The sequence below is a fragment of the Papio anubis genome, chromosome 10 (assembly GCF_008728515.1).
Source record: "Papio anubis isolate 15944 chromosome 10, Panubis1.0, whole genome shotgun sequence".
In the NCBI taxonomy this organism is placed as follows: domain Eukaryota; kingdom Metazoa; phylum Chordata; class Mammalia; order Primates; family Cercopithecidae; genus Papio; species Papio anubis.
Genome location: NC_044985.1, coordinates 46,747,196 through 47,035,553, shown reverse-complemented (window position 1 = coordinate 47,035,553; position 288,358 = coordinate 46,747,196). Strand labels below are relative to the sequence as shown.

The window sequence follows — 288,358 nt, the reverse complement described above, 5'->3', positions numbered from 1 at the left end:
TATTTAGAGCTGTTCATAAAAATAGAATGGGCAGGAGGTAGTGAATTCTTTGTCACTGGAGGTGTAGAGGAGGGAGTGAAAGACCACTGCTGAGAATGTTGTAAGGATATTTCATGGTTTTGATAATGGCTAGAATTGATGACTTCTGATATCCTTAAAAAATCTGTGACTTCATGAGATTATGACAGTCAATGACATGCTATGACATTCAAATAAGGGGGTCTTCATTGTGAACTAGAATAGTTTGGGAATTCTCAGGCAGATAGGAACCATAGGCTAGGTTTTCAATAACAGGTATGATTTAGGTAGGCGGAGGAGCAGTGTAAGACCATTATAGTGAGAAAGTAAGAAAAAAAAATAGAGGAAAAAAGAGAAGGCACAAATGAGCTTGGCATCTTTGGAAACAATGAAGAATTTGGCCTTACTAGATTGTAAAATTGATGCTGGGAATTTAGAAGATATCAAATCGTGCAGATCAAATTCTGAAGAGCTTTTGGTACTAGGCACTGGGCAGGTCAGAACTTATTTTATTTAGCTACTATAGAGCTTTTGGATTTATGTCAATATTAGGATAACCTGTTGATATATGTAGTAGAAGGGAGAATAAGATAGATATGTAATTTAGGCATTAGATAAAGATCTAGTCTTAGAGGATGCCAGTAAGAACAGAATCTGTGTACAAATTATTTTGAAATGATTCCATTCATGTTATCTGATATAGAGCAATGAACATAGACTATTATTCCTCTTCTCATCTAGAGTCAAAAAATCCAAAGGTGAGTATCAATTGCACTGTGACACTAAAATCATCCTTTGATTATGTGTATTAGTGAGGATTCTCCATAGAAAAAGGGAAGAAAATGAAGAGAGAGGGAGAGAGAAAGAGACTGATTTTTAAAAACTGGCTCACACAGTTGTAGTGGCTGGCAAGTCTGAAATCCACAGGGCAGACTGACAGGTTGGAGACTAAGGTATGGGCTGATGTTGCAGCCTTGAATTCTGAATTCCCCAAGATAGCAAGCTGGAAATTCTCTTTTGCTGTGAAGGTCTTCAACTGATTGGATGAGGCCTGCCCATGTTATGGAGAACAATCTGTTTTACTCAAAGTCCACTTACTTAAATGTTAATCATATCTAAAAAATACCTTCACAGTAACATCTAGACTGATGTTTGACCAGACAACTGGATATCACAGCCTAGCCAACCTGACACATGAAATTAAACATCACAACACGTAACAGTATAGGCAAGAAATGACTTGCTGTTTGGCATTGATGAACAACCATATTTGTATACACTCACACACAGGTATGTGTATAGTTGAATACTTATTAGAAAGAACTATAGAAACATGATTGGTGGGAGTCTGTTCTCTCTAAATATCCATAACTGTAGTTCATTAAGACATGACTTCTAATAGCTGGAGTAATTGATACAACAACAGGTTAAGCCCAATATAAATAGCACTTTTAAACTTACTTTAAAAAATATAATACAGAATAACAGGAACCTACTATATACTCCCCCCATCTCATCCCACCTCCCAAAAGGAAGCAACTAGATTCTCTGTTCTGATAATTTTCTACATTCTCTGTGACGTGGAGAGGCAGAAAAAGATATTTCACATGGGTTTTCCAGTATTCCACTCCATGGTAATTAGAAATGCCACATTTTTATTGCTTTTTTCATCATATCTTCTGATTATCTTTCCTTACTTAATTGAATTCAATCCCTATATATACACACACAAACTTTCTCTTCCATATTTTCATTACTTTCTAAATTTCTTTATCTTCACAGTTGAATTTTTAGGCGTAATTAATCATTACACTTAATAGCTAAAGCTTTAGAATGGCTTGCTCTGACAACAGAAAAAAAAAGACTTACTTGGCTAAAAGTTAAATTCATTGATATTCTTCTTTAGTCACCACATTTAGAAAACCTAAGAAAAGTAGAGAGTGAATTTTGCATATGAAGAAGTAATTAGATTATTACAACTTAAAAAAAATCAAATTAGCATTGTTAGTAGATTAAGCTCTAGAGATACATCTTATAAACAAGCGGTTTGGGGTAGATCATTCCTTCTTAAATCTAACTAGAATTATTTTCACACACACACACACACACACACACACACACACACAGAGCAGAAAGGCAATACAAATGGTAGTATTCAATATAGTGACCTCTGGGCAAAACAAACAATTTACCTTTAAAGTAAAATTTGCCAATATGGAACAAAATTTGATATTACACAATAAGATATGCATCCTTGAAGAAAGCATTGAATTTGTGATCATACTAAGGGAAAATGTTCTGAGAAGAATGTATATTCTGTTGATTTAGGGTGGAGAGTTCTGTAGATGTCTATTAGGTCTGCTTGGTGCAGAGCTGAATTCAATTCCTGGATATCCTTGTTAACCTTCTGTCTTCTTGATCTGTCTAATGTTGACAGTGGGGTGTTAAAGTCTCCCATTAGTATTGTGTGGGAGTCTAAGTCTCTTTGTAGGGTCTCTAAGGACTTGCTTTATGAATCTGGGTTCCCCTGAATTGGGTGCATATATATTTAGGATAGTTAGCTCTTCTTGTTGAATTGATCCCTTTACCATTATGTAATGGCCTTCTTTGTCTCTTTTTATCTTTGTTGGTTTGAAGTCTGTTTTATCAGAGACTAGGATTGCAACCCCTGCTTTTTTTCGCTTTCCATTTGCTTGGTAGATCTTCCTCTATCCCTTTATTTTGAGCGTGTGTCTCTGCATGTGAGATGGGTCTCCTGAATACAGCACACTGATGGGTCTTGACTCTTTATCCAAGTTGCCAGTCTGTATCTTTTAATTGGAGTATTTAGCCCATTTACATTTAAGGTTAGTATTGTTATGTGTGAATTTGATCCTGTCATTATGATGTTAGCTGGTTATTTTGCTCGTTAGTTGATGCAGCTTCTTCCTAGCATTGATGGTCTTTACAATTTGGCATGTTTTTGCAGTGGCTGGTACCAGTTGTTCCTTTCCATGTTTAGTGCTTCTTTCAGGAGCTCTTGTAACGCAGGCCTGGTGGTGACAAAATCTCTCAGCATTTGCTTGTCTGTAAAGGATTTTATCTCTCCTTCACTTATGAAGCTTAGTTTGGCTGGATATGAAATTCTGGTTGAAAATTCTTTTCTTTAAGAATGTTGAATATTGGTCCCCATTCTCTTCTGGCTTGCAGAGTTTCTGCTGAGAAATCCACTATTAGTCAGATGGGTTTCCCTTTGTGGGTAACTCGACCTTTCTCTCTGGCTGCCCTTAACACTTTTTCCTTCATTTCAACTGTGGCAAATCTGACAATTATGTGTCTTGGAGTTGCTCTTCTCGAGGAGTATCTTTGTGGTGTTCTCTGTATTTCCTGAATTAGAATGTTGGCCTGCCTTGCTAGGTTGGAGTTCTCCTGGATAATATCCTGAAGAGTGTTTTCCGACTTAGTTCCATTCTCTGCATCACTTTCAAGTACACTAATCAGATGTAGATTTGGTCTTTTCACATAATCCCATATTTCTTGGAGGCTTTGTTCATTTCTTTTTACTTTTTTCTCTAAACTTCTCTTATCACTTCATTTCATTTATTTGATCTTCAATCACTGATACCCTTTCTTCCACTTGATCGAATCAGCTACTGAAGCTTGTGCATGCATCACGTAGTTCTCATGCCATGGTTTTCAGCTCCATCAGGTCATTTAAGGTCTTCTCTACACTGTTTATTCTAGTTAGCCATTTGTCTAATATTTTTTCAAGGTTTTTAGCTTCTTTACGATGGGTTCTAACATCCTCCTTTAGCTCGGAGAAGTTTGTTATTACAAATCACCTGAAGCATTCTTCTCTCAACTCATCAAAGTCATTCTCCGTCCAGCTTTGTTCCATTGCTGGTGAGGAGCTGCGTTCCTTTGGAGGAGAAGAGGCGCTCTGAGTTTTAGAATTTTCAGCTTTTCTGCTCTGGTTTCTCCCCATCTTTGTGGTTTTATCTACCTTTGGTCTTTGATGATGGTGACATACAGATGGGGTTTTGGTGTGTGGATGTCCTTTCCGTTTGTTTGTTTTCCTTCTAACAGTCAGGACCCTCAGCTTCAGGTTTGTTGGAGTTTGCTGGAGATCCACTCCAGACCATTTGCCTGGGTATCACCAGTGGAGGCTGCAGAACAGCAAATATGCCAGAACAGTAAATGTTGCTGCCTGATCCTTTCTCTGGAAGCTTTGTCTCAGAGGGGTACCCAGCTGTATGAGGTGTCAGTCGGCCCCTACTGGGAGGTGTCTCACAGTTAGGCTACTCGGGGGTCAGGGACCCACTTGAGGAGGCAGTCTGTCTTTTCTCAGATCTCAAACTCTGTGCTTAGAGAACCACTACTCTCTTCAAAGCTGTCAGACAGGGACGTTTAAGTCTGCAGAAGTTTCTGCTGCCTTTTGTTCAGCTATGCCCTGCCCCTAGAGATGGAGTCTACAGAGGCAGGCAGGCATCCTTGAGCTGCAGTGGGCTGCACCCAGTTCGAGCTTACCAGCCGCTTTGTTTACCAATTCAAGCCTCAGCAATGGCAGATGCCCCTCCCCCAGCCTCACTGCCACCTTGCAGTTCCATGTCAGACTGCTGTGCTAGCAGTGAGCGAGGCTCCATGGGCATGTGACCCTCCAATCCGAGCCAGGCGCAGGATATAATCTCCCAGTGTGCCATTTGCTAAGACTGTTGGAAAAGCACAGTATTAGGGTGGGAGTGTCCCGATTTTCCAGGTACTACAAACCACTGCTCAACAAAATAAAAGAGGACACAAACAAATGGAAGAACATTCCATGCTCATGGATAGCAAGAATCAATATCGTGAAAATGGCCATACTGCCCAAGGTAATTTATAGATTCAATGCCATCCCCATCAAGCTACCAATGACTTTCTTCACAGAATTGGAAAAAAAGTACTTTAAAGTTCATATGGAACCAAAAAAGAGCCCACATTACCAACACAATCCTAAGTCAAAAGAACAAAGCTGGAGACATCATGCTACCTGACTTCAAACTATACTACAAGGCAAAACAGCATGGTAATGATACAAAAACAGAGATATAGACCAACGGAACAGGACAGAGCCCTCAGAAATAATACCACACATCTACAACCATCTGATCTTTGACAAACCTGAAAAAAACAAGAAATGGGGAAAGGATTCCCTATTTAATAAATGGTGCAGGGAAAACTGGCTAGCCATATGTAGAAAGCTGAAACTGGATCTCTTCCTTACACCTTATACAAAAATTAATTCAAGATGGATTAAAGACTTAAATGTTAGACCTAAAACCATAAAAACCCTAGAAGGAAACCTAGGCATTGTCATTCAGGACATAGGCATGGGCAAGGACTTCATGTCTAAAACACCAAAAGCAATGGCAACAAAAGCCAAAATTGACACAAAGGATCTAATTAAAGAACTTCTGCACAGCAAAAGAAACTACCATCAGAGTGAACAGGCAATCTATAGAATGGGAGAAAATTTTTACAGTCTACCCATCTGACAAAGGGCTAATATCCAGAATCTACAAAGAACTTAAACAAATTTACAAGAAAAAATTAAATAACCCCATCAAAAAGTGGGTGAAGGATATGAACAGACACTTCTCAAAAGAAGATATTCATACAGCTAACAGACACATGAAAAAATGCTTATCATCACTTGCCATCAGAGAAATGCAAATCAAAACCACAATGAGATACCATCTCACACCAGTTAGAATGGCAATCATTAAAAAATCAGGAAACCACAGGTGCTGGAGAGGATGTGGAGAAATAGGAACACTTTTACACTGTTGGTGGGATGGCAAATTAGTTCAACTATTGTGGAAGACAGTGTGACGATTCCTCAAGGATCTAGGACTAGAAATATCATTTGACCCAGCCATCCCATTACTGGGTATATACCCAAAGGATTATGCAGTAAAGACACATGACACATATGTTTATTGTGGCACTCTTCACGATAGCAAGGACTTGGAACCAACCCAAATGGCCATCAATGATAGACTGGATTAAAAAAATGTGGCACATATACATCATGAAATACTATGCAACCATAAAAAAGGATGAATTCATGTCCTTTGTAGGGACCTGGATGAAGCTGGAAACCATCATTCTGAGCAAACTATAGCAAGGACAGGAAACCAAACACTGCATGTTCTCACTCATAGGTGGGAACTGAACAATGCGAACAGTTGGACACAGGATGGGGAGCATTACACACGGGGGCCTGTCGTGGTGGGTCGGGGAGGGATAGCATTAGGAGATATATCTAATGTAAATGATTAGTTAATATGTGCAGCACACCAACATGGCACATGTATACACATGTAACAAACCTGCACATTGTGCACATGTACTCTAGAACTTAAAGTATAATTTAAAAAAAAGAAAGGAAAGGCACACACAAAAAAAAAAGGAAAGAAAAAGAAATATTGTTGACAGTATGATCTGCTTAAACAATAAGAACAACAAAAACCTGTCAGTCAATTTCACTTCTCAGAAATTTATTCACTGAATCTTCATAGTAAAATGATCTTGGTGATAACTAAAGCGTCAAGAATTGTTAGTTTCCTTCCCTCAAACACAACAGTGTAGCAAGTCATTTTATGATAATCATTTTTCTTTTTTAAAAGAAAATAACATCAGCAAAATAAAATTAATCAGATTATTTACCTGTACCACAGAGAGAATATAAGGATTAATGAGTTAATTATTGTGAAATATTAAAACACTTTGATAGATATCTGAATAAAAAATTGGAATAGTTAGTTATGGCTTTGCTAGAATGTCTCAGTAATCATAATTACATTTTAGTATGGACTTCTTTTATAAGTTAGTTACCTTATATATATTTTTCCTAGTAAAAATTAAGCTTGTGGCATAATTTGGCACCAGAAAAAATATTTCATAGAACAAAATTAACTGAATAAGACAATGCCAAAAATAACATGCTATTGATTACCTCCTGATAGATGATCATTTTCTCCTATTAACCTAGTAATTTCCTTGTCTATGATTGTGATTAGATGATTAGACAGGAATTATATAGATCAGTGAGTGCTTCTTAAAATGAGACATATTTGTGGGCATTTGGATATTCTGTCCTTAAAAGATATACTTAAAAACACTTTGAAACAATTTGATAAAAATAATTAAATGAAAATGAATAATAGTTATTAACTTATAAAAGTGTAGTATACTTAGTATTTATTTAGTTGAATGCAATAGGAAAAGACAAGTTAAGCCTGGACAGATAAAAGGAGAAAGAGAGGAGCAAACAGCCAAATAATTCAAGGGTTGGAAAGACCTGGAGAGGTCATGAAGGTTACCACCTTTCTGGCAGGACGACACTGAAAACTACTAAGCCAGTGAGAATGTAGCCTGGTGTTGAAAACAAAACAAAACAAAACAAACTAAGCTATAAACTAAAATTCTCTGGTATGAGAAATAGCTTTGGGTGTCTTCAATTTCCCTTATTTTATCCTGGCAATTAAAAAATGTATTTTTGTTTTAATATTACTCTTTATTAGGCATTGACTATCTTGTTGTAAATGTACCAAGTATATCCTTCTATACCATTCATTTCATTGGGTAAATAAAATAAGACCTTTGAGTTCTGAAAAATTGGCTTCACATCTCTCCTGTTCATATTGGCTCTTTGATACCTATGCTCTGGCAGGCTTTAACAAGTTTTTAAAATAACTTGATAATATTTTCTAGACAGAGGAGGGCTAGGCATCCTTTGGTATAGGTGTTACTAAAATACAACAAAGGTGATTTTCGCTGACACACTGATACTTATTAGCACCTCTTTTTGCCTTACTTTATCTTTCTTCTCAACTTTCTCACAGCATCTTCATTCTCTCTGCTCTACCTGCCCCAATTCACCCTCTTGTTTTCTTTTTCGTTCTTTTCTTTTTTCCTTCTGCAAATGTTACCTTATCATCAGCAGATATCCTGTTGGCACTTAGGGTTAAAGATGTTGCCTACAAAGTATGCTCTGCAGAATCAATGACATTGACATCACCTGGGAGCTTATTAAAAATGAAAAACCTTGAGATCCACTACAGAGCTTCTAAATCAAGATCTGCCTTTTAGCAAGATCCCCAAATGATTCATATGCACATTCAAATTTAAGAGGTGTTGGCTAGAGCACCTACATGTCCAAGAGATATTTCAAACTCCACAAGTCTCAAACAAATCCACTGTCCACACTCTCCTTCTCCTTAGGTAAGACTGTCCCTTTCCCTGCATTCTCTATCCAAGTGAAGAACCATGGATTCATTGGAAACTCAAGTCAGAAAACCAGTGAGTCTTTCTCGATCCCTTTCTTTTCCTCACTACACATGTTAAATATGTCACCAATCTTGTCATTTCTATTTTCTAAATAGCTTTTAAATATTTCCTCAACACATCCTCACAACTGTCACGTCCATACACCCCATATTTCTCACATGGTCTTGACCATAGTCTTTTAGCTATTCTCTCTGCTTCTAATCTCATTTTTCTCTAATTCCATCTCCATGTTAATGGTAGGTTTTTTTTTTTTTTAAGTTAAATCTGATGTTAGCTTTGCCACACTCAAAAATATTTTCATGATTTCTTTTATTACAGAATAAAATTTGATCTTGTGTAACTTTTTAAAAAGCTTTATTTTTCATTAACAAGTAATAATTGCATATATTTGTAGTGTACAAAGTGATGTTTTGATACATATGTACATTGTGAAATGATCAAATCAGGCTAGTAAACATATTCATCACCTCAAATATTTATCATTTTTAAAAGAAGAAAGATCTCAAATAAGCTAACATTATACCTGGCATAACTTTTTAACAGACCTCATCTCCCACAGCTCCCCAACTCATTCTGTATGTTACAGGCAGAGCCAATGACTTGCATTTTCCCAAATGTTTCATATTACTTGGTGCCTCTACATTTTTATACACTTTTTTCTGGGACTGAAATACTCTTTTCCACCCAAACTTGTGTACCACCTGAACCAGATGCAAGTAACTCTTGGTTTGTAATGCTATCTCTTGTCACCTTGCCAGATTCACTACTACCAAAACACTTATCACACTATATTGCAGTGATTCACTTACATCTCTACTCTGAAATGAACTAAACAGCTAAAGGAAATCATATATTGAACTTTTCTCAATCATTGATAATATGGTAGATGCTTACTATTATTGAATTGATAAATATAGTTGTTATATTTGAAACAAATGCTATAAATAAAAGTAATTGTCCCTATGACCAGAAACCATGCATTACTTATACAAAATCTTTTGTTAAATATATTGGGAAATTACTAAATTTCATGTGATAGATAACTGTTATGGAAATGATGAAAAGCAATATGAGAAATGAGTGAGATTGTTCTTAGACTTAGGCTCTGGAACAAAAAATCTATTTTAATTTATGACTTGCATTAAGATCAAATAAATAAATACAAATCAATCTATAAAAATGTGTGTACAGGTTTTTATGTAAGCATATATTTTCATTTTTCTCAGATAAATGCCCAAGAGTACAAAAGAAAAAATTGATAAATTGGACCTTATCAAAATTAGAGAACTTTTGCTTTGCCAAATCCCAAGTAAAGATGATGAAATGAGAAGCTAGAGACTGGGAGAAAATATTTGGAATCACATATTGGACAAATAACTAGTGTGTAAAATATATAAGAAACTTTCAAAATTGAATATTAAATATCAAACAATCCAATTAGAAGATGGGCACAAGGCATGAACAGATATTTCACCTAAGAGGATACACAGATGGCAAGTAAGCCCAAGAAAAATATGTTTCACAAAATTAATCGCTAGGGAAATGTCAATTAAAATTACAATGAGAACTGGCTACACACCTGTCAGAATGGCTAAAATAAAAAATAGTGACAACATCAAAAGCTGGCAAGGATGCAGAAAAGATGGATTACTGATACATTGCTTGTGAAAATGTAAAATTTTATAGTCACTCTGGAAAACAGTTTGGCAGCATCATATCATATCATATCATATCATATCATATCATATCATGTCATATCATAAACATCCATATCAGTTTTTAGGAATAGGCTGTAACCATCATACAGAACATCAATGTCAAAAAAATTCATAGATAAAAAATAATGTAACTTAATGGAGTGACATTTAATATCTGTGTATTGTAGATAGTAGAGCACATTCAGTAAAATAAATCTGATGTGCTGGTATTGAAAATATATTTAAGTTCACGTAGAAACCACAGAACTGAGCAATAAAATGATTGATGAAAATATGAACATCAATAATGTAAGTGATGGTGTTGTACAATCTATAAAGCTAGGAATGCTGAATATCTCTGCTATTATTTATTTCACAGAGTCATTGTGAGAATCAAGTGTGGCAATATATGTAAAGTCACTTTGAAACTGGAAAAGTAATATGAACATATTAAATATTAAGAATTATTTTGATAATATTAAGTTAAATATCAGTACCTGGAGATTCAGAATAACATTTAAATATTAATATCTGTTAATTTCTCTTTAATATTCTCATTAATCTTTAGAAACTCTTTATAAACTAATAATTGTAGTCAATTTCTTTTACCTTAATTAAGTGTAATATTATTTACTTTTAAAATGTGATAAATTTTCTGGTTATTCTGATGTTATAATGCAGATTCGTTTTTTGACAAGTTTAACATTATTTTCTCACATCACTGAGACCAAACAATTCTTTAACCTCTCAGAAATATTCTTTCTTTTTGATTGCTGTAGATGTTACCCTAGTCCTAGCCATCATCATCACAGTACATAATCACATTTTAGCTGTTCACTTTCCTTGTGGCCTCTTTTTCTCAAGTCCTTTCTTCTAGAAGGTGCTCAAATTCACTGTTTTCATTGTTTCATGTAATTTTAAATGACTCGCCATTACAGCAAATTAATAACACAAGGAAAAATATATAAACTAAGTGTAAGAAGCAAGTGTATTCATCATTTGTAGATTATACAATTTATACCAAGAAAACCTAAAACGAATAATTCATATTTTAAAAACTTTCAGTTAATTGCTTTTCTATAGGACATGTGTTGGGGGAAAAAAAAGGCACTTTAAAATGGACTTCCAACATCGAGGTGCTGCACTAGAGGAGGGAAAACTGTTTTTTTCTTAATTTTGTGCCTCACTTTACAGACTGAACTTTGATGAAGTTCCACTTCTGTCTGAGGTCTCATAGATTCTCTTATGAGAAAATATCCACAACTTCTAACATTTATAATTCGTAAATCCTGTTCAGTAAATATCATGACATCTCTTCAACACCTTTGTGCCTCACTGAGAAGACATATTTCCTCCAAAGCTCTCTGGGTCTCATGCATAGTTAGTATTTATAATCTAGCAGCTGGAGGAGTTCTAGTTTCCATTTCCAAAGAAGGTCTTTGGATCCTATTTCATCTTTACAGGACCATTTGGGTGGGTTTCTCAGAACTAATATGCCCTGAAATCTCTGTCTCTTGTCAGATAAAAACTTTTTGCTGCTTTAAAATGATAGTTTTGTTTGGTTTTGTTTTATTGAATGCTTTCTTAACTTTGACCCACCAAAGTTGCAAGAATCATAGAGTCCTAGATTCAGCCTGGACATCTCAAATATTGCTGTGGAATTCAGTAAGACTCATGAAGTGAATTAGTTTAGTTTACCTTCCGGACAGAAAATTGAGTTTGGGGAGCACGGCAACCTCTCCTAATCAGTATTGGCTATAAAATGGCTTCTAAGAAATGGGATCAGTTACTAGTATGTCTGCCTAAAAGTGTTAGAAAGGAGATGGTTTCTCTGAAGTCTAGTTGAGGCAGTAAGACATAATGAAAAAGAACAAGGGTTTAAACTCAAGTAAACCTAGTTTTATCCCAGCTCTACTTCTTATGAACTGTATGGTCCTATCCAAATTCCTTAACCTTTCTGAGCCTTAGTTTGTTTTGTTTTGTTTTGTTTTCATTTGGAAACTAGAGATAATAGTTGTACCTATCTCATAACTTATTGTGAAGACTAAATTAAATATATAAAACACATTGCATGTATTATCGGGAATGTAGGAAGTGCTAGGTTTTTTTTTCTATTTATGTAAGTCTGGGAAGCAGAGCCAGTATATAACAAATAATTTTGACAACTGGTAAAATTTGAAGGCCAAAGAGAAAAGCTGCAGAAATAAAGTTGAGGTGTTAAAGGAGTGATCAGAAATGATCCCCTACTTCAAAGAAAAATAAATACAGTAAATAAATGGGATAAGGTGTTAATGGTTGTTTAAAAAAATGTTACACTAACTTCAGTTCCTTTTATGCACAATTTGGTGTACTGAGTAGGTCCTGGGACATGTTTATGAAACATTGGCATACAGAGGGATGATAGATGTTATAAACACATCACCTTGACGTTTGTATATTTCTGGTTTGGGTGTAAATCCTTGAAAATTAATTGTTTTCTACAATTAATTTTGAGCTTTCTATAGTGCTTCATGCGTTGAGTACTCTTCTTTGCACATCCGTGCAATCTGTGACTACCTAAAGCTAAAATGTATATTTTTCCCAGGTGGTTTACAGGAGGCTAGAACAGTCTAGTAAAGAGGAGTTAGAGAATGTACTGATCCAAAGTTTATTCAGCTACCTGATTTAAAAAATACCAGCTATTTATCTTAAGGGGAACAAGCTTTTTAATTCTCCTTCATTATAATCTAAAAAATGTTTTACCATATGTTTCAAAAGTCTAACATTGCTCTATTTACTTTCCTAGACCCTGATCTAATTTATAGATCATCCTACTCCAAGACATAGATATTAGTTTGAGGTTTCCAGAGAAAAACTCTAAAGAGGACCTTTTTAGTGAATGGTAGTTTCCTCTTTTGATACAATTAGCATGTAATGTTCCGACATCCAATATATGCAATTTGTTCTATAAACTTCAGAGCAGCTACTATAATAAATAATAAATGTACTATTAGAACACAGTACAATAAAAAGCTAACATGTTTAAAATATGTACTCACAGTAAAAGTTCTGTGTTTATGATGTAATAGTTGACAAATGATAAATTAGCATCTTTCCATAAATTAGCATCTTTCCATGTATTCAATATTGAGGACATAGAGTACTGATTTGCATGAATAGCCAAGGTAACATATGCACATCACGCATAGATTTTCAATGTCTAATTTTAAACAACTATACTGTAGACATTCTTCAATCTGAATGCACAGTGATTCTTAATCTTTTTTTTTTTATTTAAGAACTTATTTTTTTCTTTAAGAACTCAAAATCATGTGTTATAGCTATCATGGTAAGTCTCAATTATCAATATACAATATTCAGAAAATGGTTTTGGTTACTTGAGCTTTATAAATTTTGAATGAATTTAAATTTTGGGTTAAGGAAGATTTACAACATGTGAAAAAGAAAACAATCCAAAATTATGTTAATGTCTTCTGTAAACTCTTCCCTAATGAAAGTGTAATACTGGAAAACGCATGCATTTGAAATTGGATAGACTGGGCTCAAATCTGAGCTTCTCAATTTGTCAGCAACGTGACTTTGGAAGTCACTTGACCTCTTGAACTACAAGTTTCTCATCTCTAAAATGAGAATAATTTCATTCAGTGATGTGTGGACGCTTAGAGATAATGCATGTAAAGTCTTTAGCACAAGGCCTGGTTTACAGTAGATATTCAAGAATGGAAACTACTGATATGAAAAATATTAACACTAATAAAAATTCTAATCCAGCATTATGATACTGAAACTATTAATTAAATTAATCATAATATGCCAAGATATAATGTAGACTCACTAACCAATACTTAGTTCATGACCAACACTCAATCTTAAGATAGAAAATAAATAGAACACTTTTTTCTGTCAACCATAAACCATTTTTCTTGAATCAAGATTTCCATATATACCAATAAACTTATGTTTTCAAGTTCTGTCTTTTACCTATTCATCCACTTATTTATTCACTCTCGCATTCACAGCTTTCCATAATTGATGTTCCTCTACCTCTCTGAATTTGATTTTCTTCTCCTAAGTGAACAAAACAATACCATGTGAAATTCTGACTTAGTAGCTGTTTGTCTCTCTTTTATTTATCTGAAAAATATTCAGTAAAAATAAGTAGGCTTAAAGTATGGAAGATTTCCAGTAGCATAAAAGTAAAAATTATCACTACCGTAGGATAGTCTATTGAAGAAGAGTTTGCATTTTATGAATAAATAGATAATACATTACCTACTTATATTATATATCAATTATAATATATGTTTAATTATATATATTTATATATAATTGATTAGCTTTATTTAAAAAACAGAGATAAAATATTAATCCCTTAAGGTTAGAGAATCAAAAGTAAAAGTCTATACAATATGCAATGTTTAGTTCCTTGCAAGTAATAAACATTCATTAATTATTAGTGATTACGATCATTATAGTGGTGATGGTGATAATAACAATGATGATGCAGAGAAGTACCAATAGAATTTTGAGACAGGGAGGAATAGCTCAATGTGATATATTTACAGCTTTATAAATTTTTTCCTAAATAATTGGTGTCATGTTTTGGTATCTTCACATAGAATGGATATCCAAGACAAAAATTCTGCCCTGGAAGATACATATTTTAACATCTAATTATTTAGATGTACCATATAATTAGAAGAACAGACCGGTAAGTGTGTTAAAAAAATAAGGCAACTTATCTAGCTGAGATGTAGCACATGTAATACTCATACAATTGAAGCAGCACAAAGTATGATGTAAATCATTCTACTAAGTCATATTAAAGGTGCTATTACTCATAGTTATGTAATACTATCTATAATTTCTGTGTTAAACTTGACATTATAAATCCTTTAATCTGCGTATTTAAAAGCCATTCTATGGCTCATTTTTCAAACAGATTCCCGTTAACACATTTACTGCTAATGAACCACTGACGTGTTCTCTCTTTCTTAGATAAACGCTGTTGACCAACATTATTATTTGCTCCTCATATAATTATTTTTTTGGCTTTTTAATTTAATTGCTTCAATAAAAAATACCCCAATAATGCATTTTTAATTACACTTCCCAGGTGACCTATGTAAAAGGAGGTTTTATGATGAAGCCACAATAATTAGCCTGTCACAGTCCAGTTTGGGGCTATTGTCTAGTTGTCCTTTCCATGGCTTGGGTGGCATGACTAGAATTCTAAAGACCTTGTGTATTATCTCCCATAATACTTAGGAACGTATTAAAAATGTGTGCAATACTGGCAGAAGCAGGCTTTCTAATTATTGTCAGCTATTTCTAGTGTGACGTGGTAAATCCCCTGGAGAACAGAAACAACAGCCCACTCCACGGTTTGTAATAGGCCCTAGAGCCTAAGTAGTTGTAGACAGAGCTGTTTCCCTCCGGATAGATAATTGGTTTACATAGCAGCTGAACATCTGAATCAAATCCATTTTTTTTCTATTGTGATTTCACTGTTTACTCTAATATACATAAACTATTTTGTTATATTAAATAGCATATGACTCATTCTTTAATGGCTGAGTAAATTTGCATGTTCTGCCTCACCTGGAATACTAATGACTGTGATGTCTGCCCATTTTTCATGCATGAAATATTAAATATTTGGTTTGTTAAGCATACATGCTTACTGTAAATAATATATTCTGGCAACTTCTTAAGTATGTTTTTTTTTTTGTTTTATTTTTTCTTTTATGAAACATGGCTTCGACTGAAAGAGAAATGCAGGTGATTTCCAAAAAATTTAAGGATGGTTGTCATTAGTGCAGTACAATCAATTACAGAGAATTGTTTGTTAATGTTTGCATACTATTTTTAATAGTAATATAGTGACAGTTTATTATGCAAAGAAAGTACATAAGATTCTCAAGAATGTGCAGATAAATTGATTCATAGCAATAAATAAATATATTGCGGTACACTGAAGTTTCAGTTAGACTTGGTTTGAATGTCTCTGGTTCTGTAACTGATAGACTGCTATTGCTGAGTGTTGTACCTAAATTCTATTACAAATGCTTTTTCTTTACAATAACATCAAGTTTTCAAGTCATCACTCTTTTCCTCAAGCCTGAAGTGAGTAAAGGTAAAAAGCATTATCACATGCAGGGAGGCCAGTGCTCCTCAACAGAATCTAGAAATACTTTCTACTGTTTTGCACTCCTTCCTCCCAGCCCTCACTCATTCTTTTCCCTCCAATTCAACAGTATAATAATCAGCCTATGCTTTCTGTTCTTACTCTAAAACATAGGGCTTTTCTATGTGTACTTGGTGGAATCCCATGTAAGGTGTTTATTACTATTCAATAAGATAGTTCCACTTGCCATCTGTATTTCTTTCTCCACCACTAAGTAGGCCCTGTAGATGTTTAGGGGCTCAGAATAATAGGATTATTTGGCTAACTTGTATTTAATGTCATGTGAATGGGCACAGAGATAATATGCTATCACATTCTGTTTTTTAGTCTCACAGAAATAAACACATTATCTTCAATGAATAAGAATATAAGGTTGGAATTAAAATACTATGTTGCTGTATCAGGCAAATTAATTGGCTTCTCTATGTTTTGACATCATGTGTAAGAGAAAAGAACTCCTCCCCCCACCTCACAGTAAATGGCACAAGTAGCTCCATGACTTCAGGCAAGTTCCTTACATCTCTTGAGCCTCAGTTCTCTCATCTGTTAATGGGAGACAATAACACCAACTTTACGAGGGGGTAAAAATAGGTTATTTATAGTGCATAGCACAATGCTCAAAACAGCATGCAATAAATGTTACCTCCTTTCATTTTTCTTAAGTTAATGTTCTTATGCCCAATTCTGTTTTATCAGCTTAAAACCAAAATGTTATATAAATATAACATATAGTGTGACTATAATTTTAATCAATGATTCAGAATTTGGTTTTGAAAACAAAAATCTTCCAAATACTTTACTTATACTGTATGCATTTGACATCTTATGAAATGTACATACCTGTATGTCATTTTGAATATGAAATACCTGTGTTTTTATTTCAATAAAGGTTCAATGAGAATTGATCTGTACCTTTTTTAGCAGATTATAAACATTTAAAAAATGGTAAAAACAAACTAAGACTGGAATACTTTGCTTCATTAGCCAAAAAAAAAAAAAAAAAAAAAAGAAAAAGAAATATTTCTTAGAAGTACAGAAAAACAGAGTAAAAAAATCAGTCATGTGAGTGGTCAAATATCACCTTTTGGCATTTTAATAAACTGTGGCTTAGATAGAAATATCAAGCTATTACTAATGGCTATTAATGTGTACATGCTTCATGTAATTTTATAGTATCTTATTTTAATATCTGTAATTTTAATGAATTGCAATTTAGGAAAGAAACAATTTTCATTTACTTTATATAACATAATTATGGATCAAATTAACCCCACACTAGTCTTAATTACATTTAGTTTCATTTGGCTGATCAAGCAATTAACATGCCGCTGTATTTTGGAAGTAAAAACCAAGTTGTTATGGTCTTTCTTCCAAAAAACATGTACTTGTTCATCTCAAGTGTAGCAACCGTGTAAAATTATTCCTTGGAGTATTTTTTTTCTTTTTCTTTTTCTTTTTTTTTCGTGGCGGGGGACGGTGGTGCTGTGGTTTACCATACACTCAGGACATTGCTGCTCAAGAATAGGTATAATGAGGAAGTGCTGCACCTGGGGTCCTGTTATATGCTGCTGCTTAATAATCTCTCCTTCATGCCACCCTTTATCTGCTACGTTCAGATTGGTTTCCATGTATTTCTCTTTTAATTGGAACTAATTTTAGGTTTGCCATTACTTGTGATTAAACAGCCTCTTTACCACACATATATTTTCTTCCGTTTATGTATTGTTACCTTCACAATTTTCTTTAGAAGAGAGTGATTTGTCAGGAAGAGAGCATCTTTTTACTCCATTAGCTAAGTTATATTTGTAAGGAGTATAATTTTAACAGCAATAAAAAATATTGAGTTTAATAATAATAGCATTCAGGACCATATGTGTATGACTGCAACTAATCCTTTTCAACTAATTGAAAATGAAAATGGCCCTTTGCAATATGTGTGTATTGTGAATAATCCTAATTAGGATAATGCAAGGTTATTTTAGCACAGTTCAGAGGCAGGGTACAGTCTCAGAAAAACAGCTTAGCTGAAGTGTAGTCCATTTAGAATTACCTTGGAACCTATGAGAAATCACAGGTTTCGAGTCATGAACACCACAGAAGAGAGGTCTTTTGATAAGCACTGGTTCCCATTGTATTTAAACAGGTTTAAAAACTGAAAAGGCCCCATCTTGTGCTACTCTCGAGTGGGAAAAAAAAAATTCTAAACTTCATATAATATCCATGATAGAGTATATCTCAAAAAAGCTAAATATAAGATATTTGAACAAACTCCATGAAATGTATTATTTGCTCATTTTCCAAAGGCTTTGTTTTTATGTTTCATGATAAGTTTTGTTTCTCTTCAGCCTGGATAAATATAGTAGCTTTCCCTTGTTTTCCTGTGACATTTCAGATTGTATCTGAATTTGTCAGATTGCATCAGTCACATTTGATTACATTATATCATGTCAAAGAACAATGAAAAATAAGGGATTTTTCTAACTCTTTACTGAAAGAAGGAGGACTCATCGTCTGCCAGATTTCTTTGTTTTTTTTTTTTTTTCTTTTCTTTCTTTTTTTTTGAGATGGAGTCTCACTCTGTCGCCCAGGCTGGAGTGCAATGACGTGATCTTGGCACTGCAACCTCCACCTCCCAGGTTCATTCTCCTGCCTCAGCCTCCAGAGTAGCTTGGATTACAGGTGCCCACCACCAAGCCCGACTAATTTTTGCATTTTTAGTAGAGACCAGATTTCATCATATTGGTCAGGCTGGTCTTGAACTCCTGACCTCAAGCAATCCACCCACCACTGCCTCCCGAAGTGCTGGGATTACAGGCGTGAGCCACCATGCCTGGCCCAGATTTCTTACATAAATATTCCTTTTCATAGATAATGATAGAAACAAAAATAGAGTAGTAAAATATTAGCAGAGGGAAACCAATAATGGCTGACAATTTCAACAAGACATGCTAATTGTAACTAATTTTATTTCACTTGTCTGACAAAAAATTTAAAGCTCTATTGTGTACAGACCTATTAAGAATTTATTACTTTGAAAATTATTGTTAAGGTTTGAGTGTTTGAAATTAGTAACGACTAAATATCAATTTTATGTATTAATTTTTTTTTTTTTTTTTTTTTTTTTTTTTTTGAGATGACGTCTCGCTCTGTCACCCAGGCTGGAGTGCAGTGGCACGATCTTGGCTCACTGCAACCTCCACCTCCTGGGTTCATGCCATTCTCCTGCCTCAGCCTCCCGAGTAGCTGGGACTACAGGCGCCCGCCACCATGCCCAGGTAATTTTTTTTGTATTTTTAGTAGAGACAGGGTTTCACCGTGTTAGCCAGGATGATCTCAATCTCCTGACCTCGTGGTCCGTCTGTCTGCCTTGGCCTCCCAAAATGCTGGGATTACAGGCGTAAGCCACCATGCACGGCCTTCATGTATTAATTTAAACAAGCATTTAGAGAAATTATTTCATATTTACAGTAAGATTTTCTATTGCTTCCACTGTTTTGAGTTTTCTTTCACTGTGAAATAATCATCCAAACAGATACTGTGTCAATAAATAGGTTGTTTAGCTAAGTGCATATTGACAATTTTAAGTCAAGTCAAAAAGAGTAGCAATGCAAAGTGTTTAATACTGTAATTTCTTACTTAAAGCAGATCAAATGGGAAAATATATCTAGGAATTCTCCTTACTCTCAATGACCTCCAGTAAAAGACTACCAGGAAAACACCTGTACTTGACTAAGTTGTGATTATTACTCTTTGTCATGAAGGAAAATATGCCCACAGGAACTGTTGGGTGTCTAGTAAGCTGTTGTTAGAAAGGATTTATGAGATTCAGAGTTTAGTTGCATGATCTGGGGGTGGGTTCAAGTAAGTGAAGGTTTGCTCTGGATTGGGTACTGTCAATAGGTGGGTACAATTCCATGGCTGAGTGTTTCCGTAATTCTTATTTAACTGCAGGGTAGACTAGAACTGTACTTGGTAAAGAAGCAGTAGTAACTGGTATTAGCTAGGATAGTGAGATATTTGGTCATTTTTATGGTTTGGAAAATGTTCATGATTTGTTTTCAGGTATGACTACAGAGTGGTCTTATTGCCTAGTTCTGTCATGATCACAGAGTGGCCTTGTCTGATACTGATGTTCTGTGAAACCCTTTGTATTCAACAGGAGAACTAAGCCTTGGCTGATGGTACTAGGCCAGCTCATAGCAACACACCAGGGCCCAGATGCTAGTATCAGGCCATCAGTTCCTGATGTCAGAGGCCGCTTTCTCCTTTCTGTTCTATGTCTTTTTGTCTTGACTCTGCTGCTGATCATAGTAGGTAACTGCTCAGAAGAAAAAGTGAGAAAAATCTTATTTCTTTGTTTCTACTACTCTTTCTAGGACAACTTATCACACCTATGGACACGTATTACTTGTGTAATGGAAATTTCAAAATCTATAATATAGTTTTGATTCCTATCTTCAAATCTAGGCCTTAATTTGTGGGGGTGGGGAGGTGGGGGTGCTGCCTAATTCTTATCACTCACTTAAACTTACATTGTCTAAAGTGAATCTCCACATCTACCTTCTCAGATGTGCTCCTCCACAGATCCATCCTGGACATCTGTCTGTCTTCTGTGTCCCATCACCAGGACTTACAGACTCTTCTCCTAAAACTCTGAAATCTATACTTAAGAACTAGCTCAAAAGTTATTGTCTTTGATTCTCTAAAATGAATTACTGATTTCTGTACAGTCTGTATTCCTTTGCAAGGGTGATTATCACATTACTTATGTTTCTAGACGTGTTTGGTCTTCTTGCCTACATTTTATTCATTTTTTTCCTCTTCAGCCTCTTACACAAGAGGAAATATAGCACAGAGGTTAAGACCATTGACTTCAGAGTCATGCTGCCTGCGTTCTTATCTTGGCTAGGCCAGTTCCTAGCTGTGACATCATAGTCACATCATTTAGCCTCTCTGGGCTTCAATTGCATCCTCTGTAAAATGGGGTTGTTAATAATGGATCTATCCTAGAGTTGTTCATAAATGAGACATACATGTTCTTGAAACAATGCCCCAAACACAATAAGCCCTCAATAAGTTTGTTAGCTATTATTACCACTTGCCTGCCTCATAGACAAGGCTCAAAAAATCTTTGTTGAATTGGATCAATATTGAATTCCCAATCATTATATAGGAAAGTGGCAGTCAGTTAGGATATGGGGACAATATTTCATCTTCACATCAGTTGAATTATGCTAGTGAGTTTCCAGGCAGGCTGAAGTCTGACCCTGGTACTCCACTGAAAAGCAAGAAGTCAGCAGATGAAAAGATTTTGTAACCACAACGGGCTGGGTTTGAATCTGGGCTCAGCTTTGAGTGTAATCCTTTACTTTGCTGAACTTCTTCTGTACAGTAAAAATATTGCCTAATTCACAGGTTATTTTGAAAATTAAATGGGCTAATAATGCATTTGAACTAATGAGCTAAATAACAACCAGGTTATTTATATATATATATTTGTTAATTATTAATATTTTATCTTAACTTATCTTCCCACTGTGCAAGGACATACCCACCCACATACAGCTTTCCAAATAGTATGGTAAGGAGCCAGCTAGGAAGGGCTACAGTGCAATTCTCTGATGAATCTCTTTGGAAGTTCCCATGAGACATGTCACTTGTTTAAGTGAGGCCTTGATCAGTAACAAAATCCATCAAGCTAGAAGTAATATGGCTTTCAATGGAAACACAGGATATAAATTGAGGTGGATTACCTAGTCAGAATAGTTAAGAGATGATGAAGTCTGCATCAGGCACTGCTTAAAAGAATTGGGCAGTATCCAGGCCCAGGCGGAGGGGAGGTTTTAAGGCAAACAGGTCAGCATACGTCACAGCATTTGACTATGACTGGCACCACCCCGTGGTAGACCCCATGGGATTTGTAAGGTTAGGAGAGCAAGAGAAGGTCAAGCAGTCTGTCTTTGTCAGGAAAACATAACAATGAAAATTTCAAGGAGACAATTGTTTAAACTGGTATTGGAGGGCAGAAGAGGTAACAGGAAGATACAGAAGTAACACAGAGATAGTAACAGCAAGGGGCACAAACTTCCCTAGGGATTAGGGGTAGGGGACAGAGGGAAGAGCTAGGGGCACCAACAGCACTCCAAGTGGGTTGATGTATTTACAGATCTATACTCTCAGGTTCCCAGTGCTGATTAGCTCAAAACCTACTTTTCTCTATTATGCTTTGTGACATTGGGACTAAGACATGCAAATTTCACTTCTCGTTTCCCAGCTGTTTCTCTGCTAAGTTATGCTAGTAGGGGACACTAACGTGATACTATAAAACTGGGGGGTGGAGAAGGAACTTGCTCTGACATGTTTTACATGATCTTCCTATGACCAGCACCCTAGCAATGACCCTTCACCTTGAGTATTGGAAACTGGCTAGACTTTCCAGCTTTCCCCCTGTATTCCTAGAACTAGCATTGTTACTTTCACACAGAATCATCAGCACTACATGGAGAGCATTTCTTCCTCAGAGGGGACCCAGCTTTATAGAATTCACCCTCCAAACTTATAAATCTGGTTCCTTCAACTTCTTCTCTCTGTTTCCCCATCCCTAGGGAGTTAGCTTCTCCCGGAAGTTACTATGTCTGTGTTACCTCCATGTATTTTTGTTAAAAGTCCAGTCCTCTAGCACCCAGGTAACCAATTCCCTATTGAAATGCTGTTTCTGTTTTTCTGACCTGACTCTGACTGACATATACTCCCATGCCCTTAGGACATTTTTGGATTTCCACACAAAAAGTAGATGGTGCCACCTCTCTTTCATGCAAACCAGACATCTAAAGAGTGAGAGAATGTAAGAGGGAGTTTGGGAGTGTTATGTTCATAGTAGTAACTCAGATGAAAAGCTTCCTGAGCTTCTCATTTCTAACACCCATCATTACTCTTATTTCTTGTGCACTGCCAATCTTTTTTGCATGCTGTACACTCTAGGAGATATAGTTCCCATGGCAGCATCTAGACTGGCACTTATTAAATGTCCACTGATAAATCAAGTAATTAAATAGGGCATAAAAATGTTTTTGTGTATTTCTGTGAAAATGATGACAATTACCTATATCTAATACCAAACAATACAATCATTCATAAAGCTCTGTGACTGTAAAGCAGTACTCTTCCATGACTCATTAAAAAAGTCACACAAATGGGCCGAGCACGGTGACTCATGCCTGTAATCCAAGCACTTTGGGAGGCCAAGGCAGGCAGATCACTTGAGGTTGGGAGTTCAGGACTAGCCTGACTGACATGGAGAAACCCTGTCTCTACTAAAAAAAAAACCCGCAAAATTAGCCAGGCATGGTAGTACATGACTGTAATCCCAGCTACTTGGGAGACTGAGGCAGGAGAATCTCTTGAACCCAGGAGGTGGAGGTTGCAGTGAACCGAGATCGCACCATTGCACTCCAGCCTGGGCAACAAGAGCAAAACTCCGTCTCAAAAAAAAAAAAAGAAAAAAAAAGTCACACAATAGTTTTATTTTTTGACTGGAAAGATGTTTAATTACAAATATGACATGATACATATCTTGTGACATTTGCTAGCTATTAAGGAAAATAAATGGACTTTGTGAACTTTCTAGAGCCAGATTTACAATGACAAATTTGGAAGCAAGTATATAACCCATTCCTTATATTTTCTTTTACTTCAAATGTATTCAATATAAAACTCAGATATAGATGGAAAATCATTACCTATTTTGTAAAGAATGCAATCCACATCAAACACATTTAAAAAAATTTTTTAAATATTATTTAAAAACAATTGTTTAGGAAATGGGTTTTATTGGCAACTTTTTAAGTTTGCAGTTCATGACTAGAGGAATTTGTTAAAATTTTAGCAGCATATCTTGAAGATAAGTATATCATTATAACAGAGACAAGAGACAGCCAAATGCCTAGGCAAACAGGGAAGGATCCCCAGGGAACTTCTGACCTGCCCAGGTCGTTGTGCACAGGGGGCTTGCCTAACCATGCCTACAGTGAAAACTTCCATCCCTTAACACATGCACAGTAAGCTGAAATAAATCATTGTGGAGTGGCTCAGACTAAGGGCTGCATGTGCACTGGAAGAATGGGGTGGAGCCACTAGGAACTTGTGCCTTATGCAGGGGAGGAGCCTGGCCTCTTCAACTCGTGTGTGGTGGCCTGGTATTCAATTTGTCAGGTGGCAAACCTGCATGCAGGATCACTCTTTTTGTTGAGAGCTTTGCTTTTGCTTTCAATGTGTCTGCATGCCTAATTTTTCCTGGTCGTGAGACAAAAACCTGGATTTAGCTGAACTATGGAGCAAAAAATCCTGCATCAACTATATGGATATATGAGTTATATTTTGCATATAATGAATGCAAAAGACTTATTCTCTAGTAACGAAAGGAATTAGTGCACTTTCAAATAGATCTAAAAATATCTACTAAGAAATTATGGAAAAATCACTCGGTGCCAAACGTTTGTGGATAATGAGGGTCAGGTAGTTTTGAGTGTTATATAGTTCTTTGTAGTTTTCAAAGCATTTTCACACATGTATTTCATTGAATTTAATTACAGCATTTTGAGGTAAATACGTGTACATAGAGGAAACTTCTGGGAATCCCTCGTGTACCTGGCTTTCCCTGATTTAATGCACCATATAACAAAACTCCCTTTAAATAGTCACTAATTACTATGTTAAGCTTATGGGCTTAAAATTGTTATGATCATGGAACCATTGACTTGGATACAGACTGTATGTTTGGTTAGGATGGAGCAGAGAGGTGGCATGGACTGTGGACATTTCTGATGGAGAGTGATAAGACCTATTCAGTCAGTCTTTTAAAAAAGAAATAAAGTACAATGTCTGATGTGATAGCCTGACATAACACAACTTGGTTCTGGCATGCTGATACTACTGCTTGTGCTAGGAACTGTTGCTAGAAGTTCTCTTTCTTCCCTGACCAAAAAAAGATGACTTGTTATTCTGGAAGACACACTGGCTCCTGAGCTTCTATTTCTCATTCATCTTTATTTTGTTATATCAATGAGCTTGGGCCTTCCTAAGTGTCTAGAAGAGTGCCTAGGGTATATTTGCAGGAACAAAATAATTGGACAAATCCAAGAGGAAAAAACTGTACTAGATTTTTAAGCAAGTGTTTAATGCAAGCTATGGCTCCTGGCTCACATGCATTAGTCATGGATGAAGAGGCTGAAAGTCACAGAGGATAAATGGTCCCATTTATGTCCTTTAACTCTTAGTTGCAGGTTCTTTTGCGATGGCATGCATCCATTGGATAAGAAAATTGGTAGGAATCCACCCTTACTAGCACTAACATGGATAATAGGAGAGTTCCAGTAGGTGTGTATATGCACACACGTACACCCATATGGTATGTTTTTAAATATTATTATGTCATTAAATAATGTGACAGGATGATAAAGGTTATCCAGGACTTGAGGAGAAAATACTCTGAGACTGAATTTTAAGACATGATTCTGGAATGAGGGACACTGTGGAAGAGTGATAAACTAGGGAGATGTAATCCTCCTCATATAGGTAATTAGGATATTTATAGGGCTTGAATAAAAAATATAAAAGAAGAAAGGCATCATTGGTTTGGTTGAGATGACCTAATAATTTCTTCCAGTCATGCTGTAGACTTTTGGATGGACAGAAATACTGTTCTAAAGTTAAAGCATACACATAACATTGAACTTGTTTTCCTAGTTAACCTCTGAGTAGACTGTGTGGACTGTAGGATGCTTTAACATTAGAACCTGGTTATAGAAAACAGGAAATGGTTGAAGGACTGAAGATGCTGCCAGATTAAGTGGTTTTCCCTACCAGATAGTTTAGAAAGATAATTTTTACATTGAAAATTTATTAATATTAAATAAATAAATAGTAACCATTCATGAGACTATTACAAATGATGATAGTTATTTCTCCTTCAAAAACTAGTGTTTGTGTTGTCATGCGATATATTATTATAAAATTCTATATTTGTAGTACATGAATTGAGAACACTTACTCAATTCTATAATTTGTGGAGGAAAATGAAGCCTTTTCAGATTTCTAGAGCAAAGAATTATTGAGCTTTTATACATGATGTGGGAAATATACATAAACCTTTTTCGCTTGCTAATATGTGTGGGTAGATGCATTCGGTGAATGCATCCTGAATTTCTAGCATCTACCACTGTGATGGCCACTTGTGTTAGTTTAGTCTGCTATAACAGAATACCCACACCATAGATTGGGTGGCTTAAACAACAAACATATACTTCTGGAAGCTGAGTGTTTGAGATCAGGGTGCTAGCATAATTCGGTCCTTGGTGAAGGCCCTTTTCCTGGTTTATAGATGGCTGTCTTCTTGTATCCTCACATTGCAGAGAGAAAGATAATCTCTTTTGCATCTCTTCTCAGAAAGGCACTAATCCCATTCATGAGGGCACCACCTTCATGCTAATTACTTTTCAAAAGCCCCACCTTCTAACCATCACACTAGGGGAAAGAATTTCAGCATATGAATTTTTGGGTGACACAAGCATTCAGTCCATTAATACCACTAAACCATTTTGAAGAAACAAAATAACCTATTTTGGCACTGTCTTAATCATCCCTAAGAAAAACATGTACTACCGGTTGTGACTTGGTCATTCTCTGTAGGGATAGACTATTATAAGCTATCCCTTAGAACCATAGACTGTCAAAGTTGGAAGGGGTATTTTAAGTATTTGATCTAACCAAAATACCAATGTCGTCCACCTTGCTATAAGCTGACCATTCCGTTTATTTTTAGATATCTGCAATGACAGAACTTTACCTTTGGAGGTAGTTTAGACAGAAACCATGATTTTTGTGACCAGTTTGACCTCATAAGGCTAGCATAAAGCTAATTCTATCTATGTGAAGAGAGTGTTATACCACTTTGGAGTAAGTATTCACATGAAAAGTATCCATTTTTGTATCAATTGTTTCTCCTTTGACAGTTTCAAGTTCGTTTTGTATTTTGGTCAATTGTTTTAGAAGAAGAGTTAGCCTTTCCAATTACCTACTCCTCTACCTGCCTCCCATATTTAAAGATGCACTCAGCAGTCACATTGTAGTTACTTAGTTCAGTGTTTCCTAAATTAGGTTCTGTGCAACATGATTCTCATAAGCATATTCTGTGAAAAAATGTTTCAAAGGACAAATGCATTCTGGAAGTTTTGCAAATGTATATGCTTTTTGTGGGGATTCACAGTGAATATTATCATGCTAAAAACTCTAAGAAGCCCTTGAGAAAAGAAACCTGTTTAACTTTCTATAGTTTAGTATTTCCCAAACTTATTTGATCTCAGAACTCTTTTTCAAGTAACATCTGCTAGCATTTCTTTGAACCAACTGTTCTTTAGAAATGCATGTTGAGAAATGCTGGCCATAAATTTACTGAGATGTCAGATCACAGGAGGAGGGTGGAACAAATATTTGGTCGAGTAAGCTTTTACTAATGGGAAATATCATGTAATGAGAAGAAAAGGCAATATAATCACTATAATACAGGTTTTTGCCTTTGCTCTTCCCTGTTTTGACCAAGCCCCACTCTGTGCTGTACTGTTTTGCTCCTGTTTGTTTTGACCAATGCACGAGCACTATAGCCTCATATAGAACTGTAAGTCAGTGAACATTTGTAAGAGCTCTATGGAGCCTTAAAACATTATAAATAAGATCACAACTGTTCTTTTTTAAAGAAGGGCAATGGATTAGGAAGAATTAGCTACAGGGAGTATTACAAGCATTCATCTTCTTTCATTATACTTTAGAGACACATGGTTATATGGTATGCAATTCCTTGCCAGACAAAAATAAAATGGCTAAAACCCTCTATGAATATTTAATAATTAAAGATGATTTATTATCAAGTAGAATCTACCAAAGTGGGTTCCAGAAATAGTCCCTTTCATTTGGATAGCAAGTTATAGGAGAAAGGTAAAATCTTAATAAGCCAAACCAAGAAAGAAAAAAAAAAGAGGCCTGTTATTTAAACCATATTTTACAGGTAAATGCTAGGAATTGTGGGTTTCAGATGATATTTCCTTGTTATGATTTGGTAATATTTGCAACAAGGGTTTAATACTTTTGACCTGAGTTTTATTACTTACCAGTAATTTTATAGCTAACAACCAAACTGAAACAAAATCAGAGAATGGACACAATTACAGTAGAATTTACAGAGCACACAGTTCATCTACCTCTGACAAGCCAATATAAAATTTCTCCATTACCATAAAGGGTCACCCTCAAATCAGGGTTCTCTAGATTGTTTGATTAGATAATATTTCAAAAATTATGATAAAATATTATTATAATAATAGGATAGTTTTATTGACTAGAAAATAAGGATTCCTTTTTAAAATCTCCTTTTTGTAGAACATTAACCAATACTCTTCATCACGATAATTATTATATTTCTAAATTGAGGAAACTGGTAGAAAATAAAGCCTTTTTTGTTGACAGTCAATAAATGTTGAAAAAAATAAAAATTAAAAACTGCAACAACCCTGAAAACAGAAGCAGGATCCCTCAGAAGGTAGAACTGAGAAAATGAGATTGACTGAGATGTTAACCAACAATAATAACTGATAAAGTGCACTGTTGTTTCATATATATTACACACACACACACACACACACACACACACCAGCTCCAAGAATGTAAATGAAAATTTGATAGAAGAAAAAAAGGAATAGGGGCCTCCTTTATTTTCTGGTTTTAAAAATAGGAATTTGTAAGAAAGGAGTTCACATAAAATATTAAGCAGATGAGAATGTCTCTACCTTTATTTCAGTGCTTTGACAATGACACTGGCAAGTATTGATTAAGAGGTATTATCATATTGATAGATACTCAATGTATCTTGTGGAATGAGTTAGTATCTTTAGACCATAGAATACTTACACAAATTTTTCTAAACATAATACAATTTCATTAGAGATGCTACTTTCCTCCCACAGCTTTTGAGAAGCGGATACCCTCAGTGATTAAAATTGTCTTAGAGAAACAGAGTGTGGGCTTTTGAATCGCAGTTCTACCACTTGTTAGCTGTATGATGGAAGGTAAGCTCTTTATAAATTTGAGCCTCAATCACTGGTTATTTGTATGTAAAATGTGTACCAATGCCATCCTCACTGCATTATGGTCACAATTTATACAAGATACCAGTGTGTCTTTCCTTTACTAAGTGTGTAGTAAACCTTATATCTCTTCTTTGCTCTCTTTCTCTTTCTCCTTTTCTTCATCCTTCTTTTCTTCTTTCTACTTTTAATTTCCTTCCTCTGTCTTCCTATTATTACTATTACATTCCCTGCTTCTAACATCTCATTTAGAATCACCATATGATTTCTGGTCCCTTTTGAATCAAAATTCACTAGATTAAAGACAAATGTGGCACCACAGCAGTAGCTAAAAATAGTCACCTTAATGGATTAATGAAAAAGAAACGTAGGGAAGAGAATAATGGTATCTTAGTTTCTCAGACTTTCTCCTTCCATTGACTCCACCTTTAAAATAGGCCCAATGATGCAGTGAAATGACTCTGAAGGAGCCTGTCGGGGGACCTGGCCTGAGGATTGCACTGGGTGGTATGTGTCAGTCTGAACAAGCCTTGCTACCAGCAGAACTATACACATGGTACCTCTTCTAACTTCTCTTCTACCCCACTATACTCATAGGCTGGGGGCAGCGTGGGGGTGGGGAGAGGAATTAAGAATTCAGTGGCAAAAGTTGAAGAAATTATGAGGATTCTGACATTTAAGAATTTCTTTTTGCTGTGCCTTATAATTTTTAAATGTCAGAGAGAATTGGAATGGCTATTAAGTCTGAAGATATTAGCACAGAGTTAGGTCAGTTTTATTTTACTAAAATTGGCTTGTTTATTTCTAGCAAGCAAGCATTGTACTCCAGTACGACCATTTCTTTTCTTCATATGTTACCGCTGCATCATTGACTGTAAAACAAAGGTTCACAATTTCAAAGACGAGGCAATAAAAACAAGAGCAGATTTGCTTTATTGAGTATAGAGACTTTGGCTATTGAGGCAATAAAACACGAAAGAAGCTAACATGTTTGATGTGTTTCACATTCAAATAGTTTTATTATTGAGAGTCTTATCAATAAGGCATAAGTGCACCTATTCAGAGACCCTGGGGTCACCTTTAAAGTAATATTGATATTTAGATTTTCTATACTAATCAATTAGGCTGTAAAATAGTGTTCTTTGAAAAGTGAGCCCAAAGAAAAAACCTAGTAAACTACATTTTCACTAGATTTACTACAAATAAAAGACGAGAAATTTCTGAAGCCTGTAATAAACATCAACTTACTTAGGATGTGACTTGTCAGTAGGACGGAGAGATTCTGGATGTAAGAGCTTCTGCTCTTGATTTTTTTCTGTTATCTTGTACACATACAAATAATTTTGATATGATTTGTTCTCCATCCTTAAGGCTTGGTTCAAAGGCCGTATTCTTGATGAAACCTTCCATGTGTGAGCTCCCCCATATGGGAACATTTTATCCCTACTCTGAACGTCCAAAACACTTCACACTTCTTGTTCACTACTCATACATATTATTTTCTACCTTATGTATTCATTATTTATATACTATTTGTATATTACCTATTAAATGTTAGTCTAGGGAAGCAAGACATTTGTCTTTTATATTCACCACAGTACCTTACAGAAAATAAACAGTCAAATTACTAAATATATGAATGAATGAATGAATGACTCCCCACTTGAAGTCCATCACTTTGGTGCTAAATGTCAAGGGGAGATACACACACACACATACACATGCACACACCACAGGAAATAGTCTGAAATGTGTGCCATAAACAGAGTTTGAGATTTTAGAGTCTCGAGAAAACCCAGAGATCTTCTCTTTAACTATTGGCCCATATATTACTCAATAAGATGCTGAAGCTCAGGGAAATTAAATACAAATAGCAAGATGAGCAGTATGCCTGAGAACATAAAACAACATAATATAATATAATATAATATACAATATTTATGTATAAGTTGATATATTATTCACTTATATTGTTCACTTATTCAAGTGTTCTTGAACTGTAAGAAAAGTTGAGATTATGTTGTTTTATGCCTTTATAATTTTCTGAACCATTTATATGTGAATGTATGTATATATGTAACCATGAGTCTCTGTGCATGTGTGTGTATTTACTATTTTCAGTGATAGAGGCCCTAAGAGGCAAGTGACTAGTAAAGGCCACATCAGGAATTCCTGGCAGAGTCCAAACTAGAATCCTGTCTCCTAGCCATGGTGTTTTACATCCTGGAAATATTACTCCTTCTCTGTTGCCTGGACCCACTAGTTACTCCTCTATTTGGCTCAACAGCAGCTCACAGATGTTATATGGGAACTGGAGTTGAATGAGGATTCCCAATATAGATAAGTGTAGGAGACAGGCAGGATTACACAGATTTCCAAGATTGCAAAAACAATTTAAACCTCATGGGCTACCATTTATCTTTATATTAGTATATCACTTTACTCTTCTTAGAAAAGAATCTTTCTAGATGTTGTTGCAGCTATATGGAAGATATGAGTTCTCACAAATCTCCTCTCACATGTGATGAGGAAAGAGACACAGAGATGTTTTTAGGGTTACATATTGAATTGCAGATAGAACTGGGATTTGAACCTAAATGTTTAAAGTCATGGCCTTGTGTCCTTTCATCTTCTGTTGATGCCTCCAAATATGTCTGAATAAGGAGCATATGAAATGAAGAATGATTACATTTATTTAGAAATGTAAGCAATTGTCCTAACAGAGTACCTTTCTATTGAGGAAATCAAAACATTTTATGAACATGCAGCATGAAGAGGCCAGCAGCTATATTTTATAGGTCATGAAAGTTAGAAAAGGCACTTTCATGTTGCATTCTTTATCCAAAGAGAGATTTAAGCAGAAACATTCAACTTGTATTTATTAAAAGATTCCATTAGTTTTTGTTTACCAAGTATTGAAAATATCTTAATGGCTTTTTTTCTGAAAACAACAACAACAACAACAAAATAAAACAAATACATTTAGTAGGTGCTATTTTCTGAATTAGTCCATTCGTGCTTTGCCATAAAGAAATATCTGAGACCAGATGATACATTAAAAGAAGCTTAATTGGCTCACAGTACTGCAGGCTGAACAGGAAGCATGATGCTGGCATCTACTGGGCTTCTGGGGAGGCCTCGGGTAACTTAGAATCATGGTGAAAGGTAAAGGGGAAGCAGTTATATCACATGGCCAGAATGGGAGCAAGGGAGAGAGCAACAGGGATGGGTGGACTACACACTTTTAAACAACCAGATTTCATAAGAACTCACTCACTATCATGAGGACAGTACCAAGAGGGATGGTGCTAAACCATTCATGAGAAATCTGCCCTCATGATCCAGTCACCTTTCACCAGGCCCCACCTCCAACACTGAGATTACATTTCAATGGGTGGGGATACAGATCCAAACTATATCATTCTGTCCTGGACCCTCCTGAATCTCATGTCCTTCTCAAATTTCAAAATACAATCATGCCTTCCCAATAATCCCCAAAGTCTTAACTCATTCCAACATTAACTCAAAAGTCCAAAGTCCAAAGTCTCACCTGAAATAAGGTTAGTCTCTTTTGCCTATGAGCTTGCAAAATCAAAATAGAGTTAGAGAATTCAAGATGCAATGGGAGTATGCATGTTGGGTAAATACTATCATTTCAAAAGGGAGAAATTGGCCAAAAAATGAAGGGCTATAGACCCCACTCAAGTTCAAAACCCAGCAGGGAAGTCATTAAATCTTAAACATCCAAGATAATCTCCTTTGACTCCATGTCCCAAATCCGGGGCACACTGGTGTAAGTGGTGGACTCTCAAGGCTATGGGCAGTTCTATTCCTGTGGCTTTGCAGGGTTCAGTCCCTGGAGCTGCTCTCATGGGCTGGCATTTAGAGTCTGTGGCTTTTCTAGGTGCACAGCACAAGCTGTTGGTGAATCTACCTTTCTGGGGTCTGGAGGATGGTGGCCTACTTCTCACAGCTCCACTAGGCAATGCCCCAGTGGGGACTCTATTGAGGGGCTCCAGCCCCACATTTCCCCTCCACACTGCCCTAGTAGCAGTTCTCTGTGAGAGCTCTGCCCCCGCAGCAAGCTTCTGCCTGGATACCCAGCCCTTTCCATACCTCCGCTGAAATCTAGGGGGAGGCTCCCAAGGCTCAATTCTTGCACTCAGTGCACCTGCAGGCTTAACACCACATGGACACCACCAAGGTTTACAGCTTGCACTGTCTAAAGAGAGGTCTGAGCTGTACCCCTTTGAGCCATGATTGGAGCAGCCAGGATGCAGGGAGCAGTGACCCAAGGTTGTGTAAGGCAGCAGGGCCTGGCCCTGGCCCATGGAACCAGTCTTCCCTCCTAGGTCTCTGGGCCTGTGATGGGAGGGGGCCCTGTGAAGGTCTCTGAAATGCCTTTGAGGTCTTTTTCCCATTGTTTTGGATATTAGCACTTAGGTTCGTATTAATTATGCAAATTTCTCTAGCAAGTAGTAGCTCTACAACCTGCTTGAGATTCTCTCCAGAAAAAGTTTTTATTTATTTATTTATTTTTATTTTTTTGGTTGTGTGTGTGTTTGTTCATTTGTTTTCTGTGCCACAGGGCCAGGCTGCAAACTTTTCAAAGTTATATGCTTCATTTCCCTTTTAAATGTAAGTTCCAACTTCATGTAATTTCTCTGCTACTGCATATGAGCATAGGTTGTTAGAAGCATCTAGATCACATCTTGAATGTTTTGATGCTTAGAAATTTCTTCTGCCAGATGCCCTAGGTCATTACTCTCAATCTCAAACTATCACAGAGCCCTAAAGCAGGGGAACAATGCAGCCACGTTCTTTGCTAACGCATAACAAAGGTGACCTTTGCTCCATTTCCCAGTAAGTTTGTCCTTTCCATCTGAGACTTCAGCAGCCTGGACTTAATTGTCCATATTACTATCAGCATTTTGGTCACAACCATTTAACCAGTCTCTAAGAAGTTCTGAATCTTCCCTCATCTTCCTGTCTTCTGAGCCCTTCACACTCTTCCAACCTTTGCCTGGTAACAAATTCCAAAGCTGCTTCCACATTTTCAGCTATCTTTATAGGAATGGCTCACTCCTGGTACCAATTTTCTGTATTAGGCCATTCTTGAATTGCTATAAAGAAATAACTGAGACTGGGTAATTTATAAAGAAAAGAGGTTAATTAGCTCACAGTTCTGCAGGCTGTGCAGGAAGTATGGCAGCATCTGCTTCTGGGAGGCCTTAGGGAGCTTTTATTCATGGTGGAAGGCAAAGCGGAGCAGGCACATCACATTGTGAAAGCAGGACCAAGAGAGAAAGGAGGAAGGTGCCACACACTTTAAATGACTAGATCTCACAAGAACTCACTATCTGGAAGACAGCATGTTATTAGTCTGTTCTCACCCTGCTAATAAAGACATACCCAAGACTGGGTAATTTATAAAAGAAAATAGATTTAATGGACTCAGTTCCACATGGCTGGAAAGGCCTCACAATCACGGTGGAAGATGAAGAGCAAAGGGATGTCTTGCGTGGTGGCCAGCAAGAGAGAATGAGAGTCAAGAGAAAGGGGAAGTCCCTTATAAAACCATCTCGTGAGACTTATACACCACCACAAGAACAGTATGGTGAAAACTGCTCCCATGATTCAGTTATCTTTCACCAGGTCCCTCCCACAACACATCACAATTATGGGAGCTACAATTCAAGATGAGATTTAGGTGAGGACACAGCCAAACCATATTACAGCACCAAAAGCATGGTGCTGAATTATTCATGATAAATCTGCCCCTATGATCCAATCATCTCTCACCAGGCCCCGCCTCTGACATTGAGGATTACATCTCAACATGAGATTTGGGTGTAAGCACACATACAAACTACATGAGTAGGTGAATACCTGGATGAACACTGTGGAGCATTTCAAGTATCCTTCCAAACCTTATAAACATAAATCTAAACATATGGGATATTTAAAATTTTCGTCAAATGTATACTTTTCTATAACTGGCTTATTAACTTCATGATTTGATGCCTATAATGTATTTAATCACTCTCCTATTACTGGATATTTAGCTGCTTTTTTCTTTTATATACTAATTTGTGAAGACACATTCTGCCTCTTACGCCTTTATACAGTTAGCACTTAGTTCCTTATGATAAATTCTTAGATATACAATAGCTGGTTATTTCAGATTGGGTTTCCCAATAGCATACTTGGAGGTGAAGGTGAAAATCGTATTTAGGAGTTGTATTTAGGAGTGCTGGTAAAGTCAACACCTGTGGGATATAAGGGAGGGGAGGAAGCGGGATTAGTGACATATTGACTGCCTTCCAGTCTCTCAAGGAAAGGTGAAATCTCTGCTTTTCCCCCAGGGAAATTTTAAGCTGGAATGGCCTCTTAGAATCACCTCAAGTTGGAGTGAGGTAGATTGGCCCTGAATTGATTAGTCGCTGGCTGCAGGCTGCCCAAAGAAGGGCTGTTCTGCCTTTGAGCAGGTGACTCTCTCCATCCAGAGTGATTTCTGAAGACAATTGACAGCTGAGGGCTATCTGGTAGAAGCACTCCCAGGAGCTGGGGGAATGAGTTCCACATTTCTGAAGGGGGCAGGGCTGGGCAGTGCATCACTGCACTGGGTCGAAGGCAATACATGTGACATAATTGATAAATTGTGCCAGATTACCATCCAAAAAGTTGCTAAATTATACTAATTTCTTTCACAATGTGTGAGAGTTTTTGTTGCCCCATATTCTTAACATTGCTGAGAAATACCAATATTTACATTTGCCAACATATTAGACAAAAATTCTCATTGCTGGTTTAATTTGCATTCATTTATTAATGAGATTAATATCTTCACATATTGAAAGGCCACGCATATTTCTTCTTTAGTGACTTGCCTATTTATGCCTTTTTTTGCCATTTTTAATTATTGTGCTAATCTTTGTGCAGTAAGGACATTAACCATTTACTTATTACATATGTTACAAGTATTTTTTTCAAGTTTATAATTTTTTAAAATATTCTTTATCCATCATTGTAGCCTTTTATATAATCAAATCTATCTTCTTCTGATTTCTACCCTTTTAGTAAGAAGACACTTTTCTTACTCAAGTATAAAAAAATCTTCATATATATACTTTCAATACTTCATGGTATGTTGAATCCATTTTTAATTTACTTTCATAAATATATATAATGTGAGACTAAAATTTAAGTTGGTGTTTAGACACTAAGATATAAAAGATCCCTTATTTCTTAAGTATATAGAGAGCCAGAAATATGCAGCTAGACATATGCAGCTCACACCCAAATCTCATCATATATGATGCAGTCATCATATATTGTGATGGTTGCAGGACTTTGACCTCTCAACCACATCAGGAATACATGAGGGTCAGGAGCCACTGACTAAAGGACAGCCTGGTCTTTGGATAAAGCTCTTACTGTACTATGTGAGACTAAAGCTCTTACTGTACTAGTGAGACTATGAGTCTCACTATCATTCTGGGCGAGGAATGGTATGATGGATCTCCCTTTGCTTTAAAGAGATTACTTAGCAAGTACAAAGAGTGCCCTCTGGAATTTCAGGATGTGGTGGATCAGTGTCTGATGCATGATGGAAAATGTAACTTCAAGAGCATGTTTAGCTCACTAGCTTCTTTGATATTTGAATGAGGGGTGCGTTGCTGCTGAATTGTTGATTTGCATTCTCAGAACTTCTCGAAACAGAAGTTCCTTACTGTTTCTCATGCATCAGATGCAGATACTTGCTCCTCCATTATACCCCTTAACACAAAAGCACACAACATGGGACCATTTGGGTCTTGTCTCGAAGGGCCACCAACAAGAGTAAATAGATATTATCAGACATCAGATTATATTTAAAGGAGAAAAAACAAAGTTGGTTTATAATTGCAACCTACGAGTTCTGCTTCTTCAAAAGTATAGTTACAGTGGTATGAGACAAGGCTGTAACTGCTTTTTCCCCTCAAAAGTAGCCAATTCTTTCAATATTATTTATATAGCGATATACCATTTCATCCATGGATTTGAAATGCCACCATATTTATATGTTAAATTTAAATATCTATGTACTTGTTCCTGTATTCTATACTGTTCCAAGCATATAATCATTATTATGCATTATAAATCCCATTAATATAATTAGTTTATAAAATATTTTAATTACTGGTCATAGAAATTCATTATTTTGCTCCAAATATTTTTGTCTATTTTTTTGCAAATCTTTTATACAAATGAAAAACATAAACTTTAATCAATCCTCCAAAATCATAGATTTTTTATTTTGGAATTACATTAAACTTACAAAATTATTTTTAGGGAGATTTGACTTTTTTATAAAATTTAGAATTCCAGTCAAATACCTGGTATGTCATTCTGTCCTTCAGTAACTTTTTATGACTTTCTTCATATATATTTGCACAATTTTCATTATGTTTATTCCTAGATATCTTATAATTACTATAGCTAATTAGATTATCTATTTTCATATTTACAAATTTTGTAGGAAATTTTATATATATTTATATGTAACACAGATATGCATACAGTGGCACACCGACAAATTCTTAACTGCTGACTTTCTGGAGAAAATTTTTTTTTTAAACTCTGATTTTTAGAGTTTGTTGATTTTTCACTGTGTAAATATTTTTTCAATGGCTAATTTCAAGATGCCAGCATTGATGCCACTGAGTGTGGAATTAGGAAAAGTATGCCTAATTTATCATTTTAAAATAATAATTTATTAATCATTTAAATGTAATAATTATTTATTAATAATAATTTATTAATACATTTATTCTTGTGAGCTATGATAAACCAATTTCAGTATATCACTGTCACACATTTTCTAGTTAAATAATTCTTAAAATAATTACAATTGACTACTTGCAAAGTTCAAAGTGAACTTTAGAAATAAGAGTTTAGAACCTAAGACTTAGAATCTAGAAATTAAAATTAGAAAGCATTAAGATATACTGTCCTTAAATTTTTTTTATTTACTACTCACTATTATTTTGATGTAAATTAACTAAAAGAACATTTATGGTCATTGTTTATCATGGACTCCCTCTTAGGAGCTCTGATTCTGTGGTTTTTCCTTTTCCTGTTGGTGCTTAATCTACAGCTGGACATGTAGATGAGTAGAGTGTGTCACATCAGATGCTGAATTCTGATGTACTCAACACACTCAGTCTCCACTCCACTATGCAATCTCCCTGTACCAAGAAAATACTGAGAGAAATCACTTAAGGCATAGGGTTCTCACACAATTCTCAAGGCTTTTCAATGTATTATCTGCTGGGCATGCTCCCCAAAGTTTCCTCCAGCACTGCTGGTTGGATTTTAGTGGCGTTTCTATCAAGTCAGAGAGGAAACTTGTAGCCAGACAACCAGGAATGCTATGGAAATTCAGTGGAGTCCTGAATCTTTTTTGTTGTTTCTTTTAACTCATTTTTGTTGTGGTAACCCAAAGTCATCTATTAAGGTCCTGGGCTCACGTTCTTTTATCCTTATCTCTCATATTAGGAGCCATCATGTTTACATTAAATGAAATCTGGGCACAAATGCTGCATTCATTTGCTTCAGGCTCAGCTAAATCCAACTCCATCACCTTTTCCTGCTACCTTTTAGCTCCTCCCAAGTTAAGGTTATAGGGCATCTTCCCAGCCACTATTAGGCTTCAGAGTTTTTAGAGCTTTGTTTGGGAAACACTTCCACTTAGTTTTGAAGTAGGTCAATCCTTTGACAGGTGAATTAGTTTTCTAGGGCTGCCATAACAAATTACCAGAGATGGGACAGATTACACAACAGGAATTTATTTCTTCAGAATTTGGAGGCTAGGAGTCCAAGATCAAGGTTTCAGATTGGTTTCTCCTGAGGTTCTCTCTTTGGCATGTAGCTGTCTTCTCCTGTGCCTTCCCATGGTCTTTCCTGTGTGTGTGTCTGTGTCTAATTTCTCCCACTTATAAAGACACCAGTCATACTGGATTAGGGCTCACCCTAATGAGCTAATTACCTCTGTTGAGACCTTATCTCCAAATATAGTCACATTCTGAGATGCTGACTTTTAGGACTTCAATATATGAATCTTCACAATACAACCCATAACATCAGGGTTAATTTCAGATTATTGTCCATTAATTGACAATTTCCTTAATCAGCTTCAATGATGATATCTAATATGGTTCGCTATTAATCCTTTCTCATTTATATATTTCCCTAGACTTTTCAATAGGATTTAGAGTGAAGGAAAAGATAAACACATGGACTCAAAGTGCTGTCATCAGAAATCTTGTGATATTTTCTAATGCCTGTGGGAAAAACGAAGGGAAAAGAGAGCAGAGCATCAGTGATCACTAAAGTGCACTCCTCTGCCCTAACCGCAAAGGAGATGAGCTGTGTGCCTGTACATGAATCTTCAGAGAGGAAGAAAATGGAAATTCTATCACATTTAGTGCTCACTGTTTGAATTGCTCCAAAATATTTATAACCCACATTTTAATGTTGTTGATTAATATATAATTAAGTATTAACACAATCTTTAAAGTTAAAGAATGAAATACAATGGAATATTTGTGAATTTTCTGGGATCATGGCCAGAATGTCACAGTAACATTTATTTTCTTGGAGTAATTACTGTACATACACAGTAATTTACAATGTTTCTTTCTGTCTACTTGTGTCCAATTTGCAATTTTATTTTTTAGTCATATCCACACGTGAGTCTTTATAAACTACACATGCACTGTTAACAAGGATGGTTAAAAATAGCTCTTAAACTTTCATATTGTAAGAACATTTTCTGTGAATGTATTCTATTCTTTCCTCTTTGATGCCTCAGCTCACACAAGTAATACAACTGCTCCCTTTAATTAAAATGGGAAAATATATTACTTATAAAGCTTAGTCTTAAGCAGAACCAGGTGCAAAATCTATAGTTCCCATAATAGGAGATGTACTATAAAATGGAATAAAATGATAAATTGATAAATACAGCATATAATTATTTGTTTTCTGTTGTTATCTATTTTTTATTAGTGGCAAGAAAGTACAAAAGAATTACAAAGTCTCTGTTTAATACAATAAAAAACTATGAATTATATAACTTAGGGGATCTACAGTTTACAAAAAAAAGTCTTTGAACTTAAAATTCTCCCTATAGCTTTTCACCCTTGATCTATGTTTTCTCTTCTCTTTATAAGAATTAATACAATCCTTTTAGATAATTTCTCCTATTATTTCATAAGAGCCAATTTATTTAAGGGAAATGTAGTTTCAATGGCATGTACTTTATTTTGTATCTGTCCATAGATGCTTTGGCCATACATTGGAAAAAGGAGAACAAAAACAGTAATATTATGAAATAAACTTTAAACACCAAGTAAGTATTCTCTGGAGGAGAAGAAACAGAAATATAAGCTGCTTATTCTGGGAGTTGTTCACATCCTCTAATCTGTTTGAGATTATTTTGATGATGTGATTTAAGGTGAGAGTTTTGTTGTTGCCTGCATGCCTCACTCAGCATCCCACACCCGTGCTCTTTTTCAGTGGTTAGGATTCTGGAGTCAGGATTTCCCTTCATTCTGCTATTGGGTGTTTCTGTACAGTTGGATGTTTCTACTATTACATTTTGACTCTAATGAAATTTTCACATTTCTGCCCATAAAATAGATATTTTCTGAAAGAGAAAGAAATGTAGAGATTGGGGGAAACAACCCAAATAGGCTATTATGGTCACATATATCTGATCTTACAGATAGATGAAAATATGCTTCTATAGCTTTTTCTACTGTAAGTTTCATTGCAATGGAAAGAAACAGTAATAGAGGTATATTTAGAAATATATTCAAATAATTTTGAAGATGTTTCTACCACAATATAAAAATTTAAAAATGCACCATTATTTTATTTTGTTTATCCATAGGCTAGTGTGTAAGGATAGAAAACTTAAAGGCTGCTCCTTAGGGAAGCAGGGTACATAATATATATTTCATTTTCACTCTGTTTAAAATAAAATGTCAAGGTGCTACACAGCTGTAGAGGACTCCTGACTTCAGCCACACTTTGTAAGGCAGTTTCTGAAACTCCACGGTCTCCAGCTAGCTCCTGGAGAATAACATAGAGACTACGTTGAATCTATCATTACCCTCCAGTAATAAACAGAATAATCAAAATAACATTTACTGAATTCCTACTAAATCTCAGACACATTTTCCTATTTTTTTATAACCCTCAATTACTCTGTTAAAGTAAGTTATTTTAGCTACTTTCAGAGAGGAAAAATAAAAGGACACAGAGAATAATGGTGGCGTGAAGATTTGAACATAACACTGTTTCATTCAAGGGCTACAATGATTCCAACTCAAGTAGTTGTCTCTGAAATGCCACTCAAGAGTCTGTACTGATTCTATGGCTTGAAGTTACCACAGAACCTATGGAATCACAAGAATAGGGGTGAAGCATTGTGAGGTGGGTCACAATTCCAAAGTTTCTGTTTCAGCCTAGCAGTAATAATCAAACAAATGAGTAAAAACATCTCTATATAAATTCTATTACTTATTGCTCTGTGAATTCTCATCATCCACAGCAGACCTTCCCAACTACAGTGCCTGGCAATTCCTCAGATGAAACAGATGTGGTGAGATGAACAGGATTTGAATATCTGACTTCTTGAGATGGTGTGGCCAGTCCCTGGCCCAAGCTGCTTGTCTGCCCTCCTCTCAACCACCACAACATGGTTGTGAGCATTGGAATCCTTTACATATCAAAAATATTTTTCACCTAACTTGTCCAGTCCTGTCTTCTGCCATTCTTGGCACAACAATATTAAGCTACTGGCATTTCTAAAACATACTATGTTCTTCTAAATCTCCGTGTCCTTAATCAAGCTGTGATGTTAGCACCCTACCCACCTTCATATTAACACAGCTTGCTATGTCAGGTCTCGGATCAAAGGCAATTGTCTCTGTGATTTATTCAATAAACCCCTAGATAAACCAGAGCAATCCTTTGAGGGGCCCATACATGTTGTGTATACCATTATAAAAGTAATAATTACTCAAATTAAAATGATTCAATTTTATATTTCATTAGTATCTTCATATTATACTCAACTCATTCTGGACAGGAACAATATCTTCCCTACCTAAACTGGTGACTAGATCAGACTAGAAACTCAATAAAATTTGTTTAATTAATACTTAATAACTGATATAAAAACAAGACCACAGGTTCCCTTTTCTTTTCAGATTTTTTTTGGCAATGAAACCCCATTATATATGCCATCTACCTAATAAGTAATCATACCTTAATAAGAATGATAACATACCTTCCCAGGAATATGCACTGCTATGTAAATAAAGTGTTCACCATAGTTTCAAGATCCCATTTGATAAGAAAATTAAAGAAATAAACTTATTAAGGAATCAATCATTCTTTAAAAATGTTTGAAAAAATCCTGTACTCTTTTAAAAATTATATTGATTATTCTTCCTTTCATGATATATTGTGTCAGTGTTTTATAATTTAAACACTTAGAGTTAAGTGACAACATGAAAATAAGGTAAAAGAACAGAAATCTTTCTACTTTATATTTAACCGTAGAACCTTCCAAAAGGAAATACCAAAGCACTAAGCCATTTTCAATTAATTGCCATCAAAGGGGCTTCTGTATAATCCTTTCAGTTAGGGCTTTCAAATTCATATTCAGGAAATTCTGATACTGCCTTATTTTTAAGCAACTTAAACTTGAATTATTTTGAAAAATATAATCACAAGGAAACATTAAGAATATGCCTAAAATTATTACCATTCAGGGAATAGCTCAGATACGTAGATATCTAATGTACACATTTTCTTAAAATGTCCTGGGAAACAGCACTTTAGAAATTATTTTTCTATGGTTAATTGTACAGCACTTATTTACATTGCATGCAAACTTTTTCTTCTGTCACTTCTCAAAGATACCTAAGGGTCTAGCAATATAAAATGAATCCCATAAAATTCAGAGAAGAACTTTTATACTGAAGGCTTATAAAAGTCTAGACATGTTGTTTAGTGAAAATGATTTGTGTGGAATTAGAAAATAAGCACTGGGAGCCACACAGGGGTCACCAGGAAAACTTTATCAAAGTTATCTCATTTTGCTTTGCCTTGAACAGTGATGGGATAAATATCCTTGTAATGATATTCCTTTCTTGCTCATAATTTCTTTTGAAAAATATTTAGAATTTTGGGTGAAAACATATACAAAATTCAAGGGTTTTGATCTATGTTCCCAAATTATTCTTCAGAAACTTTTCATACATTTTGTATATCCTCAATGGTATATGGCCATTTGTTTTATCTATTCTCATCAAAATTATGTGTTATTTTTAAAGAATATTTACCTCTTGATCACTGAAAAATATATCTTATTTAATTCACATTTTTGATTTGTGATGAAGCTTATTATGTTCACTGGTTATTTGTATCTGTGCAATGGTACATATGTGATTATCTGAAAATTTTCTCAACGTGGAAAAACTGAATGTTTACCTCTCGTGAATTTCAAAGGCTTTGTATATAGTACATGTGTTAACTTTTGCCTTTAGTGTATTTTTCAAATTCATTTTTTCACCTTATTTGATTTTCAATCTTATTTATATTGATTTTTGACACGCAAGATTTAAAGATTTTAACGTAATCAAAAATCAACATTTTTAAAAATATAGTTTCTGGGTTTCATTTCCTGCTTAGAAAGATTTTTCGCACATTGAGATAATGTTAATGTTCACCTATATTTTCCTGGAGTGTGTTTGGCCCATTCTGATGTGGATAATGGTGTGTGTGATTATATTCTTATATAGATGCATGCCTTAGTATTGAGCATAAACAAGCCCATGCTACTGCTTTCCAATTACATGAGGTATTTTTGTTTTGATTTGTTTTGTTTTTTTGACAGAGTCTCTCTCTGTCGCCCAGACTGGAGTGCAGTGGCGCCATCTTGGCTCACTGCAAGCTCCGCCTCCCGGGTTCACGACATTCTCCTGCCTCAGCCTCCCGAGTAGCTGGGACTACAGGCGACCACCACCATACCCGGCTAATTTTTTTGTATTTTTAGTAGAGACGGGGTTTCACCATATTAGCCAGGATGGTCTCGATCTCCTGACCTCATGATCCACTCTCCTTGGCCTCCCCAAGTGCTGGGATTACAGGCATGAGCCACTGCGCCCGGCCTACATGAAGTTTTATGCCTATGGATGTATAAAGTTACTTTCAGTCGAGAGATGCATGGTCTTAATATTTCTGTCACCCCCAAATTCCTATGTTGAAATCCTAACCCCCTATGTGATGCTATTAGGACAATGGGCCTTTGGGGGGTGATCAGGTCATGAGGGTGGAGCCCTCATAAATGGGATTAGTTATAAAAGAGACCCCAGAGAGATCCCTCATCCCTTCTGCCATGTGAGGACACAGCTAGAAGATAGCTATCTTCAAACCAGGAAAAGAGCTCTTACCAGACACTGAGTCTGCCAAGTGATTGATCTTCAACTTCCCAGTCTCCAAAGTAGTGAGAAATAAATTTCTGTTGTTTATATGACCCAGTCTATGGTATTTTGTTATAGCAGACTGAAAAGACAAAGACAACACTTTTTCTAATTTTATGATTCTGCATAGTAACATTATTGCCACCAGCATAAACCTTCATAAATTACTAAGGGCATTGGAGGTTAGTTCTGACCGAATTTGGGGTTTTGTAGAAGTTCCTTTCTTTGGGCCATCTCTTCCATGATGAGGGTGTAATAACTTAAAGGCATACAGTGCTTCTGTTACAGATTATGAAAAACAACTTAAAATAATGGGATTTTGACAGAAAGGCAAGTGAGTTTTTTGCCGTTGCTCCTGTAGATGAAAGCAGACAAAACTGCCACCAGAATGCTGCTTAGAAAGCTTTTAGTCTCGGAAAGAATTGTTTTCCTCTGTGCTACCATGTCAGTTCTGGTAGTCTTATCTTATTTTGTCTCATGATTTTTTCCCTTTTGATGTTCACCTTACCTCTATTTGCTCTCATGATTATTTTACTTGAATCATAGACACAGGGACTATGGGGAAAATGACAGGTCATTGTATTCAGACCTCTGTACCTAGTGCATGTTATTGCCAGACACTTATATTATTCCCTTTAGAATTATATTTAATCTCTTTCTGAATGTCTTATTGATGTTTTCTCAATGACCTCTTCGGGTGGCTATTCCATTGTTAAATTGCTCTTGCCTTTAGGACATTCTCTTATGAGTAATTTAAACATGCCCTTCTTATTTCTTGTAAAACATTCTAAGTCAACCACAAACGATTCTTCACTTTACTGTATATTCTTTCTTTCTTCTCCACTAAAATACCATATGTCATGGGAGGCAAGCTCTCCATTCAACATGTAGGCCATTCAGAAGAAACCTAACAGATTCATGCCATTTCCCACATCTACAAAACGAACATTTAAATGCTCTTTAAAATTCCTCTCAGCACTAATGTTTTGTGATCCTATGATTTCTACATTTGGTTGTAAAATGATTTCTAAGTCTGTCTGTGTTCCAATTTGTTATGCCTGTGAAACTTTAAGTATTGTGTACTTAAATCTATTATTTTTAACTTCCAATAATCAAAAACTATAAATTATATCATGTAGAATTATAAATGCCTAATTTTACTGAGTACTTATTATGTACTAGTTTATTATTGGATATTTATATATTTTAGATTTTTCCTCTAATGATACTTTATTTTGTTAGAGTTAAATATACATACACACGTGTGTATATATACATATGTTATATACAATTAATATATATTTAAATTTATTCTATTGGAAACATTACATTCAATACATTCTTGTTTTATATTTCATTCTCTTAAGTCATCATATCTTTTTTGTTTCTTTTTTATGGAGAATTTCTGAGGACACTTGTCCCATTAAGATACTTTACAGAACTCTTATTATATTTCATATTACACTATTTTCCAATATTGTCCCCTTTATTTATGACTACTAAGAATATCTGTTGACACAGGTTGATGGAAGAGAATAGAGAACCCAGAAATATAGCCATGTATCTAGAGCCAACTGATCTATGACAAAGTTGACAAAAACATACACTAGGGAAAGAACATCTAAAAATGTGCTCTCCCTTTTTTTTTTTTTTTTATCATAGTCAGCTCACTGACTGGCAACATCAGCTATGCCAGTCTTCTTCAGAGTTGGATGCACACAGGGGAACATCTAAAGTGGAGGGAGAAAATAACATCAAGAATGAAACCAAGCTTTTCAGATAGTTAAAACTTGGATTGACATTGGCTTCTGTACTGAGCCATGAGAGAATGAAACAGTCTCTCAGAAGAATAGAAATCCACAGCAAGTAGTTAATCATGACACCTTCACTCCTGCATTTGCTTTCAACATTTTGTGACACATTGCAGCTTTCCTGTGCCTGATTAAGCTGGTCTGGCTTATACACCAATGGACATTTTCCCGAAAAAGGTTTCTTCAACTAAACCATAGTGTAAGACAGAATTTAACTTTGTAACCTCAAACGCTTACCTACAACATCTGTTGTATCTCTAAGTTCAGCGAATCCAGTGTCTTCACTCAGTCTTTCTACCCACACCTTAGTGGAAAGTCTCCTTACTTGTAATCTGGGTGCTTAGTAGATACTGTCCTAAATGGTCCTCCACCTTCAGTTTTACTCCTTTTGCAATCTACTAGCTACCCTAAGCACACTCTTCATTTGATACACATCATGTGATACACATGCCAGTCCCTCGTTTGACATCATTTATCTTAGTAGGCACAGGTTACTGTAATAAAATACTAGGGACTAGATGACTTATACAACAGAAATTGATTTTCTTACAGTTCTTGTATCTGGAAGTCTGAGATTAGTGTGTCAGCATGGTTGGGTTCTGGCGAGAGCTCTCTTCCTGGCTTTCAGATCCAACTTCTCACTGTCCTCACAGGGCCTTTCCTTGGCACACGCACTTGGAGAGAGAGAGAGAGAGAGAGAGAGCTCATCCCCTTCTTATAAAGCCACCAATCCTATCAGATTAGGACTCCGTCCTTATGACCTCATTTAATCTTAATTACCTCCTAAAAGCCCTGTCTCTAAATAGTCACACTGGATGGAGGACTCACCCCATGGGACCGAGGGAGCAGGTATAATTCAGCCCATAGCATCATTCATCGGTTCTCTATCTTCCATCTTGTTAGATGCTGGGATCCTGGTCATGGTATCTAAGGCTCTCCATGATCCCATACCAGCCTGTCTCTCCTGATTCAGCTCAAATTGTGCCTGAACCAGTATGTTGTGTTCCAGCCCTACTTAGCAGTTCCCCAGGGTACACCATGTTTTCTCTGGATTATCTGCCTTGTTTGTCCTCTTATGCCCGTTTTGAATATTTTCTATTCATCCTTGTGAACAGGAAGTAGGCACATTTTCCTCCAAGAATCCTGCACTAATAATAATTTCCTTTTACTCTATTCCTTATCCCTCTACCTTACATCTGTGTTAGAGGCCCTCCTTCTCTGATCTCTGTGTAGGTTAATATACTACATTATAATAATTTGTTGACTTGCCTGCCCCCCCACCCCTGCCGCCATTAGATTATAAACTCTTTGAGGGCAGTGCCCATGTTTTATTATTCTTACTACTATTTCTATTCTCAGTGGTTAATATTGGATAGCTAGATGTTAAACAAATTCTTCTTACTGAAAGATGTTTTAGTATCACCTGTAACTGTATAAAATGATAAGCATGAATATCAATATGGCTGTTATAAACTACAAAGTCTCTTACTCTCGGTAAGTGTATTGAATAATGTCACTGCATTTTATTGGGCATGGGCATAGAGTGACTGGAAGGCAGACAGTAAGACACTGCTTAACTGTGCAGAAATGACGCCGAGGGCTGCAGGTCGGGGACAGGGCAGGGAGAAGAAACATAAGTGCATCTGTTATCATTGAACAAAGCAAAGTAATGTATTTAGGAAGTTTTACCTAAACCACAGCTGAGTATCAACCACTAGGAGGCCTGGATTCCCCACAGTTGAATTTCTGTCCTTTGGTAGATAAGTACCTAATCACTGCCTTAACACTTACAACTACCAACACTTTCCCCTCTGTGGCCCGTGCAATCCGAGGCTATCCGGGCTTGCTTTGCACTGACCTCCCTGCAGAGTGGGTGTATATTAGTCTGTTCTCATGCTGCTAATAAAGACATACCAGAGACACGGTAATTTATAAAGGAAAGAGGTTTAATTGACTCAGTTCACATGGCTGAAGAGTCCTCAGGAAACTTACAATCATAGCGGAAAGGGAAGCAAACATGTCCTTCTTCACATGATGATAGAGAGGAGAAGAAATCAGAACCCAGCGAAGGGGGAAGACCCTTATAAGACCATCAGATCTCATGAGAACTCACTCACTATCATGAGAATAGGATGGGGGAAACAGTCCCCATGATTCAATTCTCTGCACCTGGTCCTTCCCACCATACATGGTGATTATGGTAACTATAACTGACAATGAAATTTGGGTGTGGGGATACAATCAAAACATAACACGGTGTAACACTGCTTCTCTGGATTGATTTGAATCCCATCACTCTAGGCAGGCTGCTACAATATTACAGTTACAATGCCTCAACTGAGAGGGTTGAAGAAACCGTAGCAGTTCCACATGCATAGGCTAAAGAATAAAGTACTCTTGCTAGCCCCGGATAGGGCACGTGGACAAGGCCTTCCCTTGCCAAATTTGCTGCTGTGTATGCTTTCTTGATTTTACTCTTAGGTCGGAGGAGGTGGATAGATAGTCCGGTGAAGCCTTAACAATTTTTGCTTTGTTTTGAATTCTCTCTTCCTGGGACTGGAGTTTGGGGAAAAGCCTGAATGAAGCAACCCCCTATAACATACACACACCTGCTAACCCCACTCCCCTGACCCATAGCTAAGAAAGACTGTATTTACCCATAGAATTACCCTGGCTCCTTCTTCTTAAATGATTGTATTATACAAGAACAACTCTTTCAAGGGTAGGTCAAAGGCCATCATTCACTCCCTTCTAGTTCTCTAGATGACAGTGTCATTTTCACTTTCCTCCTACATCAGGTATTTTTTAAGGAAAAGTTGATAGTTGTCAAAAAAAAAAAAGTTGACAACTATCAACTTTTCCTAACAAAATATTGAAGCTATTGAGACAAATGTTTAGTTATTAGAAGTTATTTCCACAAAGAATCAGTTTTCTTGTAAGTAGTCAGTCATCTTTAGTGTTGTTAGGAAGACGAATATCAGGGTATGGCCAATGAATTACAAAAATGGTCAAGTTAAGAATAACTCCTTCATAATCATTCGTGATGTGTTTTCAGAGTTCAATAATTTCCAGAATTTGTACCTAGTAGTGGATAAGGGAAGATAAAACACAGTAGTTGGATAATTCACTTACAAGATGTTTTTCACAGTACCTGCAAAATGTAGCTGTGGGTTCTTTCTTTAGGAAACATATGTTTCTGTGTTTTTGAAGTGATGACCTGTTTTGTGCTTCTCACATACCAGTAAGACAAAATTCCCTTAGAATCGAAGAAATTTTAAACATGTCAAATAATACATGAAGTTGAGAATTCTCTAAGGCAGAGGAATTCAGGTTTTAAGAGGGTAGAGAAATAAGCAAAATGACCCAGACATAAAACTTACCCTAAGAAAGAAAATAGCTGGGAGTGGAAAACTGATTCTTCAGAGGACAAAGATGGGAAGATAATTGGTTCAGAAGAAACACTTCCACCTGAAGTAGAGAAAAAGCAGAATGATAACCCTCGTGGAACTATGAAGGAAGAGAACCAGTGCTGTCTTCATAATCATGGAGGCTGGGATGGCCCCCGTATTAGAGACTCTATTGTGGACATTAAAAAAGTAGAAGAAAAAGAAGTCATTGTTAACTTGGAAAGGAACTAAAATGTTTTCAGGCCAAAGAAAATTCAATACTCAGATTGAAACTATGAGGGAAAAAAAAGATAATTGAAATACTAGAGTTAAAACAACAAAAAATAAAAACTTTTAGAGAAATTATTGAAAGAATAATATGTATTTCCCCAAATTATTGATTTACATTTCTATTTCTATTAAACCTGTGTATCATTTCAAAATAAGTGAAGTGATAGTCTTTCCCCTTTCTATGTACCAGTCTATAAGTATGTATTGAATACTTACACATATCAAATGTGATGCCTACAGAGACCATTCAATGCTATTTAAAATGGTTAAACAGCTAAGCTCTGGAGCAATTAATTAGAGTTGGAGCGAGAGATGTCCATGTGCTTACATGTATTATACTGGGAATGGAATGGTATTTATGTAATTCTGTGAACAGTTTATATTTGGACTACATCTGGATTTTTTGTCTTTCTTTCCAAAAGCAAGAAGAATAACTCTCCAGTACAGCAAATTATGGACTTGGAGGAATAAACAGACATAACAGCATTAAAATAAAAAGGCGATTCTTGGAGAAATTAGATGTCATCAAATGCCATTTTAAAAGACTATGTACTTAAAGTTGAAGCATGACAGCTTTTACACTAGTTTAATAGCATTATGCAAAGAAGAAACCATCCTAAGATGCCCCCCAAAAACGCTTTGGACAGAGAACATGGATATTTGGAAGAGAATCATTAGAATCTGAAGGCTTCAGGAGAAAAGTACAGATCAGTCTCTCAAGTAACATATTCCCTAGTCCTATCTGTATGGAGACTTCCTTCTCTTTTTCTAATTTTTGATTTTTACAGGTACATAGTAGTATATATATTTATGAGGTACATGAGATGTTTTGATACAGACATGCTATATGTAATCACATCAGGAAAGATAGGGTATTCACCCGCAAGCATTTATTCTTGTTACAAACAATCCAATTAGACTTTTTAAGTTATTTTAAAATGTACAATTAAATGATTATTGACTATAGTCACCCTGTAAAAATATGTATATAAAATGCTTCACAAATTTGCATGTCATCCTTTCACACGGCTATGCTAATATTTTCGGTATTGTTCCAATTTTAGTATATATGTTGCCAAAGCAGTGCTGTATAAAGACTTTCTTAGAAAGAATCAATTCCCTGTGAGGACAAATTTAAAGCAAAATAAAATACTGTCATGCCATTCAGGAGATGGTAACAGTTTCTCTGACCTTCAGAAATCTATCGAACTTGCCTTGAAACTCATGTTAATTTCAGAGCCAATGGATGTCCAAACTCTACAGAGGAGATGATGTTGGTAACCTGCCCATATTCCCTAACCCAAATTTCAGCCTCGAGCACCTGCATATATTTACCTTATTTCTTGGGGTCAGAGGTGCCAAAGAATCTCCTCTGTGAATAGCCCTCAAACAATGACCCATGAGAATTATATATACATACCCCAGTTCCTCAGAAAATACTTCTGAGGGGTGTGTTTTACACGGACTCCCCTTCCCTGACATGATGAAGTCCACATCCACAGTGGTAAATGGCTTAATAATGAATGTCTTTGACTATCTTCTCTTCCTTGTCTCAGTTCCTCCCTGGCCTAGTGGTGGTTTTTTTCTCCTTCCGAATAAACAATTTGCACTATAGGCTGGGTCAGGTGGCGCATGCCTATAATCCCAGCACTCTGGGAGGCCGAGCTGGGTGGATTACCTGAGGTCAGAAGTTCGAGACCATCCTGCCCAACATGGCGAAATCCAAGCTCTACTAAAAATGCAAAACTTAGCTGGGCGTGGTGATGCATGCCTGTAATCTCAGCTACTTGCAAGGCTGAGGCAGGAGAATCACTTGAACCTGGGAGATGGAGGTTGCTGTGAGCCAAGATTACGCCACTGCACTCCAGCCTGGGCAACAGAGCAAGACTCTTACTCAAACAACAACAACAACAGCAACAACAACCAACTTGCACTAGAGTTGTTGTCTCAATGTCTGCTTCTGGGAACACACAAACTATGGCACCCTCCCTGAGATTTGTATGTATTCCCTTGGTGATTACATGTTTATAGGCCATGCATCCTCATAAGCTAACTCAGTTCCTCATCAGAGGAACTCAACTGCATCTTCAGATTCAAAAATAAGTATTCACTTCCACAACTTTTATGAATTCTAAACGCTTTATTGAAAATTTGGAGAGGTCAGGCCTGGTGGCTTACACCTGTAATCCCAGCACTTTGGGAGGGCTAGGTGGGAGGAGCACTTGAGCGCAGGAGTTTGAGACCAGCCTGGGCAGCATGGTGGAATCCCATCCTTACAAAAAATTTAAAAAAAAATAATTGGCTGGATGTGGTGGCCCACGCCTGTAGTCCCTGCTACTCTACATGCTTAGGTGTGAGGATCACTTGAGTTCAGGAGGTTGAGGTTTCAGTGAGCTGAGATCACTCCAGAAAGAAAATTTGGAAGGCTCTCTGGAAGCAGTCATTTTGTACAATGTGTAGCTACTCTTCTTCTTCCCTTCCTCTTCCTCAGTCTTTCTTTTGCAGGCTACTTGGGGGAATTCCCATTCTTTTTATTTCTAGACAGCAATTTCTTTCTTTCATAGTTTAGGGCCAAACAGCCAGGGTCTGGAAGTCCCATATACTACTCCAAAAATTTTGTACTGTTTTCTCAAAGATACCTGTATCCCTTAGAGGAATTCTGGAGTCAACAGTTGAAATAATAACATTTTATACACTTTATTATGGTCAAAACTTCCCTGTATGGTCATCCATTCCTCTTTTTTTTTTTTTTTTTCCCCTGAGACAGGGTCTTGCTTAGTCACCCAGACTGGAGTACAGTAGTGTGATCATTGCTTACTGCAGTCTCTAACTCAAGAGCTTAAGCAATCTGATTCCTATATTTTAAAACTATTATTAATTATTCTTATAGAATAAGAATAAAACAGTTACTCTCAAGGTTTTGTATACAGTAAACTGAATAGATTCTTTTTTCTCCGTATTCAATCATTCTCAACTCTTCTTTTTGTCATCTTGGTAAACTGAGCTAAATAAATTTTCCTAGTATAGTTATGAATAACTATATGGATATAGAATGGTGGAATGGGTCCACCAAACCTGACCAGAGGTGGAACTAAGTTTTACTGGGCTCGGACTTATACAATTTGGTGTGTGCTCTTAGGAAATGAAATATAAGAAAAGGTAGATGAGTCTTGGAAAGTCCAGAACCGAGAAATTCAACTCTAATTAGCTTCACAATAAATCTGCTTTAGTACCTGGCTCTCTGACAAGAATACACCATGTTTTAAAATCATCCCTTCTAAAGCAAGAAGGGATATGTAGAACATTGTAGGAATATAGCAAGTCTTAAAACCACTCCTTCTAAAACAACTAGAATACTGAGTACTTACAGTCTTCCAGGCATTGTTGTAAGCAGTTTGCTAAGATTACTTTATTTAATTTATTTTAATCCAAAATATACAGATGAAGATATTATAGAACAAAGAAGTTAAAAAACTTGATTAAGGCTGCACAAGCTACAGTTTGGACAGTGGTAGTGGCTCTAAAGCCAGCACACATAACCTATACAGGTGTACCTTGTTTTATTGCACTTTGCTTTATTGCACTTTACAGATAATGCTTTTTTGTTGTTGTTAACAAATTGAAGGTTTGTGGAAGCCTTCAGAAATTCTATTGGCACCATTTTTCCAAAATCATGTGTTCACTTCATGTCTCTGTGTCATATTTCAGTAATCCTCACAATATTTCAAAATTTCTAATTACCATTGTATCTATTACGGTGATCCGTGATCAGTGATATTTGATGTTAATACTGTCATTATTTTGGGGCACCAAAAATGGTGCTCATATAAGTTCACAAACTTAATTAAGAAATGTTGTATGTGTTCTGACTGCTCCACCAGCTGGCCACTCTCCAGTCTCTTTCCTTATTCTCAGGCCACCCTATTCCCTGAGACATGACAACATTGAAATCAGGTCAATTAATAACCCTACGAAAGCCTCTAAGAATTCAAGTGAAGGAAGAGTTTCATGTTTTTCACTGTAACTCAAAAGCTAACAATGATTAAGCCTGTAGTACAATTACTACAGAGAAGTAGGTTCAAATAGAGAGTCTCTGAGGCAATTCAAATTCCTGTGTTAGTGATTTGGCTGAGGGCGGTGAGGTATAAATGCCTACTAGGACTGTAATAAATACCCTGTGGGATATTTTTCCAGTTTACAAATATCCATATCCCATTGTCCTTTGTCTGTTATGCTTGACCATAACCATCTTTCTATTCTAGCTGATTGAACCAAAATAGATTACTTTGCCTAAATTGAGCCAAGCAGATATTTCCAGGGAATTCATAATTGATACTAATCTATTTTTGTTCAGTTGGGAGCAACTGTCAACTTAGAAGTGTAGGGTAACTCGCTACCATCTACTACATGAGACTCAGAGAAAGCCAATTCACAGAGGAAGAACCTGCCAAAGAAATTTTCTATTTGTGGAGTGTAGCTGTATATTTTCTACTTGGGTATATAGAATATATCTCTATGACATTTATAATGTTTGAGATTTTTCTGTTTATTTATGTCTTAATCTAGCTTTAGTTCATTTCTGTTCATTGCAACCCACAGAGTCCTGCTTAATACAGAGATATAACCCAAAATTTACAATTATTTTATTAAAAAAGCTTTTTATTAAGTTTATTCTCATTCAGAATTGCAACTAAAAACTGTTATGACACTTTTAGAATATAATCAACAAGAGCCAGAGTGCTCAGAGTCATCTGTGACTAGGGATATATCTCAGTGCAATGTGGCCAAGACTGGTAATTTCTAAAGGTGATGGTTACTTCAAAGTGTGTAGCATTAAATGTGTCTTCACCACACACTTTCATAATTCCATGTTCTCTTTTTAAAGGCTGAGGTCATCTTATTTTTAGTTTCTTCAAATCATTAATGTATTCCTGTTTTTCCTCTTCATAGAAACTTTTGATAATGAATCCGTGCTTTATTAAAGCTTGAGGCTTTTTAAAAGTTCAATTTCACTGTGAAGTCAAGGTCTTAAAATTCCTTATGGGTAAATGCTTTTTGCTTTATTTTCATCTCATTTACTAGATTAGTTATAGTCTTAATATCAAACTTTCATTTGATATTTCGTGTATTTGTGTGTGCATGCATGCCTTTCTGTATGCATGTATAATAGTAACTGTCTAAAATAAATGATGATACTGAAATCAAATGACAGGTGAATATCACCATTATTAACTAATTAAAGTAATTTCACTAATCAGGTGTAATCCATATATGTATACAGTTATTTGGGGGTCGAGGGTAATTTGAGTATTTTCCAAAGTACAGGATGTTTCCTCTACTAATAATGTCTATTTTGGTTGTCTACCTGAGTCTGTTAAATTTTTCTACTCATGAGAAATCTGTAATTTTAGAAAAAGTTGATAAAAATATTGTAAAAGGAAAATGTCACTCATTTTTTAAGCAAATAGTGATATATTTTCGTTACAAAAATTGGAAAATGGGTTTATATTTCCTTTAAATATTATGTCTCATGAGTAGTTTAAAAGTTTTTTATTCTCATCCTTATACCTTCAAAAAAGACAAGAAAATAAAATTACACAAAACAAAACACATATTTGATTCTTCCAGGAAGAGCTAATGGCATTTCCATATCATTACAGTCCCCATTGTTATTTCTTAAACAGCAGATATTTAAATTTGGAGATATATTTATTATTAAAAGTCCCATAATGTAATAGAAACAGTAGGAATCCTCAAGCCACATCTCTTTACATCTCTAATACATAAGTAGTGTGTCTCACATGACATTATTAAGATAAAACAGGGAAAATGAAATTTTATGATAACTGATTGCAATTTTCTTGTAGCAAGCTGAGCTGGGAGAACCTTATGTAGAAATTAGAACTACAGTTAAAGCTTAAAGAGGATGCAGGATACAGTAACCAGTACACAGTAAATACCTTAGTTCTGGGGCACGACTTTTTACTGATTTTAATTTTTTTGTGAAACAGATTGTATTAGTCCATTCTCATGCTGCTGTAAGGGAATACCTGAGACTGGATAATTTATAAAGGGAAGAGGTTTCACTGACTCGCAACTCTGAATGGTTGGGGAGGTCTCAGGAAACTTACAATTGTGATGGAAGAGTAAGCAAATACATCCTTCTTCACATGACAGTGGGAGAAAGAAGGTCCAAGCAAAGGAAGAAAAGCCCCTTATAAAAGAATCAGATCTCATGAGAACTCACTCAATATGATGAGAATGGCATGAGGTTAAATGCCCCCATGATTAAATTACCTTCCACTGGGTCCCTCCCACGACACGTTGGGACTATGGGGGAACTACAATTCAAGATGAGATTTGGGTGGGGACACAGCCAAACCATATCATAGACCATACATAAAAAGTACATAAAACATATAGGTACAATTTGCTTGTCTTTATTTTGTCACATATACATTCACCCTGGAATAATATGTGTTTACCTTTTATTTTTGAACTTAACAGACATGAAAAGTACTGTCTATATCTTTTGATGAATTACTGTTTTTCATTGAACATTATGGCTTTATTTTTAAAAAGATTTATCCATTTGTAAATCCTCATGTCATTCATTTTCACTTCAAATGATAATCTAATTTTTAACACATATTTTTAATCCATTATACTCTTGGTAAACATCTAGATTGTTTCCAGGTTTAAAAATATGTTTGTTTTTGGTATGACTATATTGTTGTGAACATTCTTATATTTGTTTGTCTCTCTCTCTCTCATTCGCTCTTTCTGTGTGTGTGTGTATGTATAAAATATGTTGCTCTAAGCTATATATTTAGAATTAAAATTGCTGAGTCAAAGGATATGTGCACATTTGAATTTACTAGCTAATTCATGCCAACTGTTTTACATTTTATGCTATTTAGTAGTTCCAGCCTTATGTGAGAGATTCCCTACTCTAAATAAGTCAACCTTAATATTTACTGAGGTTGTAATTGTTATCAACCTAATGAGTGAGTGGATTATATATAGCATATTGTTACGAGTTTAATTTGCCTCTCTCTGATTACTAAGGAGGTTGAATAATTTTTTAATACATTGGCATGCTATTTATCTTTTTAAAAATGTTTGTTTACAACTTTTGCTCAATTTTCCTATGAGTTTATTATTAACTTGGAGGAATTCTTTATATATGACAAATGCTAATTCTGTGTCTCTTGTTTTGCAGTTACTCTCTCGCAATACTACTTATACTTTGCATTTTTCTTCTTATGGTGTCATTTAATGGATATAAAATATAAGTTTTAGTAAGGTTAATTTTACATTTCCTTTATATTTTGAGCTATAGTGTTTTATTTAAAAAATACTTTCTAACCAAATAATAGTTTTCTCTGAAATACAAAAATTTTTGTTTTGGTAATGTATGTTTCTAATTCTTCTGTAATTGATTTTTTTGTGTGGGTTTAAAGTAGCGTTTTTTTTTTTTTTATGTATCTCTGTGTGGATAACCAATTATAACTATACCAATTATGCGATGGTCTACTTATTCCAACCTATCTGAATATCCTGGTCTCTCATTGCTCAAGTCTCCATGTACTTACAGGGCTCTTTTGGTGCTTACTTCCACTATTGCATTGGCCTACCTATTCATGTATCAATATAACACTGATTTAAACATGTTAACTTTATTCTTAACCTTGATACTTAATAGGAAAGTCCTCTATCTTGTATTTTTTAGTAGTGAATTGGATAGTCTTTCTCTTTAATCTTCTATATATAATAGAATCAGTTAATTAACCTCCATTAGAAAAAAAAGCCTACAATTTGGTTGAAATTGCCTTCAATCTATAGACCAATTTGGGAAATATTCATATTTTTACAAAATTGATTCTATCTATGTACATGGTGTACTTCTGTGTTTGCTTAGGTCTTTAATGTCTTTCAATAATATTTTCTAATTTTCTACATAATGTTCTTTCATTTCTTAAGATTTACATATAGTACCTTATTTTTTAAATGCTTTTATAATTTACTTTTATATTAATAACACTTTCTGAGTCATTCTGTTACATAAATTTGAACTTTCATATATTTGTATATTGAACTTTCTAATATTTTTCACCTAAGAAAATTCTTTCTTAAATTCCAATAGTTTGTCTATAACAGGTCGTGTCTGTTCTTTACAGAAAATCATATCAGTTGAAATTATAGCAGTTTAGTTCCTTCTTTGTTGAATCACTCAAAATAAGTTAGATTATGCTGAAGTAAATAATGACCTCAAGATAACAGCAACTTGGCCCGGTGTGGTGATTCACGCCTGTAACCCAGCACTTTGGGAGGCCAAGGTGGGTGGATCACTTGAGGTTGGGAGTTTGAGACCAGTCTGACCAACATGGAGAAACCCCGTCTCTACTAAAAATACAAAATTATCCAGGGGTGGTGGTGCATGCCTGTAATCCCAGCTACTCGGGAGGCTGAGGCAGGAGAATTGCTTGAACCTGGGAGGCAGAGGTTGCGGTGAACCGAGATGGCACCATTGCACTCCAGCCTGAGCAACAAGAGTGAAATTCTGTCTCAAAATAAATAAATAAATACAATACAATACAATAAAAATAAAAAGAGTAAAAATGTTGATTAACATCCACAAAATGGAAACAAATAAGAAAGCATGAAAAAAAAGAAGATTCTCTCCGTCAAAAACATTTGGATAACAGTTGTTAATTGCTCTTACACTTTTCTTGATCAATTGGGAAGTTATACATTAAAATTTTACTGATTTAGGATATTTAATCATGTGCGTTAAATTTAACAAAATCTACAATTAATAAAATCTTCATCATTCTCTCAAATAATGCTAGCATTTAAATGTTTTAAATCTGATCACCTGCTTTTTAATATGCTATTGTTGTATGAGATTTTTATTATTTCTTGATTTTATACCAACACCACAAAGTAGTTACTTTCATTATAGTTTTATAGAGTAAATATGTCTAGTTTAACATTTTCCTCCCCCAACTGCTTTGGTTTTTTTTTTTTTTTTTTTCCTCAGACATTTCATCCTGAAGGAAGTACATCCTTGATAATTTCTTTTTTAATTCTTTTTTTTTTTTTAGAGACAGGATCTTACTCTGTCACTCAGACTGGAGTACAGTGGTATAATTTTAGATCACAGAAGCCTAGAACTCCTGGGCTCAAGTGGTCCTACAGTCTCAGCCTCCTAAGCACCTGGGACTACAGGTGAGTGCCACAATGCCTGCCTAGTTTTTTTTAAGAAATATTTTTTATAATCGGGGGTCTCAATTTGTTACCCAGGCTCGTCTCTAAATCCTGGCTTTCAGCCATCCTCCTGCCTTAGTCTTCCAAAGGATTTTGTTTCATGAGAGTCTTTTATCTTTGCACAATCAATTTTCCTCATTTAAAAAAAAAAAATCTGTATTTTTTCTTCTTTGAATATTCTTTCTGCTAAATACGTAATTCAATATTTCCAGTTACTTAGCTGATTGACAATATTTGAGCTTCTCTCTTTGTTGTTCTTGTTGAAAAACCAGTTGTCTGTGTAATTATTGTTTCTTTTTATCTAGTCTGTCTTGCATCTGGCTACTTTTAGAATCTTTCAATTTAATAATTTTCTCTTTAGCTTTGTCTGAATGTTCTTTTTAGTTATCTCATGATCTTCTTAACACAATAATTACATCTTATTTTTCCAGAAATTCTATTTGATATCTTTCCAAATCTGCCCAATGTCCATTTCATCACAGGAATAACTCTATATTTTATTTGTAAAAATACGTTAAATATTCTAATTTAATATTCTGTGTCTGTTAGTTCACATGCCTTCAGTCTTTGTAAGTATGATTGTGAAATTTTTTTGTTTCTGCTTTCACTCTTTTTTGGTGGCTTCTTACCGTATGTTGAAGGAATAGCTTCAGTTATGAAACTGTGTTTTTAAGTCTTGAAATCTTATCCGTGGTAATTCTTTGAGAACTGGATTTAAAAATGGATTTTCCATAGTAGATTTGTATATGCCTATACTAGGAACCTGGAGAAATAATTAACTGAGGTATAGTTTAAACTAAATATTTGCCTTGAGATTTTCAGGGGCCAAATAGGAATTTGAATTCCAGTTCCCAAACCCTGTGAGTATAGAGTTACAATTAGGAAATTTTTTTTGGGAAACTGTTCTCCTCCTTAGCTTTTCTCCTAAGTTTACCCAGAAGCAAAGCTAAAAAAAGCAAGTGTTCTTTAAAGTGGTAGGTTGTTTCTTAGGTCACTGACAGAAGGCTTCATACTTCTGGGGGTCCCATCTTTGTGAGGAGATTATCTTACCTCTAACTAGTTCTGGTCCTAGCTTTGCCCTGCCCTGTTTTCTCATAATGGCACCTTTGACCATGACAGGTCAGCAAATGCCTTCAAGGCAAAAAGCTTCAAGGCTTCCTTGCTACTGCGGACTGACTTTCTTGTGATTCCTTGCCTCTGAGGAAATCTCTTATTTTCCCCACTATCTCAGACATTCTTTTTTACCCAAAATTGTTTAGTGTTTTCTATTGGGAAAAGTTTCTTTGCACATTTAGAACTCTCTTTTTTTAGAAATTAAATTCTCTCTACAAAATTTAGGGTATTTGGGTGCATCAGAAATTATAATTCTAAACACAAGCATGGCCCCTGGCACTATTACCTTTTGGTTCAAAGTTGTGCTTTGGGCACTTATTAGTGGTATAATCTTGAGAAAGTTGCTTAACCACATCTGCTTCAGTTTCTTTATGGAGTTAATATTAATAATTGTGCCTAACTTATGGGGTTGTTAAAGTTATTAAGTGAGTTTAATAGTTAAAATGGTAACATACACATTGAGTATCCTCAATGAGTGTTAGTAGTAGTACTGTTCTCAATGATAAAGTTGGGAAAAAACTGAATGTTGTTTCTTGTTAGGTCAGTTTCCATAGGCAGGAATTTTTGAGTTAGGAAAGTCAAACTTTGTGAAATGTGTGCTTGTAGGCTGAGTTATTGATGACAGGATCTTATGAGAGAAAAGCTATATCTTGCCTTTTTTACTGTCTCAAATTGGAGGTTGTACACTTTGACTTTAAACTTGCTTCCCATAAAGGTCAAATCATTGACCTTGACGGCATTAAGTTCACAGTGCAAAGTTTGCCAAAGCTTTTTGATAAAGATCACCTGGATCCTTGAATAAAATGCTTTTTCTCAGTATCCTTCCCTGAAGGTTCTGACTCAAAAGGCCTATGTTGGGTCCTGGGAAACTTATTTTAATAAGTGACACAGGGGAATCTGGGAGCTACAAACATTGTGGCATCAAGTAACAGAATAAATGCAGCATGTATTCTGGTTTCACCTAAGATAAAAATGTCTCAGAGAAGTCACTTGCTTTTCATTGAATTTTATTTAATTATAAAATGGAGATAATTATTATGGACCTTTGTCATAAGCCAGTTAAGAAAAGATGGGTATGAAACACCTCTGTACATTTTTGAGAAGCAATAACAAAGTCAATTGCAGCCAAATGATTTTCTAAGTTATAGTTTTGGCCCTCCTTTTGGAGTTTGCATTTTAGTTATATCGTATGAATGTATCCAGCTGAACCAATAACATTTTCTTGAATCCTCTTATACTATAGTACAAGTTCATCTTCCATAGTTTCCCTCTTGTCTGAAACCTTCTTCTATCACTCCAGAGGTGATTTAAAAATAAACATCATTAGGAACTTTACTTAAAGTGTATTTGCCATAAGAAGACTGAGTTCACAAATAGAGTGCAGTCAGATCAGTTCAAATCTCATATATTATGGGTTGGTTGAATCCAATGTGACTAACAAGGGTTACCTTATTTCATTTTGTAAGGGCAGCTTTGTGAAAATATAGGTTGATATTACTAGGTTTCTACATTCATAAAGCAGAAATATGTCATGCATATTACAAAAAGTGTTTTAGCTATTAACATACTAACATAAAGATATACTTTTCTGCTTTCTATCATATATTCCTGATTGTACTTCACCAAGTTCTTATGAGTTGTTTCACCATGGCTCCCTCACTTTATTAAAAATTTTAGGACCATGAGGTACCAGATATCTACATACTAAAATATATATTAATTCAAAGAAAGCTTCCAAACCATAAGAAAGGTTGCCATTTAGATACTTTCAGCCCGTTTAGTGAATGTTATGTATGTTACATTGAAAAACTGGATAGGATGATGTGGTTCCTGCTCTTGTACTAATGTGATTTTGCTCACACAACTCCACTCCCCACCAACCTCACTGGAATAAAAAAGTATGAATGACTTTTAATGACAAGATTCTTCTTTCTTCCATATATTGAATCAGTTCTGATTATTGAGTGTAGCCCTATGGTTCATTTGTACCCAACATTGTGAGTTCTGAGGAAGGAGCAATTAGACGCTAACAATGGGATTTCAGAACATAATGGACAATATGCCAGGTATTTAGTTTCAGGATCTTCATTTCTATTCACATCTCTATGTACTGTGCTATTTTTCCTTAATTTAATTTTAGTGCCATTATTGTATCTTGTTTAATTTTTTTATAGCTTGCTATAATTAAGCCTTTATTTGGAAGTCATTTTAAAACCACTGCATCGTTGTCATGGAATTGTTGGTAATATGTGATTACATTATGTTGTCTTTTGCAGGGACACTCTTATAAATGAAGCATTATCCTCAGAGATTTTCTTGGCTGAAAATGTAAGTAATTAAAAATGTAAACAAATATTATCTGTTACATATGCTGTAATAATAAATACTTCAGTATAACACAGGCTACCGTCTCTTTTAGGACACAGTTTAATCTCTCTACAATATGTTTTATAAATGGACAAATAAACAAATAATCACTTAATACCTTATGTACAATGGCATGCAGATGCTGAGGGCTTTTATATGCTCTGACTTTGAGTACTGTACATTTCCTAACTGACATTATCAATAATCTTCTAGCATTATTTGTCATTTTAACAAACTCCAGCTAAGGAGAGTAAAAAAATAGAATCAACTATCAAAAATTCCCAAATAATACACAATATAACTGTTAGTCCAGGAAAATGGAAATTTTTTGTCTATAGCTGGTAGGGTGAAAATTAATGCATCCTGTTTGGAAGGCACTTTGGCAATATGTATCAAAGGCCTAAAAATGTGCATAACCTGTTACTCATTAATTTATTTATTAAATATTATCCTAAAAGTCATTGAGATATACACAAAGAAGTGTGTACATATTTATCATTATATTATTTCTAATGTCAAAATATAATAAATAACCTAAGCATATGCCTGCAGAGAATTGGTTAAATAGAATGTGGTAAATCCAAAAAGAGTATACTATACAGCTATTAAAAATCAAAATGTAGGGGAAAGTAAATAATATTATAGTATAAACAGTTTATATTACATGGATAAGTGACAACAAATAGAAATAGGGTAAACAAAGGACACCTTTCTAATGATTATTTAGATATGTGTAAAATAATTGATGATGGGAACATCAGCAAGATAGTGGAATACGTGATATCAGCCTTCATTCCACCACACAAAAACATGGATGCAAGACATGGATGCCTACGAAGCAGTTCGGATGTGGGGTACAAAGTGCAGGCAAACAAAGAGACGTAGGTCCTGAATCCAGACATGAGAGCTCTCACAGTGGCTCTCATGTCACTATCAAAAAATGAAAATAGCTTTAGGAGGGCTCAAGAGTCCAATTAAGAACCTGCAGCAATACAATGGAGCAAAAAGCAATGAACAACCACTCAGGTATGATTGCTGGGGAAATTGGCATTGTGGAGACATCTAGAGATGGCTCGGAACAAAGTAGCAGGGTGAGAATTCTCAGTATCAGCCACATGGTGGGTGCCACTATTGTGCCCAGTGACTTGCTTTGCAGAGGACTCCAACAGCCTTTGCTGCTAAGGACCTCAACAGCACCTGTGGCAGCTTTGAACTCCCTGCTGAGTGCCCTTAGTGTTCATCAGTGCAGACCTCAGTTGCCTGCCCCACAGAAGATATCATCAGCTTTTACTACTGAAGTAATAACAGCCATTACTACTGCAGACCCCCTGGAGAGAGAGACACTACTCTGCCCTTTAGCTCCAGGAAGGAGTGGGAATCGCTGTTGCACTGCTCTGAGACAATTCCATGCCCTGCACTCTTTGCATACTCCCCAGACCCTGGAACTGTGACTTTCCATGTGCATCTGTGCCTCAAACACTGAAGCTACTACCACTTTGTGCTAGCATGTGCCCTAGACACTAGAGATATGGTCACTCCGTGTATACCTATGCTCCAGATGCTGGCTTCACAGTTACTCTGCAGCACACACAGGTAAAAGAGCTATCAATGCATCAGGCCATCTGCATTACAGACTCTGGAACTGTGGTTGTTCCACACACACCCCCTTTCTGGACCCCAACTCTGTGGCCACTTCATGACAGTCCATGCCTAGGACAGAAAAGCCACTGCTAGGCCAGGTGCAGTGGCTTATGCCTGTAATCCCAGCACTTTGGGAGGCTGAGGCAGGCAGATCACAAGGTCAGGAGTTCGAGATCAGCCTGGCCAATGTGGTGAAACCCTGCCTCTAATAAAAATGCAAGAATTAGCTGGGCGTGGTGGTGGGTACCTGTAGTCCTAGTTACTCAGGAGGCTGAGACAGGAGAATAGATTGAACCCAGGAGGCAGAGGTTGCAGTGAGCCGAGATCATGCCACTGCACTCCAGGCTGGACAACAGAGTGAGACTCCATCTCGAAAAAGAAAAGAAAAGAAAGAAAAGAAAATAAGAGAAGAGAAAAGAGAAGAGAAGAGAGAAAAGAAAAGAAAAGCCACTGCCACTGTGAGAGCTCTCATGTCTGGACTCAGGACCTACGTCTCTTTGTTTGCCTGCACTTTGTACCCCACACCCGAACTGCTTCGTAGGCATCCATGTCTTGCACACTGTTGCAGTGGGGGTGCTGGCATGCTGGGTACTGGCATTACTGCTGCTCTGGACCCTGGAGCTTCAATCCTTCCACATGAGCCTGCCCTCAAGACCCTGGCTCAATGGCCGCTCCACAGTTGTCACATATTAGACACCAGTGACACTGCCAATGTGAGCATGAGTGGAATCTATAACTGGTGCCAAGAAGAATCTTCTTGGCCATGACATCTTCCATAAACCAAAAAAAAAGAGAGAGAGAGAGAGAGAGAGAGAGATTGGAAGCCTAGCAGTCTTTGCCACCAGAGACCCACAAAGTCCTCACTGCTGCTGTAGAAACCCACAGCCTTGGCCACTGAAGATTCCTGATGTCTTTGCCAATACTAACCTCAGGTAATGGAGCTACATAGGGACTATGCTCTTCCCTCACCAGAGTCAGAACCACCACATTACACTGAGCCAGTATTCTCACACCCACTCATACTGAAGCTTTTTTCCCCCACAAAACCAGTCAATAAAGTCTTGAAGACATCTAAGCAAGGCTACAAGAAACAAACAATTAAGAAAACATGACACGACAAAAGGAACACAACATTCCAGTAACAGATTTTTAAAGAAATGGAGATCATAAACTGCCAGAAAGAAAGAATTATTTCAAGGAAGCTCAATAAGCTACAAGAGGACACAAATAGGTAACTTGAAAAAATTAGGTAATTTATGAACAAAAGGACAAAGTCCATAAAGAGATAAAAATAAGAAAGAATAAAACATAAATTCTGGAGCTCAAGAATACAACGAATGAAGTAAAAAATACAATAGAGAGTATCAATAGAAAAATTGTCAAGCAGAAGAAAAAAATAGTAAACACAAATACAGGTCATTTGAAATTATCCAGTGAGGAGAAAAAAATAAGAAGGAAAGGAAGCAGTGTTGAAAGAAGAAGGTGACTAGGAAACAGGGCCAATGTGTAGCTCCCATATGGATAGATAGAATGGCATGTGGAGATTCACCCCATGATCTTCTGCTCTGAGAACCACACCAGAAATGTACTATGAAAACCAAAAGAATTCACAGACCCTTTTAAAGAAGTGGCATGCCACTGCAAATTCTGTGAAACATGAAAAACTGTGAGTTCCCAAAGTGTGAAAGGGGGAAAACCTACCTCTGAACACATCCCCATGGGGAATTTGAAAATCTAGATCATGGGATAGGAATTTCACCTTACCTAGAGATACAATGGGATTAGGGAGTCATAAGAAATATAAAAGTACAAGTAGCAGCGGGAAGTGCCTTGAGTGCACTCCCAGTCTCCAGCTCAATCCTTGGGAAGCCATCCTTGACTGTATCTCACAGGGGCCCATGAAGAAGGCAGCAGACAGAACTGGAGAAGGGTCATGGGGCAAAGAATGCTCCCAACAGAAATTGGTAGTGGTTTCGACTGGGCACAAATTTTCTTGAGTGGAGTCCAGGGGACAAGTAGGAGCTGCTGTGGATACAAGCAAGCAAGCACAAGAGTGCAGGACCTGCCACCAACTGAGTGGGCAGGCTAGGAGGGGCAAGGTGCAAAAGCTTTGATTGCTTTCTCAGTGGGGTAGCTCATAGTGGGGCACTGTGGGGGTGAGGCCAGCCTTGCCAACTACACGAAATCTGGGTAAGGCCTCTCACCACCAGTTATCCCCACTTCCCTGGTGAACTATAATACACAGCAGAGGCCGCCAAGATCCCCACTGGAACATAACTTCATTGGCCTGAGAATGACTCCACCATCCCTGGCAGTAGCTGTGGCAAGCCGCACCCAAGGAGAGAGTCTGAGCACAGACCTGCCTAGCTCTGCCCCCACTGGATGATCTTTACCTACTTGCCCTGGTAGCCAAACACAAAACATAGTAACTCCTGGGAGCTTTATGGCCCTGCCCATAACTTGAGAAACCAAAATACTTACCCTGGTCATCTTAGGGCAAGTTTAGATCCCCCTACTACTCCCACACTACTGCTCTCTTGAAAATGCCACCTTCTGACTGGAGGCCAACCAACTTAGGACATTACAGCAACACAGGAAAAAATAACCCTGAACTCAGGAAGGAGAATGTAACAGCTAATTCCACTGCCTGCAACATCCTGGCTAACCAGAGGTCCTGAAATTGTACACATGAAAACTTCACTGCTAGCATAACCATCATTCAAGAAAGCCAGCACACTAAATATCTACAACCAAAGACTCTCATAGAGTCTACTTCACTTCCCTGCCACCTCTACCAGAGCAGGTGCTGGTATCCACAGCTGGGAGACTTGAAGCTGATCACACCACAGCACTCTTTGCAGACATCAACCAGCACCAGCCCAGTGCCTAATAGCCCCACCAGGTGGTTAGACCCAGAAAAGCAATAACAAGTATTGTAGTCCAGCTCTCAGGAACCCCCATCCCTAAGGGATGGGGAAGAGCAACACATCAAGGATCACCCTGCGGGACAAGAGAATCTGAACAGCAGGCCTTGAGTTTTAGACCTTTCTCCTGAATTAATCTACCCAAATGAGAAAGAATCAGAAAACTATTTCTGGTAGTATGACAAAACAGGGTTCTACAACACCTCCAAATGATCACACCAGCTCCCCAGCAATGGATTCAAACCAAGAAGAAATCTCTGAATTGCCAGATAAAGAATTCAGAAGGTTTACTATTAAGTTATTCAAGGAGATACCAGCGAAGATGAAAATCAACTTAAATATTTTAAAAAATACAAGATATAGATGAAAAATTATCCAGAAAAATAGCTATCATAAGGAAAACATAATCATGACTTTTGAAAGTAAAAAATACACTTGGAGAAATACAAAATGCAGTGGAAAGTTTCAACAATAAACTAGAAAAAGTAGAAGAAAGAACTTCACAACTTGAAGACAAGGTTTTTAAATTAACTCAATCTGACAAGGACAAATAAATATCTTTTTTAAATGAACAAAGCCTCCAAGAAATTTGGCATTATGTTAAATGGCCAAATTTAAGAATAACTGCTCTTCCTGAAGAAGAAAAATCTAAAAGGTTTGGAAAATTTATTTGTGGGAATAATTGAGGAAAACTTTCCTGGCTTTGCTAGAGATCTAGATATCCAAATACAAGAGGCTCAAAGAACAACTGAAAAATTCATTGCAAAAAGATAATCACTTAGCCACATAGTCCTCAGGTTATCTAAAGTCAAGACAAAGAAAAGAATCTTAAGACCAGTGAGACAAATGCATCAAACAACCCATAAAGAAAAACCTATCAGATTAACAGCAAACTTCTCAGCAGAAACCTCAGAAACCAGAAGGGATTTTGGTCCCATCTTCAACCTCCTTAAACAAAGTAAGTGTCATCCAAGGGTTTTATATCCAGGGAACCTAAGCTTCATAAATGGTAGAGAGAGAAATTCGCTTGCAGACAAACAAATGCTGAGAGAATTCACTACTACTAATCCAGCACTACAAGAAATGCTAAAAGAAGTCCTAAATCTTGGAACAAAAGCTCAAAACACACCAAAATAGAACCTCTTTAAAACATAAATTTCACAGAGTGTATAAAACAATAACAATAGAAAATAATCAAGGTATTAAGGCAACAACTAACATGATGAATAGAACAGTACCTCACATCTCAAAACTAACGTTGAATGTAAATGTCCTAAATGCTTCAGAATAGCAGAATGGATAAAAACCCACCAATCAAGTATCTGCTATCTTCAAGAGACTCACCTAACACATGAGGATTCACATAAACTTAAGGTAAAGGGGTGGAAAAAGATATTTCATACAAATGGAAATCAAAAGCGAGTAGGAGAAGTTATTCTTATATCAGCTAAAACAGACTTTAAACCAACAGTAAGAAAAGACAGAGACATTATATAATGATAAAATAATTAGTCCAACAGGAAAATATCACAATCTTAAATATGTATGTACCTAACACTAGAGTTCCCAAATTTATAAAACAATTACTAATAGACCTAAGAAATGAGACAGATGGCAACACGATAACATTGGGCAACTTCAATACTCCACTGATAGCACTAGTCAGGTCAACAAGACAGAAAGTCAACAAAGAAACAATGGACTTGGCTGGGCGCAGTTACTCACACCTGTAATCCCAGCACTTTGGGAGGCCAAGGCACGTGGATCATTTGAGGTCAGGAGTTCAAGACCAGCCTGGCCAACATGGTGAAACCCTGTCTCTACTAAAAATACAAAAAAATGAGATGGGCGTGGTGGCATGTGCCTGTAATCCCAGCTACTCGAGAGGCTGAGACATGAGAATCACTTGAACCCAGGAGGCAGAGGTTGTAGTGAGCCGAGATTGCGCCACTGCACGCTCCAGCCTAGGTGACAAAGTGAGACCCTGTCTCCAAAAAAAAAAAAAAAAAAAAAAAACCCATGAGACTGCAGTGGTGGCTCATGCCTGTAATCCCAGCACTTTCAGAGGCCAGGGTGGGCAGATAATGAGGTCAAGAGATCAAGACTCTCCTGGCCAACATAGTGAAACCCTGTCTCTACCAAAAAAAATACAAAAATTAACTGGGCGTGATGGTGTGTGCCTGAAGTCCCAGCTACTTAGGAGGCTGAGGCAAGAGAATTACTTGAACCTGGGAGGTTGAGGTTGCAGTGAGCTGAGAGCACATCACTGCATTCCAGCCTGACAACAGAGTGAGACTCCATCTCAAAAAAAGAAAACAAAACCAAAAAAAGGACTTAAACATACTCTAGAACAAATGGACTTAACAGACATTTACAGAACATTCTACCCAACAACTACAGAATACACATTACTTTCTTCAGCACATGGAACAAATCTCCAAGTTAGACCATGGGATAGTTCACAAAACAAATCTCAATAAATTTAAGAAAATCAAAATAAATTAATAAATTTAAGAAAATCAAAATAAATCAAGTATCCTCTCAGACCACAGCAGTATAAAATTGTAAATCAACTCTGAAAGGAACCCCTGAAACTATACAAATACATGGAAATTAAATAATCTGCTCTTGAATGATCTTTGGTCAACAATGAGATCAAGATGGAAATTAAAATATTCTTTGAGCTGAATGACAATAGTGGCACAACTTATCAATACCTCTGAGATACAGCAAAAGTGGTGCTAAGGGGAAAGTTCATAGCAGTAAAAGTCTACAGCAAAAAGTCTAAAAGACCACAAATGGACAATCTAAGGTAACACGTCAAGGAACTAGAGAAACAAGAAAAAACCAAATCCAAACCCAACAGAAGAAAAGAAATAAAGATCAGAACAGAACTAAATGAAATTGACACAGAATATACAAAAGATACATGAAACAAAGAGGTGGTTTTTTTGAAAGGATAAACAATTTGTTTCATGTATCTTTTGTTTATCCTTTCAAATTGATAGACCATTAGTGAGATTAACCAAGAAAAGACCCAAGCAAGCTCAATTAGAAATAAATTGAGAGATATTACAACCAATACCATAGAATTACACCAATACCACAGAAATAAAAATGATCATTCAAGGGTATACACTAGGAAATCTAGAGGACATGGATAAATTCCTGGAAATATATGACTCTCCCAGATTAAGGAAGAAGTAGAAACTCTGAACAGACTAATAACAAGTAGCAAGATTGAAACAGTAATTTAAACATCGCCAAAAAAGAAGTTTACAGCCAGATGGATTCACAGCTGAATTAGATCAGACATTCAAAGAAGAATTGGTACCAATCTTACTGAAATTATTCCAAAAGAAGGAATCCTCCCTCAATCATTCTATGAAGCCAGTATCACCCTAATTTCCAAAGCAGGAAAGAACGTAACAAAAAAAGAAAACTATAGGCCAATATCCCTGATGAGCATAGACACAAAAAATTCTCAACAAAATACTGGCTAACCAAATCTGACAGCATATCAAAAAGATAACATGCCATAATCATGCCAAGGATGTGGGGTTTGTTTAACATACGCAAGTCAATAAATGTGATACATCACATAAACAGAATTAAAAACAAAAGTAACATGATCATCTCAATAGATTCAGAAAAAGCATTTGACAAACCCAGCATCTCTTCATTATTGAAACTCTCAGCAAAATCGGCATAGAATGGACATACCTCAAGGTCATAAAAGCCATCTAAGACAAACCCACAGCCAACATTATACTGAATGGGGAAAAGTTGAAAGCATTTCCCCTGAGAACTGGAACAAGACAAGGATGCCCACACTTTCACCACTTCTATTCAACATAGCACTGGGCATCCTAGCCAGAGCAATCAGACAAGAGAAAGAAAGAAAGGGCATCCAAATTAGTAAAGAGGAATACAAACTGTTGCTGTTTGCAAATGATATGATTGTATACCTAGAAAATCCTAAAGACTCATCCAAAAAGCTCCTAGATCTGATAAATAAATTCAGCTAAGTTTCAGGAAACAAAGTCAATGTACACAAATCAGTTGCACTGCGATACACCAACAATGACCAAGCTAATAATCAAATCAAGAACTGAATCCCTTTTCAACAGGTGCAAAAAATACAATCCCATCCCATCCCATCCCATCCCATCCCATACAATACTTAGGAATCTACCTAACCAAGAAGGTGAAAAATCTCTAAAGGAAAACTACAAAACACTACTGAAAGAAATAATAGGTGACATAAACAAATGGAAACACATCCCATGGTCATGGATTGGTAGAACAAATATTGTGAAAATAACCACACTTCCAAAAGCAATTTACAGATTAAATACAATTTCCAAGAAAGTACCACCATCATTCTTCACAGAACTAGAAAAAACAACCCTAAAATTCATATGGAACCAAAAAAGACCCTGCACAGCCAACGCAAGGCTAACCAAAAAGAACATACCTGGAGGCATCGTATTACCTGACTTCAAACTATATTATAAAGCTATAGTTACCAAAAAAGCATGATATTGGTATTAAAAAAAATAGGCATGTAGACCAATGAAAGAGAACAGAGAACCCAGAAACAAAGTGAAATAGTTACAGTCATCTGATCTTCGATCAAGCAAACAAACAAACAAACAAAAATGCAGTGAAGGAAAGGATACCTTATTCAACAAATGGTGCTGGGATAACCAGCAAGTCACATGTCAAAGAATGAAACTGGATTCTCATCTCTCACCTTATACAAAAATCAATTCAAGATGGATCAAAGACTTAAATCTAAGAACTGAAATCATAAAATTTTTAGAAGATAAGATTGGTAAAACTCCTCTAGACGTTGGCTTAGGCAAAGCGTTTATGACCAAAATCATAAGGAGTCCTTCTGAAACACAGGTGTCATTTTAGGTGGAGAGGAAAACCAGTAGTTTTGCTTGAAATAACAAGGCAGTGCTGCCTCATCTCTTGTAAGATTATTGTCATAGGAAGCTTGACAAAACACAAAATATAAATAAGATTCAGTCTTATAAAATAATTCATAAATATCCAGCTTTGAATAGAAAGCTTCTCATATAAATCATCAAGATGTTAACTTGAGTAAGAAAAGGTGTTGTCTTAATGGACACTGAGATGACACAGATATTAGAATGACTTGAAAATGAATTTTTAGCAGCTAACAAAAGAATTGCAACTACCAAGTATGAACACTCTTGTAAAAATAAAAAGTAGAAAATCTCATCAAAGATATAAAAGTCTTTGAGAAAAGAAATAGAAGAGGAAAGAAAGACTAAATGAATATCTTGGAACTAAAAAATATAGTAACTGAGATAGAAACTCAATGAATGAGCTCAACATCAGAATAAGAAAAAGAGAAGAAAGGATCAGTGAGCTTAAGTATAGAACAATAAAAAATCACTCAATCCAAACAACAGAGAAAATAGATGGAAAAAATGAATAAGATCTTAAAAAAAGGTGGGACAACAACAAAAGATCTAACATTTGTGTCATCACGGTCTCAGAGACAGGAGAAAAAGAGTGTGGCCAAAAAAGCATTCAAAGAAACAATAGCTAAAAAATCCCCCAAATTTCCAGGAAGTATATTCCTACAGTTTCAAGAGCTGAGCAAACCACAAACAGGGTAACTTCAATGAAATCTATACCAAGACATCTCCATGTCAAATTTCTGAAAAAAAAAAAAAAAGAAGAAGAAAATGTTGACATTAGTCAGAGAGAAATCATGCAATTTCTACAGGAAAGAAACAAGTAAAATGACAACAGGTTTTTTGTTTTTTTGGTTTTTTTTAACAACAAACCATGACAACCAGAGGAAGTTAGCACAATAGTTTTCAAATGCTAAAAGGAAAAAAAATCCTGTGAAATTATCATTCAGGAATGAAGATATCAAACAGTTTCAGGTTCTAAGACAAACTATCCTAAATGAAGGGCTAAAGAGAATTCTCAAAACAGAAAGGAAATGCTAAAAGGATACACTGTCAACATCAGGAAGAAAGAAGAAAACAATAGACAGAACAAAAATATGCATAAATATGGCAGATTATTTTACTCTTCTTAAATGTTCTAAATTCTGTTAGATGATGTAAGCAAAATTTATAAAACCATCTAATGTAATTACATTGTGTAAATTGTGAAAATAATTGAGACCTCATCTAAAATAGTATCCTTTCCAATATAATGGTATAAATAGCTTAAAAGTAAAAATAAAAAAAGACATATCATGTAAAGATTAATCCAAAGAAAATAGAAATAGCTATATTACTATAAGATATAAGATATAGATTTCAGAACAAGGCAAATTATCTGGGACAGATAAATATTTGATAATGACAAAGGGTCAATTTATTAAGAAAACAAAGTTTTCTAGGCGCACAAGACAGTGTGGTGATTCCTCAAGGATATAGAACCAGAAATATCATTTGACCCAGCAATCCCATTAATGGGTACATACCCAAAGGATTATAAATCATTCTACTATAAAGACACATGCACATATGTTTATTGCAGCACTATTTACAATAGCAAAGACTTGGAACCAAGCCAAATGCCCATTAATGATAGACTGGATAAAGTAAATGTGGCACATATACACCATGGAATACTATTCAGCCATAAAAAAAGAATGAGATTATGCCCTTTGCAGAGACATGGATAAAGCTGGAAGCCATCATTACCAGCAAACTAACACAGGAACAGAAAACTAAACACCACATGTTCTCACTCATAAATGGGAGTTGAACAATGAAAACTTCATGGACGCAGGGTAGGGAACATCACACACTGGGGCCTGTCGGGGTTAGGGTGTAAAGGGAGGGAGAGCATTAGGACAAACACCTAATGCATGCGGAGCTTAAAATCCAGAAGATGGGTTGATAGGTGCAGCAAACTACCATGCACATATATACCTATGTGTCTATATATGAACTTGCATGTTCAGCACATGTATCCCAGAACTTAAAGTAAAATTAAAAAGAAAACAAATGTTAAAATAAAAAACAAACATAGTATTCCTAAATGTGAATGCACCAAACAACAGAAGAGTATGTGTGAAGCAAAGAGATAAAACTGAAAGGGGAAATAGCCACATTCACAATAATAGCTCAAGATTTCAGCATTCTTCTCTTAACAAATAATAGAAAAATGAGAGACAAAAATCAGTAATGGTATAGAATTCAATAATACCATCAACCAATAGGATCTAATTGCCATTTATAGAAAATGCCCATTTAAAATAGCAGAATATACATTCTTTTCAAGTATCTGTAGAACAGGTACAAAATATACAATATCCTCATATATAAACCTAAATGATAAATAAATAAACCTCAACAATGATAACTATTGAAATTATACAGAATTTTTTGACCAAAGTGGTAGAAAACAACAGAAGGCTAAAATGCAATTTAGTTCAGTGGAGTATGGCACCCATTTAAACATTTGATGCTGGAGCAACTGAAACTCCATGGCAAAAATCTCCCAATTTTTTTTCTAAGCTTTATAGCTTTCACAACAGTTAGCCCCAAATATCTCACAGACTCTCAGATTTAAAACTATAAAACCTTTAGGAAAATAAAGCAGAAAATCTTTAGTACCTAGGGCAAGGTAATGAATTCTTAGCCTTGACATCAAAACTACTACTATTCATTAAAAAAAAAAAAAAAAATAGATCGATGAGTTGGATTTCATCAAAATTAAAAGCGTGTTTTCTGAAAGATTCTGTTAACAGGTTTAGAAGACAACTGCAGACTGGAAGAAAATATTCACAAAGCATTTTGGATAACAGTTTGGCAATTTCTTGTTTTATTTTATTTTATTTATTTATTTTTTTTAAGACGGATTCTCACTCTGTCGTCCAGGCTGGAGTGCAGTGGCGCGATCTCGGCTCACTGCAAGCTCCGCCTCCGGGATTCACGCCATTCTCCTGGACAATCTCTTTAAACATGCAATTACTGAACTGAAAAATGCTGTCTTGGCGTTTTCTTTGGAAAAATAAAAACCTGTGTTTATACAAGCACCTGTATATGAATGTTCTTACCTGTCATATTCTTGTAAGTCCCAAACAGAAAACAACCCATATGTCTTTCAAAGAGTGAATGATGAAACAAACTGAGATATATATCTACCATGGAATACTACTCAGATAAAAAGGAATGAACTACAAGAATATGGATGGATTTTGGGAATGTATGCTGAGTGAAAAAGGCAATTACAAAAGATTGAATAGTTTATTATTCCACTCATGTAACACTTTGAAAAGTTAAAATTTCAGAAATAGAGAATAAAGTATCAGTTGCCAAGGGTTAGGGCATAATGGGAAGAAGGAGGAGATTGAGTGTGATTATAAAAGGGTAACTCAAGGGATTAAACTCTTCTGCATCTTGACCGTGATGCTTGATATACAAACTTACATGTGTTGAAATTGTATAGAACTGAACATCTACATATGCAAACACACACATAATTAAAAACAACTAAAATTTGGGAAATCTGAGTAAGATAAGTGGATTGTATCAATGCCAATATTCTCTTTGCCATACTATAATTTAGTTTTGTAAGATGTTACCATTGGTGGAATTACACAAAGGGTACAAGAAACCTCTTTGTATTATTTTTTCCAATTGCATGTGAACTTAAAGTTACCTCAAAATAAAAGTCCAAATATATATACACACATATCCAAATCAAGTGGGGTTTATTCCATGATGCAAAGCTGGTCAATATTAAACATCTATTCAAAGTAATTCCCCATATTAACAGACTAAAAAAATAATAACGCATGATCAAATAAACTCAGGGAGAAAAGCATTTAACAAACCATCAGCTATGTATATAAAATCTCTCAAAAAACTAGTAATAGATAGGAACTTTATAAAATGATAAATGGCATCTAAAAAACACAAAGCTACCATTATTCTGAATGGTAAAAGACAAAATGTTTTCCTTCTACAAGTATAAACAAATCCAGGATGTCCATTTTTTCACCACTTCTATTTAACGTTGTACTGGAGGTTCTAGCTAGTGCAATGAGATGAGAAAAAAATGAAAGAAATTAAAACATATAAAGTTTACAGGAAACAGTTAAACTGGCTTTATTTGCAGATATAGTCTCCTATGCAGAAAATCCTAAGGAATCCACACAAATTTGTTGCTCTCTCTATATATGTATATATTCTTTTTTTTTTTTTTTTTTTTTGAGACGGAGTCTCACTCTGTCACCCAGGTTTATATAAAACCTCTAGAAAAAAATATATATATAATTAGGAAAACATTTCCATTCATAATACCATCATAAAGAACAACATATTTAGAAATAAAATTAATGAAAGAAAATTTGAGACTTATATACTAGAAACTATAAAACATTGCTGAGAAATATTAAAGGAGATTGGTATAACTGGAGAGATTTCCCTTGTTCAATGATTGAGTCTCAATACTGTCAAGATGACAATTCTCTCCCAATTGATCTCAACAATTTTTGTAATTCCTATTACATGCCAGCAAACTCTTTTGATAGAAATCGTCAAGCTGATCCTCAAATTTGTATGAAAAATCAAAGTGCTAGTGTAGTTAAAATTTTTTTAAAAATTGAGATCTCTGTCACCCATGATGGGGTGTAGTGGTATTATTTATTTATTTATTTATTTATTTATTTATTTATTTATTTATTTTGAGACAGAGTCTCACTCTGTCATCCAGGCTGGGGTGTAGTGGTGCGATCTCTGCTCACCGCAAGCTCCGCCTCCCGGGTTCACACTATTCTCCTGCCTCAGTCTCCCGAGTAGCTGGGACTACAGGTGCCCACCACCACGCCCGGATAATTTTTGTTTTTTGTATTTTTAGTAGAGACGGGGTTTCACCATGTTAGCCAGGATGGTCTCGATCTCCTGACCTTGTGATCTGCCCGCCTCGGCCTCCCAAAGTGCTGGGATTGTAGGCGTGAGCCACTGTGCCCGGCCAATGGTATGATTTATTATAACTCACTGCAGACTCAAACTCCTGAGCTGAAGTGATCCTCCCACCTCAGACTCTTGAGTAGCTGGGACTCAGGTGTGTGCCACCATGGCTGGCTAACTTTTAAAATCTTTTTTGTAAAATAGAGTCTTGATTTGTTGCCCAGGCTGGTCTTGAACTCCTGGCCTCAAATGATCCTCTTGCCTCGGCCTCTCAAAGTTCTGGAGTTACAGGTGTAAACCACCATTCCCTGACTCAAAATAACTTTTAAAAAGAAGAAAGTTAGAAAACAACAATACCTGGTTTAAAAATTTATTAAAACCATATAAGACAGTGTAGTACTGGCACAAGGAAAGGAAGATAGAATTTAGAGTCTATAAATAAAGATAACTCAATAAAGATGACAAAAAGTCAATGGGAAAAGGATAGCCTTTTAAAAAAAGTAGTTCTGGGACAATTGGATATCCACATGTATTAATTAATCAACTTAAAAAAAACTTTGACTCCTTCTTACACCACCACAATTAATTAAAAATGGACTTCAGACCTAAATATAAGAGTGAAAACTATAAAACCTCTAAATACACATAGAAAAAAATATAGAACACCCTCATAATTTTGGGTTATGCATCCTTAGATATGACAAAAAGCATGATCCATAATAAAAGAACATAATGATGTATTGAAACCACCAAAATTAAAAACTGTATTTCGAAAAACATGATTAAGAAAATAAAAAGACAAGCCACAGACTGGGAGATAATTTGGCAAGTCATGTGCCTGATAAAGTAATGGTATCTAGCATATGTAAAGAACTCTTACAACTCAATTAAAGGAAGACCTACAACACAATTTTTTAAAAGGCAAAATATATTAATAGAAATTACACTGAAGAAAACATGTGAATAGCATACATTACATCAAAATATGCTCAACATCTTTAGTCATAAGAAAAACGCAAAGTAAAACCACAATGAGAGATTATGACACATCCACTCAGATGGCTGTAATCCAACAGACACACAATATCAAGTGGTGGCAAAGATTTGAAGAAACTGGAATTCTCACATATCGCTGGTAGGAATGTAAAATGTCCCAGGCACTTCAGAAAACCTTTTGGCAGTTTTTTAGAAAGTAAACATTAACTTAGCATATGAACCAGAAATACATTTCCTAGGAATCTATCCAAGAGAAATGAAAATGTACTCTCACACAAAGATATGTACACAAGTGTTCATGACAACATTATTCTTTATTACTAAAGTGTAGAAACAATCCAAATGTCCACTAACTAATAAATGGATAAAATGTGGTGTATGTGTACAATGCAATCTTATTTAGCAATTAAAAGGAATGAGCTACTGACACATGACCATCAAAACCATTATGCTCAGTAAAAAAAAAAAGCCAGATGCAAAAGACTGCATATTATATGATCCCAGTTATTTAAAATGTCTAGAAAAGGTATATTTAGAGAGACCAAAAGCACATCATTGGTTGCCTGGGACTTGGGCATGAGAGTAAGGATTAACTGCAAAGGGGGCACAAGGGAACTTTTTGAGTGGTAGAAATGTTCTAAAACTGGATTTTGGTGATGTTTGTACATCTTCATAAATAATATACCGATATCATTAAATTGTACATTTATATAGGTGACTATTATAGTATGTAAATTACTTATCTCAATAAATCCATTAAAAATGAACACTGATACTATTACCTATGGCACTTATTTAAACAAATGTATACTACACAGGTTTTGCAATAATGTCATTTAGTTCACCATCATTTCATTGTAACATTGATGAGAAAAAAGACGGATTCCCTGCGGGCCACAGTCTGTGTGGAGTTTCAGCTTCTCCCCATGTCTGTTTGTGTCTTTTCTTGGGACGCAAACATTTATTCCTTGATTCAGCTCACTACCACTATTACTATCGTCACTCACTGATTCACCATAAATTGGGTAATTGTCTTACTTGTTTTTATTAATCTCTCTTAAATGTATGTGTAGCTCACATTTATTTCAGTGTTCAATCTTGGCAGCGTTTTGGGTCTTTAGAAATTCGGTGATGTTTTTGTGACCAGAAATATGCTGTAGGAACTGAACTCCCGTTTATATCAATTAAGCTATGGTAAAATTGGTTTCATTATAATCGTTTTGCCTAAAGTAGCAGTTTCCAAGAACCTATCGAAGACATTAAGTGAGGTCTTACCATATACTAGGGAAAAAAACTACGTCCTTCATTCTACAAGTTTATGATCCAGAATTTTGATGAATACACATTTACTTTGTTTTGTTTTCCATATTGTATGATTCTCATTGTTTATATCATCACTTTCACCTGAACAGATTCACTTGATAAATGAATATGTGCTGTAAAAGAAATTTGAAAACTTAAATTTTTATGTTCTTTCATCAGCTTATGTTTTTGTACAACTCATTGATTCTATCATTTTTTAGAAACATGGTTTACATTCTAGTTTTTCCTGATGCTTCTATAGTTCTTTGAGCAGGTGGACATGCAGATATGTAGCTAACTTTATTAGGAAACATTTGTTTAATGTCTACCTGTGCATATTTATATTAAATATTCAATTTATTAATTTTGGTTTTTTACATCCTTGTAGGGTAAAACTTGCTATAACAGTATTTTCTCATGCTATAATTCTATATTCTAAAAGCATAAATTAGTGGAGGCCTCAGTAATGTTGCAGTACTAGCAGATGCAGAGTGAGAGAATGACAATAAGAAGGAGGAAGCACTGAACCCAAAAAACTTTGCTCCTGAGGATGACTAGAATTAAATCCTGTTTTCTGGTCTTTAATATCCAGCTCTATTTTACTAATTTTACTCATTTTCTCTTTACTCATTATCTTACTCATTTTCTCTTTAGGTTAATACACACGCTTTTAATTTTAGTATCAGATCATCACATAAAAGCCCTTTTCATGCATCTTACCTGCACCTAATGGCATGCAGAACTGGTAAAACATATGTGGTCTTTAACGTCTAAAAGCATGTAGTTTAAGACAAGTAGCGCATATATGAAGGGCATCTGAACAATTAAATACATATTATTCTAATATCAAATTTTAGTTCTTAAATTATGGTTTAAATATGTACTTTTCATTAATACTTCATGAAACTATTAGTGGGCATTCACACAAACATTAAGTCACTTTGTTTCACATTAATTTTTATTCATTTTTATAGCTCCATATAAGGGTTTCTCAGTGCGTGAGGTATGAAGAAATGTAAGGGACGGCACAAAGATTTTAGATAGATAGTTTAAAAATTAGACATTTTTTGGTTGCTGTTACTTTGATTTGTTTTGAAGATGTGTCTTGTTTTTGGAGGGTTTTTTTCTAGTCTTAGAGAAAAGGGCCAGCCAGTTTTAACAGCCCTGCCAAATTCCCAGTTGTCTCCAGTAATGTTGGAAGTCTTGGTTCTTTGTTGAATGTGTGGGAGTTCACTGGGCAAGCAGTGAATCGCGTAGGGAAAGAGAAGGAAAAGAAAGCCTAGTGGGACGGAGGAATGAGTACTCATTCTGTAATCATCTTCTCCGCTACAGAAAAAATTGGCAAATGCTGTCATGAATTAAATCCCTCATATGAAGGCAAAATATCTTCAAGTAAAGCCCAATGGAAGTAAAGAATTTTGATGAAAGGAATGTATGTTAAACATACAGATAGTGCTAGCTCCAGTTCTCCGGTGGTGAAACCAACTGATGCTTTTAAAGAGTTATAGGAATCTCAGCGGGGACCCATGATTGCTGTTCCAAAGCATAAAAAATGAGAGAAGGGTATTATTGATCAAGAAAAAATTAAATTAACTTTACATGAAGGGGAATGGAGAAATGCACCAGTAGAATGCAGTAAGATATTTATATTGTGTTTATTGAATACCATAAATGCTTAATAAAAGTGTCTCCTATTTGTATGCCACTTCTTGATAAAGGTTGAAAGTTTGATAAAAAATAATGACCTATTTTTTTTACATCAACAGGAAGAATATCTGGAGTAGGTATGCTTTTAGTCCTTATTAATTCAAAATTGCACACCTTTTTTTTTTTTTAGGCTCAGACCACATATCAGACGTTAGCCCTCCTATACTCTTATTTCCTTTTTCCTCTTCCTCTTTGCTCTGTGGATGATAAGCTATTGATGAAATCAATAGCTGTGCAGAAGAAGAAGATATAACATTCCCAGAGACACTGGAGACAGGAAATAGAAGCAACAATTCATTTTTCTGTCTCAGTTTAGATTGTATTTATACCACCTGCTATGCCTGTGGGAATGGAATCTATAGCAGCGTCTTTAGATACAAACTTTCTCTTAGTGACTTTCCTTTTCTTATTCAGTGTGATGGGATTTTTTTTTTTCTAAGAGTGGTAGCCTATGGCACTTGGCTAAGAGATGAGACTTCAATGAGATATAGGAAACAAAGAGTGACAAATTAAAATGACAAGGCTGTCTTATAAGATTGTGATCTAGTGAAATGAAGTATTTCTGGCCCAGTCAATGTAGACAGCATTATGCTATGTGGTAATAGATTGCAAGACCTGGGCAGCCTGTATATGTCTTTCAGATAACTGAGTTTGTCACTATCAACACTCTTTCAAATTGTGTCTTTCTTAGCTTTTGAGAATATGAGTTTAGACAAAGGTTTTCATATATATCAAGTATTTAGGAATAATTTATTTTTTGCTTAAAAATGTGTTTATCAAAGAGAAATTTTAATAATATATTAGTCATTGGCATAATATTAATCCAAGAAGAAGCCTTAAATTAGGTAACTAATCCCCCTAAAAGTGATGGTGAACTTTGGCACTGTGTCTTATTGAATGTCTTCTTACATCTGCTTCCTCATAACTCTAAGAGGTGGTTGACCACACACTCTGCTGAGCTTCAGTCCTGCCTGCTAGATATCTCCAGCTGGTGTTAACACCATCATTCCAAATTCAATATACCTTAAATAAAATACATAAAATATTTCTTTAAAAATTAGTGGAAATGCATTTGCACATTATCATGCAGAAGTTTAAATTGAGTTTAATCTCAATTTAGCTGCCTAGCTCTAAATGGGGAAGAGAAAGAAAGTAGATTTAAGCACACTCTAATAGGAGAAAATCTGGAATCATCTCTCATATGTCCTTCTTTTTCATCCCCTGCATATGACTTGGTAAGTCACCTAGTCTTATACAAGTAATTGTTTTTCTGCAATGTTTCTTATAGTTTTCCCCTTTATAGTCCTACTTCTTCCCTCCTGATCCAAACTGTAATTTATTTCAGAAGTAAGAAATAGAATCCATTTGAGTCATCTAATGGTGTTATAAAAATACTTTGGAACACTGAGAATGCATAAGAGGAATTTTTTTCCTTTTATTAAAGTTCCCCCTGATAATTGTGGCCAATTGTATTAGTGCATAGAAAAACCAGCCAACCATAATGTTATATCTGTTGTATATCTTAGAAATATTCTAAGATTTATTGACACTTTGAGCCAAGAGAAAGTGATACTCATAAAGTAATGGATATCTCTAGTTGTGGCTGGCCATGTTTATCTCCCTCTCAAGGATTATACATGTATCCTTGGGCTGGTTGCAAATATTTACTTGTTTCCTAGTTTACTGATGCAATCACTGTGAAAACTGAGAACAGGGTGCTGCTTTCAGAGCTATGTGACAGTTGTAGTAATGTCAAGAATATTATTATATTCGTGTCTTTACTTAAATGTCATGTTCATTTTCCCCAGTAAGACTATGCACTTCTTTTTTTTTCATATACAGTATGAGGAATATTTCAGATGATTTCTTTTCTCCAAAATAAATACTAAAAGTTTAGAGAGTAACAAAGTTGAATAAATTAATGTTGTCCAAATGAATTGTTGCAGAAGTCTAAGACTTCCTAAAATTCAGGAATCTTAGGGTGTCTCTTTTATACCCATCTCTAGCAGTGAGTTTGTAGCAACACTGGATACAAATGGGTTTGAGCAAGGCAGTGTTTTGAAATTCAGAAAAAAGGAAAAGTCAAGGTAGAGTTATCATTCTTGGTAACAAATGAGTTCCTTAGGCTGAATAAGGGAAGTTTCTATACATGTTTCCATAATAGAAGGAAATAGCAATTACTCCTGAAAGTCCCCATCTTTACCCCATTGTCTTATTTTTCAAAAATATATGTTGTTTTAATCAGTTCCCATTTTTTGATGTTTCCAATGTATTCAGTAGAAGAAAATAAAAGGTAAATCATGAAATGTCAAAAAGAAATTTTAAACACTCATATAAAATACAAAATCCAAATGTTTTTCAGAGCCAGGCAGATTAGAATAGTTACATGTAATCTATCTTTGATAACATTAATATTTTTAAATTATATATTGTCCAACTTTTTTTTACTAGTACCAATGGGGGAAAAGATGAATTACTCTGACATCAAAGATAATACTATATGAATGAGCTCAATTACGGTTATAGTAGGCTCAATTAGATTTAAGATGAATAAACAATTTTAATAAATTGAATTAATTAGATTGGGCTTAAGTGTGCAAGTAGTCCATTTTCTAAAATAATGTACAATAACTTCTTCAAGAAATGATGGTGTATAATTGCCTGAAGTCAGAGGATAAAACAGAGAAAAAGCTGAAAATCCATTATGTTTGTGTTAACAGTCTAACTAAACTAATTAACTGCTATCTGAATTTTCACACCTCTATTTCATGATCTTTCTTGCCCCACACCTCCCAGCTTCAAAAGCAACAAACAAAAAAAGCATTTGAAAGAGAACAGTACTAAATATACTGCAAAAAAATCCCATTTTGAAAGTCATCTACTCTCATTTTATCCACCTTTATGTGTTCACATTACTTGACAACAACTTTTCATACATACTCTATAAACTTATGTAGTAATCATTTATGTGCACACAGATAAAATAATATTTTCTATACAGCTATCAACTTACCCTGTCTGTGTTATGTGCATAACTTTTTTAAAACTTAGTACGAGAGAATGCTCAGATATTCTTGAAAAGCTTGGAAAATCTGCAAATTCGAACTTTTAAGAAAAATTTCACATGGAATACCAATACTCAGTCCTCCACGTTTGTTACAAAACATTGTAAATGTGTAAAATGATTTCAATTTCGATACACTAATCTCTCAATTATAGCTAGAATTAACTTTCACACAGTTTCACTGAGTTCCTCTTTTTTATACTTGATTTTTAAAGAAAAAGACATATGAAAATAAACAAGTTTTGTATGTAAAAAGTTACATTTATTTAAATAGGAAAGTGACCAATAGCCAACAAAAATCAAAGCCAAATTTATTACATTGAACCATATAAAATAGCTAATATTTAACTACTTCCATCTTACACAAATGGTTATTTAATATGACTTAACTCTATTTTATTCTGGTTTAAGTAAGAATTCCTCATTTCCTCTGTATTCCAGTTAATGGAGGCAGTATAATATAATGAAAGTACTCCCAAAAGCCTCACAATTTTTATTACCATTTTAGTAAGTCAAGATGCCAACTGTACCTTTGAAAACTTGAAGAGTATTCTATAATATATCTTGATTTCCAAACAACACTGTCTTCTATGTCACTATAAACTTTAGTTTATTGAAAGTACAATTATTCCCATAGTATATTTTAGTTTCTCTTCTAGAAGATATGTTGATATTGCTCAACAATTAGTTTTAGAAAGATATGTCTAATTGTGATTTGCTTTGTATAATGTAATTTAAATTTCATTTGTAAGAAGAGAGAATATCCAAATTTTATATTTCAATAAATATATTTGCATTACAATTAATACAATATAGCATGTAAAATATAATAAAATCATGATGTTTTTCATGGTTCATCTGTAATTTCTGAAGCACTTTAGAGTTGATGAAACAAATCTAGCCATGAACAATTTTTATATTATTATTACTAAAAATTGTTCTATGTTGATGACTTTTCATCCATGATCCATGAAAAAAACTCATTCTGAAAATATGTAACTAACCTAAACTGAAAACACATAATGAATTTAAACAAATTAGATACTCACAAACCACAAATAGTGTTAAACCCCAAGAGATGAATCTGCTATTAGTCAGTGTTATATACATGAACTGAAATCTGAGAATGATCTTGTATTGCTATCCCTCTTTCATGCTCTCCAGTGTAAGGATTGTCTGGCTAATTTCTCAAGTTGAGTTTTGATCAAGAAGTGGCATTAAAGTTCAGCAGGACACATTTCCTGTATATATCCATGGCTGATTGCTCAACTGGTGAGAATACATAGCTAGTAAACCCAAGGTCAAGAGTTCACTACTGTGTGGACCAATTTGCTTTGTTGTATGCAATGGTTATGGATCACACCCCTCATCACAGGTAACTTTCTTGCACATATATGTTAGCTGTCACAAGGGAGATCCATGTAATGGTGTTTGGAAGGATCAAAGCAAACTCATATGCACAACTGAGAAAATTGCCCACAGTAAGTACTCACTGGAGACCCAGTCCACATCTTCTTCACTCTGAATTCCTGCTGTTCCTTTTTCACAGACTCTTGCCACTTTCCTCCATCCTTCAGAGCAGGACAGTGATGGAACTCTTCAAGTTGGTGGAAAAACTACTCACTAATCACATTCTCCCACTCTGTCACTGTTGGGAACAGGCCCACCAAAATCTGGCCATAAACTGTCTCCGCAGCTGGTCATAAACAAAATCTCTGCAGCACTGTGACATGTTCATGATGGCCATAACGCCCATGCTGGAAGATTATGCGTTTACCGGAATGAGGGCAAGGAACACCTGGCCCACCCAGGGTGGAAAAACCGCTTAAAGGCGTTCTAAAACCACAAACAATAGCATGAGCGATCTGTGCCTTAAGGACATGTTCCTGCTTCAGATAACTAGCCCAACCCATTCCTTTATTTCTGCCCATCCCTTCGTTTCCCATAAGGAATACTTTTAGTTAATCTAATATCTATAGAAACAATGCTAATGACTGGCTTGCTGTTAATAAATACGTGGGTAAATCTCTGTTCCCAGCTGTCAGCTCTGAAGGATGTAAGAGCCCCTGATTTCCCACTTCACACCACTATATTTCTCTGTGTGTGACTTTCATTCCTCTAGTGCCACTGGGTCAGGGTCTCCCCCACCCAGCTGGTCTTTGCCTGTCACAGTAATGAAAGGGTGAATGTAAAACTCACAATAAAGGTTACGAATGTTGTTCTTCCAGCCTTTATGTATGGATTCTGAGTTTTAATTAATGTCCTTAAGAATACAAAATTTCTCAAGTCAAGAGTCATAAACTCCACAAACCCAGGAAATTCTCATACATTATGAAAGAAATTATAGGGGTAAAAAAAATCAAACTGTTCTTTCTAATCACTTATAAGATGATTTTATAAAACCGTGCCAGCCATCACCATTTAGATATAATCTCAGGGAATATAATTTAGAGATGTTTGTTTCAAAATATAAACATGAAAGTAACCAATGATATGAATGAGTGTGGTGGTGCACACGTGTAGTCACAGCTACTGAGGAGGCTGAGGCAGGAGAATTGCTGGAGCTTGGGAGGCGGAAGTTGCAGTGAGCTGAGATCATATCACTGCACTCCAGCCTGGGCGACAGAAATGAAACTCTGTCTCAAAAAAAAAAAAAAAAAAAAAAAGGAGTTAGTGGTTAGTGCTGGAATGGAAGCCTCCTAATAAAAAGACGTGGAATAGCTCCAGACCCAAATAATAGTTTATAAATAAATCAGAGCAAAATTTGCAAATAAAATTTTGAAGGTCCAAATATAAGATTATTAAGATAGTATTACTTAGGTATATTAATCTACAAACTTTCATGTAAATGTTAAAAGTGATGTCACTACCAAATAGGGTAACATCCTTGTGGTAATGAAGTACAGAAGGATTTCTTACAAACACCTCCAAAAATACAAAACAGGATCATATTTTACACTTAATAAAGAACTTGTAAAATAAAAACAGTAAGATAGGAAACAAACTAGAAAAATGGGCAGATAGAAAATTGCTATTAGTAAGGAGAAGAATGCAAATTAAAATAGCAATACTTCAGCTGGGCATGGTGTTTCCTGCCTGTAACCTAGCACTTTGGGAGGCTGAGGCGAGAGTACCACTTGAGCCTAGGAGCTTGAGTCTAGACTAGCAACGTGACAAAACCCTTTCTCTATAAAAAATATAAAAATGAGCCAGGTGTGGTGGTGTGCACCTGTATTCCGAGCTACTTGGGAGGCTGAAGTGAGAGGATTGCTTCAGTCCAGGAGTTCAAAGCTGCAGTGAGCCATGATGGAACCACTATACAGAGGCTCCAGAAAGAAAAAAAAAAAAAAAGAGAAGAAGAAGAAGAAAGTGATTCTCTACCTGTAGTAATATGCTACTACACATGAAATGCATTGTGCAAATTTCTCTACCATGGGACCTCACAATTCTACCCTTGCTTGTGTCCTCCAGACAAACTCTTGCTTGCTTAGGTTCATAAGGGGTTATATACAAGGGTGCATTACTGTGTGCTTAGCGGGGAGGGCAGAAGCAATCTAAGAATCCATCAATAAGGAGACAGGTAAGTAAATGTGTACATGCCCACAATGAAATACAATGCAGCAATCAGAAACAATTAACTAGAAGTAACTAGAGGGAGAAAAAGCTTTAAAACTTAGGGCTGAGGGAAAAAACAAACACACAAAACCTAGAAAATTTAAAAAAAAAAAAGACTATAGTATAACAGGCATCACATAAATGTAATATCTTGATGTACTCAAAACAATCTTTTTAAGGATTCTTACATATCTATTTACCTTCATATTTAGAGTGCATGCCTATTGGGAAGAGGAAAAGAAAAAGAAAAATGTAGACAATGAAGAACAAAACAAATAGATTTAACAGAGATGGAAGACGATAATGTGTCATAAACTGAGAAATTTAACTTTTTCCTTTACATCTGAGGTTATCAAAGAGAAAGAAAATGCAAGAGGAAAAAAAAGGTAAAAGTTATAGAAGAAGAGAGGTAGGAGCAAATATGTTGATCCTGTGCTGAGTAAATTGTTAAGGATATTTTAGGTAAATGTTTAACTCAAAGTAAAAGTGAAGTCAACTTTCTCAGAACATCCACTGATCAGTGTGTTGAGGGGATGGGAATGGTAAGAGTTTCCGTTGTGCTTTCAGCAAACATGCTGCTCGTTCTCATTCATCACATGCTCCCTATGCACATTCTGGCAATGAAAGTCTCTGATTCTATTAATTCAGAATTGTTTTTCTGATAAAAGTATTTGTGTGATGACATGCCCATGTGACTTTGAATACATCTGATGAACTATTAGAATCTTAAAAGAGTACTTTGGGTATATTGAGTGTGATTAGAAAGTGCTACTGATTGCCCTACAGCTAAACTTTTTATTAATTTGTACCATGCAATTTCTTGTTTGAAATTCATAAGCATTTAGAAAATTAATTCTTCACAGAGAGAGAATAATTCAGGTGGTGAACTCAGTAGAAGAAAGGCCTTTGGGGTATTTACTTTGGACACATTATCCCAGCAGACCTGAATGAAGAGCACTCTGAACCATTTGCTGCAAAAATTCTTTCAGCAAGTCAAGTTCAGACATTGGCCTTCATAAGCTTATGGTGAATGAATAAATCTTGCATTTACATAGGTCTTTGCATTTCAGAGTCCTAAAGTGCTTTGCATCATACACCTGATTTAAGTGGGAAGAAGTATGAAATCTCAGAGGCTAGGGGCAAAGCAACCTTGATCTATTAACGACCAAAAACAGAAAAAAAGGAAGAAAGAAGAGAGAAAAAAAAAACAAACCACCAGTTCTTCCTCAGTGGTAGAAATCAGTGTTGACAGGATAATCTTTCACAGAGAAGCCAACTGTGATATCATAAGCATAAGATTATAGGCAAATTTTCTGCCAGTCAGTTATGTGAAAACTTCAAGCTGAATTCTGTTCTTGGTGATTTCAACTCAATTCTCACAGGGGTACTGTGGCAGAAATATCAAAGTGCAAAATTGACTTCGGAGCATACGGATATGAAATAAGATCTGGTTTCCATAGAAAAGGCAGTGGAATGATTAAACTCATATGCAATAACTATTTAATGGTTCCGTATTTTTTCACATAACTCAAAGTAACAAAAATAAATTCACAGGGCATCTCAAAATCAGTATATATCCAGCTGAAACCATAGTTCAAAGGTATTAATCTCTAAGATTTTTTCAAAGCAGTAAGAACAGATATACCTTGGAACTCAGTCTTGACTAGTATAATGTGATTTTATACTATATGTATTTACATGTATAGCTACACACTTATACTTTTAGAATACAACACAATAACACTAATGCACACACACACATAGACGCATACCATGGGCGGCTTCCTGTGAAGTAAAAGCGTAAATGTGGTGACACTTGAATTAAACACACGTGCCTTTATTTTCGCAAAAACAGAATATTCAGTTGACTAAAGAACATTAACAGTATCTATGAGGTAAAATAAAATTTTCAGTAAAGTTTTGCTTATTATATTACCATTGTTCATGCTGATGAAAATTCTTGGAAAAGCTAGTGGATGATACCTTAAAACATTCTTTTCTAGCCTATGGTTTCTCCTTTCTCTGTAAACATGTTTTAATATTGAGACTAAGCTAGTCATGGAGAGACTGACTTTTTAAGTTGATGATGACATTGCTCATGAGACTGCTGGCAAATCAAAACTCTCTCCTGAGCCAAGGAAAGTGACAAAGTGTATCTGTTTGCTTTTTGTTGGTGATGTTTTATTAAGAAACATAATTGGTTCTTAACAACAATTTCTAATGAGAATCTATATTGGGAAATGTGTGACAATGCAAGTAGAAACTAATAATTTGAACTAAGTTAGGCAGTTGATTGACATTAGCTGGGATGTATAACATTCCAGGTATGTCTGTGGGAGTGTTGACTATTTACTTATTAATAGTTTTATTAGGTTTTTTTTTTTTTTTTTTTTTTTTTTTGAGGCAGAGTTTCACTCTTCTTGCCCAGGCTGGAGTGCAATGGTGAGGTCTTAGCTCACTGCAACCTCTGCCTCCAGGGTTCAAGTGATTCTCCTGCCTCAGCCTCCCAAGCAGTTGGGATTACAGGCACCCGCCACCACACCTGGCTAATTTTTGTATTTTTAGTAAAGACAGGGTTTCACCATGTTGGCCAGGCTGGTCTTGAACTCCTGACCTCAGGTCATCCTCCTGCCTTGGCCTCATAAAATGCTGAGATTACAGGCGTGAGCCACCATGCCTGGCCAGTTTTTATTAGTTTCTTAACTGCAAATAACTCTCCCAGTCTTTTTAAAAAAAAAAAAAAAAAAAAAAACATAGGTTCTTGCTCTGTCACGTGGGCTGGGGTGCCATCATAGTTCACTGTAACCTCTACCTCCTAGGTTTCAGTGATCCTCCCACCTCAGCCTCCTGAATGCTGGAACTGCAGGTGCATGCTACTATGCCTGGCTACCTACCAGTCTTTAGCAAAGTTTACATCTATTAATATTTGTACATAGCATGAATGGTGTTGATTCATTTTTGATAATGAGATAATAGTCAAATATGGCAAGCTTACCCTCCCTGCCAATCTTATGTCTAACACTTGATTTTCTAATACTTTCTTACTACTTACTTTAAAATAAAATAATATGGTCTACTACTAATTTGGTCTACGATTTTCCTAAATAGGAGTCCTGGGAAAAGTGTAAGTTTTAGAAATAAGTAGGTTAGAGAACTGTTGCACATCTGTCGCCAATTCCAGACAGATATCTACAACCTTTCAGCCATAGACACTGCTCTATGTTGCCAGTTTTTGTAAACATCTTTAAGTAGCAAAGTGAGTGAGAGGGGTGGGGAGTAGTGATATTGTAACATCCAGATTAACAGCACACAGCATTTTTTCTTTAATTTTTAGTTTTACAAAAAATGCATGAATTATTAATTTTCTTAGCCCATACAGAACAAAAGAAATCATTTATATGTCTATTACTACCTATTATCTGGGACTACATTAAGGAGGTGCTGGTCAGCCTGGCTTCATTTGTCCTCCAGATGCCGCAGTGATGTGAGACCAGGCCAATTGGGGTTAAAGCAGGCAGGGAACTGATACAGCTGGGGATCATTAAGAGTGATCAAGGGCCAGCAAGGAGAAAAAGTCAGCTGAAAACAAGGCTGAGAGCTCTTCCAGGCAGAGCAGCAGAGTAATGTGCATTCAGGAAACAGCCTAACCCCATCCAGTGAACTTTGTTGATTTAATTAGATTTTGTTTAAAATTCCAGAGTAGGAAAGGCTTGGTCAGCTTTGATGCAAAAATTGGCAGGGGAAAATAATTGCTAATTTTTAAAAGTAACATTGTTGGAGCATTTAAGAAATGTTAAAAATCTTCCTCTTGATGATAAAATATTATCATTTCTTGACCAACTGATATTGTGTATTTTAGAGTAGGAGTCTGCTCATTTAAGCACTTTAATTTATAGGATTCCTCCTGTATCTGTCTTGATTTTCCACTCTCTCACTGTACTTCCTAGATGACATTTTGAATAAATTATTTGCATGAAAATCCTTTAGTCTATTTCATGAGACTAAATCAAGACACTTGAATCCCAGTAATTAAATTTGATTCTTACCTCATAGGGATATTTGGGGATCACATTTGATAATACATGCAAAAATGGTTTGTTAATAGTAAAGGGATACAAGTGGAAGTTATTCAATTTCCTCCACTAAAACTATACATTTAAGACCCCAAACTGATCTTTGTACCTAATACACATGGCAGGTGTATGATAATAGAGGAGGAGTTTAATACATGTCTGTAGGAAAAATGAAAGAACAAGCTGGCACTCTTGACACTTACTTGGCTACCTGAACTGTTTGGAGAATAAAAGGGCATTTGTTGTCCTCATGGTCACATATCTACAGAAGACGCTGCTACTGAGTTGTAGCTTCCTCTGTGTTTCTATGAGAGTAGGGATATAACACAAAACTGGGGGAAAGGAAGGCATCTAAAGGGGAAGATAATGTTAGGTAAAACTAGATCCTCATCTATACTGACCCTTGCCTATAAAAATGTTGCCCTGAGGACAACACAAACACATAAACAAATCCTGAATTTCTAGAGGCCAAATTATTCTCCAAGGATATCTTAAAACCAAGAAATCTGATGAAGAAAGACACAAACTCAATTCATTTTCGTTGGTTTTCCATGAAGGCCCGAAACTGTCCTCTCTTCTAGAATTTTGGCTGTTTAGGAATAGCTTACACCATTGTTTTCAAAGTGGAGTCTGCAGACCACAAGCATTATCATCACCTGGGAACTTATTAGAAGTGCAAATTCTTGAACCCCACCCCAGACCTACTGAATTAAAAGCTCTGAACTTAGGGGCTCAGTAATGTATGGTTTAACAAGCCTCCCAGGTGATTCTGATACAAATTAAAGTTTCAGAATTACTGACCCATAGTGATCTCTTTGAGTTAACTGACGAAGCCCTGGGTTTAATGAGAGAGTCCTAGAACCAGTCTAGTCTCTTGAAATCCTGTTGGACCGAAGCTTCTCTGTGTTCTTAGAGTATCTAATGTTGGAGATCTGAGTCACATTATCCAACATATCAGGTCCCAAAGCAATAGAAGGAAGCATTCAGGATTTCATTGAATAGGACATTGGGAAATCAGGTCATGTATAACTTGGCGAGAATAAGGAAAAGCAGTAGTCTGTGTACATTTCCCAAGGAGAACAAAGTTCAGTTAGCAGTGGGAAAGGATGTTCTCTCCTAAATGACCCTGGTAGAGTTAACAGTCAGGAAATGATACCTTCCTAGTGCTGTATGAACAGCAAAAGAATAGCCTTGCTAATGTACAGCTTCTTTCCCCCAACCTATCTCAATGATATCCAAACGTATCATTTTCTTGGAAATGAAGAATATCACATATTATTATTGACGTTAGTTATTTTGCTTGGTAAATGTCTGGATATGACCTCTGTTTATGGTGTCTGCTAACATTCTTTAACACTTGCTCTTAGGTAAGTAACTCTGTTATATTTGAAAAGTATATGAAAGTTGGTTATATGGCCGTTTGTGTTTACTATTGTGTTTTAATGCTAGTTAATATTTTTAAACTTAGTATTCTATGGCCAGTTTGGTGCTTATACAACTGTGGTATTAAAGTTGGGACTGTATTAACATCTGAGATCTTCCCATTAAGCTAAATGTGGAAAAATGAAGAAAATATGAACACAAAAGTTAGAAATAAACAGAGAATTTGAAAGCATACTTTATGAAGAAAGGTGAAGGGAGTTCAGATTGAATGATTTAGAGAAGGGAAGACAAAGGTAGCCTACCACTTTCCTTCAAGTTTATGGAGAATAGTCACTAGCAGTTCATCTTGTTCAAGGAAAAGAAAATAAAGAATGAGCTGAAATTTCAATATGTAGGATATAGGTTAACTAGAGTGACCTTCTTGGAATTAGGTTTACAATGGAATGTCTCATAATTAATGGAATAAGATTTCTTCCACAGAAAACTGGGCAGTGATTTGAAGAGAAGGCTGCCCAGGCATTTTCATTCCTAGTTCAGGTAGGTGTGTGTTACTGTGGATGACCACTCTTAGAAAGTCTACAAATGGCAAGGTATTATGGGAAGTGACCAGTTCTACCTCATAAACTATTCAACTCCAATTATTCATGAAAGTTAAAAGGCATTTACAGTCTTTCACTTAGGAGGAGGTTTTGAATCAATGGCCTACCATTCAACCAAATTTTATTTTTTTCTAAATTTGATTACTATAACAGCCATCATTATCAAACATTAATGCTTGAATATTCTCCTTTTGAAATTGTTCCATTTTCAAAATTGATTACTAAATTTTGTAAAACTGTTGTTGAAATTCAAAGAAATTGACTAGGATCCAACTAGCTCCTTATCAAAAGGTGTGTTCTTATTACGTGAAGATTGGCAATGTCATGTCGAAAGAAGAATCAACAAATACCCACTGGCATTCGAATCCAAAGAACTTTTAAGCTCAATAGGAAATCTGAAATGTGTTTGTACTTATTTTTTACACATTTTTGTGTTTAAGCTTATTTTTCATATAACACAGGCATTGAGGATTTTAATAAATGCATCACAAACTTGCTTCAGTAAGAAAAATGTTTGGTATTCATTGTATTTTTAAGTGAAAAAAAAAAAACCTATCAATGCTTGATAATCTTCAGCAGCTCTAGGGTAGCTGAAACTTCATTCACATTTGTCGATGTAGCTGGGAGGTAGATAGGTATATGCATATTTCAAAATTTTAAATAGTTATTAAAAACTGAATCCCTCAAGAAGAGTAATTCCAGGATATAATTGACATAGATAAAATCTTTAGACTTGATAAATGATGGTACACTGGAGAAATCTTGGTTTGGGATTACTTTAATAAATCCTTGATTTTTAAGTGGAGAACAGTCTTGTGTTATGTAACCATTCAGAAAAGTATAAAAACCAAAACTATAGTGCTTCATCCTTAGAAATAATTGAATTTCAAATTGATGGACTTATATTCTGTAGTTGTAAGAGTTAACATGGAGGAAGTATTGTATGCCAATTTAGATAATAATGATTTGAATGTGTTCACGATGATCATTGCATTATTTTATTATTTGCACATCTGTTAAATAACATTTACAACATAACTATATAAATCCATTAAATAGATAAATGTTTTGATTATCTTTTATTGTTTATTTTTCATCTTCAGGGATTCACTACATTGACTATACCTTTCAAACCATAATCTACAGCTTAATTAAGCCTTGCAGTTATAAATTTTGAGCCAACATATTATGAGAGAAGTTATTGCTTTTGGGGGTACAATATTACTAATGAATGTTTTTCTCTGAAACACCACTGCTGGCATAAAATTCTAAGTCTATCCAAAAGAAACTGGCTTTGATTTCACTATTTAGGAACGTAAGTCAAGTTTTTATGTACTGTAAGCTTCTTAGAAATAAAATTCAAACCCATTGATGACTGAGTAAATTTCACAGCTTGTAGAAAAGACACATACCATTGTAATGTGTGAAATTTTAATCAAAAATGTTATGAAGGAGAAAGGTAAACTGACTGCTATAATTAATGTGTTCTGACACAGAGATGTAGCTGGCATGTTTGTGGACTCTGCTGTGCTATATTAACTGTTCCATTGCTTAAGGACTGTCAGAGTTTGAGGAGTTGCCTATATTATGGTTTCCACGCTGGACACATTTTCCTGGCGCATCAGCTTTGTCGTGATTTGAAATGTAAAGTCATTTATTCCATGGCTTTTCTATTAATATTTAGTTAGGTGTCATGGGTGCCTGGTGATGGATATGTTATCTTCCTTTTAAAAGCAGCTTCATTTAAAATTGAACTTTATAAGCATTGCTTTTAAAATAAACTACTTGAGGCTTGTTTTTTCTGCTATTTAAATACAATCTAGTGTCTTAAATGTGAGTAAAACTAATGGAGGTAATGAAAAAACTGGGAAGTGGCATTCGAATAATAAAATATTTTCACATAATGCCACATATATTTCATAATTAATACTTGCTTGGTCTCACAAAGTAAACCAAATATTTCTCCACATATGAAATAAGCTCTGATTTTAAAAAGGACAATTGCTATATACTTATTATACGACAGTAACATCAAATTCATGAATATTTGTAAAATGCTCTTAAAATATTCTCCAAAAGAGCTTTCATGTCAGACACTGGCTTAGATAGCAGCTCTCTATTTCAAAGAGATTCTTCTGAAAATTATAGTAGATTTGGTTCCTGGCTCTGCTGTGTCAATATCCTTGCAGAGATCCAATGCAGACTCTCTCAGAGCACTGCCAGTGTGGTTGTGCAGTAGACAAAAGACATACCTGAAAGGGGAAGACAGATCTGCCACTTAAATTAAATAGGAAATGAATTGGCCAGCAAGTTGGCATGTCTGCTGAGACAAATCATGGACAACATGTCTCTCAACAACAAAACTTATTTGTTTTCTCTTGCCAACAGATTCATCACTGCCCAGGCAAAACAGGCAAAATACATTAGTGTCATGGTAAACTGATAAAGAGAAGTGCCTCAATCTAGCATCCTCAATGGCGAAAGTCTTAGGGCAGTATTGATCTGTGTTATATAAATCTTGTTTTCTGTCTGCAGAAGTGAATCAGGAATGACCTGTAAGGTTAACAAACATTGTAATGTCTTTCAGCTGGGGCAGATGCCTGTGAGCTCCACACATTGTGTTTGGTCAAGTTCCATCTTGTCATTTTACCGCCAAGAAGCTTAACTAATTGCTGGCAATCATAAGAGTGTTTGACGGAAGGAGAGAATTCCTACAATTTTACCCCCTCTTTCCATCCCCTCTTTTTTTTTTTTTCTTAAGTCTTAACAAGCACTCAAAGCCAAGTAGCGGAAAACAATCAACACTGAATTAGTCAGCAGGAGTCTTCACTTAGTTGAAAGTTTATGTAATTGGCATGTCATGTTCTTACATTGCCAAGAACAGACCTGATTAAGCTGATGCACTTTGTTTCAGTAAAGTTTGACAAAGAAACCTTCTCATCCTTTTGAGTTGCATGTCAGGGTATGTGCTTAACATGATTTTCTTCCCCTCATAAGGAACCAATGGCTAAACGTGTATTCTATGAACTGATAGAATCAAAATTCTTAAAAAACATAGGCCTGATAAAGTTTGTGTTTTGGAGGGAAGGGGAGAGAATATTGGTGGTAAAAGACAATCATTAAGGAAACAAAAATTAGTAGAAAAAGTACAATCAGCCATAAAATCTGCTTTATTTTATAAACAGAACACTCATTAAAGAAAGCCAAAGTCAGTGCTATTTTATAAGTAGTGGTTCATTTGACCACGTGTTTTCACTACATGCAGTGTTTTAAGTTATTCCTGACGAAAACATTGTCCCTGCAGTCTTAACAATATTTTTTACAGTGGAAGTGCTTTTTTTTAGAGATTAATCAGCCATTGAATTTGGTCTGCTAATTTTTTAACAATGCTTTATTTGGTTGTGTATGATGGATTTTGCCCTTATTTGGAAATTCAGTCTTTACGGTGAAAAAACAAATGCCTAGCATTAGAAGAGCTACCATAAAGCTTATGGGGTTTTATTTCTATTTGTTCACACTAGTGTTCCCTTGTCATAAGCCTAAATCAAATGATAGATTTGAACTTGGGTTAGATTATTAAAGCTAAAAGAGAGCAGTTGCTGAGGGAATAGTCCACGCATCTATTACGTCATAGTTGACAGTATAAAGGCAAGATTCAGGAAACTAATGGAATTTCTTTTTCTTCTCCCCTTTTGTCATAGAAAGGTCAAGCTAGTTTTCAACATTTTTATATATGTCATTCTCAATATAGCAACAGAATCTCTTATGGAAAACAATGTAAGTAAATGTCTTCACGATGCTACTAGTCACCTGATCAAAAGCCAATGTTGAAAAACACTTCTAATGACTGTCTCTTATGCATCAGTGCACCTACTAATGAGCTGCCAGAAAAGGCTTTGTAAAGCTTTGCTAAGATAGAGCAGGAATGTGAGAAGCCTGAGATATAACTTCCCTGCTGTGATCCCTGCCTTTCTACTAACAGGGAGCCTAGACTGGGAGCTGCTAATGAGCGTGCTGGAGAGAGTGTCCAAACCAATGCAGGCTGGAGACAATTCACCTGTCTGCTTTCAGATCCAGGGTATGATGCATGACAGTAAGACACTCGGTAGTAGCTTTTCTTTAAATAATTTAGGTATTTATTGATTTTTCCTCTCTATCCCCATATTTTTATTTAGCCCCTGCATTTTATTTTCTTTCAGTGATTTCTAGCACCATCGGAGAACAAGAAAGAATAAGGGTTATTCCTTCTGTTATCTTACTTTGCCACCCCCATATATAGTATGACATAATGAAATTAATTTCATATATATATGACATAATGAAATTAATTTCATTATGTCACACTATAACAATAGGAAATACCTAATTAATTTTTCTGTATGAAAGAGAAATATGTGAGTTTTAGAGGTGTTTATAAAATGGGATAGTTGAAATTCATAGCTTTTTAAAAGCCAGTATGTGGCTTATTTGAATTAAAGGATTTCAAAATGTGGCATATCTTTTGACACTTAAAACAATGTCCATGGGATGAGTTAAAGACTTTTCTTCATCTAGCAATGCCTTGTTCAACATCTTTATCCATAGGCAAACCCAGCAGGATCTTTGTAAAAAACGCTTACTTAACTTGATTTGTAGAAATTCCTGGCCTATAAATGAAATAGTTAACTGCAGGATACCTTTCAAGTTCAATGCTAAGCTATGCACATTACACATTTTGACGCTATGCTTCCTTTGAGTTTTCCTAGAGGCTATTTTACTAGTTAATTTTTTTTTAGTCCAACAAAATTACAGAATACAAACTGGGTAATTTCACCAATTTGAAATGCCACACTTATCCTGGAAAGAGAATCAACATCTCCATCCATTAATTACAATCCTGACTATCTCCTAGCCTCCCAGGAGGCAGCCGGTATGGTTCGCATGGGCTAGTGCTATCCGTCCATTCCAGTTGCCAATGCTCCTATTTTCCACAGCTCAATCTTGCTTTTTCTCCAGTTGATACAACATGCCATGGGAAATCACAGGCTCTGTGGCAACTGGGGAGATAAGAAAACTGTGTGCCTCGGCAGCCTCTTTTATCCAAGGATCTCCAAAGAGCTTTATAAAAATCTATTTTTTAATCCTCTGGATAACCCTGTGAGATAGGTATTAGCCCGACTTCACAGCTGGCAGAACTAAAATCAGGGAGCATCTAACTGCATCTCAGCGCCTGAACCCTTCTTGGTGTTGGATATGGTGCAAGGAGAATTCCGAACCAAATTCTGACAATGTGAAGAAGAGGTTAGAATACATGTTTCCTACCAGGAAATCTATGAAGTCCCAAAGAAACTGAGCTGCACAGAAGTATATTTTTTAAAAAAATCTAGACAGAAATACAAATAATAGCAATTTTTGAGGTAATAACTAAATTATAATAGGGCTTATGTGGACTTCATCACCAAGAAATCCTTACCTTCTCAAAGGCACATTTTAATTCTGTGTTTGGTAAACAACTTGCTAAAAGACTAGGGGAAATGGGGATTAATCTGAAAAGGTTTTTGAGCAAATCTCAACTCTGTACAGAGCTAACCAAGATGTAAAAATAACTTACTATTCTCAAGAAACTGACAATCTAAGTGGAAAGAGAGAAAAGAGTTTAGCTTATGAACAAAGGTGATATGCATATCATGAGACCTGCTGCTAAAAAGTTTAGAATTTCACTATCTGTAATCGTAAAATACTGAAGTCTTCGTTTATGATCTTCTTTGTGTAATTCTGTCATTGCATGTCCATGTCAGTAACATCAAATTCATGAATATTTGTAAAATGTAAAATTGCTTAATTAGCAATAATTTCTTACTAAGAAGTGATCTTGAAATACCATGGAATGCCCTATTAATGCCTGCTGAGAGACCCAGGCTCAATATATATAATATTGCCATTATCCTATGGAATGTTACATTTCATATGTAAAATTTTAATATTAGGTGTTCTATTTTAATCTCAGCTCTTTGTCAAAATATACATAAAGTTCTCTTTAACATTTCTCTCATTTTAGATTAGCATTATTTCTTTGTCATTCTGTGGCCAAATATTTCAGTCTAAATAAGTGTCTAATAAATAAATTGTCAAACTAAAACTATAGAAAATCTGCCTTTTCTATTTTTCTCATTCTGAGCTTGTGGAGAAATGTAAGTACCCTATTATCTTAACCTACAATAGATAAGCTATAATCTTTTCTAAGCAAGGGAATTTCCTGACAGTAAGTTAGGCTGTTTGGAAAAAATGTTTATCCTTTGAGCCTCTAGAGTTCCATTACATAAGGATCTCATTGACTGGTGCCATACACCAGTTTAAATTTTTAGATTTCCCACTTCTACCAATAAAATATCTGAGCAAGCATTCTCAATATATTTGTATTTAGATATAAATTATGTATATACTATTATGCTTAATATACATTCTAAAATACAAATAAAGAGAATGTTAAGAAAGATGAGAGATAACTGAAATATTTTAACATTTTATTTATCAATAGGGCAAGACATATTTTGCTTCCACAAATAGTATCAACTATAATATTTTGGTAAACTGTATGTAATTAGATGAGATTCTTTATTTTTTGAAATCTTGGTTAAATTCTTAGAGGTATAGCAATTCCAAAGAACGGCTCTAGATTTAGTTTATTTTAATATTTGGTTTTAATTGTTACCGTAATTGAAAATAATACCTCACAAAGTTATTACATAAGAAATGCATTTTTTTTTTTTTGTTTTTTGAGACAGAGTCTCACTGTGTTGCCCAGACTAGAGTATAGTGGCGCGATTTTGGCTCACTGCAACCTCCACCTCCCGGGTTCAAGTGATTCTCCTGCCTTATCCTCCTGAGTAGCTGGGATTACAGGCATGTGCCACCATGCCCAGCTAATTTTTCTATTTTTAGTAGAAATGGTATTTCACCATATTGGTCAAGCTGGTCTTGAACTCCTGACCTCAGGTGATCTACTCGCCTCGGCCTCCCAAAGTGCTGGAATGACAGGCGTGAGCTACTGCACCTGGTCAAGAAATACATTTATAAACTCACTGTACTGGTTCTATAATTCTATCAAAAATATGCAAACATTTTCATTTGAATGTTGCTTGTAAATTTCCATCTGTTTAATAACAATAATTATTGTTGCATATTTTGATTGAATAGCATTTTAATATTTTTAACAAGTAGCTTCAACATTGCTGAAATTCTTTATTTAGGATATTTCAAAATATGTTAGCAAATTCTCTTTCCATGTTTTTATTTATTTTCTAATATGGACAAGTATAAATCTTCATGGAAGATATATCACTTTGGCCACAAAAACCCAGAAAGAGAAATCTTCTCCAAATATCTATTTTCAAAATTCATTTTCATTATATATTTGATATGGTTTGGGCCTGTGTCCCCACCCAAATTTATGTCAATTGTAAACCCCAATATTGAAAGTGGGAACTGGTAGGAGGGGATTGGATCAAGGAGGTGGGTTTTCCATTTGTACTGTTCTTATGAAGTTGAGTGAGTTCTCCTGAGATCTGTTCATTTAAAAATGTGTGGCACACCCTGCCTCTCTCTCTTCCTCCTGCTGTGGCCATGTGAAGTGCTCGCTCCCCACTTTGCCTTCCCCCATGATTGTAAGTTTCCTGAGGTCTCCCCAGAAGCTAAGCAGATGTCAGCATCATACTTTCTGTACAGCATGCCGAACCACAGACAATCAAACTTCTTTTCTTTATAAATTACCCAGTCTCAAGAGTTTCCTTATAGCAATGCGAGCATGGACTAATACAATATTCTTTCAAAATAAAATTTATTTATTATTCATTGATATAAAATGCCTGTATTTTAAAAGCTATAATTGTGTTTACTTTTTTAGGAAATAAGCCTTGCTATTTATTATATCACTGAAGCCATTTGTGATCATAGAAAAGATCAACACATTTGGAACACTTGCCCTCTTATAAAATAAAAACACATATTTCTTCTAAGAACATTCTTGTCAGATAACCAGTACAGACTTTCAGGGCCTTTTTCATGTTATTTCAAAGCTACTATAAAAATGGATTGCTTTTATAAAAATTAACCCACTTTTTATCTTACAGGTTGAAAACTGCAATTTGTTATAATATGTGGAAGAAAAACAACTGTATAAGACCATCTCTGTCAATCACATTGTGGAACACTATGCTTCCCTCAGAATGGTCTCCTACATATGCAGCAATGACCCTCTTCCACATGGACAACTGTCAGTCTCTATTAAAGAACATTTTCTTTCTATTTATTAAATTAACATGAATTTCACTATAAGGTCTTACATTTTTCCACGTCTTAGTAAAAGCACTTGTCTACTTTGGAGGCCATCATTCCCAACAACAACAGGATGGCGTAAGAATACATAGGAAGCCTAGCAATCTGAATAGAATTTTATTATCAAACATGAAAGTAATAGTGGAAACATTACGAGAATTAGAATTTATTATGGTATTTATTCCCTTATGCCTTCTACTTGAAGGTAGTCAAACAATCCATTGAACATTGTTGGAAACATTAAGAGAATTTGGTGTATTGGCTGGTCATAAAATCAGTGTACAAAAGTCAATAGACTTTTTTATACACTGTGCATATATTGGATCAAAAAACATAATGACTAATTGTCACTTTAAATATTAACAAAAAGATACAAGAGCAGGAAGTAAGTCTAAAAAGAAGTGTGTAAGATCTATGTGAACAACTGTAACATGTTTGAGAGATATAAAAATTAAACAAAGAGCTATGCAATCCTTGGATATGTATACAGGTATACAGAAATATGGAAATAGTGGTTGCCTCTTGGAAGAACTCAGAGATGGGAATTTTCAATGTGTGCCTTATTGACTCTCCAAACTTTTTTAACCATGTGCAAATATTATTTTCAAACAAATATTAAAATAGTTTATACTTGTGCTGTACTCATACTACAGGACATGCCGTATTGTAAGTACTTTACATGTGTAAACTTATTTAAACCTCACTGCAACTCCATGAGATGAATACCATTATTCTCATTTTACAGGTTAGGAAACTGAGGCACATATAGCTTACGAAGTTTGTCAAAGGTCACACAGTTAGTGGCTGGGACTTTTTACTCAAGCAGTCTGATAAAAAGTCCAAGTTCTAAGCATTACGATATGCTTCCTCTCTTGAATAAACACCCCCAAAATTATTTTCCCCCAAATACGAGATTATTTTAATAATCCAAAATAGTCAAAGAAAACTTATAAACATGTTTTAGAGTTATAGAGTGTGATATCAGCAAGATGGTAGAATAGGACTTTCCAGTATTTGTACCTTGCAGAAACATTAATTTGAACAACTATCCGCATTTAAAAATACCTCCACAAGAGCTAAGGAAACAAAGTGAGAGATTACAGCATATAGATGTTAAACAGAAATAAGAAAAGACATATTGAAAATGGTAAGAAAGACAGTTTTACATTACTTGCATTACTTCTCCCTTATCTCCAGGCAACACAGCATAAAGAAAGATCCTCTCCACATATGGGAAAAAGAGTGAAGTGAGCACCAGACTTTGCCTGGGACCTCAACACTGAGGCCGCCCCAGTAATACCCAACACCAGGCAGGCCTTCATGGCCCCTAGGCTCAAGGCTAATACCTGAGGACTAGCCTACAGGTCTGCCCCAGTGCAAGGCCAGTCCCACAGATGCAGTCCCCAGACCCACCCCAGTGTCAAGTCAGCATCTATGGCCTCAGGTACCATGCTAGTACACGTGGACGCAGCATCTAGGTTGTACTCCACTGCAGGATTCAGGCCCACCACCACAGACCCAGATTTCAAGCTTAGCCCACAGCCAAGCTGATAATCATGACCGTAAACTCTAGATCAGCCTCTATAGCACCAAGCCAGCCCCCAGGGACCCAAGCTCTGTTTTGGCCTCTGTGACCCAGGTTCCAGGTTGCCCCAACTCCAGGGCTGCCCAAGGGTCCAGGCTGGTTCCTGTGTCCCCAACTTCCAGTGGATGTGGAGTCCAGGCCCACACCAATATACCTCTGAACAAGGCTGTCCCAACAGGTTAAGGCTCTAGGCCCACCCCCTATTGAATCAGGCTCCAAGCTCACTCCAGCATGGACCAGCTTCCATAGACTTAGGCTTTTGGCAATCTCTGTGGAGGCTCAGGCACCAGACACGTCTCAGCATCTAGTTAGCCCCTGAAGATTTAGGTTTAAGACCTACCCTAGCACCAGGTCAGCACTCATGGATCGAGGCTTCAGGCCTATACCTGCAGATCCAGTCACACGTCCACTTCAGTGGATTCTAGTGCCAGACCATGCCCCTGTGGATCTGGGATCTAGGCTCACCCCATCAGACTCAAGCACTAGGTATGTCCCAGTGAACCAGGCTCCAGACCAAACTGCACAGACATAGGCATCAGGCCCACTTAGTTGCTTACCCAGCCACCATGCCAGCCTGCCTGAAGAATTTATCAGCAAGCCATGCATGGACCATATCAGATGGCTTGTCCAGAATTTTTAGATAAGCTGACTGGTCAAAGTCCCTCCCTGTAGATGCCGGTCTATAAAGACTAAAATAAGTACCTACTTTTTCAAATGTGCAGATGCCAATGCCTGGTCATAAGTATCACAAATAATCTGAGAAACATGACACCACTAAAAGAAAGAAAACAAAGCCAACCTTAAAGAAATGAAAAGTTACAAACTGCCTGACAATTCAAAATAATTTTAACAAAGAAGCTCAGAGTTATTCAAAGGAACACAAAGCAAAAAAAGAAGTAAAAAGTTAAAAAACACCTATGGTAATTATGGAACACCATCAGCTGAACCAATATATATATATGTTATTGGTGCCCCAGAAAGAACAGAGAAAAATAAACATACACATAGTTTATTTAAAGAAATGATGACATAAAAGTTTTTAAATCAGGAAAAGAAAATGAACAATCAGATCAATGTAGCCCAAAGAACCCCAAATGGATTAAATATGAAGAGATCTTCACTAAGACATTGTAATCAAACTCTCAAAAGTCAAAGACAAAATAAGGATTCCAAAAACATCAAGAGAAAAGTAATCTATTACACACAAGGGAATGTCCTATAAGATTATCAGTAGATTTCTCAGCAGAAACCTTGCAGGCCAGGAGAGAATGGGGTTATATATTCAAAGTGCTGAAAGAAAAACTCCCAAAAAAGAACTATATACAGCAAAGATGTCCTTTAGCAATGAAGGAGAAATAAGGGCTTCCCATCAAAAATAGAAACTGTAGGTGTTCAACAGCACTAGACCGGCCTTACAAGAAATGCTAAAGGGAATCCTTCAAGCTTACAGAAAAAGATACTAATTAGTAACATGAAAACACATGAAAGCATAAAACTTACTGGTGAAATTAAGCACATGGTCAAATTCAGAATACAGTTGACACTTGAACAACATGGGTGTGGACTGTAAAGATCCATTTATACACACAATTTCTTCCACCTCTGCAAGAATGCAAGGCCAACCCTTCATTTTTCCTCCTCCCCTGAGCCTACTCAATGAAAACAATGAGAATGAAGATCTTTATGATGATCCACTTTCACTTAATAAATAGTAAACATATTTTCTCTTCATTACAATTTTCTTTTTTTTTTTTTTTTTTGAGGCAGAGTCTCGCTCTGTCGCCCAGGCTGGAGTGCAGTGGCCAGATCTCAGCTCACTGCAAGCTCTGCCTCCCGGGTTTACGCCATTCTCCTGCCTCAGCCTCCTGAGTAGCTGGGACTACAGGCACTCGCCACCGCGCCCGGCTAGTTTTTTGTATTTTTTTGGTAGAGACGGGGTTTCACTGGGTTAGCCAGGATGGTCTCGATCTCCTGACCTCGTGATCCACCTGTCTCGGCCTCCCAAAGTGCTGGGATTACAGGCTTGAGCCACCGATTTTCTTAATAACATTTTTTCTCTAGCTTACTTTATTGTAAGAATAAAGTCTACAATATTTTGTATATGATTGAAGTTAAGCTGTTATCAGCTTAAAATAGCCTGCTGTAAGATTTTTATGTAATCCTCATGATAACAACAAAGCCAAAACCTATAGTAGATACACAAAAGAAAAAAGAGAGGGATCAGTACATTCTACTACAGAAAATCACCTAATGGCAAAAATAAGTGCAAGAGAGGAAAAAAGAAATAAAAGATCTGTAAAACATCCAGAAGATAATGAACAATATGGAAGTAATAAGGGTTTATCTATCAATAATTATGCTGAATACAAATGAATTAAATTTCCTAATCAAAAGACACAGTTAATTGGATACAGTAAAAAATAGAACCTAAATATATGCTGCCTACAAGAGACTTAAATCACCGTTAAAGACACATATAGATTAAAAATAAAGGGATGAAAAAAGATATTTGATGCAAATGGAAACTGAAAAAAAGCAGAGATGGCTATACTTACACCAGACAAAATACATTTTAAATCAAAACTTGTAAAATAAGACAAAGTAAGCAATTGTATAATGATAAAGAAGCCAATTCATTAAGTGAATATAATAATTGTAAACATATATGCTCCCAAACTTAAAGCATCTCAATACATAAAACAAATATTAATAAATATAAAGGAAGAAATAGATTACAATACAATAATAGTAGGAGACTTTAGTACCCCTTTTCCAATCACAGACATCCAGACAGAAAATCAATATGGAAACAATGAACTTGAAGTACACTTTAGACCAAATGGACTTATAAAACACATATAGAACATTTCATCTAACAGAAGGAGAATACACAATCATTTCAAAGTCAGTAGGAAATTTTCTAGGATAAATAATATATTAGGCCACAAAACAATTCTTTAAAAATGTAAGATTTAAGTCATAGTAAGTGTATATATGATCCCAATGGTATATAACTGAAATTAATAACAGGAGGAATTTCTGCAAATTCACAAATATGTGGAAATTAAACAACATGCTCCTAAACAGTCAATGGGTCAAAGAAAAGTCAAAAGAGAAGTTAGAAAATCTCTTGAGACAAATGAAAACATAAACACAATATACCAAATCTTATGGAATGCAGCAATAGCATATCTAAAAGGGAAGTTTATAACAATAAATATCTACATCAGAAAAGAAGAAAGACCACAAACAAACAACCTGACATCACATTCACAAGGAGTTAGGAAAAGAAGAACAAACTACGATGAAAGTAAGTTAAAGAAAGGAAAAAATAAAGATCAAAGTAGAAATAAATGAAATAGAAATTAGAAATACAACAGAAAATAATCAATGATAAGGCAATTGATTTTTTGAAAAGATAAACAAAATAAACCTTTAACTAAACTAAGAAAAAAATTAAATTAATGAAATGAAACAGGAGATATTACAATGGATACCACGTAAACACAAAAGAACCTGAGACTGCTATGAACCATTACACACCATCAAACTGGCTAATGTAGAAGAAATAGGTAAATTCCTAGAAACATACAGCCTATCAAGAATAAATCACAAAGAAATAGAAAATCTGACCAGATCAATCATGAGTAAGAAATTGAGTCAATAATAAACAGTCTCCCATCAAAGGAAAGCTTCGGAGCTGATGGCTTCACTGCTGAATTGTATCAAATATATATATTTTTAAATAGTACCATCTTTTGTGTATATACCCAGTAATGGGATTGCTGGGTCAAATGGTATTTCTGGTTCTAGATCCTTGAGGAATTGTCACACTGTCTTCCACAATGGTTGAAATAATTTACACTCCCCCCAACAGTGTAAAAGCGTCCCTGTTTCTCCACATCCTCTCCAGCATCTGTTGTTTCCTACTTTTCAATGATCACCATTATAACTGGTGTGAGATGTTATCTCATTGTGGTTTTGATTTGCATTTCTCTAATGACCAGTGATGATGAGCTTTTCTTCATATGTGTATTGGCTGCATAAACCCAAAGGATTATAAATCATTCTACTATAAAGATGCATGCACATGTATGTTCATTGTAGCACTATTCACAATAGCAAAGACTTGGAACCAACCCAAATGTCCATCAATAATAGACTGGATTAAGAAAATGTGGTACATGCACCATGGGATACTATGCTGGCATAAAAAAGGATGAGTTCGTGTCCTTTGCAGGGACATGGATGAAGCTGGAGACCATCATTCTCAGCAAACTAACACAGGAACAGAAAACCAAACACCACACGTTCTCACTCACAAGTGGGAGTTGAACAATGAGAACACATGGCCACATGGAGGGGAGCATCACGTACTGGGGACTGTCAGGGGGTGGGGGAGCTAAGGGAGGGATAACATTAGGAGAAATACCTAATGTAGATGATGGGTCGATAGGTATAGCAAACCACCAGCCCACGTGTATACTTATATAACAAACCTGCATGTTCTGCACATGTATCCCAGAATTTAAAGTCTAATAAAAATAAAAATAATAAACCACTGCTCAGTGAAATAAAAGAGGACACAAACAAATGGAAGAACATACCATGCTCATGGATAGGAAGAATCAATATTGTGAAAATGGCCATACTGCCCAAGGTAATTTATAGATTCAATGCCATCCCCATCAAGCTACCAATGAGTTTCTTCACAGAATTGGAAAAAACTGCTTTAAAGTTCATATGGAACCAAAAAAGAGCCCACATCTCCAAGACAATCCTAAGTCAAAAGAACAAAGCTGGAGGCATCACGCTACCTGACTTCAAACTATACTACAAGGCTACAGTAACCAAAACAGCATGGTACTGGTACCAAAACAGAGATATAGACCAATGGAACAGAACAGAGTCCTCAGAAATAATACCACACATCTACAGCCATCTGATCTTTGACAAAACTGAGAGAAACAAGAAATGGGGAAAGGATTCCCTATTTAATAAATGGTGCTGGGAAAATTGGCTAGCCATAAGTAGAAAGCTGAAACTGGATCCTTTCCTTACTCCTTATACGAAAATTAATTCAAGATGGATTAGAGACTTAAATGTTAGACCTAATACCATAAAAATCTTAGAGGAAAACCTAGGTAGTACCATTCAGGACATAGGCATGGGCAAAGACTTCATGTCTAAAACACCAAAAGCAACGGCAGCAAAAGCCAAAATTGACAAATGGGATCTCATTAAACTAAAGAGCTTCTGCACAGCAAAAGAAACTACCATCAGAGTGAACAGGCAACCTACAGAATGGGAGAAAATTTTTGCAATCTACTCATCAGACAAAGGGCTAATATCCAGAACCTACAAAGAACTCAAACAAATTTACAAGAAAAAAACAAACAACCCCATCAAAAAGTGGGCAAAGGATATGAACAGACATTTCTCAAAAGAAGACATTCATACAGCCAACAGACACATGAAAAAATGCTCATCATCACTGGCCATCAGATAAATGCAAATCAAAACCACAATGAGATACCATCTCACACCAGTTAGAATGGCGATCATTAAAAAGTCAGGAAACAACAGGTGCTGGAGAGGATGTGGAGAAATAGGAACGCTTTTACACTGTTGGTGGGATTGTAAACTAGTTCAACCATTATGGAAAACAGTATGGCGATTCCTCAAGGATCTAGAACTAGATGTACCATATGACCCAGCCATCCCATTACTGGGGATATACCCAAAGGATTATAAATTATGCTGCTATAAAGACACATGCACACGTATGTTTATTGCAGCACTATTCACAATAGCAAAGACTTGGAATCAGCCCAAATGTCCATCAGTGACAGACTGGATTAAGAAAATGTGGCACATATACACCATGGAATACTATGCAGCCATAAAAAAGGATGAGTTTGTGTCCTTTGTAGGGACATGGATGCAGCTGGAAACCATCATTCTTAGCAAACTATCACAAGAACAGAAAACCAAACACCGCATGTTCTCACTCATAGGTGGGAACTGAACAATGAGATCACTTGGACTCAGGAAGGGGAACATCACACACCGGGGCCTATCATGGGGAAGGGGGAGGGGGGAGGGATTGCATTGGGAGTTATACCTGATGTAAATGACGAGTTGATGGGTGCAGCACATCAACATGGCACAAGTATACATACGTAACAAACCTGCACGTTATGCACATGTACCCTACAACTTAAAGTATAATAATAATAAATAAATTTAAAAAAAATAAAAAAATAAAAAATAAAAATAAACATGCCTATTACTAAGAAGCATTAGATGGGGGTGAAGTAAGTAATAGGATTATTGGTTTTGCCCCTACATGTATATCTTCCCCAAAACATAAAAAATAATAATAGCAGTCCTCAAATTCTTCCAAGAAATTGAAGAGGGAATACTTCCATACTCATTTTGCAAGGCCAGCATTATCTTGATACCAGCTAGACAAGACACAAAAAGAAAATAAAATTAGAGGCAAATAACCCTGATGAATATAGATGAAAAAATCCTCAACAAAATACTAAAACTCTGAATTCACAGCACATTAAAATGGCCATTTACCATGATAAAGTAGGATTTATCCTTGGGATACAAGTATGGTTCAATATATGCAAATCAAATGTGATACACCACATTAACAGAATGAAGGACAGAAATCTTATGAACATCTCAATAGATGCTAAAGAAGCATTTGACAAAAATTCAACATTATTTCACAATAAAAACTCTCAACAAATTAGGTATGGAAAAAAATGAACCTCAACATAATAAAGGTCATATGCGACACTCCCACAGCTAACATCATACTCAATGTTGAAAAGTTGAAAGCTTTTCCTCTAAGATCAGGAACAAGATAAGGATGTCTACTCTCACAACTTCTATTTAACAGAGTACTAGAAGTCCTAGCCAGGGCAATTAGGCCAGAACAAACAATAAACGGCATCCAAGTAGGAAAAGAAGAAGTGAAATTGTGTGTTTGCAGACAACATAATCTTATACATAGAAAATACTAAGAGCTCTACCAAAAACCTGTTAGAATTAATAAACACATTCAGTAAAGCTAATAATGCAAAATAAACATTAAAAAATCAGAAGTATTTTTGTACACTAACAGCAAACTATTTGAAAAAGAAATCAAGAAAATAATCCTGTTTATAATAGCTAAAAAAACCACAGGAATAAACACAAGCAAGAAGGTGACAAATTTGTACACTGAAAACTATAAAAGACAAGTGAGTGAAAAGATATCCCACATTGATGGATTGGAAGAATAAATAATTTTTAAAATGGCCATACTATACAAAACAATTTACAGAATCAATGCAATTTTTATCAAAATGAAATTTCAATGCCACTTTTTATAGAAATAGGAAAAACAACTCTAAAATTCTTATGGAACCACAAGAAACCCCAAATAGCCAACATAATCTTGAGCAAAAACAAACAGAGAAACACAAAGCTGGAGGCATCACACTACCTGATTTCAAAATATACCATCAAGCTATAGTAATCAAGGCAGCATGCTAGTGGCATAAAAACAGACACATAGACCAATTGGACAGAATAGGATACAAAAGTTTAGTTAGGAGGAAAAAGTTTAAGACAGCTATTATATAACATGGTGACTATAGTTAATAACAATGTATTACATACTTGAAAAGTGTTAATAAGTTACAGATTTTAAGTATTCTCACCACAAACAAATGAGAAGCATGTGAGATATTAAAATAAAAAATAAAAAGTATAAAATGATCTAAATTTTGAAGAAACACTAACTATGCTACAATACCTTGCAAGATTGCACACATTCTTCCACAGAGAAACAACAAACATCAAACCAGAATAAATCCTAAATTTTATGAGATTCCATGCAGTCTCATATAGCAGAAAATGAATCCTCTATTTAATATGGAAAAAACTTTAAAAGCTATTAAAATTTTTGTCTAAAAAATATTTCTTCTTATTTTCTAACATATAATTTACATCCTAGTCAGTTTGAACTCATCTTCCATTGCTCCCCTCAACCAATCCCAAATACGTGACCTTGCCTGCCTTGACAACTTTTCTCTGAATAGTTTCCCCAGTCTCATCCTTCATGACTAATTCTACTCACCATTGAGACATAGGTTAAGTTCCCCCTTCTTCTACAAAATCTTACCAGATGGAAATATTTGCCAGTCCTCAAATTTATGTGGAATTGCAAGGGGCCCTGAAATGCTAAAACAATCTTGAGAAAAATGGAGGACTCATATTTTTTCATTTTAAAAATTACTTAAAAACTACAGTAATCACAATATTCTGGTACTATAATACAGACATATAAACAAATGGAATACAATTGAGAACTTCTTTGAAAAAAAAGTTGCTTCTTGAAAAGATCAGCAAAGAAATGATTCAAATTACTAAAGAAATAAAACATGCACAGAAATTGAACCCATACATTTATGTACAATTGATTTTCTATAAGGGTTCCAAGACTATTCAGTGCAGGTAAGAATGGTCCCTTCAATGAGTGGTTCTAGGCCAACTAGATATTCACATGCAAAAGAATGAAGTTACAGCCCCACTTTACACCATATATAAAAGCTAATTCAGAATGTACTAAAGACCTAAATGCAAGAGCTTAAACTATAGAATTTTTAGAAGAAAACATAGGTGTAAATCTTTATAAATGTGGATTTGGCAATGGATTCTTGGATATGACACCAAAAACATGAGCAACAACAAAAAATTAATTAGTATTCATCAAAATGTAAAACTTTTGTACATCAAAGAATATTATCAAGAAAGTGAAAACACAACCCATAGAATGGGAGAAAATACTTGCAAATTATATATCTAATAAGGTAATAGTATGCAATATATATGAAAAACTCTTACAACTCAACAATAAAAAGACACCCCATTAATAAATAGGTAAAGGACTTAGATATTTCTCCAAAAAAGATATAAAAATGGCCAACAAGCACACAAAAAGATGCACATTATTAGTAATTAGAAAAATACAAATAAAAGGAAGTATTACATTATAGTCACTGATATGGCAATAATAATAATAAACAGAAAATAACACATGTCAGTTAGGGTGTAGAGATACAGAAACGTTTTTACATCACTGGTGAAAATATAAAATGGCACAACCACTGTAGAAAACATTTTGACAGTTCCTCAAAAAGTTACACATAGGGTTGGGCGTGGTGGCTCATGCCTGTAATCCCAGCACTTTGGGAGGCTGAGGCAGCTCACCTGAGGTTAGGAGTTTGAGACCTGACCAACATGGTAAATCCTGTCTCTACTAAAAATACAAAAATTAGCCAGGCGTGGTAGTGGGCGCCCGTAATCCTAGCTACTTTGGAGGCTGAGAGAGGAGAATTGGTTGAACCCAGGAGGTGGAGGTTGCAATGAGCCAAGATTATGCCACTGCACTTCAGCCTGGGTAACAGAGCAAGACTCCATCTCAAAAAAAAAAAAAAAAAAAAAGTTAAACATAGAATTATCATATGAATCAGCAACTCTACTTCTATGTACATAACCAGAATAAGTAAACAGTCTCAAAAACATACTTGTACACAAATATTCATAATAGCATTGTTCACAGTAGTTAAAAAGTACAAAAATGCCCATGAATGGATAAAGAGATAAGTTATGGAATATTTATTTTTCATATTCATAATTATAATATGAATATGGACTGGAATAAAAATGAATATTATTCAGTCATTAAAAAGAAAGTGATAATAACCCATGCTACAATGTAGATGAACCTTGAAAACCTTACGCTAACTGAAGGAAATCATACACAAAAGGTCACATACTGTATAATTTCATTTACACAAAATATGTTAAGTGTATTGAAACAGAAAGTGAATTGGTGGTTGCCAAAGGCTGGGGATAGGAAAAAAAAAACAGGATAAACTGCTCAATGGGTAATAACAGTCTCTAAGTCTGTAAGCACTACTAGAAGTTCCTTTTGAATGTATCATGATGTTCAGGCCAGGAATGGTTCTGCAAGGCTGCTCTTTGCCAATGATGCAGTATATCAGGGTTACCAGAACAAAGCCATGTCTGCTCACTGAAAGATTTTTTTTATTGCATGTTTTCACTCATATGTGGCATATGTGGAAGCTAAAAAAGTTGATCACATGGAAGTAGAATGGAATAATAGATACCAGAGGCTGGGAAGGGAGTATGTTGGAGGACAGGGGTGGGGAGGAAGAGAGGTTTCTTAATGGATGCAAACATACAGTTAAATAGAAGAAATAAATTATAATGTCTAATAGCAGAGTAGCATGAGCATGGCTGGCAACAATGTGTTGTATATTTCAAATAGCTGTATTGGAACGTACCCAACATACAGAATGATAAATAACTTGAGTGATGGACAGCTTATATACACTAACTTGGGATCATTACACATTCTATGCACGTAAGAAAATTTTATATGTAACTCATAAATATGTACAAATAGTATAGATCAAAAAATAAACTATAATATTTCAGGAAAAAAAGATTTTCTAGTGGATAACTTTTACACTGTATTCCTCAGTAACCTGGCAATAACATTCTCAGAACTGCACTGTAGTTTGAGGCTCTTTCTAACCATTCATTCTTTTCCTCTCCCCTTTCTCAGGTATCAGACCTACTTCTGAAAGCTCTCCTTGCTTTTCTCTTTCCTTTCCCTTTGTCCATCATAAGCTTTTCCCCTAATAAATCTCTTGCATATCAACTACCATCTTATCTGAATCTCAGATAACCTGAACTGACAAAGGTAAGTGGGGATTAGTTTAAGAAAACAGGTAGTATGTTGGGAAAACAAATTGTCTCTGGCACAAAGTGGTGACCCAATACCTGAATATTTCCTACTGGTGACCTGGGAAAATGTCCCAGTGGAGGGAAAATTCTTATTGGTACAATAATTCAAACTTTTAGAAAATAAATGAGAAATAAATCTTACAAGGACAATGGAATTGGCCAAATATTACTAAATTATATTGATGCCCATAGGGATCATGGGAAACTAAGGGCTAACATTTAAAAGCTAAGAATTGGGGCCTACAAGGTATATATGGTGGCATATAAAGACACCTTTATTTCCAACAACAGTAAAGCAGACAAAGCTGAGGATGAAACTCAGGATCTGATAGGGTAGCAAAGCTCCAGAGATATTTAAGTACATAGTCAAGGCAAGTCGGTTTTGCTAAAGTAAGAGCCTTGATTAGGAAAATCTGGATCCTACAATGTGAAATGGAAATGTCTGAGTGAATGCTCTCAAGATTTTTGTTCCGCAAATCCTTTGAATTCTTAGACCCAATTCTCTGGAGTAAGAGCCAGAATTTTCCCCATGCTGGAAGAATATGCAGAAACCTCTCACCCAAAAGGCAAGAGGCACCACTACTAAGGAATTGCTAAACCTCCCCACTGATCTGCCAGGTTAAACCTCAATATAATCAATTGTGGACCTGCTGGTCTTGATGAGGAAGGAAAGAGGTTACAACCAGAAGTTGCCACATGAATTAGCAAACATGTATTGGCAGTAGTTAGGGCAATACCCTGGAGGCAGATTTTAAGGGGACTAGCACAATACTAGTGAATTCTAAGGACTATTTAACACAGTGTTCAAAAGTTGATGTTAGTAGCCAGAAATCCAAAGCTTCATCATGGTCCTCTTTTTAGAGTTAGGGTTTATGAGGGCCAGGAAAAAAATGGAATTCTGGCCAAAGACTGGCTTACATTTACTCCACTAATTCTGGGAACTGATCCTTAACTTAAAAAAAATATATATATATATTATGGTAGGAAGATTAGCTGGGATTCTGACATAAGTAGGCCCACCCTTTTCAATGTATGGCATTAGACTCAGACAAGAGACAAAAAGACTATACCCTTAAGCTGTACTGAGTAAGAGTGAAGACAATTCTTGCTGAGGAATGATAGCTATTTAGGGAAGACCATTACTGCTTTGTTCACAAAGTTAAGACATCGCTCCGGTTTTGTTTTCGTCAGATATTTGGATTATATGGTTACTGAAGTTGAAGTTGTTGGAGTCAAAGTGGGCAAAACCTGGTAATTTGCAAGCTTCACAATATAAAGAGCTTAATATTCTTCTTGATGTGCTGACATCTACTGGCTCAGGGTCACTAGCTCTGTAACAACCAGACCTTAATCTGTGACCCTCCAAATAAGCTTGGTTGCTGGGTTTTACTATTATTAACAGCGATTTTGATGAAAACAATGTCTTACCTTTGTAAAACTTTCTATGGTTCAAATGGCATTGCACATCTGAACAGTCCTATAAACCATTTATTTGCTCTTCACAACACATTCTTGAGGTATCAGAGACATTAACAGACTTAGATCTGAGAATCAGAGTTGTTAAATGTCTTGCCCCAATTTATTCAGTTAGTAAGTAGCAAAGACAGAAGAAACAAGGCCTTCCAACGTCTAGTCTAGTGCTTTTACCACTAAGATGATAATAAATGTTAATAATATTGAATACATACTATACGGTAGGAATTATGCTTGGTTCTTTGCATGTATTATTTAATTCCCAAAGAAACCGTATAGAGATGAGGAAACTGAGGCATCATGCCCACCAAGTAAGAAGCAAACTATGGGACTCTAATTTAAAGCTCAAATTGATTCAATACCCTGAGTTGATTACTTAATATTGTTACTTGAGTCATCCTCCATTTCAGGCATTTCCTTCCCATTTCCAAGCATGTAAGGAAAGGAGTAGCACAAAATGCACAGTGGCCTGAAGGAGAGAATGAAAAGAAAAATCTCCGGTGAAACTGGCATTCTGGGATTAAGGACTACTGGCTAACAGAGAATACTGAAGCCAGGAGCAACACTATCCTTTTTCTGTGGCCACTGAAAAGTGAATCCTTTGTTTGGCTTGCAAGTACTGTCTTATCCCAGTTGTCCAGACCACTTCTGCCTTCTAACTTATCATTCCAAACATGTTGGCCACTGTGAGACCACTTTTCATAGGTACTTCATTTATTGCAATGTCCTAATAGAGTGTAAGATGCTCAAGGCCAGGCTCTGGACTCTTGGGAACAGAATCTAAAACTTCACCACAACTTCACAGACAAACATACCATTTACACATGCAAACACAGAAATGTATTTTTAAATCATTTTTGAATGGTTTTGATCATCACATATCTCCCATGTCCTGCAGAAAACAATGTCACATATATTTTATCATGCACCAATGTCACCCAATGTACCTCTCCACCATTTTTTGTTCTATTTCCTAAACCCTAAACTTCTCATTCATAGAATACTGAAAAATTTAACTTTGCAAATGCTAGATAATTTTAGTGCCTTCATGACTTTTTAGTTTTCTCTTTGCTTTGAAATACCTCCCCAGTCTTCTCAAATTGCTAAATTCCTGCTTATTCTCCAAATTCAAACATAAACTTTTTACCTCCTCAACCAAAATCATTCATTTCCTTTCTTCCAAATATCCAGTCTTTGCTTATATATTGATTACAATAATTATTTCGCTGGCTTACATTGAAGTTTATAATAATATTTAATCTGTGTTTTCAGTTTTTCATTTATGTGAGTGCTAGATGGCACTCCTTAAAAGCAGACTTTAATATAACCGGATTATGTGATCATCTTAGCTCTTACTTCGTAAGACTATGAACTCTTTGTTTACCTTGGTAGTATTACCTTGGTAGTACTACCAAATTATTAATTAGAGTAATAATATCTGTTACCATATCCTAAAAAACTACCATGTGCTACACATCTTAGCTATCTTATTTCAATGGATTCTTTTAAATAGCTTTGGGTGATAAATACAAAGTTTCTTTTATAGATAAAGTGAGTCTAGGAGAGATTAACTTGCCTAAATTCACACAGGAATTTAGTGTCAAATATGATATTTGAATCCAGATCTGTTTGAAGAAAAGGTCTGTATGTGTAAACACTTTGTGCACAGTCTCTCAAAAACCAGCAAGTGGTAAACTTATCTGAATGTAAATTTACCTCTTGAGACATGATAATTTTTTCTTTTTTTTTATTTTGAGATGGAGTCTCTCTCTGTCACCAGGCTCGAGTACAGTGGCACGATCTCGACTCACGGCAACCTCTGCTTCCCGGGTTCAAGCGATTCTCCTGCCTCAGCCTCCCAAGTGGCTGGGATTATAGGTACACACCACTATGCCCGGCTAATTTTTGTATTTTTAGTGGAGACAGTGTTTCACTATGTTGGCTAGGATGGTCTCCATCTCTTGACCTCGTGATCCGCCCACCTCGGCCTCCCAAAGTGCTGGGATTACGGGTGTGAGCCACTGCGCCCGGCCTGAGAAATGATAATTTTCTATTACATAATTGAATGAATTATAGGGAATAAAGCACTACTTTTGGTGTTAACAAAGATAAAAGAAATATCTAATTCCATTCAAATGTATTATTATATAAGTGGCCAACTTTTAAAACAAAGCCTTTATTTAAAAAATAAATACATTGGGCCACAGCTATTTCTTGACTTTGGGATCATTTTAAGACAATATTCTTAATATTTCGTTGAAAATAAGAATAAGACAAAAAGATGATAATGCAGAAATTGGGGAGTATAAGTTAAACTGTTAGAAAGTAGGTTATGCAATCCATACAAAGACCTCTTATCAAAAGGCAGAGAAACCACTCAAGGATTACATTAAGTAATAGGGTTAAGAAGAATATGGTCTGAAAAAAAATGAGTATCTTCTAATAACTGTAAGTACATGAGTTTCTAAAATGCCATACATAATATCCATGAAATTATGTTGCATAATGTAATAACACGTTAGGCTACCATTAACGCATTATAACTATGTCATTTGGAAGGCTAATTTTTTTGTATAAAACCACTTAACTACATAAAATTGAAAATAATGATTATTGTAACTACTTTCACTTTTCATCTTCAGGAGTTCAGGATTAAATACTCCATATGCAGTTATTTTATGGTGATGTGTATTTTTATGGAGTGGTCATATAGTGTTCTAAGTAATAATTGTCTTAAAATTCCAAAATACATAAATCATAAGATCTTTTCACATATTATCATTATGAGAAGTCAAGATAAGTCACTTAACACTTACTTAACAACGCATATAAAGTTGAACCCAGAATTTGGATAAAATTTTAAAAGAAAACTGCAAGTTTCAAGACAAAGCTTAATGTTAAAAAATACAGGGCCCAATTTTCTTAGCTGCATTTAATTCTTTTAAAGTACTGATATTCATAACTATTTGAAATAATTTTTTACTGAATCAATTTATTTTAGGGAGCAGAAATCTTCACCTAGATTGTTTTTGTTGAGATTCATTTACAAAAAGAAAAAAAAAGGAGGGGAAATAGGATTTTATGAGCTAGGCCATATATTTTATATGCAGATTTTTCTAAATCCATGTAAAATATTTTCTCCATCTTTAGGAATAAGAAGACTGAGACTCAAAGAGGTAACAATCTACTTAATGTAACAGAGCTTATAAGCAATCAAGAGAGGTTTCCAAATCACCATGCAGTATGTATTCAGTTAACTTTACCTGAGCATTTATTAGAAACAAGGCATGGCTCTTGAGGCTGAAGATTGCAAAAATGTTTAAGATACAATTTCTATCCTTAAGGATCTCACATATAGTGAAGAGAAACAAATAAATGCTTGAAATGTAATGTGATAAGGACTGTAAAGGATCCATTTTTAAAACACTGTAGGAATTTATGGAATCTTCCTGTAATATGTATATCATGACTAGAATAATACATTATGAAAAGTAAGGAAAGAAAAAACTGCAACTTGACTGAAACCTGTCCTTGTAGGTTCTATTTACCTGCTATTCTTTTAGTTTTCTCTTGTATTTTCTGGCTATTTAAGCTCAAATATCTGCTAGAAACTATTCTGTGAGCAAAGAACCTTGATAAATGTCAATGTATGCTTGATAAATGTCATATTATACAATTGTTCATCAAATAGGAAATAATTTTGGATCCTAAAAAATTTCTACAGCTTGCCTTCAAGAATAGGTAAAGACTATATAAAGGTTGACGACAAAGTGTTCAAATGGAGATTAGGTAGAAGAAAGCCCCAAAGTGACTCCGTTGAATAAACAACACTCTTACACTTATCATTATATTGATTTCTCCAAATCTCAGCCACTAAAATTTCATTTGTCTTTTGTGACAGGGTTTCCCTCATGTGCAAAATTTACTGATTTTACATATGCAAGCATTACAGATGGCCATGTGCATTTTCTACCCCATTCAAGATTACAGTATTTATTTTTTAAGTAATATCTACATTATAAATCTTTAAAAGTGTTAATGTATTTTCATGGATTTATGACTAAGATTCTTCATTCTATTCTTTTTCTCTATTATATTTATCATTTCATTCTTGTTTTTTAATATTTCTGGCCATAAATAAAGATCAATCCCATCCTACTTTTCATTATTTCATTTCTTTCTTCCTGTCTCTTTTTTTTTTTGCATTGGAGTTGGCAACATATCCCAATTATTATCAGCTGCAAATTTAATTAGCATGCTGTTTATTTCTTCTTCCAGATAATTAATAAAGTTGTTAGAGAAAACTTGGATGAACACCAAGCACCCCACCAGACAGCTCCCCTAAGTCAGATGCTCTGCCATTTATAATTACCTTTCTCTTATGGTCCTTAAGCAAATTTTAAGTGCTCATTCCAGAGCCAATTTAAATTAATTTGGAGGGAAATACTTTAAGAAACACAGGAACTGTTTCACAGTTCCTTCTCAGAGCTTGGATTCATTTATATTTTATTACTCATGCCAAAACTATATTAATGAAATTGAATATTTAAGGACTAGGAGAGCAAAATCTGAAAGTTCTCAATGAGAGAGCATGGTCTCAATAAACATTTAAGACAAAGCTCTAATTGCATTATTTATGAGTTAAATGAGAACATGAAAGAGGCATTTACTTTTCACCTTTTGTGCCACTGATTTCCCATTTCACTTAACTTAATGAAATTACTAGCTGATTTCAAGTTTTATTAATCATTTTCTGGCATATAATATGCTACATAGTAATATATTGAAAAATAATTAAATTTTTGCCAAAATTGAAGAAAGATTTTAAGAAAGTTTTATATTTGATATCAATTTAACAGTTTTCAAGAGTAAAAGTTTAGTAGTGTTTTCTCAATTTTAAACTCATGTAAGGCCAAATTTATCCAAATTTAAATATTCTTGTGTTTCCACATGTGTTAATATACAAGGATATTATTATTGTATGTGTTACCATCTTTTGAATCCTATAGTCATAGAATTTTAAAGCTAGAAGGTACACAAAATAATATTTAATATAATCTCTTCATTTCGTAAGTGAAAAAAAGACTCTGAACTCAATAATGGTAACTGGTTCAGATTGATCACTCTAGTAGTGTGATTCAAATAACCACTTTTGGAATCAAAATTTTAGAAATTCAGTTCTCTTGAAGACAGATTTAAAATTCCTTATGTTCTGAACATGTTGATTGTGGCAGCAATCTAGAAGACTATTGTATTTGTACTGTGTGGATTAAGTAATTTCTTACATATTTGCCAAAAGCCAAGAAGTCATCACAATCAAAAGATGGTAATGTAAATGAATGGTATTAATATAATTAGATTGTTATAGCACAACCAATCTATAGTATGTGGAGTTATAAACTGCCTACTCAATTACTGGAAACAGACAGATATGCCAATGATCATTTGTCATAGTTACATTTGAGCTAAGGGTATTTATTAATAGATGAAAAGTTCCAGGAACTCTAGAAGGGCCAATAAAGAATTTTAACAGCCAGTAACCCCTTCTTGTGTCTAATCACAATAAACAAGCAGACATAATTTAGAGATTTTTGTTAAGTTTTATTTTGTCATACCTCACAAAGCAATTATAGTTACTTAAAAATCTGTAATAAGTTAAAATGTTTCCAAAGGAAACAGCTTTGTTTTTCTATAGTTAAGACTAATATACTATGTTCAAAATGTGCCTATTCCTTTATTTTTCAATGTGAGAGCTCAATGTCATAGGTATAAGTAAACTATATAGAATATTGATATTAAGTAGGTTTAAGTATGAGCTCCACTGTTGCCAAACTATTCTCTTACATCCCCATTTTCTTGAGAAGCTATTAAATTTGAGATACGATGTGCTATTTCCACTTACAGGTACATCCCAGAATATAAACACAATACTATTTGCTGCGAATCTGATAATGCAAATTCTCTTTCTCACAAATGTCTAACATCATATTAGGGATCTATTTCCTTGAAGTGAAAAATCTTTCCAATAGTCAGAATGTAAATTATTGTTGAGGAAGCTATTAATATGCAAGCCAAATGTATCAAATGTTGTGGGAAACCTCCTAGATTAAGCCTCTTTACATGTTACACAAGTGTTCAAGCTCTTTAGTTTAATTAAGCCCCAGCAATTTATCTTTGTTTTTATTGCATTTGCTTTGGGGTTCTTGGTCATGAAATCCTTGCCTAAGTCAATGTCTAGAAGGGGTTTTCCAATGCTGTCTTCTAGAATTTTTATAGTGTCAGGTATTAGATTTAAGTCCTTAATCCTTCTTGAGTTGATTTTTTTATATGATGTAAGAGATAAAGATCCACTTTCATCCTCCTACATGTGGCTAGCCAATTAGCACAGCACCATTTGCTGTAAAGGGGGTCCTTTCCCCATTTTATGTTTTTGCTTGCTTTGTCGAAGATCAGTTCACTTTAGGTATTTTGGTTTATTTCTGGGTTCTCTATTCTGTTCCACTGGTCTATGTGTCCATTTGTATACCAGTATCTTGCTGTTTTGGTGACTATGGCCTTATAGTATAGTTTGAAATCAGGTAATGTGATGCCTCCAGATTTGTTTGTTTTTTGTGTTTTTTTTTTTTTTTTGCTTAGTCTTGCTTAGGCTATACAGGCCCATTTTTGGTTCCACATGAATTTTAGAATTGTTTTTCCTAATCCGTGAAAAATGATGGTGGTATTTTGATGGGAATTGCACTGAATTTGTAGATTGCTTTTGGCGATATGGCCATTTTCACAATATTGATTCTACCCATCCATGAGCATGGAATGTGTTTACATTTGTTTGTGTCATCTGTGATTTGTTTTAGCAGTGTTTTCCTTGTAGAGGTCTTTTGCCTTCTTGATTAGGTATATTCCTAAGTATTTTATGTTTTTTGAAGCTATTGTAAAAGGGTTTGAGTTCTTGATTTAATTTTCACTTGGTCACTGTGGGTGTACATTAATTTTATATCTGGAAACTTTGCTGATTCTTTTATCAGTTCTATGAGCTTTCTGCAGGAATCCTTAAGATTTTCTAGGTAAACAATCATATCATCACCAAACAGCAGCAGTTTGACTTTCTCTTTACCAATTTAGATGCCCTTTATTCCTTTCTCTTCTCTGATTGCTTTGGCTAGGACTCCTAGTACTATGTTGAAGAGGAGTGGTGAGAGTGGACATCCTTGTCTTATTCCAGTTTTCAGAGGGAATGCTTTCAGCTTTTCCCAATTCAGGATTGTGTTGGCTGTGGGTTTGTCATACATGGCCTTTATTACATTGAGGTATGTCCTTTCTATGCCAATTTTGCTGAGAGTTTTAAGCATAAAGCAATGCTGGAGTTTGTGAAATGCTTTTTCTTCATCTTTTGAGATGCTCATGTGATTTATGTTCTTAATTCTCTTTATGTTGTGTAACATATTTATTCACTTGAGTATGTTAAGTCATCCCTATATCCCTTGAATGAAACCCACTTGATCATGGTGGATTATCTTTTGAATATATTGTTGGATTCAGTTACCTAGTATTTTATTAAGAATTTTAGCCTTTCTGTTCATCAGGGATATTGGTCTGTAGTTTTCTTTTCTGGTTATGTCCTTTCCTGGTTTTGGCATTAGAGTGATAGTGGCTTGATAGAATGATTTAAGGTGGGTTTGCTCTTTCTCTATCTTGTGGAATAGTGTCAGTAGGATTGAATGTCTGGTTGAATTCTACTGTGAATCCGTCTGGTCCTGAACCTTTTTTTTGTTGTTGGTAATTTTTAAATTACCATTTCAATCTTGCTGCTTGTTATTGGTCTGTTCAGAGTATCTAATTCTACCTGATTTAAGCTAGGAGGGTTGTATCTTTCCAAGAATTGATCCATCTCTTCTAGATTTTCTAGTTAATATGAATAAAGGTGTTCATAGTAGCCTTGAATGATCTTTTGTATTTCTATGGTGTCAGTTGTAATATCTCTCATTTCATTTCTTACTGAGTTTATTTGGATTTTTCTCTTCTTTTCTTGGTTAATCTTGCTAATGGTCTATCCATTTTACTTACCTTTTCAAAGAACCAGCTTTTTGTTTTATCTTTTGTATTTTCCATTTGTTTATTTCAATTTTATTTAGTTCTGCTCTGATCTTGGTTATTTTCTTTTTTCTGCTTGGTTTGGGTTCAGTTTCTTCTTGTTTCTCTAGTTCCTTGAGGTGTGACCTTAGATTGTCTGTTTGTGCTCTTTCAGACTTTTTGATGTAGGCATTTAGGGCTATGAACTTTCCTCTTAGCACTGCCTTTGCTGTATCCCAGAAGTTTTGATAGGTTGTGACACTATTGTTCAGTTTGAAGAATTTTTAGATTTCCATCTTCATTTCATTTTTTACCCAATGATCATTCAGGAGCAAGTTATTTGATTTCCATGTATTTGCATAGTTTTGAAAGTTCCTTTCGGAGTTGATTTCCAGTTGTCTTCCACTGTGGTCTGAGAGAGTATAATTTCAATTTTCTTAAATTTATTGAAGCTCATTTTGTGGCCTGTCATATGATCCATCTTGGAGAAAGTTCCATGTGCTGTTAAGTAGAATGTATATTCTGTGGTTGTTGGAAGGAATGTGCTGTATATATCTGTTAAAGTTCTTTTTTTTCCAGGGTATAGTTTAAATCCATTGTTTCTTTGTTGACTTTCTGTCTTGATGACCTGTCTAGTGCTGTCAGTAGAGTATGGAAGTCCCCCATGATTATTGTGTTGTTGTCCATCTCATTTCTTAGGTCTGTTAGTAATTGTTTTATAAATTTGGGATCTCCACTGTTAGGTGCATATATTTTTAGGATTGTGATATTTTCCTCTTGGACAAGGCCTTTTATCATTATATTATGTCTCTCTTTGCCTTTTTAAATTGCTGTTGCTTTAAAGTTTGTTTTGTTTGATAGAACAATAGCTACTCATGCTTGCTTTTGCTGTCCATTTGCATGAAGTGTCTTTTTCCACCCCTTTACATTAAGTTTATGTGAATCCTTATGTGTTAGGTGAGTCTCTTGAAGGCAGCAGATAGTTGGTTGGTGAATCCTTATCCATTCTGGAATTCTGTATCTTTTAAGTGGAGCATTTAGGCCATTTACATTCAGTTAGTATTCAGATGTGAGGTACCATTCTATTCATTGTGCTTTCTGTTTCCTGTATATCTTGGGTTTTGGTTTTTGTTTTTTTAATTGTATTTTTGTTTTTTAGGTCCTGTGAGATTTATGCTTTAAAGAGGTTCTGTTGTGATGGTTTTCCAGGATTTGTTTCAAGATTTAGAGCTCCTTTTAGCAGTTCTTGTAGTGGTAGCTTGGTAGTGGTGAATTCTCTCAGCATTTGTTTGTCTGAAAAAAACCATATCTTCCCTTCATATATGAAACTTAGTTTCACTGAATACAAAATTCTTGGCTGATAATTGTTTTATTTGAGGAAGCTGAAGATAGGCCCCAATCCCTTCAAGCTTGTAGGGTTTCTGCTGAGAAACCTGCTTGTAATCTGATGGGTTTTCCTTTATAGGTTATGTGGTGCTTTTGTTTCACAGCTCTTAAGATTCTTTCCTTCATCTTAACTTTAGATAACTTGATGACAATGTGCCTAGGTGTTGATCTTTTTGCAATAAATTTCCCAGGTGTTCTTTGAGCTTCTTGTAGTTGGACGTCTAGGTCTCTAACAAGGCCAGGGAAGTTTTCCTTGATAATTCCCTCAAATATATTTTCCAAACTTTTAGATTTCTCTTCTTCCCCAGAAACACTGATTATTCTTATGTTTGTTCATTTAACATAACCCCAGACTTCTTGAAGGTTTGTTCATATTTTCTTGTTCTTTTTTGTCTTTGTTAGATTGAGTTAATTTGAAAACCTTACCTGTGAACTCTAAAGTTCTTTCTTCTGCTTGCTTGATTTGATTCCTGAGACTTTCCAGAGTATTTTACATTTCTATAAGTGTGTCCATTGTTTCCTGAAGTTTTTTTTTAAAGTTATGCTATCTATTTCATTGTATATTTCTCCCTTCACTCATACCTGTTTCTAAATTTCCTTACATTGGGCTTTGCCTTTCTCTGGTGCCTCCCTGATTAGCTTAATAACTAACCTCCTGAATTCTTTTTCAGATAAATCAGGAATTTCTTCTTGGATACATTGCTGGTGAGCTAGTGTGATTATCTGGGGGTGTTAAAGAACCTTCTTTTGTCATATTACCATGGTTGATTTTCTGGTTCCTTCCCATTTGGGTAGGCTCTGTCAGAGGGAAGGTCTAGGGCTGAAGACTATTGTTCAGATATCTTTTCCCACAGGCTATTCCCTTGATGTAGCGAGCCTCCACACACTGCTCTGTCCATCCAAGTCAGAGCTGCAATCTAGTCCTGCCTCCGTGCTGGATGCTTACTGTCATGGAACATTGGACTCCAAGTTCTTCAGCTTTGAGACTCAGAATGGCTTCCTTGCTCCTCAGCTTGCCAATGGCCTATTGTGGGACCTTGTGATCATGTGACTTAACACTTAATAAACTCATATATATATATACACACACACACACACAACTATATTATATATGCCCTATTATAATATATATCCTATTATATATAACACACACACACACTCTCACACACATACATATCCTATTAGTTCTGACCCTCTGGAGAACTCTGACTAATACAGTGGTCAGTTAATGATTGGACATACATTTCCTTAAATGTCTTGAATTAATAAATCTCTCAGCTTAGCCAAGGAGCTCTGTGTATGTTATGGGGAATCCCTTAAACTTTCCATCAGCCTTCATTTCCTCCTGCCTCAGAGCCTCAAGGTTAGCCCTAAGTGAGAGACTGGAACCTTCTCAGTGTTACCCAGGCATAACTACAAGCTTGCACATGCACATAGCTTTCTAAATACTCAGGAATATGAAGGTATTTTTCAAAGTATCCTATGAACATCTCATTCCACATTTTTTTTTCTCTTTTAAGTGCTTTGCCAACTTTCTGAGGGCCCCAGCTATTATTATCTCCTCAGGCAGCTACAAGGTTTAACAATGCCTGTTGATTGTTTTTTGTTTTGTTTTGGTTTTTTTAATGCTGGGAAAAAAGGTTGTTTGCAGGAGTAAATTCTAAGTCAGGTCAAGTAAAGGCAGGCTCTGCAAGTGAGGGATCCAGGAAACTGCCAGACAGGTTAAATAATGACACTTCTCTGTGAACCGGGCTTTTGAGGAACAATTCTGCTTCATCCAGTAGCTTTTAGACTGCTAGTTTCATGACTATTGTGACTGCAAGAATCTAAGGCTACCAAAGAGTAGAAATAGAAGGGTGAGAATATGGCAAGTTCAAATGTCGTAGTTTGTGATTCATCTACCTTTTTTTAAAAAAATAAAAACTCTGCATATTGTTGCAAGCCTTTGTTTAATTTACAGAGTTCTAAAATATTACTTTCACATTTTTTTCATTCATCTTATTTATTTTACGAAAGAGCATATTTTTGAAGGTCCTTTCTCTGCTCTTCCAAATGTGTCTCTATCTCTCTTTGACATTTTAACTTTTTCATTTTTTAAGGGATTAGTCTATTTATTGTAAAGAATGCCCTCAATTTAGTTTTGTCTGATATTTTCTCATAGCTAGGCACAAATATAAACTTTGGTAGCAATGTGAAAGAAGTGATCCTGGTCTTTAGTGCATCCTCTCATAAGCCATATGATGCTTATCACATTACTTACAATGTTAACCGTACTTGGTTAAGGTGGTGTCTGTCATATTTTTCCAATATTATTATTTTTCGATTTGTAATTAACAAATATATTGTGGAGATATACTTTGAGAATAAGTAACTATCTTACTTCACATCTAATTTTTACCCAATTGGTTTAACATTCATTAATGTTTACCTTAATAAATTATTATGATGGTTGCCAATGTTAATTTGCTAATTATTTCATCCCTCTAATATTAATTGGCCATATCCATGTCTTTTTATCACAGAGAATTTAAAGTTGATAGACCATAAATTCCAAGAAGATCAATACTATGTCTGTCTTATTCATGGCTGTAGCCCTGTGCTCAGAATACCTTTTAGGATGATCATTAATATATATTTCTTAATTAAATTCATGATGGACTAAGTGACTGAGCAAAAGGTGATGCTCATTTTAGTTATAAATCCTAAAAATAAATAGTAATAAATAAAAATAGACAAGTAATAATTAAGAATACTATCTGATGTTATGTATTTGCAGAATATACCACTCAAACCAATGGAACAGATATCAGCAGTGAAGAAATCTGGAATTGTCCAGTAATCAAAGCAATTAAACTATATCCTCAGGACTTGTAAATTAAGTTATACCAAATTTTACTAATAAAAAAGACATTAACTAAAAATGGTTATATTTTTGAAGTGATAGTTTGCGTTATTACTATTCAAAATGTATCCCCTTCCTGTAAGAAAGTTATATTTTTCTTCCATGTTGGGCTCAAGTATGAGTCTGCCAATAAAATGTGAGTGAAAATGCGTAGTAAAGAACTTGCCTTTGCCCAAAGAGACATCTGGCCTTTTCCCTGGCTTCTAGGAAATAATGTCCTAAATATTTACAATTCCCTCTGTGATTTCAAGTATCTTTATTATTTATGATGGGCCCCTTGAACTCCACCTAATATTTTATGCTAACAAGGTAACTCATGATAGAGGCCTCTCAGACCATGGGGTGTGAGACTGACCTTCTGGGGGTGGTGCTAGAAACAGTTCAACCACATGGACAATTAATCAATCATACCCGTTCAATGAAGTCCCAATAAAAAGTCTGTACACCAAAGTCTGGGTGAGGTTCCTGGTGTGGCAATACTCTATGCATATTGTCACTCATAGATGCTGGGAAGGTAATGTGTCCTAAGGACAACAGAAGCTTTAAGTTTGGAACCTTCTTTGACTCTGCCCCATGCAACTCTTCCTTTGGTGGGTCCTATTTGGTATCCTTTTCCCTGTAATGTACCATAACCATGAGTAGACTAGCTCTCAGCAAATTTTCTGAATACTTCCAGCAAGTTACTGAAACCGAGGACGGTTTCAGAAACTCCTTAAACTTGCATTGGTGTCAGAAATAGGACAGTCTTGGGGACTCTGCCCTCAGCCTTTGCAGTTTGGTTTACTCCAGGTAGAAGGTGATACAGTTTCAGAGCAGAGTCTAAGAGTAAATGAATATTTTGTGAAGCCCCCTTTTACTCTGTTTCTGCAATCCTAGAAGAATGGCTAATGAACTCTCCATAAAACTAGTTCTGTGAGTTCTTTTGATGAGCTGAACCCTCTGCCAAGCAGAGATGGCCATGCAGCATTAATGGGAAAAAGACTTTGCTGTATTAGTCAACTGAGATTTTAGGTTGGTTTGTTATAATATCAGAAACTACCCTACTGTAACTTATACACTCATTCTATAATATGGTAGACAAACAAAACAGCTATTTAGTATTTGTTCTATGGTACTTATTTCAGGCAAACACAAGTATTTGTTTTGCTAGATAAATGTTTTATTATAAAATACGAAGGTAATTTATCAGGCCATAGTCATAATTCTAGTGTCCATGCAAATCAAATACCTTTGTTTTCATTCTAGTCTAATCAACCATCATATCTGCCTTCACAGTGAACCTATATTGCAGTAATGAACATTTCAGTTATTGAAACATTACAGTTGACAACTGGCCCGGTGCAGTGGCTCATTCCTTTAATCCCAGCACTTTGGGAGGCCAAGGTGAGTACATCACTTGAGCTCAGGAATTTGAGACCAAGCTGGACAACACAGTGAGACCCTGTCTCTACTAAAAATATATATATATAAATAACTGGACATGGTGGCACATACCTGTGGTCCTAGCTACTCTGGGACTGAGGTAGGAGGATCACTTGAGCATGAAAGTTTGAGGCTACAGTGAGCCATGTTGGTGTCACTACACTCCAGCTTGGGCGACAGAGTGAGACTGTCTCAGAAGAAGAAAATTAAAATTGTCAATGAAAATATATAAATTAGCACTTTCCTTTTTATATTACTCTCTTACAAATCCCTTAGAATCTCATCGGTTCATAAAGAGGACCTGCAAAGTTGAAAAAAGTTCGAAACATACCTACATTGATCACTTACAGAGGATCTGCTTGCATTGACACCTTCTATTTGCGTAGCTCTTTAGCTGCTAAAATGTCAACTTCTTCAAATAAAATTCGTCCAAAGAGAGATGTTAACTACGTATGTGAAAAATGAAACTTTGCTATGATTTGAAGTTTTACTACCTTCTTTAGAGCATTTATATTTTCTCTTTATACTTCTTAAAATATATTGATCATGTATTAAGTTATTCTCTTTGGAGTTTCCCTTTTGTGATAATAAATTATTGAACATGACATTGAAATAAATCATTTGAAACATTTGCAGCATTGTATATTTCCCACAACAAATACCTAAAGAAGTTGAAGTCAGTTGACACAGCAAGTAATTTGCTCTAACCATCTGTTCCATTCCTTTCAACAACTGTACATTCTTACCATGCCTTTGATTTCAATTTTTGTTATGTATTTTGTGAACAAATATGCTATGAAGAGCTGATGCACAGCTGTGTCAAATGGTTAAGCTAATAAGGTACATTAAACAGACTAAGGGAGAGGAATAAGCACCCATTAGCCAAAAGCCAGGAATATCCCATTTATTTTACATAAAGCCCATTTAAACCTATACTGCATTGAACACTGCAATTTAAAATAGATGGTTTTAATCACCAGCTACCTTCTTCCAGAAATTAACAAGAGACATTTCTAGAAATATAAAGAATGGACTCAGAGGTTTAGAGCATCTACCTTGTTTCAGAGGAAAACCATAACAAAAGTTCTTATGGATTATCTGTTTATTGGTTACCTAGCATCCATTCTCATCCCCTTCTCCTGTCCACTCTTCACTAGAGAGACTGAAAAGTCTAGCTACTTTCTTTTCCAACCTGTCTCTTTGACAGAAACTGGTTCATATGATTAATTTGTGGCCAATTAGGGGAATCTGGTTATTAGGAGAAATACATTGTGAGCCTTCTAAGTTTTTTTCTCTGATGAAAGAAGACACAATAATGTAATATTCTCAAACATATCAGTCTGCTTCCCACCTTTGGATTTGATTGTGCAAGAGTAGCAGCCATGTGTGATCATGCAGTAATGCATGTTAAACCATGCTAAGATGAAAGCAGAAGGATGAAAAGACTCTGAGTTCTTGATGACAACACTGAGCTCATGAACCACTCATGGGATAGCCTGACTCTAGACATTTCATCCAGTCAACAATAGATGCAAAGGACCAGTCAAATAACATAATATGTCTCAAACCCTTGCTACACAGTGTAGTCATCATTAGCGTCACATAGGTGTTGTAAGAAATGCAGCATGTCAAGACCCACCCCAGAACCATGACAAAAGGCTTTTAGAAGATACCCAGGTGATTTGTAAGCACATTAGAGTTTAAGAAACACAGGTTTAAGGCCTCGTAAGGTGGGCGGTGGCTTTATTTGCCGCTGCAAATTATCCTAAGTTGCACAACTGCTAAATTGCCGAGCGTCTCTGGTACTGTCTGTTTACCCCGACCCAAGAGTAACTTCTCACAGCTTCTTTCCTCTGTGCTTCTCAGTCTTTCACAATTGAGAACTCGTATAATTTTACCTTAGCTTTTTTCTCTGTTGTCTTCTGTTCTTGCCTGCTTACTAGAGGAAATGCTTTCCTCATTCTTTAATTCATTTATTAAACCAAGGGCTCATCACCAAATACCAGACATGCCTATCTAGCTAGCTAGAGAGAGCTAGCTATCTCTATCATCTATCTGTTTTTTCATCTGTGACATATATACACACACCTATATAATATGTACACATACATATATCTCTATCTTCTATCTGTTTATCTATTTCTTCATCTGAGACATATATACACACCTATACAATATGTATACATGTATACAAACATGTATAGATGTTATATATTATTGTACATATAATAGATTATATATGTGTACACACACATACACACATATCTCCAGATATATGCTAGCACTGGCATTAACAAATAAGACATGGTTCCTATGTGTAACCTACATAGTACTCTTCATTATCCTTAAATTACTCATTTCCTTTTTGTGACAAAAAATACAAGTTTGGATCAAAGGAAAATAAATACATGAGACTAAAAGAATACTTGTTCATCATTAAAATACAAAAAAAAGTTATGTACTCCCAAAATTCTTAAATGTATTCACTGTAAAATTTTCATGGCAGACTTTTGTGTTTAACTTACTGCTTTACTCAAGAATCAGCGTTAAAGGTACATGATGCTAACAATGATATTTATTTTTCATTCAGTGATATTTTAAAAAATATATTTAAAGCAGGATTTATTTATATCTATTCCTGAAAGGTTACACAGTTTCAAATTCAAAAAAGGTAATCATTTTGTGGGCTGGCCTGGAGACTTCCATCATCATTTTTTTGAAAGAATGGGTTTTTTTTGAAAAACCCACAACATTTTTTGAAAGAATCCTTTCTAGGGCCGGGCGTGGTGGCTCAGGCCTATAATCCCAGCACTTTGGGAGGCCGAGGCAGGTGGATCACAAAGTCAGGAGATAGAGACCATCCTGGCTAATACGGTGAAACCCGTCTCTACTAAAAATACAAAAACATTAGCTGGGCATGGTGGCGGGCACCTGTAGTGCCAGCTACTCGGGAGGCTGAGGCAGGAGAATGGCGTGAACCCAGGAGGCGGAGGATGCAGAAAGCTGAGATGGCACCACTGCACTCCGGCCTGGGCGACAGAGTGAGACTCTGTCTCGGAAAAAAAAAAAAAAAAAGAAAGAAAGAAAAGGAAAAATGTTGCCGTTTACCAAAGGTATATTTTGTTCTGGGTCCCATTCAAGAGACTTTGCATGCATTCTCTAATTCAGTCCTCACAATGTCAGTATGACAGGAAACAGTGCTGCAGACAAAGACATAGCTGTATTAAGAAATGGTGAAAACGAATGAATGAATATGTAACAAAAGATAACAAATGAGTATGTAAGGAAAGAGATTTTTCCATTTCCACTGTGAATGTGGATTCCAAGAAGCAAAGACATATGTCTTTAAAATAAACTTTTTTTTTTGGCAAGGTAAACATTCCCCCCTACCCCCCACTCAAGACTACATTCACAAAGAAATGCTGTCTCAATTTTCAGGAAAACCTCTGATACTGAGACTGATGATTCCATGGGGCTGCTTCTAACAAAAGAACTTTCTGATTTGTGTTCTGTGGAGTTTATGGGATTATTTGGCTTGTCCCTTGAGATAGAGCTGGGAGGTAGGGGCAGCTACTCCAAAAGGCCTACAGAATCAGGCCCGCCATTGCGGGTGCCCTTTCTGCTGGCTGTTCTGGGCACCAGATGCTTCTTCCTGTTGTTGTGACAGTTGGGTAGGCACTGTGTCTTGATTCTTTTCATCATCCTGCTGGGCCTGTTCCTGAACTTTTGACAGTAGCTGCTGCTTAATGACAGCAAGGCTGTTGGTGAAATAGCTGTCGCCTGTGTTAAATGATCTATAAATCTATGATCAAACACTGCAGTCTGGAGAAAGTGGGTATAAAGTTAAAGGTGGCCCAACCATTTAATAAGATGAAATGTGAAAGTGTTGCAAGGAAGCCTAAGTACAAACAAGGCTTAACACCATGGTCATCAGAATATAAAGACTTCCTTATTACAACATGGGGACGACCTGGCTGCGGTTTTCAAATTCAACAGTGAGTTGCATTTTTGATTGAGTCTCAGAAGTCAGAGGGACTTCCCAATGAGTCCACTTTCCTGGCAGCCAAATGCTAGTTATCTGCCTCTCTCCTGCATGCATCTGTTCTTTAGGATCTGTACAAGGCAAAGTAGAGATTGCCTTCTACTTTATGAAAGTTAGTCATTAAGAAGACTTTAAGTTTTACCATTTTTTTGAAAGATTTCAAGAGGCCAGCCTTTGAAAGAGCTATGCCAATATAGAACATTTAAAGGTAAGAGGAGAAAGATCATCAGTTATTTTTAAGCTATAAAATCAACCATAGAATTTGTAGACTGAAGGAACTTAGATCAACCTCAAGCTTTTAATTCCCCCTCCTGCTTCAGTTTGAGTTAAATTTTTTAGAGCCACATGAAGTCTAAGATAAACAGAAATAAATTATCCTTTTTAAAAAACTCTGATCAGAGATTTGGTGCCCAACTTGGATCTGTTGATTAGGCTCCTGTGCACCCAGCAGCCTTAATTCCTAATAGACAGTGGAGGCAGGGTGCAACAACATGAGCCTCAGTGTCTAACAGCCTACAAGTAGACTTGAAGGTATATTAGACCACCTCTGCCTTAGCAAATGGCAATTATCTTGCAAGGGAAATGTATTAGCTTAAAGGAGTTACCTAAGTTTGAAAATTATTTTTGTTTTGTGTTGTTTGGATGGAAGAGTGCTGGAGGCTAGATTTTAAACAGTGTGGGAAAAAAAAAAAAAAAAAGGGAAATTAGGGCCAGAAAATAAACTCCTCCTAACATTATTCCATAGCCAGTTGCTGGACAAGCAAAACCATTTTCATAAAATTTAAATGAGGTGTTTAAATTGGCTCGCTGTATAAATTACTCTACGTGAATATTCTTCTCTTTGACATACATGCTGATTTTAGATCCATCCTGCTGCTACATGGAATGTAGTTTATGTAAAATGGCTAAGGATTGAGAAAAAGGAATTTTAGTTTGGCCCAATGAGCAGGTTAAACTTATTCTCTTCTCCCAAAGCTTACATTATTGGTAAAATTAGATGCAAAAAAGAAAAAAGCTTACATTAATGAAAAATTAAATTTGAGCTCTTTATTATAGAGATGTAAGAAATTAACAAGTGACAGTACGATGATTTCTTTAACAGGGAAAATTTTGAGTTCCAAGAGCTTACACTGCTTCATTTGAGGAAAAAGAGAAGAATCGTAGGTATCTAAGGACAAACGTGACCTAAGAAATTAGATATTACAGTTGGTTTCATGACTCTTCTGAGACCCACAAGTTTCCTCTGATGAGAAGCAGAACATTGTTTCCAATGCAAGGTGTGAACAGTGAAGTCAACAGCGGGTTCACCCATTCTGTCATATCCACTCTTCGGTAATTCGCTTCCCCAAATGCACTGAGGCTGATTTCCTCTCTTCCTCTTCTGCCTTACTTTTGTCTGAAATGCAGTGCAATAGCTCAACATCTGAAACTTCAACCTAACTAGAAATGTCTTCCCTGAGGTCATGGGAAGAACCCATGGGCATGGGTTCTTCAGAATAATCCCTTGCTCCCTAAGTCACATTTCATCATTAACACAAGAACACTGAATATGGAAGTATTTTTAATTGTGCCATTTTTTGTTTTTAAAAAATATGAGTTCTTTCCTTTATGAAATACAGAAAACATGCCAAGTAATTACATTGACTCTGAGGAATCCAGCGTATTCTTGTGACATTTTGATTCACTCAAATATTATGTTTTCCTTATACATTTTCTATCTTTGCACACTTTAAATTTGTATTCAGAAAAATATTTAGAAATTCACATAGTAATCTTAGTGAACTATCTTATATTCTCCAATTGAATGGTACACTAATACCAAGGAACTAGAACATTTTAAACATTAAGGTGGTTACAAGTCAGATATCTTGATAATGTCTGATTAAGTCAGAAACTTTAGATGTCTTTAGCATTGCTGGTGAGGGCATGTAGATTTCAATAGTTCTAAATGGCACCTGTTATGAGCTGAACTGTGTCTCCTCAAAATTCATATGTTGAAGTCCTAACCCTCATTACCTCAAAATGTAACTCTATTTGGATATAGAGTCTTTGAAAAGTAAGTCAAAATGCGATCTTAGGCTGGGACCTAATCTAGTACGACTGGTGTCCATGTAAGAAGAGGAAAAGAGGAAAAGAGGGAAAAGAGGATGTGTGCAAAAAGAAGACCATGTGAAGATACAGGGAGGAGATGACTATTTACAAGCCAAGAAGAGAGACTTCAGAAGAAACCAACCCTGCCGATACCTTTGTCTCAGACTTCCAACATCTAGAATTCTGAGAAAATAAATACCTGTGGTTCAAGCTACCCATTCTGTGGTACTTTGTTATTGTAGCCCTAGAAAACTAATAAAGTACCACAGGGAATGGAAAGAGTCAATGACTTTCCTAAATTACCTTTCCTAGTCCCCCCAAAATAGTAAACTCTGAGACAACCTGGGTGACTAACTCCTAAAGTAACTCATTCGTTAATTATTCAACAAATATGTACTAATTTGATTTTTTTCTACTCATTTGTCACTTGCTAGATTATGGAGATACGAGGCCATCTTCTCAAGAAATTCAGTCTGGTAGGAGATACAGGCATGCAGAAATAATTCAGTATGGGAGAGGTCAAGGTAAATGCATACATTCCTTTATGTATTCATTCACCTTTCAAATCCAATGCACTCTTTCTGAGATGGTACTCTGTGCCAGCACTAGCTGGAGAAACACTGAACTTTCATAGCAAGACATTTTAATGAAGGACCCCCTAATAATATATCTATTCTCTCATGAAGAAGGAAGGTTTTATTCAGTTGTGTTTTACTGGTTGTCTTCTGGATGTCCCATTAGTATGTCACACAAAAACCTCCATGACAGTGCCTACTCTCTTCCCCAGTAAGTGCTCTTTCCTTATTTTGTTCCATCGTACTTTCATCCATCCAGTCACCCAAGTCAAAATGTGAAATCGTTGAATTATCCTTTCACCCTTACCCCATATCTTGGGTCATCAGGTCTGGTGACTCATCTCAAATATCTCTAAACATTCTAACTCTCTTCAAACCTTATTATTTATTTTAGGCCTTAATCATCTCTTGCCTATATTATTATAGTCTGTAATTATTATAGACTACAATTTACTGACTAGATTATTTTCTATTGTAGGAGAACTTCTACCTCTTATTGCCTTTAATTTTAATCCATCTTCCACAGTGACTCAAGAGTTACATTTCTGAATGAAAACACAGATACATCATTTTCTTGCATAATCTTTCATGATTGCTAACAAGACACAATATAAATTTCCTTAACCCAGTGCAATAGCTCCTGTCTGCTTCTCCAGCCATATTCCCACTGCTTAACCAGAATACATCCTATGCTCATCACAGAAAGTTAAGATTTTCACATTTTAAATGTAAACCTGAGTAAAAATAGAAAAAAAAAAAAAAAAAAGAGAGAAAGTTTTTTCTTCAGCAATTGTCAAACTAGGGAGAGGATAACCATCCTATGTCTGAATATTTGTGTGCTCTTTCAATGTTTATGATTTAGTATGTTCTTGTCTAGGTCTTGCATTATTATTATTATTTTCCCTGCAATATGCATATAAGACCTTGCTACATGTGGTAAGAAAAATAGTTTCCAGTGAAGAATATTTTTAAAAAAATTAAAACATTTGAACCTTTAACTCAATGAAAACAGTAAGCAGATTGCATTATATTTTTCATAAATAGTGAGATATGGTATTATGTCTTATGACCTCAAAATATTATATGGCATATATCACTCTGGAAGCAGAAAAATTGAGTTATTAAATATAACTAATAATATAAGTAGTTGTTTTCTCATTACATAAATTTGCTAAAATATTTTATGAACAATTTCTTCAGAATAATATATATTTGGAAAATGTTGACATTTTTAAAATCACACAAAAATGCTTTGTTACTTGAGAGCAAAAAGTGACAATCCAAGTCTTTATATATTAAATTCCTAAAATTTAATTTAATTTTTAAAAACAATTAAATTCAGGGTTTTTCCCCCCATAAAAAAATCTAATTGCTGCTATTCCAAGTCTTCCCTTTTGCATATATTACATTGTTAGAAGTCAGTAAATATTTTTTTCAAAATACTTGTCCAAAGACTAACAGTTTCAGCCCATCCAACCATAAATATTGTCTTCCAAAGTTTCAGCTTTCCTGAAGCAGCTGTTGAATTCCTAAGTGTTCTGGGAGGGAACAGTGCATGGACTGCAAGGATGCCTGAGGATAAAGGCCCTGAATACTATGCCAAGAAGCCCTGATTATCAAAGAGAGAAAAATAACTCAGCCTGATTTTAATGAAACCTTTTTAAAGTGGAGGAAAGGCAAATAATGTGGAAAATATCAGTGACTTCCAAAGCAGGTCGGAGAAGGAGCCCCAAGTCTATTCAGAAGATTATTTGATATCAGACAACAATTAGATAATCTCTTGGAAATGAGTTAATGGATGGCCCTCATCTGGCCAGGTGTGTTCCCTCTGTTGCAAACTAAAGCCCAAACTGTATCTGTTAAAAACCTTCTGTCTTCATCAGTTGGGTTTGGAGACATATTTTTTCCAGGACTTGTAAAGACAGCTTTTCCTGATCTATGAGTTTGTGGCTACACAAGTTTCCAGGCCCCAGGGCTGCTAATTTAACAGCTTTCGCGAGTATTAGAGTTCAAGGAAAATAATCCTTGTTAAAAAGTGTACATTAAGTTATTTCTAACTAAACCATGGGAAAGGGTCTTCTTTACCAATTACTAAGTATTAAAAAGTTACCAATTATATGCGGCTTTACTGACAAGGTCATTTATAAAAGAATCATTCAATCTAGTCAAAGAAAACCACCACTGAAAACACAGCTTAAAACAATACTTCAGCTAAATTTTCAAGAAATTAATGTTCTGTTATCTATATTTATATTTAGAGACGGAGCGGTGAGAATGTTTCATCCTTGAACTGAAAGACTGCCTCTGAGCTCTTTGCAGAGAAAAAGAAGAAAGTTTGATTGCAGTGGCAGGCTTGAACAATTTGGATGTGCAGAGTATTGATTTCTCTCCTGTATTTATTCTATTTTTGTGTTAGGAAACGTTAAGTATCTAGAGAGGGATGGCAAAGTGGACGTTTTTAAAACCGTTTGACATGATTGAAAGCCTTCATATTTGTCAAGGTGTTTACCTGCTATATGGAATCGTTTTGTTTTCACATATTTGTTCTCAACGGATGTCATATCCTTGAAATGTGGCAGATTCATGTTTCTGAAGTATCCATTTTTCAGTTTAACACCAGATATGTCAGTTGTGGACTGGGGAGCCATGGTATGCTGACATGAGCATGAGTTTCTGTGCCCCTTTTTACTGATCAAGCAGCTGGTTAGTACAAGGAAGAGTCTGCATTGCACTGTTCAACACATGGATCAAACACTGTTCTTTGCACTGTATTCTAACCAGCCATGGCCATTCTTTAGTCATGTGTCAAAAGGTACCACAGTTCCCAAGTTGGTTTCTCTGGCAACTGTAGAGACAGTTGAATTACAATTCATAACTGACCAGTCACTGGCCCTGGGGATATTTATTTATCTGCCAAGTTTCCATGTGGCCTGTGGAGTGCGGAAAGTGGCTGCCCCTCCCAGTTTCCTGAGTCCTTTGAGACAGAACCAGTGAACCACGACCCTCTGTTCTGATCATTAGAAAAAAAAAAATTTTTTCTTTACAATTCATTCAGAACAGCTTTGATTTTCTTTAAAGATTGTTATCCCAGGCAACAATGCTGCTTGTTTTGGATTGTTTTTGTGCTCTTCATACCTGTTGAGCTTTGATTATGCTAAAGCTGCCAGCTCACTTTATAAAGAGTCAGCTGGAAGGCAATTTGAATATGTAACCTATTTGCTTCCTTTACAAACTTGACTCACTCTAATTTGGCCAGATATAATGAAAGCAATAACTTGTTAGGCTACTAAAAGATCTTTCAGTATTTCTTATGTGGAAGCCATTTCAGATTAGTTGCCTTAAGCCAAAGATAGTTATCAATGACTCTTTATGTCCTAAATAAGTTTGTGGAAAACTCTTTAGCCCTTGAAATAATATTTTGTATCATTCCTCTTAGGTTTCTGTGTAAGAAGTTTTTACATCTGCAAACACTAGCTACTTTAAGCACTGAAAGTCTGTCAAATTTGTCACAAGTAGAGAATTATTCCAAATATGCCTGATATTGAGAAGCATTACATTTTTTGGAAAATATGCAAGCACATACCTAATCAATGCAATATTGGTTGATGCAAAAATAAATCACTGAATTTAATAGGGTTATTGCAACTGAATTTGTAATTACTTAGAGTTTCGTTAACATTTATTTTGCATTACCCGTGAACATTGATTGGATTTAGATTGGTGAAGATTTGTTAGACTGATGTGAATCTTTGCCTTTAAAAATGACATCAGGGTCCATATAATGCCCCGTTGTTAGAGGCAGAGACTGTGTAGAATTGCTGGCCTATGTGAAACAGAGCCTGTGAGCACCAGCACCACAGAGGCATCTCACTAACGCCACTCAAAGAAGAGTACTCCTTTTGCTTACCATTTTCAGTCACATTATCGACCACCAGCACCTTCAGAAGAAATGTTACCACGAATGGTACAAATTGAGCTGGAGAAGTAACTCAATTAACATGATTCCAATGCCAGGGCCACTTTTTCAGGATGTATTCTTACTCACTCAGTGACTTTCCTGTTTCATTGATTCTGGGCACTTGGGTTTTGTAAGAATATATATGACCAAGTGCTCTTTTGCTTTTATGGCTTACCATAGCACAAATTGCTGCAGATGTGAATGTTCTTATTGGCATACATGGAAGAATGACCTTACTTTATAGCGCTATTATAAAAGCATGGTTTAAACTAGCCTTTCAATTTTTGTGTGACAGAAGAAGGGGCTAATCTTATGGGTCTTGACCTCTCTCGAGCATTCAAACTATTGATGACAGAGCACAAGGCTTTTTACATTCCGGCTTGTCATTTTCTTGGCCTTAGATGGTACCCAACCCATTTCAGTGCATATGTCTTATTGACGTCCTGCATTGGAGGGTGATGTGTCTTCTCAGCTTTTTAACATCTCCGGTCTACCCTTCTGTAAGGATTACGGAAAGAAACAATTGTCCTTACTGAGTCCCAAATGTAACTTTCTACATCTCCAATTCATAGCAACAAAAATACTACTGGAGGTATACGATCTCCTGCCTTATTAATAAGCATACCTAATCTATACAATATTTCAAGCAACTGGTTGATCATCCAATTGCATGACTGAAATTTGTTCACCAAACTGGATCATCTAGAGACATCTTTAATTTCTATTACAGCAGATGTCTCGAATTTGTTTTGCGTTTTTTACTGAGGTTTCAAAGAGGATCCCATCTACTGTACTTATTCTTCCTTAAAGCATTTAGCAATACTCTGTACAAATTTAAGCAGAAACATTTTTATTTCCCTATAAAATTATACAAATAAAAATGTGAAATTATTAAGGATATACTAAATGCAGTCTAAAAGAAGATGTGAACGATACTAAAAGGGGACATCCTGAGTTATCTGCCAGTGTCGTGGTTTTCCTTGGAGATTCCTAGGTCCAAGGTGCCTGCTGCTCTTTCATTCCCTCAGAGGGATTGTTTATGCAGGTGACGTCACCAGTCTTACCACATACAATTGGTCCCAGAGTGTGTGCTGGCCACAAAGGCATCCATGTAGAGTCTGGCTAGCAGAGTGTATGTTATCCCAGAGAGAGCACTTTTACCAACTGGGCTGCCTAAAAATGGATGAGACTGGCAGACCCAATCAAATTTTCACCTCCTTTGTGAGGTTTGAATGGGACATTCAAAGGAAGGCTGAAGACAAAAGGGGGGTAAAGTTGCTGAGAGATCAACAGAAAGGAAGCAGTAAGCAGAAACTATGGGGCTGCAGAACTCTGGGTTAAGAAAATGCCTCAATAGAGAGGAGAATAATGAGGGTCAGCTTGCAAGTGACAGCAGGAGCTATAGACACAGAGAGAGAATGACTGAATTGGCATGATATGGAGCACTAAAGCAGGGAGGGAAGGTTGACATGTGCTGAGGGGACACCTTAGTTCTCTAGAGCTATTTATATTCTCTAGAATATTTTTATCCTAAATGATCATCCAGTTTGCCATGGTACCTGGCTCTGTGGTTATGGTGGTATTCTAAAAGCTGTTTTGAACTCTGTGAGCCAAATTAGGAGTCTATTTTGCTCTTCCTCATTTCCCCATGTATCTTCTCAATAAACCACAGCCGGAGTGTATGGCTGTTCTTAGTAGACACAAACTGGCACAATATTTATTTGTGGGGACAGTGAAGAATAGATGATCTCTAGCTTAGATCATGTGTAATCACAACGTAGCAAAAAGTTATAGGTTTGGAAAAAAAAAAAAAGTCTTATGTTAAAAGTAGTAGTAAAAGCTGCCCTTGAGATTGCATGTAACTGTGAATTATTCTAAACTTTAGAATTCTTATTGCTTCAAATTTCCTGCAAGAAGTTTTAAAAATCATACTAAAGGCATATTGGTTATTAAAAGTTCTGTAAATATCAGCTTGAAAAATTTCTGTCTCTTCCTACCCACCCTATAGTTGTCTGTGCTAGAGGAGGATATTCTTTGTGAATTGCCAATGCAACTTAAAGCTTTTGCACAAAAATTTTCTAATCTGAGGAAATTGGAAGAATGATAAAATGTGGATATAATCATCTTAACTCCTTTGAAACAATATGATAAAAATAGAAGGGACCAATAGGAATTTGGATAAACGCATGTTTCAACCCCTCTATGTGGTTATAACTGGGTTGAGATAATCCTTACCACAAGGTATTAAAATGTTGGGTATTCTGAGACATACAGTTTGACACACAAAGTAAAATATATTTCAAGTTTTATATTTCAATAAGGAATATGTAATTAACACAGCTTTAATAATGTTCAACTTGAAAAAAAAAGAAAAAAGGTTTTAATTATAAAAGGAAGCTTTGGTTTAATCTAAGGAGATTTTTAGAAATGTGAGAGTAGAAAGTCAGTTGTAAAATTTTGTGGTATCTCCTTACTAATTCTTTAAAAATGTAATGGCTGATAGAATATAGTTACATGCAATCTTTATTTCATAGAATAGCTTTGATCTCTGTAATAATATTTATGTGTAGAGTTGTTTGGGGGAAGGCAAATGTTAAAATTTTCTGATTGTTGAAGTAATGAATCCAAACTTTGAAAATCTGGTAAAGCATAAAAAAGAAATTACCACCTACTCATAATAAAGCATTCAGTAATATTGACTCTTTTATATTTGGTAGATATTTTCTTTCAGTCTTTTTTATGTATACATCTTTTTACAGAATTGAGATACTGGTAAATAATATTTTTTAGACTTACCCACTATTATTTCATAAATATTTTAATACTTTTGTACTATCCTAACAAGATTATTAAGAAAATCTCTCCAGTCCTCATTTTAAGACTTACATATTAATAATATTCCATTGCAAGTTCTTTAACATTTCTCCTACATTGGTTAAATCAAGTTGAATTCAATCTGAGTCAACTTAAAACTTCAGTTTTAACAATAATACTCTGATATAAATCTTTTTTTCTTTAAAAAAATTTTACTCTAGGAAAAAGATGATTAATGGGTCAAATGTTTTAACATTTAAAAACTTGTATTACAAAAATTTGGCATAAATTTTGCAAATATTTACATTATACTGTATATTAGAATATTCATATTTACTCATCTGTGAATCTCTTATCCTTTCTCCACTTACCTAAATGGACTTTTTGTTTTTCTTGTTGATTTTATATGAAGTTTTTGTACACTGACCCTTTATTTTGCATATTAACCTGCAGTATTGACAAGTATTTTTCCAAATTGTTTGTTCTGTATGTTATTTTCCTAAATAGGAGTTGGTGTCTGTGTTCTACAAGCTAATGCTATTTCTACTGTAATTTCTCCATTTGCTTATGAAATTATTATATCCATTTGTTTTAGGACTTGCACAAATTAAGGACGAATCCCTCTGTAGGCTGTTATACTTACTGTAAGACAGAATTTTCAGAATCCCTATAGAAGGACTTTTTTTTTTTTTTTTTTTTTTTTTGAGACGGAGTCTCGCTCTGTCGCCCAGGCTGGAGTGCAGTGGCCGGATCTCAGCTCACTGCGGACTTTTAAGAAGGCTTTCTCATTCTTTTATTTCTCAGCAATTCTTTGAGGTGGGGGAGGAGGTATTATGACCTTCTTATAAAACCTCTATGACAGCGGAAATGGTAGGTCTGTGGTAACTCACCAAAATTCCCAATTTTTTTGATTCAGTGAAACCAAAGTTTTCTCTACTCTCTAAGAGAATCCAAGAGCTGCCACTGCTTCTAAACAAAGAAGCTTTGAATGTGAGACTTGGCAAAAGTGATTTTCTCCCCCTCAATATAATCTTTCACCTGGAAAAGAAGTACCTAGATCTTGGGTAGCTTTGTTCATAAAAAATAGACAATCATCACAGACTGTTTACTTTGTCCGATTTATACTGCCTTCTCATGCAAAACTCAATTGCAAGGTCTACTTTAAGACTATTTGATTCTATCTCATTGACCTGATGTTTGTGATAATATTGTTACCACTTTTCTTAAAATTATGTAACTTTAGAATAAGGTTTAAAATTTTGTATGACAAATACTATATCCTTAGTCTCCTTTTTCTCCATTTCCCTATTAATACCTACTTAATCTTTCTAACAAAATTTATCAGATTCTAAAATTATGCCTTTGGGGTTTTTATTGAATTTTCATTAAATATATACATTAAGTGGAAAATAATACCATCTTTTAATAAACATCATAACTCACAAAACTCAAAATTTCCAAGTTTCTCTGAAGTATAATATATAGCAGAATGAAATTTGTTGTGGTGGGAAGAACAGTGGATTAGACATTAGGATATCTAGCTTCTAGGCCTGGCTCTGGATTTTCTACCTCTGTGAACTTGGGAAAATTAATTCACTGCTCTAAGGCTCAGTTTCCTATTTGAATAATGAAGAGGTTGTATTAGATAAGGCATTAGAATGGTCAATGAGCACTAGTCCAATTGTGAATTCAATGAGCATCTGTTATTAAAAATAATTTTTGTATGCCCACAGGATACTTAGCAATAATATCTCAGTTCAACAACTACTCTTCTTCCCATTTTAGCATTCCTTTTCGAGGTAAAGATATACTCCCTAACATGAATAGAAATTATTATACATTTCAAAAAATTATGATGCCATATAGATTACTTAATTACAATTGGAATGGTACTGTGCACTACACATAAAAAAGTATAATCTAAGAATTGATTAATTTACTTTTTAGTAACATATAACCCCACTGTTCTTGTGATATCATAAATGGAACTTCAGCATACAGAAATTAACCCAGTAGGAAAGAAGTCCTAAACCACTAACAAAGAAAAATCAAGTTACAAAACAAACGTAACTAGTAATATACTACAACATGGATTTAATGCAAAATAATTTGGTTAAAATGAAATCCAATATTGTAAGCACATTCACATTATAGATAACAACTTAAATGTAAAAATAACTTTTAAAATGGCTTATAAACACTAAAAATCATTTATGTAAGATGTGAAAACTGCAGTAACAAAACACTCTAGGTTGTAACAAAACATTTATAGATAAAACATCTCCTGGGATCTCATTTATTTTTTCTGCATTTAATAGTATGAATGAGAAAAGGAATGAGGGAAAAGGCACAATCACTCTTAACCACCAAAATCTGGAGGTGACATATCACTTCTCACTTTCCTTAGTTGTGTAGTGCTTCAAAACTGTAAAGGAATCTGAGAAATATAATCTAGTGAAATACTTATGAAGCAGAGAAGAACACACTTAGTGATCAGCACTAACCATTTATGCCCCAGTCAGTCATTCTAGCTGTGAAATATTATCTCTTTTATTTTCTTAACATACAGACACACAGAACCCTCTCCCCAAGAAAGAACACACAATCCAATCACTGCACCCTGTGTTAAATCTACGGTATGCATATGATGGACGGTACTCTCCAAAACTCCAGATTGGGCTCTTCATTGTTTGGAAACTAAGAATGAAAAAGGTATGTTTCTTGCTCCTCTCTCATCTAATAGGAGTGCATTCTGCAGGCCACTTACCCTGGCATTGAGAAGTGAATGCTTGCTCTGATGCTGTTCTCTGGAAGAGACTCACTTGCTCATTGTTTTTGGTGTCCCCTCTCTGACATCTAGGAATTAATTATTTGTCAGTTATTCTCCACGACCACACCTAAGGTGGGCACTGAGGTGTGTGTCCTCTTTGAAGGCTGTGCAGTTTTTACACACTGCTTCTTACGGAGTAAGATTGCGGGCCCAAAATGTGTTTCACAGCTTGAACAACCAAAGGTTCTGTTTAGACTGGCCTCATGGTTTCTTTGAGGGTTTTGACAAAAGCACAGTAGGTATGGAATTGATTTGCTTCTAATCAAATCCATGTGCCAGTAACCATATTCCTTCCTAGACAATTCTTAAGCCCGGTTTATTTCTTGCTTCTTTTCCCCTCTCGCCTCTCTGCCTTGAATTAATTATGCTAACTTTAGGCCATCTAGAACCAAATCCTGATCTTTGCCACATGGTTTAGTTGCTGCCTGCAACCGAGACTTGTCTCTAAGTCTTCATTGCTCAGTCTTCTCAATTCTATTTTTCATGAATTGATGTTTGGTAGCAAGTTCCAGAACTTCTGGTCTCTCTCGGTTCAGTTCTGTATGTTTGTGACCTATTAATTATTTGTGTAGCCCATCTATTTTATTTAATTCCTTTCCAAAGTTACCAGGAGTCATCTAATACACATTAGTCATTCTTTCCAACTTTTTTTACAGCAACCTGCTCAAAGGCACAAGCTCTGCCTTCCAAGGTAGTCAGCAATTTTACCAAATGTTTTGCCAAACAGTATCAAGGTTCTTCAGCCCTACCAGCCTCCAATATTAATTGGTTGTACACTAAACATGGCCCAGTCACTAAGCTTATTACTATCTTGGGTATTTTACATTATTATCTCACACTTGGCATAATTTTCTCTTTTGGTAAGTAGATCTTTATGGCTGTAAGAAAACACTCTAGTTTCTCAGTATCTTAAATCCATAAAGATTTTTCAAACATCGAAATTCACTATATGATTGGCAGTGGAGCTATATGTCATAGAAATAAACCTCTTCTCTTACATAGTTCAACCATTTTCTAGGGCTTTATTCTGCTCTGCATTAAGCGGCTGAATGGGGAAAGAGAGAGTGTGTTGAAAACATGCATATTTTTGGGCCTTGGCCCAAAAGTGAGACATACAAGCTCTGCTCACAATCCGTACTACTGCACCAATTGCAAGAGAGGCTGGAGAGTGTATTCCAGTGTTTCCAGGAAGAAGAGGAACACTACTGTACAGTTCTGCTATAATTCTACAAATTACCTGACAAAAAGCACAAATATTTAGTGTTTGCTAAAAACTTTTTTTAGGAGCCATCTCTTAATTCACTTCCACTATAGTGTTATAACAGAAAAGAATAGAGCAGTGATACCTCTTCCTCTCTGTACTTTCCTATAACTTCCTTCTACACCTAGTTGGTCAGGTATTACAGCCCTGGCATCAGGAGAAACTCGAGTGCTCCTCTGCCTTCCCTGTAGTATGACTCCTACTCCATTCTCAAAGTGAACTGTTGGAAGAAGGAGGTGATACTTTTCCTCAGAACTACTTATATATTTGATCATGAGGAGAGGTGGTTGTGTATAGACACTACATAGCAATTATTGGTAATTATGCAATTCCAAACAATGCATACATTCTTACATATAGATGCTGAGTCATAATAATTTATATTTTGCTATTTTTAAAAAGGTTTCTTTAAAAATACATTTTAAAATAAATGTATTATTTTCACCACAGTGAACCTGAGAAATAGTCCGTGGAAAATTGAGATCTATAAAAGAGAAGAACACATAAATTATCTGGTTTATGGCTGGGTAGGAATCTGGTAACTCTGCCTACAGAGGAAGCTTCTTAATAAAACTCATGAGCTACATGGACATAATTTGAAAACCATTGATCTAATCTGTGCAGTAGAGAGTTCCTGGTTCTAATTCTTTTCCCAGGTAACTGCAGTTTCTTCAACTAAAGGTAGAGTACATATTTCCACTCCTTGACTCAGGGCTCAGCTATGTGACTTACTCTGGCTAATGAATTTAAGTAGGTATGATATTAGCAAAGGCTTGAATTGTGTTTTTATGCTTGAATGCACTTCTGCATTCTTCATGAGAAGAACGTGCCCCAGGTAAAGCAACACTCCAAGCAGGATGACAGACATGTGGCACAGAGTTCAACTCAACCCACTTCTTGGAGCCAAGACTATCCAAGCCTAGTTGAGCCTAGCCTGGCTCATCCAACCCCCAGTCAACTGGCAGATTCATGGACAAGAATAAATGATGGGCTGTTTTAGGCCACTGAATTTTGAGATGGTTTCCTAAGCAAAAACAGTTAACTGACACACCTCTTAACAAGTTAAAAAGAAAAGAGACTATCATGAAAGTTACTTGCAAAAGGAAAGAGCCAGAATATGTAACCAGTTGATTTCATTTTCAGATAGGTGACCCTTATAACATGCTCTTTATTTCAAATTTAGTTTATACAGGTAAACTATGGTTTAATTTCAGAATGGCAAAGCTTACATTTTCTCAACATAAGCAGAATTAAGATGCTATTAGAGAATTAAGCTTTGTTTATGCTTTTTGTTATAGTTTTCTAGAGCGTACTTTTAAGCATTGGCTACAAGCCACACTGGGACATTAAGTAATCACAATACTAACACATTTCAATATTCAGTTGGCAACAAGGCCTACAATTATAGTTAAGCTGTCATTCTCTGTGTCTGCAATTACCAAACCAATGATAAGGAGATTTTTATGATTGCCATTAAGGGTTTAATTATGACTGAGTTAGATACAAGAACAGTTGTTAGCTAGACATCTATTCATCCCTGTGGGTAAATTGGCCCATCTAAGGAGAAGGCCTAGAAAGACAGGCCAAAGTAGTAAAGGCAGCCTATCAGTTAGCTGTATTATCGGGACTCAGGACACTCTTGCTCCCTCTTTCAGTATCTTCATACAGTGTGAAACCACTAAGTACCTCAGTATATTGGGAGGGCTGATTGACCTCAGGTGAGGGCACTCTATTGTTCTGATGCAATTCTATTGCTCTAGGCGTCTGGCTACTTACCCTGTAACAAAAGGGTGGAATAAAAGAAAATTATCAGCACCTAAGTAATGACAGACAAAGTAAACACTTTGAGTTGCTTCAAAAAGAACTGGAAGACTGGATCACAGATTCATTGGTTTCATTTATTGAATGTTCCTGTCACTTTAATAGCCTATTTACAAATATAATCCAAGATTAAATATTTAGTGACTCTATTGTAAACCATATCAAACAACTTCAATCTAAGCATGTCAGAGGAGAATGTAACTGTTGTTTGACAGGTTTGTTTATCAGCAGATAATAAGCCTAAAGTGACATTGTCATTGTTACTTTTTCTTTTTTTTCAATATGTGGAATCCAGACAACACTATGAACAAAGGACCAATTAGAAATAGCGGAGACAGAGCTTTATCGTGGAGTGCTTTGGAAGAGCTAGTAAGAATGTTAGATCAAAATGGAACTAAGCAAAGGTAATCTGATTTATCTGAGCATTTGAAGTACGTATTGTCCTGATTAGTTGTTTGTTTGAAAAGGATAGCAGTGATTATAACACAGACAAAAAACAAATTTCTGCTACATAAAAAAGGAATATTATTCGTTTTCTACATGCCAAAGTTATATTAACAAGGATATGAAGAACCACAGTTATGGTTCTAAATTTTTTTCTTCAGCTCAAACCTGTTTTCCCATTTTAAATATTTTAAAAATAAATTTGGTGAGTTTTAGACTGTACCAGAGCATCAAGAATTCTCAATAAGAATTTCATGTCACAATAAATTGTATTTTTCAAAAGTATGTAAAATTTGGCTTAAACATAAAAAAGTAAAATTATTTTTACATTCAAGACACCTTGGAAAATTAACAGAAAAATGCTGCACTTGAAATTACCCTAAAAAATCAATAGCACTTCTAGACACAAATAATTATCTATCTGAAAAAGAATTCAGAAAAACAATCACATTTACCATAGCATCAAAAATCACCTTGGAATAAATTTAAGGAGATGAAATATTTGTACACTAAAAACTATAAAACATGAATGGAAAACATTGAAGAAGACACAGATGGAAATATATTCTGAGTTGATGAGTAGGAAGAATTAATATTGTTAAAATGTCCATACTAGTCAAAGCAATATGTAGATTTAACACAATCCTTATCAAAATTCCAATGGCATTCTTTACAGAAATAGAAAAAAAAAAAAAAAAAACTCACCTGAAACTACAAAAATTTAAAAATATAGAATAGCTAAAGCAATACTGAGAAAGAAAAACAAAGGTGAAGGTATGACACTTTTGATTTAAAATTATATTACAATACTATGATAACCAAAACAGTATGGTACTGGCATTAAACAGAAACACAGACCTACAGAACAAAATAAAGAGCCCGGAAATAAGTCCAAACATATATGGTCAACTAATTTTCAACAAGGACATCAAGAGGAAACAATAGGGGAAAAACAGTTTATTTCATAAATGGTGCTGGGAAAACTGGATTTCCACATGCAAAAGGATAAAATGAAACCCTCATCTTACACCATACCCAAAAATCAACTTGAAATGAATAAAAGACGTAAATTAAGACCTGAAACCATAAAATTCATAGAAAAGAACATAGTGAAAAAGCTGAATCTTGGCTTTGGCAATGATTTTTTTTTTTCTTAATTTCACACCAAAAGCCCATACTACATAAGTGAAATAAGTAAATAGGACTACATCAAACTAAAAAGCTTCTGCAAACAAAAGAAACAATAAAATGAAAAAGTAACCTACAACTGGGAAAAATATTTGCAATCCACATATCAGATAAGGGGTTAATATCCAAAATTCATAAAGAACTATTACAACTCAATAGCAGAAAAATAAATAACCTGATTAAAAAGCGGGCAAAGAATCTGAACAGACAATTTCTCCAAAAAATATATAAAAATGATCAACAGGTATATGGAAAGGTGCTCAATATCACTAATCAGAGAAATGCCAATGAAAACCACCATGAAATATCTTTGACTATTATCAAAAAGACAAGTAAGGCCGTATATGATAGCTCACGCCTGTGGTCCAAACAACTCAAGAGATTGAGGCAAGAGGATCTCTTGAGCCCAGAAATTCAGGCTGAAATGAGATATGATAAAGCTACCACCCTCCAGCCCAGGTGAAAGAGCGAGACCCTCAACTTAAAAAAAAAATAGAAAAAGACAAGAGGAAACAAATATTGGCAAGTGTGTGGAGATAAGGGAACCCAAGTACACTTTTGTGGGAATGTGAATTGGTATACCTAGTTTGGAGTTTCCTAAAGAAATTAAAAGTAGAATTACCATACAATCCATCAAGTTGTCTTCTGGGTATATGCCCAGAGGATATAAAATAGTCACCTCATAAAGACATCTGCGCTCCCATGTTCAGTGCAACATTATTCACAACAGCCATGTGTCCATTGATGGAGGAATGGATAAAGAAAATGTGGAAAATGTGGTGTATACATATACAATGGAATATTATTAAACCTTAAAAAAAAGGAGATCCTGCTATCTGTTACAACATAGATGGACCTGGAAGACATTATGGTAAGTGAAATAAGCAAGACACAAAAAGAAAAATGTTGCATGATCTTACTTACATGTGGAAAATGTATATTTTTTTAAAGACCATTTACACAGACAGAATGAAACAGTGGTTACCATGGAGTGGGAAGAGCATTTGGGAAGAAATCGGAAAATATTGGGTAAATAACAAAAGGAAGATATGTAGAATGAACAAGTTTGCAAACCTAATGTACAACACAAGGACTAAAGTATTGTATTAGGGATTTTGTTAAATAAGTAGAATTTAGCTGCTCTTAATACAAAAAAAGATAACTATGTGAGATGACAGATGTTTATCTGCTTCACTATAATAACCGTTTGACTATTTATAAGTATCCCGTAACATCACATTTGTAAAACCCAAACAGACAAAGATTTCCTAACAATCAAAGAACCATAAGCTAACAAATAGGTGTTTTTTCAAGCTTCTAAGTTTGTGATAATTTATAATACGCCAATAGATAATTAGTACAAACACTATAAAATAAAAGTCTCTAGGGATGTGGTATATTATTACATTATTTAAGTAAAATAAAGTTTAATATTTTTCCAAAAAAATTAAAAATAGCCTTAAAATGAATTTAAGCAGAATTTTAAAATATTCTAAGTTAATGATTTAAGTTAGACTCAGAATTATGCATTCATTCAATTTAAAAATATTTAAATTAACATTTACTAAATTGTTAAATAGTTCAAAACATGGCAGGTTGATGTGCTTTTTCAATCAAGCCACATGTTAGAATTTAATGCAAGAAAACTTACTCCTTTAAGTGGACAAATAGAAAAAGATAAAATACCCCAAACAGCAAACTCAATATAAAGCCACATTAGGAAAATGGCCAGGTGACTAAAAAAGGCAAAAGTTTTAGAAATTAATACATGAAAAGAGAGCAAGATCTAAAATACACAAAGCGATAATACAGTACATATAAAAGTAAGGAAGATCATTCTTTAACAGTCTCCAGTTAGACTTCTTTTCTGCTACACAGAATTTAAAAAAAAACACACACACAGGAAAAAAACATGTACAAATAAAAGAGATTACTGCATTGTTTATTAGTTTTGTGTTTTGTTGTTGTTTTTAAAACACACTTTTATAGTATTCACTATGAATCAGGCATTAGCCAAGAGCTAGACGTTTTGCAAAATCAACTTATATGACCTTTAAAATCACTCTATCAAAGAGACATTAATATTACTCCTGAAGCTCAGAGCAAGTAGCAATTTGCTCAAGATCACATAGAAGTAGTAGAGGTGGGATTCAAACCCAGGCTAGCTGATTCCAGAGTAAGTGCATGGAACCACTATTATATTAGTAGCTCAACTTCTTTGTCTATATATATAGCCCCACCTATTTTCATATTTTCAGGTTGTTGCAAATAAATAGCATATCTGCTATACATACTATCTATGTAACGTCTATCTAATATTCAACTGAACTCCAATTTCAGCCAACATGAATTACATGCAGTTCCTTTTGGAATGTAGTTTTTCCCAAACATTTTCCCTAAGAAGAAACATGTTTTATAATTGAGTTCTGGCAAAGTCTGTTTAGAGAAGGCAAACAAGCCAGAAATAATTGTCACCAATGTTAGTTTTGAATTATTAGAAGTTATCTATAATTTACATAATTTTTTTAAATAAGTCAAATACAGGTTAACTCTTTATACCTGGAAGTAAAGCCTACTGGTTGTGTTATTAACAGATTATATATCACTTTAAAAAGCAAGATAGTGACTGATTACATTGTGGAGATTATAGATAATTAAAATACATTACTGAAAAAACAGCTAAAATAATATCTACTACAACAAAATCTGAAACTTTCCTAGTGTTATGAAAATGGGTACTTGTAACTTGGGACAAAAGTTCCAGTGACAGTATCATATATTGATTCAAAAACTCTCAGGATAATATATCAAAAAGTGAAGGTAAATCTTCCTGGGAAATCTTTCTAGATGACAAAGATATGACTCAATTGATTAAAAATAAACCGATCTCAATGATGCCTACTAAGTATTTAAATACAATTATTTCATGGAGTATGAGAGTGGAAAATGTTCCTATCTGAAAATATAATTTTCTGTAATATGTGCCCTTAGTTCTGTAATTAAATTTTTGAAAGAAACACTGTACATGGACATTTGACTTTTGAATCTATAATACTGAAAGTTTACATCCAAAACTTTTCAGGTGTATATGTGCTAATTATGCAGTTTTTTTATATAAATTTGAGTATGTATTATATTAAATATTCTGCATTTACTAGTGGAACTGTTATCTGTAGTTGCTGTCCTCATTGTATGAACAGCAGAAATGAAATTAGGAGGCTCATTCCACTAGATCTGTATCTAATTCTGCATTTTGTTGAGTACTGTTAAATGGCAATATTGACTCTTATGCTCTGCCTTTAAACATACTTACCTTTAAAACTTGAATAATATATGTGTACTTCTATTTGTGTCGGTTTATAAGTATTTCATTATTTAAAAAAATTTTTGCATATATATCATATACATGAACGTTTGTGTGTGTGTGGCATGTGTGTCAGTATTAACAGTCTTATGCTATTGGAAAATTGGGCTTATGCATTTATTCCCTGAACTTGTGTCAAGTACTAAGTATATGTATTACACCACATGCTTGATATGATTGGTAAACACAAAATATTCTTGAGGGAAGAAGAAGAGGCTGCATCAATTGGAGATCATGCCTTGTAAGTAACAGTCTGTCATTAAATATTTTCTGATTATTTCATCATGTAAGTATAGTTTTTATAAATGTGCCACAAAATGTAGGCTCATATGCTGGTGGAATACGGGTTTAGTGTTATTCAAAAAGCTGGGCCTTGTGGAGAAATTTAAAGAAATTGATTGACACCAGTGAACAACGGCCTGGGTTGGGGGAATGACATAATAAGAGTTAGGAAAAGGGCCTTATAACTGACAAGAATTCTCATAATATTTTTAAAGAACTGATAATGGGACTTACCTGGGTAGACAAATGAGAAATAGTAACTGTGTGTTGTATGTGTTCACATGAGTGCATGCACACCAGTGCCTTGAAATTAAGATAGGGTTGGAGTTAAGTATCATAAGAATTTACATTTAAATTACTGCTTAACAAGATGTCCACTGAAGATACCCGATTGAAAGAAAATTCTTGATCAAAATAACAGCAACATGAAAATGGGCTATAAGTAAAAAGATTCTTACAATAGTGTGTATGAGAAACTAAAGCAGCAAGAAACCAGATTCTAGGCAAATCATGATAGGGAGATAGCTATGTCAGTAGAGGAGAGGAGTCTTTTCATGATACGATGAAAGAATATAGCAGGTTGTCCCTCTTGGAGAAAAGTGGTAACCATATATGTATTAAATTGTCAATACAGTACAGTACCTGGGGTTTTGTTATTACTAATTATACAAAAATACCCATTGCGAGCTCCAAATTTGCATTTTTCTTTAAATTAACAAAATAATTCCATTCCCCATCTCATTACTAGATATGTAAAAAAACAAAAACAACAACAAAAAACCTAAAGGCAAAATTAAGAAGGCTAAATTATATACATCATCAGTCTTGGAGAAATAAGAGAGAAAATGCTTGAACACAAACTTCCTCCTAAGAGACTGGTCCACACAAACTTCCTCCTAAGAGACTGGTCCACAGTGCCACCTTGTGTTGATGACCCAGTTCTTCTGTTTTGTGTTTTGTCTTGTTTTCAAAATCTAGTATTTCTTCCTCATTCCAAATGACAGGCAGAGGAAGTATGGGTTATTTTGTCCTAATTTCAAATTAGTCAACTGAAGTACTGAAACATGAAGGAAAAAAGTATTTACAATAATTCTTGTTTACTAGTTAACTGTTTTGTTTACTTTGTTGCAAATTAGTGCACTTTTTCCCTACTAGAATGTGGTTAATCTATTCATACCATGAAAAGAGGTATTGGGAACAGACAGAATTCTGTACTGAATCTAAGGGTAGAGTCAAACAAAATATGATGTTTTGAAGTAATTGCAATCAAAGATGGTAAATGACGATGGTGTGCACATTCTAATATAACACTGAAGTTAATTTGTATTGAGAAGGAGTTTATATATTTTTATATCTATTTTTAAATGGGTAGAAATGACGGACATTTTAAAGAAAAAAAATTGTGAATTCACTTTTTTGAGAATCACTGAAATAGAAACTGATGAAATCTAAATTTCAAGTCTTTTTATTATCTCTAAGCCTTTATTATTTGAACTAACAGGTGATTACAATTTCCACCAAATTGGATCACCTTCCATTAATCCCTGGAAAGCTGGTAGATAGAATGCTTAGGGAAGAATATTTAGATAATAAAATACAAGCCCTATTTCTAAAGCTACTATCCAGAATTTACTTAAGCCCCACATGTCTCGGGATGCTTTGGATTGAATATTTTTTCTTCCTAGAAAATCACAGCATCTGTTTTTCTCTATCCTGTCTTGTTTCAATGGCTGATTCATTTATGGGAAAATAAGCTTAAATTGGCTTTTCGTATTTTTCCTTTTCCTCCTGTTAAATGACCTTTATGTCCTTAAGTACAGCCTGACATTTAATTAGAAAATTAACATAGCATATGTAACTTACCTCGAGTGTAGTTTACCAATATACTAGGCCTATCATGAAAATAAAAGTAAATCCCTCAGATTTTAACTTATTCAAATTAGTATAACTTTTTAATTCAAAACTTAGCTATACTAACATATATCTGGAGTCTTTATTGTAATGAAACAAAAAGTTTAGTGTATTTGGTTATATATACGTCATATGTATATATAATTTAATATATTTTTAATTATATGTAAATTTTAATGTAAGTTTTTCAAGTATATGTATAATTTATACATTTAACACATGTATAATTCTACTAAAAACTGTATTTCATATAGTTGTGGTATGTGCTGATAATGATATGCATTCTATATACTCACTACTATGCATAATGAGATTCAAGTATTCAATAGTAATTAACTATAAGCAAATTATCTAATAAGGATAATTTTAGTTTCCATATAAATTTTACTACAGGCAGCCTTCTTCCCTTTTAGCACTGAAGTCAAAAATTCTTTTATTTGTGGAATTTGAGTATATTAATTAAAATTTCATCCTCCTATGACCAATTCAACAATATGCTTAATTATTGTCAGAGAATTTCGGTTTTTATAAAAGCACATTTCTTAAATCACAAACTAGAAATTTGTCACTAACAATTTTTCAGGATGTCATGTCTTTCCTTTTCATCATAAATATTGTCATTCACTTGCAGAATGCGTATTTTTGTCTATTTGAGCTGCATTATTTTTAGAAGAAAAGCTGTTCAACAGATTAGAGAATCTGAGCTAGCCAGTGGAGAACTTAACTATGTAAGTCCACTACACCTAATTATAAAAGATGAAGGTTTTAAAATTTGCATAATTGCAACTGTTGGTAGGGGTCGCTAACATATTTGCATTATCTACTTATGTTCCATACCAACACTTTTAAGCACCACTTTAAAAAAAGTCAGCTATGTCAGATGCTTGTGGGTGTCAGAACATCATAACCTACAATGCAGGCAATGCCTTTTTCTACGAACACCCCTGGGTTCCAATGGCTTTCTAAAATCAATTTCTACGTTTTGATACTATTCCATCTTCCAACTTTTAAAAACAAAGTCTTTCTATCCATAGCTGCATGTAGCAAGAGAAATGTACAGTCCCTCTAAATCAAGTCCCAAGTATTCATTTATGCCTTTTACAAATAATCATTCCATTAGCTGTAATTCATAATAATTAATATTTACAAAGATGGCATTCACACAGTGAAAGTGCAGAGTAAATCAAGAATAGGGCTTGGTATTCATCGTAAGGGCCTTTATACTTTGGAGGCTAAAAGAATACCTAGATCTTAGGAAAATGGATATCAAACATCTTTTTAGAGCTGCCTACTGTTTAAATGTCTAAATAATATTTGAAATAATTGAATTTAAAAATGGAAAGGTGGATTAATAAATCAGTGTTGAAAATTTTCTAAGAAAAATAATGATGATAATAGCTATCATTAACTTGGTGGCTTCTATGTGCAAGGTCCAAGCACCTTCCACATATTATTTCTAATTCTCATTAAAGCCCAGCAAGGTAGATTTTTTTATCCCTATTTTATAGGAGAAGAACCTAAAGCTCAGAGAAGTTCTGTAAGTTGCCCAAGAGGTTATAGAAGTTAAACATGAATTTAAACAGACTTTTTATGACTCTATGGTCTGTGGTTTTTCCACCATTCCATACTGCTCTCTTCCCTAAAATTACAACTATATTTTATGAATAACACCTTCATGATAGAACCTTAATAATCTAGTTAATATGACAGATCATTGCTCTAACTTTTTTTGCTAGTAAAGATTATTAGTTGTCCCCAAAATAGCATCAAATGCATTTCATTTATTTCCTCACTTACTCAACTAATACTGACTCCTGGCACTGCACAACATGCTACTATAGCCATAGTGAGAGTATCAATTAAGAAATGAGTCAAGGCCTAGAATATCATAATAAAACAGTAAACATTATTATACCAGTGGTAAAAAATAGGTGACTGTATAGGTGGCTTTAGAACTTGCTTCATAAAGATGGGCAAACCAAAAAAAAAAAAAAAATTAGGAATTTAGAGGAAAATGCTGTGGTACAGAAAGTGTAAATCAGGGTTCTGAGGCCTGGCAAATTGCTAAAATGAATTTGCAACAAGAAGCCAAAGCATTCTTACCCTCTCCATTACTGGGCCTGCTACTTTTATCATGTCCTGCAGTAGATTTACATGCGGCATTAATGATGCAACATTGTGTATGAGTATTGGGAGCACATTTTTTGGTATTAGGAGGTTTCTAAAACAGAATATTTTAATTCTAGTTTGTAAAAGAAAATGTGTCATTCTTGGCCTGTTCAATGTTTAGTCAGGTATAAACACTTAAGAGAAACAATTAAGAAAGGAAGATGATTTTTAAAAAAGAAAGAAAGAAAAAGACATTTTATTTCCATGATGAGTCATGCTTTGTAGAGTAAGTGGGGAGTCAAATGGTCAATTTTTTTTTTTTTACTATACAAATGTAACTAGAAGTTAATTTATTCAGTCATAATGCTATATTCATAAAAAAAGCATTTGCTTACAAATCAAGTATGACAAGAAGATACATTTCCTCTAATTAATATTGCTTGTGGTATGTTGGCAATTTCCAATAGTCAAAATTGCCACAGGAAGTAAGGTTATTTTAGCTGGCTCCTGGTGAACGCATCCATTTACTTCACGCTTACAGTAAATATAGATATTTTACTTACATTGCCCAGGTTTCCTTCAGTTTCTGTTCTCCTGAGGTAACTTCCAAGCCCCGCATTTTCTGTAACTTGATTCCTCAGCATTTTCCAGAAAAGAAAGGTATCAATGAGCTGCTGGTTTTATTGTTTACTCCTTTATAATAGTATAAAGCATTTCATCATTTTCAGCTTTTTCAGTCATAGAAAAGAAAGTATATAACTAGATTCCCTTTTCGATAAAGATAGAATATCACTATTTCGTATAATACAATCTATGTTCAGATTTTTCTGAGCGTCAAAAATGTGTGTGTGTGTGTGTGTGTGTGTGTGTGTGTGTGTTTGGGCTCACATATGTGTGTAGCATGTTTACTGTCATATCTTCATCTTGATAATAACATAGTGTATGGCTTTGCACGAGAATTTCTTCTTCCTGCAGATTTTGATTTGCTAGTTTTTGAACTCTTGATAAATTTGGTGACACTGTGGCTGATCCACTTTATCCCTGCTTTGTTTGGGTATGGTCTTGCTGTCTGAGGCACCACTTCCCCATTCCCATTGACTTCAGGAAAGGTTCATTAGGCCTGATCTCTCTCAGTCTTTTTTCTTCCTCCCCTTTCTTCTCTCTTCTCCACGCTGGACTCTGGGGCTCTTTATTCCTCAGGTCTCCTGTAGGTTAAGCCTAAGCTCTTATCCTCTCTTCTCTTTAACTCACAGTCGGCATTGGCATCTGTATTCAGTAACCCTCCCTATGAATAAATAAAAGCAGGTACCAGCCTCCCAAATCTCCAGGTCTGGCTGGACAAACAGCTTGAGATGCAGCTCCTGTCAGTTTCATGTCACCTTGCAGCAAAAAACTTCCCAAGGCCATTGAGATACATCTGACACTAACTTTAATTCCCCCGTGTTTATGTTTTCCAGACTCCTACAAACCTTCTATATAATCTACAAATAATTAGTATCTAAAGAAAGCCAATCTATGGACCTGGATGTCACATCAAGGCCAAAGGAATACACATATATGTGCATGGGATAAGTAAGGGTTTCTTTATGCTTTTCAAAAGGTCTGATCTGTTGGTAGACAACGAGGGTCTGAGCCACTTTGAGCAGTTGAGTAATTTGTATTTGTCAACAATTTTCACTCCCCACTCTGTATATAAATGATTCTTGTTCTTTTTAGAAATTCTGCCTTTTTCAAATAGTATGCTCCTTCAAAAATACTCCAAAATGATTGCAGTCTGAAAACAAATCTTGTGGTGGGTCGGGCTAGTACTCTAGTTCTTCTGAGGTTTGGCTTTTGTTTTTGTTTTTATACATGAGGTTTAAACAAAGTTCAGCCATTCATATTACTAGTTCGCAAAACATCATTGTCCTTGGTATATTTAAGTCCCCTATATATTGGTGAAATTGGTTGTTTTTTTGTTTTGTTTTGTTTTTTTTGAGATGGGGTCTTGCTCTGTCACCCAGGCTGGAGTGTAGTGGTGCAGTTTCAGCTCACTGCAAGCTCCGCCTCCTGGGTTCAAACAATTCTCCTGCCTCAGCCTCCCGAGTAGCTGGGAGTACAGGAGCCAGCCACCATGCCTGGCTAATTTTTGTATTTTTAGTAGAGACGGGGATTCACCATGTTGGCCAGGCTGGTCACTCAGGTGATCTGCCTGCCTCGGCCTCCCAAAGTGCTAAGATTACAGGCATGAGCCACTGCGGCTGACCGATTTATCTTTTAAAAATTCCATTTTATCCCTGTTCCTCAGTCCCATTTAGAACTCTCTGAATGAGCAACCATTTAAATGTGTAGCTATTTATTATATTGTGTTCTTGGCAGATGGATATTGACTTATGTGGATATATTTGAACATCAATGATATTGTTAGATAACTTTCCATTTTCTACTTTTATCTACCATGTTTTTAGTACCCATTTTAGGTTTTAGGTATACAGCTCATTCACTGTTTTTAACTGCTGCATAATATCTATGGTGTGCACTTATCACACTTTGTCTATCTGTTAGAGTTCTGAGCTTCACTTCTGAGTAAACAAAAACAGACAAATATCCTAAAGATTGTTTTCTCCTTTTCGCTTAGACTTTTTTTTCTTTTTGGTGTCTATGCCATGAGAAGGGGGATATAATGACTTAATGATGGAAAGAAAAGGAGGAATAATACCATCAGTATGAGTCATTCAGGCTAAACAGGATTAAGTCTTGGGTGTTTGTGATTCAATATTGTATAGCAATAGGGTCTGCAGGTTTGTATCTGTTCAGACTTCCTGGGTGCCAATCTTGGCATATCTACTTACCATTCACTGACTACTTACCAACTAGTAACCTTAGATTAAGTTACTTAAACTTTTGAGTATCAGTTTCTTACCAGTAATATGAATATAAAAAAATACACATCTTAATGTCATAATGCCATAACTTAATGTTATAACTTAATGCCATAACTGGTCATATGACCCTACTTAACATTAGGAAGCCAAAAAAATGAAATCTCACTAAGTGCCTAGAAGCTGGAGAGCCTGAAATATTCAGTGAACATCCTTAATGACTACCATATGCCTCACATGGTTGTTGTAAGGATTAAGGGGTTTATTTCTTATCCTGTGGTTAGTACAGTACCTACAACACAGTAGACATTGAAAAAAATATTAGCAGTTATTTTATAGTTCTTAATAAGACATAAAAGACCTTTCATGCTTTCCAACACTCTCCACTTAAACATTGTGTTCTATTACTTTCCAAGCCTCTCTTTTCCCCACATGCCACAAGACAAATATGCCAACACTTTCATCATGTTTCAGATGAACAGTACCCTGCAGTAATACCTTGATCTTCATTTTATTTCTTTTGGCTCTCCTAGCCATTGACTCCTTGCCTGTCCTGCCATTATAACTACATCTTGCCCATTGGATCTACATGCCCTACTGATCTTGATGACAATTCACTCACAGATGTCTTTATTATGACTTTCTTTATATGCTTTATCACACAAATAAAATTATTGTCCAAGCTAGCACATTTTTAAGAGTGAAAGGAGAGCAATAAGTAAAAACCAGGGCTGTGTCAGGGAAACTGGAAGGGATAGTCACACTACTTTCTCCATTTCAGCAATAAATTAATGGGTGTTTTAATAGCATCCTATGTCCTCCTTATTCTATAGGGAGTTCGTTTATCAGAGTAATCTTTGCCCTGAGGATTTTCTCATTTTTTTCAGACACCTTGAGAATCATTTTTCTTGAGCTCCCTCTCCTTACTTCCTCCTTCCTCGAAGTTAGTAAATTTCTTTATGTTCCCAAAGCCACAGGGGTATACTTCAAGTTGTATGGAAATTATTTATTTACACATCTAGCTCCATTGCAATGTTATGAGGTCCTTGAATTCAGGTATCTCACTTCATTCGTCTTTGTATTCCCAAGAACTTGCAGAATCCTGACACATGGTAGGCAATCAATGTTTGTTGCATGGATGAATGCGGTCCCAGAAATGTAATACCTTAATTAAGAGAACCAGATCTTTAGTGGGTTGGGAAGTAGGTATTTCAAGCTTTGTGGCAGGACAGCTGGAGACAGATTTTGAGGAAGAAGGTATTTCTGTAATGTCCTAAGATTTCATGTTAATCAACTAACTTTCTTGTTTACATTTGAATCCTGGTTCAAGTTCATTTGTAGCATTTGGAATCATTAGTTTTTGAGTTACAGTGTTCTGAAACTATCTTTATAGGATAATTTTAGATGTTTTTGAGCTGCAAATGTTTTAATACTATTAATAATCATATAAATCTTTAGAGGACTGAAACCCTATAAATATGTGGCATTTTTTAATTGAATCAAATCTCCTAACTCTGCCACTGATCGAATTGAGTGGCCTTCCTAAAAGTCTTCCCCAAAAAGAGTGGTGGCAAAACTTTTAAAAAGGTCAAAATTACAAAGAATTTGTAATTCTCATTGAGATCTACTTTCTCTATTTTATGCTCCCTTTATGGCTGAGGCTAAAATCTCTAATAATTTACTGTAAGGTGATGAATAATGACTCTAATAGTGACATCTGGTGGTTCACAGGGAACATTACATTAACACATCCATTTTAACCTCTAAACATGTTTCTATTTTAGTAAGACAGTTGTCTTTGTTCTTGTAAATTGGTCCTAATCATTTAGATATTTGTTTCATCCCTTACAGAGAAAATTAATATTATGTTACAGGTTTTGTTCTGTAATATGCACAAGTTTTAAATTCATACTTACAGTTAGGAAAAGTAAGTTAAATTGCAGATCTGAGTTCTTTTTACACCTGAAAAATGTAGGAGGTGGCAGAATGCATTTTTAGCACCTGTAATCCGTATCACAACTTGAATTTAACTAGCCCTAAGCAACACAGGCACCTGAGAATATATGTGCCATAATATATCCTTTACTACATGGATGTGAATCATTACGATACAAGAAAGCTCAGAAGACTGGAGTTCTCAACATTCTCTATTTACTACTGAATTGTATGACCATGAGTCGGTCATTTAATTCCTTGGGCCTCAATTTTCTCATCTGAAATATTTAGATTAGATATTCTCCATCTTGAAAATTCTTAATGATAAGGGCTTAATAGACAGTGATGGTTAATTACAATGACATAGCTCTCCTCTGATATTTGGCTTTTGGTGCATAGAAGATAGGTACTTTTTAATGATAATAAGGATTCTTTAAATTCTTATTCAGTATTCAGATAACATCCATTACCAGAGCACCCAATGGGATAGCTCAAGATTCCCAGGACCACTGGCAAGGAGCCAAAGCTATTACAGTCACAATTGTGAATAAATTAGAAACAGCTTAGGCACGGCTCCTCACACTCAAGAATGGACTAAATGTACCTGCTGCTGTATCCCCATTCAGTGATTTCCAAAGCCTGTTAAAGACTAGATTCATTAGAATCATCTGGACATTTGTTAAATCTATGTTTCTCATGCTCCCCTCTAAGCCTATGGAAGGGAGATGACCGGAATCCACAATTTTAATAAGCTCCCCTGGTGATAATGATGGTTATCCTGGTTTGGGTACTACTTACTAACCCAACTCAGAAGCCACATAGATTCAAATAGAAAGGGATACTGATACCATAAAGCTGATGAAAGATTAAGTCTTTTAAGCCAGGACTTGCAAACGCAAGTGTCTACAGAGACCACACAAGTAACTTAAATTTAAAAATTAGCAAAGTAGGCATTAAGCAGAACTCTGGAGAGCACGCCCCATGCAAAGTAGGTAGCCTTTAATTAGTTGTAGTGGTTGTTGCCAGAAGGGGAAGCTTCCCAGGGTTGCCCTGTGCTTTGTAAAAGGAAGATGAAAATAGGATTCTTATGTGGAATCTCTAATCTGTAGGAGTTGGAACCAATTCAATGCAAACTAAATGAAACACATTTGTGGGTTTCACGTTTTTGTTCTCTATTTTAGATCCAATTCCTATTTGTCCCCTCTAAATCACACTTCACTTTTTCAGTTTCACTGCATTTTTCAGTCTAATGCATCTAACCAGCTAGATGAACATACAGACTACACTATAGAGAATGGCTATTCCATCTTTTCTATTGTCACATCCTTTCAAATTATCCTAAAGTTTGTTTAAACTTTGTCCCATCCTTAAAGCATTTTGGAGCTTTATTCTCCAAACCTTTTCAAGCATACTCTTTCTAGGCACTACGCCCAAACATCTTTTCCATTTCCATTTATTTAACAACTATCATTATACGTATTATTCATTTTAACAAAGTAATATCTATTAGAGGCTTTAGCTTAAATAGGTGGAGATAAACATGATCCAAATAATAACTTTCATTAATAAGTGTATCATATATAATTAGCCTCCCCATATATTTAAATGTGGAAAACTCATTATTTACTCATTATTAGAACTTTTGACTTCCTTGACATTACTTTGATTAAAGGCAAAAATAATTTCTGTATCTCTCTTCACTCTAAAGTAAGAGTCAGAATTTTAAAAAGATAAAAACAAAAGGACTTTGTCTCAATAAGAAATTAGAAAAGAGCCCTTACTATGAGGTGATCTCCTGAGCCTCAATCCTAAGGCAGCATAATAATAAGACCTCTAGGGGAGGTGGCAATGAAGAAATTTAAATAGAAATCCAAATACTTTCATAAAATAAACACAACAACTTATGCTAGAAAGGAGTTTTATTAACTGATCAAAGGCAGCTAGCCAACAGATTAGACATGGCTTTTGGTTTTTGCTGGATTTTGTTCATGGTGAGTAGTAGAATCATACCTCTAGGTGATGGGGAGAGATCTCAATGTCCGCTGCAGAAAAAAATACGAAAAATAAAAGCACATGGCTCTAACAGAAGATACAAAATAGTAGTATGAAGATTGAGGCATGCTTAAAGCACTATTAATTATCTCCACAAATTCAAATTGATCATCTAAAGGAACTTGGGGATTTATCATAACCTGGAATGCATCCAAAAGCCACTATTTCAGAATATATGACATATCACCAGGACTCATATCATTGTAAAATGATATGACTCGATTAATTTGAGTGGAGATAAAAGATATCTAAATTTTATGTCCTATAATAAGCATCATTATATGACATATTAGTAGAATTTATGGAGGTTGATGATTTACTGAACATTAGCTATGATCATGGCCTTATGTGGGATATTGCAGAAATAATAAATATAAACACAAAAGATCATCTCTACTCTAGGATAGGTAAAACTCCAAAGAATACAAAGTACTAGTAGAAAAACACTTCAGAACATGGTAAGATTTTGAATAAATTGTGTATTTTAATGAGAACTGGGTCCACTGAGTTTTAAGGAAATAAAGAATTGGAGAGCAGTGGCAATAGCTAGGGAAATTAAATATGCTCTTTTAATTTGTCATCTTAACTAACTAGCTTTGAGCTTTCTGAGTAATTCAATCATTTATTCATTCAACAAACATTTGTTGAGTGCTACTCTGCATTTTTATTAAAAGGTAATGCATTCATGTGGCTCAGAAAGTTTTTAAAAAGGATATATCAAGAAGTCTCACTATCATCCCTTCCCTATCTACTCTCATAATTGATTATTTTTATTAATTTCTCTTTTCTAGTATGTTTAGGCAAGTGCAAGAAAATATTAACGTGATTTAGTATTTTAATCCTTTGTATACAAAAGGTAGCATATTATGCACACTGTTTTTTACCTTACTTTTAGTATTAAAAGAGTTTCCTATAAAACTGAATAGTAGGCTAGTCATGGTGGCTCATGCTTAGAATCCCAGCACTTTGGGAGGCTGAGACAGGAGGATCTCTTGAGGCCAGGAGTTCAAGACCAGCCTGGGCAACATAGCAAGATTCCATCTCTACAAAAAAATTTTTTTACATTACTTGGTGTAGGCCAGGCACAGTGGCTCATGCCTGTAATCCCAGCATTTTGGGAGGCCAAGGTGGGCGGATCACGAGGTCAGGAGATTGAGACCATCCTGGATAATACAGTGAAACCTCTTCAGGAGAATGACGGGAACCTGGGAGGCAGAGCTTGCAGCAGTGAGCCGAGATGGCACCATTGCACTCCAGCCTGGGAGAGAGAGCAAGATTCTGTCTAAAAAAAAAAAAAAAAAAAATTGCTTGGTGTAGTGGCACACCCTCATAGTCCTAGCTACTCTGGAGGCTAGGATAGGAGGATCTCTTGAACCCAGGAGTTCAAGGTTGCAGTGAGCCATGATCATACCACTGCACTCCAGCCTGGACAACAGAGTGAGACCCCCTCTCAAAACAAAAAAAAAAAAAAAAAGAAAAGAAAAGAAAGCCCTCGGCCAGGCGCAGTGACTCACACCTGTAATCCCAGCACTTTGGGAGACCAAAGTGGGCGTATCACTTTAGGCCAGGAGCTCGAGACCAGCCTGGTCAACATGGTGAAACCCCATCTCTACTAAAAATACAAAAATTAGCCAGGCACGATGGGGCATGCCTGTAATTCCAACTACTGGGGTGGGCTGAGGCATGAGAATCACTTGAACCTGGGAGGCGGAAGTTGCTGTGAGCTGAAATTGCACCATACACTCCAGCCTGGACAACATAGTGAGACTGTGTCTCAAAAGAAAAAAATCCTCAAAAAACAAAACAAAAAATAAAACTTGAATAGTATTCAACTAAGTGGCCGTACCATTGTTTAACCCATCCTCTGTGGGTGGATACAGAATAGATCCCATTTCTTACTATTAATAATATCAACAGTACTAACCTTTTGCAGTAATTTTGTAGAAAACTGTTCATATATTTTGTCTTACCAAACTACCTCAATATATTCTAATATTCTAAAAATACTTGTGCAGATTCTTACTGGTTCAAGGGAAAAGATGATGGGAATGTGGAGCATAAGGTAATAAGAGAAGACAGGAGAGATGACAGAAGAAAGAGAGTGGTAAGAGTGGGCAGGCGCTGCTCTGAATGCTATTTTAGAGATGTTATTCTCCTTCCTTCTCACAGGAGCTATAGTTCCAAAAGTAAAATAGTTTCTTATCAATCAACTGTAAAAACAAAAAAAACCTACCTTGGTTGTCTGTAAAATATAAAGAAAAGTAATTAAAAGGAGTGAACATACAAAATTCAGGAGCGGTACTAATTGCTTAAGACGTCTTAAACAAGACACACAAACGCGCAAACACACACACACACATATGCATATATACAACATACGTGAATAAAAATATTATATCATATATAATTGTATACATGTGCATGTAAAGAATTTTTAAACTTTTGATATGTTTTATTGCTCTTGGTAACATCCCCTAATATAAAACACAGCATGAAGTATCCTCCATTTCCTTTGAGGCAATTTTAAAAAACCCTAATACAACTAATCTTAAGAAAGAGATAACAATCTTTGGCTATCCATACCTCAACACTGTAATTTTTTGCTAGTAATAACCATCTTTTCTATCTTAATCTCTTGTTGGTTGTGGATCATTACACAGTCAAATCGTTAACTGAATCATGTCATGTCCCATGGAGTTTTATGTTTAAATTTTCAAAACTTGACTTCATGTAGGAAAATGAAAGGTATTTTTTTAAAAAACCAAAGCCCAGGTTCTTCCCAAGCTCTGACAGCTTGAAAGGAACTCCAACAGAGAAACAGAAGTAAAATGAAAACTCCTGGAGCCTTAGCCCGCCCATACAAGACTCTAATTGGCAGCCATCATAGAGAATTTGTCTGTCATTCAAGTACTATATACTCTTGTATTTCCTGATTAACTTTGAAAACAGACATTGCCTGGTACAATAATTTGTCTTAAAATTTAAATAACATGACTTTGATATTTTACAAAATTTAGCATTTAATGTGTGAGGGTATTTTAACACATGCTCATTATATTTTTTATTACCTTTTACTAACACTGTTGTTTCAATACCTACTTTAGACCTAGTTCTTTTGCAAATGAGATTATGTGCATGGTATTTTAATTATGGCACATTTAGGAATTTTTTTTAATGTCTCTAATTTAAATGTAAAATATTTCAAAGCCCTTCTGTGTAATATGGGTACATAACAGAGCAGACCTGACACATCCTTTGGAAAACTTGTAAGATTCCTTGCTAATTGAAAAAAAGAAAATAATGCCACTGCTTCAGAAGAGCTGAAAGAACTTTAAAATTATCTGGTTTTAAAATCCTATACTCTTGTGAGGGATCGATATTATTTTGAAGAATATGTGACTTCTGAAAGCTCAGAGTCCGTGATAGAGCTCAAAATAGAACCAATGAATCTTGACTCTCAATTTGTGTCTCTAGCTAACCACATTAACTGGACAATTTTCTTTCATCTGTGTATTATTAATAACATAATATCCTGTGACACAACAGACTAATCGCCTCTTTGGAGAATTACCTTAGAGTTATGTGGGACACATTTTTAAAGAACACATTATGTGCATAGATATATAACTTATGGACGATCCTATAATTAAATAATTGCTGGCTATTTAGATGAGGGTTTTCACTTCTAGTAGTCTTAGTTTTATAAATAGGTACAGGGCACTTAGAACAATGATACATCTTAAATTTACACAGTTTTTTTTTTCGTTTTGTTTTGTTTTGTTTTTCAGGAAACTCCAGTACACAGATAGCTAATAAAAAGGAAGGTGATGTTCACATCCTATCTTTATTTTAGACTTGGTTTAACTGAGGTATGAACTGAGTAAGTTACCATTTCTCCATTTCTGGATACAGAGGAAATTAATATTAAACAGGACTGTGAATTCAGGCTATTCAACTTCAAATCAAGATCAATGAATTCTCACAACTTATATATGAATTTTGGTTAATGTTATTACTGTTAGGTATTGAAGTACCATAACAAATTCATTACATTTTACTACATTTCAAACTCTTCTTAGTGGTGGTGATAATGTGCTGCTAGGGTTGGGTTTTTGTTTTTGCTTTTTTCTGTTTAATTTCTTCTATACCTTAAATGAAAGTTTTTCTCTAGGAAAAACCTTGAACTTCCCCTCTGTCACAAACTCCCATGACTCTAATTGTTGGTTACAGGAAGCTTATTCCCACATATATAGAACTAGCTTAATCTTACTCCTGAGATTTACTAGACTTCTAGTCATTTCCTTATTGGTAGCTTAAAATCAACACGTTTTAAGCTCTCCTTTGCTTTTTACTCTTGAAGGTATCAGGCCCATATATCTTCAGTATCTACCCTGTGACCCCATATGGATAAATAGCCTTTTCTTTTCCACATTGTCTTATAATCATATCTATATATGTATATTATTTCAGTTAAGTTGCAAGCTCATTGTGAACAGGGTCTTATTCATCTTTGTTGTCCTAGTACACAGCCCAGTATAGCACCTGGAAGATGCTCAATAAGTTTTTGGTGAACGAATTAATGAATGATTGATCATTGGGTAAAGGCCTGGTAAAATTTCAAGGTACATGAAATGAAAGGAAGTCTGTTTTGAGCAAGAAAAAGAATGTAAGCTTTGCTTTTTACAAAATTGCCAGGGAATGAAGTGTTAAAATTTACTATATTAAATACTGGAACACTGTTATAACCTGTATCATTATTATGTGGTTTGGGGATATGATTTTAATAAAATTATATTATCTTGATGGTTCAGCTCTGACAATAGGTGTTAGTTTCTTAAAGTCAGACTTACAAAGGGATGTCATTCTATTAAAGTTTATGTTATGAAAGTGTTAGGTATTTATAATTATGAAGGAAATACAATTGAGACAAAAGTATTTCAGATCAAATGGGATTTGATTATCCATTAATGCTAAATGGGAGGTTCATGACCTGAGCCTAATGGGCCCTTCACAAGTTGTAGTGGACAATTAAGCGACTCAGCAGTGAAACTGACATTGAGGAGCAGATTTTGCCTGCCAGCCGCTCTCAGGGTTTGGATTTCACTGGATCATGTTCTGAAAGGTCAGCACTGGCCAGATGACCAGTCCAGAACTGCAGATGGCAATGTGGTCACCTGACCACTCTGGGGCTCCCCAACCTGCTGCACAGGCTCAAGTTCACTGAAAGGTCATGGCAGGCCCTGTGTCACTACTCAGGAATAACATAATTCTGGGGTACTCTTTCTTCAATGTTATAAATATATGAAATAAAAAATACTTTTGGTCTCTCAGCCAAAGATTAAAAGCATGACACTTGTATTGGAAGGTAGCATTTTAGCCATAGTGAGCACCTCAATTTGGGGGATCATTCTTCAAAGGAATATTCATATTTTGTAAATGAAATAGCATTTAAATACTCACCAGAAACTTGAGAGACATACACCGGCATTAAAGCCCAATTATACCAATTATAGACTGTATGTCCTTGAGCCAGTGATGTCATCTCTTTCAACCTCAGTTTTATCTTCAGCTATAAACTGGAGAAGATAGTATTGTACCTATCCTGCTCTGCCAACTTCAGAGAGTTGAGAAACACAACATCTAAGTCACTGACAAACTGGTGATATACACACATACTAACCATTTTCTTTCTGCTTGAATGAGTGTTTTTGTATACATTTCCAGAGAAAAAAGTGAAAAAAAATATTTAAAAAATTAAAACCATGTCAGTAGAGTTAGTAAGTAGTTAAAATTTTATTTGTTGGCCCTTAACTCTTTTAAAAGGAGACCCAAAGGAGAGAAAAACCACTTAAAAACATATTTGGTCAATCATTCTTTTGTGTGAATGTTGCCCAATGTAGCAGGAAATTGATACTCTCTTTAACTTTGAATATTTTATCTCAGGCTCAGAATTAAGAAATATTTGTTTAAGCATGGCTTAACAAATGTCTAAGCATGGCTTAGAACTGTTGTATTATTTAGGCTCAAATAGCATTAAGAAACATCTTATGACAGTAGTATGAATTGGAGACATCCAAAACTGAATTGAAAGTAGGGCAGAGATAAATTGGTGCATAGTATTAAATTACAATTGTACATAGGATTCAATCGAATAATATCTTTCTAGCTCTGTTATTCTCTGATCAGACAGCTTAGTTGTACTGTAACTGCCATTGCTTCAGCAGAGTGTTTTATCTGCCCACAGGCCAGGCCTCTAAACATTACTCACTCAAGGTAGATGAAACGAGACTATGCTCATAGTAGGAAGTACTCACCTATACACAAAAGTGAGAAAAAGCTGGGCTCACGGTTGGTTCTGGAATTGTAAACAATTAGTTTTGTCTTTTAAAGCCTTTTAAGAATAATCAGAAATAAATTGCAGATTTGGAAAACAATCCCTACAACCCCTAGATGAACCCATAGCAATGAATTTGCAGAGTCCACAAATGTTGGAAATAAACAAATAGTTACTCTCGGAGGTCAGATTTGAACTTATTTGTTTTAAATCATTATGCCCCAAAGAAGTTCTGAAAATATTTTAACTTAGAACAAATGTGAAAAATAATTTTTAATATATAGGTTTGAGAAATTTTTCACCCAACAGAAATCAAATTTGCATTGGTGCTTTTGAATTATTTGCTGCATCAGCTTAGAGAACACAGGCATCTGTCTACAGCAAATGCAGTCTTCTCTGAAAGTTCTCAGGAAAAACAAGAATACAACAGAAAGAAGAACAGATGTACAGTCCTTCAAGCCTCTAGTTGGCTTAGCTTGGCTTCAGGTCCTGGGAAATGGAGAGAATGCTGATTTGCATGGTTGATATAGATCAAAGGGACAAGCAGGCAGAGTGCCTTACCCGGTTTCTTGTGCCCGAGTAAACACTTCTGGTTCCTTGGAGCAGAAGCAAGCAGACAACAAATAGATCAGTTGTCTCCCAGAAACTGTAGACTTAGAATTTTTACCTTGTTTTTGAGAAAACTTGAGAACAAAGCAAGTTTTGCAGCATGCAGGAAAAGAATACAGACTTAGAGATAGAAATAGACAGTTGTTGATATTTCTCTAAGGGTCCCCTTTTAGTGTGTGGGCAGTTAACATTCTAAGGAGCTTCTGTTCTTTGTGTAGCACCTGCTTTCTTATTGGCTTCTAAAAACTATGTCCACATATATGAGACTAAAACTTTCCTCTCTTGGGTGTCTCCTATGTGGACTGGAGGTGAGATTTGGCATTCCTATGTTTCCTACCCAGCCACCTCCCTGAGTACGGCTCCCATGTTCACCCCTCACCACTCATCTACTGTTTTCACCTTCGTAACTGTTCCCAGTATCTCAGTCACCACAAACTCTTGCCGTAAGGGAACTGTTGGGGCAGCTGGTGGGGACAAACTATACTGCCTAACTCTTCTATTCTTTGCTTCTCAGGGCACTTCAGTTAGAAAAGGTATGTTCTATGTGCCTAAAACTGCTCCTATGGAGACCACTCTAGAAATGTTTGAAACATATGCAAATATGTCACTCCTCTCCCCCTCTGAAGCCAACCCTCATTTTCTTCCAGCTTCGGTGTCTGCACAGTCCCACACAAGCCAAGTCTGGCTTGCAGGGTCAACCTGTCTTTTCATAGTGGGAAAAAGCTGATGAAAATCCTTCACACAGAGGTGTTAAGAGCTTAATGATGAACACTCCCATGAGTATCTTCATTTTGAAAGAGACTGCCTGGAGAGGTTATTGATTTACACAGAGAAATAGATTTCTAATCCTGGAATTTCATCAGAAGAAGGGAAGAAATTCACTTGGGGGAGGAACAAAATCATTTTTTTGGAGTAACTTCAGAAATTAAACAGAAGCAGACATCTAATTTTTCCTCTGATAAGGTGTCCCCAATTATGGCAGTGCCTTTGACTCATAAGAAGTTATAACCTTTGATAGAGAATATGAAGGAGAAGAGAAAGGAACCAGTGGAGAAGGAAAACTAGAGATATACACTAAGTACCACTTTACAGCAGAATAATGGGAATAAAATTCTACAATGCCTACCCCTGTAAGGAAATGCATTTCTAGTCAATATTTGTATTAATTCGGCATAGTTCTTTAAGAGTGGAGTTCGGCAACTGAACTATATTAAAATTAATATGTATTAGCACAACATAAAAATAAAACACTAAGCTGCAGAATTACTATAATCAACTATGGCATCCTTCTCTTCAATGTACTTCCATGGATTGTGAAATTTTAAGAAATCTCATCTATCATGGACTATGACTCAAAACAAAACAAAACAAAACAAAACCCAGAACTAGGACAAGATTATATCACTGTCATTGGATATCAAAATGACTTGAAAAACTAGCCACCTTATATCCAGATGAACAACTACAGGATGAATAAACAAGCAATAACAGGATGATACTTATTTCAGATGATAGTAATGATCACACAGCACTATTCTAAGTCCTTACATTATCAGGACAACTCTATGAGGCACATGCTAATAGCATTTTGGAGATAAGGAAAAGGATGCACAGAAAGTTTATGGGGTTACCCAGGGCTCTACAATTAGCAAGAGGCAGAGCCAGTACAAGCAAACCTTTAGTGTATTGTGAGGCTATGTGTATTAGCATTTCAATGGAAGTTTGTCCTCAACTTTTGCTGGGCTTTTGAATCCGTCTTTAATCCATTCCTTGTTTCAGTGCTGTGGTAGTTCCTGATGACACAGCCCAAACAATGACATACTCTCACGATATTTGCAAATCCTGCAAAATAATACTTCAGAGGGAGAAAGAACCAGTTGATTTTGGTATTTAGACTAACGGAAGGTGATTGCTTAAACAAATAAATAGCCGTTTTTTAACATTAAACAATGGCAACCACACTACTTAAAATTCTTGGTTTTGAAGTTTGGAAGATACACTGGAGATACACTTATTCTTCACCTAAGTAAACAATTTTTCAAAAAGTAACTTTAAGTAGCATTAACCATTGTGTCATTTAGAGACTTTTTGGTATAGTTAACTTAATCCAGGTTACTGAGATGGCTGACTTTAAATGGGCAATTTTGCCACTTCTTGTAGTTAACTTTCATCCTTTTAATGAACTTTAGCTTTTACTTGGAGGTTCCAGAATCATCATTTTTCTTCAGTGAGAATAAACACTGGACTCTTACATATCTGTTCCCTCTTTCCTGTATCTCTTCCCATACTTATTGTTATCCTTTACCGAAGAAGGAAAGCCTAAGCTTGTTGTTTAGAGGTAAGTAATTATTTTCTTTTCTTTATTTTGTTTTTCTTGAGTGTTTCATTTCCAAGACCAAAAAAAAATTAAAAATTATGGGTTAAGATGCTTAGTTACTAAATGTTTGACTTCTTTTCCTACAATCAACTCCATAGTTCCAGAATTATTTGATTTTACTCATTATATTTAGTATAAATGTGCATATAGATAAAATATATACATAGACTTATATTGACATAATTGTATGAATGTGTATCTGCGTATGTATCTCTGTGTGTACGTATATATTTACCCCTTCTCCTGGCACCTCTCCTAGGCCTAGCGCTACCTGTGATGCATTAAAAAGCCTAGATTTTGAAGTCAAAGTTAGCTCCAATTCCTAGTGGATGGGTACCTTGGTACAAGTTATTTGTCCTCTAGACATTCTTGTTTATTCTTATGAATGTTAATAATAGTAATTATTTTTCATAGCTGTTTTAAGGATAATATATTTGTGTGACTGTGTAAAGAGTCTAGCACAATGCCTGGCATGTAAGTGATCAATAAATGTTACTTTTATTATATTTGCCTGGCCTATAGTAGGTGGTTAATAAATATTTCACTAGTGTGATTATTATCTATATCTAACTAGTCCCAATGTGTCTCACTACTGTAGCAATATTGCTTTATAACTACTAACATACTATTCCATTTTTTAAACAGAAAAATAGACAACATATAATATACTTTTGAGGATTATGCAAGATGATCCATATATAGCTGTTGCATAAGGTCCTCAATAAGTATATATATTATTATGACTCTGGTTGTCAACATAATTGTTGTACAAGGCTTGCTCTGAACATTTTCCCCTAGCTGCTCTAGCTTCTTAATTAGGCTTAGATCTTTATTTCTAAGAAAAATATAAAACCACTTACGATGTAAAAAGTGGTTTTATATTTTTCTTAGATAATGAAAATATATTTATCTTAGATAAAGCCTATCATTTGTGGCTTTGGCTAGGTCATTTGTCATCCATAAGGCTGTTTCTCAGTCCTGGAGTGAAGTGTCTAAACGAGGTCTTGAATGTACTTTTCATCAATTTCATGCAAAAGTCATTTTTTTGAATCTGCTGTGTGAGTGAAAGCCATCAGACAATCACCACTGGCCACAAAAGCATGTGATCAGTGCTTTCATGTAAAACTCTAAAGGGAAATAATCCAATCTGGTAACTTGTAAAATGGCACGTAATACTTGAAAGTCAAATACTAAATATTCCTACTTTAAATACAGTTTTTAAACTACTATATTTTACCTATTTCTTAATTTTGCCTCCTGGTATAAGATCAAGGTAAAGGACACTGCATATATTACTTACAGAATGAGAATCTCAGTGTAAGTCGTTTGTTTTGTTAATGTCATTGCAAATTTTTTACAGTGTCAGCCTAGACCTTATTATGTGAAACCACAGAGAATCACAGACATAATCTGATAAGCCTTAATGCAATATAGTTTTGTCAAAAAATCTATTTGTCGAGTAAAAGGCGTTGCATTAGTTGTTTTCATATATGGTGTATAGTGACATCTATAGGAGACTATGTGTAATGAATGGCATTCATTTAAAATAGGGATTCTATGGGTGTGGTAAGCTTTTCGTGTGAGGAAAGTGCATTCAATGGAAATAGGAAAATATAAATTCAGCATTAACACTTAAAGTGCATAAGATCTCCCTTAAGAATTAAAGATGCCCAGAGTATATTCCATAAAACAAATAGCTTCAAATGACTGGGAAAATTGATGGAGAAGAGAACAATTTCCATGGTAACAATATAATGGGAATTTCTTTTTTTTAAAGAAGAGTAAAGTGAAAAACAAATATAAAGTGAGTGCCAGAAAGGAGACTACACCTGGCAAGCATGTAATAGGGTGGAAATAGCTCTTTTTTTTTTTCAAATATCTGAGTAGAAAACTATTTAATTATCTGTAACAATAATAAAACAATTGTGGTTATAATTATAGTTATGTCTTGTGCTACGCCATATAGATTATATTTCCCGACTAACATCATTGTGTTACAGACATGCCTGAAAAGCTGGAGGCCACATAGCATGGAGAGAAGAGCTGTGGACTGGTGGTGAGGGGTGTGATTCCAAATCCCAGGGCTGCTAAACTATGGTCTACGGACCATAGTTATTTTATCCGCAAAATGAGAAGGGATGACAAGGTAATTTAAAAGGCCAAATCCAGTTCTAAATTTTCCAACTATAACTTTAAAGTGGTGATGACTTTTTCTTTTTTAACGATTCCATAATTAGTGGTTAACTTGATGTGCAACCTTTTACAAAGTACTTAACCTCTCTGTGCCATGGTTTTCTAACTTTTAATTGCAGTGTGTGTACTATATGATCTCTAAATTGTCATCTCTAAAATACGATTACTCTAAAATACTGTACACCATATTCCTAACACTAGTTTGATCCCTGAGTGAGTTAAAATTCTACTTTTGGGTGGAATTACAAGAATCAGTGAAATCCCAAGCATATAAGTAAAAGCGCTACCTATATCTAACATGGATATATCTCCAAACATATTTGTATGAGCCTCAAGAGTATATTTGGCTTCGGTACACCCACAGTACTTCTACTGTTGTTTGGTTTCTTATTGAGGACAGCAACAGAAAATGTAGTGTGCCTCGCCAGGGGTCATCTCCTCCCCAACCTCACTCCATGGCATTCAATAGACAAAGTAATCTAAATTTTTGAGTTCAACTCTGTTTCCTCCAAAAGCCTTTATAGTTTAAGCTGAGCCTCATTAAGGGACTGCCTAAGGTTTTGAAACATAATTAAATAAGTATTTCCTATACTTGTTCTGGAAAAAAGACTCTTTAGTATAGCAAATCTATATTCAAACTTCATTATACACGTTCAGAAGAAAGCTACAGACTACTAGGATTTCTTCATATTCAACAAAAGAGAAGCCTTTTCCTGATGTTTTGTCTTGAAGCCAAGCTTACAATCCTCTTAGTAGTAAATTAAAGACCAGTTTTATTGGGTACATACTATATGCCAAGAATGATGTTAAAACTTCAGGTGCAGAATTTCATTTAATCTTTATAATCCAATGATTTATAACCTTTACATAAATGAAGAAAATACAGCCTTAAAAGTGTAACCTATTAAGTTTAAAACTGAAGTATCTTGAACTCAGACTTGGTCTGTCCCTCGGTTTATGTGTGTGTGTGCATACACACATATGTACATACACAGGTCTAGTTTAATTCATTCCTGTCATCATTATTAAAGGTTCAATCTTTCTTATCTACTTGTATTATGAGCACATAGATAATGGCATATTTACAATCTGAATATTAGAAGAGTGTAGTTAAGTTTAGAGCTAACAAATAGTTTTATTTTCTATTACTCCCATGTTATTTCAAAGCAAATTCTTAGCATCACAGCATTTCATCTGTACAGATTTCAGAATTTGTGACTAAAATATAAGGCATTTTGTATAATGCTATAACAATACATTTATCACATGTACTCCAAAAACAATAATTTCAATGAAATATTCAATCAACGCTTTTTGAAATAAAATTGAAAGTTAGAAATTATTTTGAACTAAATTAAATTTAAAATATTATATATCAAAACGTGTGAGGAAAAGCTAAAATAGCGCTAAGAGATACAATCAATTCAATTCAACGTATTATCAGAGAAAAGAAGAAATATATGATCATCTCTACAGATGCAGAGTAAATTAATAAAATTTGACACCCATTTATAGTAAAAATTCTTTGCAAGTGAGGAATGCAAAAGAACTTTCTTAATCTGATAAAGAATGCCTTTTAAAAGCTGCATCTTTAAAAAATATTATAATTAAAAATCATATATTATAATTAATGATAAATGTATTGAAAGATTTTCCATAGAGATTAAGAACAAGAGAAGGATGCATGCTATCACTGCCTGCAGAAAACATTGTACTAAAATCTCAGCAACTAAAGAAAACAAAGAAAGAGAAAAAGAAACAAAAAAGACCTCAAGAACAAAAAGACACTAGTTCACAAAGCAAGAAATTAGTTTTGCAGATAGCATCTTTGTGTATGCAGAACATCCAGACTCTTTGGCAGGGTAACTAGATGTAGCAAAGTAACTATATATAAGGTAAATATACCAAAAATAATTGCATTTCTAAATGCTAGCAATAAGCAGATGAGAAGTGAAAATTTGTCAATATAAAAAAGTGAAACAAAGAAAAATTCAATTTAAGTATGCAAGACATCAAATCTACACATATTAACAAAAGTTAAAGAAGTTCTATACAGATGGAGAGATATATGATGCTCATGGATTGGAACTCTCACTATCAACTCTCATATACCAACTATTTCCAACTTGTTCCATGGATAAAAGACATTTCCAGTAAAAAATACAGAATTGTGCACATGCGTGCGTGCGTGTGTGTTTGTGTAAAACTGACAGGTTGCTTCTACATTTCTACAAAAACTCAAAGGCAATTAAAAAACGCACATACTGTATCAGATACTAAGATAAGCCCTTTGTACAAAGCAATGATAGTTAAAATACTGGGAAAATGATGCAAAGATAGATAAATGCTGAATAGAACAAAATGAAGTGCAAAACACATTTATTTATGATTTTAAGACAATAACTTTGCAGAAAAGTGGAGAAAAAAAGTGATCTTTTCAATAAAACTGTGCTGGGAAATGGAATATCCACAGAAGAAAGAAAAAGGAATTTTGCTATCTACCTTGAAATGTACACACACACCCATACACCCACACCCACACACACATTCCAAGTGGATCATAAATCTAATTGTGAAGGGTGAAAAATACGTTTTTTGAAAAAAAACAGGATTACATACAACATTACATACAGTAAGGCTTAAATATGTCCACTAATAGACAAATAATGTTTGTAGCAGTCCTGTAGGTAGTAGCCTAAAAAATGAAGAAATCGGCCAGGCACGGTGGCTCAAGCCTGTAATCTCAGCACTTTGGGAGGCCGAGATGGGCGGATCACGAGGTCAGGAGATCGAGACCATCCTGGCTAACATGGTGAAACCCCGTCTCTACTAAAAAAAAAAATACAAAAAACTAGCTGGGCGTGTGGCGGGCACCTGTAGTCCCAGCTACTTGGGAGGCTGAGGCAGGAGAATGGCATAAACCCGGGAGGCGGAGCTTGCAGTGAGCTGAGATCCGGCCACTGCACTCCAGTCTGGGCGACAGAGCCAGACTCCGTCAAAAAAAAAAAAAATGAACAAATCTAGTTGTCTACCCATGGTAAAGTGTACAAACATTTTGTGGCATATGTATAAAAGGAAATATTCTACTGCAATGAGATTTAACAAGCCAAAACTATAATTAACAACATGTATGAATACCACAAATATAAAGCTGAGCAAAATAAGCCGATACAAAAGAATGCATACTGTATGATTCCACATATGTAAAGTTTACAGACACAAATGTATCTATATAGTGTTAGAAGTTAGGATCGTGGCTACTGTCTAGGGTTTAATGATTGGAAGGAGTTGCAAATGGGTTTTGGCATGCTAATAATGCATTATTTCTTGATCTGGATACTGATTACATAGGTATGTTGACTTTGTAAAAATCTATCAAGCTACAGTCTTATGACTTTTTTTTACTTTTTTAGGTCTGCTCCTTCCATAAAACTACTTTTAAAAGTCTAGGGAGAAAGTTATGAAAAAATTAATAACATATTCTAGAACTAAGAAATATGTGTTTCCAAGATAAACAAGCCAATAAAAGATCCAGGTCAATGAATAAAATTGGCAGATCATCATGAAATTTAGAACAAAAGGGAGAAAAAATCAAAGCTATATGGAAGAGAAAAATTACATAAAATCATCAGAAATCATTGGCACTGGACATCCAGAGAGCAGCACAGAAAATCTAAAAAAAAATAAAGCAATGTCTTTAAAAATAGTAAGAGTAAATGATGCTCAGTCTACCCTTCTATACCTAGCTAAATTAGCCAACATTAGGAAAAAGTAATTTTGAAATTAAGAAAGTTCTCAAAAATTGTACTTTCAATATGCCTTTACTTAGAAGTCACTAGATACTGTGCTCCATAAAATGAAGAAACAAACTATGTATGGCAAATTTTCCAAAGCAGGTCACCAAAGTATTTTCTATTTTATGTACTCTCTGCAATATGAACTTCCCACTCCATCAAGAGTCACAGTCTATTTCTATACCCACTTCAATCTGACAAGCTCTGTGACTGCTTTGACTAATAAAATATTATATAAGTGAAACATGACAGCTCCATTAATGACCTTTAACTGGTCTGGCAGCTGCCACTTCAGAAACCATCTGTCATGTAAGAAGTGCTCAGACCACCATGCTGTGAGGAGGCCAAGCTACAGGGAAAGACAATGGAGAATGGCAAACTATGTGGAGTGTAGGAAAGACCAAGGGACATTGTAGTAATAAATATATGAGTGAAGAAACCATTTTAGATGCAGAACATTAAGCCCAAGCTATTTCATTTGGTACTGGGTACACCACAGACAAATTTATTAGTAAAGCCCTTCCTTAATACTTGACCTTCGAAATTGGGAAAAAATAAAATACGTATTTTAATCCACTATGTTTAGAAATGGTTTGTTTTGCAGTAATAGATTATCACGTCACTTAGAAGGATAAATATAGAAATCCAAAACTTAATGCAAGAGAAGGGAGAGATGAAAGGTCACTTTCGAGGAAGATGATGAAGTGGGAACTTTGAAGAAAGCTGCTCAAACGCATCTAGTTCTAGAGGGCAAGACTCCAAGAAGAAAATCTAATAAATTTAAAAGGGGTATATTTGTATGTATTCCGATGAGACTTTTAATACTTTGAGAAAATTTGGGGTGATCTCAGAGCCACATAGAAAAATAAGCACAAAAATAAAGCACATGTTAATTCAAGAATAAATAAAGTATGTAAAAAGGAATGTAATAACATCTAAATTCTTATTTTAGATGTTGTTACATTATTATTAAAATATAGGTGAAATTACAGAATGCAAAATGAAAATTTTAAGAAGACAATGTAGACACTTAGAAAGCAAATTTATGTGTTTATATGTTTGGTGGAGGAGAGGTCTTGGAGGTTTTGTGGGAGAGCTAAATTCTTGTCTACCTATAAGAAATACCAGAATAAATTGGTTGTACAGAATTTTGAAAGTAAATGCCAGAAGATATAGCTGAAACAGTTCAAAGTATTTGTCTCATGAAAATGGAAGTTAGGGAAAGAAGGAAATCAGGAAATAAAATAATCGTTTTCATATTTACTAAACCAATATACATATTCCTTTGATAAATTTGTTTATCCTAAAATAAAGGAAAAGCTATAACAAGCAAATAGTAACCAAAAGAAATAACTATTTTTGATAAAAAAACAAAGAAGCATGATATACCAGTATAAAAAAAATGTGTCAACAATATCCAAACATTTAAGGTGAATATAAATAATATTTTGCCCCAAAAATATACAAAGCAAAATTTGATAGAACATCTGGCAGAAACATAGAAATCAACAAATACAGTGGGGTATTTTGATATATTCCATCTCATGCTAAGATTGATGACACAGGCATAAACAAATATATGGAAGATTAAAGTGCATTTAAGAATAAGCTAAAATTAATTTTTATAGACTTTAGATTATATATTATTTTGGTGCACACAAAATATTGACAAAATTGATTTATACTAAATATTAAATTTAAAAGAATATGACAGAGGTTCACACACACACACAAAAAAAAGACAAGTAAAGGCCTGACAATTTCAACTGGTAAAGCTATGAAGATCCACATTTAGGGGCTAAATGACTGCCATTTTGTTTAGGAGCCAAATCTAGATGGCAGCTAAGGGGCTTTATATTCTGCAGTTCTATTCTGAAGAAGGTGGAGCAGAAAGCCCCTAACTCATCAGATCCAGGATGTGATGAGAAGCAGTCTTACAATAGCCTTCCAGGGCAGATAAAGAGGTAACTGGGAGATGGCCTCACAGCAGCTCCTTAGGGGCCTCCCGCACTCTCAAGTCTGGTGATACCATAAGATGTGCTGCCAAGATTCAGATAAACTGCATTTCAAGCTCTTGCCTAGTGCATACATTAAAGGTCACCAGGGTAGTATGGGTGAGCCATTCCCCTAAAACCATGTTTTCTGTGAAAAATGCAGTAAGAAGCAAAAGCAATACAAAATATCATGTATTTGAACATTTAAAAATAATATCTTTGAGATAAGAAATACTTCATAAGGGAAATAATGACCTACAGCCCAATGCCAAATTTTTGTAGTTAAAGCAGTATTTTTAAAAGGCAAAGAAAAATTTCAAGTACATCTACCAGAAAACAGGAAACAATAAAAATATGATATGAGCTAAATATTTTACTCAGAAATATTGAAAAGGACAATAAAAATAAACCCAAAGAAATAAAAAAGAAAAAATATATAACCATTTCATCTGCACTAAATAACACATGAATTCTTAATGATGTCTCCAAAACGAATCCATTACTATGTAGATCAATCCTCTCCTAATCTGTAAATAGTTAGAAATCTGGTTCAACAGAAGTGAAAAATCTGGTTATCACAGTTCCCCACCCATCTACTAAATTGTTCAATTCCAATATCCTGATATAGCAGTATCAGAATTATTAACCTATATTCCCATAGCAAACAACTTTATCAACTATATTATAGCACTAATGTACAATGCCTTTTACTTATCATACTATGTATCTATATATTTACAGATATGTATATATGTAGAGATTAGTATACTGACATATACTTTTTTGCTCTGTCAGCTGATAGGGCCTAAAAGAAATGACACTTCAGTTGTAACAGACAGACCTAGAGTCCATATCTTGTTTTCCAATATCATTCTCCAATAAAAGGGACTAGAGATACGGGTGGAAAGTATACAAGAGGAACCTAGAGAATCTTGTAGTACCAGAAAGTTTAAAAAGTGCTAAAAACAAAAACAAATAACAAAATGATATTTCACATTGATGATGGTATGTCAAACAGGCACAGAAGCCAACTGAAAGCATACCCAAATGGCAAAGCTGAAACAACTGGAGCAGCAAAATAAAGTAGATTATATCCCAAAGCATAAAATACATATTTATGAGTCAACTACTACATGGAGAGAAAAGTGGTTTGGGTTGCTTTCTACAACCAATCAGACTGATTGCGGAACACCACTTCGTTTACATGGGGTGAACACCAAATGACCAATGGGAAACCTCTAGAGGGTATTCGGACCCAAGAAGATTCTGTTTCGGGGCCCTTAAGAGACTGCTCGGCCCACTCCCACCCTGTGGAGTGTACTTTCACTATCAATAAATCTCTGCTTTCGTTGCTTCATTCTTTCCTTGCTTTGATGTGTGTTTTGCCCAATTCTTTGTTCAAAACTCCAAGAACCTGGATAACTTGCAGTCAAGACCCTCTACTGGTAACAATATAAGAGATATGACATCACAAATCAGTGAAGCAAGGCTAGATTTTCTTATGGATAATGATGGAAACATTTTCCTTACTATACGGAGAAAAGTGGTTTGGGATGCTTAATTTACGCCATTTTTTTTAAAACTCCAAGTGGACTAAAGACTTAAATTTAAAAGGTAAACTATAAAAGCTATTAGAATCATATTTGGAATTACCTTCTAATGATGTGGAGGATTAAGATGTCTCAAACAAATCTGAAAACAGAAAATATAATGTGAAAAGTTATGGGTTTACCTACATTAAAAGGAGTGCTTTTTTTCAGTACAACACACAGAGATTGAGAGAAAATGTGTGCAATACTCCAAATCAGCAGAGTATCATTTGGCATATGCAAACAAATTCTCAAATCAATGAGAAAATTATAGGAAACTCAGAAAACAATAGACAAGAGGTAGAAATTGTAATTTGCAGAAGTGAAGCCAGGGTGGTTGACATACATTTGAAGAGATGCTCAGGCTCATTACTAATCAGAGAAAACAAGAATACTACTTTCATATTGGCAAAAAAATTAAAAGTTATTTTTAACCAAGTGTTGGTGCCAAGAACTGTTGATTGTAGTGTCAATTGATGTAGCCATATATACAACGTTGTGGCAGTTATTTCTCTTTCTCTCTCTTCCCCGTTCCCCCTCTACTTTCTCTCTTCAACAACCAAACCTATGTTATATGCGTACTATTTGCCAGGATATAATTGCCATTCTCATGGTGCTTATATTCTGCTAGGGATACACAGATCTACGAGATCCCCTAATAAGCATATTAGAGTTGGGATTTGGTTGTGGGTAAAGAGAAAAAAATGAAATTAAATAAAACATAGGAAAAGCTTTTCACTGACCTAAGTGATAGTGCACCGTAAACTATCCAAGAAAAAAAAAATAAAAGAATCCATTCATTGTGAGTCCGGGCTTGGAATTTTTAAAGTGTCGTGAGACTTAAACAACATTTTAAAATGTTAGGAAGTAAGGAAACCCCAGAAACATATTATTCAGTCAGTACAGTGAGGCAACATCCATTAAAGGCGGAAAAATCAAACAGTCTGGTTGCTGCCAAGTAAAAAAAGTTTAGAAATTTAGCTCTAATGGCTCCAAATGGTGGGAGGATCCCAAGAGAAGCCACCCAAGACAGCATCTCTGCATTCCTTTTACAGCCAAAAGAATCTCATCAATAAAATCAGGTGTCTACTATAGTTTTGCAGAAAAATGTCACATTTTATCAGAGATATATTTTCCCCCTCAAATCAAACTTTTTCCATGCTTGGTGTACAGAAAAAAATAAAGATTATCAGTAGCCCAAAGTGTCCTGCTCTTCCCAGGATGTACCCACAAAGAAAACTGGAGATGAAAACCCTCCCACTAGGCAGAATCTGGAGCAGCCACATTTGCAGACCCAGGAATTCACTTTCAGGACAGTGACTGAATAAACGGATGCACCTGAAAATTTGTTGGTCTTTTATATGCCTTTAAATTCTGTGTTCTATTAAATAAGATATATTCTAGTCTCATTACTGTGGAATGACTGAATTTTAATTAAGAGTTTGATAGTAAGGCCTTTTAGTATATCCAGTCCAAAAAAAAACTGGAAGAGGAATGGGTATAACTGGAAGACTGTATACTCTGAGAAATGTTGCTTCTTCATTTCTCAAATCTTTGAGTCGTGTCTTTGATATGCACACGTTTGAAGCTGTCTGTAGAGTTAGAGCTGTAATCTGTTTTAGACACATTTGAAATACTATAAATGTGTGTAGGTGGGTATGAATGCCAGGCAACAAAAGAATATAAAATATACTAGAAATTCCAAATACATACCCCACCAATCGCCTTTGGTGTGGGAATTGGGAGTTGGTATTCAGAGTTGCCTCTCTAGGACTGAGTGTGAGGAAGGTTCTTTGCAAAGGTGATGTGGACAAAGGGACAATAAGATTGTCAGGTAATCTGGCTCAGGTTAATTCCAGTGTCAGTTCTAATCCAATAAGATGAATCAATGAGGTTCTCTTTTTCAAGAAATGTAACAGGTTGTCATTTAATCAATTAATTGTAAGATCTGAACTGTTCATTTTCTGAGCCCTTTATTTTAAGCTAACTTTTCTGGTTTAAAATTTTTTTATATAATCAAATAAACACTTAAAAAAAAAAACCGGACTGGAAAATGTGTCACTGAGTACTATGGTCAGAAGCTCCTTACTTGCTTCCTGTTAAGGTCATGGTGCTCTGAAAACTCTTTTTATTGTTGTCAAATTAACTAACGCTCTTTTTCTTCTTAAACCTTTGGCAATGGTATTGTTATGCTATATTACAGCTTACATTTTTACAAATACAGGAATTGCAAAGACCACACATCTGGAAAATATTTAATACAAGTCAAGTTAAATAATTGTAAAGGCAGTTAATGAAATGAATAACCAATGACCGCCTATTATTTATTCCTTGAGAAAATGTTTACATACATCAACTTACATATTAGAAAAGGATCTTTTTCAAAGCACATGAAATATTTTTGAATAAAATATAAAGATAACTGTCTTTGAAACACTGCTAAAATATGTCAAAATAGTTAAAGAATGTTTGAGATAAAAGTATGCTATTGAATAGAACAGTAGTGAATAAAAACTAGAATTTAGTTGTGGAGTGAGGAACTGAGAGAGAAAAATATACAGTTACGTGCTGCATAATGACATTTTGGTCAATGATGAACTGCATATATGATGATTGTCACATAAAATTATAATGGAGCTGAAAAAATCCTATTACCTAGCAAAACTATAGCCTTAGTAAAGTTGTAGTACAATGAGTTAATTGTGTTGATGCTGAGGTAAACAAACCTACTGAGCTGACAGTCATATAAAAGTATAGCAATACAATTATGTACAGTACATAACCCTTGATAATAATAAACTTTGTTACTGGCTTATGCACTTACTATACTATACATTTTATTGTTATTTTAGTGTATACTCCTATTTATATAACAATGGTTATTGGTAGAATAGCCTCATGCAGGTTCTTCAGGAAGTATTCTAGAAGAAGGCATTGTTATCATAAGAGATGAGAGCTCCATGCCTGTTATTGCCCCTGAAGACTTTCCAGTGAGAGAAGGTATGGGGATGGAAGACAGTGACATCGATAATTCTGCTCCTGTGTAGGCTAATATGTGTGTTTTTACTTTCATCTCTAAGAAGAAAAGTTTTAAAAAGTAAAAAATTTAAAGATTAAAAGATTTTAAAATTAGAGAAAAATCATATGAAATAAAGATACAAAGAAAGAAAATTTTTTTTGTACAGCTATACAATGTGCTTGTATTTTAACCTAAGAGTTCCTATGGGGGCTGAAATGTTTTTTAAAAAGATAAACAATTTATAGACCAAAAAAGTTACAGTAAACTAAGGTTAACTTATTAAAGAAATAATTTTTAAAATAAATGTAGTGCAGCCTAATATAAGTGTAGTGTTTATAAAGTCTACAGTAGTGTATACTAATGTCCTGGTTCTTCACATTCACTCACCACTCACTCACTGACTCATCCAGAGCAACTTCCAGTTCTTTCACAGCTCCATTCATAAGTGCCTTATGTAGATATACCAATTTTTATATTTTATACAATATTTTATTGTACTTTTTCTCTGTTGAGATACACAAATACTGTTGCGTTAAATGGCCTACAGTAGTCATTATAGTAACTTGCTTTGCAGATTTGTAGCCTAGGCATAATAGGCTATATCATACAGCCTAGATATGTGGTAGGCTATAACATCTAGGTTTGTGTAAGTATAGTTTTATGGTATTTGCAAGATGATAAAATTGTATACACTTTCAAGAATGTATTCACATCATTAAGCAACGCATGTTTGTAGTTGCTTCAGATATTTCTTCTGCTTCTTTCTCTTTTTCTTCTTTTTCTGGTATTCCCACTATGTGCATGTTACGACTTTTGTTGTCCCACAGTTTGGGGATTTTCTGTTCCGATTTTTTCATTCTTTTTTCTCTTTTTTTTTTTTTTTCAGTTTTGGAAGTTCTGTTGACATATCCTCAAACCCAAAGATTCTTTTCTCAGTCATGGCCAGTCTATTAATGAACCCATCAAAAGCATTCTTCTTTCTGTTATAATGTTTTTGATCTCTTGCATTTTTTTTTTATTCTTAGAGTTTCCATTCCTATTTATATGACTCATCTGTTCTTGCAGGTTGTCTACTTATTCCATGAGATCCCTTAGCATATTAGTCATAGTTGTTTTATATCTATGGTCTGATAATTCCAACATCTATGCCATAGCTGGGTCTGATTCTGATGCTTGTTCTGCCTTGCTTCAAACTGTGGTTTTTGCCTTTGAGTATGCCTTGTAATTTTTTGTCAAAAGATAGACAGGATGTATTGGGTAAAAGTAACACTGAACAGACCTTTAGTGATGTAGTGGTAAGGTATGCAGGGAAGGGAAGCATTCTTTGAGTCTTTGAGTGAGCCTGTGCCCCTTAGCTATGAATTTCACAAGCGCTCTTAGCTTGTTTTCGTACTGCAGGATTGCTACAGGGGACTGGAGTTGGGTATTTCTCTTTCTCCATGTTGGTTAGCCTCTAATAAAGCCGCAATGATTGCACTCTGGTAAAATAGTTTTTCCCAAGGCCAGGCCTTATTAAGAAGAACTGAATGCTCTGAGGTATTTCAAAAGTGGTTGTTTTCCCCTTCCCCTTCTAGAAGCCTGAGAGGGTTTTGCTCTGATCTTGACAGTGAGACCTTGTAGAGTTCAAACTCATAAAAGTATGACCTCCTTCACTGTATTAGTCTGTTCTCACATAGCTATAAAGAACTACCTGAGACTGGGTTATTTATAAAGAAAAGAGGTTGGCCGGGCGCGGTGGCTCAAGCCTGTAATCCCAGCACTTTGGGAGGCCGAGGCGGGCGGATCACGAGGTCAGGAGCTCGAGACCATCCTGGCTAACACGGTGAAACCCCGTCTCTACTAAAAAATACAAAAAAACTAGCCGGGCGAAGTGGCGGGCGCCTGTAATCCCAGCTGCTCGGGAGGCTGAGGCAGGAGAATGGCGTAAACCCGGGAGGCGGAGCTTGCAGTGAGCTGAGATCCGGCCACTGCACTCCAGCCTGGGCGACAGAGCGAGACTTCGTCTCAAAAAAAAAAAAAAAAAAAAAAGAGGTTTAATTGGTTCACGGTTCCACAGGCTATACAGGAAGCATGGCTGCGGAGGCCTCAGGAAACACAATTATGGCAGAAGGCAAAGGAGAAGCAGGTATGTCCTCACAGGGCCAGAGTAGAAGAAACGGTGAGAGATGGGAGAGGTGCTACACACTTTTAAATTGTGAGATTTCATAATAGCTAACTCACTCACTATCACAAGAACAGCACCAAAGGGGAAATTGGCCCCCATGATCCAATCATTTCCCACCAGGCCCCACTTACAACTTTGGAGATTACCATTTGACATGAGACTTGGGTGGGGACACAGACCCAAACCATATCACCCCCCTTCCCATGACTGGGTCCTTCTGGAGCACTTATCTCCCAGGCGCTCTCTACTTTAGGCTTCCAGCAACTTACCAATTACAGTTCAGGTTTTCCTATCCCAGTACTAGTTCTAGGGGAGGATTCTGCTTATGGTCATTAAGTTGTGATTTTCTCTTTGTGCCTGTCTATCTTGTTAATTCTGGGGGGTAGTGGTTTGCTCTGTAATCATACTTCTCTGATGGATCTAAAATGCGCTGTTGATTTCTTTAGTCTGTTCAGCTTTTTATATGTTAGGATGCAGTAATGACTTGTAAGCTCCCTATGTGCCAGAACAGAACCTGGAAATTCTAAATCTGTAAGTATTTTTTCTTACATCTGACTTTGTAATAGAATTTAACTAGTCTCTTGATATTAGCTGGATATTCCATCATCATTTTTGCATCTTCTGTTTGCTGTTAACAATTTTATAAGGAGTGATAAGTAGTAAGTATGCATTCCTTAACTATTTGGTAAAAAGTACCTGCAAAATAGTTGGGGCCTGGGGTCTTATGCAATTTTTAAATATTGTTCCAGGTTATATTTCCATATAACTTAAATTATTTGAGGGTTTTTTTTTGTGCTCAGCCATCATAAATCATTTTTAGTATCATACACATACACACACACACACACACACACAACCTCTGGGGCTTTGCACATGTTATTTCTCTTTTTGCAGTACTCTTCTTTTCATATATTTTGCCAGCTAACTCTTACTATCCATTAGTTTTCTTTGATACTTTGCCTGCAATCAATAGCTTCTACCAGATGGTAGTGGTCATATATTATAGAGAACCATGCCTTACAGAAAGCCTTGACCTCAGTCAGATCAGATTTGTATGCTATATAGAATCCTTCTGTTTTCTCAAGGCTCTTATCACACAATATTGTCATTCCCTGTAGACTCATCAGTATGTTCCACTAGTTCATAATCTCCTTGAAGGCAAGAGTTGTATCACTTCTTGATTCCTACTAGATTGGCATGTATTAAGTCCTTAAAGTATTTGTAAAACAAAACGTTCTATACAACTAACTAGGTTATGGTGTTCAAGGGCAAGTGGTTGTTTTCTCCATACCTTTGCTTGCTATTGGCATTTGTGAAATTTTAATTGTTCAGTGTACACTTTAAGCAGATAACCACTACCATCTGGTGGCAATTACATGAATTACAGTCAATAATTTCAGAGTATGTTTCAGGCCAGTAGTTCTCACTTCAGTGAATAGGAAACCAGACCAGTGGAGAGGTGGGTAACAAATGTGTTTCTCAAGTACTTAAAAGGTCAAAGTTAGCTCTCTATTTTCAAAACATTATGGGCATATTCAGTGATAACTCCATAATCACATATTTTACTTGCAAGCACATGGTTCAAATATTCTTTAAAGATATTTTATTAAACACATTTATTTTGTTGTATTTTTCAACTGTATTGACTTTTTACTTTTTATCATTATGAAATCTCTTTTTTAATCTCTAGTAATTCTCCTTGCCTTAAGTTTTACTTTAATATTAATTGAGCTACACTACGTTCTTTCAATTATTTTTTACACGGTATGTCTTTTTCTATCAATCATTTTACTTTCAACTGATCTTAGTATTTGTAGTTTGTGAGTATCCCTCTACCTGCTTCACTGGCTCCATCTTATGTGTCAGGCAGTCTTCCAGAAGAGGTCATACTTATCTTCTCTAAGGCCATTCAGGACTGTTACTTTGCAATACCAATGGGCCTCTAGTAGAGATCTCTTGTCTTCACCAATGGGTAACATCATGCTCTCCTAGTTTAATACTAAGCTGTGACAGTCAAGGATGTATATACCTTGTGCAAATGGGATGCTCTGTTTGTTCTGCATGTGGACTCTTGCTTATCCTCCCTGCTTGTGGCCATGTGGGAAAGGTAACAGTGTGGTCAGCATTGAGAGACATCAAATTCTAGGAATGCAGTGACTATAATCTACTGTATCATGAAGAATATGTAGGTGGAAGATGTGTAGTTTATACTATAAAATTCCAATAGGACACTTAACATGACTAGAAAATAATTGTTCATATTTTTCTGAATACTCTGGAAAATTGCCAGTAATGCTTAACTCTAACTTTTAGAGAGCCACTGAATACTAGCATTCATTTGCAGCATAATGAATGATGCGCCACCGTAAGTAGCAAGGTGACCAGCATTAAGTCAATGGTATTAAGATTTTGCAGGGGCAAGAGACTGTTTTACTACAAACAGGTCCCAAAAAGCCACAACATTGTGGTTAATAACAATAATGTCCTCTATTTTCTGAAGGTGGGAAATATGAAATTAGCCTGTATGGTCATTTGACAACTCACATAAAATACTTAGGGAGCCTGAACAGAAGAAGATGGTGTTTGGATACCACAAAAAACAATCATGTGCACTAACTGGATAATAAATAAGTTGATAAGTGCCTAATTTTTTTCCACTATTAAAAACCATCTTTATGATAAGTCTCTATGCCAATATAAACCCATGAGTATTATAAGGCATTTTAAAATCATGTTGCAGATATAGAAAGGACCCTGTATCAAATATTTGCCTGTTGTCCTGCTGACCCTAGAGGTGGCCCTGTTTCTAGGCATCTCTAATTAGACAGTAGGGAACTTGTTTAGAAAAAGGATTATAGAGGGGAAATACACCTAACTAGTCAAGATATAATTAAACGGCATACATTGGAAATTGTCCTAAGAGTGAGAGCTGTGATGTATACACACACTGATGATCCGTAAATTAAAGGAAAGTACAAATTAGAACTTTAGCAAAGGGACAGCTTGAGCACAGACCTCTGGTTTCCATATCTTTTGAGTTTTCTTTCTAGAGTGATGCAATATAACATTCCAGAAAAGGCAAAACTATGAGGATGAAAAATGATTCATAAATTACAGTGCCAATCTACCCTATCCAAAAAAATAGTCTGGATTAAAAGAAAATAGAAACAGAACAGAGATTTCAAAGTAGGTGGTGACCAAAAGAAGACACAAATTTTATAAGCCTTCAATTAGTCTATCTACCTGCCTACCCATCCATCTAAAATAACTATATTTTTGAAATAAACTTTAAGAAATTTTTAAATATTCAAGAGTCAATATTTTAAAAAATTGATAGAAGCCTGAAATAAAAATTTTACATTGTCCCAACAAAACACAACATGGTTGGTTAATGTGAGTGTTGAAATTGATAAAATTCATATTAGATAATATTAAAATTATAAAAAGGAATCAGATCTCTTTTTTGTTAATGTGGAGGAAACAGAGGATATATTTTAAATAAGAAAAGCACCCTGTTTTATGGCTGGAACCATGGAGGATGTAAAAGAGAAGAAGAAGGTTCCTGCTGTGCCAGAAACCCTTAAGAAAAAGCAAAGGGATTTCACAGAGCTGAAGATCAAGCACCCGATAAAGAAGTTTGCCCAAAAGATGCTTCAAAAGGCAAGGGGGAAGCTTATCTGTGAAAAAAGAGAAGCATTATCACAAGGAATATAGGCAGATGTACAGCACAGAAATTCGAATAGGTAGGATGGCAAGAAAAGGTGCAACTTCTACCAACCTGCAGAACCCAAAACAATGTTGTCAGGATCAGAGGTATGAATGGTGTGAGCCCAAATGTCCGAAAGGTGTTGCAGCTTCTTCACCTTCATCAAATCTTCAATGGAACCTTTATGAAGTTCAACAAGGTTCATTTAACATTCTGAGGACTGTAAAACCATATATTGCATGGGGGTACCCAAATCTGAAGTCAGTAAATGAACTAATCTACAAGGATGGTTATTGCAAAATCAATAAGAAGCAAATTGCTTTGACAGGTAACACTTTGATTGCTCAATCTCTTGCTAAGTATGGCATCATCTTCACGGAGGAACTGATTCATGAGATCTATACTGTTGGAAAATGCTTTAAGAAGCAAACGACTTCCTGTGGGCCTTCAAATTATCCTCTCCATGAGGTGGAATTAAAACAAGACGACCTATTTTGTAGAAGGTGAGGATCCTGGCAACAGGGAGCAACAGATCAACAGGCTTATCAGAAGAATGAACTACGGTGTCTACCATGATGATTTTTCTAATGTGGTGAGTTAATAAACAGTATCTGCTCTCAGATTTAAAAAAAAAAAAAAAAAAGCAAGTGAGAAAAAAAGATCCATTTTTGTTAAAACAAACAAACCAAAAGTCTGTATATGTATATATACTTATACAATTTTGTATGGGCATGGGCTAAAAGAAAATATAAAGGCTACTAACAATGATTTAATTATGATTTTATGGAAAGAAGAAAGTAATTAGGGAGAGTAATAAATTGGTTATATTTCTTTGCATTATTTTCCTCATTACAGTGGTTGTGTAATGCTGAATTAACATTTCAATGAGAAAAGTGTTAATTAACAAATGGATATTTATTACTGAAGAACAGCATTCTAAATCATTTGTTGGCATCTGCAAGGTATTCTAGAGTGGAGACTTGAAGGCATACATGAAATCTGTCCTCAAGAAGCTGTCAATTATTTTTCTACTTCTGTTAAAGACAGACTAGGTTGATGCAGATAGACCAATCTTCTAGACATATTTAGGTTTAGGAAAGTTATTATAAACATCAAGGACTAAAGGAAAACACACTGAGGTGCGCCCAACATTTAAGCATTTTTTCCTCTTGAGGCATTTCCCAATTAACATGTAGTATCTGGTAGAATGGAAATGTGGTAAGCAAATGATAGCTTAACGCCTGAGAAACTGGGCAGAGCTTCTGGCCATTTTATGAGGGTGATGGGACAAAATAATTGTTCAAAGTGAACAAGGAGAATTTTGGGCAAACAACTCAGGATTTCAGTTAAAAACCTTGGGCCAGGCGCAGTGGCTCACGTCTATAATCCCAGCACTTTGGAAGGCTGAGGTGGGCGGATTACGAGGTCAGGAGATCAAGTTACTATAGATAACAGAAAAGAAAATACATTTTTAAATATGAAGCACAAAATTCTAGAATATAGAAACAGAATATTAAAATCAAGTTGTCATGAAATTGTAGAACAACATATAACACATCAGAAGAAAACTAGAAACAATTTATTAAAAAGTAAATAGAAATACTAGTTATAAAAAACACAATAACATAAATTAAAAAATCAAAACAGAAACTTAATAGGAAGAAGATACAGTTGAGGATCGGATTTCTTTAAGTCACAGAATAGATTCAGTTTTGGTAAATAATCCTGATGCTGGGGACATAATGGAAGCCTCAGAAATCTCAAAAGCTTGAAATCAAACAGAGTATATTATTTTAAAACAGTGAAGTTAAATTAGAATTAACAAAGATAACTAGAAAATATCTAAATAGTTGGGAATTGTGCATTACACTATTAAATATACCATGGGTCAAAAAGAAACAAGGACTGTAACTACCAATGAGTTCAGCTTGCCTGCTGCCTAGACAGAGCTGATTTATCAAGACAAGGGAATTGCAACAAAAGAGCAATTCACACAGAGCCAGTTGTGCAGGAGACCAGAGGTTTTTATTACTCAAATCAGTCTCCTCGAGCATTCAAACATCAGAGTTTTTAAAGATAATTTGGTGGGTTGGGACTCGGGGAAGTGGGGAGTACTGATTGGTCAGGTTGGAGATGGAATCACAGAGAGGTTGAAGTGAGATTTTCTTGCTGACTTTTTGTTCCTGGGTGGGATGATACAAGTGTTTGAGCCAGATTTTAGGTCTAGGTGGTGTCAGCTGATCCATCTAGTGCAGGGTCTGCAAAATATCTGATGCATTGATCTTAGGTTTTACAATAATGATGTGATCCCCAGGAACAATTTGGGAGGTTTGGACTCCTGCAGCTAGAGGCTGCATGACCCCTAAACTGTAAATTCTAATCTTGTAGCTAATGTGTTAGTCCTGCAAAGGAAGATGGGTCCCCACACAAGAAGGGGATCTTTTTGGGAAAGGGTTATTATTGATTTTATTTCAGAGTTGAACCATAAACTAAAATTCCTTCCCAAGGTTAGTTCGGCCTATGCCCAGGAATGAACAAGGACAGCTTAAAAGTTTGGAAGCAAGATGGAGTAGATTAGGTCTGATCTCTTTCACTGTCATAATTTCCTCAGTTAAAATTTTTGCAAAGACAGTTTCCAGACAATTAGAGAACATTTAAAATTGGATGGCTATGTAAATACAGCTTACAAACATTTATGAAATACAGCTATAATCACCAAAAGGGGAAAGCTATAATCATGCTTTCAGTGAAATTTATAAAGAGATACATTAGAAAAAAAAAACTAAAACGTCAATTATTTTATTATCCATCTGAAGAAGTTAGAAAAAATAATTAAACCAAAGAAAATAGAAGTAACAAAATGATAAATAACAGGAAATAATAAAATAGACGATAAGTACAAAACCAGAGAAAAACCTCAAAGCCAAAAGTTGGTTGTTTGAAAAAAGTGATAAAGTTGCTAAATTCCTAGAATTATCAATTAATGGAAAAAACAGAGAAGGAACAAAATATCAATATTGCAAATATAAAAGGAGATAGCAGAATAGCTGATGCAGACATTGCAAACATTATAGCACAATACTGTGCACAACTTTATAATACATTTCCACATATAGATGAAAAGAACAAATGTTTTTGAAAAACAAATTGCCAAAACTGACAAAAGAGGAAAGAGAACTCAGTAGTCATATATATACATACATACATATATATAAATTAACATTTTTTTGACTAAGGAAACACCAGGTCTAAGAGATTTAAAAAAAAAAAAAAAAAAGGGGTTAGTGTTGAGACAGAGTCTTGCCCTGTTGCCGAGGCTGGAATGCAGTGGCATAATCTCAGCTCACTACAACCTCCACCTCCCAGGTTCACATGATTCTCCTGCCTCAGCCTCCCTAGTAGCTGAGATTACAGGCATGCGCCACCACACCTGGCTAATTTTTGTATTTTTAGTAGAGACGGGGTTTCACCATATTGGCCAGACTGGTATCGAACTCCTGACCCTGTGATCTGCCTGCTTCAGCCTCCCAAAGTGCTAGGATTACGGGTGTGAGCTACCGTGCCCGGCCAATAACACTAGTCTTAATAAAACTATTCCGGAAGATTGAAAAGGAGGAAACTCCTCCCAACTCATTTCACAAGGCCACAAAAACCACATATAATAAATGTAAGATGAAGCTAATAAGAAGGAAAATTCTAAGCTAAATTCTCTAAACACAGGTGAAACTTTTCTAAATATTTCCAGATACCAAAGGCCAAGTCAAGTAAAATGTAAAAAAAAAATTATAAGAATAAAAGAGTAGTTAACAGTTTGAAAATCATGTAATTCACTTTTTTTTTAACAGAACAAAGGGAAAAATTAAGTGATATTTGTAATATATGCAAAATACATTTGATAAAATCAACACCTACTCATGGTTGGGGGTAAAAAGCCCTCTTAGTTAACCAGGACCAAAAGGGTTTTTTTTTTTTTTTTGAGATGGTGTCTCGCTCTGCTGCCCAGGCTGGACTGTAGTGGCGTGATCTTGGCTCACTACAACCTCTGTCTCCAGGATTCAAGCGATTCTCCTGCCTCAGCCTCCTAAGTAGCTGTGATTACAGGCATGCATAACCATGCCCAGCTAATTTTTGTATTTTTAGTAGAGATGGGGTTTCACCATGTTGGCCAGACTGGTCTTGAACTCCTGACCTCAAGTGATCTGCCTTCTTTGGCTTCCCAAAGTGCTGGGATTACAAACGTGAGCCACCACACCTGTCCTTGAAGAGTATTTTGTTAATATAGTAAAGACTTTCTATAAGAACCTGGAGCAAACATCATGCTTTCCACATTGAGATTGAAATGATTATATTCTATTACCATCTGTACTTCATAGTGTACGGGAAAAACCTAGACAGTGTAATAATAACAAAAAAATAAAAATTTTGAGAATTAAATAAAAATGCTTTCCTTGCTGAAAGCATGGTTATGTATGCAAAAATTAAAACTAAATGAATATAGAAATAATTCAAGTGTCCACTGATGAATGGATAAAAAAAATGCAGTACATACATACAGTGGAATATCATTTAGTCTTAAACAGGAAGGAAATTCAGACACAGTCTACAACATGTATAAACCTTAATTACAGTACAGTAAGTGAAGTAAAACAGTCACAAAAAGAAAAGTACTCTAGAGTTCCATTTATATAAGATACCTAGAATAGTGAAACTCATAGAGAAAGTACAATGGTGGTTGCCAGGTGGTAGGAGGGAAGGAAACATGGAAAGTTTCCATTTCATTGGTACAGAGTTTTAGTTTTCCAAGATGAAAAGACTTCTGGAGATTAGTTTCACAACAACGTGAATGTATTTATGTGAATTGTACATGTTAAAAGGGTTAAGATAATGAATTTTGTATATTGTGTATTTTATAACAATTAAAAAACAAATGTATAGTTAAACTAGAAATAATAAGTGAATTTAGTAAAGTCACTTGAATTTTATATGTCACCACCATGACCAAAAAAACCCAAATACCAAATCTAACAAATGTCGTGCAATACTTTTATAAGAAAGACTTTAAAACGCCAGTGAAATAAGTTCAAAAAGAACCTATAAAGTCAGGGGGTTCCAGTTCAACATGGCTAACTAGAAGCAGTTAGTGCATCTCTCCCTCACAGAGAGGAAACAAAGTAGCAAGTTAATACAAATTCCTCAAGTGGACTGTGTAATAGATCATGCTGGGATTCACCAGGTTAAGTGACAGGACCCACAGAGAACAGAGAGGAGCAAAGTCAGGAATCCAGGTAGCTGCCCACCTGGGACCAGTGTGGAGCCAGGGGAAGCTCCTGAATGTGGGGAAAGAGTGAGTGACTGAGTGTCCCCTGTGGATCCATACTTCAACCGCAGACTGTCAATCCTGAGAACAGGACAGTCATCTCCATATCCCCCACCAGGGCCTCCAGAGTGACACAGAGAACCATTTGGAGTCCCTACAGAGGTGCCTCTCAAGCCACATGCAACCCCATCAGTCTTTGATCCCTAAACAGCCTGGTGCCACCTATCACTGCCCCCTTAGAGGAGAAGCAAGGGACTTTTGTATGTCTGAAGGATAGATGCCACAGCTGCGGTACCGAAGAGTGTGGCCAGACTCCATACCACATGATGCCCTCCCTCCACCGTTCCTCCCAGATGGGACTCATTGGCTTGGGCCCCCATCGTAGCTACCTTGACCTGCCTGATCATTGTTGTCATATCTCTGCATTCCTCTGGGACCAAACTCTATGATATGGGTTGGCTGTGTCCCCGCCCAAATCTCATATTGAATTGTAGTTCCCAAATCTCATCTTGCATTATAGTTCCCCACATGTCATGGGAGGGACCTGGAGGGAGGTAATTGAATCATGGGGGCAGTTTCCTCCATGCTCTTCTCATGATAGTGAGTTCTCATGAGATCTGATTGTTTTATAAAGGGCAGTTCCCCTGCATACACTCTCTTGCCTGCCACCATATAAGATGTGTCTTTGCTCTTCTCCTTTGCCTTCTGCCATAATTGTGAGTCCTCCCCAGCCATGTGGAACTGTGAGTCCATTAAACCTCTTTCTTTATAAATTACACAGTCTCAGGTATTTCTTCATAGCCGTATGAAAATGGACTAATACAGTAAATTAGTACCACTAAAGTATGGTACTGCTATAAGGATACCTGAAAATGTGGGAGCGACTTTGGAACTGGGTAACAGGCAAAGATTGGGAACATTTGGAGGGCTCAGAAGAAGACAGAAAAATGTGGAAAAGTTTGGAACTTCCTAGAGATTTGTTGAATGGCTTTGACCAAAATGCTGATAGTAATATGGAAGATGAAGTCCAGGATGATGTGGTCTCAGATGGAAATGAGGAACTTGTTGGGAATCAGAGCAAAGGTGCCTCTTGTTATGTTTTCGCAAAGAGACTGTCAGCATGTTGCCCCTGCCCTAGGGATCTGTGGAACTTTGAACTTGAGAGAGATGATTTAGGATATCTGGCAAAAGAAATTTCTAAGCAGCAAAACATTCAAGAGGAAGCAGAACATAAAAGCTTAGAAAATTTGCAGCCCGACAATGCAGTAGAAAATAAAAACCTTTTCTGAAGAGAAATTCAATCTGGCTGTGGAAATTTGCATAAGTAACAAGCAGCCAAATGTTAATCACCAAGACAATGGTGAAAATGTCTCCAGGGCATGTCAGAGAACTTCACAGCAGCCCTTCCCATCACAGACCTAAAAAGCCTAGGAAAGAAAAATGGTTTTGAAGGCCGGGCCCAGAGCCTTCCTGCTCTATGCATTCTGGGGACATAGTGTCCTGTGTCCCAGCTGCTTCAGCTCTAGCCATGGCTAAAAAGGGCCAAGGTACAGCTCAGTCTGTAGCTTCAGAGGGTGCAAGCCCCAAGCCTTGACAGCTTCCACATGGTGTTGAGCCTGCAGGTGCACAGAAGTCGAGAATTGAGGTTTGGGAACATCCTCCTAGATTTCAGACGATATATGGAAACACCTGGATGTCCAAACAGAGGTGTGCTGCAGGGGTGGAGCCCTCATGGAGAACCTCTACTAGGGCAGTGCAGAAGGGAGTGGGGTTGGTGCCCCCACACAGAGTCCCCACTGGGGCACTGCCTAGTACAGCTGTGAGAAGAGCGATACCATCCTCCAAAGCCCCTAGAATGGTAGTTTGTACCGTGTGCCTGGAAAAGGCACAGGCACTCAACACCAGCTGATGAAAGCAGTTGGGGAGAGGGGCTGCACCCTGCAAAGCCACAGAGGTGGAGCTGCCTAAGGCTGTGGGAGCTCACCTCTTGCATTAGCATGACCTGGATATAAGACATGGAGTCAAAGGAGATCATTTTGGAACTTTAAGGTTTAATGACTGCCTATTGGATTTCAGACTTGCATGGTGCCTGTAAGACCCTTTGTTTTGGCCAATTTCTCTGATTAGGAATGACTATTTACCCAATGCCTATAACCCCACTGGTATCTAGGAAGTAATGAACTCGTTTTTTATTTTACTGGCTCCTGGGTGGAAAGGACTTGCCTTGTCTCAGATGAGACTTTGGACTTGGAATTTTGAGTTACTGCTAGAACGAGTTAAGATTTTGAGGGATTGTTGAGAAGACAAGACTGTGTTTTGAAATGTGAGGACATGAGATTTAGGAGGAGCTGGGGAAGAATGATATGGTTTGGCTGTGTCCCCACCCAAATCTCATTTTGAATTGTAGTTCCCATAATCCCCATGTGTTGTGGGAGGGACCCAGGGGGAGGTAATTGAATCATGGGGGCAGTTATCTCCATGCTCTTCTCTTAATAGTGAGTTCTCATAAAATCTGATGGTTTTATAAAGAGGGCAGTTCCCCTGCACATGCTCTCTTGCCTGCCGCTGTGTAAGATATGCCTTTGCTCTTCGTCTTCTGCCATGATTGTGATGCCTCCCCAGTGACTCCATTAAACCTCTTTTTCTTTATAAATTACTCAGCCTTGTGTATTTCTTCACAGCAGTATAAAAATGGACTAATACACTCCCAAAAGTAGCTGACAAGTCCTTTACAATTTTACAATTGCCATTGCCAGTGCCCCCAGCTCTACTGCCCACAGACACCCTCCTGCATGGGAAACCACAGCTAAGATACAGAGGAGCAGTGTGCAGGCTGCACACCCAACAACTCTCTAACTCTGTTACTTCCTGACAAATGGGGCTCACTGAATCTGGCCTCAAACACACGCTTCCCACTCCCACTTGATAAGTGTGGTAGCAGCTTTTTTCCTTTGAGTGCATTATTCCCAGAGGTAGCCGACAGGCCCTCTGCCGTCACCACTACTGCTGCCCCATCCCTATTGCCCGCAGGCACCTTCCAGCATTGGACACCACAGCTGAGCTATGGAAGACCAGTGGGCTGGCTGTGCACCCAACTCCCTGCCTCTGCTGCTCCATGCCAAACAGAGTTTGCTGGCGTCTGACCCCCAACTCCTGCCTGAAGACTACAGCCAAAGCTCAGTTTCTCCAAGAGCCCAATTCCGTGAGGCCAGTAACAAGCTTTTTCCAGTTGCCACTACCAATGCATGTGCCCCTACCATACCCAGGCCAACACCAGAGTGAGGAGGCTTGACACCTTTGTATGTCCCCAACAGTGAAATCCAGTGCCACTTGTGTGAGAGAAAGTGTGAGCATGCTACCCACTCCACAGCCACTAGTCCCCATTGCCCCAGCTGAAGGGTCCTGCCCTCTCTAATGAAAGGGTCACAGCACAACTGCCCTGTCCTCACCTCAACATTTCTGCTTTGGCCCAAAGCTCTTCTGTATACTCAATCCCCATGGTCTTACAATCTTTCCTTGGGCTCCCATCACCTAAATATTCTGCCTGTCTCCCCCTGAGTTATGCTGGTGGGGACCAACCTGTCCTTACAGCAACCATCTGAACCCTGGTCTAGCCCAACCCAAGTGCATCCCCTTCAAGACTCATGCACACTTTCCAGGGGGCCATCTAGGGGCTTGGGAACTGAGGAACTACCCAGCCCAATCCAACACTGCTGGCACCTAACCCTTTTCCCCAGGCCCTGAAGTCGGTGGACCTAACCCACCAATACCACCTCAACTAATACTCACCCCACAGGACTGAAAGGTGGAGCCTCCCCTCTCCATACATATCAACAGCGTTACTACACCAGAGAACAGGCAAACCATACAGCTATCTGAATTGAGCTGAGTGAAGAGGTTCGGTCCTGAAACCACTCCCATGAAAAGTTTTAAGAGAGGCATTTCTCCTGGCTCTCAATCACATTGTAGGCTGGGGGTAGGTTACAGTGTGCATCTGAACTGGGAGTCACAAGCCCCAGGAGTGTGATAGGGAAAAAGATCACACTCCTCCCTATCTAGGATGTGGAGCCAGTGAATTTCCCTCACCCTCTGCAGAGGCCTCAATGCATTTCACGGGGTGCTCCCCCATCACCATAGTCAGGGCTAGTGTCTGTGATCACCAGTGTGATATCCATGGGCAAGCCATGGGATCCAGCTCTGCTCAGCTATGTACCCTGCCCTCACAGAATGGGAAGCTTAGGTTACCGGGCACCACACTGTCCAACCCATCTTCTGAAAAGACAGAGATCACAGTAAACAATGATCAAGTACACACCTATCTGCTTTTGCTGCCTCTGGTTTTTACCCATACACGCCATCTACTGGCCTATAGGTCAAATCACACAATGCAATGTAAAATCTACTCCTAGGGTTATAGAAGCAAAGCCAAAAGACCGTACCCAACATACTCTACAGTCACAAATCCTGAGAGGGAGAGAGGGAAAAGAAAAAAAAAAAAAGAAAAAAAGAAAAAAAATAAAGAAAAAAATCCTATCCGTGTAAAAATAATTGCAAAAATTAGAAGTAGCCTTTCCAGTTGAGAAGAAACCAGCACAAGACTTTCCAGCAGCATAAAAAACCTGAACGTTGTGACATCACCACAGGATCATACTAGCTCTCTAATAATGAAATCTAACCAAAATGAAAACTCAGAAATAGCAGAAGAAGAATTCAAAGCATGTTGCAAGGAAGGTCATGGGATCCAAGACAAGGTTGAAAATAAATACAAAGAAATTACTACAGCAATTCAGGAAATAAAGGAAGACAAAAACATATTTACAAAGTTAATCAGAACTTTCAGAATTAAAAAAATTACCTAAGGAATTCGAAATACAATTGAAAGTTTTGACAATAGACTAGACCAAGAATAAGAAAGAGCTTGAAGAACAGCCTTTTGAACTAACCCAGTAAAGACAAAAATCAAGACAACAAAACTTAAAAAATGAACAAAGCCTTTGAGAAATACGGGATTATGTAAAGCAACCAAACCTATGAATAACTGGCGTATCTGAGAGAGAAAAAGAAAAAGTAAATGACCTGGAAAACATACTTGAAAGAATAATTTGAGAAATTTGCCCTAATCTTGCTAGTGAGGTAAAATCATCCAGATACAAGAAATCTTCAGGAAATCTATGAGAAACAAGACAAACATCAGCAAGGCATATAATCATCAGACTATGCAAGGTCAAACACTAAAGAAAAAAGCCTTAAAGGCAGCTAGAGAAAAGGGTCAAAAATTAGTCAGACTAAAAGCAAACTTATCAGCATAAATCCTACAAGCCAGAAGAGATTGGGGACCTATTTCTAGCCTCCTTAAACAAACAAACAAAAACAGCCAAGAATTTTATAACCTGCCACCAAACCAAGCCTCATAAGTTAAGGAGAAATACATCTTTCCCAGACAGCAATTGCTAAGAGAATTCATCATGCTAAACTGGTCCTACGATTTAACTAAAAGGAGCTCTAAATATGAAAATGAAAGTATAATAGACATCACAAAAGTACACATAAACACAAAGTTCACAGATCCTGTAAAACTACTACACAATCGAAACTCCCAAACAACTAGCTAGCAATACTATGTCAGGAACAAAGTATTGTATCTTCTTATTAACCTTGAAGGTAAATGGCCTAAATGTCCCACTGACAATGTATAGAGTTGCAAATTGGATTAATAAAAGAAGATACAATCCTCTGGTGTCTACAAGAAACCCACCTACCGGCTAAAAACACATTCCTACTCAAAGTAAAAAGGTGGAAAAATACATATTAGGCAAATGGAAAAGAAAAGTAAGCAGGAATAGCTATTCTCAGATCAGATCAAACAGACTTTAAACCAACAAAAGTACACAGAAGGACATTATATAATGATAAACTGTTCAAGACAATTTAACTATCTTAAATACTACTTCATCTAAAAAAAATAGATTGATAGCAGTACAATAATAGTGGAGGATTTCAACACCCTACTAACATCATTAGCCAGGTCACTGAAAACGAAAATCAACAAAGAAACTCTGAACTTAAACTGAACTTTAGACCAAATGGGCCTGTTTGATATCTATAAAACATTTTACCTAGGAACTGCAGAATATATACGATATGAGATATATATACATATAATATATATAATCATATACATTGATATGTTCTGCAGAATATATATAAGGTATATATATCTTATCAATACATGGAATATTCTCTAAAATAGATCATATGCTTGGGTATAAGGCACATCTCAATAAATCAGAAAAAAGTATATCATCTATGTTCTTGGACTACAGCGGAATAAAATTAGAAACCAATACCAAGAGGAACTCTCATAAATACACAAGTCCACAGAAACTAAACAACTTTCTCCTGAACAACTTTTGAGTAAACAATGAAATAAAGGCAGAAATCAAAAAACTCCTTGAAAACAGAGACACAAAATACCAAAACCTCCGAGACAGCAAAAAATGCTTAGAGGAAAGCTCATAGCATTAATGTCTACATCAAAAAGATAGAAAGATCTCAAATTAACAACTTAACATTACACCATAAGGAACTAGGAAAATAAAGAACAAACCAAACCCAAAGATTGCAGAGGATAAGAAATAACAAATATTAGAGCAGAATTAAATGATATTGAGGCAAAACGAATGATACAAAGGATCAATGAAAAGAACAATTGGTTCTTTGAAAAGACAAACAATATTGACAGATGGCTAGCTAGACTAAGAAAAAGAGACATTTAAATAAGTACAATGAGAAATGATAAAGGCGACATCACAAATGATACCAGAGAAATACAGAAGATCATTAGAAACTACTATGAACACCTGTATGCACACAAAACTACAAAACCTAGAGGAAATTGATAAATTCCTGGGAATTTATGACCTCCCAAGATTAAATCAGGAACAAACAGAAACCCTAAACAGACCAATAATAAGCAATGAAATCAAATCAGTAATAAAAAAAAAAAAAAATCTCAACCAAAAAAAAACACTCAAGATCAGATAGATTCACAGCCAAATATTACTAGACATACAAAAATCTGGCACCAATCTAACTGAAAATATTAACACAAAATCAATGAGGAAGTATTCCATTCTACCTCATTCTATGAATCGAGTATTACTTTAGTACCAAAATTAGGCAAGGACACAACAAAAATGAAAAACTACAGGCCAATATCCATGATAAAAATTCCTACAAAAACCCTCAACAACATACTAGGTAAACCAAATCCAACAGTGCATCAAAAAGATAATTCACCATGATCAAATGTCCTTTATTCCAGAGATGCAAGGATAGCTCAACATATACAAATCAATAAAGGTGATCTACCACATGAACAGATCTACAGATAAAAACCGTATCATCTCAAAAGATGCTGAAAAAATATTCCATAAAACCCACCATTCCTTCATGATAAAAACCTTCAACAAACTATGCAAAGCTCTAAATAATAAGAGTCACCTATGATGAATCCACAGCCAGTATCATACAGAATGAGGAAAAGTTTAGAGCACTTCTCCTAAGAACTGAAACAAGACAAGGATGCGTACTCTCACCACTCCTAGTCAACATAGTACTGGAGTCCTAACCAGAGCTATCAGGCAAGAGCAAGAAATAAAAGATATCCAACTGGGAAAATAGGAAGTCAAATTATCTGTTTGCTGATAACATGATTCTATACCTTGAAAACCCTAAAAACTCCTCTAGAAGACTCCTAGAGCTGATTAATGACTTCAGAAAAGTTTCAGGATATAAAATCAGTGTACAAAAATCAGAAGTATTACTATACAATAATAATGTTCAAGCCAAGAATCAAATTAAAAACTCAATCTCACAATCTCATTTACAATAGCCAAACACACACACACACACACACACACACACACACACCCCTATGAATACATATAACCAAGGAGATGAAAGCTCTCTACAAGGAAAACTACAAAACACTGATGAAAGAGACTGTAGATGACACAAATAAATGGAAAAATATCTCATACTCATGGATTGGAAAAATCAGTATTGTTAAAATGACCATGTTACCCAAAGCAATCTACAGATTCAACGCAATTTCTATTAGCCTACCAATGTCATCTTTTGCAGTATAAGAAAAAAATCCTAAAGTTCATATGGAACACCACCACCAAAAACCTACATAGCCAAAGCACTGCTAAGCAAAAATAACAAATTTGCCAGCATGGTGGCTTACACCTGTAATCCCAGTACTTCAGGAAGTCAAGATGGCAGGATCGCTTGAGGCTAGGAGTTCAAGACCAGCCTGGTCAATATAGCAAGTCCCCATCTCTATTTAAAAAAAAAAGAAAGAAAAAAAGAACAAATTTGAAGGCATCACATTACTTGACTTCAAATTATACTTCAAGGCTACAGTAACTAAAACATCATGGCACTGGTACAAAAATAGACACATAGATCAATGGAACAAAACAGAGAACCCAGAAATAAAAGCACAGACTACAACCAACTGATTTTAGATAAAGTCAACAAAAATAAATGCGGAAAGGATGCCATATTCAATAAATGGTGAATGAAACTGGACCACTATCTCTCATCACATATAAAAATTAACTCAAAATGGATTAAAAGCCTAAACGAAGACCTCAAAGTTTAAAAATCCTAGAAGAAAACCTGGGAAAATCTCTTCTGAACATTGCCCTAGGCAAAGAATTTATGATGAAGACCCCAAAAGCAACTGCAACTACAACAAAAATAGACAAATGGGACTTAGACTAAAAAGCTTCTGCACAGCAAAAGAAATAACCAACAGAATAAACAGACAATGTACAAACTCAGAGAAAATATTTATAAATCATGCCTCCAAAAAAGGATCAATACCCAGAATCTACAAGGCACTCAATCATCTCAATAAGAATAAAATAAACAGCCTATTAAAAACTAGGCAAAGAACATGAAAAGCCATGTCTCAAAAGAAGAAACACAATGACTGAACTAATTTACATTCCTAGCAGCAGTGTATAAGCCTTTCCTTTTCTCTACAACCTCATCAGCATCTGTTATTTTTTGACTTTTTAGTAACAGCCATTCTGACTGGTGTAAGATAATATCTCAGTGCGGTTTTGATTTGCATTTCACCAATGGTTAGGGATGTTGAGCATTTTTTTCACATACTTGTTCACCACACATATGTTTTACTTTCAACAGTGTCTGTTTATGTCCTTTGCCCACCTTTTAATGGAGTTGTTTGTTTTTGCTTGTTGATTTAAGTTCCTTATAGATTTTAGATATTAGTTCCTTGTCAGATGCATAGTTTACAAATATTTTCTTCCATTCTGTAGGTTGTCTGTTTACTCTGTTGATAGTTTCTTTTGCTGTGCAGTTCTTTAGTATAATTACGTATCGTTTGTCAATTTTTATCTTTGTTCTTTGTTTTCTGATGTCTTTGTCATAAAATGTTTTGCCAGTTCCTATGTCCGGAATGGTATTTCCTAGGTCATCTTCAGGGATTTTTATAGTTTTAGGTTTTAAGTCTTTAATCAATCTTGAGTTGATTTTTGTATATGGTTTAAGGAAGGGGTCTAGTTTCAATTTTCTGCATATGGATAGCCAGTTATTCTAGCATCACTTATTGAATAGGGAGTCCATTCTCCATTGCTTATTTTTGTTTACTTTGCCAAAAACAATATGGTTGTGGGTGTGTGGCTTTATATCTGGACTCCCTATTCTGTTTCATTTGGTCTTTTGTGTCTGTTTTTGTATGAGTACCATGCTATTTTGGTTACTGCAGCCTTGCAGTAGAGTTTGAGGTTGGGTAATGTGATGCCTCTGACTTTGTTCTTTTTGCTGAGGATTGCCTTGGCTACTTAAGCTCTTTTTTGGTTCCAAGTGAATTTTAAAATATATTTTTCTACTTTTTTGAAAGATGTCATTGGTAGTTTGATAAGAATTTCAGTGCATCTATAAATTGCTTTGGGCAGTATGGCCATTTTAATACTGTCGATTCTTCCTATCCTTGAGTGTGGAATGTTTTCCCATTTGTTTGTGTCCTCTCTGATTTCTTTGGCTGGAGTTTTGTAACTATCATTGCAGAGATCTATCACCTCCCTGGTTAGCTGTATTCCTAAGGTATTTTATTTTTATGGCTATTGCATATGGGATTACATTCTTGATTTTTCTTTCAGATTGGATGGTGTTGGTGAATAGGAATGCTACTGATTTTTGAATATTGAGTTTGTATTCTGAAACCTTGCTGACATTGTTTATTAGATCAAGGAGTTTTGGGGCAGAGTATGGAATTTTCCAGGTATAGAATCATATCATATGCAAACAGGTATAATGTGATTTCCTCTCTTCCTTTTGGAACCCTTTTCTTTCCCTTGGCTGATTTCTCTGGCAAAGGTTTCCAATACTATGTTGAATAGGAGTGGTGAGATAGGGCATTCTTACCTTGTTCTGGTTTTCAAGAATGCTTCTGGCTTTTGCCCATTCAGTATGATGTTGGCTGTGGGTTTGTCATAGATGGCTCATTATTCTGAAGTATGTTCCTTCAATATCTAGTAAAAGTGACTTTGATTTTACACACAAGAGTGGGATATTTCATCTTGACAGGTATAATTTTAAACAGCAAAGTTTCTAAATCTTTTAGAAAACCGTGTTCTTCAATTAGTAAGAAAGGGATAGTCACCCAAAGAAGGGGGAATGATATATTTTGCAGCTGCAGATGACCAGAGGAAAAGTATTGTTTCCTATTAACATGGCAGCTGGCTTTAACTCTGTCTTTTATGCCAACCTGGTGAATAGCTGGGAGGATTTTTACAGTAAATGTTAATTTTTATTTCCTACACTTCCTAATGACTTTACTATATTTTACTATTATCTATATTCTGTAGGTTATTTGCATCTATTTTGTCTGTACAGTATAAATACTATATAATGGTGTGCTACTGCATATCTCTTCTCAATTCTGCAAACAGTGATATCATGCTGCAAATTTGAAATTGATCATGGTATGCTATTTATACCACAGAAACCAGAAAACACTACATATCAAAGATTTACCCCCAGAGAGTTAGTTGTTAAAGATTTACTAGCACATCACTGTTCATAAGGTTATTGTGAGGACTGAGTAAATACATGCAAAATGCTTACAACAGTGTCTAAACCCATAACAAGCACTCAAAAAAAGCATTACTTTTTTTTTTTTTTTTTTTTTTTTGACGGGAGTTTTTCTTTGTTTTCCCGCCTCGCGTGGAGTTGCGCGGTGTTCCCAAATTAGCAAGCTCCGCCTCCCGGGTTCACGCCATTCTCCTGCCTCAGCCTCCCGAGTAGCTGGGACTACAGGCGCCCGCTACCTCGCCCGGCTAGTTTTTTTGTATTTTTGTAGTAGAGACGGGGTTTCACCGTGTTAGCCAGGATGGTCTCGATCTCCTGACCTCGTGATCCACCCGTCTCGGCCTCCCAAAGTGCTGGGATTACAGGCTTGAGCCACCGCGCCCGGCCAAAAAGCATTACTTTTTATTAATAGTACTATGAGAAGGAGGAGAAGGACAAGGAGGAATGAGTAGTAATTAGGAAACACACCTAATAATTTGTTAACTTTAAAAAAGAAGAAACACAAGCAGCCAACAAATATATAAGAAAATGCTCATTACTAATCATCAAATAAATACAAATTTAAACCACCCTGAGATACTATTTTACACCAGTCATAATGGCTTTTATTAAAAAGTGAAGAAAAATAGATGTTTGTGTGTAGATGTGGAGCAAAGGGAACGCTCACACACTGTTGGTGGGCATGTAAATTGGTTCAACCTCTATGGAAAATATTGCAGATATCTCAAAGAATGAAATATAGAACTACCATTCAACTCAGTAATCCTACAGTGTATCTACCCAAAGGAAAGAAATTATTATATCAAAAAGACACCTGCACTCGTATGTTTATTGCAGCACTATTTATAACAGCAAAGTCATGGAACCAAAGTAAGTGCCCACCAACAGTAGACTGAATAAAGAAAATATGGTATACATACACCATGGAATGCTATACAGCCACAGAAAAAAATGAATTCACGTACTTTTCAACAACATGGATGGAACTGGAAGCTGTTACCCTAAGTAACACAGAAGCAGAAAATAAAATATCGTATGTCCTCATTTACAACTGGGGGCTAAACAAATAGTTCACAAGGACATAAAAGATGGGAAAAACAGACTCTGGGGACTCTAAAATTGTGAGGGTTGAAAAATGTCCTACTGGATACAATGTACAATATTTGGGTGATGGGTACACTAGAAGCCCAATCCTAGCCATTATGCCTGTAATAAAAATGTAACAAGCACATGTACCCCTGTGAATCTAAAATTAATGGACAAATAAATGTTCTTATTTTGCATGATGCTTCCTTTATAAGCTGTCACAATAATAATTCGTTAAATGTTGAACCTATTCATGCATTATTCCAAATAAGCTTGTTTTTCCTTAGCTTAGCTCTCATAGTTATATATTCTTACTTTTCTATCCTATGTACTTTTTTTTCTACCAATTATTGTCACTCGTCATACAAAATTAAGGTGGTATGCCATAAGATTTCAGATTCCTAATATCACTTTAACTTTGTATAAAAGTCAACCATTTACAATGTCCTTTTACTCTGAACTCATTTTTAACTTTCTCTGATCTCAGAAAATTGAGTGTCTTTTCCCTTTACAGAGCCTGTCTCTTTGCATACACCCTTGGATTCATTCCCTTTTCACCTCCCAGACTTTCTTTCATAATTTATCTCTTCTCCTTTACTTTTAATCTCTACATATCTACAAACACAATAGAAACTCTCACAATATCCGATTCTTCTTCAAGCATTTTCTCAAATCTCATCTTTGTGAAACCTAGCTTGACCGCCACCTTATTTAAAATTTTAACCCCTAGATGGGTGGATCACAAGGTCAGAAATTCAAGACCACTCTGGTCAAGACAGTGAAACCCCGGCTCTACTAAAAACACAAAAATTAGCCGGGCGTGGTGGTGGGTGCATGTAATCCCAGCTACTCGGGGGGCTGAGGCAGAGAATTGTTTGAATCCGGGAGGCAGGAGGTTGCAGTGAACGGAGATGGTGCCACTGCATTTGGGCCTGGGCCACAGAGCAAGACTCCATCTCGGGGCGGGGGGGGGCGGGGGGGGAAATTAACCCCTCTCCACTTCCGATTATTTTTGTCTACTTTTCTTTATTCTCACTATCACTCATCTCTGAATCATATATATCATACATACAATCTTATATATATAATAGATTATATGTATAATCTTAATTTTTGTCAGCTGGCCGCAATGGCTCACGCCTGTAATCCCAGCACTTTTGAGAGGCTGAGGCTGGCGGATCACGAGGGTCAGGAGATTGAGACCAGCCTGGCCAACACGGTGAAACCCCGTGTCTACTAAAAGATATGAAAAATTAGCCAGGCGTAGTGGTGCACGCCTGTAGTCCCAGCTACTTGAGAGCCCAAGACAGGGAAATCTCTTGAACCTGGGAGGCAGAGGTTATAGTGAGCCGAGATCCTGTCACTGCATTCCAGTTTGGCAACAGAGTGAGATTCTGTCTCAAAAAAGAAACATTTTTTTTTTGCCTTCTCACTTAATATGTAGTAAGCATGCAATAAACATTTGCTAAATTAATGGATAACAGTATTGCTTTTCATTTGTCTTACCTAATGATAGCCTTGTATCTTATCAAGTATTTGAATTTTAATTTGGCTTGATACCCTTTCTTGTATACATCACACAGCTATCATTTACTTGCTGGTATGCATTTGTTTCAACTAAGTTATTATTTGTACAGTAAAATCTGAAAGACAGAATTGAATTCTGGATACTTTTTTCATTTGAATTCAGTACTACATTCTTGTAAATGGTAATAGTTGTGGGAAATTGAGCAAATGCGGGTCCCTTCACCTATTTGACATTTCTGCTTTCTTATGTTGATCAGCATAAATTGTCTTCTGAAATCAATAGCTGAGAATTGTAAGAACTCATTTGTTTGTGTATTCTCTCTAGAAAAAGTTTTCATATTTGCAAGAAACATTTCTTTCTAAAGTTTTATGACTCTTTTTTTTGCAAATACCTTTCTTGTTCTCTAAATTTCACTGCAATCTTAATGGGATAAATGACTCCATTTGTGTAGATCAGATCAGCAAGTACAGTCTATCTCACATAGGGCAACTTTATGGGTGTCCAATCTATGCAGTCGCGCAGGGTTCATAATTAGAAGGGCCCTACGCTTGGTTTAATGTTTTGCTATCACTGTTGTTATAGTCTTAATTTTTAAACAAAGAGCCCTGCATTTTCATTTTGAAAAGGGCCCCACAAATTATACAGCTTTTTCTGGTTTCAGAACTTGGTCATTTCTGAAGCAATGATTCTTGGTGAAAATGGAGAAGGTCTGATGGCAACAAAAAATTAAAATCCCTTATTAAAAAAAAAGAGAGAATCTAATCAGTGGGGGAATATGCTGTGTTCTTCTACTGGAAGACTGAACAATGAGTATGTGTCTATTTTCCTCTTCCAATATATTTTTAGATTTAATGCAATTCTAAGCAAAATCCTAGTAGTCCTTGTGTGTGTGCATGTGTGTGTGTAAATGGAAGAGCTGATTCTGAAAATTATGGGGAAATATAGAGCTAAAGAATAGTAAGGCAGTATTGAAAAAATAATTATTATAATTTGACATCGACAAAAAGATAGACAAATTATAAAAATGTAACAGAATTGAGAATACAGAAACATCTAGACAAATCAAAAAGACCCTTAAGTTATCTTCAAAGACTTTACTACATAATAATAAAGGGAAGATTTTTCAATACATAGTGTTGATTAAAACGAATACACAAGAAGAAATCATATTTTGAGTAACATCTCATAGAATATTCACAAGTTTCAGGTTTCCAGGACCTAAAGTCCTTAAGTAAAATGTAAAACAATAAAGCCTTTGAATATTAACACAGGAGCACATCTGAATGAACTGCCAGGTAAATTTCAACACACACACACACACACACACACAATGTAGTAATCATTAAAAGTACAAATTTCCAGTCACCAAAATACATAATTAAAAGAATAGAAAGGCAAATAGATGTTACACGCTTTTTCTGATAATTTTAAAAAGAGTATGGAGGCAAGTCAGAAAGTGGTAAAACCCATAACTAACAAAGACTTAATTAAATAATAAAAGCACCTATAAACATATTGAAAAAGGGCATAAAGCCAATGCAAAAATGGGTAAGGTGTTTTCATTGACAGGCAGTTAAAACATACAAACGGTCAGGAAACATACATTAAGTTGCTCAATTTCAACAACTAGTATGGAAATATGAATTAAATCCATAATGAGATACTATAATATACTGTGAGAATTGCTAAAATTAAAAAGACTGAGAATCTCAAATTTTGGTGACAATTCACAGCAAGTGAAATTCTCATATACTTCTAAGGGAATTATAAACTAGTACAACCTCTGTGAAAATTGTTTAGCAGTATTTACTAATGTTTAACATATGCCTACTCTATGACTCAGTAATTCATTCCAAGGTATATACATGCAAGTACGTGTGTGTGTGTGTCTATCTACTATCTATCTACATTTACCAAAAGATAAAAGACCTGGCCAAGAAGGTAATACTGGGCAATATTGAAATGATTAAAATTTTGAAACAATCCAAAGTCTTATCTACTTTAAAATGGATAATTTCTCATTCATATACTAGACTCTATGGAGTGGTAAAAATAAGTGAACTATTGCTGCACAATATGATATAGGTGAATTTCACAAACAGAATGTCATAAATGAAATGTTCAGCCAAAAAACCCAGAGCCAGAAATATATTTGGTTGGTCAAAGTGTGCATTTCTGGCATGGGAACAGCATGAGCAAACCATAGAGACAATAAAGTACAGGAAACGTGAACTAGTACTGTTCTTAATTATAGGTGGTACATAGCGGATTCAAGAAAGATGAGAGTGGAAAAATAGGTAGTGGTTAGCTTAAGAAAAGTCAATACACTCCTATGTGAAAAGCAGTATATATTAACAGTAACTCTTCGTTTTGTAAGTTGAGGACACAAATCTCCTGGCAAAATTTAAAATGGAAATATAAGAAACTCACTTCTCACTAACTTATACAATATTTTATCAGTTGTTTACATAGTAAATGTAAATTTACATGTACATGAATAGTGAGCTTACATTTTCTTATGAAACTCTCAGTTAAAAGGAGTTTCTTACATCACTATTTTATTTATGAGTTCGTTATTCTAGATATAGAAGCCACAATGTGACAAAGCCCAACTTTCTGAAAAATAGATGTAAACACAGAAAAAATAAAAAGAGCTCTAAAGTTCTGGAATCTTTCAAAGCGAAGCTGTGTGGAGCAATGACCACAGCTATAAGTCCCATCATCTGTAATGCCTTGGCCAATCTTGCCATCTCAAGTTTTCCAGGTTAAAAAAAAGTACTATTGGGAATAAGAAGGAAATGAATATAAGTGAGATATGGATGTAAAAGTCATTAGGGAGGTTACTCCACAAGACTTTATTAGATGTGCAAGTTGTGGTAGAGAGTAGACTTAAAGATAATTCTGAGATTTTTCAGCCAATAATGAGCACAATTGGTTAATAACCAGAACAATTAGTATTTATAAAGATATACAATATCTTGGGAAATCTTTAAAAGTAGAATTCCATAGTTGACTGAAAAATTTATATTTCTCAGCCATCTTGAAGCTTGTTATGAGTTCAAGATCTTGTGTTCTTATATATGGAAGAAATAGTTGAAACAGTGGAACTAAATGTGATTCTGTGGAAAGAAATGGCGATAGAGAGAGACAGACAGACAGAAAGAGTGTGAAAGGGAGAGAGCTAGAAGGAGAAATACTGAAATCAATATCTTGAAAAATATAGTCCAGAACAAGCCAAAGAAAGAGACTATATCTCACGCACCTGTATCTTAGACACTATGTGTCTAAGACACCTGTGAATGGCTTAGTATTATGCTCTACACAAAACCTCTGCTTAATAGTTATCAAATTTATGGCAATTTAAACAGATTTATTCTGATTCCTCTGTCCATAGCAGGATAACATAATGAGTTAGGGAACTATGGAGAGAGATTGCTAGAGGCAGGCTGAAAGAAGTAAAAGCCAATAACAAAAATAACAAGAAACAGAATGAACTATGAAAAGCAACAAAAATATACTTAAAAAGCCAAACATCCTATGATCTTAGGAGGGGAAAAGAAATGGTCATCCCAACAACATATTAGCTCATAAAGAGGTTACTGGTTTTCAATATGGAGCACGGTTGATAGTGGTAGGTATGCCTGGAGATTAAGAAATCAACCCAACCTAAAAGGCCTTTCCCTTTATTTGTATTTTAGTAAAGTCACTCCATAACAGAAATACATTACAAGGACAGAAGTACAGTGAGATAGGAGCTGAGAAAAATAAGACTTATTGTTGCAAGAATTTTTCCTTAGTTCAGCTGAGAGCTGTGCTCTTGTTACACAGCCATGAGAGATTAGGTTCACAGACAATTTAAAGTGTGAGAATAATGGGAGTTATTGGGCAAAAAGGCAAAAAAGGGAAACAGGGACCCTCTGCAAGGCCAGGGTCCTGCTGGTGCACTTCCCACCTGGCAGATTGAATTCCAGTTTCCACCCAGGAAGAAGAGGGGCCAGGCTCTTTTCTGCTGTGAATGGTGCAAACTTCTGTGGCTCCACCCCAGTGTGTACTCCTCCCAATGTGCAGATTGGTTGGAGTTTCTCTGGAGATCCATTCCCACCTGGCTATCTCATTCCCCTCCTCTAAAAAAGTACATCTAACTGCTGTTAGAATAAGGATGAGGATCAGGATGAAAACTGATTTTAACTGCTTCCTGCTGACAGGGAGTGCTATATGGGGGAAAATGGCAGTCCTCCCTCAGAGGCCTATTTAAGGGTTCTCAGCATAAGGGGCCATCATCCAAAGCTCCAATTGCATGACTGTTTAAAGTTTGATGGGCTGAAGGCGAGACAAACCAGGTTATAGAAAACATGTATCAAAACAAAACAAGGGGAGGGGTAAGGACACCTCAAATGTCCTGAAGCTTTCTACCAGTTTGCACAGGGAGAGGGATGCCAAAAGCATGACTGGTTAAAAAACAAAACAAAACAACAAGAAAACAGTCTTTTGCCGACATGTTGGGTTTCTGCATTCCCTCCCCTGAGCCAATTATAAGCCAATCAGTTTAAGGTTTGGTAAATTAACTTTTCCCAGTTTGGAGGATGCATCTGAGGAGAGTGTCCTGCAGTATGGAGACAAAATTACCTATCAGTGAAGAGAGGACAGAGGAAGAGAACAGAAAAGAAGGCATTTATCAAAAGAGTCCCAGGGTTCAGGATGCCTTCAAAAGGGGTACAGACTGAAGATGAACGGCTACCCATCTAGAAAGTGGGGAACAGGCATCCCTGGTTTCCTTCTCTTTCTAGCAGACACCTTGGGTACAAAAGGGAGAGAAGGAAGAACATCCTCTTTTCCTCTTCCATCTTTGCATCCCTGAGTGTTGGTAACCTTGGCAGGTGCCGCCATGGATGCCAGAGCAGCTTGCACCCATAGAGTGAGGGGCATATGGAGTGGTGGGAATTATCCACTCTACCTATGTACACCCTATTTCCCCTGCTATGAGTAGCTGTGAACTTCCTAGACCTCATTTATGAATTGAGTTTGGGTCAAAAATGTGTCTTGAGGGGTGTTGATTGAACTCCTTATTATAAGCCGAATGCTAAGGTGAAGCGGGGGAATTGAGTCCTCCTCCAACAAGGGAGAGAAAAGAATGTCTTGTGACACATCCATATAGCTGATGGCTATAATGATGCTTGCTAGGATTTCGGTGCGTGGTGCTTGGCCTTGGTTAGCTCCCTTGGAATTACTTTCCCAAAAGGAAACCTCCTAGTAATGGGCATCCTATTTATTGCTTTCACCTGTTGCAGGTTATATGTAATCCTTGCTAAGTGTTTGCTAAGGATTTGCAGGATAATTGCTCAGAATTAGCATATTGATCCTGATTTCTACATTACCCATCCCTTTTGTTCTTTCTGAACTGTAGCTAGAGATTTCTCATAGGTTCACAGGAGCAAGCAGGGTTGGTCTAAAAATGTGGCAAAAACTTAAAAGCAACTAATGAGTTTAGAATTTAATGACAAATGTATGATGTTGTAAAACATGATTTCTCTCTCTCCAGTACTCATTTTTGTTAAAAAAATAAATCATGATAGGATTGAGTTGTTTGCAAAATGGGCTTTAGGCTTATACTTGGCCTAATTATTGGCATAAAGTACAGCAAGAATAACTATTTCTACATTGGCCTTTTAGATTGGCTTTCAAGGAACTCTGTTCCAAAACAAATCTCAGATAAGACCTTTTAAAGTCAAGCCCAGTCATGGGTTTCTATCCTCAAATACCAGTGAGTTCGGTGATCCTTTTCTTTTAAGGTCCCACAATAAACTTGGAGTTCCTGGACCTATGAGAAAGTGACATTCTTTATTGATCACAGGTCAGGAAACTTGTATAGGGACTGTGTAGGTAAGGGTATGAGGCCAGTCTCTTTATCAGCCCTGCAAGACCAGTTTCTGCAATTGTGTCTTGCTGAAAAAAAAAAGATTCTTATCACACTGATGCAGACATCTATATTTTGCCATAAGTTAAGAATACTCACAGATAGCTTCAAATTCTAGAGGAACTAGGCAAAGAGAAACAAACATTCTCCAAACTTTGTTCACAGAATAACTTACTCAATTATTAAAGGCCATAAATAGTTCAAAATAAGTTTCCTTGACTCTGAAAAACAAGGATCAGCAATATTCCAAGCAAAAGTTAAAAAGTTTGCTTCAGATTTCTAAGTTCAGCCCATTTAGTTATCGCTTTGACTGTTGGGAACAGGCCCCCAAATCTGGCCATATACTGGCCCCAAAACTGGCCATAAACAAAATCTCTGCAGCACTGTGACATGTTCGTGATGGCCATGACGCTCACGCTGAAGGTTGTGGGTTTACCGGAATAAGAGCAAGGAACACCTGGCCCACCCAGGGTGGAAAACCGCTTAAGGCATTCCTAAGCCACAAACAATAGCAGGAGCGATCTGTGCCTTATGGACATGTTCCTGCTGCAGATAACTAGCCAGAGCCCACTCCTTTGTTGCAGCCCATCCCTTTGTTTCTCATAAGGAATGCTTTTAGTTAATCTATAATCTATAGAAACAAAGCTTATCACAGGCTTGCTGTCAATAAATATGTGGGTAAAACTCTGTGGCTCTCAGCACAGAAGGATGTCAGCCCCAATTTCCCATCCCACACCCTATATATCTGTGTGTGTGTCTTTAATTCCTCTAGAGCTGCTGGGTTAGGGTCTCCACAACCGAGCTGGTCTCGGCACTTGATATTTGTGAACATTTTAGCTCTTCATGAGTCTTTCACATTTTTTTTGTCATTTTCAAATGTCCCAATCTCCAAAGTTATCAGAAACCTGTATTTGAGAGCACCTGTTGTGATTCTATAGATTATGAATCATCTTTTGAAAAAGATTAAAACAAGATAACAATAGACTGAATAGCAAAATGTCCAGGGTAGTTACAGTTAGAAACACAATTGACCAAGAAGTTTGATTATCTCCATGGTTTACAATAACATAACAACCTTAATTATGATTGATAGCATATACTTAGACATCAGTTTTAGAAATCCCATACAATTTTGGAACATATTTTAGTATTACTCACAAAAAATATAACCTAAAAAGACTGAATATCATTTTGGCAATCCCACGTACCTAAACATGTCAAATAATACTGTTTATCCCATTTCTGGATGTCTCAGGGGTCCTCTGATCTATCAAAGAAGCCAGGCATCAGGAAGGACAATTTTGAAACTAAAGTTAGATCTGGGGAAGGCTGTTTGATATGTTCGAAGTTTAAAACACTTGATATTATGAAATAGAATTCCATGTTACCGTAAATATTAATTTGTCCAAAATAATGACTCAGAAATTTTAAATAAGCAAACACCTTTTATAACCCTTTACAAATTTTGCCTAAGAGCAGGTTAGCAGGTTAAGAATACCTTGTTGTGCTTTACATTTTAATGCTTAATTTACAGAAAACCCACATAATACCTTTGTGAGTTCAGTTAATATGTTCACACCGAGAATCTCTTCTGTAAGATTAATTTCCACAATCCTTCCACCACTTGTTTAAACCTTCAACTTTATCCTATCTAATTTAAAACAATGCTTTAACCTTGGGCAAAAATTACATTTCTGAGCATTCTTATAACCTTTTACAAAAAAAACCCCACATTTTACTGTTCTTACACAACTTGCATGTAAGTCTATTTCCAGTAGTCTCAATTACATGTTATAATGGCAACTCCTAGTAATTATTAACTTTAATGTAAAACCTGGTAAATTGTTTTAATTGTGTGGTAGGTGCAGCCATGGTTTGACTCCCAGCATAATTAAGGGCGTGTTAGTTCCATATGTACCCTGGCCTTACCAATTGTGAATCTGACAAGTTAAATACTTCTCAAAATCCAAAAAGCAGTTTATAACCTCAAAACACTTAGCAAACCTTACATATAATCTGCATAATTTAGTTCACTTATTACAGTTTGATGACATCTGCCTTTTACCAATAATGTTTAAGGCTGTTTTTACTTCTCAAAAATTAAAGTCACATGAACTGAAGGGTACAACAACTTTTATCTTCCCTTTAAAAAATATTTGATCCAAGTGCTTGTCTTTCTTTAGGCCAAATTAATTAGAGTTATTTTTACAGACATCACACACACACATATAACTACACAGACAGGCAGGAGAAAATCCATTCCCCTGGTGGTGCGCTTTAAGATACAGGGCTAGGAAAACATGCAGATACCAAGTCAGCAAGGAACTCATTCCCCTAAGGCAGGATTGTTAAGCAAAGCCTTGCCAGAGAGTTACAGGCCATGCTCCCAGGATGCAAAATAAGATGGAGGCCTTCAGAGAAGTTTGCTATGAACCATACAGACATGCAAAGCACACTAGATTGGCTACAGCTTAAGACCAGCCTCACAAATCCTTTTTCACAATTAAAACTTTACAGAGAATATAAACAGTGATCCTTATCACTTCTAGCCTAGTAAAATACCTTCCAAATGGAAAAGAAACTAAGTTACCTGCTGATGAGGTAGGGAAAAGGATGCCCGGGGAAACAATTTTATTCTTATGCAACTGGTTCCTTCACCAGGGAGAAAAGCTTAATTACTGTCCAATGAAGTTGAACACCTTGGCTCGGGAAGGGCATGGACACGTGGCATTCCCCACCTCCAGCTGGGAGTGGAGGGGGAGTGAGGAGAAGTCACTCACCCATCCGGCCTGAAACAAGAAAAAGGCCATGGAAAAGCCCCTGATCTTGGGAGTGACAGGGGTGGAGGCATGGTTTCCCCTACCCTCAGAAGTCCGAGGATTGAAAGGCTTAGAATTGACAGTGAAAGATTTTGAGTTCCCATTTCACTCACCCCTTCTAAGCCCCATGTTGAGTGCCAAAGATATTGCAGGGCTTTTTCCTTAGTTAAGAGTTGGGTTCTTGTCAAATGCCATGAGAGATTAGGCTGACAGACAATTTGAAGGGTGAGAATAATGGAATTTATTGGGGAAGAGAAGAGAAGAGAAGAGAGGAGAGAGAAGAGAGAAGAGGGAACCAGGGACCCTCTGTAAATCCAAGGTCCTGCTAGTGTGCTTCTCACCTGGCAGTTTGAATTCCGGGTTCTACCCAGGAAGAGGAGGGACCATGTTCCTCCCCAACTGCAAATGGCATGAACTTCTGTGGCTCCACTCCAGTGTGCACTCCTCTCAGTGCACAAGCTAGTTGGAGTTTCTCTGGAGACCCCTTCCCACTAGGCCGTCTCATTACCAGAATTATATATGCATATATAATTATAGTTATTAGTTGTAATGCCTTCTTTTATAAAAGCTTTTACCATTCTTAGAAAGAGGGTTCAGGTAACTAGCAGTAGGGATGGGTCCTGGGAATAATTTTTCTTTATAGGCTTGTTTTTTTCTGACTCTCAATTTTCCATCAGGGGCAGCACTGAAGGCTTTAGAGCAATGCAAGAATATGTGTATTTAAAAAATTCCCCACATACCATGCTCATGAATAGGAAGAATCAATATTGTGAAAATGGCCATACTGCCCAAGGTAATTTATAGATTCAATGCCATCCCCATTAAGCTACCAATGACTTTCTTCACAGAATTGGAAAAAAATGCTCTAAAGTTCATATGGAACCAAAAAAGACCCCACATTGCCAAGACAATCCTAAGCCAAAAGAACAAAGCTGGAGGCATCATGCTTTGTGGAACAGAACAGAGCCCTCAGAAATAATGCCACACATCTACAGCCATCTGATCTTTGACAAACCTGACAAAAACAAGAAATGGGGAAAGGATTCCCTATTTAATAAATGGTGCTGGGAAAATTGGCTAGCCATAAGTAGAAAGCTGAAACTGGATCCTTTCCTTACTCCTTATATGAAAATTAATTCAAGATAGATTAGAGACTTAAATGTTAGATCTAAAACCATAAAAACCCTAGAAGAAAACCTAGGTAATACCATTCAGGACATAGGCATGGGCAAGGACTTCATGTCTCACACACCAAAAGCAAAGGCAACAAAAGCCAAAATCGACAAATGGGATCTAATTAAACTAAAGAGCTTCTGCACAGCAAAAGAAACTACCATCAGAGTGAACAGGCAACCTACAGAATGGGAGAAAATTTTTGCAATCTACTCATCTGACAAAGGGCTAATATCCAGAACCTATAAAGAACTCAATCAAATTTACAAGAAAAAACAACCCCATCAAAAAGTAGGCAAAGGATATGAATAGACATTTCTCAAAAGAAGACATTCATACAGTCAACGGACACATGAAAAAATGCTCATCATCACTCGTCATCAGAGAAATGCAAATCAAAACCACAATGAGATACCATCTCACACCAGTTAGAATGGCAATCATTAAAGCATCAGGAAACAACAGGTGCTGGAGAGGATGTGGAGAAATAGGAACATTTTACACTGTTGGTGGGACTGTAAACTAGTTCAACCATTGTGGGAGACAGTGTGGCAATTCCTCAGGGATCTAGAACTAGAAATACCATTTGACCCAGCCATCCCACTACTGGGTATATACCCAAAGGATTATAAGTCATGCTGCTATAAAGACACATGCACACGTATGTTTATTGCGGCACTATTCACAATAGCAAAGACTTGGAATCAACTCAAATGTCCATCAGTGACAGACTGGATTAAGAAAATGTGGCACATATACACCATGGAATACTATGCAGCCATAAAAAAGGATGAGTTCGTGTCCTTTGTAGGAACATGGATGCAGCTGGAAACCATCATTCACAGCAAACTATCACAAGAACAGAAAACCAAATACTGCATGTTCTCACTCATAGGTGGGAATTGAACAATGAGATCACTTGGACACAGGTAGGGGAGCATCACACACCAGGTCCTATTGTGGGGAGTGGGTAGGGGGGAGGGACAGCATTAGGAGATATACCTAATGTAAATGATGAGTTAATGGGTGCAGCACACCAACATGGCACATGTGTATATATGTAACAAACCTGCACGTTGTGCACATGTACCCTAGAACTTAAAGTATAATAAAAAAATTTAAAAAATAAAAATAATAATAATAAAATTCCCACTGAATACTCTCTCACACACACACACACACACACACTTTGGCACTCAGTTATCCAAACTTCAACTTTAAAATTTAGTGATAAAGAATACTGTGTTTAGCAACAGTAGTAGATAAACGAGGTCTCAGCTCTTCAAATAGTATTAACTACTGACGTATGATCACCAACTTTGTACTTAAAATGGCATGATCTTTTTTATAGGCCAAAACTACAGTTAAAAATATTTTCTCTTCTTGAAGTATTGTAGGTGATATTGTATGATATGTATAATTAGATATAGTATGTATATACAATGTTACATATTATATTGTGAAATGCTTGCAAATGGCTAAAATATGACTAACTCCTCCTTTTCCTTATTTTGCTTTTTGATCACTATCAATTACTCTCAGGACCTGAGTTATAAATTTCACAAGAATTTGAACTTTATTTTTCTGCAGAGGGTCACATGATTCATAAGTATGAATCTTATCTATCATTTGATATCATTTAATTTGTTTTACCCTTAGCATTTACCAAAAGCTATTATTTACATCCCTCTATTATCCTATCTTTCTACATACCATCTTCTTCATTTAAAAAAGACAAACTTGTTTCAAGTTATTAAAGTAAATCATGATCATGGAAAAACTCTGAGGTCATAAGGGATAACTTCTCTGAGAAACGTATGTTTGACCTAGATTGAAAGTTTGCTCTATAAAAAAATGTGCCTCTATTCTTATGCTCTATTAACATTGCATTACTATAAAAAGTTACACTAACAAAATCCCAGCAGAACATGTACATTGCAGCGGTTACTAAGGTAACCCCTTTAAAGTCCTCTAAATAGAAAAAATTAAAAATATATTATTTGAGGGCAGATAAGTTAAGTCTGTCCCAAGGCTTTCTAAGAGTATTTTTGTGGCAGCAATAAATGACTGTAAGGAAAATATCCTGGATCTAAACTGAGTCTGAGTCACGGGTACATAATTGACTGATATAAATGAAAATAAAACAGCATAGGATAAAATCCTTCTGAAGTCCCTTTTAGGTGCCCACAAGGAAGAGTGGCATCAAGGAGGACTAAAAATGAGGAAATATGAACTATACTGTCATATTCATCCCTTAGGGTAAATTCACTACTGAGATAGAAAGAGGCTGGGAATAATTTGCTCACTATACAACTCTTTCTACTCAAACTTTATCTTTCTTTTGGGTGAACTTTGAAACTATAGATTTATTATATAACGGCCTGAAATGCACATAAGGAAAATTTCAGAAAAACATTAAATTACCATTTATTTGAGCAGTATAAAGTATCCAAATATATATTATTTAAAGAGACAGCCACTGGATGTCATTGTAATGCCATGAAAATACAAGTTTCACAAATATTACTTTTATTCTTTACATTTGATAGCATTAAACACAGTTCAGTCGACATTATTGAAAACATCATCGAATATATGCTTTCAAGGTTTTGTTTGTTGATGACAGTGACAAGATATTCACTAATGGATTTAGATACCTTATTTAATTTGCACGTTTTTCTGTTTTATTAGTCAAATAAGTAGAGCGAAATACTTTGACTTATCCATTACTATACTTTGTGTATTTTAGGTAAAATTTGTTTTAATAACATATGAATGAGCATTTTCTGAACTAAGACATGATGATTCAGTAGAATCAGAGAAATAATGAAGACTTGGGGTCTTGGCCCATGGGTTGCTTTAGTTTTTCTTGGGGCTACAGGAGATAAATGATTTATGAGGTCTTCAGGCATGCTGGGCACTCACCGAGGCATTGAGATACTGCATTTGCCAGTAACATTGGTCCCCTATACTACGTACGGCACCTCATTCAAAGTAGCATTTGTTCGGAAAAGCTCCTGACAGGTTTCCACAGTTTAAGCCAAATTTAATAACTCAAACGGAATCGGTCTCTTTTCTATCCAGCTCTAAAGTCGGTCTCTGACAAAAATACCAATGAAAGGAAGGTTTGGATGAGGTCATCTTTATTCTATCTGAGGTCAGACCAAAAAGCTTAGGAATTTAGGAAGGTAACTTACCCTATGTCTGGCATCTCTTTTTCAAGAATCCATAACAACTCTATTATTTATCTAAACAGATTTATAAAAATAAATTCAATGAAATCAGGGTTCTGCCAAGATTTTGTGTAAAGGGGCCTCATGGTCAAAATTTAAAAATCAAGTATACCCTATGAATTTTTTTGGAACTTTATAAAGAGCTTTATAATATTAACAGCCCTGAGAGGGCCTGTAGTAAAGAACTCTATCTACATGTGTTTAATGTATATTTATTGCATTTTAATTTCTATCATAATTCATCAGATCTAACATGTCATCTATCATGATGTGTCTTTATTGCTAGATTTTTTAAAGAAACAAACTCCACGTTAAATGCACATGCACAATTATTAACAACCATAATATTTAACTATTCCTAGACTTAAACAGCACTTTTTTCTTCAACAGAAATATCTAAGTTTTAGTCTAGACCTTTTTCACATTCTGAATCAAAGACTCATTTGTAAGGTTTTTCCTACAACATGGTATCATTTTATCAAGTTCAGTTCTGTGCACCTTATGAAAGATTGATGTTTTGGGGGTTACTTTGAGTCATTTTTTCTACCAAATTCTCATTCTGCAAGCTTTGGTGAATACTTGTCCTTTTAATCTTACCATAAGCACCAGAAGAAAAAGATGAAGATCACTATAGGTTTCATAATGTTTCCTTAGATAACTAGCTCTTAAAACTCAGCATGCATTAGATAGACCTAGAGGACTTGTTGAAATACAGATTTCTGAACCCCACCTCCAGAGTCTGATTCAGAAGACCTAGGGGGAGGACCTCAAGAATTTGTATTTCTATCAGGTTCCCAGGTGATGGTAATGCTGTGTCTTAGGGACCATGTTTTGAATACTATTGACTTAGATCTTCTCTAAATGATGTGTTTAAGCATCAAGGGCTTCAATGTGGCTAGCTATGCTATCATGAATAACAGTTATGTAACAGAACTTTCTGCTAAACTTATTTTTTGTTGATAAAATAATTGATTTTCCCTGAAACGCATTACAAATTTATGGATTGTGTTGAATAGAGGTATTTTGTATGACTATTTGAGAAAAAATTTATTGTGCAAAAATCTTACATTCACTTTTTATGAAAATGTAATTATATATTAGAGAAAGGTATTTCATTATTCTATGTAATATTGGTTTTAAATTGATACAATGTGGCAGAAGCACCAAGGCACCAAGTAAAGCACTTCATTGCAAAACCAGTGCTTTTTAATTAATTTAATTAGTTACCTTTAACAGCATTAAAATTGGCAGTATAATTTTGAGACATATGAGTCACACTTTATCTATTATTTGATTAGATTTGTTTCATTTTTTCCTCATTGAATCATCACTGAAAGTCATACAGCATCTCCAAAAAGTTAATCTTTAAAAGATGGAAATTTTTCACCTGATACTTATTCAAGATGCACAAAATGGATCACAATTTCTTTTAGCTTTGAGAATTCCATGATTTAGTTATAAAGATTTGGCAATGTCTACTGTTTTTAATTGCATTGCCTAGTATGTGACAAGCAAATATTTTGGATATGTCTGAACAAAAAAAATGAAACACAACTTTATTCATATCTTGCATCGTGAAGTTCTAAAAATCTCTTGGTTATTTCTTCGCAAGAAAACACAGAAATGTAGTCTTTTCTCCAGTGATTGGTGTTTAAATCTTATAGCTGTTATTTCAATGTTATTTTTTGTTTTATAATTTAATTGTAGTGACAACTTAATATGACATTTTAAATGACTTTGGAGAATACAAATGGAAACAAACTGCGTAAGATTCTATCAACGCTGAAATTGTTTCTATAAACTTTATAAAATCAACCAGAGAAGAAGGGAGGGGGAGACATGAAAATAAGCCAAGCTTGCAGGACATTCAGCATTCATCATTAGGCCAGCTTGCTCTCTGGTCTGCTTTATCAAATTGTTTTCTGCCTGTTGCCTCCAAATCACATGCAACCTGTCATAAGATTATACTTCCTGTTAACTGCTCTACAGATAACATCTTAAGCATTGTGAAATGTTAACTTTTCCACTTAAGATATTCTTTCAAGGTCCTGCATGCCAGTAAAACTACTTATGCCAATTGGTCCAAAGAACTCCATGAAGATCTGACTCGCTCAAGAATGCAGTTTCCACATCCTGATGATTTCATCCCCCTTATCCCAAGCAGTCAATAACTTCTACTTTCCAGCCTCTTGTCCTCCATGATCCCCTTAAAAACTCCAGCTCAAAACTCCTCAGGGAGATTCCTCCTGTTTGCTCACTCAGTCACTCTGCAATCATTAAGCTCTTTCTCTGCTGCAAACCTTGCTGTTGCAATGTATTTGTCTGTTACTGCATAACAGGCATGTGAACCTGCTGGTCCTGTAATAATGCTAGTAACTCAATGCAGGTGACAATCTAGTCATATTCCTTTTATGCACATCTCACACTGTATAGGCATAAGTAGAGACAATAACACACCTTTCCCATCTGTCAAGAGATTGGCTGAAAAGATGTGAGAAAATGTGTATACATGTATCTAGTATCAAGAAAATATGGTATTTGAAGAACACAGAAACAATGATTAAGCTGGTGGAAGTCATTCTTAAAATTTCAGGAATTATTAAGTAGCTTTTGTGTACTCTATCACCTTTTTGCTTCATGTCTTTATAGAACAGAAATTATGAGGTAGTTTCTATTGGTGCCGGGACTATTCAGCTTGGAGCTTCTCTATGAATATAAACTGCCTCCATTTCTTTATCTAACCTGAGTTTGAAATTATCCCAAAGAATTTGTTTTAGGAAATAAAAAATGATGATAAAACATTTCAGAGCCTAAGTGACATGACATAGGAGATATAAATTGTAATGCTTTTCTACTCCTTAGTTTCCATACAGACAAGTAAGCAGTATACAGGTTGTACCTATATAAAAAGGTAAAAATGTATAATATAGGCAGTATTCTATATTAAAAGGTTAAAAGAAAATTGAAGAATCACTGCATAGAAGACACAATGAACAAAAATATGTAAATAAACTTGAAACTTAGTAACAGAAAGGACTGTAGAAATCATAGAAACTAAACTCTTTTACAGAGGAGAAATTTCAAATCCAGAGAGGTTACCAAAAGATGGTTAGTGGTCATGGATGATGAATATCATAAAGATAGTGACAAAAACAGGATTAGAACAAAAAGGGCCAGGTGTGGGGGCTCACGTCTGTAATCCCAGCACTTTGGGAGGCTGAGATGGGCGGATCACGAGTTCAGGAGATCGAGACCATCCTGGCTAACATGGCGAAACCCCGTCTCTACTAAAAATACAAAAAAATTAGCCTGGTGTAGTGGCGGGCGCCTGTAGTCCCAGCTACTTCGGAGGCTGAGGCAGGAGAATGGCGTGAACCCAGGAGGCGGAGCTTGCAGTGAGCCGAGATGGCACCACTGCACTCCAGCCTGGGTGACCCAGTGAGACTCCATCTCCAAAAAAAAAAAAAAAAAAAGACTTTTCTACTAAACGTTCTAAAGGAATGTTTAAGATAAGATGATATGTAAGTCTCAATAACAGTTTCTATTCATAGTTGATCATGGATTTGAAATACAGTCTCTCCCCAAGCCTTTCTCTATAATTTCTTTTCCTTCTATTGCCTTCTGCATACCACCCAGTCCCCGAGTTAATCTACTTTTTTTCCTCTGGAGCGCCTGCATTCCTCATGAAGAGGAGACAATTCCCCAGGCAAGAAAATTGGTGGTCAGGTGGGAAGCAGAACTGCTTATGAAATGAATAAAGAAGAAGATAGGAGTTTGGGGGAGTGGGCATAGGAGGGAACTCACAGGAGTGTAATTTGACAATGCTGGACTCAAATGTTCAAGCTTCTCCCTAAAGAGTCAGCAGTCACCCAGTTTCCAAAGGAGGTATCTTAAAAATCCTTTGCACTTTAACATCGTATTCATCTCATACACATACATATGTGTGTATGAGTGTGGGTGCTTTGTTTCTTCCCTCAACTTGCAAAATTATAAATTCCCTAGAGTTGTAAAGGAACTTGGAATCTTCAGCATGGTATTGGACACATAGCAGAGATTCTATAAATTACTTGATTGGTTATTATGTGCATGTTTAATGTTTTCAGATTTGGAATTATAGATCTATCCTAATTAATTGTCTGAATTAAAAACATTCTATTCACTATTTCACTTATTCATTATTAACTGCTTATTATGTGCCAGGCAAGTGCCGTGCTAAAACCTTGAAGCTGCAAATATTTTACCGCCTCTTCTATATCCTCCACCAACACAACTAATGAAACTGTTGCTGCTGCTGTTGCTAAGAAAAATAATAAAGATGAAGGCAATGATTACTTACATTTGTTGAGTGCTTACTTTCAGGCATTGTGCTAAGTGCTTTACTCATATAATCCTTAGAGCAAATATAGGAAGTAGCTATACCATTATTATTTTTGTTCCGTTGTTGAGAAAACTGAAGCTTATTATCTAGCATCACATTGCTCACAGCTGACACATCTAGGGTTAGGTATCACATCTGGGGTTAAGCAAGTCATCTGGGTGGACTGCAAGCAGTCCAGCTCCAGAGCCACTTACACTAGAGGGAGCATCTCTACCTTCTAGGAGCTCACAATATGGAGCCGGAGAACACATGATTGAATGCGATGTGTCAATTACAATTTTTAAATTAAGTGCAGTGAATGCACAAAGACTGACATGCTGAGTGGTCTTCCAGAGAAGTTATGGAGGCTTCATAGAGCAGGTAAATTATGACATAGGTCTAATAGGAGTTCTTAGCTTATTTTTTATATAGTACCTTTTGTAGCCAGATATACTTTTCACAGACAATATTTTTAAATGCATGAAATAAAATACACAGAAAAACTAACGACATGGAAACATTTATAAAACTAAAATTTTTATGTAGAAATAATTGTTTCTTCATTAATGCACTAAGCAACAAGGTCTCATGATGATTCTGATAATTATCCTAACTCAAAAAAGTAATGAACCTAAATGTTTTTTATATATCTACAAAAATTGTGACCTATTATGAAAATACGTAATTTCTCTGGGTGACAAAGTCATAGGTTCTGCTAATAATACAGAGGCTTGAAGCCTACAGATAATTTTTAAATATACCCTTAATTTCAGTTAGAGGGTAGCAAAAGTAAACATATTTTTCCCTTCCACATTCAAAAACATACCGAATTATATTCATGGTCTATCTGAGGTCCATGGGCCTCAGGTTAAGAACCCATGGAAAAATGAGGAGGCATTTATGACATGGAAAAAGAAGGTAAAATCTGCCATGCTGACGTGGAAAATGCCATGTTAAAGGTTATCTTGAGTTTAATCACAAAGTCAACACTCAACACATAAGCAACAGATTATTACTTTCACACCATGAACTGTAAGAATGGCCTGCTGAGAAGCACCATTAATTAAGACTGAACATTAAGCAGGTTTGCTCTACAAATTTTGTTCTTCTTTCACTACATCCAACTTAGAATTTACATGATCTTTCCAGCACGATCCTGCTGATTTCAATGTCTTAGTTTTATTTTTAAGGTAAACATTCGGTTCAATGAAAACACAATTTCTACTTAAGTAGCATCCATAGTAGGGGTAAGCAAACCCAACATGTACTCATCAAAGTGGTCCCCAATCACACCAGGACCAGCATTTTGGCAGATGACTGAGTGGGAGGATTCAGTGAATGTCCAGTTTGGGGCCTAGGAAACATATCGGAAGTGCTGATAGAAGATAAGAATGAAGAAAGGAAGGGGTTCTTGGTCACTCTTTGAAGGCAGGGTGGCCATTGGAATGTACTGGACATCACTGAAACTGAACGTTCATATACTTGCTTTCCATTCAGCCCCCTGCTGCCATGCTTCAGTGTGTGCTGGGAAGTTTCTCATAGCACATGCAAAGGCTCCAAGTAGTTCATTAAAGCTTCTCACCTCTTCCTTGCTCACCCTCATCTTTGGAGGTGTAAATTAGAGAGGCAGATGTACAATCTGGGAAGTTTTCCAGCTATATATTTAGAACGTGGAATGTTCAGCACTGTGGGCGTTGAGCAGAGTTTTTCAGTCTGTCACACACCCAGACTCAGTGCCAAGGAAACCCCCCAAATGGCCCCTGAGTGCTTGGTTCTAGAACAAAATAGCAACCCCTTAAAGGACAAGCCACATTTTGCATATTATTTTTATTGTATAATAAATAACTATAGAATATATTGGGGGAAAAGAGGTTTCCTACTGAAGTCTGGGAAGCTCTGAGTAATCTGGCTAGATGATATCTATTAGGAGAAATATTAAAGGGTTCCTTTACTGTAATTGGTAGAAAATTGCCCCAAGAAAAATATTGGATACCAGAAGGCTGAAATGGCATAACAGTATACTTACTTACAGTTGAAAAGTACTTTCCAGTTTGAAGTGTGCTTTAATATATTTTATTTCACATTATCCTTACAAAATTTGGTAGAAAATCAGAATCAGATTGAGCAGGTCAATGTCATGAAGATATGTCATGGTAAACTTAGGCCTCAAGCTCTTCATTCAAGAAACTACTCAATAACTACCATTTGTTAAGAGAATACACAGGGAAAAAAAATAGAACTCTGTAATCACCAAATTTTCTCCACTATTTACCAAATAAAGGAATCATCTGAGAAATAGAAATAGTCAAGTATGAATGGAGATTAAGGGAAGCCTCATCAAGAAAAATTGTTCCTATGGGTGGTTTTAATGCATAGAGATCTGCATAATTGAGTTGCTTTAGTCTTTGCTACTCTAAAATTATCTGGTCTTCTTTTACTCTAAATTGTAGAGTCAGGCTCCACTGATAGAAAAAAAAAAAAAGCTCTCTTTTCTTAATTAGACAATTCTGAGATGATTTCTGCGTGGCTTTTCAGAAGCTCAGAAAAGCAATGAGGGCCAATTGCTTCCTGTGGTGACCATTGCAAGAATCCACCCTTTTAATTACCTTCCTTTCTTTCCATTTTCACTTTCTCATCTCTTACTTCTCTTCTCTGGGGTCAGTTCCAAAATAAGCCATTTGTCTACAGGCTTTTGTTTCGAGCTCTGCTTTTTAGGGAAAGCCTAGGTTAAAACACAGAGAACTGTAGGTCTTTGCTTTATGTAACCTAAGTTTCTCTGTTGGCTCTATGTTTTTTTAAAAATTAAGTTACTTCATACTATAAACTCCAAACATTAATGGTTGAACCACTATATCTTAAGGAAAAAAGTGAACGCCATATGCTTCCAACTTTGAAGGAAGCTGGAGTCAATGTAGCCTGTTTCAATTGCTCACAATCCATACCACAAAGTTTCAAGACTATATTCAAGTGTTATGTTCTGCCCATCTCCCACAATTAGAGCTCTAAGCAGAAAAAAAAGAAAACACCTTCTGCCCTGCAAGTTTTCCCAGCACAGATTCAGCCTTAAGGCAGATTTCCTTTCAATTTTGTAGGCCCCCAACTGAGGACTCTACTAATATGCCCTATTCTATTTTTATCAAAAAATTCGGCCTGCCTTTCTTAGCATGATCCATTCCAAGTGAATGTGCTTGGAATTCCTGGTTTCTTTTGACTTTTCTCTGGAAGCAGAACACACGTAACCATTGTTCCCAACAGCCACATTGCTACAGGCACCTCCTTCCCTCACATTCTGCATTCATCAAGAAGAAATGCCTTTTGCCTACTTTGCTGGTCCATTCTGCATTGGCTTTGGGAATGATGGCCACAGTGCTTCCAATGAACTGAACACTTCTGACTTAATCTAAGAAAAAAGTAAATTTCCAAACCCCTCATTCTGTATTTAAATAATGACCAGTTAACTGACATTTTTCAAAAATATAGTAAAAAGTCATATGATTGACTTGCATTGTGACATTATTGACAAAAAAAATGGGGAGACGGACATTTAGCTGCTGCCTCCATTCATGTGCTCCTGAGGAAATAAGTTTGGCAAAGTTTTGATTTTAAACATGATACCAATCTGTGGGAAGTGCACAAAAGCACTGGCTGTTGTATTTTGTTGTCTACTGTTAAGCCTCATTTAAACTGTTTAACTTCAGCATAAGGACATTCTATTTTAATGCCATGGTTGAACTCAAGAACACAAATATCTGGCAAACATGGTGCGCTACTACAAAGTCCCAATATTTGATATATTTTAAAAATTAGACAAGCATGAAATAATTATGATTAGGTGATCATTTTTTAGGTGTTTCCACATGTCAGAAGTAAATAAAATCACTCTTCATCTTATTTTTTAATGACGTGAAATGACAGGTTTTGTGGATTATATTTAGGTCAGGTATAACCATATATACTATTTCCAGTTAAACACATTATTTTGAAAAAATTTTGCTATTTTTTACAGTGACCACTAGATGGTATGCAAATACTCTTTCTTCAATTCTGGTTCTACTGTTTTTAGATTTTTAGAACATGAGATGTACCTTGTGTATGTGATGTTCTGATTTAACTTTGTTCTTGTCCTTGCAATGGGGAATAGGAGGAGACATTGCTTAGATTAGGTATTTTTAATTAAGTATAGTCAACACTACAGAATCAATTTTATTTCCCTACATGTTGAAGATGATATTTTGACTTTTTAAATTTTATATTTTTCATACCATTTTCCCAGTATACTCAAGAATCAGTTATTAAACAATAACATTTAAAACGGCTTCAATTAGCTAATGTATTAGCTACTTAGAAGTTCTCTTGACTTGAATAACTAAAAATATTTTACATTAGGGGTTTTAAAAATTGTTTAGCAGTTTAAAAAACTACATGATTATCAAATATAAATGCCACCTCTACTCTGCAAAAAATAATAAAAGTTTTGTATGTAAATTAGCTAATACTTTTAATAGCTAAAAGTAATTCCCAAGTTTGCCTATTTAAATACATGTATCTTAATATATGTGAAAATGCTCAATGTCTAACTGAAATTTTGATTTTCTTTTTTTTTTTTTTTTTTTTTTGAGATGGAGTCTCACTCTGTCACCCAGACTAGAGTGCAGTGGCACCATCTCGGCTCACTGCAACCTCTGCCTCCCTGGTTCAAGTGATTCTCCTGCCTCAGCCTCCTAAGTAGCTGGGATTACAGGCACCTGCCACCATGCCCAGCTTATTTTTGTATTTTCAGTAGAGACGGAGTTTCATCATGTTGACCAGGTTGGTCTCAAGCTCTTGACCTCAAATGATCCACCCATCTTAGCCTCCCAAAGTGTTGGGATTACAGTTGTGAGCCACCACACCCAGGCTGAAATTTTAGTTTCTTTTCCCCAAACTAATGAATGAAATTAATGGGCTATGTCTTAATCCATTTAGTGCTGCTATAATGGAATACAAGACATTGGGTAATTTACAATGAATAGAAATTGATTTGACTCATGATTACCGAGGATTATAAGTTCAAGATTGAATGTCTGACATCTGGTGAGGTCTTTCTTGCTGTGACATAACATGGTAGAAGGTATCACATGTATGAGAGGGAGTGTGAAAGAGGGTCAAACTCACTTTTATAATGAACCCAACTCCTTGGAGAATGACATTAATCCATTCATGAGAGCAGGGCTCTCAGGACCTAATGATCTCTTAAAGGTTCTACTTCTCAACACTGCTGCTCTGGAAATTAAATTTCCAACATGTGAATTTTGGGGACACATTCAAAACATAGCAAATTACTATTTCCCATGAGGTAATGCTATCCATTGTGGTACAGTAATCTCCCCTATCCATAGGGAATATGTTCCAAGAGCCCCCAGGGATACCTGAAACCACGAACAGTACCAAACTCTATATATTCTATGATTTTTCAATCTGATTATCTGTAGCCACTAAGTGACTAACAGGTGGGTAGCATATACAGTATAGATAGGCTGGGCAAAGGGATGATTCACATCTTGGATGGGATGGAATGGGTTGGTGTGGGGATTTCATCACACTACTCAGAACAGTGCACAATTGAAAACATTAATTATTTCCGGATTTTTTTTACCTATTATTTTAGGACCACAGTTAACTGCAGTTAACTGACAGCATGAAAAGCGAAACTGTGGCTGAAGAGAGACTACTGTATAGCAAATCGATGGTAAGCCCAAGTCACTCCAAAACCAACTACTATCTGAAGTATCATGCAACATTACCCTCCCATAATTAGACAGTTTATATCCATCATTCCTGCTTTGTTATTCCTCCTGTAAAGCAGGATAAGTTGTGGGCAGCAGTCGCCTGACTATGGCCCCAGTCTATGACCTCCAGTTGGTAGCAGTCATGCTCCTGTCATTCTTCTGCATGAGGGTTAATAAAATACCAGCAAAGCATAGCGGAGAAAGTGAAGGTGACATGGATGGTCACAGGTATCCCTGACTCAAGTGCGTATGCATTAAATGAACAATCTCCTTGAATATGCAACATAGCTATATGTATTAGTGCAGTTTCAGAGACAGAAACACCATATTTAGTTACATTATTTAGCTATTTATATAAGCACATATGCCTATACAGCTATACACAACTATATACGTATGCACACCATAAATGTAAAAAGTAACTTACATTCATAACCAAATAGTAAGGAAACTCCTTAAATCCTAAATTACCTAAATTCTCCCGATTACCCATTCTTAGGTAATTGAGACTTCATCATCAGTCTGAACTTCATGTTCATCTACGTGATTCTTCCTTTTACCACATTTTTTTCTAAATCCTTGGCCTTATAATTTCATACTTGCTTTCTCTGTTCTTGTTATGGGTCACAAAGCAATCTCGGAAGGAGATAGACAGGTGTGGATTTCTCGCCTTACAGAGACCAACTCAACGGCAACCCTCCTGCTTGCGAATTTATTGCTGAATCCCCCTAAGTAATTCTATCCACTGCCTAATTTCCAGCTTCTCTTATTCCACACACATACACTATTTATGAGCTCACTTTTGGCTTCATTGAAAAGATGGAACCTCTTGGATCTGATGTATTCTTCTTAACCTGATATTTTATTTTCTGAAAAATAATTGCAAGGGAAGGTGTGATCTTTATAATCCATAATCAAGTAACCTTTCATCCCATCATTTCCTGACACCTGAGAACTTTACTCTGTATTGTTTATGTTGAGACATTCCTACTGTAATACATAGTTTTTTTTTTATCTTGATAGACAATAACCAGAAAAACTCTAAGGAATCCTTCCTTTGCTCCACTAGCCTTGCCCCCCGGTTATCAACTTTTATCTTTTATTTCACTGAAAACTGTCAAAATTCTAGCATTTTCCTTCCCATTTTTATCAACTATGACTTCTGCAATTTTACTGACACCTCTCTTCCAAAAAATGCTCGTTTTAAATTTCCAACACTCCCCTTTATAGCCACCTCTCCTGGCACTTTGACTGGTCCTGTGGACTCTTAGTTTGTTGACCAAGCTCTCCTTTGTGAACCTCTCTTGTGGTGTGGACTGTATGGACCACTAACTTGATGTTCCTCCAATCATTTTGATACCATGTTTATTTTAGGTCTCTTGCACTTCCATTTTCTTCCTAATTATAGATATTTCTCAAGTCTCATTGCATTACTAAACCGTTGCTTTTCCATTTATTTTCCACTTATTTACTTATTCATTCACCCATTCCTTTATACAGCTATCAGTTTATCCATACTACCACTAAATATGCCATATTTTATTGGGATATGGCTCTACAGGGTAAAGATCTCTATAGAAGAGCTGACTGGCAAGTGTTGAAAGAATGCTAACATTGGGAAATAACCATTTGACAACAACATACAATAGTACATATAAACCATATAATCATAACAAAGATGAGTTCAGGCAAGAATCATCAATGGACATTAACTCTAGAAGGAAGTTTTGGTGAGGTACAAGATATTTGCATTGTCCTAAAATGTCTCCTAACACATTGGTTAATAGTTGCAAAGGAAATTATAGGGATCATTGAATAGAGAAATTAATCATTACTTTGGGTGATAAAATCAACATCAGTAAATCAGACATTGTCTCCCTGTAGACGTTATGCCCTGATAAAATATCACTTAAGCATCTGGACTTGTTTTCTTATCAATGAACTAAAGATGTGACTTGTGAATTCAAGAACACAGCTTGGTGCCTGAATTATAGAAAACATTCAATAAACGTTGTTTCATTTAAAGTCTTCTCTAATATGACTTTATACATTTTGTACATTTAATCCCATTATTCCTCAGTATGTTTTCTTCGCCCAAATCCCATGTGTATTTCTTTTCGTTAACTAAATCAGCAGCTAGTATTTAGCATTGTGTCTTGCATAAAATAGATGCTGATGCATATTTTTTATTGCCATTGGTTTTTGATTACTTTGTACCATGTTTTGTCTGGCCAAGTGGAGGAGAAAGGATTCTTCTAATTTAAACTAAATCCGTTGCTATAGATACCACATTTTCCGCTAGGTTTTCATCTTCTTACTTCTCTCTATGATACCAGCAAATTATTTTCATCACATCTCTTTTTACTTTGATTTAGCCAACCACACCATCACAAGCATGAAATGTAATAGAAAAACAATCTAAATTTAAAGCTTAAAAACAATTGCCCTTATAATAAAGTTTACCATCCAAAACTAATATTGGAAGACATATTCATAGATTATGCTTTGAAGCATAATGTAACAATACGTTTTAAAGTAGAGGTTTTATCCAATTGTGGCTAAAGAAATGAATTGTTAAGACTACGCAATGCAATTTAATTAAGCAGTTTTAAATCTCATCTGTTACATTAATATTGTATTGGCAAATATGTTTATTGATTACACAGAGAAATAAGGTAACTATAGATTTTAAACTACAATTATTTTCCATTGTGTCTAAGAAATAATTAAGCTATTAAGCTTGAGTGCATGATTCATTTCAATTATGCTTCCTCGGAACTTCTTTATTTACATTAAAATTCATTTGTCAAATTTAGATTTTTGATTCAGAGAACAAAAATATGGTTTTTGTTATTTAATATATTTAGCATACAGTTTATGCTTATTAGAGCATATTGTAATTTTTCTATATTATCGTATGAAATGAGGAAAATGAATACTGACTCAATACAAATAAAGTAAATGAGAGTCAATTTAATATTTTGAGTGATTTTCACAATCACTGCTTAGTAATTTAGTAATCTTTCATGGTGATTTAATTACATAGCTCAGATTAAATTTCTTAAGCTTTCTTTTTAGACAAACTTAGTAAATGTATTAAGGTAATAAATGTTTCATAAATTAACTACTTGTTCTTCGGTTTGAGAAACTGAATGCTTGCAATAGAACCTTAATTCTTTGCATATAGAATGTCAAAGCAATATTTTCATTTGGTTTAAAAAATTAGAAAAAGAAATTAGCTTTATGGCATCATAATCCATGGCGCTTTTGTAGCTTGTTAAATGCAGGGTAGTGTTGAATTCTTGAGATAAAAAGCAATGACTAACAAATAGTTCAACTTTATTTAGTCCTTCTTTCATAGTATTTAAAGCCACAGTGCCATAAGACAACACCTAGAGATATAACACCAATCTTCATTTAACTTATTTCTAAGTAATTTTCAATATCTATTAAATAATGAATAGTGAGAATAAAAGAAGTATTTTGTTCTAAAATCTATATAATATTAATAACCTCCATTTGTCAAATTTTACTAGATGAACAGCGTCTTGTATACACTAATTTTCATCTTAACTCTATGAACTACATTTGACAAATTAAAAAATAGTCCCATATTAACTTGTTAAAAGAAAAACTTTGGAAAAATTAAATATGGCAAAGTTTGTTTGAGCAAAGTATGATTTATGAATTGGGCAGCAATTACAACCAAGAGAAGTTCAGAATGCTCTACCCAGCATTGTGGACAGGCAGTGTTTATAGACAGAAAAAGAAAGTTATACAGAAACAGCTTAACTGGTTACAGTGTAGAATTTGCGTTACGTGGACTTCCAATCAGTTGGCAGCCTATGAATGATTGACACTCAGCTGCTGGGATTGGTTGAGACTCAGCTACTTGTTATAAAAATATACTAAGTGGGGTTCAGTTTGCTTATATACTAAGTTAGGTTGGATTTCACGATGTAAGAATTCAAAGTACTGAGGGAGTTCTAGGCTAAATTTAATTTTATTTAACAACCTCCAACGTCCAAAGGTTAAATAACTAGGCCAAGGTTATGAGGCAAGTGCAGGCAGAACTAGAATTTAAAAATAGGTCAGTCGGGGTTTACAGTCTACGCTTCTAGCCACAGTGCATACTGCCTTCATGGGCATGATCATATTGAAGTGTAAAGGCCAACCAAGTTTTAGTCTCTACTTTTTTCCTTGGATCATGGCTATATTCTACATTCATCTCACCAGAAACCTAATCAAGAAATGTAACTTTTCAAATCATGTATTATCTTTTAACATTTCATTTTATAGAAATAAGTACAAGTTTTAAAATACCTGAAATCATTTTAACCTGATTTTCACTTTTCTGATGAAGACTGGAAAATGTTTAAAGCAGGAACAGAAATATCTATCAGATTATTGTAAGGATTTAAGTGAGGTAACACATCACAGAAGTTATGTGTAAAAAATTACAAAGTGTGCTTTATGAATGTAAGCAATATTTTTACTTTTCTCCGTGTTTTATGAGTGTTCATAATGACATAGTTACGACTAGAAAAAGGAGATTCAACTTTTGATTAACTAGTACCACAAATAAGTTCCTAAGTATGGTGCACTAAAAAAAAATCTGTTTTCCCCCTTGAGTATGGGGGAGATATGAGTTATTTAAGGAATTTCAACTGGTACTCTGATACACTAGCTGGTTTAGTTCCTCTGTGGCAACAATATTTTATGTTTTTTAACAATATTTTAAATTTTTAACAATATTGGGTAGAACCTAAGTTTTTTTTTTGTAGGTGTGTGCATGTCCCTTGTTTTGAAAGATATATATTTTTATATATATATATATATATATACACACACACACACACACACACACACATATAATGTGTGGTTGCGTGTATATTAGATGAATTGGGTACTTGCCCACCTGCCATAATAAATAAAAACTTGAGAGGTAACTGGATCATACTTTTTCCTGAGAGAGAGAGAGAGATATATATACACACACACACACACACGTCAGAAAAAATATATGTGTAATATATGTATTTATATACTGCCATTCTGTTGACATGGAATGGCCTCTTGAGACAAGAATGTAAGTCATACTTTAACATTTTTTCAACAGGTACTAATTCTACCACCTGCACATCTGGTATCTAAAGCATACAAATCTCCCTCTAATTACATGGAATATTAGCACTTCAGACGTGTACAGAATTCAATCATGAATTAATTGTAACTTAATACTTGCCAGATGTTCACTTGAGAGAGCTAATGTTTAAGAGGTGGCATAGAGATTCATTAAGTGCTCATTCCTCCGAGTTCTCTAACTTCTCTCGTTTCTCCATCCTGAGTTAGGCCACAAGGAAGCAATATTGATTTTCCTTACCTTCTCATAAAACACTTCAAAGTCAGGAAATGAGACTACATCTCATGTATAGCCACTTCCAGATGATCACTTCTATTCTGTTGTAAAAACAGTTTTCCACCCTGACATGTAAACAGCTTGACAGTCATCACTCCCATCCTTACAACAAGGAAAAACTGAAAATGAACAACTCTTCTTGGATCCCTCAGGTAATTGGGATCCAGGAAAACCATTGCCCCAAAACAGGAGAGACAGGCAAAGAAGTACAGTTCACCAGAAGGCAGAAGCTGGTGTAGACAGTGATTGGTAGGAATAATTAACAGAATTGACAAAAATGCTACAGGTGAACTAGCATCAGAGTTAAAACTCTTGGGAGACCCCACACTTTTATTATTTTTACCCCCAGGAACACTACCCAGGTTTTCATCGTGAAGATAAGAGAAAAAGCCTCCTGTATGTTAGGCACTGGGAGGGGAAACATAACCATTTTAAAATACACCTAGAGCATTCTGTTCTCTTTAACAAAAGGTTGGTCTCAACTGAAACTACTTTACTAGAGGCTCATCTGACCTGGGAGAAGGGCAACAAGCCAGCTCCCGGCCCATGGCCTTCCTGTCTCACATAAGTGGAGAAATGAAAAGGCTATGAGACTCTTCTGATGGTCACAACCCAGGGGCTGTGTTCCCCTAAACCCTCAAACAGAGATTTAATTATAGGATTATAGAATGCTTTCCCTCCCCAGCACTTCACACACTGTCAGGGCTGTAGGATTATATAATAGCAGTAGATTACATCTTAAAGTCTTGTAAGGCACACTCTTTTTAAGAAGTGGTTTCTAGGGAAACTGAATTACAACAGGGTAAACAAAAGAATAAGAATACTAGAAGAAATTGAAACCTCTAATGCAGCAACAGTAAACAACACACAGTTTAACCCCTAGCCAGATAAACTAAAAGCCTATTTACTTTAGTTCCTATTACCCAGTATATCATGTCCAACATTCAGCAAAATTTACAAGGCAAGGACAAGTAGAGTCTGAAGAAACAAAGCAAACATCAGAATCAGACCCAGATATGGTAGAGACTTGGCCATTACCAGAATAGAAATTTTAAATAAGTATGATTAATATACTAAGAACTTCAATGGAAAAAAATGACACACAAGCAAAATTGTAACACTTCTGGTCTCTACCTGCTACAGAGTCCTTAGCATTGTCTAGCAATCTTTCTGTTTCCCTACTTTGCTACCTTTTTTTTTCCATTTTTCGGAGATGCCATTTTACTATTCTCAAATATCAGGCACTGCATCTTTCTTTCGTTTATAGCATTAACATCATAATTTAATAAAGAAAACAGAAGCTATTGCACAATCACTTGACTTCCTATTGGGAAACTATTCAGAATATGGACTCCAGAGTCAGACCTATGTTCAAATCCTAGCCCTACTAAGCATATGGCCTTGGGGAGGTAACTTAAACTTTCTGAATGAGTTTTAGCTTCTGTATAATAACGATAAAATTTTTTTCTTCATTGAATTATTTTGAGGATTAAATAATGCATTTTAAATATTCAAAATAGTGCTTAGTACATAGTTCTTCATTAAAGAGTATAAATTAAAATTGTGATCGTCGCTGTTGTTTATGCCACCCATTTCTACAAGCCTGACTTCTTTAGTATTTACTCCCTTCTATTTTAAAGGAAAAGGGATCCTTCTTGGTACATGAAAAGCTCATCCTTTCACCTATATTTTGAATTCTATTCCCCTCTGCCTTTCAGGTGCTCACTTCTAGTTTCAATTCCTTTTAATCCTGTTATCCTGTATCTTTCCTACTTTTTTCTTCCTACCTCTTTCTCATCACATTTAAGTGTGCTTAATTCTGTCCACCTTAAAGGCAAAGGAAATGAATTCCATTTTCACTACTGGCTTATATCCAACAAACTCTCCTAGAGACAACAATTATAAACTGTAGAAACATACAAAAATAACTGTGTGGTGGCCCTAAAAATGACAAACATTAGAAAAAACTGGAAAAGATTCAATCCTTGAAAAACAGACTGGGTGAGATTTACATTTACAGGGCTTTTCCCCTGAAGGCACTCCAGAATCCCAGTGTCATGAGTGGCTAGGACTTAAGTAGAAAGCTAAAGTCATGTGCTTGAGAAGTAGAAGGGTAGAAGGCAGTGGCTATGAGGGTGGTTGGAAATCGAGAGTGGAAATTTTCAAAAGGACAGATCCACCAAATGGGAAGCCCTAATGGGTATATAAGCTCCCCTGAAATACGAATTCTTCCAGAGCTGCAAAACTCCCAAGTGAAAAAAATTCAAAAACAAACAGCTACAAGGCTAAAAGAGTTAAATAGAGATTTCACCTGTTGCGCATTTCAGGGAAGAAAGAGTTGGAATCCCGACAAAGCAGAAGCACTTTGATAAATAACTTTGTATTGAAACTCTAGGAAAGCTACTTTAGGAGTAAAGACTACATCCTGGACTAAAATAGTCTCCCTAGGACAGAAGAAAAACAGAAAAACAAACAAACAAACAAAATAGACCCGCTCTTGCAAAGCTTACAATCAAGTCTGCAGGTTTCCTGTCTGGCAATTACTAAGTAGATTCTATTGAATCAACTCTTCCGAAGATAACAACGTCTATATAAAACTCCAAATCAAACAGATAGAAAACCTACCTGAAGGCACTGAGTTTCTAAAAACAGGCAGAAAACTGCAGGAGTGTAGGCCCTTGGAAGAAGGGATCACACAGCTTTATGGAAAATAGGTTACACTTACCACAGGGGCAGCTAAGCAAAGAAAAAATCTTTAGTCTTACTTGCTCAAAGAAAGAAAGTAAAGGTATGGACAGTCACAACAACTGAAGTGAGACAGTGACAGCCCCAAGTTGTATCTGACCTCTGAAAGGATCTCTGGCTGGTCACCGAATGACACACTGATAGGACAGGCTGCAAGCGACCCAGCTGTAACAAAAAGAGCTACACATGGATTTCAGCTATCACCCACGTTAGGAGAAAACAGAGCTTGTAGTTTTAGGCTGGCCAATTTCTACTAACAATTTCTGGTACGTTAAGCAAATCAGATTGTGAGCAGTTTAAAACTAGTTCTGTCCCTGCATAAATAGGATGTAGATTATCCTACAGCAAAAGCAGTAGTTAAGAATAAACATAAATTACAGTTTATACGTCTGCTTATGAGCCATTATGATTAATTATTAAATAAAAAATTAATATCCTGAAGGGAATAAAGAATGCAAAATCTGTACAATATATAATTTTTTATGCTCAGCATACAATCCAAAATTACCAGGCATATTAATAAATATAAAAACATGACCCATAATCAAGAGAAAAGGCAATCAGTAGAGACCAAACTCAAGATAATCTAACTGTTGTAATTAGCAAATAAGGATTTGAATTACTTACTATAACTGACCTCAAGGAAATAAAAATAAATCAACTGGAAATCTCATCAGAGAAACAGAAATTATAAAAAAAAAATTACAACTCAATAACATAATAAATATCTCAGTAAAAAAATAGCAAAAGCTTTAAATAAGAAGTTTATGCAAGAGGTTCTATAATGGGCAAAAATCATATTAAAAGATGTTCATTATTACTAGTTATCTTCAATGCAAATTTAAACTACATTGAGATACCACTTCACACCCATGGGAATAGCTAAAGTAAAGCCTGAGTATACCAACTATTGAAGAAGATTTGAAGCAAGTAGAACTAGCCTATACTGTAAAATGTTAATCGGTTTGAAAGTTTAGCATTGTCTTGTAACTTTAAACATATGCCTAACCTTTGACCTGGTAACTAGCTAGGTATTTACCCAAGAGAAAAGATGGGCACTATTTTTCTTCAGTGAATCTAAATATCCAGCAATAAGAGAACGAATAAACCAATGTGATAAATGAAACTCCACCCAGCATGAAAAAGTACAGACTATGGTATCTCAATAATATGGGTAATTCTCAGAAACATTTAGCTAAGTGAAGAAAACAGATCTAAAGGACTACATAATATATAATTCCATTTATATGAAGTTCAAGAATAAACAAAACTAAACCATGGTGTAGTCAGAAGACTAGTTATCTTTAGTGTCACAAGTAGTGAGTAGCTGGGTCAGTGTTACAGGCAGTAAAGGAATTTACCATGACAGTTGTATGTAAAGAAAGGCAGATATATTAAAGAAAGTATGAAAATATGTTGTAAGGGTGCAACGGGCTGATCAGCAAGAGAGAAGCCGACTGCAAGGAGACAAAGTCTTGCTGGGGATTTTATAGGATGGTGCTTGTGCTGGAGAGAGCTACGTGCAGTACTGATAATGCCAAGGTTGCAGCGAGCTAACCTGCATTTTTCTGTCAGGGTCTTCTGATAAGCTGGGCTCAGGAAGATTGCAAGTCATTTGCGCAGGAGGGCTATGTGTCCTGGACCATGAAAAAAGGGCCGACTTACAGAAAGCAGATATGCTTTCTCTTTTTGCTTTCCCCTCCTTGCCAAGACTGACTCCTTATCCCTTTAAGACTCCACATTTAGGAGACAGGATTTGACTAGAAATGGACATTAAGAAATTTAGGATGATGTAAATATTCAGTATCTCAGTTGTGGTGGTGGTTATATGGATGTGTACCTTTGTACAACTCAATGCTCAAAATTTATTATTTAAGCAAAAAAATTATACTCAATTTTAAAAATTTTGAAAAAAAAATTCATTCTTACATAAATACTGGCTGGCAGGCTATCTGCAATCCATTTCCCCGACATTGCCACATCCAATGCACAACTTCTGGAAATCTTCTGTGCTCTTTCTCTGCTCTGTCAGAACATATTAATATTCAGGCTCTCGTTTTCTCTCATATGGCTTATTGAATTAGCTTTTAATTAAGATCTCCGCAATGTAACTGAAGTTATCTTTTTAAAAATGCAAAATTGATAACATCACATTATTACTTAACAATTGATCTTAAGCTAAATCCCAAACTCCTTTCTGGGTTTTATGAGTGTCTTTATGTTCGGTCTGTGTCCCACCTCCATCTTACTTCTTACAATTTACCCACTAGAATATTTAGTCCCAGACATTAGAAATGTTTTCTGTTCAATTTCAAACCTTTCTCTAGCTTCAAGTTCCTCATCTATGCTTATCCTTTGACATGAAGCAATCCTATTTTTCTCTACCTGACAAATTCCTACTCAATCATCTGGTCTCAACTTAATTAACCTTTTGTTCTAGGAAGCTGTTCCCAACAATGTATTCTGTTCAGGGCATAAATGTTCTCCAAAATACCTATGCCTTTCAAACTATATTTAGTTACTCATTTATTTGTCTATTTTTCTTACTAACTCCAAATATGTGATTTAAAGGATTATATCTCTCATGTTAGGATTACATTTACAATACCTACAACGATTTCTGGTCCATGGAGGGACTTCAATAAATATATAATTATTACTCAGTGATTGAATAATTAAATAAATGAATGATGAATGAAATAAAAAATCAGTGAGTGTAAAATTCTTGGCCTTGTTTAAAAGAACTACATAAAGTAGGCATTTAGAGAACAGTCGAATATCATCTACAAAAATATAGTCACAAGTTTCATTCATAAACGTCTCATTGCTGCTTAAATTTGCCACCTTTTTGTTGGCTGTTTTTAGAAACCTCTGACTGATAAGCAACATAGTCTCAACAATTTCTAACCATTTCTGGTATATTGAACAAATAAGATTGTGGGTAAGTTAAAACTAGTTTCTGTTCTTGCATAAATAGGATATAAGTTCTGCTATAACAAACTGCTAAGTAGTTAAATGGTTAAACATAAAAACAAGAATAAAAGCTAACAGTTTATAAGTAGACTTTCCAGAGAAAACTCAGGGAAAGCGACATAGTTATTAGAAGAAAATTTCCAGCAGGAAATTTGGGATTTAATCCATGGCAACTCTCAAGCATCACAAGAATGCATAAAAATCTGATAACTAGGCAAATTATTTCTCCTAATTTTATTGCTCTGTTACAATCTGTCTATATTTGTTAAATCCTCATTCTTTCCCAGGTTAATACCTGGCAAACCCATGAGATATGAAAACATCTGAGTGAATAAAACTTTTAAATAATAAAATAATGAATTGCTTTCATTTTTTGTTTATTTTCTTTAGTACTAGGTGATAATGCTATTAGCTAGCATTTACCAAGTGGTTACTGCTTATCAGATAGTGTTCAGTTACTGATCACTGACAGAATTTGTTCCACCTAATTGAAAAATAAGTGAGAAAAATGAATGGATATTTATAACATATCATGAAAAGTAGCAGATGACAAAAAACTTAGTACAATTCTGAAAATTTTAAATTGTAAGTACACTCTATGTGTGTGTGTGTATGTGTGTGTGTGCGTGTAAAAAAAGCTAAGCAAATTACTCACCAAAATGATGACAATGATTATATTTGCATGGTGAGATTTAGGGTGACTCTTATTTTAAAACTTTATTTACTGTGTTTTAAGTGGGCATTTAATGATGAGCACACATTATTTCAAGTATCAGTAACAATTTCTCCCTTCTCACATTTTCACTTTGGAAAAATTAAAAGAGAAATATTATACATTTAGTCCTATTTATTAATCTTATATATATTTCTATGTCCATAAACAAAAACTTGTTACTTCAAGCTTTATAATTTTAGGATATTTTTCTGTATGTTCTGTGCTTGAGCCATATTTTACCAGAATCAGAGCGAGTGGGAATGGCTCACTGAAAGACAAATGAATAATGTTAAAGGGAATAAATTGTAGTTGTGTCTTAGCTTCTGTTTTTTCTACTTAGTATATAGCTAAACAAATTAGTTTAGTTTTTAAATATATGAGCCCCACCAGAGTTAAGAACATAAACACTAAATACGTTTATTTACTCTTACAAGTTAAAATGTACTTGAGAAGTTATTGAAAAATAATTTCTCATGAATGTTATGAAAACCCGAGTATTAGGGACAAGAATTTCCCACTGTTCAGACAATATAAAATTATTCCATCCCGATTCCACTCGATGTTTTTGTTTTTGGTTTTGTTTTTTTGAGAGACATGGTGTCGCTCTGTCACCCAGGCTGGAGTGCGAGGGGTGATCTTGGCTCACTTCAACCTTGACCTCCTGGGGTCAAATGACCCTCCCACCTCAGCCTCCCAAATAGCTGGAACTATAGGTTTCACTTGATAATTTATGAAGTGCCAACTTGAGACTACAGTTTGCAGCTAACATACTTTAGTAGGCTCAATAAAATCTGTGAACCTGAATTCAAAATCAGACATTCCGTTAAAAGCATCTAGTGATTTTCTTATTGTTTATACTTACATTTTAGAGGTTTTAAGTTCCTGTCTCCAGTCTTTGGAGCAGGTTTAGAGAATATTTTGAGAAAATATTTGGAACTGATTCCTACAGTTCATCTTTCCATAAGAGTATATTGGCACCATACTTGCAATAATGCAATTACTTAATAGCATGTTATCTACAGCAAGGGGGCTTCTTGTTCAACCACTTGTGTAATTTCTGCCCTTTAGACATTGATGAGAGCTTCATCCTATATTAACTTTTTTAATTCTTATCAAATATTTGAAACAAAGTTGTCCTTGAGAAAGAATGTCCAGAAAACATGCTATCTATCTTATCAGTAAATAGCTGGGCTTGCTTTGTCAAGAAAAGACCCCTTCTATAAATAAGTCACCTAGAAGTAATATCCTTCTTAGGATATGGAAGCTTAGTGAATATGGGCTCATGAGGAACTTGTCCCAATTTCCAGTGACAAGAGCAAAGGAAAAAATGTAAAACCCATCATGGTTATTTTCTTGAGTTTTTGAGACCTGGTTCTACTCTTTAACCCTGTGCTTTGATTAGCAACTGATGCTGAGAACTAAGAGTTATCATATCTCATCTTCTATCTATACTCAGTGTATCCTGCCTTGAAACTAAGGTTGGAAAGAGAATATCATGCATTAAAACTATGAATGGGATATAAGGGAAAATGGTGATGTGGTATGACTATTTTTTCTTATACCACTACAACAATTAGCACTTTAAAAAATTTCTTGGTGTATTAGGCTGTTCTTGCACTGCTATGAAGAAATACCTGAGATGGGGTAATTTATCAAGAAATGAGGTTTAATTAGCTCACCATTCTGCAGGCTATACAAGAAGCACAATGGCTTCTGGGAAGGCCTCAGGAAACCTTCAATTATGGCAAAAGGCAAAGGAGAAGCAGGCACATCTTATGTGGCCAGAGCAGAAGGAAGAGAAAGAGGTGGAGATGCCACACACTTTAAACAACTGGATCTCTTGAGAACTCTAGCACCAAAGGAAGATATCCACCTCCATGATTCAATTGTTCCCCATCAGGCCCCACCTCCAACATTAGGGATTACAATTCTACTTGAGATTTGGGTGGTGACACAAATCCAAACCATATCACTTGGAATTAACTATCTTGACATTGGTAATTCACTATTTCATATAATTTTCCAGAATAATGGATCAAGAAGGTTGTGATAAGTGTTTTCTTCCACCGTTTATTCTTTGGATTAAATGTCTAATGACAAGAAGGAAAGTTTTATTTGACATTTATCAAGAATCAACTGAAAAACTTTTCTGATTTTTCCACCACATATAAATACTTAATGCCTCCTAAATTGTTATTCTTAAAAGGAATGATAAGGGGAAATTATAAATTTGATTTACAATTTGGGGTAAGAAAATGTTTACCCTTGACAATCTTTCTCCAAATTGGTCTAAGGATTCCAATTTGCATCCTTTACTAATCACAGTATACCATGAATTAAAATTAAACCACTGCATACTTAACAGCCTTATTACAGTACAATTTATCTCTTTCCTATTCTTTGTACTATTTTGTCACAAGTTTTACTTCTACATGTTTCAAATACCACATTTTTTATAATTAAGCAATCAACTTAAATTTAAGAAATAAGATTATTTTATATGTATCTGCATATTTACCATTATAAATGCTCATCATTTCTTCCTATATAAAAGAATTTCCATCTGGAGTCATTTACTTTGTGCCTGAAGAACTTTCTTTAGCAATGTTTTTGTGTATGTCTGCTGGAACAAATTTTATCAACTTGTTTACCTGAAAATGTCTTTTGCCTTAAATCTTCAAAGACACATTTCCTGGATATAGATTCTTTCTTTCAGAATTTTTAGAGCATTATTCCATTATTCCATTGTCTTTTGATTTATGTTGTTTCTTAAGAGTGATCAGTAATAAATTTTTGCAGTTCCACTATCTATAATTTTTTTTTGAATGCTCTGGTTGCTTTCATAATTCTTTTTCTATTTATCAGTAGAGTTTGACTATGATTTTCCTATGTGCATTTTCTTCTTTATTTAAGCTGTTCAGGGTTCACCAAGCATCCTGCATCTGTAGGTTGCCCTTTTTAAATCAAATTTGGAAAAAATGTTAGCCAATATTTCTTCAAAATTGTTTTCCTGCACCTTTTCCTTTATTCTCCTTTGGGGACTCTAATTACATGTGTGTTATACTACTTGATATTGCCATAATGGACATGGAGGTTTTATTCTATTTTTTCAGTCAGCTTTCTGTTTCTACTTTAGTTTGGAAAATTTCTGATGACTTATTTTCGAGTTTACAAATGCCTTCTGTTTTGTGCAATCTGCTGTTAATTATATGCAATGAATTTTTATTTCAGAGATTGTGTTTTTCAGTTTATGGTTTCCATTTGTTCCTTTATAGTTTCATGGTTCTTTTGAAATTCTCCATTGCTTCCCTAATTTTCCCATCTTTTTCTATAGTATCTTTAACATATTTATCATAATTATGTTCAAGTTCTTACTGGTAATTTCAACATTTGGGTCATAAATGAGTTTGTCGCTAGTGAACTATAATCACATATCTGATTTTTAAGTAGTTTACATTGTGCATTGTAGGGACTCAGGAATCTGTTATCTTCTGAAGAGTGCTGCATTTTTATAGGAAATCAGCTAAGTTACTGGCAGTTTACTTGATATTTCAAAAGATTATTTTTAGGCTTTCTTAGAATGGAGAATTTTGCTTTTTCTTTGAGTCTTATGGCAACATTTTTTTGTCTTTGTATGCAACCTTTACTCCTAAGATGTAACCCTTATATTGTTTCAGTGGAGATCTTGAGATATTTACCAATTTCCTCAAAATGTTGAAATTCTCACTGCATTCTTGTTTCTCCAGCACTTGGCAGTTGCTAATACTCAGTAGAACTCTTCTAGAGTTTTAGATGTTTTCCCCAAATGGGCTTACTGATGTCTTGTGTGCATGTACAGTTTAGGGGGTCATCCAACTATTTGAGAGGGATTAATATGCAGTCTCTGTGGTACTCTTCTGAGATGTTATCCTCAAATCCCATTGTCTGCCTCCTTAGACTAATAAGTTAGTGGCTTTCTTCTTGAGTTCTATCAAAGATATGTCAATATAAACTGGGTGTTTCCTCAGGAGAAAACCATATCAATAGGGATCTTACCCAGAATGAGATAAAAATCCCTCCACTTTGTGTTTTTATTACTCTTAAATTTTTTAAATATTTGTATTCAATATTTTGTCCACAGTATATAATTGTTATCAGCAGGTGGGTTATTCATTTATAAGCTAAAAGCTCCCTTCACTTTTATTTGCTTGATTTGCAAATTAGTGAACTAGAAATCTTTGAAATATTTTACTAAAATTAAATTCATTTAAATGCAAAGTACCTCTTAATTATGTGCATTTTGGCACAACAAGTGAATAAGAGCTTCAGGAATTAGGTATGTCATTAAAGTATATCAGTCATTATGCAATGAGCACACTAATGTTCACACAGATTACTGAAAGATGACAATCAAGAATCTCAAGTCATCTTGATCCAAGTATTTGCTGAAGTTGCCAACATGTTTTCTAATGTTTATTAGTATTACTCTTGCATTTTACTCCATATAATTTAAACTGTTTGCATTGATTTGCTTGTTTAAGGCAATACTATGTGTCCTGGTAAAGACCTATATTCAACATAAATAATGAACTTTAAGAACATCTCACATTCACAAAATAATCCATAGTTTGCAAACAAAACAAAATTCACACATTTTTACGGAATTTAATTTTCTTAACCACTGCCCGAGGCCATGGGAGCCTACCTTTTGCATCAGTGTGACCTAGATGTGAGACGTGGAGTCAAAGGAGATCATTTCAGAGCTTTAGGATTTGGCTACCCCACTGAATTTTGGACTTATATGGGGCCTGTAGCCCCTTCATTTTGACCAATTGCTCTCATTTGGAATAGTTGTATTTACCTAATGCCGGTACTCGCATTGTTATCTAGGAAGTAACGAACTTGCTTTTGATTTTACAGGCTCATAGGCAAAAGAGACTTGCCTTGTCTCATATGAGACTTTGGACTTCTACTTTTAGGTTAATGCTGGAATGAGTTAAGGCTTTGGGTTACAGTTGGAAGGCATGATTGGTTTTGAAATATGAGGACTTGAGATTTAGTAGGGTACAGGGGCAGAATGATATGGTTTCGTTCTGTGTCCCCATCCAAATTTCACCTTGAATTGTAATAATCCCTACGTGTAGTGGGAGAGACCCAGTGGGAGGTAATTGAATCATGGGGATGGGTTTTTCCCATGCTGTTCTCTTAATAGTGAACAAGTCACATGAGATCTGATGGTTTGATAAAGGGGTGTTCCCCTGCACAAGCTCTTTCTTGCCTGACGCCAAGTAAGACGTCTCTTTGCTCTTCCTTCATTTTCCTCCATGATTGTGAGGCCTCTCCAGCCATGTGGAACTGTGAGTCAATTAAGCCTCTTTCCTTTATAAATTACCCAATCTCAGGTATCTCTTTATTAACAGCATGAGAATGAACTAATACAACCACTCTGTGACAGCATATCAGACTCTTTCCATCTTATAGATTAAAAATTAGAATCTTAAATAAGTTATGGTGACTTTCCAGATAAAACACAGATACAGATATTAGGTGATGGAACCAGACTCTAGACACAGATATTCTACTCTTGGTAAAATTTTCTTTCCACTAATTCATAGTAATCTCAACATTTGGGTCCCATCTCATTCTGCTTTGGATCTAAATGTTTTTCTTGGTGCAAGTCAAATACCTTGTATTACCTTTGATATAACAGAGTAACACAGGATATTTGATGGTACCTTAGAGTTGGAGTTTGGTTCCCTTGAAAATAACAGATGAGAAAATACAATTTATAAATCATTAAGAGACACATAGACTGACACAGCTTGAACTATAATTTGGGTGTCTTAAGTCTACTAAATATTACACTGCATCATTCTTGGCATAGTGGGAAGAAATAAGTTCTGGTTCATTGTTTTTTATATTTTACATTTTAATTAACTTAAAGCTTAATAAAATAATTCATTTCCACTTTTGTAGGACAAATTTATAGGAAAAAAAGCAAAAGCAAATAAAGACATTTTTTAAAGTAAATGACAGACTCAAGTCTGTCTCTCTTAGCCTCCAATGTTTTATATAAGGCCTGAAGACAAATTTTAAAAACGTATTTGCCAGCAGCCTTTTATCGCCACAACCTAGAACTAGATAGACTGCTATTTATTCTCTGGGGCTATGGGTGGGGGTGGGGTGGGAGAACAGGAGATAAACATCATTCAGTCTTATCTGCAGAGCTCATTTGCTTAACCCCACTTTGAAATTAAACTATTCTTTTTAAACATGTAGCTCTGAAAATACGATACCAGCCTCTTAATAAAATATGGTATGTTGCATAGGTATTAATTATATATCATATTATTATGGGGGTATCCTTCCATGTGATTTTTTTTAAGTTCAATTGGATCTAAAGAAATTGCTGCCTGAATATCTATTTGGCTTCTCCCTCCTTTATACAATTGCACCATTACTTTGATTGTTAGATGTCCTATGCAGAAATTGAAGCTGCTTCTGAAAAGCTCTTGCCTTGCTAATCAAGCTGAAGGCATACGATTGTAGAGACAGTTCCTTAAAGAACTTATATGTGATTCTTGTTACTAGGAAACTACATTCCTAGATTGAAAATCTCTTTCATACAGCCACAGCTCAATATAGACACAGATAGATATGTTATATATACATATGCATGTGCATATCCAAAACTTTGCACATACATAAAACCAAGTTAAAATAGGAAATAGCTTTAGAGATACAATTTCTACAAATATAGTTAAATCAAAGAGTTGTATATAGTTGCATCAAAAGTGATATGTCACACAGGCATATAATTAATCCTGGATATTTTATTATTGACTTTAGAAATATACAAAATGGAAATTTAAAAGATAAAACCAGCTAAATTGAAATCTTCCCAGTTTTAAGCTATTCTGTATCAGAAATATGTGTGGAGGGTAATGAAGGGAGGCATCTGGTTAAATTGTCAGAGCCGAATTTAGACATATTACAGGATTTATAAATATGCTTTCTCCTAAGAGAGTAAGAAAGACATATGTATATCAATGTCATCAGTTTCTTCGGACTTAAAGAGCATTAGAGACCATGCAGTTAAATTATCTTTATTCCTGCATTTTTTCTTCTTTTTACCTAAGCAGAATTACCTTGTAATATTCTTGTATTTCTGATAAAATTACAAAAAGCTGCCCTTCGCAAATTGATATAGTGGTAAAGTATATCCATCAAGTATTATTTTCCAAAAATTTGTATTGGTAGGCTCTTCTTGAAGATTAAGGCTGAATATAGAGTAATACAAAAAGGAGGATCATTTTGACCCAGTGGCCAGAGGGACTACAAAGCTTCTTGGGATACTAGAAAAGCTTTAGGAATGGGAACTTACAGAGCAGAATGGCTGCCAGCTTTACTGCATTTAAAGGAAGTATACTAGACTGGAAGCAGTGTTTAATTTTGCCAGATTTAGTATGTCAGATCGCACACGCTCTTTAAGTACTGAAGGTGATTGAGAGACTTCATCATAGTATCTTTTTAAGTCAAGATGGTTCCAAATGGTATTCTATACATATATGTGGTTCCTGTCCCCAGCACACTATACAACAAAAAGTATCACAGACCGATCTCAAGCAATTTAGAGGTTTATTTTGCCAAGGTTAAGGATATGTCCAGAAAGAAACCAATCCACGGGAACAACCTGTGGTCTGTGGCTTTTTTCAAAGATGATTTTGACAGCTTCAATATTTAAAGGGGTAAAGCAGGTTGGAGAGGAAGGAGGGAGAGTATGGTCACGTTACTGAATCCACACGTTGCAAGAGGAGCAAGTAAGGATATATATATTTATAAAATCAGGCAGGAAATGTAGTTATATTTAGATTGTAGTTGACTTCAACGCTGCTTCTGGATTCACCACGGGTGACTACTGGACATTGAGAAGGATATCCCTTTTAGGAAAACAATCTGCCTTTGCCAAATATTAACCAGGAAGAGATGTCTATGACTTAAATGACCACCTTGGCACTTTGAAATTTGAAAAATAGCACTTCTAGTGAGAAAAATTATATGGGGTTTTCCCTTTCTAAAACATTTTATTCTTTTGATAATTGAGAAGCATGAAGATGGATAACTTGAACTAAATAAAAATCATGTCACGTAAAATCAATATAACACAATTAAAAAAAGGCAGATTTTCAAAATATGAGCTAACACTTCCATTATGCACTACAAATTCATGTATCACATCCTTAATATACGACTGTTTAAAAACAAGGCTAAACAGCCGGATGTGGTGGCTCATGCCTGTAATCCCAGCATTTTGGGAGGCTGAGGTGGATGGATCACAAGGTCAGGAGTTCGAGATCAGCCTGGCCCATATAGTGAAACACCATCTCTACTAAAAATACAAAAATTAGCCAGGTGTGGTCACGGGCACCTATAGTCCCAGCTACTCGAGAGGCTGAGGCAGAAGAATCACTTGAACCAGGGAGGCGGAGGTTGCAGTGAGTCGAGATCACGCCACTGCACTCCAGCCTGGTTGACAGACTGACACACCATCCAAAAAAAAAAAAAATTTAGAAAACTGAGCAATTATTATGAATTTTAAAGATTTCCCACAGAAATTATACAAATGGCCTTTGCTCTCCTAAAAAGATGCTCAATTTTACTCATTATAAGAGAAACATAAAATAAAATTACCTGCTTGATATTATTTATCATCTATCAGATTGGCAAACTTTCAAGTGTGACAAGACTCTTTTGCTGAGGTGGTACAGCACCAGGCTCTCTCATATATGGCTGATGGAATACAAAAATATAACAGCATTGTGAAGAAATTCCCAATAGCTAAACAACAACAACAACAAAACCTGGATATGAAATTACTCTCACTCAGTAATCCCACCTCTAAAGATTTACTCTTAAAATACATCTCCAGGAAAATCAAACAAAGCAAAAATTCACTGAGATAATTATTGCAGCAATATTTCTAATAGCAAAATACATGAAAAAAATTCTCCTTTATAGGATATTGGTTGAATAAACTAGGCTAAACACACATGAATTGACAACTATATAACTATGTAATAAATGAGCATAATCTTCATGAATTAATATTGCATAATCTCTAGGATGTATTGTGAAGTGAAAAAACAAAGTGGGAAAATGTACTTAATACAAAATCTGTGTTTAAGCGTGAATGGGTATAAAATATACACATATATATATTTTTTAAGATCTTATTTTTTACAGAAAGAAATAGAGAAAGTGTCAATCAGATACTAAAGAAAATGGTTACACAGAGAGAGTGATGGGCATTGAGTGGAATAAAGAGAGTTGAGAGTGGGACTCTTCTAATGTTTTTACTTTGAAACTATGTCACTAACTTACCTATTTAAAAAATAAAGCAAAAGGAATACAAATGAAGCAAGTGTCAACATGAAAAACAAATAGAAACAAAGGAATATATTTCACTATAGCACTGATAGCATAATTATACTGAAGAATTAGTTCGCTTATTATAAAGTAGAATTTGTTCACTTTTGAACAGAGTGCTCTGAGGGGACATCCTCGATGGGATATACTCTAAAGAAAAGACAAAAAAAAAACAAGAGAAAATGTGGAAAAATTCTATGTTACATAGTAGGTTTGATGTTGATAGTGATAGGCATGTAGTGATTTCAAAACTATTTGTATGCAGTGCAGAATTGAACAAAGAAAGGAACATATTGATGCTATTGGGAAGTAGGTTATTATTATGGGAGAAGTGAGATGCAAATATGAAATAGCAATGGAGATAAAGAGCCTGGTGATGGCCAGGCATGGTGGCTCACGCCTGTAACCCCAGCACTTTGGGAGGCTGAGGTGGGCGGATCACAAGGTCAGGAGTTTGAGACCAGCCTGGCTAATATGGTGAAACCCCATCTCTACTAAAAATACCAAAAAAAAAAAAAAAAAAAATTAGCCGGGTGTGGTGGCACACGCCTGTAATCCCAGCTACTCGGGAGGCTGAGGCAGGAGAATTGCTTGAACCTGGGAGGTGGAGGTTGTGGTCAGCGAAGATCATACCACTGTACTACAGCCTGGGTGACAGACTGCCTCAAAAAAAAAAAAAAAAAGCCTTGTGATGTAGGAGAGTATTAGAAGTATCAGTATAGTCATCCTTCAGTATCCCCACAGGAGATTGCTTCCAGGACACTGCAGACACCAAAACTCACAGATGCTCAAGTCCCTTATATAAAATGGCATAGTATTTGCATATTACCTATACAAATCCTCCCATATACTTTAAATAATATCTCAATTATTTTGAATACTCAATAAAACATAATTGTTATGTAAATAGTTATACTGTATTTTTATTTTTACATAATAAAAATTTTAAAAATTGTTACTTTGTGTTGCATGTTTTAGAAAATATTTTCCTTCTGTGATTGGTTGCATCCATAGATGCAGAACCTGAGGTATGAAGGGCCAACTGTATAGCCTCTTGATTTAAAAAAGTCTCTCCTTTCTCTATCTAGGCATGTCTTAATGTCCACTGACAGAACCTAGAATTCCAGTAGCTATAAAGTATTCAGATCTTTTAAAAATATATTTGATTCCCCACTAAAAATCACCAAGCCTTCTTAAAGAAATGACTACAGGTGGGGCAGGAAAAAGTACAAGTTGAGAGCATGCCAGAAAGAAGATAAAAGGACTCCAAAACACAAGGAGATGTGAAAAGAACACAGGAGCCAACTTAAAAGAGCATGCACTGGCCAAATTTGGCACAACTTGAGTATCAAAATGAACAAAAACCATGAATGGTTTTATAACTCATTCAATAAAAGAAGAATCCATTAGTTTATATATTTTTAAAAGTTAAGAAAGTAGAAAAAGGGATATTATACTTTACAGAATGCCAATCTGTATAGGATTGATAAAAATATGGTATCACCATAGTATGTATTAATTCAGCAACAATCACCAATGGATGGTAAAACTACTGCACGAAAGATTTTTGTGGAACAGGATTCACACAGTCCCAAGTGTTTTTCCACAGACTACTTGGGAATTTCAAAGAAAACATCCTTTAATAGTTCAACCATTATGGAAGATAGTGTGGCAATTCCTCATGGACCTAGAACCAAAAATACCATTTGACTCAGCAATCCCATTACTGGGTATATATCCAAAGGGTTATAAATCATTCTACTATAAACATAACATACACATGTATGTTTACTGCAGTACTATTTACAACAGCAAAGACTTGGAACCAACACGCCCATCAATGATAGAATGGGTAAAGAAAATGTGGCACATATACACCACGGAATACTACGCAGCCATAAAAAATGAGTTCATGTCCTTTGCAGGGCCATGAAGCTGGAAACTATCATCCTCAGCAAACTAACACAGGACGAGAAAACGAAATACTGCATGTTCTCACTCGTAAGTGGGAGCTGAACAATGAGAACACATGGACACAGGGAGGGGAACATCACACACCAGTGCCTGTTGAAGAGTTGGGGGAAAGGGGGATGGAGAGCATTAGGACAAACACCTAATGCATACAAAGCTTAAAATCTAGATGACGGATTGATAGGTACAGCAAACCACCATGGCACATGTATACCTATGTAACAAACCTGCACTTCAGCACAGGTATCCCAGAACTTAAGGTAAAATAAAATTTAAAAAGAATAATGAAATCTGGGAGATGCCACACTGACCAAGGAATCAAGTTTGGTATTGCCAAAAATTTGGCACACTGACTTATGAGCCTCCCAGTGTGATGTATTGGGAAGGAGGCAATATCCCTTGTATCGTTTTCCTGCCAAAAATGTTAATATGAATCTAATCAAGAAAAAGTAACCAAAAATTAGAAAATTAAAATCAAAATATTTTTGTAAAAACAATTGTGACAGAATGTTAGAAATATCAATGTTATGAAAGATTACAAAAGAGAGGAGAAATGGTCTAGATTATACATAACTAAAGAGCCGTAACAACTAAATGCAATGTGTGATCCTTAAACTGGATCATGGAATCAATAAAAAAATTAAAAATAAAGCATTATTGGGACAATCAGGAAATTCTGAATATAAACTTCTTTTCAACTTCAGCCAAATGAAGCTTCTATAGATTGAAATTAATTTAAATGAACTATCTAAGAACTTGCATTACTCAAGAAGGATGTTCTACTTTGGCATTACTAACAACAGAACATATTTATGTAAAACTCACGAAAACATAACTAGATTTTGCCGAATTGAAAGTAAAAAAGATATATTTAATATATGTGATAACATAAACACTCACTTTGAAGAGTACAAAAGAATTCAAAGAAAAAAACAGTGCATCAATCTCTTTCCCAGAAAAATTCTTTGTATTTCATTGTGCTTGTTTCAATTTTTTCTAAACTTAATTTTTATATATAATTTGGCTTTTCTGTACACTATTTAGCACAATGCCATTTCCAAATATCTTAAAATATTATGCTATAGCCCCGTTTTTACAGGCACAATAGTATCTTATGATATGAATCTAAATCTATATGGCTTTAATTATTTTCTAGATTGGTTTAGCAAGAAAGTTCTAAGCTTAAGTTCATTTTTTCAGGAGATACAATGTCTTCTCTTAGGTTCTGGTGCATATATCTGTAAATGAAAGGGGGCTGTAGTTAGACAAAATAATTTAAAACCCAGGAAATGTCTTTTTATGAAGTAAATACAGTCAGCAGACATATCACACTAACAATCTTACATTTGACTTGAATGCTTTTCTATGCAAAATATTTAGAGCCTGGATCTCGTTAAAGACATAGAACATCAAACGAAAATGTGACTTGAAATGATACGTATGTAAGTGCTTGACTTTGTGGCTTCTGAACTTTTGCTAGAAAACATAAGGAAAGTTCTCAATATGGGTAATTGAAGACATAGCTTAGGGAATGCAAAAGAACAAGGGTAACTAACTAGCAAAGACAGTCTCTTAGACTCAACTTGGGACTGGGCTCTTGCACAAAAGATCCCCAACACCTCAGACATGGCTATGACAGATCCCTCTCTCACCTCTGATACACCTTTGTATCATAGATCGTTTTCTGGCTTCTGAAATGAGACTGTCTCCTTACACCTCATGTACATAGAGCTCATGTACTTTCACACTTCATAATGAACCACTTCATACTGCAGAGGAGTTTTTATTTCTCTAGTAACTAGATAAGTATCTTTTTTTGATATCATGTATACAAACTTATACATGAATCAATCTCACTTCAGATCTATAATTGCCAAAGACCCAAAAGCAAAAAACAACCTTTTAAAAATACTCAATAAATGACTTAAAATAACTAAGAGCTTACCTTGTTATATACTCAACACATTGACTTTGAAAATATTTGGACGTTAAAATCCATATTTTTCTGTGTATGGGTGTAAACATGCTCTTCTTGTATATTATAGGAAACTCAGAGCAGAGCTCAATATTTGTATTCAGGCAGCCAGCAAGACAGAATTCAAGCATTAATATACGTATATATTTTTAATTTTAACTTAATTAACTATAAAATAAGCCAAAAGTAACTATTTTCCCTGTATTTTTCTCAGGCGTATGCCCCACATCCCTCTAACATAGGGATAAACAGTTCTGCCCAATTGTTGGCCTCATTAGTTATTGCTGCATCACTTTCAGCTGCACAGTGATGGCTGGCTGGCTGCCTGCCAAAGGGCAATATTCCTTCTCCGCAGTCTCTCTCATTCTCTCATTAGCTGCATGCGAAATTGTCACATTTCTATAAGACGACTTTTTCCGTGAGAACCTAATTCATTTGGTATTATATCTAGCCTGAAATTCTGCCCATCACATGCTTCTATGTGTTTCAAGAAACTTTATTTTTAGCTTGCCCCTTTTTGTGCCCTTTCAGCATTTATGGTTTGCCTTTCTCTGTAGAAAGGCAGTTAGGAAAAGCTAATGGCTAAAAAGAAAGAGCCCATTCAGAGATAAGACCCTCAATGAATTATTGGGATTACTATTTCTCCTGCTTTGTCAAATATTTATATAGCAGCTTGTAAATGAGCATTGTTCAGTTGGTGTTATTTCCATTGGCACCAAAGGTCAATATTTCCTTTAATAGATTCTATTTAAATATATGTTTATACTCACAGTGCTCTGATTTTGATTTGTCTATTCATCTCAAATGGTGCAACAACAATGTAGTTTTGATAATCTGTAAAAAGTCCTATTAGACTCTAATCATAATTCAGTCCTTGTAAGTGACAGACTCTCCTGAGTCACACTCTACCCATCTTACTCCTTGAAAACAGTTTGCCAAATTGAGCTACACGCCAAGGAAATATAAATTACATTTCGACTTTCTTAGGGTGGGATGATGCAAAGGATTTACCAAATTCTGTGAAAAATTGTATTGTCACTACATTTTGAAATGTATTTGATTTGAGCCTATTTCTTACGTTTTTAGGAAGAAGCCAGATTCTCACACTCCATTTTTCCATGCCTTCCTTAGTCTAAAGGACAAACCCTCAAGTCACAGATTAGTAACTTTGAGATAAGAATATTTGAGATATTCACTATCACTGCTCTTTGATGAAAATAAGAGGAAATGGGTAAATATGCCCATTGGCACCATAACTCCAGTCAACCACCAATCACAGCAAGGGACCAAATGGTTAAGTCTAAAATAATTTGCAGAATTTTTATTCTGACTATACCCTATGTGAAGACAAACTCCTTTGTCTTTAATTGGCACTGAAAATATGTGAGGACAGACAAATTCCCTTGTCTTTAATTGCCACTGCAAATATTTTTTTCTAGTACATCCTCTATTGAGGAAGTAACCCATGGAGGTTCTCAGTTTCATGCAAATATCTCATTCCACTTTTCATAACTTGAACTTATCACACCAAAAGAATCCAGAGTAGCTACACACTCTCTACCCTATTGTCTACAGCTATACTCTACAAGTAGTGAAGTTGTACTACTTAAAATAATATGCTGTGGAATTCTGAAAACAGTAAGTTCCAAAGCTGGAATAATTTTTACTCTGGTGGCGGTTGAAATGGCCAAACAGGGAAAGTTCTGGGGCCCACCACCTGCAGTCAGTAAAGACGGGAGCAGATTATTTCCTTCAGCACACAGTACATAATCAAAATGCTGATCTCACCAAGTCAACATAAAAAGGTGTGAATAAAGAAACCTTTGTTATAAAACTCAGCAATCATGAATCTCCTAGTGCTCAGAGTTCGGGTGAGCTCATTTCCATTATGCTTTCTCTTTCCAGTCATCTCTGATGAAATTACATATTCCTTCTATTCTTTCTGCGGTTATCCTTAGGGTTTTAGCAGTATGTTGAACTAAATTTAATTATTTCTACTTGACTCACTCAACAATACAAGAAACACTGAATTATTTAACCTGGAAAATACCTTCTGTTTTAATATGGCACATTTCTGATATTTTTTTCTATTTTTTAATCACCAAAAATAAATCACTTATTATTATTGAGTCAATGTTAATGTAGATTTACCTACATGTTTGCAAAATTTTTGCATACTTGTCTGGCAGGCATCTCAAATTTCATTCTCAAATTTTTTCTTGAAGTATATGTTTTAGAATTTCCTTTAATGTGGTTCTATTGAAGGTAAACTCCCAATTTTGTTAGGTTGGGGCAAAAGTAATTGTGGTTTTGTCACTAAAAGTAATGTCCTTAACTATGTCCTTATTTTTACCTTTATTTTATTTTGTGTTTACAGTCCTATGTTATTTTCTTTTAGCAGACTGAAGAGGTTCTACTACCATCTGGCTTCTATAGTTGAGGAGTTGTTTGCAAGTATAAATGCTGATTGCAAGCTCTTTTCTCTTTAATAACTTAAGATACTCTTTGCCTTTGAAGTGATACAATGTCACCATGACGTGTCCAGTGCATTTTTTTTTTTCCTACTTGGATTTTGTTGAGAATCCTGAATCTAAAAGTCCATGTCTTTAGTTATCAAAAATGTTCAGCTATTATTTCTTCGAGTATTTTCTTTCAAGCATTCTATTTTGTCCTTCTAGAATTCTGCAGGTGAGATGCATTCAATGTTCTAATTTAATCACTTAAAACTTTTCTATTTTGATTCTCTAGACTTCCATGTATTTACTGTACTAATTATCTTCAGTGTATTTATACCTGATGTCTGTGTGATCCACCAATTTTATTGTTTGCCTATTATAGATATATTTGCGTTTTTATTTGGTTTTTAATAGCTATCTCCTTTTTAAAAGTCATTCATTGCTCACTTAAGTCCCATTCAATTTTCAACATGTTACTTATAGTCTCCATCTTTCTATAATTGGAAATATTTGTAGAGCTAATCCCTGTTGATGATTTCTGCTGACTCTTACCCCAGTGACTGATTTGTGTGTTGGATTATTTGGGATTATGAGCTCATATTCAGGTATCCTTTTTTGAACTAAGAGTGACTTGAGGGGCCGGGTGCAATGGCTCACGTCTGTAATCCTAGCACTTTGGGAGGCTGAGGTGGGTGGATTACCTGAGGTTAGGAGTTCAAGACCAGCCTGGCCAACATGGTAAAACCTCGTCTCTACTAAAAAATACAAAAATTAGCTGGGAGTGGTGGCAGGTGCTTGTAATCCCAGCTACTCGGAAAGCTGAGGCCGGAGAATCGTTTGAACCTGGGAGGCGGAGGTTGCAGTGAGCCCAGATGGAGCCACTGCACCACTTCAGCCTGGGTGAAAAGGCAAGATTCTGTCTCAAAAAAAGTGAATTGAGGTACGTCCTTCTAAATATGATCTGTCTTTGATACTGCCAGATACCTAAAACCACTTGGTTGTCCTGGGACCCACAAGTAGTGTAAATTCAGGTATAAAACTGAAGAAACCACTGGCTATGAATTCTCAGAGGGCAGAATTTTTCTTCTGCCTGTAATCTATGTGAAGACAAATTCTCTTGACATCTTTAACTGCCACTGGGAATATTTTTTCTAGTACATCCTCTAATGAAGTAACCCATGGAGATTCTCTGTTTCATGCAAATATCTCATTCCATTTAATCGTATTCTTTTTTTTTTTTTTTTTTGAGACGGAGTCTAGCTCTGTCGCCCAGGCTGGAGTGCAGTGGCCAGATCTCAGCTCACTGCAAGCTCCGCCTCCCGGGTTTACACCATTCTCCTGGCTCAGCCTCCGGAGTAGCTGGGACTACAGGCGCCTGCCACCTCGCCCGGCTAGTTTTTTGTAATTTTTAGTAGAGACGGGGTTTCACCGTGTTAACCAGGATGGTCTCGATCTCCTGACCTTGTGATCCGCCCGTCTCGGCCTCCCAAAGTGCTGGGATTACAGGCTTGAGCCACCGCGCCCGGCCCATTTAATCGTATTCTATGGCCCAGGCCTGTTTTCTTTCTATCGTGAGAGCAGTTACTGCTTCAGTTTTAGTTTTCCAAAACTTCCAGATTCTTTTCCTTTTTCACATTTTCTCTATATTTGGATTTTTTTTTATTTTTCAAAAGTTCAACTAGTTATTGTAAAGGATGTTTGTATTATTTTATTAAGAATTTGTTTTTATTTTAACCAAAAAATTTTCAGGTTTTGTAATTCATCCTTACAGCCAGAAATTGGTTACTTTTTCCCAATGTGATCCAAAGGACTAATGAAGTTAAACATTAAAAATATCGATTATGATCTTAAATCCATCACTGGTACTCTGAATTTTCATGTTCATGAGCAATTCGCAACACGTCTGAAGTTATTTTCCTATTTAAATGAATGTAATTTTACTGTCTTAATCCAGATTCTGAGGAAATTTAATACGCCAAAAAATATTCAAGTCTGACCACTACTATGAATTATTTGAGGTATATTTTGCTATGAGGTATAAATAATATACACGCGTTGTTGACATAGTAATGAGCGATGACAACGTGCTAGTAGCCCTAGCTCGCTCTCGGGGCTTCCTCAGCCTCGGCAGCTGCCGGGTCTGCGCTCCAGGACTGTGCTCCAGTACCCCTTCAGCCTGCCGCTGCGCTGTGGGGGCCCCTCACTGGGGCTGGCAGAGGCTGGAGCCGGCTCCCTCTGCTCGCGGGGAGGTCCCGGGAAGGTGTGGAGGGAGAGGCGCCGGAGGGAGCCAGGGCTGCGGCACTCACCAGCCGCTCCGTGGGTTCTGGTATTAGTCTGTTTTCATGCTGCTGAAAAAGACATAACCTGAAACTGGGAACCAAAAGAGGTTTAATTGGACTTACACAGTTCCACACGACTGGGGAGGCATCAGAATCATGTCGGGAGGTGAAAGGCACTTTTTACGTGGTAGCAGCAAGAGAAAAACGAGAAGGAAGCAAAAGCGGAAACCTCTGATAAACCCATCAGATCTCGTGAGACTTATTCACTATCACGAGAATTGCACGGGGAAGACCAGCCCCCATGATTCAAACTACCTCTCCCTGGGTCCCTCCCACAACATGTGGGAATTCTGAGAGATACAATTCCAGTTGAGATTTGGGTGGGGACACAGCCAAACCGTATCTCATTACTTGCAAACCTTTTTTCTTTAACAAGAAAGTAAATCCAACTTAAAGCCTTATATGTAGTAGACAGCAATAACTACCTATAGATTTAAAAGCATTATTTCTGTGTTATTACATGTATTTAAAAGTTGTCTTTTACTTATGACAATTTTACCATTTTGTTTTTACAGCAGTGCAAGCATTTATGTATTTGAGTTTAGAAAGTCAATTTAAAGAGATTATTAATAAATATATGTGAGTTGTTGACATAGTAAAACTTTAAAAGTAGTGTTCAGAAAATAGGAATGATGATTCCCCAATTAAGTATATTCTCTGAGGTATTAATCAGTAACCATGGATTTGTCCTGATCTTTACAAACTCCTTAGTTTGCTTTTTATGTTATAAGCAAATTATTTTATGAGGCTGGAGGTAGAAAATTGGAAGAGTATATGCTTACAGAATAGGGTTCAAAGTACAACCTAGGTCTTGATAGTATGATGAATCAGCCTAGTCAAGGTAAACAAATTTGATTATAATTAGTAATCTATCTTAATAAAATACAAAAAACTCAAACTACCTCTAAAGGCTTAAAAATCAAGTTAGAATTCAGCAAGGGAGCAAATTTTAAAAATTACATTATCTGGAGAAGTGACTGCTAAACCATCACATCAGAACACCTGAGGAATGCATTGATTGACTAGTTCACAACTACTGACTGACAGTTTGACTATTCAGTAGTCAATAGCTCACAACTATTGACTGATAGTCAAAGAATTGACTTCTTGATTCTAACTGCCTATGGCCCACTCTGAATACTGAATTAGAATTTTTAAGTGGTGGGTCCTCTTAAAAATGGATTGAAAGCAACTTACTGTAGTCTAATACCTAAGAAATATTGCCAGGAATATATTGTTAATCTAATAAATTTGACTATGTATAGATAGTATATATGATTTATTCCATAGCAAAAAGCATATTATATTTATACTTTAACAGGAAAGAAAAGAGCAAAGAAATAGACAATTCAGACTATAATTTTAGATATATTTCATTACATATGCATTATATTTCTTCTCTTGGTTAATGTTATTAAAATGTGCTATGATCTATTTGATTTTGCTCTCCTTGTTATGTTACTGTCTAGACATTGACTAAGTTCTCTGAGAAACCTACTTGAAACTATCTTCTCATGTTTTTCAAAGGCCAATTTTCTCACATTTCCCTGTTATTAATGGCTCATTATGCTTCCATCAACTACAACTAAGTTATTCTTTCTGAGTCTCAGTTTCAAAATCTGTAAATAAAATGGAGATAATATTTATATTATAAATAATAGATAATATTAGGTCGGTGCAAAAGTAATTGTGGGTTTTGTCATTAAAATTAATAACCTAATATTATACTGCTGATTCATATAGTAAGAGACCTCTCACTTTTGGAAGATGTCTTTAGATTGATATGAAACTTTTTTAGCACTAGTGGAAATATATTAGTTTCATTTTGCTCAGAAACAAGTGTTTTAAATTTCAAAACTATGAGACAGTTGTTCCCCTTGCTTGAAAATGACAAAATTGTTACCATCTACTAAAAATCTGATATCTTATGTAAGTTTCTTTTAAGCAGCAACTTGAGGATATGTTAGTAAAACATAGCTGAGTTTTTACCAGGTTAGTATTTTGAAATAACATTGCAAGACCATGAAAATTTCCTTGTCAGATATTCTATGAGCTGATTTTAATCTATAATGACTGAATATTCCATACTAGTATTATTTACAATTGGTTATTTGAATATAATTTATTGGTGATCAATGGCATCATCAATAAAAAGAAAAATCCCTTCAAATATAAACACAGGACAATGAGAATTTTGAAATGAACATATATTGAGTTGGCATTGAAAAAAGGGATGACTAATTGAAAAAGTATATATCATGCAGTGACAAGAGAATATCATAAAATTACACATAATAATTTCTCAAATGTAATGAACTCCAATGTTGTTAGCTCTAATACTTATCAATAATTATAAACTGCTTTTAGATGTCAAGGTTACTCTTACATATCATTTGCTTTGAACTTCTTTAGAAGATACTTATTTTTAAATAATACATTAAGAATTTCATAAATTTCTTTTAAGTCAATTAGAAAAAAATCCATACACACCACCACCAACAAAAATAACAAATCTGAATACTACACTTTGTTAATTTTAAGAATTTGAAAACCCTACGGTTGTAATTTTGTGAAGACTAAGCTGTGAGAAAAGTTTTCCTACTGGTAATTCTTGTACTATTTCTGATCCTAAATTACTTCCAAATATTCTTGAACAAATATTGTTAAGGAGGCATGACAAAAGCGTGTGTAATAGTGATGAGTTATACTTTCACACTGACAGAATATTTATACATAATAACAGGAACAAAATATGTTCTAGGAAATCCTAGTGCATTAGACTCTTGGATTAAAAATTTAACATATTAGAAGCAGGTGTATTTTGTCATGACTGCAAAAGCAAAGAAGATGTGATATAAGACAGTAGAATTAATGGACAGAAAATCAATAAGAATCTTTCTGCTTCATTAATGGAAAATAAAACTAAATTGCAGTTTTGAATAGGTCATCTTTGACAAGCACTAGGAAATCATGAACAGCCTGGGGGAGAAAAGAGCTTGCCAAGACTGTGCTGCTAGCCACCGCTTGAGATTTGGGGACAACTCATTACTGCTTTGAAACCTATCAGATCTAGGAATGAAGAGGACCTGGAACAACATCAGCTTTACCATGGAATCCCAGTGAAAAATTTGTCCAAGCAAGATAAAATAGTTCTCTCACTCTTTCACCATTAAGTACATGTATGTGTATTTACATATATGCTATATATAATGCCTAAAATATTTTTAATCACAATTTAAACACCAAAAAGGGAAGACGGTACATAATCAACATAAATTTAAAAGTGAATAGAACAGGGCCAGGAGCAGTGGCTCATGCCTGTAATCCCAGCACTTTCAGAAGCTGAGGCAGGCAGATCACTTGAGGTCAGCAATTCGAGACCAGCCTGGCCAACATGGTGAAACCCCATCTCTACTAAAAATACAAAAATTAGTCCGGTGTCATGGTGTGCACCTGTACTCCCAGCTATTTGGGAGGCTGAGGCAGGAGAACCCTTCAAACCAGGGAGGTGGAGGTTGCAGTGAGCTGTGATCATGATACTGCACTCGAGTTTGGGTGAAAGAGCGAGACTCCCTCTCCAAAAAAAAAAAAAAAAAAAAGTAAATAGGACATAGGAATTGCTCAGAAATTGGGTTGGTTGACTATGAAAAGAAAATTGTGACTTTACTATTACTAGTGCTTTCTACATCTACTAAAAGAAGAACATGGCTTTACAAAATATATAATCTCATGGGATGGAAGCCTTGCACTTGACCTAATGTTTTTGTCTAACTCGTATCTTATAAGACAGAAAATAAAAAGACCAAGAGAAGAAATTAAATATTATTCACATCTACTCAATTAGACCTCATGTCAACTTTTGAATATATTCCAGAGTTGCATATAACTTTCAAGATTATGATTATAAAATAGATTGTAAGTCATTCCACCACAAAGTAATCATGTGAACACTTCTGGTGATATTTTAAACCCCTGCCTTTATAAAAAATAATGAAGTAGGTCTACATAACTAACATGAAAAGTAAACCTTCTTACTATTGATTTTTCTTATTTGTATTTTGTTCTTAGGTGCAAGAAGGCAAGTTTTAAAAAGACAGTGATTACTTGTGCTGCCATTAAACTAGGGAAGCAATGAAAACTGGAAATTCTCTGAAACTGGTTGAGTACAACAATAACTATATTTTTAAAGCCCTACCTGAAGGCATACACTCTGAAAATAGATCTCAGCAGTGTTTCCAGACAACACCTTTAGGATCTAAGATCTTGCCTTCATATTTCGGATTAAAAAGTAAAAAAAAAAAAAATCAAAATGACTTTTTGTTGAATTCTGCCAAAGTTGTTTCAACTGTCAAGAGACAAAAATAGAACAAATTTAGATCTAATTGACTTTTATTCATAATTCATGAATCATGCAGCCTCTATTCTACAAAATATTATGACTATAAGGAGTATAATACCAAGAGTTTGAAGTGTGCTTCTCAGCCGGAGTCCTCAGGAACCAAATCAACTAAAATTAAGTAGACTAAAAGCCAGATTAGGATTCTACCTGCTTTAACCAAGTAGCTTGTTAATTTTTACAGCTGAGTCACTACAATACTTGATGTATTCATCCACGTGCAACAAGAAATATTAGCAGCTGCAAGACTCCTGTTCAGCTAGCAGGTAACAAATCTATTATCAAGCATCCCAAGGCTGGGTTAAATTGAAACGGGCAGTAAGAACATGTGGGTCTAGAAGTCTAATGCTATAAAAGAGATCATTCATATAACGTGAAGCAGTTACTTTAAAGATGTTGCTAACATTAGCCACTAGGTTAACTGGAGGATCCCTTAGGTCATAAAAGATTTGGGTTTGATATGAATGATCTAACACTCTGTCAAGTTTCCCACAGAAGCTATTGATTGTGAAATTCTAATTATAGCATCATCTTGCCAAGCGAGAGAGGTAGGCATAAGCAAGAAAAAATTAAGGGACTGAGTCTCATTATGATGTGGAGTCTTGTTCTGATATCTTGGGTACAGCTGTCCACAGAGTGAAGTCATCAACTTCTTATCCTGGTTTGCAGTTTCAGTGTCTCTACTCATGGCACTGGGCATTTTGGTGAAGTCTGAGTGGCCCACACAGGTGGCATGAGAATATTCTCTTGAAATTTACATTGAATTTTCAAGCTCTAGCTTATGGAACTTCTGGAACAGAGAAGTTCTGGCTAGCAATTCCATGGCACAATATTAGTTTGGAGGAAACTAAAAGACTTCAGGATTCAGTCCAGTCTGTAGGTTGATTTCAAAAACCCAAAAACAGTGAACAGGATTTACAATCTAATAATGGAGTTACTGTTTTTCTTCTGAAATACAATTGTTTTCTCTACAATTAGCCCCATTTCTACTAAAGATAATCAAAGTAAGACTGATTTGTTTGCAAAGTTTAGCCTCATCAGCCTTGGTCTGGTTATTTACATAAATGCGGCAAGAATAGCAATTGACCACATAGGCTCTTTTAAAGTACATTTGGCTGGAACTTTTGATAAGGAATATCAGATTAGACTTTTTAAAAAAAAACCCTTAAAGCAAAGATGTCAACGCAAGGCAGACTTCAGGCTTTACCTGCTGTAGCTATAGATTCATTGTAAGGACATACACAAATATGGCATTCCAGTCAATGTCTTGAGAGGATAACCAGTATTTCCGATTCTATCCTATTATAAAGATAGTAGATTCTTATCAAGCAAGGCAAATAACTATGCTACCATAAAAATATAATACTCATGAGTGGTTTCTGAATTTTAGAGGGGATCAGGTAGGAAGAAATAAATTCTTGCATTTTTGTTCACAAAAGTGTATTTTACCCAATTGCTGAAAGCTATGGATAGCTTACAAGAAGGAAAAAAAAAAAAAAAAAAAAAAAGCTTTCTTTAAATTTGGAAAATAGAACAGTTGAACCAAAAAAATTAACATAAAAAGTCATAAAATCATGACCCTTTTCAGATCATCCGGTTCCATGCAATAAATTTTTGTTTTGCTTCGTGTAGGTTAGCAGTTTCATGAAGCTATCAGTCTCTTCACTAGAGTTCTAGAAATTCTTACTCAATCCAATGGAATGATATTAAAGCTGTAAGAAATCTGTATTCCAAAGTACTTGTCAAAGTTTTTACCATAAATCTCCTTGAAAAAGATGATTTTGAACTCTAGCTTATTGCAAATGTTTTGAGAGAAGACTCAATTGTGGAGGACAAAGACAATGTTCATAGTTAAAAATATAGTGAGATTTAATTGTAACCAGCAATTTAGAAGGAAATATTTTTCTGGTATATGGCATTTTAACATAAAAAATTATGACATAACAGCTTTCTGGAAATCAATTTAAAAAAACCCATACCTATAACATACTCATAACTTGAAGGTTTAGCATTATTTGACAATGGTTCCCATATAATTTAACATATTAAGAAAGTGGAATTATTTTAACATTTCTCTTGTGTGAGAAACACATTATCCAAAACTTTCCAGGGGCCCAACCTAAAAATTCCAAAGTTAATTCAAGATTAAAAAGACAATTTGGAATTTGATTTTTGGAAGTTCATAACAAATATCAAACATTTAAAAACCTTGATTAAATAGGATCAGAGGTCACTGTGAAATAATAGTGATTAACCAGACTAACAATTACAAGGTCAGGCATGGAGGCTCATATCTGTAATATTGCACTTTGGGAAGCCAAGGCAGGAGGATCACTTGAGCCCAGTAGTTTGAGACCAGCCTGGGTCACGTGGTGAGACCTTGACTCTATGAATTTTTTTTTTAATTAGCCATTCGTGATAGTGCATCCCTGTTGTCCCAGCTATTCGGGAGGCTGAAGCAGGAGGATTTTTTTGAGCACAGGAGGTGAAGTCTACGGTGAATTTAATTCACATCACTGTACTCCAACCTGGGTGACAGAGACCTTGTCTCTAAAATAATAACAATAAAACTACTAACAAGACTTTAAAATGCAGATACAGACAGTTACATAGTTGTAAATAAAACTTTACCTCTTTAATAGAGAGGACCCTATTTTCTTAAGTAATCAAAGACCTACTGAAAAACAACTTGAAGCACAGGGAATCATCTTGATAAAACATAGAATCCGTTTTCTAGGAGAATTGCCTATTTCCTCTTAAGAGCAGATCAAGAATCCAACAAAACCTTCTTGTTTTAACAGAGGACGAAATTCTAGTTTTGTATCAGTCTCATTTTGGAATTAATGCTTAATTTTTAGAACTTTAATTCTCTTCCAATTTTAGCCAATTTGATCATACATAAAAACTTTCTGCCATAAGATGCACCTTTCACAAACCTTCTATAACCTTCTTATAATCCCTTCAGTGTCCTTGAATTTTCCTTTTTCTCATAATGAAATAACCAGTCATTGTACTTTAGGACAAAAATTACTTTTTCTCTTAACAAAACAGAACAACAAACCCACATAATTTCATCATTCATGTAAGGTTTACTTACCAAAAATCTTTCTTTGCATAAGTTGTTTCCTTTATCATTTCTAGTTTTAATTATCATATGTAAACAAGAATTTTTCTGTGTTAGTAAAATTAAATTATACTGAGGACCTAGAAGTAGGCAATTTTGAAATGTTTTATGTTAGCATTTTGTAGATTAGAACTATTTCATGATTTTTAGAAACATGTTTTCTCATAACAGTTTTTTTCATGTTTATGAACAGACCTGAATATATTTAGCTTCTTTATGCCATAGAAAAACAAAATCCCAAAATACCTATGCTTTAAGCCTATATTCAGTATGTTTCAGTATTTTAACTTAGAAATGATTCAGACATTTCACAAATACCTATTACTTAATTTAACATAATATTACTTTAAAAGTCAGGTACAGTAGCCAATGCCTATAATTCCAGCACTTTCGTAGACTGAGGTGTGATGACTGCTTAAGGCCAGGAGTTCAAGAGCAGCCTGGCAACATAACAAGACCCTGTCTCCGCACTTACATACACAAATTAGCAAGGTATGTTGGCTACTGCCTGTAGTCCTAGCTAGCTGGAAGCTGAGGTGTGAGGATTGCTTGATCCCAAGAATTCGAGGCTGCGGTGATCTGTGATTGCACCACTGCACTGCCGCTTGGGCAAGAGTGTAAAACCATGTCTCATTAAATAAGTAAATAAATAATCCACCATAATATAGCTTTTAAGATTTATAGTTACTGAAAAAGAATTTTAAAATGATACAAAAATTTCTTTAGAAACTTTTATTCTATTTACAATCACCTAATTTACTTGATCTTAATTGGGTTAGTATTTACTCATGGAAAACATAGTTGGCCATTATCTTAAGTTATTTTTTGACAAATCAGGGAAGTATCAAAAATATCACAGTGTCAATGAAACTAAAAAAGTTTTTTCCTCTTTTTAACTTCCATGACTGACATGAACCAACCAATTTATTTTCATCATGCATTCTGCTCTTAAGTTGGATTTATAGTTTTATAAGCTTAAACATCTAGGAGATAACAAACTTGTTTGACTAATAAGTCTAGTTTAAAAAAAAAAAGCATGTTTGCCTTTGAATTAATGCTGACAATTTTGAAGACATTTCTGTTTGTATTTTATGAATTTTATAACTAGTTTTATTTACCAAAGACTACCAGAGATCACATGAACTAAAAGTCACTTGCATTAGTTTCTATTTGAGAGAAGACTCGATTTATTTAAGCACTCTCTTTTTCTAAGCCAGTTAAATAGAGTCCTTTACAAATTTTGGCAACATCAGCTGAGTTCGAAAAATATCTTATGTACCTAACATACTTACATATGCAGACATACATAAACATACAGACAAAAAACAGTTTTTATGGCTTTCATTAAGATATTTATCAGTTTCCAAAGAGTTTCCTTCCCCCTTTTTAGATTATCAGTCTTTCAATTATCTCTACCATTGTCCTAAGCAATTCTTAGCCAGGGAACCTTAAATTTATACTTCCAAAGGGATAACTCTTAATTGAAAATTTTATACCTAACAGGCATGCAGAAAGAATGCATGTATTTTTCAAGACAGTTTAGGACATGTTACATATTATTAGGAGTCAATTTTATAGAGGCTGTAGAATATTGAATCTGAATGTCTAAGTTCATCTGTGGACAGAATTTCTAATTTTTACTAAAATTCGATAGTTTGGTCTTGAGGTTTCTGTCTGGAAAGTGGCTATAAACTCTAGCCCTGCCCTGATGGGCCTTATCAGGATAGTCCTTCTCTAGGACAGCCCTCACAGGAAGGAGACTTAGGTTCAGATATGTCAGTTTGATGAGACAAAGGATCGAAATGAAAGTTAAGGCCGGGTGCAGTGGCTCACGCCTGTAATCCCAGCACTTTGGGAGGTCGAGGTGAGGGGATCACGAGGTCAGGAGTTCAATGCCAGTCTGGCCAATATGGTGAAACCCCATCTCTACTAAAAAATACAAAAATTAGCTGGGTGTGGTGGCATTCACCTGTAGTCCCAGCTACTTGGGAGGCTGAGGCAGAAGACTTGCTTGAAACTGGGAGGCAGAGGTTGCAGCAGTGAGCTGAGATTGTGTCATTACATGCCAGCCTGAGTGACACAGCGAGACTGTCTCAAAAAAAAAAAAAAAAAAAAAAAAAAAACAGACATAGTGTTATGTTCTTGTAATCCAAGCTACTCCAGAGGCTGAAGTTGGAAGGTTGCTTGAGCTCAGGAGTTTGAGGCCAGTCAGAATAACAGCAAGATTTTTGTCTAAAAAAAAAAAAAAAAAAAAATTATAAAGCAGTCACAGATTTTAGAAGGATGTACTCAATTAGATAGGTAGGTCTTCAATTTAACTTTTGTTAACTGGATTAGCGATTTCTTGGTGGAGCCCATTAACAAATAGAGCTGACAAAGCATTTTCTATGCCTGAACTCAGCATGGATAGTACCTAAAAAAAAGCAAACCTACTTGGATAAACACTTTTTACGTTCTAGGGGCATAGCAACTAAGTGCAAAAGTTGGTAGATTCAATTTTTGTCTTACCAATTAGTTGCTTAAGCTTTTCAGTTTTCTTTTGCAAACCATTTAAAAGAGGCAATACAAATTTTTGAAATCTTAGTAGAAGTTTCTGCATGTCAACAGACATCCCTGGATGGGCCCAATTTTAACCCCTCATTTTTAAATGCACTTTTCGAAGTACAGTGTTATTCATTTGGTATGTTCCACATAGTGATCACAATTCTAAGTTACCTTTAAGTAAGACTACCATTTTGGTAAGTATTTGCAGCTTCCAGGGCCTAATACATACACACATTGTGAAATGCAGGCATACTCAGAAGGTCGAGTACTCAGTTCTAGAAATTAAAAATCCCATTTTTATGTTGAATCTTGGCTCTGTCGGAGCCCAGAAAAAAAGCGCAAGAGAGAAATGCTACAAAATTGGGTTGTATAAATGCTTTCACAGTGCACCTTCTTGCATGAACATTTTTCTTGATGCTGGCAGTTGCTATCCTGTTCAGTGTTCAGTTTATCTTTTCACAGTAATTTCACTTTTTGGTGGTGGGTTGCTCTAATAGCTTTTAAGGGCCTGAACTGTGTCCGCTAGTCAAGTTGTGACTTTGGCTCCGAGTTCCCTTTAACCAATTTAGCCAATGATTCCCCCTACCTAAGCAAGAAAAAGAAGAGAAGAGGATGGAACCCAAATTCCTGCGAATTGTAAAAGCCAAAGTTCACACCCCCACAGTGATATCCTCTTACTGAAACTGCTGTCAGTTACTTTGAAAACTGCAGCTCTTGCCAGTGACTTGTTAGCCACCACAAACTCAAAGCTTTGTACTCCCTCACAGAACAAACTAACCCTTGGTACTCACCCTAAGGTAATGCTCTCTCTCATAGTAAAAACTAACCCTGGATTTGAAAGCCAAAAACATCCGGGGACTCAATGCAAAAAGGGCAGATTCTGTCCTGAGAGGGACTTACAGCCTTCAGGGCTCTGTGAGGAAGACAGGAGGCCCTCTTCTGCATTTCTCATGGGGTCTTGAGAGTCACCAGCAGTTTTCTTTGGGTCTTTGTCAACAGAACTATCAAATAACAAAATTACAAGGAATTTATTTACATATTTAGTTGGCTTTTATTCATGATTCATGAATCATGAAGCCTCCATTCTACAAAACAGGCTGTGAGCTTCCTCTGGGCAATAACAGAACTGTGGGTTTTGTAAGGTGGGAACAAGAAAACAGAACAATTGAAAGATGTCTGACTGGTTAACATCAGGCTACTTCAGGTTACCTTTTTGAAAGGTTAAACCAGAGGAGACTTCCTTATTATACTGACTCAGGTAAACCGGAATCTCCTGTTTTCAGAAAACAGGATATTGATCTGTTTGGGGATCTATCTGCTTCCTTAAAGCTTCAGTTTTGTGGCATTCAGATTGTGTGGCATTTAGCATAAATATCTTCATTTTGATTTGATCTGGTCTGCTGGGCCTAGTGCAAGAGTTTAGCCCCAACCAATGACCTCCCATACGATTCGTGTAACACAACTTTAACACTTTTTGAATTATATAACTATACATATTAACTTAAATGAGTACTACTGAGTAAAGAGGAAGAAGATATTTTATCTTCAATCACCCTTGATAGAAAATGGGTTCAAGATCCTTCTCAGTTATTTCTTATATCTGCTTATTTGAAGAAACATAAAACATTCTAGCTAAATTTAAAGCATTTATATACTAATTGGAGAAAGGAGATTTACACTTTTGTAAATGAAATCTTTTTGCCCATTGCCCAGATAGAGCTGATTTATCAAGACAGAGAAATTTCAGAAGAGAAATAGTTTAATACATGGAGAGCTAGCTAAGCTAATGACCAGAATTTTATTATTACTCAAATCAGCCTCCCTGGAACTTTGGAGGCTACCATTTTTTCAAGGATAGTTTGGCAGGCAGGGGACTAGGAAATGTGCTGGGACAATCAGACCCAACACCAGGTCGTTGGGGGGTAACAAGGTCTAGTGGAGTCAAAGGATTGAGAAAAAGACAGTTTGAGAGAGAAAGCTGGGATGAGGGGGCCATTGCAATCGTGGAGGCTGCGAAGGCCGGGAGCTCTGGGAGCCCACGCTATTTATTGGTAATCCAACAAAGAAACAGGTGGTGAGAATGTGGGGGTCAAAAGGGCAGGTGCATGGTTTGCAGCTGTAATGGTTTAAGCATTTGTAAGGAACATGTTCTGCTACTTGGGATAATGGAGAGCAGGTTCTTTTAACTCAAGATACAATCAATCCTGGGAGAGCAAGGAGCAAGGAGCAAGGAGCGAGTAAGTCTAGACACATTCCAGAACCATGAGCCCTGGATTCTATACAAACCACGAGGGATTTTATGTCCTGGGCTTAGATTATGGGACGTCAGGGTAGCCTTCCACCCTTTATCACAGAGCTTGGTGTTCCAAAGGCCACAGGGGTTTTAGACCCTGGACCATGGACATGTTCCAAGGCTCTTTTACATTATGTCAGACATGCAAGCCCTGCCTCAGCTTCTCCTAACACTCAGCTTTTCCCAACAGAAATGGGTGCTGCTAACTGGTTGAGAATGTTGTCCTAGGGATGTGGAAATTGGTCTTTGTGCACCGTGTCCACTTCTAAATGGGGGCCATCAGAGGAGTTGCTAGTCTAGGTGGGGTCATCTGGTCATCAGAAATACAAAAGTCTGAAAAGATATCTCCAAAGGCCAATCTTAGGTTCCACAAAAGTGATGTTATTTGGAGGAATTATAAAGGATGTTGCAAACCTTGTGGCTTCTGAAATAATGGCTGGTGATCATTTAACTACTATTCCTAGCAGAATTCAGGCCCTTCTCCTTCTAGTCTAGTAGCCTTAGTTTTACAAAGGTAGTTTAGTCTTTGGAAGGGCTATTATCATTTAAACTATGAATTTCTCTCATAGTTAGATTGATTCATGTCCCGGAATGACCAAGGGCAGTTTGGAGGTCAAAGGCAAGATCGAGTTTGTTACATCAGGTCTCTCACTGTCATAGTTTTCTCACTATTATAACTTTTACAAAGACGATTTTAATTCCGCTTTGGGTGTTCACCACACATTATTTTTAAGGTATGAGCTATGGAGATGGGAAAAGGCCAATCATTGCTCTAACTTCTTCCTGCTGACAGGGAAATATTTGGGATAGGGGTTGTCTCCAGGGTAAGAGGAGTGAAACTGCTTCATAACTGTGTGTATTTATGGGTGCCTGGTTGAGGATTAATAGTCAGACTATAAGACAATGAGTGCTAATATAATGAGTGAAAGACCTAGTTTTAGACGTCCTTGTAGAATTGATCTGAAGCCCTGAGGGATCCTGATGAATAGCTCCAAGAACCAATCTGACTTGGGGTCACTAGTAGATTGAGATTTGGGCCAGAGGTTGTTTGAAAGAAAAATTGAGATAAACAGGAAATAGTAAGTTTAAATGTCACATCCCATATTTTTTATTCTGTTTTTAGTTCTGAGACTAGATCAGTTCAATTAAACAGTTTTGTCCCATTCCGGGAGGTAGCATTGCAGATGGGCTCTCTATGCAATGAAGGCAAATAGATTTTTAATAAGATTCATTTCTATGGAAATAGAAGAAAAACAATAGTTAATATTGGGCATACTTTTTTCCAGATGATAGACTCAAAGCATCTCTATAGAGGAGGAAGGCAGTGGCAATCTGACACATTTTTTTCACCTGTATTACAAGGACTGAGCTTCATTTTGCAGGGCCTCAGGAAAAACGTAACAGTAATTTCATTAGTCCAAGTCAGCAAAATGAAAGAAAAATTTGAAAGCATTAGTTTGGGAACTTCTAGCCCAGAAAGAATTGAGGATTCAGTCCAAATTCCAGAAAATAATAAATACTCAAAAACAACAGATAAAACTAGAATCTAACAAGTATACTTCCAAACATAATTTTTCTCTCTCCAATCCATGCTTTTACTAAAGACAAACCATAATAGAAAAAAAATTTGCATAGTAAGTTATAGTCTTATTATACTTGGCCTGATTATTTGCATGAAATGAAGCAAGAATAATTATTTGTCACATAGACTTTTTTTTTTTAAATTGGCTTTGCTGGAACTTTTTTTTCATAGGAAATTTTATATTAGACTCTTTAAAGCCTCAAGCCCAGCCATGGTATATTTATGCCAACAATACTTATATGAATTAGATAAATTCCTCTCCTCTGGAGGTCCCAAGATAACTTGGGGTTCCTGGGCCTATCAGAAGGTGACGTTCTTTACTTAGCACAGGTCAGGGTCTCTGTACAGGATCTGCATAGACAAGGTATAAGATCAAGTTCCTAAGGGGCTATTGTCAGCTCTGTAAGTCAACTTTGATTCCTTAAAGCAATCTGCTTGTACTTGAAAGAATGTCATTTCAGTCAAAGTCTTGGTAAAATAACCAAGGCCTCCAATTCTGTCCTGTTACAAAAGAAAACAGATGCTTACTTTACTTTTGCAAATAAATATCTTGCCATAAGTTAGGAATATTCACAAATGATTTTCAAATTCTGTAGAAATCAGATAGAGATAAATAAATATGCACCAAACTTTCCTCAAATACTTTACTCAATTATTGAAAGTTATAAATAGCTAAAAAGAAAAAAGATTTCTTGACTTTGAAAAACAAAACCAAAATAATTAGTAATGTGTAAGCAACAACTCATAAAGAGTTCAGTCAATGCAATTAACCATTATTTTGCCTGATATTGGGCCAGCAGTCCTTATGAATACATTGGCTTTCTAGAAGAGTCCTGGTGTTGTGTTTTTTTCTCTCTATTTCAATAGCACAATCTCCAAAGTTATTAGATACCTGCATTCAAGAGTTCCTGCCAGAATCCTATAATTGATTACAAACCTCCTTTTGAAATGGATCAAAATAAGACATAATTGACTGTGGACGACCAAAGTCTTGAGACATCCACAGGTAAAGATGCAATGAAAAAAGAAATCTTGTAATCTCTGTGGCACATAATCATTTAAGATAGCAATCAAAATTATTACTGATAACATATACTGAGATAGAATTATAGGAATCTTATGTAATTTTGGAACACATACTAATAACATATTTATATGAATATAACTCAAAGAAAGTTAAACATCATTTTTATATTTGACAATGTTTCCTGCATAATTTTAATATGCTAAATAAGCTGAATATGTCTCCTTTGAACCCCAAGGGACATAATACTTAAAAAATTAGTGAGGTCAAAAAAAGAATTTGATTTTAGAAAGTTTGTCAAATATCAAAGGTTTAAACACTTACTATCACAAAACAGAATCCAGGTCACTATAAGTCCAAAATGATAATTTGAAATTTTTAAAAGGCAAAAAAGCATTACTTGTGGACACAGGGGAGACTCAGCTTTCCAAAAAACAAGACCCAGTAAAGACAGCATGAAACCACTAAATCTGTCTCTTCATTCTTCTGTAGTGTATTTGAAAAGCAAATTAATAAAAACCTTTTACTATCTTTTAATATTACATGAACATCTTGCTTAAAAGAGAAAGCTTAATTTTACCTTCACATTAGTGTACCATTAGTTAAACTCAATTCTTAATAATATCTTATAAACAAGTCTATTCAATCTCAGTCAGTTTGAACATAAGGTAAGATTTTCATAAACCTTTTATAAGTCTTTACAATTTCTTGTTAAAGAGCAGATTAATGCTCTTAAAAACCCTGTTATTCAGAAACATAGGTGTAGATTCTTGCCTTGCATCAGTGTGTTCTTATTTTAATGTTCAATTTGTGGAAAAACTAAATAATACACATTTAATTTTAGCCAACTTGCTCACACATATAATTTTTTAAGCCAATTAATTAGAGCTCTTTCATGTATTTTGGTAGTGAAATATCACACATACAACACATATAAATATAGACAGAAGCAGATCTGGTAGGGTGATAAGATTCTTCATTTGCCAGTTTTTAAGTTCCTCTTTCTCATTTTAGACTTTCAATTTCTTTATTACCTTTTCCCTGCCCTAAACAATAGCCAGGCAATTCCAAATTTGCATGTTTAAAGGGATAATTCTTAAGTGAAACAAAATAGAGAATTCACTTTTTATTTTAAAATGACATGAGTAAAAGTTCCCTTCAGATGGCCAGGAAAAGCAGACGTATGGATATATTGTTACACGTGGATATATTGTTAAAGATCTGTTTCTTGATTGGATTATTGGTTTTAGGGTGGAACCTTTTAAAGAACAGAGCCAGGAAAGCATGCTATTACCAGGGCTTAATAAGCAGGCACAGCTGGAAGGCAAAACAGATCTCCAAAATCAAGGATCCCATTTATATATCTAATCCTGTGTCCTCAAAAGAGACAGATTCCATGAAGCAAGAGAGTGCAATGCTTCCATTGTGTATTTTATTGTAAGGACATTTCCCTAAGGCTGCTGGGCAAACAAACACCAATTAGCCCACTCTATAGTCAGCCCATTCCCCACACCATACATTCTAGGTGTCTAATGGCATGCTTTTTTTCATTTAAATGCACAAAAAAAGGAGTATCACCCTGTAGTAATAATCACTCACTGTAAGTAATTGCTATTAGCAATTTTAAAAAGTGTATCTCTTATATTACTATTATACATGAAAATTAAATTTTCTCATAATGTAAAATAATTGTTGGTTCCCCCAAATTTCAAAAACATTAGATACAAGAGGAAGGAGGGACAGACAGGGAAACTGAAAAACAGAATTCAGTTGACTGAGAAGTTTTTACAGTGAGAGAATGGGGGCTTTATACCAATATCTTTATACATATGGCTCAAATATCAGCCTCAATTAATTTTATTTTTAAGTAAAGAGCTTGCAAAAAAAATCCTTTAAGCTACTTTATTATCAGAGTTTAGCTAGGACAAACAGCTGATATTTCTGGTTTTTAACTGTACCAAAGATAAGCTCCCAGGTGAAAACAATGTTAAGCTTTCATTAAGGTTATGACTTAACCAGAGGTATAGGAGATACTTTCAAAGAGATGGCAAGTGGTTTTAACAAGATTTAGAATTGCCCCAAAGGTAGCTCAGAGAAAGGAAAATTCGGGACAGGAAATCAAAAAGCTGTTCATGGGGGAAAATATAATGAATAAATGGCAAAAGTCTCAGAAGTACTGAATCTGAAAGGACTCTGATATGGTTTGACTGTGTCTCCACCAAAATCTCATCTTGAATTCCCACATATTGTGAGAGGAGCCCTGTGGGAGGTAACTGAATCATGGGGCCAGGTCTTCCCCTCCTGGTAGTGGGTGGGTCTCGTAAGATCTGATGGTATTATAAGGGGGAGTTTCCCTGTACAAGCTTTTTCTTTGTCTTCTGACATCCATGTAAGAGGTAACTTGCTCTTTCTTGCCTTTCACAATGATTGTGAGGCCTCCACAGCCATGTGGAAACGTAAGTCAGTTAAACCTCTTTCTTTTGTAAATTGCCCAGTCTTGGGAATGTCTTTATCAGCAACATGTATAACAGACTAATACAGACTCATTTCCTAAACTGCGAATAGAATGCTGGCTGCCATTATAACAGGGCAAAGGTATAGCTGCTGAGCTATACCATTGGCATTTACCATTACTCTTCCCAGAAGGAGTGTAGAGCAGCCATTTTTGAGTATACAAAGGATTTTTAACTGCCAAGAGAATTCTCAATACTAGCCACGACATGAACCTCAAAATTCCTGCCCTCTGGATGGCAGAGACCAACAGAGAGTACCCCTACATGATTACAAACTCAAGTTTTCAAGGATATAAACAAGATAAAAGGGAAATCTCTTTTGGTTTTGTTTTTTGTTTCAGGGACCCACAGCGAAATTTGTAATTGACTCACTTGAGCAGTGGTCTTATAGGAGTCCTAGGGCTGTATTCTATCCTGTGGTATCCCTCTTCATGACAGAACAACACAGAGAGACAAATTTATAGCACAAAATACACCAGATTAACTACAGCCTAAGACTAGTCTCACAAATCCTTTTTCCTGTTAATCAAAACCTTGTAGGGGAGACAAACAATGACTTTCAGCATTCATTCATCCAGTTTGCACAGATAATGAGAGGCCAGAACCCTGACTGGTAAGAAATTCTTACCCTTTAGCTAGCATGCCAGGTTTCTGGGTTTCCTTTGTCTGAATGCTTTGGTGACTGTACTCACTGTACCATAGATGTGGGGGCCCAGCTACATTACAAAAAAAAAATCCTTTCCTGTTTCATGGAATCATAAGCAAAAGCCTCTCAATTTTGCAAGATGCAGCCCAACAGGCTGTATGTGAGAACTGATTAATATTTCTTATTTCAGCCAGAACAAAACACATATGACAAAACACAGTCACCAGGTACCCCACTCAGTGTCCAAGTATTTACCTGGTAAGGCTCAAATTTTGATCCATTGGCCCTTGTCATCTTTGATTCACTCAAAGTGGAGTGGCATGGCCTCCGACCAGAAGTTTCAACAGGTGTTCTCTAGGTAAAATGGAAGAGTATACGGTCACCCTAAGTTAGACCTGTTGAACTTCCTTCAGGGCTTACCAAATGGGATCAACCAAATTAGGATGCAAACCAAGATTCCAGACCAGATTCCAAAATAGAAGAGCCTCTCAACAGGTTCCCTATTCTCCATTCAATTGGGGAAAAATCTCCTCAAACTGAGACTCTTTCAACAGTCCAGGGAGAGCTGAACAGTCCCCATGACAGAGATACAGAACCAGCCAATCCCTATGACAGGGTTACAGTACCTCTAGATAGGCCAACGGAACAGGAGAAGAAAGGATATCTTGGCAGTACTGGGAATACTGGTCAAACCAAGTTACAAGATGCTTCCTGGACTATTTCTGCATAATAGTTGGGTCTATGCACTATGGTTCAACAGTGCGCCACCTATAGAGACAGTGCCAAAGACAGCCTTTAGTCCAAGAGAACAAGGGGGCTGCTTGGGCTGGTATTGGGGGAAATTCAGCCCCCAATATTTCTCGTGGGTTTTCTATTTCCGTAAGTGTCGGCTGGTCTGAGAAATAAAGGGAAAGAGTACAAAAGAGAGAAATTTTAAAGCTGGGTGTCCGGGGGAGACATCACATGTTGGCAGGTTCCATGTTGCTCCTGAGCCATAAAACCAGCAAGTTTTTATTAGCAATTTTCAAAGGGGAGGGGGTACATAAATAGAGTGTGGGTCACAGAGATCACATGCTTTAAGGGCAACAAAAGATCACAAGGCAGGAGGTCACAACGTCAGAGTGAAACTAGAATCACTAATGAACTTCCATGTCCAGCTGTGCACACATTGTCATTGATAAACAAGGTTCAAGAGCAGAGAACCAGTCTGACTAGAATTTGCCAGGCTGAAATGTCCTAATCCTAGCAAGCCTGGGGGCACTGCAGGAGACTAGGGCATGTTTCATCCCTATTTACATCTGCATAAGGCAGACAACCCCAGAGCGGCCATTCAGAGGCCTCCTCTGGGAATGCATTCTTTTCCCAGGGCTGTTAATTATTAATATTCCTTACTGGGGAAAGAATTCAGCGATATTTATCTTACCCGTTTTTGGTAATAAGAGAAATATGGCTCTGTTCCGCCTGACCCACAGACAGTCAGACTTTAAAGTTATCTCCCTTGTTCCCTGAAAATCACTGTTATCCTGTTCTTAAGGTGCCCGGATTTCATATTGTTCAAATACACATACTCTACAAACAATTTGTGCAGTTAATGCAATCATCACAGGGTCCTGAGGCTATATTCATCCTCAGCTTACAAAGATGACAGGATTAAGAGATTAAAGTAAAGACAGGCATAGGAAATCACAAGAGTATTGATTGGGGAAGGGATAAATGTCCCTGAATTCTTCACACTTTATGTTCTTCTGCTATGACTTCAGCCGGTCCCTGTGTTCGGGGTCCCTGACTTCCCCGAACAGGCTGGCCTCTGGATCTGTCACCAGTGAAGAGCTGCCAAACTGCAGGCAGGTAGCCACAAGGGCTAGCCCAGACAAATCTTTAAATTTGTAATCATCCAGTGGGTTCTTCCTGCCTACTGTACAGACAAAACCAATTCACGGAAACCATAGCACTGCAATAAAGAGAGTTTAATTGATGCAAGGCTGGCCATGCCACATGGGAGATGAAGTTATGACTCAAATTGATCTCCCACAAAATTCAGACGTTAGGGTTTTTCAAGGATAGTTTGGAGGGCAGGGGCCTAGGAGAATGAGTGTCACTGATTGGTTGGGGATGCAATCATAGATGTGTGGAAAATGGTCCTGATGTGCTGAGTCGGATTCTGAGTGGAGACCACAGGAACAGTTGAGACAAGAGTCATGGGTCTTGGTGGAGCCATCAGGTTGTCAGAAATGCAAAAGCCTGAAAGGACATCTTAAAAGGTCAGTTTTGGGTCCTACAATAGTGAACTGGGTAAGCTGAAAATATTGTGACCTCTGGAATAATGGCTGGTAATAATTTAACTATGTCCACATTTTCTAGAGAGAGAATTCAGGTTCCTATCACCCTCCTTACCTAGTGACCTCTCGTTAGCTTTTTCAAGGCAGTTTAGCTTTTATAAAGGGCTATTGTCATTTAAAATATAAAGAAAATTTCTCCCAGAGTTAGCTTGGCCAATGCCCAGGAATGACCAAGGGCAGTTTGGAGGTTAAAAGCAGAATTAAGTTAGTTAGATCAGAGTCAGATCAGCTCTTTCACTTTTACAATTTTTTCATTGTTATAATTTTTGTAAAGGCAATTTCAGCAATGAGACAAGCCAATATCATTAAGACATGTATGCAATCAGTCCTAGTTCATGCAGTATACACACAAGATAGAGGAAAAGGAAAATGATTTTTATATTTTGGAAAAGTGAGATGTGAACTCCATGAGGATGGCATAGATAAATGGGAAATTTGTCCTTGTTAATTCAAGGACAAATGGGAAAAGGACTTGATAGGGACATGGAAAAAAGCAAACATAATTTAGACTAAGAAGATCAGCCTCATTTGGTGGCTATTCATATTCTAACTAAAAGTTGAGAAAATGGATGCACAAAGAATTTAGGAACTTTGCCTAAGATCACATGCTTTGCCAGGAACCAAAGGTTTTCTCAGGGAAGAATATGAATAAATATGAATAGGAGGAGTAGAGCCTTTTCTCAAAATTCATCGATTCCTATTTCTCAGTAGACTTTCATTCTGGCGTCCTTTATTTCCCCTTTTGAATATTTTTTTCTTTTTATTTTATTTATCATTCTTGAATTTTCTCAAAATAAGATTTTCATCCTTAACTTGATTTCAGAGTTCTCTAGCTACTGCCTGGGAAACAACAACAAAAATACATTTTCCCCTACTGTGCTTTTGGTATCTGCCTCATTCAAAGATTTTTCTATGAACATTAAGAACAAAGGGCAAGTGAAGCTCTGCAGAGGAAGCTTAACTGGCTAATTACCATTTCAAAGAAATCTGATGGGAGGTTTTTTTTCCAAGTTAATGGTTCAACTGTTTAATAGCCTGTAACCATGGCAGTTTACACACATTTTAGAACCATAGAAATTGCTCACTGCCTCTAGAACCCTTCCTCTTTTTTTCTCACTCTATCTTTTCCAAGCACCTCTCCTTTACTAGTCTTTCAAATCTCTACCTGTATCTTTTAACCTCTCTTGATATAGTTCCCTTTTCTTACATTTTGTCCTACTCCTTTCCCCACTCAAAAAAATATAATTTATATTATTTGTATTTTAAAATTTTTAAACTGGTTTTCTTTACCTTCTTACCTCTCAGAAGGGATAATTTATCTACATGAATTTTCCTTGAAACTCCATTTGTTCAATCCTCTCTCTCTTATTTTCAGTATTTCAATTCCCTACAAAGAAAAAACGATCTTACTTCCTTCTCTCCCTGCTTTATGAACTATATTTGGGATTTTTTCATACAAACAAATGCCTGAGTGCTAAAAAAAGTAGCACCCTTTCCCACACACAGACACACACACTTTAGATGTTGATTCTGAACTTCTACTCATATTTCAAAAGTTTTAGAAAACACTATTTTATCTGCATCTTTTCCATCAAGTAAATAATTATTTGGCCTTCAGTTTTTCCTCAATTATAAATCATTGATTCCATGTCATACTGTATACATACTCAAAAAGCAGTCACATAATTTGTCATTTAATCACAAGTAATTGGTAAAGAAAGCACAAGATTGATTCATTGCAAAACTTCTCAGAGCCTTTAATATAGTACTATGCATTATGAATTCTCTTTCATTAATTTTATTCCCTTCCTAACATCTTATAACAGAACTAGTGTTCCATAAACAGACTTTGGAAAACATCATTGTATTTTCATATATTTGTTTATAGGTTATGTAATATAAACAAATATAATGGTATTTT

General features: G+C 35.6%; 1 non-coding gene across 1 annotated transcript; it reads right to left on the bottom strand.

The window, feature by feature from the left end:
• Positions 1–51,354: 51,354 nt before the first annotated feature.
• Positions 51,355–51,456, bottom strand: LOC116269261. Its single transcript, XR_004176744.1, has one exon. It is a non-coding gene; the product is annotated as a U6 spliceosomal RNA (small nuclear RNA).
• Between the last annotated feature and the right edge of the window lie 236,902 nt (positions 51,457–288,358).